Genomic DNA, 243,793 nt, shown 5'->3' on the forward strand with positions numbered 1-243,793 from the left:
GTGCATTTTCGATTTTTGAGACATATTGCTTTAAGTTTTCTTCTTGATGCTTCCTTGGTCTACCAGTATGTTTGCCTTTAACAACCTTCCCATGTTGTTTGTATTTGGTCCAGAGTTTATACACAGCTGACTGTGAACAACCAACATCTATTGCAACATTGCGTGATGATTTACCCTCTTTTAAGAGTTTGATAATCCTCTCCCTTGTTTCAATTGACATCTCTCGTGTTGGAGCCATGATTCATGTCAGTCCACTTGGTGCAACAGCTCTCCGAGGTGTGATCACTCCTTTTTAGATGCAGACTAACAAGCAGATCTGATTTGATGCAGGTGTTAGTTTTGGGGATGAAAATTTACAGGGTGATTCCATAATTTTTTCCTCAGAATTGAGTGATTCCATATTTTTTTCTTCTGCTTGGTCTAAAAAAGTAACCGTTACTGACTGCCATTATTTTTTTTCCTGATTTCTTATAGTGTTTCTTATAGCCAGAAAGTTGCCATTTGAAATGACTTTAGTTTTGTGTCATGTCTATGATCTGCTTTTTTTCTACAAAATTAAACAACTGAATGAACATCCTCCGAGGCCGGTGATTCCATAATTATTGCCAGGGGTTGTATATGCAGAACTTGGGAAAATAAATTGTCTCATAATATCGAACCATCTACCATTAGCAGATTGGCGCTAAGCAACTTTGCTATTGGACAATTATGATCATCTGAAACCCGCAAGCGTCTGCATCAGGATTTTCTTTGGAAACCAGCTGTACATTCTACAAGCAACATACAATGTGACCTTACAGGCTTACACATATGTTTTTTATGCACGACATCACTCATCATATTCACACTCTTAAAAACAAGATCTTTGGCTGCTGTGATTTGAAAATGTGGTGGATCAAAGCACTTTTCTATCACTGCCTCGTGGAGGTTTGACACTGCAGGTTTAGAGGACTTGTCACAGCACATAGACTGCTCAATATTCATGCAGAAGGCCAACAAATAGGTACTGGAAATGAATCTGAGAAATTCATCCTTTTTGGTGCTAATTATCACTGGTGTCTGTGCGCCGCAGGCCACACAGCAGCGTGCACAGTGCAGTGCAAAGTTCTTAATAGGTCGGTCTTTTGGGGAGCTGTTAAAACAAATGTAAACTTCATGAATGTAAATAAAAATGGCCAAGTATAACTTGTTAACTGGCTTGTGGGTGTGCAATTAGCATTGAAATTGTCTAAGAAATGAGGTTTAACACATATCCCTTAATTTTTGGTTTCAGAATTATATTTCTGCCACCTAACTACGAGAACACATAAAGAGAAAAATGTATGAAAGAAAACAAACCAGTCTTCATTGCCTTGGTTTACGCTGGGTGAGCAGGTATGTAACGACAAGAATAAATAAACAGACCTGTAATCGTGCTATTTTAAAATTAAATTAACTGCCATTTATGTTCCAGTTCCCTAAATGGAAGGACTGGCTGTTTTTATTTACATTTAACTAGTTTTAATCAATCAATAAATCAATACTTTGTCATTATCATAATGAGATATCATTTAGAGCAACTTATTACTGACAGAAGTATAGTTAGAAAGTGTGAATAGTACATATGACATTAATGCCCAGAGTATGGAGGCCTAGAAGTGTCATCGCAAAATGATTTGCATCTGGAAAGAATGTGCACACGTTTGACTACATTGTGCAAGTGACCTCTCCCGTGCTCCATACAGAACGTCTCATTTTGGGGGGGGGGAAAAAAGTGTTGGTTGGTTGTAGTTTGTTGTCTGGAAAGATGTGTCATTTGATTTAAAACAGCGATTTGCTTTGAAGCTATTGATTCACCACCCTCGAGGAGAGCGTAAAGAGTCTTGTGTTCTCTTCTGTGGGCAGTGGATAAGGCTAAATGCCCACATAGAACAATAACATAAATTTTCATTACCTTTTGCTCGCTAACATGGGCTTTGCATTATAAATGAATAATCCACCAATTAAATTAATTTTGCTTCTTGTTGCATGAAGCAGCAGCACTGTGGTGTTACAACGGTGTTTGCATTATAAATAAATAATACACACATTTTCAAATACTCTACACATTTACCTCACCTATGATCTTCTGTTTACTGCTAAAAAATAACATTTTATGCCTCATAAAACAACAATAATAACAATTAGCTCATTATCTTCTGCTTGTTAATGTGGCATTTGCATTGAAAATAAATAATGCACCAGTTAGTCCATTCTGCTTGTTGTTGCATGAAGCCATATAACACATGGTGTTTATGTTATAAATAAATAATGTGTTGATTAAATTCATTCTGCTTGTTGTTAAATGACGTAGCAGCACTACACTTTGATTTGGGGACTGGTGTCCCATCCAGGAAAAGTTGTAGACTCTCACCTGCTTCATGCTACGAAATCATAGCACTGGCACCAGAGGGCCTATACAGGACTGAGAATGTTGAAAAATGCCAACATGGTTGAGAACCCCAGGTTTCAGAGCTGAACATGCAATAGTTTTTCCAAAATTCTGAAAATTTTGTCAACCCACTCACTCATGGACTTGGTGAATGACTTAATTATCATCTCGTGCATGCTGTGCTAATCACAGGAAATATCCACTTTCAGATACTTTTGACTTCACGCTGAGTAAATGGAGACAAAATGGATTTCTGCATCCTTTCAAACTCACACTGTGCCACTTAGAACTGCACTTATCTGAAAGAGCCTGAGCTCTCAGGAAACTGGTGAGCCCACCGTTAGCTTTGTGCTTAGCACAATATAAGGTCTCTTTAATGTTATTAAAGAGATATTTAATGATATTTAATGTTCAACCTGATAAACTTTATTGTTTTGTGCAAATATTTCCTCATTTTGAAATGGATGCCTGCAACACATTTCAAAAAAGTTGGGACGGGGCAACAAAAGACTAGGAAAGTTGATGAATGCTCAAAGAACACCTGTTGGGAAACAGGTGTGTGTCATGATTGGGTATAAAAGGAGCATCCCCAAAAGGCTCACCCATTCACAAGCAAAGATGGGGTAAGGATCACCTCTTTGTGAACAACAGTGTGAAAAAATAGTCCAACAGTTTAAGAACAATGTTTCTGAACATTCAGTTGCAAGGAATTTAGGGATTCCATCATCTACAGCCCATAATATAATCAGAAGATTCAGAGAATCTGGAGATCTTTCTACACGTAAGTGGCAAGGCTGAAAACCAACACTGAATGCCCGTGGCCTTTGATCCCTCAGGTGGCACTGCATTAAAAACCAACAACATTGTGTAAAGGATCTTACCGCATGGGCTCAGGAACATTTCTGAAAACCACTGTCAGTTAACACAGTTCATCGCTACATCTACAAGTGCAAGTTAAAACTCTACCAGGCAAAGTGAAAGCCATACATCAACAACATCCAGAAACGCCGCCGCCTTCTCTGGGCCTGAGCTCATTTAAAATGGACAGACGCAAAGTGGAAAAGTATGCTGTGGTCTGATGAGTCCACATTTCAAATTGTTTTTGGAAATCATTGGCGTCGTGTCCTCTGGACAAAAGAGGAAAAAGACCAACCAGATTGTTACCAGCGCAAAGTTCAAAAGTCAGCATCTGTGATGGTATGGGGGTGTGTTAGTGCCCATGGCATGGGCAACTTACACAGCTGTGATAGCACCATCAATGCTGAAAGGTACATCCAGGATTTGGAGCAACACATGCTGCCATCCAAGAAACATCTTTTTTAGTCCCTGCTTATTTCAGCAAGACAATCCCAAGCCACATTCTGCACATGTTACAACAGCGTGGCTTCGTAGTAAGAGTGCGGGTACTAGACTGGCCTGCTTGCAGTCCAGACCTGTCGCCCATTGAAAATGTGTGGCGCATTAAGAAGCGCAAAATACGACAAAAGAGATCCTGGACTGTTGAACAACTGAAGTCGTACATCAAGCAAGAATGGGAAAGAATTCCACCTACAAAGCTTCAACAATTAGTGTCCTCAGTTCCCAAACACTTATTGAGTGTTGTTAGAAGGAAAGGTGATGTAACATAGTGGTAAACATACCACTGTCCCAGCTTTTTTGAAACATGTTGCAGGCATCTATTTCAATATGCGTCAGGCTGCGGGTCCGAGTCTGAGCATGGTGTAAAGAAAACAAACAGTCAGGCTTTTAATCACGGAAATACTCCGGGGCCACATGGAAATACATTGCGATCGGACAGGACATTTTAACCGATGTGAGCAAAAAAATCTGTTTCAAAAATCAGTTATATATGATATTTATTACATGGAAAAGGATACAAAAACACTGGGCCTTTTTTGTCCAGTGACTGCGAATATCCAGTTTATACAATGACGGTTTAGTTGAGTTTTAATGTACATGGGACTGAACAATAAATGTATTTACCTCACAACGCTTTGACGCACGGCTGACTTTATTTTCCCAAATTTTTTCTCCTCTTTGGATGTGAAGGGAATCTGTATATCTTGAAAACCTTGTTGTGTCTATTTGTGCGTCCAAACAGACAACAACCCGGCATTTTCAACGAATAAATAAATAAATAAAATAGGTGGATTTCCATGCAGATAGCTTAACAGCAAACGCTATTTTGAACCCAAGACGACACCAGGAGTCACGTGATCATTTTTCCCCCCGACTCGTCATGCTGCTGCTCTCTGAATTAAGGAACTCTACGTAGAACCCATTAAACACCTCATCAAGGCCCAATCCCAATCATTTCCCTTTGCCCTTTCCATTCATTTTGCACACAGTCATGTGAATGTGCATGAAATGATCAAGGAAAGTATCATCTGGACCTTGTAGACAGAAATGTGCATTTTCCACAGTTAATCAAACTGCTTTAATCTCGTATGTCTCAGTTCAGACAAGGAGCACGAATCTGATTTCCACTGGATGTCTCTCCATCACGTCGCAGTTCGAGAGGCTGCCTCCACTTTGTGTCTCATCACTAACAGCAGGAAAGACTTGTCCACTCAGATTCCATTAAGGATACACACATTGCCGATTTCTCGACACAGGCACTGCTGCAAACTCTTGGCACAGCTGCAGCTTCCATTAAGCTTCCATTTTTGGCGCACGTCATAACCTTGCTGTTGGCACCCCTCTCCAATCACACCAGTCCAACATGAGCCAACCAACCGGTGGGAGTGGGGGTGCGGGAGCAGTCATTTTCCATTATCCATACTGTAGATTCACCTCTGTTTTCGTTACACCCCTCCTCTGTGATTATGATGAATTGTAGCAAACGGGATAATTGCTGTGAAGCACCGCCAATAGGTGATTAGAGGAATGACGGAAAGTAAGCATCAGTTTTCTTCATGTCACTGGCTCTGCACATAAACTAAACCAAGACGGACGGTAACATATTGTCCCGCACATCACAGGATATGCATGTCAATCTCTAATACCAGACTTATTTTTTAAGACGTTTGTCTCCAGCAGAACTGGGAGGTGTGCATATATCTTTTTTTTTTTTTTTTTTTTTATATCGTCCCTACTTCCTTCTTTAAAAAGGTCTTCCATTCTATTGGCCCGGTTGTTTTATTGATAATAAACAGATCACTGCTTTCCAGCTATGTCCCTCAGTATTTTAAACAGGCAATTATTCACCCTCTTTTAAAAAAGCCTAATGCTGATCCTTCACTCCTTCAAAATTTTAGACCAATTTCAAAGTTGCCTTTTATTTCCAAAGTCTTAGAGAAAGTGGTGGCCAAACAGCTTAATGAGGTTTTAGCTGAACATAATATTCTTGATAAATTCCAGTCTGGGTTCCGTCACTTGCACTCTACAGAAACTGCTCTTCTCAGAGTTTCAAACGATATTTTAATGCGCAGAGATGCAGGTGAATATTCTGTACTTGTCCTTTTAGATCTCTCTGCAGCTTTTGACACGGTGGATCATGGAGTTTTAGTTGAGAGACTAAGGACTTGGCTGGGCATTTCTGGGTCTGCTCTGGACTGGTTTTTATCTTATCTTTCACACAGGACTTTCGCTGTTGCTACTGGTAAATTTATGTCCTCCTCTGCCATGCTATCCTGTGGTGTGCCTCAAGGTTCTGTTCTGGGACCTATATTGTTTGCTCTATATTTGCTCCCACTTGGTCATGTCTTAAGCAGTTTTAAAGATGTCTCCTACCACTGTTATGCGGATGACATCCAGCTGTATATTTCATTCACTCCTCAAATGGTCTCTAGGGTATTTGCTCTTCAGAGCTGTGTTGAGGTTATTGGTGGCTGGATAGCGGCCAACTATTTGTCTTTAAATATAGCAAAAACTTAGGTCCTTGTTTGTGCCCCTGACGAGTTTGTTCCCACTGTGGTTGGGAATCTTGGTTCTCTGGCCCCTTTTGTTTGCTCAGCAGTGAGGAACTTGGGTGTTATGTTCGATCACTCCCTCAATTTTGACGCGTATGTTACCCGCCTGGCATAGTCTTGTTTTTTCCATTTGCGTAATATTGCCCGTCTGCGCAGCATTGTGTCTCGGGCGGAGTTGGAGATGATTTATTCATGCATTTGTGTCGTCATGTCTGGATTACTGTAACTCACTATTTTTTAGCCTTAGCAAGTCCTCTTTGGACCGCTTACAAACGGTTCAGAATGCGGCTGCAAGGCTGCTGACGAGGTCATCAAAGAGGTCACATATAACAACAATCCTCTCCTCCTTGCACTGGCTCCCCATCCATTTCAGACTCCAATTAAAAATTCTAGTATTGACTTTTAGAGCTCTGCATGGTCAAATGCCATCTTATATCACCGAGCTATTACATCCATATGTGACAAGCAGGTCTCTGAGGTCTTCGGACATGGGCCTATTGGTTGTGCCTAGGACAAGACTGAAGACCAGGGGAGACTATGCTTTCGAGGTGGTGGCACCTAAAATGTGGAATGCACTGCCTTTGGACCTACGCTCCGTGGACTCTGTTGAAACATTTAAAGTGAAGCTAAAGACAATGCATGGCAAGGAAACACTGAACTACAATAACATAAGAGGTTTATAAAGTGCCATCTGTTTTCAAGTCAAACACATTCTATTGCGGTCCAAACAAAGCTCACACAAATACAGCGTTCCGAGCAGTCTGGTACTGGTTTTGTTGACATTACAGGCTTTAAAAAGATAAATCCTGCAAGAAAGACACGAGGAAAAAAAAATCAAAGCTCCGCTGATCTGTGATTCTTTGGTTCCTCATTGCCTGACCCTTGATAAAGTGACCTTTGTCAGATATTGGGGTCAGCTTATGTCTACAGGTACTCTGTGCACATGTGTGTGTACCTGGTACACACACACACACACACACACACACACACACACACACACACACACACACACACACACACACACACACACACACACACACACACACACACACACGTGCTTTGCGCTCTCAGACGTGGATGGTGAGAGCAGGTGTTGTAGTCCTAAGTGAAGTTAGTGTCTTTACTGTTACTTGACACTGTAACAGGAAGATTTTTGCATCTGTCCACTATTTGTCCTTCTGCCTCACATCTAAGGCAGGTCACAGTGACGCTAAAATATTGCATTTTATTTTGGTAACTGACTAATAGTATGTTGTGTAAAAGTCCATGAATTGAAAGATGTGTTTTTTAAATGAAATATATTTGCGCTGTGGCCTTGTCCCCTGTTAGTTTTCATTGTGGTCTGTCCCCTGTCTGTGTCATATTTGTTAGTCATGTTGTTTTCCTGTTTTACACGCATTCTTGAGCTTCACTTTAGTTTTCTGCCTTTCTTCCTTGGTTTTGTACTTAGTTACTTTGTTGTTCCCCTTTTGTTTGATTATTTTTATGGTCTCTTTTTGGATCAACCCCCAGTGCTCTTTGTGGTTTGTTTCACTGTCAGCCCCAGTGTGCGAGCTTGCAAGCATGTCTGTCACCAGTGCTCCCTCACAGCTGTTTCACATTGCCAATCACACCACTTGCTGTTTGTCTATTCGTCTTTGTGTCACTACTTAAGTTTATCACAGTGTGGTCCTCAGTTGCTGGGTTTTTCTGGTCCATCACGTTCCTGTCAGTTTTGTTTTCCTGCATTGCTCATGTCTGCTTGCCCTGGTGTTGTTGCAGACTCTCATCCTGTGTCCCTGTCTGTTTGGACTGCTCATTACCTTTGGACTCATCAGCATATGGTAAATTTACTTTTTTCCCCCTACACCTGTCTGGTCAGTGTCAACCGTTTTGGGTTCAATCCTGCCAAACCGTAGTATTTGTATCTGTAGATTCTGGCATGGAAGGTGGTGAGCACACGGCCCATGACAACACCTCAAAAGGAGAATCTTTTCCAAGAGGTGAACCTCCTGAAGGAGCTTGATCACCAGCTTTGATTACAATGTGATGGAGTACTGCAAGGGTGGTGATCTGTACAGTGTCAACCAGAGCTGCACTGATGAAGGGTAAATGCATAATCTTTAATTTGGATCTTTCAGAAAACATAATATAATTTCAGGATAGCTTTACATCTGTGGTTTGTAGCTTTTCCACAGTATTTACTGTCTGTTGATTCCAACTGGACTTTTCTACCCAAGGAATTATTCTTCAGGTTTTGGCACAGCTCAGCCTCAGCCCTGAAACACTGCCACAGATGCCCTGATGGTACTGTTGTGCCAAACCAGGAGCTGAAACCAGCTAACGTTTTCCTTGACCAGAACCTCAACATTAAGCTGGGTGATTTCAAGGTGGCTCAGATCCTCCCTAAAAGGACTAGTTTTTGAATGAAAAAAGTGGGAACCTTTCAATACATGTGTCTAGTAGGTTTTTTTTTCTCTCTCTCTTTTTTAGAAGTACCTTCATATTTTCATATTTAAGGAAATTCCAGCGATTTACAAGTACGGGCCAGTAACAGTGGTAACATTTCTACACCAGTGGATGACCTCCACTTTTAAACATGGTTGTGGGCGGGGAAGCTTCAGGTTCCTTCACCACTCCAGTTAGTGAGGTCTATCTACTACACTGTAATTTTAGACATCTCTTGTGTCTTTTTTTTTTTAAGGAAATTCCAGTGATTTACAAGTACAGGCCAGTAACAGTGGTCATTTCTACACCAGTGGATGACCTCCACTTTTAAACATGGTTGTGGGTGGGGAAGCTTCAGGTTCCTTCACCACTCCAGTTAGTGAGGTCTATCTACTACGCTGTAATTTTAGACATCTCTTGTGTCTTTTTTTTTTTTACATTAACATATTTCATCTCGAGCCATCCCGTACTGTGATCTCATGGATTTGACGATGGGTTCAAGTGCTGACTGAAACTGTAGCAATATTTGTAAGAGGGAAAGAACTTTGGACAATCTTAGCCCTAAACTAAACTTGTCACAGTTGTGTGACTGGCTCAAATATTGTATGTCGTCATTCAGTCAAAGACATGTCGAGCCACTTCATGACGAGATCCCTATTAAATTCTGTGCACTGATCCTGTTTTATGTTAGTGAGTGTAGCTGATGTCATCATGGTGACCTCTGAGGAGTTCTGGAGCATTTTTATAATGATGAGTTTGCACTACAAAACATTTTTCTGACTGATTTGTGTTCTATTTATGAGATGTTTCAATTTGTTTTTTAGTATTCAGAAATTTACGTTATCCATATATATATATATATATAGAGAGAGAGAGAGAGAGAGAGAGAGAGAGAGAGAGAGAGAGAGAGAGAGAGAGAGAGAGAGAGAGAGAGAGAGAGATGGTAATTAAACTGAAACTCTCCAAATGGCATAAGCTGAAATGTCTATTCCACATTTACTGTATTCTACACTGTAACAAATAAGAAAGAAATCTCATGTTATGATTGAAATGGATCCTTTAGCATTTTGCTCCAATTTTTGTACCATCTATTAATACAATTTATAATACACATTTTAGTACCTGTGCTGCTCGAGAAAATTAAATGTTAATTTATGCTTAAGATGTACTACATCATATGAATTTAATAATAATTTTAGAGACACAAAAAAGGTTTCTAGAGTAATAATTAATGACAAAATCAAATGATTAAAAGTGCCATATTTTCATGATGTTTCATAAACCAATAGATTAATGTACTTTTAGGGATGGTTTCATGAAATGCCATGAGATTGGGTTGACACGAGATATGATGCCAGCTATAAGGTTAAAGTATAGAGCATTTAAAAAAAAATCACTGATATTCAGGTAACAACCTCAACATGACCAGAAGTGAATATAAAAATCAGGTCCACAAGTATGAGGTCAGTCACCGTTTTGTCAGATTTTGCCTTTGTACACCACCGCAACGGAAATGAAAAAATATAAATCAAGATGAGTTTGTAGGGTAGACTTTCAGATTTAAGTCAACGTATTTAACAAAAATATTGCATTATCATTTAGCAATTACAGTCCTTTTTACACACTGTCCCTCTATTTTTGGAGGCCCTAAGTAATTGGACAAACTAAATATCAGAGTTGTCGCTAATACAAATGTTTATTTATTAGGTTCCCCGTTAGCTTTTGCCTAAGCAGGTGCTAATCTTCCTTGGGTGTTTAAACAAAAGAAAACCTCACACACAACATCAAACCGATCTTGAGCTCCTGTGTGTAACCTTACGACCTTATTGCCTTCCTCGAGAATTCACAAATATATTTGTGTGTGTAGTTTATATTCCACCAAGTGGAAATGCCGCCAGGGCCGCTCGTCAGATTTCATATTGTGTCCATTCTCATCTTCAAAATAAACCAGATGCTGCCATGATTGTTCTTGGTGATTTAAATCACTGCAGTTTAAATAAATCCCTGCCTGGCTTCTACCAATATGTTCAGTGTAGCACCAGGAGCAATAAGACTCTGGATAAGTGCTATGGGAACATAAGAGATGCCTACACAGCCAGAGTCAGACCCCCTCTTGGCAATTCGGACCATAATGTAGTCCAGCTTCACCCCACCTATCGATCAGCATTTAAATCTAGTAAACCTGAGGTCCACTCTGTTAAACTGTGGTCTGCTGACAAGATAGAAGAGCTGAAAGGATGTTTCTTGTGTACAGATTGGGACATTTTTTTCCAAAACGCGGATATCAATAATGCCACAGAGGCAGTTACTGGTTATATCTCTTTCTGTGTGGACTTAATCATTCCCCAAAAGATTATTAAGAAATACCCAAATAATACATCGTATGTCACATGGGAAATACGGGAATGTATTAATAGGAAGAAAGCAGCTTTTAAATCAAGGGACTTTGCAGGGGTTAGGGTCGCACAAAAAGACCTGAACCAGAAGATGAGAGATGCTCGACGGCAGCATAAGGAGCGCACAGAACGGGATCTTTCCAGAGCGAACAATAAGACTGTGGGATTCTATCCGGGGCATGACAAACATGGATACAAAAAGGAAACCTGTAATTGACAATAATGAATTTGCAAAAGCCAATGAGCTAAATGATTTTTATTTGCGTTTTGAGAGTGATAATCAGGAAGAGTGCAGGGAAATTTTAAAAGAGATTAGGTGTAATTTGCATGAGGACAGAATTTTAATTGACTCACAATCAGTTACTCAAGTTTTTAAATCAATGTATACTAATAAACCTACAGGGCCAGACAATATGTCGGCTTTTCTTTTAAAAACATTTGCAGAGAAGCTCACTCCAGCTTGGCATCAACTCTTCCACTGTTGATACTTATTCAGTACCTGAGCTTTGGAAGAGATCAGTTATTATTCCAGTTTCCAAGAAATCATGCCCCCAAGTGAATAATGATTTTCGGCCAGTGGCTCTAACCTCTAATGTAATGAAAGCATTGGAGAAACTGTTAATTCAGGAGCTTACTGTAGAGGTGGAGCCACACTTGGATCAGTATCAGTTTGCGTACAAAAGGAAGTGGAGTACGAGTGATGCCTTTTTAACTATAATGAACTTGGTTTTAAAGCATCTTGAGAGTTCCTCTGCATATGCCAAATTAGTTTTTATTGATTTTAGTTCTGCTTTTAACTGTATCCGGTCACATATCCTTCTTCAAAAAATGATTCAGTTGAATGTGAACCCTTTTTTAATTAAGTGGTATCATTCTTTTTTGACAAACAGGTCACAGCAGGTGAAGGTCAATTCTGTCTGCTCTGATATTGCATTAAGTAGCACTGGTGTCCCTCAGGGCTGCGTTAGTTCACCTTTTTTATTTACACTGTATACCAATGACCAATGAGTATGTTGTTAAATTTTCAGATGACACTGTAATACTGAGTCTGCTGAACACTAGTACTAATTCAAGTTGTCACAAATCTGGAGTGGACAGGTTTGTGAACTGGTGTGATGTCCATCAGTTGCAGATTAATGTTAATAAAACAGTGGAGATGTTGGTGGACCCTCGAGCTGTTGGAGACCGTAGTGTGGTCACCATACATGGACGTAACATTGAACGGGTGGATTCATATAAATATCTGGGGGTTTATATCGATAATAACTTAAGCTGGCACATGCAAGTGTCAAGTGTTTGTGCCCGAATCCACCAGCGTTTTCACTTTCTTCGTCGACTCCAACTGTTTGGTGTATGTAGGAATATTATGCTGATTTTCTACAGAGCAACGATTGAGTCCGTGTTACGGTATGGTATTACTAGCTGGTTTTGTAATTTAACGGTTAAATCAAAAACTCAAATATTAAATCTGATTAAGATAGCTGGCAAAATCATGGGTATGGTGGTACCTGTAACTCCCCAAGAGTTGTTTGAACAGGCAGTTCTCAGATGTGCTGACAATATTTTAACATTTGAGTCTCATGTTCTGCACTCTGAATATACTTTACTTAACTCAGGAAGGAGGTACAGGGTTCCTCTTTGTAAATATAATCGATATAAATATTCATTTATTCCATTATCATCAGTGAAGCTCATAAATCAGCAGATAGTTCAGGGAAGATAGCTTAAGGGTATGTATTGCGGAATTTGCACAAAGATGTTAATAATGTTGTGTATTTATATTTTATCCTTTGACTTACTGTGTTGTTTTTAATGTATGGGTGCTATGTACTGGATGTGTTGTTGTGTAGCAGACTCTGTCCAAGGCAAATTTCTCCTTAGGGAGACAAATAAAGACACTTTGACTTTGACTTTAACCACAATGCAAATAGATTCATAAAATGTGCTCAACTTGTACCAAATTATGTAGCTCCCTCATGGTATAACTTAGAACAGCCTTGCCACTTCCTCCTGGTGATGCCTGACATGTCACTATTCATGGAAATGCAAGGGATTGGATTACCAAATATTTCAAAGTTAGAAATATAAAAAGAGAAAATTTTCAAACATCACAAAAATCCTATCAGGATTAAAAACAGAATATTGTGGCTCATCACGGACACCCTCCTGGAACATTTTTCAAGAAATGGATAAGGTTTCACACTGTGACCTTCTGTGACATCCAAATGTGAGCGGGCCTTAAATCACAAATATATATATATATATATATATATATATATATATATATATATATATATATATATATATATATATATATATATACACACACACACACACAGTGAGGAAAATAAGTATTTCTAGTTCTCCCACTTAGAAATCATGGAGGGGTCTGAAATTTTCATCTTAGGTGCATGTCCACTGTGAGAGACATAATCTAAAAAACAAAATCCGGAAATCACAATGAATGATTTTTTTAATAATTTATTTGTATGTTGCTGCTGCAAATAAGTATTTGAACACCTGTAAAAATCAATGTTAATATTTGGTACAGTAGCCTTTGTTTGCAATTACAGAGGTAAAACGTTTCCTGTAGTTTCTCACCAGGTTTGCACAACCTGCAGCAGGGATTTTGGTCCACTCCTCCACACAGATCTTCTCTAGCTCTTTCAGATTTGGATTTTCAGCTCTCTCCAAAGATTTTCTATTGAGTTCAGGTCTGGAGACTGGCCAGGCCACTCCAGGACCTTGAAATGCTTCTTACGGAGCCCCTCCTTAGTTGCCCTGGCTGTGTGTTTTGGGTCACTGTCATGCTGGAAGAGCCAGCAATGACCCATCTTCAATGCTCTTGCTGAGGGAAGGAGGTTGTTTGCCAAAATCTCGCAACACATGACCTCATCCATCCTTCCTTCAATACGGTGCAGTCGTCCTGTCCCCTTTTCAGAAGAGCACCCCCAGAGTATGATGTTTCCACCCCCATGCTTCACGGTTGGGATGGTTTTCTTGGGGTTGTTCTCATCCTCTAAACATGGTAAGTGGAGTTGATTCCAAAAAGCTCTATTCTGGTCTCATCTGACCACATGACCTTCTCCCATGCCTCCTCTGGATCATCTAGATGGTCACTGGTGAACTTCAAACAGGCCTGGACATGTGCTGGCTTGAGCAGGGGGACCTTGCTGCCCTGCAGGATTTTAAACCATGACAGCATCATGTGTTACTAATGTAATCTTTGTGACTGTGGTCCCAGCTCTCTTGAGGTCATTGACCAAGTCCTCCTGTGTAGTTCTGAGCTTTCTCAGAATCATCCTTACCCCACAAAGTGAGATCTTGCATGGAATCCCAGACCGAGGGAGATTGACAGTCATCTTGTGTTTCTTCCACTTTCTAATAAATAATCATAACAGTTGTTGTCTTCTACCAAGCTGCTTGACTGTTGTCCTGTAGTCCATCCCAGCCTTGTGCAGGTCTACAGTTTTGTCCCTGGAGTCCTTAGACAGCTCTTTGGTCTTGGCTATGGTGGACAGGTTGGAGTGTGATTGATTGAGAGTGTGAACAGGTGTCTTTTATACAGATAACAAGTTCAAACAGGTGCAATTAATACAGGTAAAGAGTGCAGAATAAGAGGGCTTCTTAAAGAAAAATGAACAGGTCTGTGTGAGCCAGAATTCTTGCCGGTTGGTAGGTGTTCAAATACTTATTTGCAGCAGTAACATACAAATAAATTATAAAAAAAATGATACATTGCGAGTTCCGGATTTTTTTTTTTTTAGATTATGTCTCTCACAGTGGACATGCACCTAAGATGAAAATTTCAGACCCCTCCATGATTTCTAATTGGGAGAACTTGCAAAATCACAGGGTGTTCAAATACTTATTTTCCTCACTGTATATATATATATATATATATATATATATATATATATATATGAGATTTCTGACATCCACCAATCTGGCTCCAGATCACCTAAATAATGGCGACGCCAAGGGGGGGGGGTTTGGGGGAGCTTAAGCCCCTCCAATAATGATCCAAGCTCCCCTCAGACCCCCAATAATTATGCCAATAATGTGAATAGCGACTGACATATTTGTGGATCTCAACTACAGTTTTGCACTGAGAATGTCTAAATATTGCATGACAGCAAAGTGTTGAATGTGTGTTCGGTGATCCACCAATGCTGAATCACCCTTCACAATCAGAATTTTCAGTTTTGCAAGTAAACATTTATTTGTAAAAACCCACACACAAGTTACAAATCAGAAATTTGTGTTTGTGGATCACAAAGCACGTGTACAAATCAAAGGACATTTGGGCTAGATTGTATACAAGAATCACTTTTTGTGTATTGGTTACAACTAAGTTTCTCGGGCTATATCTTTTACTTACTTTTATTGAATGGTTATGACCTCGGTGTTAAATTGGCAATAAATGTTTGTTATAGATGATTTGTGTAAGGTTGATTCCATGCATTGTCTTGAGCACCATTTCAATGAATTCAGTTTGTATACCTATGTGCAAGTTTACTGAACTTGCAATCATTCTAAGTGATGTGTGTGCATTAATACCACATTTTAGAGGAGCATACCTTGGTATTTATAAAGCAATTTACTATATATTGTTCTGGTGCTGCCACTGCACCTATAAAAATTCAGTGGTGTATTTTATGCCCTAATACCTATCTGTGGTGCAAATTTGGTGACAATCTGTGAAGTAGTTTTGATGTAATCCTTCAAAACCTATATAAAGTGAAATCCTGATCCAGAATCCAGATCACCTCCAAAATTTAATGGAGTCTTCAATGGTCTAATATCTCTGTGGTGAAATATACAGCAGTTTTGACGTAATCCTACTAACAGTCAGACAAATAAATAATTGATTTTATTATGTCCTTGGCTGACATAAAAATACTCATCTGACCCACTCTGATTGTATCTATAGAAATTATTAAACCACATTAAGGATCATAAATTTAAAGCCATACTGCGATTACCGCTATGGACACTTACGGTAATTACATAAGTTCCTAAATCATACAGTTTAAATCTACAGACATTCCCATATGAGAATAAGTCCTGCGTAGATTCTGTTTTGCAGAAGCTCCTTTGATTGCAGTGCTGGACCCATCTCATTCTCATGAATAACTAATATGACATTAAAGTCAGCGAAATCCCTCAACGGTTTTACAACCTCAGTCTTCACGCAAACATTGTGTGAGCATTGCACTGTGAGCATGCATCTAACAGACAGATGATGTATGGAGTTTATTTTAGTGCATCGTTTATGTCCGCCCCACATCTGCGAAAGGTGGCCTTTCAAAAAAAAAAAAAAGGTCACACGGCCGAACACGGACTCCATACAAAAACAGCACAATAACTAAATGGAAGTGAGATGCAGAAACCATTTAGGAAAAAATGTGAACACATGAGTTGATCTCCAAGCATCGCTGCAGCAGAAAGGCTTCCAGAAGATGAGATCACATAAAGAAAACAAATGCACGCTCCCCACATTTATTAAAGAGCACCAAGTGTACACACGGTTTCCAGCACTGATAAGAAGAAATACCTACTGTACGCCGACTTAATATTTATTTTTGCAGGCAAGATTAAAGACAACTTCAATTACAAATTTATAAAATATCTTTCTCACATCTGACTGCTGAGATGAGTTTACAGATATGTGATTTTGATGCTATAAAAAGACATGACACTGGACGCTATGACATTTTCAGAATCCATAAAACTGAAATAAATTAACCAAGTGGTGTAAATGGATTTTAAGAAAGGGCACAGACTGAATCTGTTGGTTTTATTTAGGCTATTTTGCTGCCACGGAGTGTTAAATGAAACAAGTGAACCTTTGATAAATCCACAACAGGATTGTTAGGTAATTGGCTCAATCTATAATTGCACTAATTCAAATAATGGATGAGAACGGGTGTGTGGAGATATTAGTCAGTACCTCAGTGCAATAAAAAGCCATATTGGAAAGCAACGTCTACCAAAAAGCAACGAGGCAGGTCTGATGGCTAAATAAAGGCCATCTCAACACGAGCAAGGTGTACCTAATGAAGTGGCCATTGAATATGCTTTTACTGGGAAATTCGCAACTACTTTCTGTGTAGTCTATCTGGATTTAATCAGCAACTCAAAAAATTATTCACTGGACTGGATTTCCATCTAATAAATAAATGTTGTCCCAAGTAAATTAAATTATCTTGCATGAATGTGCTTTTTTTGAGTCGGGGCGACATATTTATTAGACGGAAATCCTGCACATAATTGAATTGAGTTCATCCAATGAGTCTTTTTTTTTTTTTTTTTTTTTGCATGTACACCAATATTAAAAGTCACTTATTTTGCACATATTTTTAGCACTCTGGGCATCTGCATCAGATAACTAACTTACCATCCACACACATTCCACAATGTGAACCTCATGGGCCACAAACGTAGATTTAACAGTAACGTCATATCAGTTCATTATTTCCAATGACACCTAGTTTGGATTTGGACCCACATCCCAGGGTTATGAAATATTCCAATTCCTTACTCTACAATGCAGTTTACTTCCTCAGTCAAGACTGGTTCGCATTTGAGATTAAGTGTCTTGTCTGAGGACACAGTCAGGTTGCGTGAGCAGGATTTGAACCCAGGTCTACATATTGATAGTCCGACTCCTTATCCACTGAGCTACTTAGTCTATAAATATATACGAACTTCATAGAAGCAATGACATAACGATCTTGACAACCACGTTTGTTTGCCGACGCCATAAAACAATATAAGAACATTACAGTAAAAACCTGAGGGGGTGAATCAGTTTCATATAAACTTTGTGGTTGTTGAAAAACTTTATGAGCAGTTGCCACAGATCTGATGGCAACTGGTTGGGATGGTCCCCGTGTCTCCACATGGACTCTGGTGAGAATTCCTACTCTTTTTTTCTGGAAATTATAACATCTGCCCCAAGGGAAAGGCGGACAGTCAGCACCATGGAGAGCACTTTTGATAATTTAGAGAGCGACCTTTTGTTTTAATACAAATTTAAGTTGACATTTTTTGACAGGCTCGATTTAAAAAGATGGTTTTTGTGTTCATCTCTTCATGCAAGGAAAAAACTATTTTAAATCAGTGCAGGATTGAGTCATTGTTCTGCTTATAACAGAAATTACCCCCTCAATGACAACTGACTTATAAAAAAGACTCAGTTGAGACCCGTGGCACCAAAACGGGCCTGAGGCTAAGGTAAGTAGCAAACTGTATAACAACTTTCTTTACAATTACTGAGGTGAACATGTACACATTTACCTCTGTAGGGATCCTCACTGTGCTACCAGACAAAAATAATGACATTTTTAACTGTTGAGTCATGACAAGAAGCTGTCTATTCTGAGTGTGTTTACACAGTTGTGTGTGTGTATATATATATATATATATATATATATATATATATATATATATATATATATATATACATACATCGCCTATGATGGATTTTGTGATGTAAATCAATACTAGATTAAGGTTGTTTTGTCCACAAGTGAAAAGATGAATCTTCAAACTAACTATCTAAAAACAGATCCAAGGTTGAAAAATACCAGAATTCTGTTTTACAGCCTTTTAAACCTAATGTAATGCATCTCAGGCCAGAATGGTGGTGTTGAGCATCACATTTACAATAAAATCATAGATTTGTTGTAGCTTTTCACAATCTAATTAAATCTAGTCCTTCATGTTGTGTGTTGGGGGGGGTGTGGCTGGACATTTTGGTGTTCTTTTCTTTTCTTTGCTCTCCAGGTGGTATGAAAACTGATTTGTCTGTGGAGAAGGTGCTGGCAGAAGAGTCCTTCACCCTCATCAACAGTATGTGCAGCACCTGTGGATGGTGCTCACATGCAGCCTTAAAGACTTTCAGCTGAAGCAGATAATGAGATGGCGTTCTGCATTTAAGCCATGTGTGATTCAAGCAGAATTTCCGGGAACTCGACCTTGTGATGTTCGTTTGTGAGACGCTGAGGACCGCGCCTGGGTTTGACACATCGTGCCTGTGAAGCAGGAAGGGTGAGGGACACATGCTGTCAGCACACATCAGAGGTGATTAATTGTTTAACTACTTGTTGATAGTAACTTGGTATTTTGTTACGCAGTATATTTGAATTGTGATGAGAATTGTGCAGCTCGCTTCTCACTGCTGTGGCGTGCGGACAACTGATCCTCCACCTGTTGTGAGAAGCTGCTCATTTACATAAAGTTTAATACAGACCTGAATGTGTTGCTGATAGTGTGTGCCTTTTGAAGGATATTGCTTGTAACTGTTGACTTACCTCACCTCTTCTATCCTTCGCAGAGAGTCGGTTTGTCGTGTCCACCTGGGGGGTGTTTGGCGGTAAAGTGAGTCCAGAAGCGCCAGGCTTCGATCCTTTTAGGCGCTGGAGAGCGTGCCAGCCTTCACTCCACCAGACTGACGCATCTTTTGTTTATACACCTTGTTTGCACCAGAGGGTGAAGTAATAAATTGTTTTGTTATTAGAACCGCTTTCTGGTTATTTTAGCGCTGGGTTCCGTCGGACGCAGGTCCCCTCCTCAACCCGCGTCGACACATAACAGTAGTTCCCGGCCATTCCATAATGGACCCAGCGGCAGAGGCGGTTCCTTTCGCCGAAAAAGTTCAAGAACACTTGGAGAAAATATGGGAGCAATTACAGCATCTCGCAAACCAAATTAAACAAACAGACGCCCGTGTTATGGAGCTTGCAGCGCAAGCCATTCCGCTTCCTGCTGCTCCAGCTGCGGCACCATCGATACCGGTGCAGATAACTCCGTCACCCAGAGATTCGGCGTCCGAACCGATTATTTGTCATCCGGAGCCTTATGCGGGAGACGTTGAAGCCTGTGCTTCGTTTTTGATGCAATGTTCTCTGGTTTTTGCTCAGCGACCGGCTTCCTTCTCTTCTGATGGGAGCCGTGTTTCATATGTAACAAATTTGCTCCGAGGTGACGCCTTAGCTTGGGTCACAGCGTTGTGGAGTAACAACTCGCCATTGTTAGGATCCTGTAAGGATTTCTCCCGGGAGTTCCGACTGGTTTTTGACCATCCGGTGAAAACGAATACCGTTGCCCAACGGTTGCTGAATCTCAGGCAGGGGAGGCGGAGTGCGGCGGAGTATTCCGTGGACTTCCGGATTTTTTCTGCTCAGTCAGGTTGGAACGCCGCAGCTTTACGAGGAGTGTTTGTAGATGGGTTAAATGAGTCATTAAAAGACGAGCTGGCAGTCCGTGACGAGCCAAACAATTTAGATGAGCTAATATCGTTGGTGATTCGTCTAGATGATCGGATGACGGAGCGTGGACGCGAGAGAGGGCGGCCATCAGAGCGGGTTTTTCGTCTAGGGGCTTTCCCCGACACAGATCTGGGCCGCCTCTTCTTCGCCCCACTGAGGCTCCTCCGACGGGACCTCTGGCTCCTCTTGTAGGGGTTAATGTTTTTTTTTTTTTGAATAGCGGTTATCATTTGTTTGGGGAGTCAGAGGCGTGTCTGGTGGAGTGAACGTTAGGCGGTTAGAAGCCCATCTGGGCTCACTTAATCGTTATTTTTTTTATGTGTATTTAGGTATTTTCTGTTTGGGTTTTGGGGTCGTTTTGTTTTGTTGTTTTTTATTTCCCTACATCCCTAACCCCAACCTCACTTGCCCCAAGACCGTTCGTCTTATGGGCTGTGGGGTGGTGCAGGTTGGTCACGCTGAGCGTTCTCAGAAGACCTCTGCACCTAGGGGGGGGTTGTTAGGGGCGTTTTTCTTGGTTTGGTTAGGGCCCGGTTCCACTCCAGCCTCGGTGAGCCTTTGTACCGTTCGTCATTGGTGTTGCCGGGGTGTGGTGCAGCGGGAACATACCTCAGTCGGAGGGGTGGGCCGATCTGTTGCCGTTCGCCATTTCGGTAGTTCCACCCCTCCCGAGAGGCTGGGGTATGGTCGAGTTTGGGCACCGGACGTATTTCCGGTTTTCCGCTGCGCCTTGGGGTTGGGGCTGGGTTAGTTTTTCCTGTTCCTTTCCCCGGCTTAAGGTTTTGAGCCGTTCGCCAAAATTGAGCCGCCGAGGGGCTCTGGGAGGGACCTGGGGTCTTTCGGGGTGCCGGGGAAGGTAACAGGGTTTAACGGTTGTTTTATTTGCCCCCGGGGTTATTTAAGGTAGTCCTCCGGGGGTTGGACTTTGATTTTGTTTTGTTTCCTTCCGGGTTCCACCTCCAGGGTTGATGGGACGGTCCTCTGGGGGGGAATTGGCTTGTGGGGCCGACTAGCCAGGTGTGGCCGGGTCTGGGGTTCCGGGGTTGTGGGGAGGGTGCCTCCTGGGGTTTGATGGTACGGTCCTCTGGGGGGCGCCGTTTGCTCCATGTATACCTGGGGACCTTTGTGGGATTCCGGTTCTGGCTATTCCTCCTGGAACCGGCAGTAAAGGCCTTCTGGGGGGGGGTTGGGCTCTGCAGGTTGTTCTGGGGGGGTTGTTTGTTATTTTTCTTTTATGCATTTATGTTTGTATTGTGTTTGTGGGGCTGTGTTGGGTTTTTACGTTTGGGAGTTTTTCTTTTCTTCCCGGGGTTGGATGGGACGGTCCCCTGGGGAGGTTTTGGGTGGGTTTTATGTTTTTTCTTGTGTGTTGGATTGTACTGGGGACTGTTTTGGGGTTTTTGTTGATGCCAGCCGGCCTTCCAGCTGCGGTGCCCTGTCCTGCTGTCTGTGGTGGACCTTGGGAGCGTTATGCTGTCTGCTTCCTGACGAGGACCCCAGAGGGAGGTGCTGTTCTCAGACCTGGTCTGTTCGGTCGCCGGGAGGCTTCCCGTTAAAGGGGGGGTACTGTTGTGTGTTGGGGGGGGTGTGGCTGGACATTTTGGTGTTCTTTTCTTTTCTTTGCTCTCCAGATGGTATGAAAACTGATTTGTCTGAGGAGAAGGTGCTGGCAGAAGAGTCCTTCACCCTCATCAACAGTATGTGCAGCACCTGTGGATGGTGCTCACGTGCAGCCTTAAAGACTTTCACCTACAACAAGATGCAAAGAGGGTCAGATGGTTAATATGTCTTATAGAAAAACAAGCTCCTGTGTGGATGTTTTAGTGATGAAATATAAAATATTTCAAAGAAATAAGCAGCCGGAATTGAATTACCCGTAAAATATAACATAATGCTAAAATACCCTTGGCCATGAGCATGTAATCAATGAAAGAGTGTGTAGAAAGAATGAGACCTTTTGACCCCTTAGAATAGGTCAACGTTAGCCATCTTTGAACTTGTCGAAAGGTCTGTGTTCCAGGAATGTTCCGTGTGAGTTTGAAGACCCCGGCAGTAATAGGACTGGAGTTATGCTGAGCACAGACAGATTGACAGATGCAAAGTCTTTGCAGTATTTCTGTGTAGGCTCTCAGTTGTCTAGGTTTTACAATGGGGTACTCAGATCAAAGCAGTTTCAGTCTTTTGTTCATGGTAATGAGTCATTCACGCTATCAGGAGAGGCATCAGTCCCATCGTTAGTAGGGACAGCTACCCTGTCATTAGGAGGGTGCTAACTAGGCACAGTAGGTGCTAATTAAAGCAATTGTTTAGTCACTAGCCAATAGCAGTCTGCCTCTCGGTAGGAGGCGCCTGGTTAGGTTTAAAACTCCAGCATTTATGGCTTCTGTTTGTTCTTCTCGACAAGGGTCAGACAAAAGTCAGACTACCAGAGCAAGAATTTTAGCTGAAGAAGCTTCTACAATTTGAAGCGAAACCTCCTCGTGTCAAGCAACCCAGTCCAGTCGAAGATTCAAGCTTCTCTACTAAAGTCTTTGCAGTACCCAATGGCCATATTTTGGCCTCATGTAAAAATGATTTACAGCTGACGTGATTAAAATTAAGTCCATTAAACAAATCCCAAACATAATATATGTAAAGCACGGGGCCATTAAGAGATACGACTTGTTGTTCTGGTGCTGATTTCATTTAAACCACTCATTTATCTGTCATCTCACTAATAATCGCTCAATCATCGCCCTTTCCAATATTGCAGAATCCCTTTCCCTAAAAAAATCTAAGCAGGCAGGTGAAAGTTGGACACTTAGGAAGATGAAGACAGCCTTCTATACACTACATACAGCAAAAAAGGAGAAAAATGTTCAATTTAAAGATAATCTTTACGTATTTCAGATGAAGTGATTTCCTCTCTCTCAGTTCTTCAAGCTGTCACCTGTAGTGGTTCATATTTCATGACAGATGTATGAGGTAAGGTGGTCATGTTTTGCAACACTATAAATCATGATGAAATTTAGTCACTATCAAACAAAGTCAAATTAAACTAAAAGTTGGAGAAAACGAATTCAGGCTTCTCTTTATGAAATCTTTCAAAATGACTACATTTTAACCTCCAGTGAAAAACATCTCTATATCTCGATAAAAATTAAATAAAAATATCAAAAACAAAACAAAAATGGAACACATAAAGGTGCAGCCTTTAGTAAATCACATCCAGTGGCGGCGCCAAGGTGGGGGGGGGCTTGGGGGGCTTAAGGCCCCCCAATAATTCTGCCAATAATGTGAATAGCGACTGACATATTTGTGGATCCCAACTGCAGTTTTGCTCTGAGAATGTCTCAATATTGCGTAACTGAGCAAAGTGATGAATGTGTGTGTTCGGTGATCCACCAATGCTGAATCACCCTTCACAAACAGAATTTTTAGTTTTGCAAATAAACATTTATTTGTAAAAAACCACACACAGGTTACAAATCAGAAATTTGTGTTTGTGGATCACAAAGCACGTGTACAAATCAAAGAATATTTGTAAATCACCCTCTGTGCATTTGCAAGTATTAAATTTAACTCCATACTCCAAAAATTTAGGTTTCCTAAATATTTATTACGGCCACTCTTAAAACTTCACTTATCTTCATAATTTTATTACTGGTAAATTTTAGAATTGATTTAGATGAGATATACTTATTATCTCACAGGAATATATCACAGTTATCTGGGAACTACTTTTTGCGCATTAATTCATCAAGCACGTCGGCGGCAGCCACGCACGAACACAGAATATACAGATCATTATATACAGTATACAATCATATACAATCATTCTAAGTGATGTGTATGTGTGCATTGATACCACATTTTAGAGGAGCACGGGTGACTAAAATATATACCTTGGTATTTATAAAGCAATTTACTACATATTGTTCGACGACATTTTGTGGAGCCCCTCCAACTTTTACCCCAGCTCCCCCTCAGCCCCCCCCCCAAAAAATTTCCTGGCACCGCCACTGATCACATCACTTTTACACACACACACACACACACACACACACACACACACACACACACACACACACACACACACACACACACACACACACACACACTTTTCTTCTGACAAGTCAAGGGATCTGTCAGTAGGCAGTTCTCAAAATCACAGTGACTGTACAAGAAGGGGAACAGTGAGGGGAGCCATCAAATCACCCATGACATCTGAAGGAGTTCCAACCTTCTGTGGTTGTGATTGGAGAAATTTTGCATATTGGAACTTTGGTCTATTGCATCACCGATCATACAGCTTCATTCATGAGGGAGTGGAACTGAGAAGATTTTCCTCGAGGAGGCATGAAGTTTCAGCAACAGCTCGTCTGGACACATCACATCATTGTCACACAGTCACTACAGTGTTTGATCACAATTGGATGTAAAATCAGATTTTAAATCAGTGCAGATCAAGATGCTCCATGAATGTTTCAGCATCTCCACAAAGCCTTCTCTGAACAGACCCTCTGTGCCACTTTTACCCCACAAACTGAAATTAATTTGACGTGAATGGCAACCCAAGACCAAATTGACAGCAGTGATTTGTATCGTGCAAACACTCACTTGAAATGCTTCATTAAGCTCTTCTTATTGAAGGAACACTGTGTGCCGTCCCTGATCTCTCCTTCAGCGAGGCAGAGCAAAGTCCTGAGTGCAATACCGTAATGAAACTAAAAGCGGCCCCTTCTTTATTGCAATTAACATTTAAATTGAGAGAAGCAGTGCCAGTTATCAATAGAAAACATCGATATTTTGATCACTATGAAATTTCTCTGTATTCATCCGTGTTACTGTTGCCAACGCTGTCCACAGAGAGTACAGTCACATCAATAATGCCTGTAACTCAAATAAAATTAAATTAAAGAGCTTCAGCATTTGGTTGAGTTATAAAAGGATGAATTATAAGGGGTATTGTGCCCCCCCCCCCCCCCCGGTTAAGACTTGGACCTCCGTAAAACAGGCAAAAAAACATATGCTTCTTAATTGCAAATATTATATTTCCTATCTATACCTGGAACAATCATTTATACGAGTTCAGACCCCCTGAAGTGGGCCAAACCACTACTTAACCAAAGTTGAACCCAGTGTTGCCAATTTAGTGAGTTAGTCACTAGATTTGGTGATTTTTTTTTTAACCTTTCCTAATGATAAATCTCAGCTTTTATTTCCTACAAACTAGTCAGTTTGTAGTTAAAACAACAAAATTACCACTATATAGTTCCCACCAGTCTTCCCCACCCAGGATGCTGTTCAGCTTTCTGCCCTACACAAATTAGACACAATTAGACCATTACGTAATCTAACAACATTTCAGAAGGCCAATGCCAACTTCAGGTTTAATGTTTTGGGCAGCACTGGTTGAATCTGTCATCTGTCTGCCACACTCCCATCCCGTGGTCCTGTTCATTTTGCAAGCCAAAGGATACTGTAGTAGGTTAATGTAAGTAGCGAACTTTATTTAATACACTTTAATTTCTTACCTAGAGCTTCTGAAGTTGATTGTGTCAAGTGCCTATGAATGAAACTTCATTCATTTGTGTTTTCCATACACTGCACCTATACGGGACAAACCCTGCATGACATCACCCGTAGGTTTTCAGGTTCAAATTGTACTTATGCCCACTTAAGTCCCAGCCAGGAGAGGTGATGGTCTAGTGGTTAAGCAGTGGGCTTGAGACCAGAGGATTCTTGGTTCAAACCCCCATCTGGCAGGAAAAAAAAGAAAGAAAATCACTTAAGGGCCCTTGGGCAAGGTCCTTAATCTCCAAGTTGGTCGGTGAATGTAAGGCATCACTGTAAAGTGCTTTGAGCTTCTGATATAGATGGCAACTGGCTGGCTTATAAAGTACAGACTTGGCAACCCACCCAAAAATAAAAGAAAGGAGCTGCACCCTTGGCCAGACACGATCAAAACACTGCAACAAACCCGTTTCCGAGTTTTACCCCAATGGAGCATGATCAAACAAGCTTCAAGCCGCAGTCACTACGAACACCCTGTCAAAAAGAAGTTCAAACATGATTGAAGCTGCTAAGAGTACACATACCCCGAAACCGGGGTGAAATTTTCGAAAAGTTCAAAAATTGGATTCCGATTTCAAATCCGGTGCCAATGATGACTGTAATAGCAATAGCAATAGCAAAGTAGCAATAGCAAAGTTGCTTAGCGCCAATCTGCTAATGGTAGATGGTTTGATATTATGAGACAATTTATTTTCCCAAGTTCTGCATATACAACCCCTGGCAATAATTATGGAATCACCGGCCTCGGAGGATGTTCATTCAGTTGTTTAATTTTGTAGAAAAAAAGCAGATCACAGACATGACACAAAACTAAAGTCATTTCAAATGGCAACTTTCTGGCTTTAAGAAACACTATAAGAAATCAGGAAAAAAAATTGTGGCAGTCAGTAACGGTTACTTTTTTAGACCAAGCAGAGGGAAAAAAAATATGGAATCACTTAATTCTGAGGAAAAATTATGGAATCATGAAAAACAAAAGAACGCTCCAACACATCACTAGTATTTTGTTGCACCATCTCTGGCTTTTAGAACAGCTTGCAGTCTCTTTTTGCAAGGAATGTTTTCACAGTATTTGCTCTATGGCAAGATGCATTATCATCTTGAAAAATTATTTCATCATCCCCAAACATCCTTTCAATTGATGGGATAAGAAAAGTGTCCAAAATATCAACATAAACTTGTGCATTTATTGATGAGGTAATGACAGCCATCTCCCCAGTGCCTTTACCTGACATGCAGCCCCATATCATCAATGACTGTGGAAATTTACATGTTCTCTTCAGGCAGTCATCTTTATAAATCTCACTGGAACGGCACCAAACAAAAGTTCCAGCATCATCACCTTGCCCAATGCAGATTTGAGATTCATCACTGAATATGACTTTTATCCAGTCATCCACAGTCTACGATTGCTTTTCCTTAGCCCATTGTAACCTTGTTTTTTTCTGTTTAGGTGTTAATGATGGCTTTCGTTTAGCTTTTCTGTATGTAAATCCCATTTCCTTTAGGCGGTTTCTTACAGTTCGGTCACAGACGTTGACTCCAGTTTCCTCCCATTCGTTCCTCATTTGTTTTGTTGTGCATTTTCGATTTTTGAGACATATTGCTTTAAGTTTTCTTCTTGATGCTTTGATGTCTTCCTTGGTCTACCAGTATGTTTGCCTTTAACAACCTTCCCATGTTGTTTGTATTTGGTCCAGAGTTTAGACACAGCTGACTGTGAACAACCAACATCTTTTGCAACATTGCGTGATGATTTACCCTCTTTTAAGAGTTTGATAATCCTCTCCTTTGTTTCAATTGACATCTCTCGTGTTGGAGCCATGATTCATGTCAGTCCACTTGGTGCAACAGCTCTCCAAGGTGTGATCACTCCTTTTTAGATGCAGACTAATGAGCAGATCTGATTTGATGCAGGTGTTAGTTTTGGGGATGAAAATTTACAGGGTGATTACATAATTTATTCCTCAGAATTGAGTGATTCCATATTTTTTCCCTCTGCTTGGTCTAAAAAAGTAACCGTTACTGACTGCCACAATTATTTTTCCTGATTTCTTATAGTGTTTCTTAAAGCCAGAAAGCTGCCATTTGAAATGACTTTAGTTTTGTGTCATGTCTGTGATCTACTTTTTTCCTACAAAATTAAACAACTGAATGAACATCCTCCGAGGCCGGTGATTCCATAATTTTTGCCAGGGGTTGTACTGTGTATACTAAGTTTGTTCAACTCTTCAGGCTTTCTTACACAGTGGAGGCAGAACTAACAGTCCTGAGAATTGAGACCGTCTTACCCACGACGCATTTTGCTATCGGGTCATTTATTTTTCCCGTCCCTACGCCTTGTTGCCTAGCAACCTTGACAACTACACAGGACATGCTTGCTTAGTGGGCAGAACCCATAGTTTAGTAAATGTTTTTCGGAACTTGGTTATACTTTACTATCATACATATGGAGCCCAGAAGTGTCTTTCTGTCCATTTTTTTTATTTACCAACTATATTATCTTCAAAATAAATAAGTAGCGCAATGACCCCTTGGACTGTTCAGGGGCCCCTGTTGCATCCTTCATTTTTGGGGAAAGAAGGCTGCATATGTGAGCCGCGTGCCAAACAACCTTTGAAATGAGACAGGCTAGTCACGCAACTTGTGACGTAAAGACCCAATGATCGTAACCATCAAAGCCTCTTTTTTCTTTAGTTTTTCAACCATTCTGCAAAATGCGGATTAAGTATGTAAGGTTGATTTAATTGCAAGTTTTTGTCTTTACAGGTGTCTTGAGGTCAGTTAGTGTCATTCTCCAGCACAGCGACTGAGAATGACAACAGGGCTGCAGAAAAACTGCTGTTCTATAGTTTGCTTGAGGTAACTGTTGGGTGAGCGTGGGAAAAGGTGGACAGATCAGGACACCTGGAGAAAACCTCATCACAGCCACGCAGTCAGACATCCACAGAGGGTGGGGAAAAGAAAGATGAAAAACATCACAACCTCTCAGCAAACTAAATTGGGTGGAGGAAAAAGGAGTGACGTCTGTATTCTGTTCATGGCAGGAGGATTAAATACTGTGAGAAGATGAGGAGCCTGTGAGTGAGCTCTCGCCGTGGAGCAGATTAGCTGTGTTCGCTCGAATTTCATGAAGCTCATATCAAAGCAACAGCTGGAGGAAAAGGCCACGGTGAGGCATGTGCATGGAGACGGGCGCAGAAAAGGGAATAGGAAATGCAAATGCCACCGAGTGTCTGCACACATGTCTGCATCCATGGCTCAGCACATGTCTGTACGCTGCTTTGACTTTTACTGTGAAACTCACTCTGCAAACTCTTCTGGGCTGATATTTTATACAGCAGCAAACTAAAACCTTGGGATGAATTCAGGAGGCCTTCTGATTGAGAACATCTTTAAAAATGCAAACCCCATCAAAGAGCTCCACTCTGCATGCATATGAAGATGCTGCTGGCTGAAGCTCAAAACTTTTTTTTCTGACTTTTTCTGGCCTTGATGGAAAACCCTCCAGATTTTCATTATTAAAAGCGCTTCCCAGTCTAACGTACACTGCATCCAGAAAGTATTCATAGCGCTTCATTTTTTTTCCCATATTTTGTGTTACAGCCATTCCGAAACAGATTGAACCCCCCCCCCCCCCCCCCCCCAAAAAAAAAATTCTACACACAATACCCCATAATGACAACGTGGAAAAAGTCAGGGTTTTTTAGATTTATTTAAAAAAACAACAGCAACTAACAAATCACATGTACACAAGTATTCACAGCCTTTGCCATGAAGCTCATAATTGAGCTCAGGTGCAGCCTGTTTCCACAGCTTAATTGGAGTCCACCTGGGGTAAATTCAGTTGACTGGACATGAGTTGGAAAGGCACACACCTACCCACATATAAGGTCCCACAGTTGACAGTGCATGTCAGAGCACAAACCAAGCAGGAAGTCAAAGGAATTGTCTGTAGACCTCTGAGACAGGATTGTCTCAAAGCACAAAACTGGGGAAGGGTACAGAAACATTTCTGCCTTGAAGATCCCAATGAGCGCAGTGACCTCAATCACCCATAAATTGAAGAATTTCGGATCCACCAGGACTCTTTCTAGAGCTGTCCACCCATCTAAACCAAGCAGTCAGGGAAGAAAGGGCTTAGTCAGGGAGGTAACCAAGAAACCGATGGCCACTCTGTCAGAGCTCCAGCATTCCTCTGTGGAAAGAGAAGAACTTTCCAGAAGGACAACCATCTCTGCAGCAATCCACAAATCAGGCCTGTATGGTAGAGCGGCCAGACGGAAGCCACTCCTTTGTAAAATGCACATGACAGCCCACCTGGAGTTTACCAAAAGGCACCTGAAGGACTCTCGGGCCATGAGAAACAAAATTCTCTGGTCTGATGAGACAAAGATTGAACTCTTTGGCGTGAATGCCAAGAGTCATGTTTGGAGGAAACCAGGCACCATCCCTACAGTGAAGCATGGTGGTGGCAGCATCATGCTGTGGGGATGTTTTTCTGCAGCAAGAGCTGGGAGACTAGTCAGGACTGAGGGAAAGATGAATGCAGAAATGTACAGAGACATTCTGGATGAAAACCTGCTCCAGAGCGCTCTTGACTTCAGATTGGGGTGAAGATTCATCTTTCAGCAGGACAATGTCCCTAAGCACACAGCCAAGATATCAAAGGAGTGGCGTCTTTACAACTCTGTGAATGTCACTGAGTGGCCCAGTCACAATCCAGACCTGAATCCGACTGAACATCTCTGGAGAGATCTGAAAATGGCTGTGCACGGCACTCCCCATCCAACCTGATGAAGCTTGAAAGGTGCTGCAAAGATGAATGGGAAAAAACTGCCCAAAGATAGATGCACCAAGCTTGTGGCATCATATTCAAGACTTGAGGCTGTAATAGCTGCCAAAGGTGCATCAACAAAATATTGAGCAAAGGGTGTGAATACTTATGTACACGTGATTTCTTAGTTTACTTTTTAGTAAATTTGCAAATATGAAAAAAATATGTTGTCATTATGGAGTGTTGTGAGTAGGATTTTGAGGGAGAAAAATGAATTTACTGCATTTTGGAATAAGGCTGTAAGCATAAAAAGTGGAAAAAATGAAACGCTGTGCATACTTTCTATATGCACCGTAACTTACACTGCTTTAACCATTTGCTTGTATCTGAAACAAAATGCATTATTTTTGTTTTTATTTGTGTAAATGGACTGCATTTAAATGTGATGCAACTAGAGGATGCAGCTGTGACATACCTCTATGGAGGCCAAATAGACTTCATCTTGGATCCACCTCAAACTCAAGTCAACTTTTCCTTCATCCAGCTCCTCCCTTCACAAATGTTAAAAATCTCTCTGAGATATCCTGCTGATAGCGATCTAACCTCAAAGGCATATGTAACAAGTCCTTGTGAGTAAATCATCTGGAGATCCTGGATTGTATTTTCATTCATCCTCACACTGAGACTAACTTAATCCAAAGAACAATGTCAAAGGGCTAAAAACTACAATTAGGGGGCATCCTGTAGCTCTCAGTGATACAGCACCTTGCAAATTGTCATGGGCTGTCTTTGACCCACTCCAAATGAGCTCCTTCCAGAGCTGTCAGGCATCACACCCTGCACCATTTCATAGAGAACGCCAGCTTTGCTGGAAACAAAGCACCCACTACACAACCTTGACCAAGAGTCACAACAACCGGGGTCTCAATGCCTACCCTCCCACCGCCCTTTGTCCCACTAAGTAGGAAACCTGTGTAACTCCAAACATTCTTAAACACTACAGTTATTATTATTATTGTTATTATTTGCAAAAATGTTGCATTTATACCTTCCCACTAAAGATTTGTGTTGGAGTCAAAAGTTGGCCTGATACAGCTCTATGACCTTGAGCTTAATCACCTTTCTAATTTAGTGAAATTTATTCAACAAAACATTTTGAAAAGCACAGTGTCTTTTTTTTTTTTTTGGCCAAAATTGCATCGTTACCACTCTATGACTAATTATGCAGCAAAATACAAAAACAGCAGTATGACCATGAGCTTTAACAGCATCCTCATTTATCTGTATTTTTTTAAGGATATAGAGTTGGCGTTGTTGGTCTGATGAGTGCGATACTGGTCAGCCTAAAATGATGCGACTCCAACTTGGTTACGGAGAACTTGTCAGCAACAAACACCCCTCCAACCTGCTCAATTCACCGTCATCCCAAATACAAAGTTACCACCAGGTGTAGATCTATCCCACGAAGACTGGCTAACCTTGAACCAGCTATTAACAAAAAAGGTTGGCTGATGTAATGGTAGCATGCACCACCCCGGAATAGACTACGCTACACTGTGCAGTGCCAGTTAATGTAAATCAGTCATAAAAATTCAACAAATAAAGTTTGCTGACAGCAGCCGTCTCAGTAAATCCTTATTATGACTGAAATTCTTACGTCAGCTATTTCCTTTTTTTAAAACTGTAATTATTATAATTACTTTCATCCATATATTTATCACCAGATTTTACATTTGACATTTTATGTGGCAATAAAAACATACTGAAGTACATTCTTAGAGACAAATACACTTTGCATTTTAGTACACGTGTGGAAACCTCTGCAGGCAACCTGAGTCAGAGAAATTGCACCAAGTTGACTCAGAAGCTGTCTGCATACAAATGTGCACAACCACAAATATTCTTTTCAATTTCTGCAACTTGTTCACAGTTCAATCTGAAAAGAGCAATTTGTCCAAGGCTTCAAAAAAAAAAAAAAAAAAGCAGGCGGTTGTGCACAGCGTGACAAAAACAAGCCAATTTTCTGCCTGGATTGTGGTTTAAATGTTACCTCAGTCGGGACTGTTTGTGTACAGATAAACCTATTATTGTCTGATCGATTACAGCTGAATTTTGTGGCTGTGTTGCTGCACGAGCAGAATGTAGCAGCAGACAGGAGCTTCACATGCAGAATGACAAATCCAGCAGAAATATACCATCAAAAACTTATTTATTCATGAGGAAGCAGACAAGAGGCCACAGTGTGACGGCTGCGCGCTCACGCCGCAGCGCTGCATAACAATGCCTGAACTCAAACATAATGGATGATTTAAATCAGCTGATGTGTTGTGAGGTCGTTCTATTGGCTTTGAATGGGGGGGGTTACAAAACATAAAATATCCACAATTATCTAGACTAACAATTTTTGTAATTTTGCCTCTGTACACCACAATGGAGTTGAAATAATCGAGATGTGTTTGTCATGTAGAGTTTCAGCTTTAATTCAAAGGGTTAAAGAAAAATGACATTTATCATTTTTTATACACACAGTCCTTCCAATGTTTTTGGAAATATAAGTAAAGTTGCCCATAAGGGCAAAGGACACAACTGTAAAGTTGATTTTCATTCCATCTTATTTTCACCAAAAGTTAACATCTCAAATGAAGAAGCAGCTGAGACTTTGCTGTACATTTGAGCAGGTTTGTCATCATCTATTGGGCGATGTGAGCATTTAAGAGCTTCTGTACACCTCAGAAACCATCTCTTTCTAGAGGTGGTTTCTGCTACAGCATCCGCTTCACACTACAGAACCTGGAGATAAAAGCCAACACCAGTGGGTCTCAGAGTCTTTAGAGGACTTATGTCTTCTGCTTCTCGATTGCAACTTTCACAATCCCATTTCTCCAGTCATATCCACATCTATTAGAGTTGTCACAGGTGCTCTGGTGGCTTCCCTCACTAGTCTCCTTCTTACACTCAGAAGGAGTTATAGGCTTCTGTGCATTGGTGTTTTTGTGCAAATCTCCCGTGGCTCTCCAGAGATGACCTTTAAAATAAACCCTGAATCTCTTCGGAAAGATGTCAATGGAACAAAGTGAGAATGAGCAGCTTTTGATTGCACCTTGGTGTGCAACTGTTCATGTGGCATTTTAACAGGCAGCAACCAAATAGGCATTCAAGCATGTGCACGATTCTCACAAAATCTCTCACTGCTCTTCCTCTAATGAATTCGTCTTCCCACACCAGACAGAGATTAAGTTACCTCCAGTTTAACGTGGAATAAATTGTGTACCTGCCAAATAAGGCCTTTGATCTGTGACTCCTCACCCCCAAAAAGCAGGCAGCAGGCTCTAACAAGGGCTGAGATAAAATGTCCCACAGTTGATCGATAAGACTGTAGATTACTAGAGGACTAACTCGTCCTCTTCACCCTTCAGGCAAACAGCTCAGACAAGGCTGTTTGCGTGTCCACTTCAAAAAAGACAAGGGGAAATAAATGTGAGTGGACCGCTGGCAGCAGGTTCGTCTTTTCCCACTGATCTGGTCGGCTTGAATGGAAGAAATATGACTAAGAGCTGATTCTCTAATGGGACTGCAAATATGGAGTCTGTCCATGTGATGTATGACGCATCAATTGTTTTCTCATTGTCAGCTAGTCACCTCTCTGGCATGCCTCAGGTCTCGGACGGGCCGCGACTCACAGCCAACAGGGCATGTGATCTGCTTTCACACCCCACCCAAACTCCACTTCAGACCAAAGTCATGCACACACCCCAATCCAAGGTATAGATCAGCTGTTCCTGTTGCCTGCTAGAGTTGATTGACTTAACGATCCAGGCAATATTCAGCTCATTTGGATTAATATAGAAAAAAAATCATAAAAAGAGAAGCTCCTCCTCTGTCTCTATGTACTGGCGATATCATCATCAGTATTGAAGCAGTGTTTGATACAATCAGTTCTGTCAGTCATGCTGAAGGGTAATATTTCTCCACAGCCAAGTACACCAATGCAACAAGAGTTAGTCATGGGATTAAAGTGGGGCTACTGCAAACATGAACGATAAAAATGGGTGTTGTTGACTAATTATATTTTAAACTGAAATCAGAACAGGAAGTTTTCTACCTGTTGTGTCTGACAATGTTGTGCAGACGCAACAGTTGGAGAATCCAAAACAGAACTGATTGTTGGGAGATGCGTTTGTCTCTTTATGTACCTGGAGGCGGAAAAATAGAGGCATGAGGACACGCTTACAATCGATGCCAAGTGGCAAGTCTCACTGCTAGATGATCAGAATCAGAATCAGAAGAAGTTTATTGCCATTGCCAGTGAACAGGATTCACAGACTAGGAATTTGCTTCGGTACAATGGTGAAACATTAAGAAGAGATAAAATGCTAAGATAAAATATAACATATGTGTCAAAATAAGATAAAATCTAAGATAAAAAAAAAAAGAAATATGAAATATGAAAGGCTGTGTGCAACAGAAAAACAGAGAAACAGAAAAAACAGTGCAGTGGGAGGAGTGCAATTAAAAACCAAAGTACACTGTCTAAAGTGACCCGTGATAAGATGATAAAGTGACAGAGTTAAGCTTAAGGTGACTGAGTTATGAGGAGTTCATGAGTCTAACGGCAGAGGGGAAGAAACTGTTCTTATGGCGGGAGGTTCTGGTCCGGATGGACCGTAGCCTCCTGCCCGAGGGGAGTGGTTTGAACAGACCGTGTGCAGGGTGAGAAGGGTCAGCTGTGATCCGACCTGCTCGGCCCAGAGTCCTGGAGACGTGCAGGTCGTGGAGAGATGGAAGGCTACAGCCGATCACCTTCTCAGCAGAGGCCACAATGCGCTGCAGTCTGTGTCTGTCCCTGGCTGTGGCCCTGGCGTACCATACCGTGATGGAGGAGCAGAGGATGGACTCGATGATGGCCGTGTAGAACTGCACCATCAGCTGGACAGGCAGCTTGGCCTTCTTCAGCTGCCGCAGGAAGTACATCCTCTGCTGGGCCTTCTTGATGAGGGAGCTGATGGTTGACTCCCACTTGAGGTCCTGGGTGATGGTGGTGCCGAGGAAGCGGTGACAGACCACAGTGGTGATGGGGCTGTTGGTGAGGGCGAGGGAGGGCGGGGGGCTGTGGCTTTCCTGAAGTCCACGATCATCTCCACTGTTTTCTGGGCGTGGAGCTCCAAGTTGTTGCTTTGATGCAGTTGTAATTTACAGGTCCACCCCACGACCAAGTGTACTTGGGATCATCTATGTGCCAGTGGTGTGTTGGTCTAAACGTGAGGTGTGGTCAAGCGCTGTGCAACTTGGTGGCCCCCATGATGGGGCCCCGCCCCCTTGTAGATTTGAAGGGCTGATTGTAAGCTCATGAAAACACATCAATTGCTTGTGGCAGGTAATTATAAACTAATAAACAAATGGTTCCGAATACTATTTTATATTTCAGCAAACCTTATATTACACACTGTTGCTTCAAGCAATTTCTAAAGACAGTGTTACTGTCATTATGGCCGCTGACTTACAAGGCAGCATTGTAATTCTGTATATGAAAGTGCTTAAACATCAGCAATATGAGATGTGGGGTTTCATTTTTGCAAAATGTTTGGGGTAACATCACCCTCTGAATTCTGACGTGGCAAAAGGTAAGTCAACAATAGTTGACCTTAACCTCCAACAGGCTTGTAATGATAAAAAAATAAAATTGCATCAACATTGCATCTAGTTGGTAAAACCAGAAGTATGACCTTGAGCTTCAATAGCTTCCTAATTTATCTCAGGATGTTTTAATAAGAGTAATTTGAAAAGCTACATAACTTGATTTGTGCAAATACATAAATAAATAAATAAATGAAAAAACCATTAACCTCACCCTCTGTAGTATACACTCTGTAGTACCTTCCCACTAAGATTTGTGTTGGAGCCAAAAGTTGGCCTGAAACAGCACTATTACATGACCTTGAGCTTAATCACCTTTCTAATTTAGTGAAATTTATTCAACAAAACATTTTGAAAAGCACAGCGTCTTTCTTTCTTCTTCTTCTTTTTTTTTTTTTTTTTTTGGCCAAAATTGCATTATTACCACTCTATGACTAATTATGCAGCAAAATACAAAAACAGCAGTATGACCATGAGCTTCAACAGCATCCTCATTTATCTGTATTTTTTTAAAGATATAGAATTGGCATTGTTGGTCTGATGAGTGTGATACTGGTCATCCTAAAATGATACATCTTCTGGGACAGGATGGAGGTGTAAAAGAAAAACTGGTGTGACGACGCACATCATGTCAGCTGTAACAACATGCGACTGAACTGTTTTTACAGTCACGCGTTGCACATTTGAAGCTGGTTTTGCAGCCTCTTTTTTCCATGCCATGACCACATAGGGTCAGGGGTAATGAGATGTAATCACTGAAGCAGCAACAGCTGCTGTGGCTGACCTTGGAGCTCCTCATGAATCAGCCAAGCACTCAACCCAGCCCAATGCAGGGAAGAAATCAGTCTCTATAATTTCTTAATGCTTTCGCAGACGAACAAGTGGGGGGAGCGGGGATTGGGGGTGGGGGGGACATAAAAAGAAAAGGCTGGAAGCCAAATGAGATAGACAGCAAATATGCAGAGTCAAGCAGTGCGATGATACATAAATTTAGAGTAAAAATGATGAAAGGATGAACATGAAAAGGCAGATGGAGGGAGAAAGTGCTCTGTGTGGTGTGTCAGGATTATAACTGGCAGCACCAGTCAAGCCAGGTGATGTGGATCGCTCCTCATTTACACATTAATAGCTTTGAATTTTTTTAAGGACTTCTTGGTTGGCGAACAAATCAGTTTCATAACTTGTTGCAAGGAAACGAAGACTCGATTTACCAATGTTTGGACAGCAACAAGACGCCGAGCATGAATGATGGACAGATTTTACACAGGAAAGATAAATGAGGATCATCAGTCAAGATAAAATAAGAAAAGAAAATCAGTCTTGCTTTTGGGTTCAGTGATGATGAAACTGATTTTGAAACTGTTACTTTTTACATCTTAAAGCTCAGACAGTAACTGACAGTAAACTTATGAAGGCAAAAGGAAACATAAATTGTTCACTTAAGAAAAAAAATCAATGAAATAAATGTAAAATGTAAACTTCCTCACTTTTACATGTAAAAACTGTATGAATAGTGTATTGTTAATGCATCATGTTGAATAAAGATATTTATTGATAATATAAACATGATTTACCACAATGTCAAAGAGAACAAGTCCTATAGATGCCCTGGGACACGATTTCTAGATGAGATTGTCAGGCTAGAGATACCCGTGTGTGGCCTTGTTTAACATGTGACTGTTGTTGCACAGTGACAAACACGTGGTCCTCGACAGACCTGTGGCCTGGTCCAATAGCTGGGAAATCCCAGACGATTAGAGTCTGAGGAACTCTGCCTTCACAGATGTTGGATTACAAGCCACCACTTCCTCTGCCTGATCTGCTGTTGAGGACTTCTTGTTTCACCAGAGTTCCACTGACCATCATGTGTTCAGGGTCCCTGTTGGGTCTTCATGGCTACTGTAGTGGCTGTGGGACACACAAATTCCCAACCATATTTGACCCCAACAGGCAATCCCCTACTTGAGCCATTACCCAGGCATCACAACACGGACAAGAGGCTGGATTTTGACACCTCCTGGCATTCTGTACTATGAAGTGGATGAACGTGTACATACTTTCCCAGCCAATGCTGGTATGCATTTATTGGATGGACTAGGGATTTGAACCAAAGTCTACATATTAGTACCTCAACACCTTATCCCACTACTACCTGCTCTACACAATATAAAAATATAATAATAATAATACTAATAATAATAAGAAGAATAAATTTAATTGGAAATGAGGCAGCAAGAAATTTGGAAAAACATGGGAAAATTCATCTGAGGAGAAGGTGACCTGACCAGAGTTTAGGAATGCTGAGTCACAGCCTTCTCAGTGAGACAGATTTGTATTTCATCTGCTCCCTTACCAAACTTGGACCTGGGCGTCCACCACCCGTCGTGTAGTGGACAACCCTTCACCACAGCACGAGCCGGCATCCTCCAAAGACAAGACCTTTAGTACTCTCCTGTGGTTTCTTATTCTCGGGAGATGACGCTCCAGATGTCTTCACCCCTAATCCCCTTCATAATGCACGCTGCCTCCTGACGAAAGGCAGCGACAGAGCTACTCCCATGGAGAGCATTAACAGGAATCTTTCTTTTTTACTTTGGAGCCATGCGAGATGTTTTTACTGTGGCTGACGTGTTTATCCTGGATAGGTGATTGGGTGTTTGCCATTCAGGATCTATGGTGGTTCCGTGGTGTTGTGGATGCGAGAAAGCTTAGCATCAGCGCATGCTTCCAGACTTGACTTGACCAAACTGACTTACACAAATGGGCAAGATATTGTGTTCATTGTGGTCCACCTGTGGAACCCTGGGGTATGACGCTCAGCAACAGCCCAAAGAAAATTAGATAGAAGGTATTGCTGGAGGCATGATGCACTGAAACTCATCACTGCATGAATAGAGTAGACTAAGTGCTGAGTCTTCTAAGATTGCTCGAGCCAATCTGCTGCAACAACATCTGGCATCCTGGTACGAAGAACGTACAAACTGTTAGTTGACCTTTTAAGGCAATTGAAGTTCTCCAAATATTCTGTTCCAGCCAATACCTTGTAACTGGGCACTGCCCCCTTGTCAAACTCAACCAAATAACCCCTGAACATCAAAAAGAAAGGAGAGCCATCCAGAACATCACAAAAACTGCTATGAGTGACGATTCAAGATGGATTTGGGTCAAGACAGGAGAGAACCATTGGTAATAATTAGCAATTTAGCCACCTGGAGACAAACTGGAGTCTTATTAATTCCAGTTGAATCTCATGGATTTTGTGGAAAGAAATATAACATGACTTCAACAACATTACTGAAAATGAGTTCAGACACATCAGCAAATGTATTAACAGTGTTGTACAGAAGACAAAAAGGAATAAAGTTAGGACCGTTTCATCTCAAGGAGATCATCTTTGTTGCAAGAAGAAGAAACAAAAAATATATACTTTATGAAAACTCAGATGTGGAAGACAGAAAATTTAAAAAAGTTCCAGAATGCACCAACTACCCAAAGTTCAAAGTAGGTCCATCTCATCCAGTTAATTTTCACCATGCCCCGAGACACAAAAAGCCAATGAGATGTGCATTTATAAATACAATAAGCACCATTAAATTGAAGAAAAAAGTTTCAGTCAATCTACTCTAAAAGTGTGGCATGAATTAAATTATTAATATTCAGAATACTTAGTGATTCAGAGGATTCCTTTATCAACTAAGCTTCACACTTCCACTCACACAAACACACACACACACACACACACACACACACACACACACACACACACACACACACACACACACACACACACACACACACAGAGAGAGAGAGAGAGAGAGAGAGAGAGAGAGAGAGAGAGAGAGAGAGAGAGAGAGAGAGAGAGAGAGAGAGAGCGAGCAACCTATACTCAAGGTTCTTGAAATGGAACAATATCTCCACCTGGTGGAAATTTACCATTAATGAAGGTAATATAAGTGAAATCCGATGGAGGCATTTATATTTAAGTGGAGAAAGTTCATGTTTGACCTCATGTTTCCTTCCACTAAAATACATGCACACACAAAGTTTTATTTTATTCTTTCTTTCTTTCTTTCTTTCTGCTGCCCCCCGCTGTTTGCTGGCACTACAGCAGATTTAGAAATCTGCCAATCTGATCTCATGCCAAGTTATGGCAGCATGAAAAGTGATTTATTAGTGATGTGTCGAGAAAAATTTTTTATGATGGTATTACAAAAATTTGCGGTGACACTGGGGCACTGGGGTTATGGTTAGGGTTAAAATTAGTGAGTGAAGGGTGACTGCATCAGGAAAATGTAATACAGTGCATCTGGAAAGTATTCACAGTGCTTCACTTTTTCCACATTTTGTTATGTTACAGTCTTATTCTAAAATGGATGAAATTCATTTTTCCCCTAAAAATTCTACATACAATACCCTGTGATGGCAATGTGAAAAAAGGTTGTTTTTTAGATTGTTACAAATTGATTAAAAAAAAACAATGAAGAAATCATATGTCAATACATATTCACAACCTTTGCCATGAAGCTCAAAAATTGAGTTCACGTGCATCCTGTTTCCACTGATCATCGTTGAGATGTTTAATTGGAGTCCACCTCAGTTGACTGGACATAATTTGGAAAGGCACACACCTGTCTATATATAAGGTCCCACAGTTGACAGTGCATGTCAGAGCACAAACCAAGCATGAAGTCCAAGGAATTGTCTGTAGACCTCCAAGACAGGATTGTCTTGAGGCACAAATCTGAGGGAGGGGACATGAGCACAGTGGCCTCCACTCACTCACTCACCTTCAACAGCTTATCCGGGACTGGGTCACGTGGGCAACAGCTCCAGCAGGGGACACCAAACTTCCCTTTCCTGGGGAGGTGATGGTCTATTGGTTAAGCGTTGGGCTTAAGACCAGAGGATCATTGGTTCAAATCCCAGCCTGATCAGAAATTCACTAAGGTTAGACCTTACCTGTGTGAAGCGCCTTGAGGCAACTCTGTGTTGTGATTTGGCTCTATATAAATGAAAATAAATTGAAATTGAAAAAAAAAAAATGTATCTTTCTGCAGCACAATGATCCTAAGCACACAGCCAAGATATCAATGGAGTGGCTTCAGGACAACTGTGTGAATGTCCTTGAGTGGCCCAGCCAGAGCCCAGACCTGAATCCATTTGAACATCTCTGGAGAGATTTGAAAATGGCGGTGCACCAAAACTCTCCATCAAACCTGATGGAGCTTGAGAGGTGCTGCAAAGAGGTATGAGTAAAGATAGGTGCAACAAGCTTGTGGCATCATATTCAAGAAAACTTGAGGCTGTAATTGCTGCTAAAGGTGCATCAACAAAGCATTGAGCAAAGGGTGTGAATACTTATGTGATCGTTAAATTTAAAAAAAAAACTGTCATTATTGAGTATTGTGTAGAGAATTTGGAAGAAAAAAAAAGAATTTCATCCAGTTTGGGATAAGGCTACAACATAACAAAATGTGGAAAAAGTGAAGCGCTGTAAATACTTTCTGGATACACTGTAAATTTTGCGAAGGCATCACAAAAAAATACAAATGTGAGACTGAGCTGAAATCCACATAGGGATTTGGCACAAGGTTTACATACCAGATGCCCTTCTGGAAGCAACTCCAGTTATACATGTAAAAACGTGTACAGCTCCTGCTGTTCATATGTGTATAGTCGAGAATACTCTGCTTTTCAGATACATGTTCACGCAATGAATTACAATCCCATTCGCAATGAATGCTGGCACATATGCTGGCTTTTGAACTTTGCGCTGGTAACAATCTGGATGGTCTTCTTCCTCTTTTGACCAGAGGACACGACGTCCATGATTTCAAAAAACAATTTTAAATGTGGACTCATCAGACCACAGCACACTTTTCCACTTTGCGTCTGTCCATTTCAAATGAGCTCAGGCCCAGAGAAGGAGGCGGTATTTCTGGATGTTGTTGATCTATGGCTTTCACTTTGCATGGTAGAGTTTTAACTTGCACTTGTAGATCTAGTGACAAACAGTGTTAACTGACAATGGTTTTCTGAAGTGTTCCTGAGCCCACGCAGTAAGATTCTTTACACAATGATGTCGGTTTTTAATGCAGTGCCGCCTGAGGGATCAAAGGTCATGGGCATTCAATGTTGGTTTTCGACCTTGCCAGTTACGTATAGAAAGTTCTCCAGATTCTCTGAATCTTCTGATTATATTATGGACTGTAGATGATGGAATCCCTAAATTCCTTGCAATTGAACATTGAGAAACATTGTTTTAAACTGTTGGACTATTTTTTTCCACACAGTTGTCCACAAAGTGGTGATCCTCGCCCCATCTTTGCTTGTGAACGGCTGAGACTTTTGGGGATACTCCTTTTATACCCAATCATGACACTCACAACTGAGTGTCCTCAGTTCCCAAACACTTTTTGAGTGTTGTTAGAGGGAAAGGTGATGTACCACAGTGGTAAACATACCACTGTCCCAGCTTTTTTGAAATGTGTTACAGGCATCCATTTCAAAATGAGCAAATATTTGCACAAAAACAATAAATTTTAGCAGTTTGAACATTAAATATCTCATCTTTTTGGTGTATTAAATTGAATAAAGATTGAAGAGGATTTGCAAATAATTGTATTCTGTTTTTATTTACATTTCACACAGCGTCCCAACTTCACTGTAATTGGAGTTGCATGATAAATCACAACACGTCTGCAAAAGCCACCCACAGTGTCGCCGAATCAGAAAAATAACAAATGCTCAGTAAGCCCAAGATAATTAACTAAACATTAACAGCTTTAGTCATGGTTTAATACCCAACAGAGCACACCTCTAAAGTCTCTGTAGTGGTGAGGTGTTTTATTTATGATCACATCTCATTTTAAGCCGCACAAGCAGGATGAATTTTATTTTGTGCCACTGGTTCTAAACCCCATGGAATCATAAATCTTACACCAGAGTGCAATGAGAAAATTACTCTTTTTTTCCTGGCTGCTACCATTTTGCTCCAGGTCGCCATAGCAGATTTGGTATGGACCTGCATGTTGATGTTCAAGTTTTAGACTACCTGTCCTTCCTGATGATACTCCAGATGCACATGGAGAATAAAATGCAGGTGGACTGGAACAAAGAACTTTAATCAGTATATTAATTTATCTTACGATAGCTATGGACCAGGTTTTATGATTACTGATGATGGCTCATTCTTAAAATCTATTCATCATTTTTAGGTGTTGTTATGGTCACGTTTCAACTGTTATATTCATGACAATATCTAAAAATGAAAAAGGAAAAATGCGGCAGATTAAGATTAGTTTTCAGCAGTCAGTTAAGTCCACTGTTTCAATGTTAATGGTAACAACACGGTTGCAAGGCAATATTAACTGACCTTAAAATGCCGTATAAAACAATAAATAATGAAACTGATAAAAGTGTTTCAGTAACTAGTCAATGCTGTCTTATATTTCTATCAGAAAAAAATAAATAATTGTAACACCTTTACACAATTGGTAACCAAGTAAGCACTTAGAATAATACAGTAACATGCTTTTGGAGGGCGGTATGCATTTTCAGAGGCCCGACGTTCATGCCCAGTCACCCAAAATGACCGAAATTCGCCCTCGTAACTCGGGCGAATTCGGGTGAATTTCGGTCATTTTGGGTGACTGGGCATGAACGTCGGGCCTCTGAAAATGCATACCGCACGACAACAGCATGTTATTTGCATTATTATCACTTTACTGAGATACACAACACGTGGCGTAACAGTATGCAGGTCGCATTTAATATTGCGCTGTGCGAACCAGAACTTGTGCATTCCAAACTCGGATTTTGGATTTTGTCATGTTAGCTGGTACCGCTTTGCTCTCCAAATTCGCCATTGCGTCCTCATCGAGCTGGCTGCTTTGGCTGCTATTCTTTGTCGGACTATCCATGAGAAAATCATCCATATTGTCCTCTGCGGACAGTTCTTGGGCTGCGCGCTATGACGTCAAGGGTTTACGCACAGCGGGCGGGTATGCCGATACTCGTTCGCTACTGTGGGCGGGTATAGCCAGGTAGCGTTGACGTAAATCTACGCTACTGGCCTGGCAACGCCTCGGTAAAGTGATAATAATGAACAATAACGGATTTCTACTTATTTTCAACAATATTATTTGAGTGATTTTAGTATTCGATCACTGCTGTGGTCATGTAATATATTGAACACACATTTTATTTTATAGACCAAGATGGTCAACCCACAGAGCAGTGACGAGAAGCTGTTTGCAACACTTACTTAGTTGCTAATGTGGCACTATCCAAGAACAAATATGAAATTTATTCCACTCCAAGGTCAAATGTTTCCATAAAATCATGAATCAGGTAGCAGACTAATCTTACCTGAAGAACACATATTAATATAATACATTAACTGTTTGTAAACAAGCCTGATAGGCACATTTCTGTGAGAACAACATGCTAATGTAGCTAACTTAGCATGGAGAGCAACAATTTAAACTGTCACAGCTGCTAACTAGCATACCCTGTAAACAGTAAATAAATTAATAATTAAATACATAAAATGTATAACAGTATTTTGTCTGCATAAAAGCCTTTCTGTCTTCACACTCAAGACGTTAGCTATCAACCACTTCTTGTGTTTATTTTCGCAAAGTGTTTTATTTGATCAAGCAGGCTGCTCTTTTCACAGATATGGTAGTACTATGAGTTTGTTAAGAGCAGAGGCAGAATCTGGCTTTTCCCAGTGAATATTAGTATTCTGCAATACTACATTCACTTATCTGAGCAGTGACATTCATGTCTGGGAGTCCTCAGCCTTTGAGGTTGAGGGACGACAGGGTAGTCCTTATGGAGTCAGGCTGCTGGACAGATTTGATGCTGATACCTTTGCATGAGAATGAAGGTCCAAGTCACAGATGCTGGCTTTTGAACTTTGCACTGGTAACAATCTGGATGGTCTTTTTACTCTGGACTCATCAGACCACAGCCCACTTTTCCACTTTGCGTCTATCCATTTCAAATGAGCTTGGGCGCAGAGAAGGCGGCGGCGTTTCTGGATGTTGTTGATGTATGACTTTCGCTTTGCATGGTAGAGTTTTAACTTGCACTTGTAGATGTAGCGACAAACTGTGTTAACTGACAATGGTTTTCTGAAGTGTTCCTGAACCCACGCATTAAGATTTTTTTGGGAAAGCTCCTTTCTACCCAATCATGACACTCACCTGTTTACAATTAACCTGTTCACCTGTGGAATGTTCCAAAGATGTGTTCTTTGAGCATTCATTAACTTTCCCAGTCTTTTGTTGCCCCTGTCCCAGCTTTTTTTGAAATGTGTTGCAGGCATCCATTTCAAAACGAGCAAATATTTGCACAAAAACAAAAAAGTCTATTAGTTTGAATATTAAATATCTTGTCTTTGTGGTGTATTCAATTAAATATAGGTTGAAGAGAATTTGCAAATCATTGTATTCTGTTTTTATTTACATTTCACACAACGTCCCAACTTCATTGGGATTGGGGTTGTACATTGTTCAGTGTTGTTAGTTAATATCCGTAGTTTCTGAAAAACTATTAGTCATATCAGCATTCCATTTTAAAAATTACATAAGCATACCAAATGGCAAATGTCAGCTCTCTCCAGTTTGCACGCACAAACACGTACACAGACACCACTTCTGTTTTAATATATTGTAACGAGCTATGTGGAAAAACAAAAACCGAGCCAGAGCTTTTTCTCTTTTCTGCATTCTGCCCCAAGCAGGTCCTTTTATTTTTACACACCCACAAACAGAGATGGTGGGAGAAGTCATCAAACACACTACTATTGTCACTCATGGTAACGGCAACAAGACACTCAACTAAATGAACTAAACCAACTGAACTACAAAAACACAATAAATCAATAACACTAACAATACTGTTAAACTAACATGAACAACAATAACATTTATACCCCAAAACGCCAAACTCCCATGGTGCACTGCAGCACAATGTCTATTGTTTACTGATTAGCTAAAATTGCTCATTTCTCCAAAAATATTTGTCCCATCAACTTTTCGTTTTCGCAGCGTTTATCCTTGACCATACATAAGCATACCAAACGGCAAATATCAGCTGTCCCTGGTTTCTGTGTGATCAAAGCCATATACACACACACACACACCACTTGGCTATTAATACAGAAGAAGATAGTGAGGGAAGTTTCAGGGCAAATCTTTCTCAGTCAGTTCTAAGGACTGGTGGCTTATCCATGCCTCATAATTAATTGATCCATTTTCTTGTTTGGTTCTATTTATATTAACCACATCCATACTATTGTTCCCTCTTTCTGCCTTTATCAAACACAAGATTTATCAACAAGCACATTATCAACCGCTCAAAATCTATCAAATTTACAGCACGCTGGCTTTGAAGTGAATGTGTGGTTTGCTGCATTTTGACTAATCCCTCATGCTGTCACATACAGTCTCACTACGCATATTTCAGTTGTTCAATCTGAGCAGATGACATCGTCATGTGTCAGTTTTGTTGCTGGAGGCATGATGGCATCACAGCCTTTCTGGCAGGGTGGTTATCTATTTTGAATGATGTTATTGTTGGCTGTGTGCGACCATGTGACTTTGCTTCACTCCAAAAGAGAGCAAACAGGATGAAAGAAAAATGTGGAATCACAATTAGGTTTCTCTAATCATAATTTTTCATATAATTTCTGTGGTTTCTTGTTCTTGCTTCTTAGTCACACACAGTATTTTAGAGACCTCAAAATGGCACAAAAAGAAAATACTGTGATGACAATGTGACTATATATACTTTTTAAAAGTCAGATTTTTTTGTGTGCTTTCAGTAATGGAGTCACTTGATCAGTCCTGAAAAAAATATTTTACCTAATAGAAAAGATGGATGAGGTAAGCAATACGAGTAGTCAAGTCATAATTTAGTAATCAACTGCAACCAATAGAAAATCTCAAAGCCGTTTAAAGATGTCAATCCGGACTCACTTCGTTGCAGTTTGCAGACACTGTCTGAGACTGCCTCCTCCACCCCCTTGCCTCCTGTCTGTTGCTGGCCTCACCACTGTCTCCTAGCCTCTGTCTCTTCCTTCTTCCAAAGGCAGGATTTCAGTTCAATGTACACCAATGCTGTCAGGAGTGGAGACCAGCCCCAAAAAGACTATCTTCATTTGTAAAACGTATATTTATGCAATAAATGTTTAAGTCTCTTATCTCCTGATTCTTAATCGTAGAATCAGGGTGTCATGATCCTGCCCTTATTGGGCCTCTGGTCATAGTTTTGTACTGATTTCTGCTTCCTTGTTCAGTACATCTGTATTTATAGTCTGGTCATGCTCATGTTATCACTACCTCTGCCAAGGAGGTTATGTTTTCAGTAGCGTCCGTTTGTTGGTTGGTTGGTTTGTTAGCAGGTTTACTCAAAAACCCCTCAACGGATTTCAATGAAATTTTTACCAGGGGTGTATCTTGGCCTACCATAGAAGTCATTAAATTTTGGTAATGATCCAAAATACAATCCAGATCCAACAATTTTTTTAAGGATTCTTTATCATTGCAGGATAGGGCTAATTTAAACATTTTTGCATCTAACTTTATGAAGATGGGTCACAAAGGTTGATCAAAAATTAAGTTACGACACAACAATAATCCTCATTGAATAAACTTATTAGAAAAAAAACAACGTGTAGTTCGTGCAGTTTCTCTTTATATATACATCTGCTGAAGATCTAAGGGTTTAACCCTCTGACGTATACAACGGCTGAGACCAAGCTTTACTAAATTCTAAATAACTTTTTAATGATATGAGATAGAAACTTACTTTTTTTTTTTTTTGCTGAAAAGTTAACTCCGCAGACTTTCAAGCCACCATCCACCATCTTTGTACTCCTCATAGAAGCTGTGTGATGACGTGCGCAATGCGACTGTCCAGTCGGAATTGGTTCACCGTCACGTTTTCCAAAATCCAATCGTAGGGCAGATTCACCACATGTGACACACCAAAGATTGTTTTTAGGAGTGATTTGTTACTAGTTTATTATAGTTTGCTGTGTGTTTTGAAAACGTGTGTGGTAAATTATTTTCCGCTTTACTTTTTCCTTTCTTATTTATGATTGTAAACCTTTATTACACTTATAAAGCACAACTATAGCATATATATTTTGAAAGTACAGGTTGTCCTGAAAAAGAGACATAAAACTTGATTGTGGGATGCAGGGAGAGCTGTTAACAGAAATAAAAAAAATTAATGCCAGGTGAGATAACTGTCCAAAAAATGCCCTCAAACCCCAGAGGGTTAACCACTGAATCTGAAATATGACGGTAGATGTGTGAAACGACGTGGAATAAGTTTCTTTGCCAAAGGGTATTCCATGAGATGTCAGTGACCCTATGGCTTTGGCGGAGGTTTGCGCTCTCTGAGTGCTTCTAGTTGCTTTTGTTTTCTGTTCTTCATTCATTTATTTGTGGTCTTCTGGTAGTGATTGTTTAGTTTTGTCTTAGTAGCTGTTTTGTCATATTGTTTTCGTTTATTGTGTTACCTTTTATTTTTTTCACTCTTGGGCCCTTAGTCACTTCAGTCTTAGTTTGGTTCCGTTTCTCATTTCTTGTATTATTCTTTAGTCACTGATTTTGTTTTCTGTCATTTATTTTCTGTTGAGCTTGTAGTCTGTTTTGGCGTCTTATTATCAGTTACTGCATTTACATTTATACTTTAGCCAGTATCAGTTCCGTTCTAGTTTTGGTTATAGCCTTTTATTTTCTTGTTGTTCTCCTGTTAGACTGGTCACCTTATATCCTTGGTTGCTCCTTTTGTTTTGTTCATGTTAATAATTGTTTGTCTTGAGCGCGTCATGTTTTTCACTGTTGGTATTTGTCACTTAGTTATCTTGCTCCACTCTGCGTTGCTTTTTGTCTCACTGCACCCTCTTGCACCTGCCCTTGTCTTTCTCTGTCACGCCATCTTCCAGAGCCTTCCTCACACCTGTTCTTCATTTACACCTTGATTAACCAACTCTTTATTTAAGCCCTCACATTCTCTCACTTCCCAGCCAGATTGTTGAATGTATTTCACTTTCCAGCCGTTCCTCGTCTTGTTTTGCCTCATTGTCAGCCTGCCGGTATTTGACCTTGTTTCGCCCTTGACCTTGTACTTGTCTTTGCCTCTGAATACCTCCACGCCGTGCTTGACCTCAACCTACTTTTTTGACCAAGCCTCAGCCTCACACGTCTGTACCTTTGCTTCGCTACTGGACCACCCGTGTACCAAATCCCTGCTTGTTTAATTATATTAAACCTTTTTTCTTACACCAGTCTGCTTGTGAGAGTTTTGCATTTGTGTCCTGCTCTGTTTGTGCCGTGCCTAACACAGAGTGGCGTGATGGCCAAGTTATCAGTGCACTTTCTTCCAAAACACAAGGTTCCTGGTTCAAGACAACCCGTGACTATTCCGCATGTAACGTAGAGCTGCATCAGAAAGGGCATCTGATGTAAAAAGTGCGCCAAATCAACATACACATGGATATCAGATCTGTTGTGACAACCCAAACATAAAATTAAGTTGAAAGAACTTACTAACCAGTGGTTGCTCCCCTGTGAACTGTCTACTGGTTGCTAGTGCAGGCTGACAACTTTTGTGAAATGGATTATACATAGTGCTTATCAAAAAAAAGGCAACGGGAGCATGAATCTCCATCACTGAAGCGAAAATGTGAAGGAAAACAATATCATGACTAGTGAAGGGAAAACGCAATCTATAACCATACCACTAGATGACAGTAAATCCTACACACTGTAGCTTTAATGATGGTTCTCCAAAGGAAATCAAACTTTATAAAGAATACCAGATGCAAACGCATTTCTGCACTTTATAGAAGACTAAAGTGTAACTGAATGAATTATCCAAGTCTGTTTTATACATTTAAATCTTGTTTGATCAAAATTATACATTTTCTGCTGATCAGTAAAATGTCTGCATTAATAACACCAATAAATCTGCTTTCAATTTTTTAATTTTTTCACTGCAAAATTTCCACATAATCATAAATTGTGAGGAAAGGAGACAGGAGAAAACCCTCCAATAAACCTATTTATGGAAACGTCACCAGTTCAGGTTCAGTGACAGCAGTTTGCTGCCCTCTACTGGAGATAATTTATACTACTTAGCAGCAGTTTAGGGAAAATGTTATATGCAACTGTTCATAATCCGCCAACTTGAAATTAAATCAGTACTTCAGTGATTTTTGTTCTCTCAAAATACAAAATCACGTAGCTCACTCACTCACTCATCTTCAGTTTCCAATCTACCCAACCTGCATGTCTTTGGATGTGTGAGGAAGCCGGAGCACCTGGAGGGAACCCACACAAAAACTCCACACAGAAAGACCACATATGGGAATCATTGACCTTCTTGCTGTCCCACCTCGTAACTATCAAGCATATCTGAAATTTAACCATAGTGGGCAAAATTTTATGTAATTAAATTAACAATGTATTGAGGCACTGTGGTTTTAAAATATTCAGGACACAATTTGTGATGATTACACATCACTCAACTGAGCAAAGCTACCGATTGACTTGATTTTCAGGTAAATCATTGAATTCTGAGAAGATGTGAAATTGATACAGGCAACATGACTTAACTTTGAAAATGTAGGAGATTTATATTACGTTGAGTAAAGATGAAGGGAAAAAAAAAATTATTCCTGAAAAAGGTCAGCAGTTTGCTCCTTAAATGAATATTTACCTGACCTCATTAAAAAAATTAAAATATTTACTCCTACTATGTCCAATCAAAGTCCTCTACTGTTAGTTATGGCTTTAAATTATTTAACAATTTGACATTCTTAAAAAAAAACTGCTTGTGCATTATGTGTTTTTATGAGACAAGTGAGGCATAAAAATATGTAACTCCTTGGTGATACTTTATAAAAAATACATTTTACAAAGTATCAATCAGCAGTTTTTGTGTGATCCGTTTAAAACAACCCTTCTAAACTTTAAGCAGAGAAAACACAGTTCCACCAAAGAACAAAATAAGAAAAATGTAAGCTATCGGAGGGCATGTTTTTTTTTTGGACTACAGCAATGTCATACCATGATATTTTAGTGATGTCATGATGATGTCACATCATGACAAATGACATAATTCCATTCTATTTTGTGATGTTCTTATAATGTCACTCATAAAATGTGATTAGGAATGATTTTACTGATTGCTGTAAGCTTCACAGCATCTCTCGCACCCAACTGGCTGCAGCAATGTCCTGCAAAGTGTTTATCAAACCATATTTTTGACAGCATTGACCTTTGACCAATCAGATTGGCACCCTAGTATTAAGGCATACTGGTAGATTAGCACATGAAAACATTAACACTCAGTCACAAGACGACAGGAGAAAAGTTTTCTTTAAAAGCTCTTATTAAGCCAATTATCATGCAGTACAAACCATTTAAACAGTTTTAGGCTTCCACCATACAATACAGTACAAAAGTTCAATCATATGCCAACACAGTTTTGCACATTGCAGCTGTAATAATAACAAATCCAACACATTTCATCATTTGAATCAGCCACGAACAAACTCTACAGTCTAAATTCAAAGTAAAAGCACAAGTATAATCCTAAAGTACTTTGAGATTACACATGAAAAACACTGTGTTGTGTCTAGCACTCAGAAGATAATATGGCCACTTCCTTCAACGTGCACAGAAACTGGTCACTAAACAATCCATGAACACTAATATTTCACATTTATTCAGCATTCACTGTGCACAATCTTTCAAAAAGCATTAGAACCTGGCGCGTATATATACACAACGCATGGTCACTTTGTACTATGAAATCTGACATCATGACTTCACATAAAGCCCTAAATAGTCATGACGATGTTGTACATCACCAAAACAAACAAACAAAAAAGGAAACAGCAAATACTGTTTTAAAATCCTCCTTTAGTCCATGCTTAACATTTTAAAGCCTTCAGTTGTTTGCATGAATCCAAGTCCTTCCTTTGGGGATCAGTGACTTTTTATGTATTGGGAATAAGTAATTATTGCCATTCAATAATATAAATTCTAGATTTCTACTACAGCATTTCAGACTGCAAATGGTATTTTCCCAGGGTTCTTACAGGTTTTTGATAAAGATGGTGTCTGAAGTATAAGCAGAAGCTATTAGGATTCCTTCTGCATTTTTTGATTACAGGAAGAAACCTTAAGCAGACCAGACTCACTGAGGTGGCCATCTATTATAACCCTTCTAACAAGAAAGGACAAAAATCAAAACAAGATTGAGAGAACATGCAAGCCCACCTTACAGTGTCTGAAAGCTGGCGAACACTGAGACATGGGGAAAAAAAAACAAAAAACACTTTGATCTGCAGTCTCTTCATCATGATTGAGTCGGATTAGTTAGAATGATATGAATGTTGCCAACCTCCTTTTAAAGCATTGTCATTTATACTTGATTCTGATAATGAGCTAAGTGGCAATGTAACTCACTTTAAATTCTTTATGTACATCAGCTGCCAGTGATTCTATTGTCTATGATCCTAGAAAATGAACATGATTTTAATATCAGTAAACTACAACAGGAAGTTGTAATACTGGCTGTTAAAAAAAAATGCTCGTGCCCATTTTGTTTTAGGTGTTTCTAATATTTACCTCATTCAGTATAATGCAAGCAACACCCGCACGCCCTCAGAGGGCAGTTTCCCAAAAACATCAGTACCACATCAATTGTCCACAATCTGAACATTACAAGCTCATAGCAGTGTGGTTCTGAGTAACCACATGGAAAGGAGTTCTCTTATGTTTGTTCAGACACAAAACAGACACCTTGTTGGCCACCAGGACCCTGCAATAATCAATAACACTTCGTAAATCGCATGTAAACAAACGTTTCTACTTTACAAGTTCTGCCTGAACAAGACAAGACCTGTATCACTGTGCCATCATTCTTATTTAAACTTACAGAGAAAAGAATAACGGTGACTTATGTTAAAAGATGCCAACATGGCCCAAAATAGGAAGTTTGCTGGTCGTCACCTGTACATATCAGAATCCAAAATTTAAAAACCGAGCATGCAGTAGTTTTTACAGTTACTGATGGACTTTTAGTGGACCGAGTCACTCACTCACTGACTCCATTGTGCCTGTTTGCCCTGATAATCCCAGGGCATGTGCGCCTGATTTTTGATCATGGCAGGCATCATCATTCAATTTAAAACACAGGGCAATATCGCTAATATTTTAGATAAGGTCAAAAATTCAAGGTTTACATACATCAGTGATTTTGTTTGCGCTACATTTGAGTACATAAGCATAAACACTCATGGCTGGTTTAAAGTATTAATTAAACTTCATAGGTACTTCAAAGATGGAAAGTGACATAAATCTGCACAGTATTTTCACAGCCACATGATTATATTTAACTTCCATTTGAAACGTGATCCAGATCGTTGAAATTCAGGTGAACTGTAATTTCAAATTGCATTACACTTGAGAAGTACATTTAGTAATCTGGTTCGTGTCTGTGGTGCAAAGGTGTAAGTGCTCCCCCATGTGTCTATTTTGCCATTCTGCAGGCAGACGTCAGTGGGTGGGGTGAAACAGTGGGACACCTGCCAATGTCGCATGTAACGTTACCTGAGAGAAATTCCTGCCTTTCAAAGCACAAAGCACTTAAACGGCCACACTTATGCTGCTTCACACGGTGGTGGTGTGCAGCAGACGGTCTCAAAAGCAAGCACAACGAAACACTTTGCAACCACTGCCTGTGAGATTGGAACCAACACAGTGCAAAGATATGTGCACTTACAACTTTGAAATTTACAACTTTTTCCCCACTTTCAACGGATACAGATGTTAATTTAAGCATACTGATGGAGAAAGCCAGGAACAGATTGTTATAGTGCAAGATGCAGTTTTATATCATTCAAATAGGAATACGTTACAAAAAGTTGACTCTGTAAATAACGATCCCAGCCAGAACTCCCCGGTTTAATACAAGCCGGTGCAAAACATTAAAACGCTGATGCATCTTTCACTAATGTCAAGCGCTGTCTGTGTAACCAACAATGCAAAAACCACATCATGGCACATGAACACCTACCATCTGAAACACTGAAAGAGTGGAAACAGAAGAAGAGCTGCCAAAGCCTTTTTGAACTGCTGGCTGTCCTTCCCCCTTCCTCTGTTTGAAGGGTGACAAGAAGAATGGACTTTGAGAAAATCCAGAGACACCTTATTTTCTGGGACTAAAAACAGAGATGTTAGACTCCTGCGCACACAACACTAACATTCTATATTTTTTTATTTATGCAAGTTTACAAAGAAGATGCTGTCTGCTGATAAATGCTATTATTTGCACAAAAACTTCATTTAAATTAAGTGCACTGCAAACAGCACAGATCTACTGAAGCAAACAAAGACAGTAATAGTCTTCAACGTGATCAGCTTTATAAACCAGCTGTCGTCACTCTCCTCTAAAAAAAACACTATCAGCCAATTAAATAAAACCCTGTCAGCCAACCGCTTATCCGCACTGGACCTATGCATCACATAAGGTCAGAAGTACCAACCAGAACTCTTTTTCACTCTAAACTCAGAGCGATGGACTTTTGCTTTGACATATTTTTCCTGCAGCAAAGTGGAGGTGGGCTGTGACAGCAAGCAGAACAGGACCCGTCCAAATATGGAATCAGCCGGCTAAAAATAAGCCTATCTTAACTTCCCATTCTTGGTCTGGAGAAAACCGCTGAGTGCTAAATATAAAAACTCTGTGTTTTCATGTCTCGCGCCTGCAGCAGCTGCCATCTTTTCAAACTCGTGTTAATCTCTTTTAAACCTCAGATTCAGGTGACGACGCTCTTTGAGGAATTGAGGATGAATAAATGCAGGAGAACACAATGATGTAGAAAATGACTCTGATTGCTGAGTACCATGTCACACGATTATATCACGATCACATTATTTGATTCCAGTTGTGCCAAACAATTTTCCTTTCTCCGTTTTAGTAAAAACACTTTCTCGTAACGTGTAAGACCTATGTGTTAAAAGCAGCTATAAATACTCATAACGTGAACTGTTTCCCTTTGTGCTTTAAGTGTCCATTTCCTGTGGTTTGGTACCATGGCAGTATCCCCCAGAGGCTTCATTCTTGGGACTGTTCACCAGAGTTTGGAGGCAAAGACCCACCAGATCCTTACGTACCTGCAGCCAAATTAGAGATCTGATACTCTGTTTTCTCTCGACGATCGATGGAGATGTGGCCAAGATGCAGGTCTCTTCCACTTTGTCAGTATTTATTAATGCCAAAGATCCTCACGCCGTGCAGTTGGGGCAGCTTGGGAATGAGGACAGTCAACAAAGAAACAGTATTCACCACAAAATGGGCCCTATCGTATTTGGTGTAGAAGCTGGTTAGGATATATCTAAAGAAGAGAAAATGGATAGACATTAGAAAAACATTTTTTAAAAAGCTGCAGAGTTTGAAAACTGGATATGACAACTGTATCAGTCACTACAAAGCTAGTCACTTGTATGAGTAGAATTCAAACAACGATATGGTTTGACTTAAATAATTCTGTTGTGAAAGCCATTTTCATGACAGCGGCCATGAATGAATGTGAGGTTCAGGGTGAGAGGTTTATATGGATATTTTGTAATGCATATGATATTGCACTTTTATGTAATCTCTTAAAAAATGTAATCAACCATATAAATAAATAAAAATATAACCTTGTACCACTAATGTGTTGACATTTACCAAGTAGGTTTCTTTTGTTTGTATTTTGAGAGTATAAGGAATTTTTAAATTCCAGGTACGACTCCCGTACTGACTCCAGGTGGGTTTCTATTAAAATCCAAATTGCACAAACTGAAGTAGCAAACTGAAACTATTGTTAATGGAAACATGTATTTCAAAATAACTCAAATATCGCAAAAGTTTATACGCTTGTTTTTTTATGAAAATTAAAAAAGGATTTTTCAAAAAAGGGGAATATAAGCACATTTTTTCACTATTACAGGTCACATGACATACAGTACATGGAGATGAAACTGTCGATGAATACCGAGCTTGTTAAATAGTATAACAAATTATGTTACGGCAATATTGGATTAAAAAAACATATTACGTCACCATTAGTACTGGGATTACAATTCTCACAAGACGACAAAACTCAGCTGTGGCATTCAATAACTCTGTGGAAATGCTGTCATTTCACAGCAATTTCTTTAAATTAACATTCTGAAATTATCGCAACATTTTTGTGCAAATCTGACATGGAAACCCAACTTATCATGGACGCCTTCCAAAACAAAGTATTTCTCATAAACAAAGTAATCATCACAAATGAATTTAACACTCAAAGGCTTGATTGCCAAACATTTAAAAATGACAAGCACTGTAAAAAATGTGAACTGGTCCTTTAATACATGTTCTTCAGAAAGAGTGTGTGTGTGTGTATATATATATATATATATATATATATATACACATATATACATACACACACCTGCAAAACTGCTACCACCACAATATACATGCTGAGGTTAGAAAAAGGAAATAAACAAGGGAAATAGAGCTGGTGCTTCTTATAAAAACGAGGTTAATAAGGACAGAAAATGATGTGGAGCGCAAGGTGCTGCTCCAAGAGTTGAGCGTTTTGACAAGTGGTGAGTTCAGCTAATAAGGGCGCCGCAGCAAGGCTAACCTGTAAAACTGACAGCCAAGTTACACACATAGGTACTGTATATCTGTCATTTTCCTCGATGCACCGTTAGACACATAGTGAGCATCTCCCGTGGATACTTGACTTCTCGCATGTATTGTTTGTCACCAGCAATACGGGCGTACAGGCGTAATTGGTATTTAATCAGGAATCACAGCTGCTACCAGACAACAGAAAATAAATAAATAAAAAAAACAGTTTGGCCCCACGCTGTTTGAGAGGCCTGGCTGTCTGACACAAAATCATCCTGTGGGCAGGAAGTCAGTGAGAGAATATGATTGTGCCAAAACACATGGGACTTCTGGAGCCTCATTCATAAACCATGTGCACTCACAAAAATCAGGCGTACACCTTTTCGCCACACGTGAAGTGGAATTTATAATGGAAGAATGTGCTGTGAAAATGTGTGCGCCTCGTGTGTACTTCAGACTGTTCACACATTTTTCAGAGTAAGCCTGATACGATGGAGTGAAAACAAAAAATATGGTGAGAAGTCATTTAACTTAAAGAAGAACATGTCTTTCTTATAGTTATTAATTACAATATTATTTCTGTACACACACACTATATTATGTTACTATGTGAAATTTTCCATAGTGAGTGTCTACTAAACCTTTGATTTGAGGGTGTGTCCACCTCCACTCTTGGCTAAAGATAGTAGTGGACAGCAGCCTCGCGCATGTACGTAAACCGAATTATGCACACACACCTTTATACCTCTGGCATGACTTCTTGTTTTGTTTTTTTATTATTACAGAAAAGAGGATCCAAACTGCTTTGTCCCTTCCCCTTCATAACGTACCCTCCTGTGGAAGGCAGCTGCCGTTATACCACCAGGGTGTGGAAAACAAAACGTCTTTTTTTATCTTGAGCTCTGGTAAGTGTTTAACAGTGCAGCCACAACAGAAAACTGTGTAATTACAAAAACAAATGTGTTTAAAAAAAAAAAAGAAAGAAAGAAAGCACCGTCAGTGATTGTCCACCACCTTGAGTGGTGGCATTCACATAATTATACTTTAGTATAAACATAAAAACCTACTTGTAAGAACGTGCACTCAAAAGTAATTCTGCAAAGCCTTTGTCTGAGAAAACTGTCAATTTAAGTTCCATTCTAAACAGTCTGTGTTTACTGAAAAGCAGAGCAGTATGGTATTATTGGAAAACCACTTACAGGACAATGGGAGTGATTGTTAGAAACTTGCGAGAAGCAGTGAACTGCACGCCATAATCCATCTGCTCCCAGTGTGTGAGGAGGCGAGCCTTGCCCTGATCTGGGGTCTCAAAGGGGGTCCCTTTAACGGTGTGAAGTAGAAGATACATGCACTGTAACAAAGGACACACACTCAAATTAACTGCCTTACAGAAAAACAACTACAGGAGTTACTTCAGAGAATGAAAATGAAGCCACCAGGTTTACTACATTTGTCCTGAAGGAGTGAACAGCTTACAAACTGTATGAGAAGATGTATGATGTGCAATATGGCCAAAATCCCAACTTGTAAATACATTTTATGACATCATTATATCAAGAGGAAGATAGTCCTGGAGTTTCAACAACTGCTTGATTATTAATCATTATCAAATTAATCACTTGCTATTTTTGGTACTTTATATTGGTTACTTGTGGGGATTTTTGTTTTAACTGTTTAATAAATACTTTTTATGACAGCCTATTTGAATGCAAGGTTGAAATAGGCTAGTAGTATGGAATTAGATTTCCTCTCCTTTTAAATCATATTAATAGCAACATAACAGGTCTCAGCCTCACTACATCTAAATTCTGGGTCTTAGTGAAGCACAGGGCTAGGTGCCGGCAGCCACTCTAGTAATATCTCTGCTTCTTTTTCTCTCTGTCCGAGGTGCTGTTGCCAGGATCATGGAGACTGGCGCTGCTTCCAGAAGACCAGACTAACCTGGCATTGGCATTTAACACCTGCTATTAGAAGAATTCAAGATCTGAAACTAGAGACGCTGCACCAAGATAGACCATTTGTACCTTAATAACTGACTGTTTTTTTTTTCTTCATCTTTTGTAAAAACCCTGTAACTCTTAGAATAGCCAAAGCAGTGGGTCACCCCTCTGAGTCTGTGTCTGCTTGAGGTTTCTTTCTCAAAAACAGCAGAGGGAGTTTTTCCTTACCACTGTCACATGTGTGCTTGGTCAGGGGGTTGGTAAGGTTAGACCTCACCCATGTAAAACGCCTTGATTTGGCGTTTTATAAATAAATTGAACTGAACTGAAATTGAATTGAAAATTTTTGGTAGAAATTACGGTTATGACTCACTGGTAAATTATGTAAAGGATGATCAAATAATGGGCAGCATGGTGGATTAGTGGTTAGCACTGTTGCCTCACAGCGAGAAGGTCGTGGGTTCAATTCCCGTGGCCTTTCCGTGTGGAGTTTGCATGTTCTCCCCGTGTTTGCGTGGGTTTCCTCCGGGTGCTCCGGTTTCCTCCCACATCCAAAGACATATGCGGGTTAGGTGGACTGGAATATTTAAAATTGTCCTTAGGTGTGTGTGGGTGTGTCTGTGTTTGTTGGTGTGTTTGTGGCCCTGTGACAGACTGGTGTCCTGTCCTGGCTGTACCCCGCCTCGCGCCCTATGACTGCTATGATAGGCTCCAGCCCCCGCGACCCTTAATTGGAAGATGAATGAATGAATGATCAAATAATGTGAAAATAATCAACAAAGTAATTAAAAAAAACATTAAATTAATTGCAAGAATCTACAGATTAACTGTTTACAAAAAACAACTGTTAGTTGCAACCCTATCTCTGACCTGACTGATGCTTTTACTTGCCCTTTAACTAGGCTAGTCTACAGTGTATATTCTGCAAAATCTGATAGGCTCAGTGATAGTTAAGGGAATAGGGATTTCCATGTGGCGGCTCTGGTCTGTGTGTGCATTTTGTTCCACTGACCAGATTGTGTATGAGGTTGGTGAGGGTCCAGACCACAGGCACGCTGGCGAAGGGAATGCTGAGCAGGATGACGTGCAAGAGGCCGATGCCGAGGATGTAAGCCAGCCAGATCCCTCTGCTGTTCATCACTCGGGTGTTGGGGTTCACCTCGCTGTGTGCTGTGCCCACGTTCATGATGGCAGCGCTGTCACTTCAAAGCACTCTGTTTACTGTGCATGCGCAAGTAAAAGTGATTCTCCAAAGCTGAACCCTGCTATCTGACTGCTGCAACACAAATAGAAAGTCGAGGTCTGATTGGTCACGAAAATAATTTGCAAATGGCAAACTGACAGATTATAACCATGCACATCCAAACCCACGTGCACTTAGAGGAACATGTTATCAATTAACTGGAGGTTCATCAGACAAAACCTCACATGCTTCCGTTTGTGTGTCAAAGTGTCCTTGAGCAACACACTTGAACCCAAAATTGCTCCCACTGTGAAGATTTGCACTTTGTGTGGAAGTTGCAATAAGTGAAATCTGAAATAACTTCAAATAAGTGTTAATCTGGTTGTAATTTTAAATCACTCTGGATACATGTATATGACAAATGCATAAATGTATGACTGGTCTTCCAAATCAAATAGCATTGCAATTTAGGACATCTAACGATTATTTAATTTGCCAAGGATGGAAAGAAATCATCTGCGTTTATTTATTTGTCTGTCTGCCTGTGTGACTGTTAGCAGGATTACATCAAATCTACTGCACAGATAGAATTTGCACCACAGATAGATATTAGGGCATGGAAGACTCCATTGAATTTTGGAGGTGATCCGGATCAAGATCAAGATTTCACTTTATATAGGGAGATGTCACTTTATATAGCCTTTGAAGGATTATGTCAAAACTACTTTAAGGATTTTCACCAAATTTGCACCACAGAATAGGGTATGGAAGACTCCACTGAATTTTGGAGGTGATCTGAATCCGGATTGGTGCACGTCAGAAAACTCTGCTTGGTCTTGTTTATTATATTTATATAGAAAATTATTTATTTACTCCCCCCCCCAAAATCCCAGGACAAATCACACCCAGGTTACATGTAATCTATATTCCCATTCCAGAAGGTCCTTTAATTTCCTGATGATCACGAGGAAACAAGAAATCTCCATGCGAAGTCATGTTAGCGCACGACCAGTGTCCTAACATTTCATCCTGAGGCAACTTGTTGTGAATTGGCGCTATATAAATGAAAATAAATTGAATCCTCGCTATTGAGACATCCTACCCAGGCTTAATGTGCACAACACAAAAACGTTATTTTCAGGGGTGATTACTGTTTTTCACTTTATTAAAATTAATACCGGATTTCAAATCATTAAATTTGTAGTGTCGTGCAATAGTGAAGTATTGTCTGAGGCCTTTCCTGACTTAACTAATTGTGAGTGGCTTGTTTTTTGATTGATATTGTCTGTATTAGCATAATTGTGTAAGTATGGTGTTAGCTTTGTGGACCCTGTGTGTTTGATGTCTCCAATTAAGTTCTGTTTAGATTAATCCTGCATTCTAGTCTTGCTGGAACAACAGATACTGGGTAAATGACCGAATTTATAACTACTGTAAGCCACTCCACAGAGGCATCTATAAATTCAGTCTAAGGTAGAATGTTTCATGGTGATGGTCTAGTGGTTAAGCGTTGGGCTTAACCACTGACTGGAAAAATCACTAAGGGCCCTTGGGCAAGGTCCTTAATTCCCTATTTGCTCCTGGTGTGTCGTGAGTGCCTTGTATGGCAGCACCCTGACATCGGGGTGAATGTTTGCCATTATTGTAAAGGACTTTGAGTGTCTGATGCAGATGGAAAAAGCGCTATATAAATGCAGTCCATTTACTATTTCTATTTAACAAAGTAAAATGGTTCGTCAGAATACCGGTGTCAGAGTCTCAGCACTCCCCTAGTCTGAGCGATCCACTACAATTAGTCTGCGCATATGCAAACCTGGTGTCGCAGTCTGATCGGTCCCCCTGTCTGCACTGCGCATGCGTCACATCAGAGCGTTAGCAGCAGATAAAAGGTTATCGCCTTGTTCCTGCTTAAAACTTACCTAAAAATGATTTAAGAGGTTTTACTTTGTCATCTGATGGTTAATAATAACATTATTCCCTTTGATCTGAGTCAGATTCAGAAACAGTCTATTTCTGATTAACCTGTAAAGGTTGAGGATAGCAAAACAGAAGGAAGCGCCACAACATTGATATTTTATAAAAAAAAAAAAAGTAATTCAGACAAAAATACAATCGTTAATTACATCGTTATTACACCGAGCAAATATGAAAAAATTAAAAGTGACCTTTAACACGAAGAAATGGTGTTTATCTGTCAGGTAAACAACAACAACAACAACACCATGTTTCCTAAGTTACTGCCGCCCAGAATAGAACGGGCCACAAAATTAACCATAACACAGCCCGCAACAAAGCGGCACGAGGGGAATTAAAAGTAGAAATAGGTCAGTAAGTAAATAAATCATTCTACTCACCACAGAGAAAAATGGCTTCAACTCCGACCTGCATTGGCACTGGTCCGTTATCAGAGCGCTTCGGCTTCAGTTATGTAACAGCACGACACCGTGTTTCACGAAGCCCAACACCATCTTTTCGTTTTCGTTTTTCCTTTTCTTCAGCGGGACGCTCGCTGTGCTGGCACACACACGCAAACAAAACGAGACACAACACCGACGTCGGCTTCGTCTTCGAACCAACAGCTGGCGACAACACAGCACGGCTCGTCGTTCAGGCAGGGCTTTCCTCTCGTTTCCTTGTGATTGGTTGTTTTTTTATCACGTGGTTATTCCTGACCAATCAGCTTCCGGTGCGTTAAAGCCGCGTTGTCCACGCCCCCTTTTAGAAGAACAGGAGCACAGACGAGGGAGGCCGTAAGTTTATTTAAATATGCACGTCTTTGATAAATGCTTTCACATCTACCTTTGCCCAACTGCATACACTACTTGATCGATCAATATGTGTGTTAAATTAAATATAATGTCCATTTTTTTTTCCATAAAGTTAATACCAGTGAGGGTAACAGTGTAAAATTTGTGGAGCAAAAATTTACACTCTAAGAAATAAAATGTTGAATTTAATTGATAAAGGTAACTTTTTCCACATAACATTGTCAATTAAGTGCAAAACAATATTGTAGTTGAAATTAATTCAATCAAATGAAACATTATTACTTAAATCCCTAAAATTAAAAATTGCAAGTATACTGAAAATAATAGTATTATTTACATTTAAAACCCCTGTGTTTCATTTCTTAGAGTGTAGAGAAATGGATTTGTGGGAGGGATAGTCCATCCCAGGTTAGTGTAAGCCATAACTCAAAAGCAACATATGATATAAATGCATAACTCTCCACAATGGAAGATCACATAATGAGGATGAAACCTGATAATCCACTGCACGGCTGCATTCAGGTCCAAATCTGAGGGCAGCTCATTATGGTGGCATTTGGATGGCATGTAAATGTTTTTTTCCAGCATGTAAGGGCAGGGTCAAAAAATGTAAATAATAGAAAAAATTAAGGCTTCCCGAACACAACTGAAGTTCTCCACAAGTCAGGTTCCTCCTTTGCAGCCTTCTCTGATTCGAGGAAGGAGACCCAAATTCACACCTAGGAATTACAAAATGTTATTTTAAAGATCTTTAGGGTGACATCTAAGGAACTGATGAAGGAGCCAGAGGCATTACATATAAATGTGTTGTCTTTCATTAACAGAGCCCTCAGTCACCTTGACCTTCAGTGCATCCAGAAAGTATTTACAGCAATTCACTTTTTCCACATTTTGTTATGTTACAGCCTTATTCCAAATGGAGCAAACTCATTTTTCCCTCAAAAGTCTCCTCACAACACCCCATAATGACAACATGGGAATTTTTTTAGATTTTTAAAAAAAATTTGAAAATAAAAAACTAAGAAATCACATGTACATAAGTATTCACATCCTTTGCTCAATGCCCTGTTGATGCACCTTTGGCAGCAATTACAGCCTCAAGTCGTCTTGAATATGATGCCACAAGCTTGGTGCAACTATCTTTGGGCAGTTTTGTCCATTCCTCTTTGCAGCACCTCTCAAGCTCCATCAGGTTGGATGGGGAGTGTTGGCACACAGCCATTTTCAGATCTCTCCAGAGATGTTCAATCAGATTCAGGTCTGGGCTCTGGCTGGGCCACTCAAGGACATTCACAGAGTTGTCCCGAAGCCACTCCTTTGATATCTTGGCTGTGTGCTTAGGGTCATTGTGCTACTGACAGGTGAACTGTTGCCACAATCTGAGGTCAAGAGTGCTCTGGAGCAGGTTTTCATCCAGGATGTCTCTTTACATTGCTGCATTCATCTTTCCCTCAACCCTGACGAGTCTCCCACTTCCTTGCACTGAAAAACATCCCCACAGCACAATGCTGCCACCACCATGCTTCACTGTAGGGATGGCGCCTGGTTTCCTCCAAACACGACGCCTGGCATTCACGCCAAAGAGTTCAATCGTTGTCTCATCAGACCAGAGAATTTTGTTTTTCATGGTCTGAGAGTCCTTCAGATGCCTTTTTGCAAACTCCAGGCAGGCTGCCATGTACCTTTTACTAAGGAGTGGCTTCCGTCTGGCCACTCTACCATACAGGCCTGATTGGTGGATTGCTGCAGAGATGGTTGTCCTTCTGGAAGGTTCTCCTCTCTCCACAAAGGAATGCTGGAGCTCTGACAGAGTGACCATTGGGTTCTTGGTCACCTCCCTGACTAAGGCCCTTCTCCCCTAATCACTCAGTTTCAACAATAGATCAGCTCTAGGAAGAGTCCTGGTGGATCTGAACTTCTTCCATTTACGGATGATGGAGGCCACTGTGCTCATTGGGGCCTTCAAAGCAGCAGAAATGTTTCTGTACCCTTCCCCAGATTTGTGCCTTGAGACAATCCTGTCTCAGAGGTCTACAGACAATTCTTTTGAATTCATGCTTGGTTGTAGACAGGTGTGTGTCTTTCCAAATTTAATTGGTGGACTCCAATTAAGCTGTAGAAACCTCTCAAGGATGATTAGTGGAAACAGGATGCACCTGAGCTCAATTCTGAGCTTCATGGCAAAGGCTGTGAATACGTATGTACATGTGATTTCTTCTTCTTATTATTATTATTATTTGTAATAAATTTGCAAAATCTAAAAAAAAACAAAAAACAACGCTTTTTCACATTGTCATTATTGGGTATTGTGTGTAGAATTTTGAGGGAAAAAATGAATTTCTGCCATTTTGGAACAAGACTGTAACATAAAAAAAATATGAAAAGAGTGAAGCACTGTGAACACTTTCTGGATGCACTGTATACAGTTAACCCCTTAAATTACAAAGGTACAGAGGAGGACTTTATTTCACCAAAAATAGCTTTTTTCACCAAAACATCAAATGTAGGCTTGCATCTCAGAATTACCTTCTGGCAAATTGTAGCTGATCTTTCAGGTCGTCTTTTTAAGAAAATCCTTGTCTATACCACTTCATTCATTGTGTGCTTGTGTGTATAACTGGTGATACAAAATGCAAAACATGAATGATGCACAATTTCTCCCATCACAGCCAGAGAAGCCCATAATTTCTCCTGGGTTGTCTGGGTGTCTTGGTGGCTTTCCTCACTCTTCTCCTTCTTGCACAGTCACTCAGTTTTTGAGAACAGTCTACTCCACACAGATTTACCATAGAGTGCCATACTGTTTGTATTTCTTCATAACTGATGGAAATAAAGTCCAAGACATATTCACTGACTTGGAAATGTTCATGTATCCATCCCCTGACTTGTCTGAATAAAACTGGCAATAAAACTGATTATTTACAGGTATTATACCAAAGGGGCCCATTACTTATGCAACCTATCATCTTGGCTTTATATTTTTAATTACCTTATATCAAGTTGTAGAGATTTGCTTTGAGTTTGAGTTTAAGGAAGAAAATTTTAGAATTTTTTTTTATGTTGAGAAGCCTGGTTTACTTTTTGTACAAAAGTGTTTTTGTGTAGATATATTTGCACACACATAGACACACATACACACAGCAACATATAACAAAAACAGAAGTGGACTCAGAACTTAACCCTGAGGTACACCATATTGAAGGCACATTTTTACTGTATGTATGACAGCAAAATGGTTTCATGCAGTCGGTCAGATCCCAAACAAATTTTGAATTCTATCAATAAGAGCACTGAGATCCAAAGTGGTGCAGATATAAAGGTGCCCCCAACATCTCCAGTCTTCAGCAACTTTTAAATCTATGGGCTTAGGTTTTGAACAGGAATAGTTATTGTTTCCATTATCAGAACTTTGCCCAAAGCAGAAAAAAAAAATCACTAGAAGCTTAACTTGTGCACCATGCATGCTGGGAAACATGTTAATTTGCCACCAGTGTTACTTACCAACTTAATGAGTTGGTTAAATGTTTAACAAAATGTTAATGCAGGGCATCATTTCATTCAAGAACTTACTACCTTAAGTAGTGATGTTTTTAAATAATAAATTTAAATAAGAAATTACACATGGATGTTAAAATAAATTATATTGTAAATTCATTGCATTAAATTCCAGAGACATTAAAGCAGTCACCACTGGCTACGAGGATATGGTTAGGAATTCATACCTGCAGACAAAAGGGTGTCCTTGATTCTTGAGGAGAAAGGAATGATACTCTGGTTCCAAAATCAAGATCAACAGTGTCATGTTCTGAAGCCCAAGATAAGACAAATGCTAATTTAGGACTGCAGTAGCCTCGGGCCAAAGGGGTCAAGTGTGTTCTACTTACATGCAATGTTACATGATAGCCTCTGTTTCTAAGGGTACTCCTGTGATGAGCGGCATCAAACAGGTTGGGCTGACTCACAGTGGACTAGAATTCTCATAGCCTTGGGCACCATAGCTGTGCTAGCTATGTAAAGCTCACTTCAAATGCAGTCTACGGATGACAGTGCTGTGAGATCACTGCTGGCACTGCAACAATAACCAAATACATGCTCTTGATCAGTGATGGCGGTAACGCGTTACTCTGACCACTTTTTTTTAGTAACGAGTAATCTAACGCGTTAATCTTTCCAAATCAGTAATCAGATTAAAGTTACTTCTCCAAGTCACTGTGCGTTACTATTATTTTTGCATTGTGGGTCGATAGCAGCATTAAACTTGGTCCGTGGGCAGGGGGTCGGGGTTCGACTGAACTGCCCACTTTAAGCGAGCTGGGAGCTTTTCATCCGCGGTTTTCTGCAACAGCTACGACTCGTCCTCACCTCTTACAACACACCTGCACTGAGCTTTACAAAGACATTTTTATGCTTTTTTTTTTTTTCTCCGAGCCGCTCCGTATCTGCTGCTAAAAACAGCTGATCCTCCGCGACGCGTCAACAACTAACACTATTTTCCACTCAAATGCACCTAAAATCTCTTTCTGAGGACCACATGATGTGAAAACGCAATAAAACTTTCTTACCTGTAAATCTGGTCATGTTTTCTGCATAAATAAATGTTATTCATTCTTTGTGCTCAAACGCCAAAGCAGGGGCGAATCCAGATGGAATGGGGGCGTGGGGCAGGGATGTGCCCCCCCACAACACCCCTAGATTAAAGGTCCAGTTTTGAAGCCTTTTTTTTTAACTACAACTACTAATACTACTTAAAATAATAATAATTTCGACAAGTAAAATGTTTAGAGAGAATTTAAATGTTAGAAAAATGTTAGAATGAATTTAATAGTTACATTTATAAACAATGTAGGTTAGAAATTGCAAGTTTTACTGTTACAGTGCTGTCAACAGTTAAATATGAGGTCAAGAAAGAGGTCTTTATTTTACTTTTTATAAAACAAGTATTTATTTTCATTGAAGCCAAGAAAGGGTGACTATAAAGTGAGTTTTGGCAAAACAAGTATCATTGTCATGTTGAGGTGGCAGAGGGTTGTTGTCGACAGCTGGGGAAAGTAACTAAAAAAGTAACTAGTAATCTAACTTAGTTACTTTTCCAATTGAGTAATCAGTAAAGTAACTAAGTTACTTTTTCAAGTAGTAATCAGTAATCAGTAATTGGATTACTTTTTCAAAGTAACTGTGGCAACACTGCTCTTGATGAAATACACGTCAGAAGCAGAACAAAAGTTGATGCCTACAAAAGCAATGTCATACAACTGGAATTCAATTCAGTATAATGCATGGAAGGTACATAAGGTTTTGCAAATGCAGTGGCTTACTCTGTCCTGTGTCTTGATTTTAACTCAAGCATGGAAGGCAGACACTCTGTCTAGTCGACTAAAACCTGGGCTCTGGCCTGAGTGGCCAGAGTATAGTGTTGCCAACTTGGCAGCTTACTCGCTAAATCTGGTGACTTTCCAAACCCTCTTGGTGACTTATTTTCTCAAAAGCAACGAGCGACAAATCTAGTTATGTTTCCTGGCATCATTGGAGACTTTTCTGGTGTTTGGTGACTCAAAAGTGAAAGCACATATTGATCTACAGTCTCTGTTTTCACAGAGTGGCAGCGGATGCTGTCGTGAGGTTCTCTCCGCCCCAAAGCAGTCACAAGTGGTCAGTACACAGTATACTCCAACTGATGTCCAATCAACTGAATTTATCCCAGGTGGACTCCAGTTAAGCTGTAGAAACATCTCAAGGATGATCAGTGGAAACACAATGCACTTGAGCTCAATTTTGATTGTGTGATTTTCTTTTAAAAAAAATTTTTACTAAATTTGCAGAAAACTAAAAAAAAAACAAAAAAAAAACATTGCTATTATGAGGTATTGTGTGTAGAATTTGGAGGAAAAAAATTAATTTCATTCATTTTGGAATAAGGCTGTAACATAGAAAAATGTGGAAAGAGTGAAGTGCTGTGAATACTTTCTTGCAGCTCTCCGCCAAGGCATTACAAGTTAATTGGAGATGCAGAGCTCTGTCTTATACAACCCCTGACAAAAATTATGGAATCACCGGCCTCGGAGGATGTTCATTCAGTTGTTTAATTTTGTAGAAAAAAGCAGATCACGGACATGACACAAAACTAAAGTCATTTCAAATGGCAACTTTCTGGCTTTAAGAAACACTATAAGAAATCAGGAAAAAAAAATTGTGGCAGTCAGTAACGGTTACTTTTTTAGACCAAGCAGAGGGAAAAAAATATGGAATCACTCAATTCTGAGGAAAAAATTATGGAATCACCCTGTAAATTTTCATCCCCAAAACTAACACCTGCATCAAATCAGATCTGCTCGTTAGACTGCATCTAAAAAGGAGTGATCACACCTTGGAGAGCTGTTGCACCAAGTGGACTGACATGAATCATGGCTCCAACACGAGAGATGTCAATTGAAACAAAGGAGAGGATTATCAAACTCTTAAAAGAGGGTAAATCATCACGCAATGTTGCAAAAGAAGTTGATTGTTCACAGTCAGCTGTGTCTAAACTCTGGACCAAATACAAACAACATGGGAAGGTTGTTAAAGGCAAACATACGGGTAGACCAAAGAAGACATCAAAGCGTCAAGACAGAAAACTTAAAGCAATATGTCTCAAAAATCGAAAATGCACAACAAAACAAATGAGGAACGAATGGGAGGAAACTGGAGTCAACGTCTGTGACTGAACTGTAAGAAACCGCCTAAAGGAAATGAGATTTACATACAGAAAAGCTAAACGAAAGCCATCATTAACACCTAAACAGAAAAAACAAGGTTACAATGGGCTAAGGAAAAGCAATCGTGGACTGTGGATGACTGGATGAAAGTCATATTCAGTGATGAATCTCGAATCTGCATTGGGCAAGGTGATGATGCTGGAACTTTTGTTTGGTGCCGTTCCAATGAGATTTATAAAGATGACTGCCTGAAGAGAACATGTAAATTTCCACACTCACTGATGATATGGGGCTGCATGTCAGGTAAAGGCACTGGGGAGATGGCTGTCATTACATCATCAATAAATGCACAAGTTTACGTTAATATTTTGGACACTTTTCTTATCCCATCAATTGAAAGGATGTTTGGGGATGATGAAATCATTTTTCAAGATGATCATGCATCTTGCCATAGAGTAAAAACTGTGAAAACATTCCTTGCAAAAAGACACATAGGGTCAATGTCATGGCCTGCAAATAGTCCGGATCTTAATCCAATTGAAAATCTTTGGTGGAAGTTGAAGAAAATGGTCCATGACAAGGCTCCAACCTGCAAAGCTGATCTGGCAACAGCAATCAGAGAAAGTTGGAGCCAGATTGATGAAGAGTACTGTTTGTCACTCATTAAGTCCATGCCTCAGAGACTGCAAGCTGTTATAAAAGCCAGAGGTGGTGCAACAAAATACTAGTGATGCATTGGAGCTTTCTTTTGTTTTTCATGATTCCATAATTTTTTCCTCAGAATTGAGTGAGTCCATATTTTTTTCCTTCTGCTTGGTCTAAAAAAGTAACCGTTACTGACTACCACAATTTTTTTCCTGATTTCTTATAGTGTTTCTTAAAGCCAGAAAGTTGCCATTTGAAATGAGTTTAGTTTTGTGTCATGTCTGTGATCTGCTTTTTTTCTACAAAATTAAACAACTGAATGAACATCCTCCAAGGCCGGTGATTCCATAATTTTTGCCAGGGGTTGTAGAATGAGCCTGTCCATCAATGGCTAAGGTAAGCAGCTAATTGTGAAAGTGGTGATTTTTAAATGTTAATTATACATTTAATGACATATATTCTACTGTTCAGTGGCAACACAAACTGATTCACCCAGTGTTTATAGCTTGTCCTGGACAATAACATTAGCCAGTTATCCCATGATGGAACATGTGCTCCAAATCAATATTGCACTGATTAATTTTGTTTTTGTCCCAAGTCAAAAGTTTAATCCCAACATATCTCAAAACAGAGCCTAGGTTGAAAAATGTCAGAGATCCCCTGAAAGTGTGTATGTAGCATGAAGCATAGGAATCTTTAAAACAATATTATTCATTACTTCCTGTTTCTTTGCTTACAGAAATTAATATTTCATGTTTTATTGTGCATGCCCATATGAAAAAACAACAGTAAAAAACTAACAAATGATTAAATGTTAAGGAGCTGATCTTTACAGTTTGGCATTGGCTTTCTATGACAATGATGAAATCACAGCAAAATCTTGCAATGTTTCTTCACAACCACAAAGTTAATAAATATTTAATATGATCTTCTGTCAACTACAGTTCTGTACACTTTCAAAAATCCCCCAGATCACACGGGGAAAGCCTTCGTGTATAATGTGCTTGGATTAATGGGACTCATGTCATGAATAAAAGCTTTTAAATAGAAAACCGGTTTCATCTTGTTCCAGCATCACAGTTATTGTATCATGTTATTAATGATTTATTTCTTAAAATAGTAACTCATAAACCAGCATCTAGTTGTGAACTGAAAATTAAGTTGCTGCTGCACCCATGGAAGGACAAACGTTTGCCATTCTCAGAGTCATTGTAGGAGTTTTCCGCATACCTTCTACGCAAGTCTCTGGACCTTTAGGACCTTTACACTCCAACTTCTTTGCTGAATTTGGAGCCAGTTGTCCCAAGTAGAATGGATACTTCAGGTTTTATTGTATTCCTATTGGTTGGTGTTAGTTTTACTCTCTTGTGCTATGAATGTTCATTAAAGCTACAGTGTGTAGGATTTTGATGCGTTTAGCAGAAATGTAATATAGTAATTATAACCACGTGATCGTTGGTGCATAATTACCTGTGATATCAAATCAATGTGTTTTCATCAGCTTAGATTGAGCCCTTTATATCTACATGGGTGCAGCCCCCCCTTCCCCATGGACACCGCCATGTTGCACCACTATGTTGGTACAGCAGCTCAAAACAGACAGATTTCTTCCACCATTCGCATTTTACAGCCAAGCAAAAAGATTGAAGAATAAAGACTAGTCACTGGTTGGTCCTCTATACACTGTCGAATGGTTGCTAGTTCAAGAATACTTATTTTTGTGAAATGGAGGATCATACATATTGCTTATCACAAGGCAGAGGAGTGTGAATCCCTATCACACACACACAAAAACATACATAAATAAAGTAGTAAATTAAATATATAAATGAATAACATGAATGGTGACTGGCAATGTCATCATCTAGTCTGTCGCTTCACCAGAAGATTACACTAAATCCTACACAGTGTAACTTTAACAGAAATGAAGCGTAGCGCAAATTCTCCCAGAGGACTCACAATTCAGTGGCTCTTAAAATCAGCTAACTGAGTTCAGCCACATACACAATCCTAAACACATGCCATTGTTTACAATCACAGCAAACCAAGCTTTGACGTCTCCCTAACCTCTCACTGTTTTTACAGTTCCCCACCTGACGCTACCTCCGCCACCCCACCGCTACCAGCTGGTCTTTGTCTGCCTCAGGGGATGGGCTTCACCCTACCTCCTTCATCAGCACTATTCAAGATCATCTGGGATCATCCCACCGCTGCGACGGGGACTGATGCCAAACCAAATTTAGAACTTTGTACTCACTCATGTAATAAATCACTTTCTTTAACTCAATGAGTTTCTGGGAGAATGAGTAGTTCAAGCCTTCCGTTTTGTATTGCTGATGATTTGCTTGTTTGAGATATTGTTGATTCTCCAGTTTGTTTGAGAGCAATTACCCGGGCATTAATGCCAATTACATTAATCATAAAAACTGTAACACTCCATTTTGAAAGATAGCTTTTAACCATAAAAGTAAAGTTGTTGTAATCTGGTGTACAGAAGGTTACAATCATTTGAAAATTCAGTTTGTCTCCAAATTTTTCCACTTTTATTTCAGGTCTGACTCTGGGTCATGCAACATGAACAATAGTTATTTAGCTGCAGCTGTAATTCTTACAATTCACAGCAACTTATTTAACACATCATCAATGATGAGAACTTTTTAAAACTGAAGAACTTTTGAAAAGAACATTTCATTGTGGCAATCTACCAGCAGATGTCACCATCATCACACTCTGAATAAGATAAAACCAGAGCCTTGGCTTGTGATAAACCTACAGTACAGTGATTGAGTTCTAATAGAAGCAGAGGAGTACTATTAAAAAATGCATTTCTTTTACAATTGTGTAGACATCATATTGTGTGTGTGTGTGTGTGTGTGTGTGTGTGTGTGTGTGTGTGTGTGTGTGTGTGTGTGTGTGTGTGTGTGTGTGTGTGTGTGTGTGTGTGTGTGTGTGTGTGTGTGTGTGTGTGTGTGTGTGTGTGTGTTTTTCTTGTAGCTACAGTTCGACAAAGATGCCTGTGATCTTGTCTGTAGAAGTGCATGCAAACTATACAGTACATTTTGCAGAATAAAATATACTCTGCCAGGACTACATTTGGTTCCAGTCCAAATATAGTTAAATATACTCTATCACAGTGTAAAATCAACTCAATCATGCTGCGAATGACTCTTACTAGAGTTGAAAACTTGATTTGATAAGGCGGTAGAGCTGATTTCAGTATATTTAACTCTATTTGAACTCGGACCAAATGTTGTCCCTGCACACTGCAAAATTTCCTGTATACTCCATACTATAACACCAATGTTTACATTACAAAGATGTCTCAAAAAATCTCTTCACACGTAACATACCTTATAGTCTTATCATTGGGAAAACCCCTCACTTTTGTCTGTTTCTTAACATGCTTTGACGAATGGTTACTCTATGTGTAAGTGGTAAATGTTTTAAGGAGTTAAAAAGTAACCCATTCAAAATAAATTTAAATAAGAGATTAGGCGCCAACTACACACCATCCTGTTATAAATTTTTGTATTATATACTGGGAACAAGCAATGTGCATGCACACGTGCATGTGTAAACCTTCTGTTGACTGCAGCCTTTAAATATTAAATGCAGAATTTGGTAGGCATACACATTCCTGAAGTGTCCAGAAGGTGCCACTGTTCAGGAAGCACCATTTAGACTCTGGAACAATATTCAAATACAAGTGTTTCAAAAGTTTCAAAAAGTTTTGAAACAATGTCTGAAATTAGCCATCACTAATTTGCAGTACCGACAAAAGGTTTGGCACTATCCCCCGTCAAATGTATTCGATCCATACTTTATTATGGCTTTGCTGTTCCATTCTGTTTTATATTTATCCAGTATTTTCCCACATACTGGGCATCGCGTTTCTCCCTGCAGTTGTTAGCTTAACTTGTTAACTTGCTCAGCATTTCTTCATGTGGCAGACTAATTGCATGTAAGTACCACAAGTCAAGTCAGGTCTGGGAGCATGTGCTGTTACCACGCTTCACTGCATCCACGACACAACAGAAGATTGTTTGTAGTTCCAGAAGAACAGCATCTCCACTGGCCTTGAGAGGATCCGCTCTATTTTTGCAGATCCCTGGTGTTTTCTCTGCTCTCGGCTGTTTCACAACATTTGTGATCTCACCAACAATTGGTGGTTCACTCACAGATGCTTGGAGAATCAACCACAAGAACTGTGACACTGGAGATGCCTAATATCCCAGCAGGAGGATTAGCCTTAAAAAAACGCTCAAAGTAGCCGGCCCAGCGAGGCATCTATCAGGACTGGACTACCTTCTTCCAATAACTGCAAACCTGCATGCACTCAAAAAACTGATGCATTGGATGAACTCAATTCAATTATGTGCAGGATTTCCATCTAATAAATATATTTAGCCCCAACTCAAATAAAGCACATCCATGCACAATAATTTAGTTTAATTTAGTTGGGACTACATATATGGAAATCCTGTCCATAGCTGAATTGAGCTCATCCAATGAGTCATTTGTTTGTGTGATACACTCAAAAAAACCTGACTCATTAGATTGGATTCCATCTAATAAATATATGTAGTCCCAACTCAATTAAATTACATTATCTTGCATGGATATGTTTTATTGAGTTGGGGCTACATATATTTATTAGATGGAAATCCTGCACATAATTGAACTGAGTTTATCCAAAGAGCCATTTTTTGAGTGTGTGTAGGTTTGGAGGAACAAATTGCTTTGATTCCTCTGCAAGCAGGTTGAGTGTCACTATACCACAGATGGTGTGTCACCTGATCACAGGTTCTTCTAATAAATACATAGCTCCTTGTCCAATCTCAAGGCCTGCTTCCTCAGCTCCCTGGACAGCCTAGAATTTCCACTAAACTGTCTATTCCAACTCCTCTGGATGATATTTAGAGTGCCCTCAGATATGAAACACCTCCTCCTATGGACATATTGACAATACAATCCTTAGCAACTTTGAAGGTGTGATTACGGAAGAACTCCCACAGTTCTTTCGGATCTCCAGCTGCGTCTATGTCTGCAAGTCCTCCAGCCAGATTACACTCAATTCCTGTGAAAAAGTCTGAGCTTGATGCTTGACGTCTGGCCAGATTTACTTTTGGTCACAAAACAGATAGTAATCTGCGAGACTTCAACTGAATAAAGCTGCAAAAAGTCTGTGGTTAGAATTCACAACCTGGACACTTCTGTACACCCAAAGTTCTGCAGAATTCTCCATTGTTTTCCCACAAGGACGAGGTCAATCTCATTGGCAACATCAACGGTATTGGAATACCATGGATTTCAAAACCAGAATCCAACAACTCGTAGACCCCAACTTTTTACAAAATCAGGGATTTGCACCATGGTTACCAGATCCATGAGGACCAATGCAGTCCTTGTAGCAAGCCCTGTCAGCGCCAGTGGTTGCATCATCTCTATGGCAGTCGCCATCACTGAGTGAAGATTGAATAAAAGGCCTCCCTCACAGAGACATCGCTTACCACATTTGGAGCATACATTGAGCCTCATAATACGTTCATTAACAGAGGTAACATCTGACACCATTAGAAGGAGCTGGTCTGGCACAACAACTGCCACTTCCTCCATATGTTGTCTATTGGGACAACCACACCAAATGTAGGTGCACCCACTCATGGAGATCTGGCCATTTCTACTTCTTCATACTTCAGACAGTGCAGCCACTGCAATGTGGAATTTTCCAAGCTCCATTGAAAGCAAAGGAAGATGGTCATCCTTAGTGAGTCAAAAGATGTTCCACGTGACCACCCACATGGGCCGCCCCATGTTTGGACCTGGGCACCCCTGAGCACCACAACAGCTGCCATTGTCTAAAGACAACACCCTTGATCAGGTGTCCCCAAGTTCGGTCCTCGAGATCTACCTTCCTGACACTCTTAGTTGACTCCCTGTTCCAACACACCTGAATCCAATGAAAGACTCATTCCCAGGCTTTTAATGAGCCTTTCATTGGATTCAGGTGTGTTGGAACAGGGAGACAACTAAGAGTGTCAGGAAGGTAGATTTCAAGGACTGAACTTGGGCACCCCTACCCTTGATGCTCTCCTGTGATGTCTTCTTATCCAGAGACAAAGGTCACAATCTTACTTTTTCAGGTTTTAGCTTTGAGAGCTTGTTTTATGCCAGCTCAAATGCCAATCCTGCTGCCAATCCCCAAAAACAATTACCTGCAGGCTGGAGGACCACTTAGAGTCCAGGGATGCAGAGATCATTCCAGGAAGGACCTGAGGTGTTGATCTAATGGTTAAAGTGGTGGGTTAGGAGTCTGATGGATCCTCAGTTCAAATCCCTATCAGACTGGAAAATCACTACAGATTCTTTGGCAAGGTCCTTAATCCCCAAGTTGCTCCCAGTGCACAGCTGAGCACCTTGGAGGGCAGCATCAGTCTGTGAGAATGGGTGAATGTGAGGCATCGCTGTAAAGTGCTTTGAGCTTCTGATTCAGATGTAAAAGTGCAATATGAATGCACTCCATTTTTAAGTGAACGGTTCCTTCACAGTATCTTCATCTGCTGTTTTATCTTCTTGATACTTTCCTATCTCATCGGCCCTGGCATCCTGGTACTTCTTGTGCTCGGACTCCAGGTCATTCATGTTGCTCTCGGACTCTGTGAAAGTAAGTGTAAGTACATGCAAGTGCCACAGCTGTTTGTAATTTTCCATAATCCACCCAGCATCCACGAACCATCCAGCAGGCAGGATACTGCATAGGGGGAAAAATAAAGTTGCTTTATCGATTCATCTGGTGCATCAAAATTCACCCCATCTAACTAGAACATCTTCCTTACATTTACTCACTCATCTAGTCTACTACTTTGTCCAGGTCCACCCCAAAATGTAGTGGCGCATTCCCGTTTATGGAAGAACCTATACAGCCCTATATCATTATAGGAAAATCACTGTCAACTGCAGAACACAAAGTTTACTTAAATATAATGCAATAGGACTTTACAATTTAAAAACAGGGAAAATTCTGTGTCTGATTATTAAAAAAACACTTTTAATGATGATACAAGTCATTTTTTGTAACGTTGCCAACATTATTCCTATTTTTTGTGATGCAAAGCCAATGGTTTTGGCACTAAAAGCATTCCTGTCTTGGTGTCCATCTTTAACCACAGTTGATGATCATTTGTCATCTGGTTTGTCCTTCCAGCTGCCACAAGAGGGAAATCCTGGAACTCTTTAAATGCTGTCAGTGTGTGCAGTGTGCCACTCACACAACCAACAGTTTTCCAAAGTAAAAAAAATATAATATCGACTTTACTTTCCGCCGTGCATCGCCAGCATATGGATGCAGAATTTTTCTATCTATTCCTGCCAGATCCTGTATTTTCAGGTTGTACTAGCCCATGCCACCATGATACACTGAATTTTACACATTCTGGCCCTTTTTTTTTTTTGGTGCAAATTTAAGTTTTAACCCAACCTGTCTCTACATTTGGTCAAATTTGGTTCACACTGTTACTTCTTAATAAGCCAAAATTAAAGTAATATATTACCTGAAAATCCTGAGGGAATATTAGTATGTCCAGATTTGCTTGAAACATCAGTGTCATGGGGTTGGCATGGGGTTGGCATGGGCTATTGATAACAAAGTTCAGCTACAAATGATGCCAAAGAGGAGGTTTCCTGGACTTGTGACCCAGCCCCGCTTGGATCATAGCCTTGCTGGAAAAGGCTGATGCAGAGAGTCCATTATTGTCCCCGGAGGAAGCTGAGGATTAGAAGACCAAAGAATTTCAATAAAAGAAGTGTCTGTTTGGGGGTTGGGGAGGAGTAGAAGGGTGGTGGCGGTGGCAGGGAGTCCCCTCATTGTCCCAACAGTGATTGAGAGTGAGAGGAGGGGAGTGGGTTGGCATTGTGCTTGCAGCTCCACAGTAGAAGGTGGTTATTAGGGGGGATGGCTAAGGAGCGCTGAGGGACGTGGAGGCTGTTGACTCTTCATCTTGTGTGAACAAAGTCTCTGGTACGTAGCCCTCTTCTGTCCCTCTGTCTTGGACCGCCTTGTTTACGAGTGCCATGAATGCTGTCCTGCTCAGTGGGGACCCCCACCAACTCCAACCTACACCGCCGCACACTGTGGGGCTTAAGTGCCCTTTAATTAGGCCGCCTCAGTGTCCGGCTGAAGGCCGCTCAGGGTTTAGACTCGTCCCTGTGGGAGCTCACGAACACCAGTGGAGCTTCCCTCACACAGCCGACAAATGAAGTGTTTGCTGCTCTAATGAAAAAGTTTTATTTGAGCGATTGGCTCTTGTTTTCTTTGTCCTGGGTCTTAAAATGCACAGACAAAGGCACTGATATGATCACCTATTTCCAGGACGCATTAGCAGGGACACTATAATGAGTAAAGCTGCACTCCATCAGCCATCGAAGGGCACATGCACTGCCAAAAATCTCCAAACAGCAAACAAGCTGCTTTTCAAGACAACACAGACATCAGATTGCTACAGTATTAAAGTGTTAATTCAAATCACAGAGTTTTAAATGTAACACTGTACCCGATATTACAAAATATCACTACTTCTGTGTTTTGATAATATTAATATATTAATTATATTAACTTTCTGACATTTACAGTGCTATTTTCATGTATGAAAATATATTTTCTACACTATAGAGAATACTTTAGCACCATTGGTAGGCACGACTAACCTAAAGTTAGCTTCACTGCATTTTGATAATGTTAATATTCACTCTAATTATATTAACTTTCTGACATTTACAGTGACATTTCGTGATGTATGAAAGTATATTTTCTACACTATAGAGAATACTTTAGCACCATTGGTGGGTACGGCTAACCTAAAGTTAGCTTCACTGCATTTTGATAATGTTAATATATTCACTCTTTAATTATATTAACTTTCTGACATTTACAGTGATATTTTATGGTGTATGAAAGTATATTTTCTACACTATAGAGAATACTTTAGCACCACTGGTGGGCACGGCTAACCTAAAGTTTGCTTCATTGCATTTTGATAATTTTAATATTCACTCTAATTATATTAACTTTCTGACATTTACAGTGATATCTTATGGTGTATGAAAGTATATTTTCTACACTATAGAGAATACTTTAGCACCACTGGTGGGCACAGCTAACCTAAAGTTTGCTTCATTGCATTTTGATAATTTGGCCAAGTTCGGTCCTTGAGGACCGAACTTGGCCACCCCTGCTATAGAGAATACTTTAGCACCATTGGTGGGCACCGCTAACCTAAAGGTTAGCTTCAATATACTACTAAACCAGATGCGTTAATTTCACTTCCTGAATTACATATGATTTTAGAGTTTATATAGAAAAATTTAACATGAAATATCATTTAAAAAAATGTTAGCTAATGTAAAGTTAATGGAACTAAATTTAGAGGAAAGTAATTGCTCCATTAATGGTTTTCAGAGTTAGCTGAAAAGCTATTCTGCTAACAAAAAAATTAGCTTAGCTAATTAGTTGTACTGTACCCACCAGTGAATAACAGTCAGATTTGGTAGTGTATTTGTTTTGGTATTATTTATGGGGACACCACAGACAAAGCCTTCAGGTTGGGTTTGAATTCACAACCTTATAGTTAGCATGCACAACTAGCTCAGTGGGATGAGGAGTTGGGTTCCAAATATGTAGACGTGCCTTCAGTTCCTGGTCATACTACTTGTGTGTGTTGTCGGACGAGACACCTCAACTACATTGTTCCAGTCCACCCACCGGCTTTGGCTCGAGTTCCCGTCCAGGAGAAGTCATAGACTCTCACCCACTTCGTGCTCTGGCATCCAAAGATAAGGACTGGCACCATCAAGTCTTGGCCAATATAGGACTTACATCTTCTGCTTCTGGTGATCAGACAGGAACAGCATTAAAAACTCAAAGCAAGTGTCACTAAAAGTCCTTTTTCTAAAAGTTTTAATCAGCATTGAAATATTTGAGTCTGATATTTTAACATTACATATCAACATAAACCAATTTTAAGTGAGGCAATGATGACGTGTGCATAACAAAGAAAAAATGGTTTGGCCACGAATTTAGAATGTGAGTTCACAAGTTCATACACTGTTAGGAAATTTCATAAAACATAATTAAAGGTCCAAGAACCAAAGCAGGATGTACAGAGAATTTGCGAAACAGTTCAACAAAAATTAGTAATTTTGGGATGCCCTATTGTGTCACCAGCTTACGCACTGAGGGCTCTCAGAGGAAGAGGATATAAACACAGCAGCAAGTGAAGTAAAGTGAAAGATGGGAGGAATGAGGGGCAGAAAAGGATGATGAAAAGATGTTTGTGCAGGGAGCAGGGCGGGATTGGGCGTGTTCAGAAACTTTTTCGCTACAGCCCAGTGTGTGTAGATACCCCGCTAATCCTGGTTTTATTGGCTGCCTGTGTCCAACCCATGCTGCTCAGATTGAGTGGGGAGGGCTGGGAGGTGGGGGGGTGAACACATGTCCTTCTTTGTGGTAATACGCTGATTAGGCCTGAGAAAGAGCCGGACCTGGTTACGGTCTTTCTCAGGTCACCGTAGAAACCGACTCGGTAGGGGGCCTGCCCCCTCTTATGCACCTAACGATACAGACACACAAACGAACTCGCTACTTTGAAGAGCGCTGGACAAAAACACCACCACACCAAATGTCACAAGCGTCACAGGTCAAATTGATACCTGACGTGCCAAACCTTAATGACCGTTGCGTTTCCAAACAGTTCACACTGCACTTGTGACCTCAAACCTGGGGAACGTGGGTTCGATGTTGTTGAGATGCAGACCGCAGACGGGTGCCTGCTCCTCGACTCATAAATTATACCTCTGCCACATTCCCCCATCCATCCGTGGCCCTGTTCACCATCTATCACGCCTGCAGAGGAACTGTTGTCCAAATCCCAGAGCTGAGCTCGGCACATTTCTAACATTACCGCAACACACGACAATGTCTATGATCGAAAACAGACCTGCCTCATTGTCAGCACCACTGAGACATAGAACAATGCGACTCAGCTGCATGTGAACTGGAACAATTGAGAAGACTCCCCCCGCTTTGGCTGGTGAGAGAGCAGGGTTACACACAGATATCTATCAATTGTTGTCACATTTAGTGACTCTGAGGAACTTCCCTCCTTAAACAGAGCAGTTGGTCGAATCGAATGCTGCTCAATTGCAGCCTGTTTCCCAGTCTTCTTTGTTATGAGGGAATCAAACACAAGAGTGACGGGTGAAGGGGGACACCCCACTGCTGACCTCCAAACTGGTCACTGAGCTTTTTCCCTGCAGTGGTCACTCATCCTGCTCGCTGCTGAGTGACCTTCCAGGTCCCTCGGCCTGCACACGTCACTCTGACCCTGGATGTCTTTTCACATCCCACCACAAAATCAGGCAGCATACGTCAGACTGAAGACACTTCAAACATATTTTTATAAAATGCTTCTGTTTCATTGGCTTAAAGGAAGCAATATTTGTGTTACAGTATCCTCAACACTTGTGATCACATAATATTTTCAAGTACAATACCTTTTATATTAATAGAATAATTAAAAGCCCTATAAATAGCATTTTAAACATTAATATAGCAGACAGCAACTAATTTCTATGCAAAGATTTACTGTATTTTCTGGACTATAAGTCTTTTTTTAACTAGTTTGGGAGGTCCTGCATCTTATATTCTGAAGTGACTTATATATGAAAAATACTGCATTGTTATCTGTGGCCACAAGATAGCATTGTCTACATGTGTGACAAGCTGCTTCTGTATACTGAATGAGCTACTGTGATTCACACTCTGGAGCAGAAGGTGGCAGTAACACACCATTAAGCCATAAACAAGAAGAAGCTCTGAATGAGAGATGTTCTGTGTCTTGGAGAACGAGTAAATTTCAGAAATCATGCTCTCAAACTGAAAGTCCACTCTCTGCAAAAAGTGGGAATATACCTTTCAGACTAATGCATACAAGACTTGTTTGGACAGTGTGAGGCAGCAAGAATGACAACAGCAGGTCAGCAAGCCAACACTATGATATGTGTTTGCATTGAATAAATAATATCCTAAAGTTTCAAACATGTAATTACATTGCACGTTTATCTCACCTATGCGTGTCTGTTCCATGGTGACAAGAAGCAGTGTGCTCATGTTTTAAGCCACATATAACAATATTGCAGACATGCAGACACACCTCGGGAGCAGCCGAAGGGACTTAGTTTAGTCATGATGGAGGATGCCGTTAACGCCGACCAAACAGTCCCTTCTAAAAATTGGTCCGCCTTGCCTTCACTGGCCATGCATCCGAGTCCAACTCTCAGTCTGACTCTCTACGCCCAAAGCGATCAAAGGGAATGATGTGATTACAACCCCTGGCAAAAATTATGGAATCACGGCCTCGAAGGATGTTCATTCACTTGTTTAATTTTGTAGAAAAAAAAGCAGATCACAGACATGACACAAAACTAAAGTAATTTCAAATGGCAACTTTCTGGCTTTAAGAAACACTATAAGAAATCAGGAAAAAAAAAATTGTGGCAGTCAGTAACAGTTACTTTTTTAGACCAAGCAGAGGGGAAAAAAATATGGAATCACTCAATACTGAGGAAAAAATTATGGAATCATGAAAAACAAAAGAACGCTCCAACACATCACTAGTATTTTGTTGCACCACCTCTGGCTTTTATAACAGCTTGCAGTCTCTGAGGCATGGACTTAATGAGTGACAAACAGTACTCTTCATCAATCTGGCTCCAACTTTCTCTGACTGCTGTTGCCAGATCAGCTTTGCAGGTTGGAGCCTTGTCATGGACCATTTTCTTCAACTTCCACCAAAGATTTTCAATTGGATTAAGATCCGGACTATTTGCAGGCCATGACATTGACCCTATGTGTCTTTTTGCAAGGAATGTTTTCACAGTTTTTGCTCTATGGCAAGATGCATTATCATCTTGAAAAATGATTTCATCATCCCCAAACATCCTTTCAATTGATGGGATAAGAAAAGTGTCCAAAATATCAATGTAAACTTGTGCATTTATTGATGATGTCAAATCAAATAAAATCAAATCAATTTTATTTATATAGCACCAAATCACAACAAACAGTTGCCCCAAGGCGCTTTATATTGTAAGGCAAAGCCATACAATAATTACAGAAAACCCCAACGGTCAAAACGACCACCTGTGAGCAAGCACTTGGCGACAGTAGGAAGGAAAAACTCCCTTTTAACAGGAAGAAACCTCCAGCAGAACCAGGCTCAGGGAGGGGCAGTCTTCTGCTGGGACTGGTTGGGGCTGAGGGAGAGAACCAGGAAAAAGACATGCTGTGGAGGGGAGCAGAGATGAATCACTAATGATTAAATGCAGAGTGGTGCATACAGAGCAAAAAGAGAAAGAAACACTCAGTGCATCATGGGAACCCCCCAGCAGTCTAAGTCTATGGCAGCATAACTAAGGGATGGTTCAGGGTCACCTGATGTAATGATGTAATGATGTAATGAGAGCCATCTCCCCAGTGCCTGACATGCAGCCCCATATCATCAATGACTGTGGAAATTTACATGTTCTCTTCAGGCAGTCATCTTTATAAATCTCATTGGGACGGCACCAAACAAAAGTTCCAGCATCATCACCTTGCCCAATGCAGATTCGAGATTCATCACTGAATATGACTTTCATCCAGTCATCCACAGTCCACGATTGCTTTTCCTTAGCCCATTGTAACCTTGTTTTTTCTGTTTAGGTGTTAATGATGGCTTTTGTTTAGCTTTTCTGTATGTAAATCCCATTTCCTTTAGGCGGTTTCTTACAGTTCGGTCACAGACATTGACTCCAGTTTCCTCCCATTCGATCCTCATTTGTTTTGTTGTGCATTTTCGATTTTTGAGACATATTGCTTTAAGTTTTCTGTCTTGACGCTTTGATGTCTTCCTTGGTCTACCCGTATGTTTGCCTTTAACAACCTTCCCATGTTGTTTGTATTTGGTCCAGAGTTTAGACACAGCTGACTGTGAACAACCAACTTCTTTTGCAACATTGCGTGATGATTTACCCTCTTTTAAGAGTTTGATAATCCTCTCCTTTGTTTCAATTGACATCTCTCGTGTTGGAGCCATGATTCATGTCAGTCCACTTGGTGCAACAGCTCTCCAAGGTGTGATCACTCCTTTTTAGATGCAGACTAACAAGCAGATCTGATTTGATGCAGGTGTTAGTTTTGGGGATGAAAATTTACAGGGTGATTCCATAATTTATTCCTCAGAATTGAGTGAGTCCATAAATTTTTCCCTCTGCTTGGTCTAAAATTACAATTATTTTTCCTGATTTCTTATAGTGTTTCTTAAAGCCAGATAGTTGCCATTTGAAATGACTTTAGTTTTGTGTCATGTCTGTGATCTGCTTTTTTTTCCACAAAATTAAACAACTGAATGAACATCCTCCGAGGCCGGTGATTCCATAATTTTTGCCAGGGGTTGTATTAACCATCAGATGACAAATTGAAACCTCTTAAATCATTCTAGAGTCCGTTTTAAACAGAAACGAGGCAGTTTTAAGCACAAACAAGGCGATAATCTGTGAATCGCGGCTGACGCTCCGAAATGCTCTGATCACCCCCTTATCTTTTATTATGAAATAATGCTGAATTTGTGTGGAAAGAATTGTTGTACAAAAGCTTCAGATATCTACTGCTGAGACAGATGATGGCTGGAGTGCAGTTTGAAGCAGAAATGAGGTGATAATTGGTGAATCACTGCTGATACTCAGAAATGACGCATGAGCAGTGAAGGCAGGGCGGACCAATTTTTAGAGAGGACCGTTCGGTCGGCGACACAGTGATTGCAGTTGTTATGACATCAAGTTGGCTAAATTAGAACACTGAATTTCCGCACAGGTTTCCCAGCCAAAAATGTGACCCATTCTCCATATAATGTGGAGTTGCATCAGCGCATCCAGAGCAGAACGTATGCCAGATCAGATCAGATCACCTGTGCTGACCCTGAGTGAAAAAGGGAGAAGCTGAAAGAACTTACTAAGTTTGGAATTTACCACTTTCCAAAATGTCATGAATACAGCGTCACCTTCCATTCATCCTCTTGAACCTGATTATTCCAGTTAAAGGGTGCAGGGAATATATTTTTGGATATGGTAAATGGAATGCATTTATATAGCGCTTTTCCATCTGCATTAGACGCACAAAGTGCTTTACAATTATGCCTCATATTCACCCATTCACACAGCCACACTCACACACCCATACATCCAAATCTCCTGAAGGATTTAATGGTGTCTTTTCCATTCCAAGCCACGCTTTTGTCACCAAATTTCATATTAATTGGTTTATTCATTTTTAAACAAACTGGCCAACAAATACACAAAGTTTCAACTTATGATGCTTTAAAACCACAGCTTCTTATTTATAAATTATGTCATTTACCCACAATACTTTTTAGGTATGTATAGATTTATGAAAATGTATAATACGCATAATTCAGTTATAATCTTTCCATAGACAGACTTGAGTGGAGACACACATCATATCAACAAGTCCCACTGTGTTTGGAGTTTTGGATCAGTACATGCTATTCTGAAGCATTTGTTTAATTCCCTGTTTGAAGCACTACAGAACAATGATTTTCTGGTTCATTCAGTTCTATGTGTATTTCTGCGCCTTCACTACCCAACTGTGCTTTATTAAACAAAGTTTCCATAAATGCTTCGTTCTCCCACAGTGTCTGGGTTTGCTTTGTCAAGGTTTTTTTGTAGTCTTGTCAAATAAAGTCTTTGAAAAAATTCTCTACATATGACATTTTAACAGTTTTGCTTGATTTCCGGCAGCACAGTGGCTTAGTGGTTAGCACTGTTGCCTCACAGCAAGAAGGTCATAGAATCAATTCCCACCTGTGGCCTTTCTGTGAGGATTTTGCATGTTCTCCCCGTGTTTGCGTGGGTTCCCTCAGGGTGCTCTGGCTTCCTCCCACATCCAAAGACTTTCAGGTTAGGTGGACTGGAAATTTAAATTGTCCGTAGGTGTGCATGCGGGCGTGACTGTGTTTGTATGTCTATATGTGGCTCTGTGACAGTGACAGACTGTCATCTTGTCCAAGGGGTACCCTGCCTCATGCCCTATGACTGCTGGGATAGGCTCCAGCCCCCCGCGACCCTTGATTGGACTAAGCGGTTGAAGATGAGTGTGTGAAATTGAACTGGAAAAAAAATATAAACAGTAAAAACCTTCACATACGGCTTTACTGCTTCACCACAGGGAGCTTGGGTGGCTGTTTCACATGCATTTTGGTGCATTATGTGCAGAGCCATGAACCTTCTCACTTCATCCTGTGGAAATAGATGGTGTGCCAGTTTCCAGCACACCCCAGCTCTTAAAGGAGATGGCAGAACTCAATATGATTGATTTATTTCATGTTATACCCAAAACACACCCATGATTAATTAACTAATTACAACCTTTTGGTGCCCTGAGCCCTACTTTGTGTGTAATCATAACCCTTATAAATAGCAAACTGCAGTTGAACATGTCCTAAATGTATTTGAGCTATGAGTTTTACACACTGTACCACTGATCATCAGTATAGACCTCATCTCCTTTACAGTGACTGGACAGACTTAAAGTGTGTGATTGGGGGATGGGTTTATTCAGTTCATTATTTACAGACGTATTGACGTCAACGGAGTAAACACATTTACCAAGGAGCAACCGGCGATCCAATAATATGAACCTAAAACAACATTCCAATCTCTAAACCGATAAACTACTCGTAGTAGAGCCCAACCGATATGGATTTTTTTCAGGGCTGATGTTCAAGAAAAAATTACAATGCAGCTATATCTGCTGATATGTAAAAATATGGCTGTTATTCCCATTTCATTATCAAACCCTTATGACAAAGAAACATAATTGATGCTTGATGTTTTATAAACATGAACTTTATTGTAAATAATTACAAATATTTCCAAAAATCAACCAATGTACATCATGCTGCCTTCACTTGGATGGGCACTCTCTTTTGTATAAAATAGGGTTCTCGTCTATTTTGGCCCCGCCTAGCTGGCGGCATAGTGATCATTTGTATCTTGTCGCTGTAAAATACCCATTCTGACTGAAAATGAATGGCAGCTGGTCACTTTGCCTCTGTCTCTTTTAGCGTGACCAAAGAGTGATGGGGTTCCCAGTCATGTTTGATGACATTGTTTACAATGTCGTCAAGCACCCTCTGCTGGACAAACTACGCAATGGCACAATTTCCAGCAGTCAAAGTGGTTTTCTGTATTGTTTATTCAGAAAAATAAAAGTTTTCATGTCTGCAAAAATAACACATATACTGATATACTGGTGAAAGGCTCCTATCAGTGGATGGTATCAGCCAGCCCATATATGGGTCGGGTTGTAACCCATAGATACTCGGCTTGGCAAAGCCAGCCAATCAAAAAGCAATACATAAGAATAAAATCAGAAGTGATACTTGAATAAACACGTCAGCATGACCAAAAGTGAAGTGTAGAACAATTTTCATCCAATTATGTCTAATTTATATATTTCCATTGCTTTGAACTTAATATGTCCAACATGTTGTCATACATCTGTGTGTCCACCTGTAGGTGCATTATTAACCCAATAATTCAATAACAATACATGTTGCATATTGATGCTTACACCATCGGCGCTCCCTGGGGAATAGAGGAGCTCTTAGATTTTTGGAGGAGATCTGTGCATAAATGTGTTTATTAATGAAGATGGCAGGTCATTAGGTGCATCAAGTTCCTCCTGTTATGGTGTTTCAATAAGTTTAACAAGAAATTTATGTATATGAACTCCTTTATCACTGGTTTAAAAAGTGTTTTGTTGTCATTCGGTATACTTTCTATTCACACTAAAAAAAAGTCCTTTGAGATAAGGACTTACCAGGTCTTTCTTTGATCTGTCTTTGTGTTCTTCCTGAGCCGTTTCCTTGTATATGAATTAAATGTGTGGTTACTTCAGGCTAATTCTACATCCTTCTTCACTATCTTTTCTCCTCCTCCGCCTCCTCTCTCTGACCCATGGCCGCTCGCCCCGCAGCCCATCAGAATGACAATAGTATTGATGTAAACTGTGTCGCCTTTGGGCCGCTGAAGCATATAACCCCTGCGTGCCTGCTCCAGCCACCATCACAGTTTATGGCTTTATTGTGTCCCCTTTTATGTGTGTCCCCCCCCACCCGGTGGGGTAGTCAGACAACAATTTAGAAAATTCACTGTATGTGACTCTGTGAGTTTCCCTTCGTGTAAATACACATACATCAGGATCGATTAGGCGGGGCATGACACTTAAAATTTAAAACATTCTGTGTGTGAGACGAGTTAACTCATCTCCCAAGGAGGCGTCGGCCTACATCCATCTGCCTACCTCCAGCCACTTTAGGGAATCATTTCATCACAGATGAAACACTTTGACTAAGAACTCTACCTTCTTGGTGTGTCCCTCGCTTTACCTCCCTCTCTGATTTCCCCTCTCCATCTCCCACCCTCTTTTCACTCTTCCCTTTCTTTTCCACATTACCAGGGGGTGGCGTGTGATTGACAGATGGGAACGAATAATAATTTTTTTTTTTTGTAACCTAAGGCCATCTTCTGTGATTGGCTTGCCAGCTGACATCTCCAAACCTCAGCGCCCCCACCACCACCCATCCCTCCACTTTAATATTAGGCCTGTGGATGAGGCATCCTGAGGGAGAAAAAAGTAGAGAGAGAGAGAAAAAGATATCTACCTTAGGGAAGAACCTCAGAGAGAGGGAGGGAAGGAGAGGACGGGTAGAAGCGTGTGTGCATGTGTCTAAGAGACACTTATTCTCTTAACTACTAGGAGACAGACACACTTTTCCTGGCCCGACTCAAAGAAAGGGGGAAAACAAGAGGGGGACTTCGTTTTCAATATCATTTTTAATTTCCCCCCGTCGTCCAACAATCAAGCTGCCCTAAAGCTCCTCTTCCCGGAAACTCTTCTTTTCCTGCCTACTGGAAGTTCCATGTATTGATCCATTCACCCGCTTACACACTTACAAGGCTTACCTCATGGATTTGTATCTGATTGGATATTTGATGTGTGTGTGGTTGTCCAGCTCACGGGTGCTTGGAGGCTATCCCATCTGGTGGTGAGTACAATCCACAATTTCAGGATCAGACCCTTGTAGCTGCATAAAGAGAGAGTCTTTTTTTTTTTTTTTTGGTCAAATGATAATTTTTTTTAATTTTTTTAATTTTTTTTTTTTTTACAAAAAGGGCAGAATGTGCGCTTTCAGTTGACTGCGTGGAAAAATGTTCTCCGGCCCAGTCCAAAGAATCTTAACCTCAAATACTAGTGTAACGGAAAAGGTTCGCCGCTCTTTTCCCCTCGCCATTCAAGTCCATTCATCATATTAGAATATGCTATGAGGCAAAGGGGATGGATTTTCAGTTTAGGAGCCTTTGAGTGATTTAAATATGTAATTGCACTTTTGCAGAAAATAGACATATTTGCCAGTGGACGTCATTATGACAACAACTGTCAACAGCAACATGAGGACCTGTGAGGCATTTCAACAAAGTTAGAACTTGACATTTATTACTAAATAAATACCCTCACCAATGATCTTGTGCAGGAAAATCCACCAAATCCTCCACAAAAAAGCTCTGACCTGCTTCTAAACCAAACTGAACTGAAATATGAGAAAAGTGCAAAACAAACACCAATCGGGATTTATCAAGTTTGTGTAGTTTTGTGTTTTTCTATTGCATATCACCTTTTTGACATTCAAACATGTCATGAACTGAATCTAAAAATGTTTTTTTGTTTGTTTGTTTGTTTTTTGTAGTAGCTTTATCACATGCACTGAGTGCGAGTTACGGGCCCAAAGTCTAACACTATATTAGAAATACCACATATTTTGCAGTAAAAACCGGTGCATCAGCTATAATTAAATCACTCCACTTTCAGATAAGTACTTAAGCATATCATTTTGCTTTTGAATTGTTCTACAATTCGCCCCCCCTCCCTAAAGGATCTGTCAATGGACAATATGATTAGGTGCCACAGGGCTTTATTTCTTTGTTAAATTATCACTTTTGGCAGCGGTGACTGAAATTTAGAGGTTTATCTCATTACTAATTCAGCTACATGCAGCTGACCTCATAGCTCCTTTTGTAACATAAAGCTTTTATTTTGGAGATATTTGCGTAGGCGTATGACAAAGCTCTTCTGGCTCGCAGCACAATACTTGTCAGGGCTACTGCACTTTTTAGTAGCCCGACTAGCATGTGGTCCCACCGTGGTGCTGTCCAAACCGCGAGCATCTTCTGGTTTCATTTACAGAACAGGCAGCTGCCAAGCACACAGGCCACAGGGCTGAAGTGTTAATGGCAAGGAGGACTTTACACCCACTCCTGGTTTCAGCAGGCAGCTTCAGACAGCGGTGACAAAGAGCCTGGGATCCTCTCTCGATGAATTACCTGCAGCTGTTCTGTTCAAGGAGCTTACATGACACCGGGATAATGTTTGAGTCAGAACAATGCTGCAGCACCTTTGATTTGGGTAACCAATTTTCAAGTGCAGGTTTGAGTCGGGGGTTAGTCAGAAGTCGGGCGGCATGAAAAGCCAAGGTGTAGCGCCAGGTGACGTGGGCAGGTGCTGAGAAAAGCACGTCGTGCAGCACAGTCAGTTGGCATCCCGCGGTGTTGAACGTGTCCGTAAGGGGACAAAACAAGGTGGCACGTCAAACGAGAAGGGGCTGAGTTTCAGCAAAGTTCCAGGCAGGTTCCTCTGAGCTTCTGTCTCAGGGGCGATGACTTAGTCATAAATTTTCCTGCAGAGATGGGACAGTTTGCAGGCAGAAGGTTTTGACTTTTTTGAGCCTGAAGGCCTGGGTGTTTCAAGACGGGGTGCTCACAACACATCAGAACAAAAATAATACAAGTCCTAAATATATATGCATAGAAGAAAATTAAATGTGCCGTAATAGTTACTTGCATGTATTATATACCTGTGGTAGTACAGCTTTTCTGAAATATCTGAAGTAATAAACTGCTCAACCTCTGTGCTGAAGAGCCCAACAGGTCTGTTTCTGCATATACCAAACAAATATGAAGAATAAAAAGTAAAACAACAAACGTGTAATTATCTCCTTTTAAAGGGGTTGGACTGGTATTACACTAACTTCATGCATATCTTCATACAGTGTGCAACCACTGTGTGAAGTTTAATAGAAAACCTTCAACCTGTTTAGGAAGAGTTGTGCTTGCAAGACTCATAGATAGATAGACAATTTTGTTTGCAGATGATATTATAATAAAGGCTAAATCACATTTTCAGAGGGTTGAGCCCATCTTAAAGCTATACTTTGCTCCACAAGTTCCACCGTGTCTGTATTCTGATGACAAAAAGAAAGTTGTTTGGTTTCACCCTTTAACCCGTGCAGAATAACCCAAAACACAACCTGACCAGACTATGATTAAATGTAGAGCTGCATTAGGCAGTTTAACTCATCAGCTGTAATATCTTAATCCAGCGTGTGAGTGTGTTTGAGTTCCTCGTGTGTCAGCAGAGGTGAGTGTGAGGGGGAATAATGACAGTCACTTTCAGCGAGGAATTACCTCCGATTAATCTGCCCGAAAAGCAGCTACGGCGCGTCAGCAGTGATTATCGGTTTAACTCTCATATCACACAGCACAGCCACGGCATTTAATCCAATAACTGTTATTTTCTTAATCCCCTGACATTGTCACCACTCTTCAATCTGCATAAGAAAGCAGAGAGATTGTACTTTTTTAAATTGGTGCTCATTGTAATTTCCAAGCGGGCCCATCTCACGTGGATTATCTTCTTTTTTTTTTTTTTTCCTTGTTTCAACCCGGAGACTGTTGCAGTTTATTTTTCTATGCAGAATTAAACACAGTAATAAGCAGACAGAGTTCTAAATCATAACTCGTTCAAATAAAATAAAAATCTAGCAAAAAATTTTTTCAGACATAATCAACTATTATTTCACATATTTAATAGAATTTTTCAAACACTGTTATTTATGTCATCAAAGTGGAGTTAAGTTTATAACAACAACATACAAACAACATACTAGTGTTGTGTTGGATAACCCAAAATACACTTATTTGCAGTGTGTTCCTCATTAAATGAGATAATAAAAATGACATATCATGAAAAATTGCATAAAAATGAAAAAATGATATGTCAGGAAAAAAATAAAATTACACATTTAAGTAAATGCAGCCCAGTTTCGCATTTTTAGTTGTTGGATTGTTTGTTTATTCGTGATAACATCACGAAATGCATTACATTTTCATGACGCAGTCAAGTTCCGGTCACTATTTTAAACTTTAATGGTAACCATAACCCCAAGACACACACCCCCACCCCCATGCCACCCTAAATTTCATGATACCATCAAGAAATAATTTTATGATACTGTCACGAAAATGTAACACATGTCGCAATGATATCACAAACTTCTATTTTAAATCACCTTCTGTGATGTCATCATGTTTTTGCCATGTGACCAGATTGAGAAAATGGCATTAGGTGATGGTATATTCACAGTGCAGAATAATAGCTATTAACTATCATATGGTTTTATTATATCATCTATTGATGTGTTATAAAAAGATAATAACGCCTCAATAATCATACAATATGAGCTTCTAAAAATACAACCACTGAATGTCTTTAAGGTAGGTAAAGACTAAATGCATTTCATAGAAATATGTTTGCTGGTAGGAGTTTGACTTTGTAGAAAGTCCTGGAACAACGAGGGCTTCAATAACATCTGTGGTACAACTCTAAACAGAGTATCGAATGGAATCAAACTGTGCCTGTAGACCTCCCTTCATCCAGGGAGTCCAAACTGAAGCTCTAGAGTCCATCTCTGGGTCTCAGGAATGTCATTATCTAGGGACCCCCCCCCCCCCCACACACACACACACCTCTGATCCCTAATCCAGTGTTCAACCCCTGAACCCCTACGACAGGCAAAGGGATCACTTAGGTGATTGTTACCGCGAGAAAATCCTCCGCCTGTAGTCCTGAGTGAAAAGATCAAGGATGTCAGGGTGTTGTTCTCGACAATGCAGTGGAAGCTACATCAAGAAAAAAAAACATCCCAGGAGAATGTCCCTCTTAAGAAATTCAGGATTTCATTATCAACAGCTGGAGGCTGCCACAGGGCTAACAGGGGCGTAAGACAGGATTTTGTGATGCTGCAATCAGCCAGGTGAGCAATAGTTGTGTGAATGTGCTCTAAGAACATATAAATATTTCATCCTCTGTAGCTTTGAAAGCACTTTCACTATGAGAGTGACCAATTATCTCAGTTTTCCAATGGTGTTTGCAATTCTCACATGTATTCACTGATTTCGGGCAGAACAGTGGATCAGTGGTTGCACTGTTGCCTCCCAGCAAGAAGGTCCTGGGATCACTTCCCGCCTGATCCTTTCGGTCCTTTTTGCGTGGAGTTTGCATGTTGTCCCCGTATTTGTGTGGGTTAACTCCGGGTGGCTCGGCTTCCTCCCACTTCCAAAGACATGCAGGTTAGGTGAATTGGTGAATTTAATTAGTCTGTCTGCACCTGTCACCCTATGAGTGCTGGAATGTGCCCCCCCCCACCAAGAAAAAAAGAGAAAGCATGTTGGCAACACTGGTTAGGACAAACTCCCTCGGGCACAATATAATTGTAGGAAGAAACCTCAAGCAGACCACATTTAGAGAGGTAACCAGCTGCTTTGGCCATAATACCAACAACAAGAAGTCAGATAAAAAACAAAATACAGTAAAGAATTATTAAACATGCAAAGATAGATATAACAGAATTGACATCCAGGTAACTGTCCATTCCTGTGGACATAATGATCATGAATCCAGGTGAACCTGCGTCTGTTATGGTTAACAGACAGTTCAATCCATTAAACCTTCAAAGGTACTGGCACTTAAACCATTTCAGTGCTCCATTTACTGTCCATGAAAGTAAGGGCAGTCCTTTCTGGATGCGTGTGATTCTTTCATGGTATGTCTCGCAACCAGCTGACCTGACTCAAGTTATTTGGACTATAAAAGTTGCACATAATTTTCTCGTTAATGAAGCTACGGCAGTAGAACGGCTTAAACAATAATGGGCAATTGCTTAAAAGCAGACAGTGACCCATATTGTACCAGCTGCCCTGACAGAGAAACTCTCAGTCCGAGCATTACACACCACATCACAAACTACATGACATCATCCAGTCAAAAACATGCCAGGCAAGAGGTTCCAAAGATAGTTGAGATTTAAAAAAAGAGAGGATGAGTCCTAATCTTCAACCACGATCAAAGGACATGCAATGCAATCTTGTAGGAAATGACAAAGTGCCCCAGTACATAGCTATTAGCTGTAGCAAAACACAGGATAAGAGAGTTCCTCTACAGAAAACAACAATGACCAGGGGAAAAGATATCACTCGGGGACACGTGTGGACACAAACTATTTAAGATCTTCATTACCTGCCTGAGCTCACATTGTATGGAATTTAAGTTCTCTCTAATATACAAGATATACAATATTCCTACAACTAACTTGCATTGGTTAGCCGTAGCATGTAATTCCAGGTATAAGAGAAGAATATGGTACAGGTGGGGGTCAAACCATGGACCTTCTTATTTTGAGGCAAGCTTATTAACCGCATGCACAACATTTCCATATTGCTCGGAAATCGAGCAGGTACCCACTTGTTGACCTGCCAACATGTAGACCTAGGTTTGAACCCCACTCTTGCAACTTGTCAGTGTCCTAGGACAAGACACTTGTTCTGCATTGATTCAGTCTACCCAGCTGTGAAAGGGTCCCATCCTTGGCTGGGGAAGTGACCTGCATCAGACTGGCGTCTGTCTAGGGGAGACTGAGACTTTCATCCACTTCATGCTATGGAATCTTGAGAGAAGCGCCAACAGGCCTCAGAGCCTATAGAGGACTTCAGTAAAAAATACACCAGCGCATTGAAAGAGCCTCTATCTTTGCCATCCTGATTAGTCCTCTGTTTGTCTGGCTTTTAACTTGTGCTGAAATGTTGGTGGGCATGCTGTTTCTCCAACTACTAGTAACATGGAAACCAATGTGAAACATATTCTTCATCATCTACATCTTTTTCCCATTCCCGTAGGGACGATGTGCACTTAGGCTGAGCAGGTTTGGGGCTCAGTTCATCCCCAGTTCCCAAGAACACAAATGACTGCATTTTTATAGTGCTTTTTCTTCTTGTTTTCACATACTATGTGTCTTGAAGGCCACAACAGGCGACAGTCTGGTTTATTTAATTTATGCCGATACATGCCCATGAGTAAATAGGCAACTTAATTGAAGAGCATTCCACCTTGTGCTCTAGTTTGGGCTCAGATCAAATAGAGACGTGGGGTTGGACACACCCCAAATGCAGTTGCACTGTGCACTTCAGACTGTGCACCGTAGATCATCAAGGTAGGACCCATAACCTTTTCTGGATCCTCAAAATATAATGGGTTTTACTTTGACACATACCAGTTGCCAGTTCAAACGTTTTATAGTAATCCTAGTGACAAACTGACAAACAGAATTTATTCCTTTCAATATATTTCTGAAGATATTTCAAAATTTGTCTTTAAAACCTGTCAGTCAATGAGTCAGTAAGGGAGTCTGCAGAATTTCCATCAGTAACTGCAAGAAAGCTTTGTACATTCAGCTTTGAAATTTTGGATTTGTTTAGACAGATGTGTCAACCAGTAAGCCCCCTATTTTGGGCATCTTGGCATTTTTAAAAAAAACTTTAAAGTAATTAATGCAGTTATTCTTTTATATAATAATTTCATAGGAATGCTGGTATAGTGGGACATGGCTGGGCTTGTAAAGTATATGTGCAGAAGGGCTTTTGTTTGCATGAAGCCTTGTTGCTATCTGCAGGGTCCTGGTGGCCACTATAACGCCACTGTTTGTTTAATAAAATGACTAAGATATTAAACAACAAAAACAACAACAAACCATTTCATATAGTGAAATAAACAATACAAATTTTAATGTAAATGTGGCAGTTATTAGAACGCTTTGATGAATTTACAGTAAATCCTTGCTTCTGTAGCCAGTTTTCATTAGAAAATTCAGGGGGTGGATACATGAACATTTTGAAGTCACTGAATATGTTCTTACTTCCAACATAAAGATGTATAACTTATTTTGCAAGGGACAAAAGCACTATGCAGAGTTGCATATCACAATGCACAGCACAATCACACTCACTGAAGCCTAATTGCTTTATTGCTGCCATGAGCAATTTGGTGGCTTCCCTCACTAGTCATCTTCTTGTACTGTCACTCAGTTTTTGAGAAGTGCCTGCCAGTCAGATAAAATCATACCGTACTATACCGACTCTATTTCTTAACGATTGATGTAAATGAAGTCCACGACACAGTCAGTGACTTGCAAATGTTCATGTATCCATCCCCTGATGTGTCAAAAGAAAATTGGCTGCAAAAGTGATGGTTTACTGAAGATTTATCAAAAAATGCTAACAACTGTGTCAAATGTACATTTTATGTCTGTATTTTTATTTCACTATATGAAATCATTTAATTGTTGTTCCTGGGCAGTTTATTAAATATTAAAAATTGATTTATTTTCTTTTTCTTTTAAGCATATCTTAAATTTGTCAGATGCCATCAGATTTATTTCAGTAGTGACTGCTGTCATTTCTCCTTTATAATGTAAACTGTCTTCAGTAACACTATCTGCAAAATTACAGGCCACGTCATGGAATGGATTCCAGACATTTGTCATTTTAAACAACTTCCTGATAAAATGTCAATATCATTTACATATTTCCTTTAACATAATCTTATACCTGTTATACCCTGCTAACTGGGAACTTTCACTGTGTTCTGGGTGCATGTGCACCGGTGGCCTATGGAAGAGGACACCCTGGCCATAACTCTGTCTAAAATGTTTGCACAAACTTATACTTCAAATCTTTTCAAGCCCAATACACAACTGAGAAACCTGGTAAATACCCTGCAATTAGTGGCCAGAGCATACAGTACGCATGAGATAAATGGAGTCAGTAAGTGAGTAAATGACTTTCGGTCAGCAAAAGCTACTGCACATTCATCTTAGAAATTTTGGATTTTGACAGATACAGATGAGGACTAGGTAATCTCGTATTTTTGACCATATTGGCATTTTGCAACACAAGTAATAATTTGCATTTATTCTTTTTAATATCAGTTGAAATGTGAATATTGTCACAGTGGGACATGTCTGCATTTGGAAAGTACATACTATAACATGTGCCTTTTGTTTGCATGCAAATAATAATGAAGCCTTGTTGCTAATGGCAAGGTCCTGGAGCCACTAAGGTCACTGTTGCTTGTATAATCCAATTTTATTCAGTAGTTTATTGTGTCTTATATTATATGGTCTGGACAGATTTGCAGAGAAACAAATGAAAGGACAGACTGTTCCCTGTGATTAGCACAGCAAGCAGAGGATTAATGGGGTCAGTCAGCTCGAGAGTCTAGGGTCCAGGTTGGAAGAATCCACCCTACAACCCCTGTTTCCACTCTGTGGTGAGGATATAAAATACAAAATTTGGGAGATTATTATCTCTACAGTTACTGATGGAAACTTTGCAGACCCCCTCACTCACTGACTGACTGAATCACTGAATCCATTAATCTTATGCATGCCCTGTTTATCACAGGAAATAATTATTAAAATAAAAATAATAAATTCCCATAGGCTAAATGATATTAGACACTTTTCTAGAGGTCATCTTAAGATATCTTATACACTGAAAAAAGTGAAACACAGTGCACTTCATTCAAAGTACTTATTTACATTGGTCTAATGGAAAATTGTGGTTTCCAGGTTAAATCTGCTGGAATCACTATACAAAATCATAAATATACATTGTGAGAAACTAAAAAAAAAATAGCTGTAACAACTTACATAAATTTTTTTAAGTTGATCCAACGTAGCATTTTTTTCAGTGTAACTTTGTGAAGCCATAACTCCTAACAGATATGAATCATGAAATAACATTGTATGAACATATCCTCATTGCAGTGTAAAAGTGTGAATGATGTCTTTGATTAAAAAAATTACACAATGCGAAATTATCCTTGGCCGTATGAGCATTGTGTTATTATTTGCAGTTGTTTAATTAATGATTACGATCCCATTGTCTTACATAAGATTTGTACATGTTCAAATCAGATCATCATTTGTTCGTGTTGTGCAAATAAAGGAATATTTGTAGATCACCCTCTGTGCTTTCCACATATTAATAATGAGAAAACTTACATAGGAAGTTAGCTTTGAGTTAGCGAAGGTTGGCACGCAAACTAACATCCAAAAATGTCTTATAAATCACTCCCGCGGTGTTATCAGGTTACAAATACAGCATTTTCAGTTTTAGAAGTGTTTATATTTCACTAGCATTTACATAATATACCAGAAACAAAGCTGTTAGCAAGTAGCTACACCAGAAAGTGACGTCACCACGCTAACCTCTGCGAAATGTCTTGTAAATAAATTCAGAGATGTTATTATTTTGGAAAAACAGCATTTTCAGTTTTAGAAGTGTTTCTTTCTCTCTAACCTTTATATATGTGAAACACACACACACACACATATCGAATGCGACTTTTTAAACCTCTTAAACAAGGTTGGGTAGGATTACTTTGAAAGAATACATGTGGATTACATGTATGCATGTACATACATTTGGATTACTTGTAATCTGATTACTTTTGGATTACATTTCAAAGTAATCCTACCCAAACTTGCTCTTAAAATACGTCAAGGTTAGCCATCTTTGAACTTGTTCAAGGTCTGTGTCCCAAGAATGTTCCCTGTAAATTTCAAGAGTTTGGCAGTAACAGGACTAGACTTATGTTGAGCACAGACGGACGGATGGACGGACAAAAAGCCTTCACAATACCCAATGGCCATATTTAATGGCCTCAAGAAAAAAGTATTTTTTTTTTACCTTTAACATTCTGATGTGGTGTTTTCCACAATGGAAGACAACTGACTATGAGTTATGACATGCACAGGATCCATTACTGCAGATAATTCAAGTGGCAGTGTCAGAGCGCGGCCGTTAATGAGCAGTGTCAGGCAACAATGCACGGTTTGAGTTGGGGTTCATTCAGACTGTTGCTCATTCATACACAAACAAAAGCTCAGACTCCATTGAGACAGACAACAAGCTTCCAGTCTCTGACCCTCTGCTGCACTACTGTACAAAAGTACCGCAGCTCTGATTCACTTTCTGACAAGCAGGTTCACAAGTTTACCTTCTATCTGCAAGGGGCGCCTTGTCCTAACGCCACACGCTGCAGCAGTCTGCAGAGCGAAAGCTCCAGGATGGGATAGGAGGGGAAGAAACTAGGCAGAATGAAAGAACAGGTTGGAGCATTTTTCAGGATGACTGCCATTTTTTTTATCTGATCAGCCAGGAGCTGTTGGACTACAAATCAAAAAGTCTGCCGAAGAAAAAGAGAAGACAACAAAACACAGGCAGCATCGTTGCATTCCACCCTCCACCAGGAAAAGTCCCATCCTCAGGCAAAGTCAGCAACTTTCCTTGTCCCACTTACTCTTTTTCAAGTGTCTTTGTCTCTCCGTAGACTCTGTTGTGGGATTTCTAAATGAGATTCCGACAGCAGTGTTTTCTGTGTGTATCTCAGGCTGCTTTGTCAGAGCCTTTTTTAGCAACACGATGTCCTCCGGGCACAACTGACAAACTGAAGTTCTGCCTCAACCTATAGAGGTAAATTAGAGGTAGATTAGAGTTTAATGCAAACACCATTCCTGCAGCCTGTTAGTGCAGATGCCTTTCAGGAGTCTTTCTCTCACAGAAGCTGAGATGGAACACGTCTGGGACTCAACGCTTTGGGTGCAAACCATGCATAAGGTGACAATTTCCCTTATGTGAAATAAGTTACCTCATTCAGGCAGAGGTTACAATGATTGGCAACAAACTTTAGAATTACCATTTAATTACTAAGATTATCATTTTTAAAGCAGTGATGGTGGCCAAGTGGATAATTGCACTTGTTTCCAGTGTGACAGGTTCCCATCTCTGCCTGCTCTCCATGTAACATGGAGTTGTGTGCAGAAGGGTATCCAGCGTCAAACCTGTGCCAAATCAACATGCAGCAGAAATTAGATTTCACTGTTGGGTATCTGGGCTTACACTCAGGGACAGAGTGAGAAGCTTGAATATCCAGGAGGGACTCAGGGTAGAGCTGCTGCTGAGGTGGTTCAGGCATCTGGTGAGGATGCCCCCTGGTTGTCTCCCAAAGAAGGTATTCCAGGCATTTCCAACTGGAAGGAGGCCTCCCAGGCAAGACCCAGGACACCCTGGAGGGACTATATTTCCCGACTGCCTTGGGAATGCCTTGAGATACCCCAGGAAGAACCTGGCTGAGGATAGGGAAGCATGGGATAGACTGGTTGGTCTACTGCCACTGTGGCCCAGACCTTGAAGCTTTAATGCTGTGTGACACATAGACAGGAGCCTTTTTGTCAAGGAAAGGTTTACTGACCAAGACCTTGTGGATGATGCTGTGATCTTTGTGAAATCAATGGATATCCTGAATGCAGTACTTGATAAGCTCTGTCTGGATTTGAGATTGTCAATGACTTCCTGATCTTGGACATCAGAAGTTTATCTACAGTATATGTGGTAAAAGTGTTGGAATTGTAGTGACATTCATGACTCTGGGTCTTTGGTGTTTAAGCTCAAAGGAAGATCTCAAGGAGTCATAGATTTTACTGGACACAGGTGTTTGCCAATGCTGAGATTTCTGCAGGGGAATGCTGGTCAATGTCTTTGAGGGCCTGGTGCTTCCTGTCTTACCTTATGGTTGTGAGACTTGGATGCTAACCAATGACACAAAGCGATGACTAGATGTCTTTGGTACTAGGCCACTTAGGAGGATCCTTGGATACCATTGGAATGAGTTTTTGTCAAAGAAATAGCTACTTAGGGAGACTAAGATGAGTAGTATCACTTGCTATTTTCAAAGCTGGGTATGGATCAACTAATTGCCACCCCAAAGAAAGAGGGTTCTATAGTGCTGTGAAAGCAGCAATACACGGCACTAGGACATGTTCCCAGACCTGTCCTGACATGTAGAAACATGCATAAAATACCCTAAATCCAGATGTTATAACAGTTTTACTGTGTAAGGGGAAGGCACAGTGGTCATTTCAGCTTTTCCTTGTACAATCTGCCACTAGTTCTTGAAGATGCAAACCCTACACAATCACAAGACACCATTAAAATAAATTTGAGTATCCACATCTGGATAGTTGGACTGGATCTGGGTGATCACGAAGGAGAAATACAATGGTGACATCCTTGCAAATAATTTTCAAGTCATCTGGGGCCATTGTTTTTGAGGCATGTGTGAAAGCATAGTGTGACCAGATGACATATCTTTTCTGGCAGGGCCACGGTGGGGTTCGAACATCAGATTGCTCATATTTGAGACCAAGAACCAGGTCAGCCAAAGGGGAATGCCCCACTAGCCAAGTTAGTAGGAACATCTTTTTATCACCTTTTTACATGTTTCCCCACAATTTTAACCTCGGCACAAGTCACAGGTGCATTTGAGCATGTTTTGTGACTATCTGGTCAACTGCTACATCCTGCCACCAATGCCAGTTTGGGACCAGATGATATATCTTTTGTGGCAGGGCCATGTGGGGTTTGAACACCAGACTGGTCATACTTGACAGCAAGGCTCTACCAGGTCATCCAAAGGGGAATTCCCCACTAGCCAAGTTAGCAGGAACATCTTTTCATCACCTTGTTACAATAGCAAATTATGTCACCATGTTTTCAGCCTTTTTCCAGACACATTTCATTTCCACCATAAAACTGCTGTGGTGACCTGAGCAAAAATGCGAGCAACCAAAAGAAAGAAGACAGTTCATTTCAAAGTAATTAGCCACAGTCTGGGGATGTCCACCAGGTGGCTTTATAGCGGCTTGAATACCATAATTCACAGAAATATGTTGTGAAAGTGTAGTGACACAGACCCACAACAGGGGGCGCAAATGAACGGACAATAGAAGAAGTTAAATTTGAACACTTTACTGTTGTGAATGCCACAACTACACACAGCAGATTACTGAATGAATACAAAGTCAATTGATAAAGGTGTCGTGTGGGCAGGCTCGACGATAGGAGACGTCCGTCTGGAGAAGAACCGGAACCACACGATTTCCTCTGCCACCGAACCAGGAGGATACTGGAGCCGCCAGGTCCCGAGTCCCCCAGGTGGCCACCGTCTCCGCGTGTCGGATCTGGTACTGCTGGCGAAGAGCAAAAACAGTCAAGTGTGGGTGTGTGTACACCCCGTAACAAGTATGGTGGTTATTCCACCTCCACCTCTAATCACACGCTCGTGCAGCTCCTGTCTAATTACTTATCTGGCGGAAAGCAGAGCGAAGCAGTCGCAGCCTACGCCGGTCCTTCGGGAAGACAGCTGCAACACTGTATCTACTGAAATCAACGTAGGAATACTCAGGCTCAGAGTGTTACCTCCTCAGAAGAACGATATCTCGGCGAAGTGGTGGAGGTGTCATCCTGCTCTTATTTGGGATGAGGCGCAGATGATTGGTGACAGCTGTCATAGCCGATGAGTGACAGCTGTCAACCCGGCCGCTCTTGGGAGGTGGCAGCGCCCTCTCGTGCCTGAAGCCCGCACTTCAGACAGGGCGCCCTCTGGTGGTGGGCCAGCAGTACCTCCTCTTCTGGCGGCCCACACAACAGTTGGCATCAAGTTCAGTTTTGATTAACTTTGACGTGTACAGATAATCTTGATATTGCTAACTCTTTGAGGTGATGGAAGCAAAGAGTGCCCAGAACAGCTAGCACTGGAGCCTTCTGTGACACCTGATGCAATTTTATAACATTTTAGTTAGTGAAGTATAAACTATCACAAAAACCACTCTATACTCAGATATAAAACAAGGCTTTCAAAAGGATTAACTTCTTTATTTTGTTACTGACAAGCTCAGTTACGTAGTATAACTGATTGCTAGCTAGCTTGATTAATTAGCAAGTAGCCAGCTTGAAAGCCAACTTGTTGAACTTGTGTACAAAAAATACTGTACTAAATAGTTAAATCTTGCAGTGGGAAAGATTTATCTGTCAATGTATGATTATCAGCTCCACACACATTTTTTTAAAGCAGCTAAAGGGTTTTAAGAATTTTTGTCTTTTTTAGTACTTCCTATAGTTTATTTGTCCATCCTTCACACATGACAATTACTTGGAAAGTATCTCATCTCAATGGACTTAAAAATCACATTTTCAAGACAGGTTAAAGCTATACACACAACTACTGTTATTAATTTAGCAAAGAATGGTGATTGTAAAAGAGGGGTCCCTTGAATTACAACCCCAATTCCAATGAAGTTGGGACGTGAAATGTAAATAAAAACAGAATACAATGATTTGCAAATCCTCTTCTGTCTTCTTCTTCTATTTTCTTCGTTTGATTCAACATTTACAATGACTATACAGCGTCAACAACCTCAGTTCAGAAAACAGATAACTAAATAAATCAAGATAAATTGGTTGAAAAATACATTATAATATATTTACGTGTATGGAGTTTTTATTATTTTTTTCTCATACTTGTGATAACGTTGGAGTTTAGCAGCTACATTGTTGTGTGGGCCGCTGAAGAGGAGGTACTGCTGGCCCACCACCACAAGATGGCGCCCTGCTTGAAGTGCGGGCTTCAAGCACGAGAGGGTGTCGGAGCAACCAGGAGTGACAGCTGTCACTCATCATCCGTACCAGCTGTCACTCATCCACTACTCATCACCACCACCTGAACTTCTTTTGCAGCCGTTATCCTGTGGTGTTCTGCCTTATCTGTGGGATTGGCGTTTGGTGTGATCAGCGACGGCTTCGCCTCACACCCCAAACCAAGATAAGTGGTTAAACAGGAGCTGCACGAGTGTGTGATTGGAGGTGGAGGTTCTCCCTCCTTTACTAAACACTGACTGTGGGATTACTGAGTGTGCGACCTCACACTCATCAGGACTGTCTCTGTTCTCTGCCAGCAGTACCGGGTCTGACAGCGGCCACCTGGGGCGCAGGGCTTGGCGGCTCCGTTGGTGGTGGAAGCTGTGTGGGGATCCAGCTCTTCTCTCGCCAGGCGTCTTCTATCGTCGAGCCTGCCCACACGTCACCTGGTGTATGATTGACAGTCCACCATATTGTTATTGTCTGTATGTTGTTGTGCGATTCACAACATTAAATTGTTAATTTTGGCTTATCCATTGTCCGTTCATTACCGCCCCCTGTTGTGGGTCCGTGTCACGTCACTTTCACAACATACATAATCTGTTTGTGGAGCCAGATACGAGGTCTGTTAGAAAAGTATCGGACCTTTTTATTTTTTGCAGAAACTATATGGATTTGAATCATGTGCGCTTGCATCAGCTAAGCTTGAACCTTCGTGCGCATGCGTGAGTTTTTTCACGCCTGTCGGTTGCGTCATTCGCCTGTGGGCAGGCTTTGAGTGAGCAGTGGTCCACCCCTCTCGTTGGATTTTCATTGTCAGGAAAATGTCTGAACGGCTGGAGCAGCGCTGCATCAAATTTTTCAAGAAACTGTGTGAGACAGCCAGGTGGAAACCATTCGGAAAATTCAGATGGCTTTCGGTTAAAATCCTATGGGCATCACACAGATTAAGGAGCGTTACAACCGGATTAAAGACGGCCCACAGTGACTGAGGGCGCGCCGCGCTTCGAGCGGCCATCGACAGGCTGAAATGACCAGATCATTTCCAAAGTGAAGGCTGTGTTGATCCGGGATGTCGTGTGACTACCAGAGAAATGGCAGAAAAGGTGGACATCAGCCATTTTTCGTCAGATTCCACTGTTACAGGAGATTTTGTAATGAAAGACGTGTGGAGGCATTCGCACGTCGGGACAAAGCTGCAATGGCGTTAGGTCTTCCACCATTCAGAAGATTCAGACGGCTTTCGGTGGCTTTTTAGTCGAGTGAGTATCCGAGAAATTGTGGAGAGCTGGGCATGTCACAACATGTCCCGTGAGACTTCCAACACGGACTTGCTTTTGTTCTCTGCCATTGCGGCTTCGTCCTGACGCACGAATGCCTCCGCACGTCTTTCATTACAAAATCTCCTGTAACCGTGGAATCTGACGAAAAATGGCTGATGCCTTCACATTGGAAATTATCTGGTCATTTCAGCCTGTTGATGGCCACTCGAAGCGCGGCGCGCCCTCAGCCACTGTGGGCTGTCTTTAATCCGGTTGTAATGCTCCTTAATCTGTGTGATGCCCATAGGATTTTCACCGAAAGCCATCTGAATTTTCCGAATGGTTTCCACCTGGCTGTTTCGCACAATTTCTTGAAATATTTGATGCAGCACTGCTCCAGCCGTTCAGACTTTTTCCTGACAATGAAAATCCAACGAGAGGGGTGGACCAGTGCTCACTCAAAGCCTGCCCACAGGCGAATGACGCAACCGACAGGCGTGAAAAAACTCACGCATGCGCACGAAGGTTCAAGCTTGGCTGATGCAAGCGCACATGATTCAAATCCATATAGTTTTTGCAAAAAATAAAAAGGTCCGATACTTTTCTAACAGACCTCATATGTACCATGTTTGACCTTGTGACAAAAATCTTCCACCATAAATAGTGGTTATGTGATTTACAACCCCTGGCAAAAATTATGGAATCACCAGCCTCAGAGGATGTTCATTCAGTTGTTTAATTTTGTAGAAAAAAAGCAGATCACAGACATGACACAAAACTAAAGTCATTTCAAATGGCAACTTTCTGGCTTTAAGAAACACTATAAGAAATCAGGAAAAAAAATTGTGGCAGTCAGTAACGGTTACTTTTTTAGACCAAGCAGAAGGAAAAAAATATGGACTCGCTCAATTCTGAGGAAAAAATTATGGAATCATGAAAAACAAAAGAACGCTCCAACACATCACTAGTATTTGGTTGCACCACCTCTGGCTTTTATAACAGCTTGCAGTCTCTGAGGCATGGACTTAATGAGTGACAAACAGTACTCTTCATCAATCTGGCTCCAACTTTCTCTGACTGCTGTTGCCAGATCAGCTTTGCAGGTTGGAGCCTTGTCATGGACCATTTTCTTCAACTTCCACCAAAGATTTTCAATTGGATTAAGATCCGGACTATTTGCAGGCCATGACATTGACCCTATGTGTCTTTTTGCAAGGAATGTTTTCACAGTTTTTGCTCTATGGCAAGATGCATTATCATCTTGAAAAATTATTTCATCATCCCCAAACATCCTTTCAATTGATGGGATAAGAAAAGTGTCCAAAATATCAACATAAACTTGTGCATTTATTGATGATATAATGACAGCCATCTCCCCAGTGCCTTTACCTGACATGCAGCCCCATATCATCAATGACTGTGGAAATTTACATGTTCTCTTCAGGCAGTCATCTTTATAAATCTCATTGGAACAGCACCAAACAAAAGTTCCAGCATCATCACCTTTCCCAATGCAGATTCGAGATTCATCACCGAATATGACTTTCATCCAGTCATCCACAGTCCACGATTGCTTTTCCTTAGCCCATTGTAACCTTGTTTTTTTCTGTTTAGGTGTTAATGATGGCTTTCGTTTAGCTTTTCTGTATTTAAATCTCATTTCCTTTAGGCGGTTTCTTACAGTTCGGTCACAGACGTTGACTCCAGTTTCCTCCAGTTTCCTCCCATTCGTTCCTCATTTGTTTTGTTGTGCACTTTCGATTTTTGAGACATATTGCTTTAAGTTTTCTGTCTTGACGATTTGACGTCTTCCTTGGTCTAACAGTATGTTTGCCTTTAACATCCTTCCCATGTTGTTTGTATTTGGTCCAGAGTTTAAACACAGCTGACTGTGAACAACCAACATCTTTTGCAACATTGCGTGATGATTTACCCTCTTTTAAGAGTTTGATAATCCTCTCCTTTGTTTGAATTGAGATCTCTCATGTTGGAGCCATGATTCATGTCAGTCCACTTGGTGCAACAGCTCTCCAAGGTGTGATCACTCCTTTTTAGATGCAGTCTAACGAGCAGATCTGATTTGATGCAGGTGTTAGTTTTGGGGATGAAAATTTACAGGGTGATTCCATAATTTTTTCCTCAGAATTGAGTGATTCCATATTTTTTTTACCTCTGCTTGGTCTAAAAAAGTAACCGTTACTGACTGCCATAATTTTTTTTCCTGATTTCTTATAGTGTTTCTTAAAGCCAGAAAGTTGCCATTTGAAATGACTTTAGTTTTGTGTCATGTCTGTGATCTGCTTTTTTTCTACAAAATTAAACAACTGAATGAACATCCTCTGAGGCTGGTGATTCCATAATTTTTGCCAGGGATTGTACTTGCCAACATTGACAACAAGTTGTAGGTGGAAGTTTCATGTTTGGCCTGGGCCAAGGAACTGGAGTCACATACATTTGCACAATGCTGAGAAATAAATGCTATTTTCTATACCTACATACTCCATTTAAGGGTCATTGGGGCGAGGGAGCTGGAGCCTATCCCAGCAGTGCAAGATGGCCCACTTGGTATGAAATTTGCTCTGTGTGTATGTGTGTTTGTCACCTTTTGGTTACTTACTGACCTGAGTACATTTGAGGAGAAATGTGCAATACTGTGATGTTAAATGAGACACTTTGAAGCATGTGTCACATGTGTCAAGTTTTAAATGAGGCACGTATCATTGCCATGTGAGTGCATGTAAAGCCTCATTGCCGGGTCATGAATAATGGTACAAGGTTTGACTGCCAGTGTCAGAAGTTGAAGAGCTTCATGAGCTGTGATTCTGAATATTCTGCTTCTCCGCTGTGCTCTCTGAAACACTTATCATAGACAGGGACTATAATTTCTGCTGTTATGGAGTTGAGTTTTTTTTTTTTTTCTCAAGTCCTTTCATTAGAATCATCCTCCACGTCTTTCACACAAAAGTTACACATGGAAGTTTCCAGCTCTATGTTGGGTTACTGCTTTTTCACATTTCCGTATGAGCATGTATGAACTGACTTTCCTGTAGATGTAAAATTTATATGAAAACAACTTTGCAAGAGGAACACTATTTGTTCACATTGGAATCTGGGGAAAAGCTGGCGTGCCAATGGGCCTCAGGGCCTACATATAAGGGATTACTGAGTAGTGTACACATTTTATTAATCACTTTTGAGATACCTCAGGGGTAGAGGTGCTAAATCAGCTAAGCACTTACTACTGCATTGTTTGGTTGTACTTCAACTTGCCCGAGCGATTCATCAAAGACAGTCTCTAATGATAAATTAAAAACAACAATTTATTGATATTCACAAATAGCTTTTACAAAAGCAGAAAGGCCAAGATGCTGAAAGAGCTACTGCACAACTTCGCAACTGCAGAAGTAACAAGAGTGCGTAAACAGTTGTAGGTGTGAGATGTGTTTGTTTGAAGCTTTGGCATCAATATTTCAAATGTATTTCTGCTTTGATATGCTTTACGGCATCAAACTCAAAAGTGGCCATCCATACACCGTTATCACAACCCAAGTGACATAAGCATCAACAGCTCCTGGAGCGATTCTGATTTCCGTTCATTGAACTGCCTATTACAAAGTTATGGTGCTCAAAATGTTCCTTTATGTATACTGATTTTTTTTTTTAACAATGGGTAGTTCTTGTGGGGAAAATGCTGGAGAATTATACAGAATTGTAAGGTCCATAGATGTGCCCAGTTTGTGAATTAACCTTAAAACTTCTTGTGGTTTCCTTGAGGATTTAGTTGAACGCCCAAAATTAAATGTGGTCAGATTCAAGATCAGACTGTTTCTCAGGAATTTTTGAACGTAATCTGGCTGGAGGACTTGCAGAGATGGGCACAAGTGGTGAGCCAAATGGATTGTGAGAGGTCTTCTTCAGTCTGACCTTGAACATTGCTGAGGACTGTAATGTCCATTCATCTATAGATTTTTCATATCTGAGGTCACTGTAAATATCATCCAGAACAATCTTAATGCACTGCTTGATAGAAACTGTAGGCTGTACAGACAGCTGAGAAAGTGGGCTGTGATGGCCCTGAGAGTGGACAAGGAGGCGGTTGTTAGAGGTATCTGTAATCAGGTAACACACCATCTCTGGTGTAGTGACCCTCGACCTGATTATAGAGGAATCAAAGCAATTAGTTCCTGCACATCTACACACTGTCCCACTACAGTTATGGTGGAAGATGTTTCAGTTCAGACACATGCCTTTCATGCACTGTCCCATTAGGCCACCTACTTTGAGCAGTTGTATGAGGTTAATCCTCCTGCTGAGATGTTAGCCATCTCCACTGTCATCTTGTGAGTGACTCACCAGTCAACTGTGAACCACCAAATATTGGTGAGATTGCAAAAGCTGTGAAACAGCTGAAGGCAGGGAAAGCTCAAGGGATCTGTACTGAGTTGAGCTCCTCCAGGTGGGTAGAGATGCTGTTCTGGAATTGCAAACAATCTTTGCTTCAATCTGGCAGATGGGTATCATCCCTACAGATTAAAAGAAAGTGTTGGGAAGGTGTCGTGACACGGACCCACAACAGGGGGCGTTAATGAATGGACAATGGATAAGCCAAAAAGTAACAATTTAATGTTGTGAATCGCACAACGAAGTACAGACAATAACAATATTGTGGAATGTCAATTATACACAAGGTGACGTGTGGGCAGGCTCGAAGATAGAAGACGTCTGGCGAGAGAAGAGCCGGATCCCACACAGCTTCCACCACCAACGGATCTGAAGAACACCGGAGCCGCCAAGCCCTGCGCCCCAGGTGGCCACTGTCTTCAGCAGTCAGACCCGGTACTGCTGGCAGAGAACAGAAACAGTATTGATGAGTGTGAGCTTGCACACTCAGTAATCCCACAGTCTGTGTTCCTTTTGGAGGGAGTACCTCCACCTCCAATCACACACTCGTGCAGCTCCTGTCTAATCACTTATCTGGTTGGGGTGTGAAGCGAAGCCGTCGCTGATCACACCAAACACCAATCCCACAGATGAGGAAAACACCACAGGAAAAGGGCTGCAAAGAAGTTCAGAGTATTACTCAATGTTTTAGTTCAGCAAAGAAGATTACCTGAATGGTAGCTGATTTCTCGGCGGGGAGGTGGAGTTGCAGTCCAGCTTTTATGGAGGTTGACGTAGATGAGTGACAGCTGGTGGTGATGATGTGACAGCTGTCACTCCACTGGTTTTGGCGCCCTCTCGTGCTTGAAGCCCGCACTCCAAGCAGGGCGCCATCTGGTGATGGTGGGCCAGCAGTACCTCCTCTTCAGCGGCCCACACAACAGAAAGGGTTTTTTGTCACAGTCTGGAAAGGAAAGGGTGACTGTATGGATTGCAACAACTATAGGGGTATTACATGCTCTCTGTCCTGGGGAAGGTGCTTGCAAGGATTATTCTTAACAGGATTGAGTACCATGTACTTGTTGCTCAGAAACTGGAACAATCTGGCATCAACAATCAACTGCATTCCATCTCGACAAGTTCTCACAGAATGCAAGCATCAATATTGGCAGTACTTCTTTGCAGCACATGTTGATTTTCAGAAAGTCTTCAATTCAATTAACTGTGCCGCTCTCTGTGACATCCTGAGAATTTGTGGAACCCCCACGAAGTTGATGGACATCATATCCAGCCTATACACAATGCTGTACAGAGAAGAGGCAGAGACTGGGGTTTTTTTCCCCCCCAGTGATGACTGGTGTTCACAAGAGATGTGTTTTGGTTTCTACAGTGTTTAATGCTTGCATGGACTGAGTATTTGGGTAGGGTTGGGGAAACCTGCAATTTAGTTGCTTTTCTTGGCAAAGGAAGGTTTAATGGCCTTGACTTTGTGGACAATGATGTGGTCTGTGAGGAATCAATGGATAGCCCGACTGCATTTGAGAAGCTGAGTGAGTATACGGAGTGTCTGAGTTTGTGATTGTCCTGGATCAAGATGAAGATCCAGGCTTTTAATGATTTCCTGGACTGAAGTGGTGAGTATTGAACTGTTTGAAACATGCACTTGTCTCAGCAGTGACATGGATGTCTCTAGATCCTCAGGCTTTGTGTGTAATGAATCAGGTAAGGACTCCAGTGCATAGAACCACAATAGACAAACACAATGTTAACTGAGTACAGCAGCACAACGTGGCAGACAGGAGACATGGCCTATATACAGGCTCAGATCCAGTTCACAATAATTAGTTCAAAGTTAGACCAGCTGTCTGAGGGGAAACCTGGAGAATTGGTAGACATTAACAGTTTTTCAAGGGAGTTAGCAATAGATTTTTCCATCATACAAGGTCTGTCAATAAAGTAACGGTCCTTTTTATTTTTTTCAAAAACTATATGGATTTCATTCATATGTTTTTACGTCAGACATGCTTGAACCCTCGTGCGCATGCGTGAGTTTTTCCATGCCTGTCGGTGACGTCATTCGCCTGTGAGCACGCCTTGGGAAGGAGTGATCCCGCCCCCTCATTGGATTTTCATTGTCTGGAAATGGCGGAATGAAAAGGACTTTTTTCCATTAGAATTTTTTCAGAAGCTGTTAGAGACTGGCAGCTGGAAACCATTCGAAAAATTTATCTGGCTTTCGGTGAAAATTTTATGGGCTTCACAGAGAATAAGGACTGTTACTACAGCTTTAAGGACCCCTTTAAAGACGCTCGGCGCTCCGAGCTGCGACGACGCGGCACAAGCCACCGGACCATTTCTAAACGGATGGCTCTGTGGATACGAGACCGTCGTGTGCACTTTCTCTGGTTATCACAAGAGCTGGACATCAGCCATTTTCCAGCAGATTTCACTTTTAACAAGAGATTTTGTCATGGAAAGCTGCGCGTAAAGACCGATTTGCTTTGGAAGTGAGACAAAGGAACACCTCCGTTTCGGCACGTCAGAGGACAAGTTTGGACATGCCTATCTCGGCTTTCAATGCTTACCAGTCCAGTAAGTATCAGAGAAATTGTGGAGAGCTGGACATGTCCAAACTTGTCCTCTGACACGCCGAAACGGAGGTGTTCCGTTGTCTCGCTTCCAAGGTGAATCGGTCTTTACGCGCGAAGCCTCCGCGCGGCTTTCCATGACAAAATCTCTTGTTAAAAGTGAAATCTGACGGAAAATGGCTGATGTCCAGCTCTTGTGATAACCAGAGAAAGAGCACACGACGGTCTCGTATCCACAGAGCCATCCGTTTAGAAATGGTCCGGTGGCTTGTGCCGCGTCGTCACAGCTCGGAGCGTGGCGCGCCGAGCGTCCTTAAAGGGGTCCTTAAAGCTGTAGTAACAGTCCTTATTCTCTGTGAAGCCCATAAAATTTGCACCGAAAGCCAGATAAATTTTTCGAATGGTTTCCAGCTGCCAGTTTCTAACAGCTTCTGAAAAAATTCTGATGGAAAAAAAGTCCTTTTCATTCCGCCATTTCCAGACAATGAAAATCCAATGAGGGGGCGGGACCACTCCTTCCCAAGGCGTGCTCACAGGCGAATGACGTAACCGACAGGCGTGGAAAAACTCACGCCTGCGCACGAGGGTTCAAGCATGTCTGACGTAAAAACATATGAATGAAATCCATATAGTTTTTGAAAAAAATAAAAAGGACCGTTACTTTATTGACAGACCTCGTACAGAATGGAGTTTAAAAAAACAAAACAGGAATTTTCATACCACAGAGCCTAAGGGAGTAGATAAAAAACAGGAGGCTGAAATAGCAGCAGGAATTGATAACAGCGATCAGTAACAATACAGTGAGAGCAAAAACAGAAGTCCAAGACAATAGCAAGACTCAGGAACACAGAATCAATAACACAAATGCTAGAGTGCAGGGCAGAACCTATTACTATCTGGTAGGGATGTTCAGCTTACAACAACTCATGATTCAATTCAATTCCGATTCTTGGGGTGACGATTCGATTCAGAATCGATTTTCAATTGAAAGAGCTCTGAGAAATAGTTATATTACTTAAAAAATGTTTATGTTTAAGAAAATGCAGCTTTATAAGCTTAATCAAGTGATTCTAAAGATGTAAATTTACTTATCTGCTTTGCTCGTTCAGAGCTGGCTGGCAGTTTAGCGAAGTGATGGAGTGTGCGCTGGTCAGTAGTCGGCAGAGACCGCTGCTCCGCTTCTTTTAGCTCCGGGTGATGGCGTAGCATGTGGGCTTTCGGATTTGAAGTGTTTCCGAAGTACTTGACTTTCATTTTGCAGATTTTGCACACTACATAAGTTATGTCAAGCTCCTTCTTATGCAGCAAATAATAAAATCCAAAATGTGCTCAAACATTTGCCTTCAGCAAAGACGGTGCTGGCTGAATTAGCTCTTTGTCCGCCATGCTAAGCTGCAGCTCACAAATGTTTGAAGCACGCCGGACCTTCCCCTAGCGGGGACACTGCAGTATGGAGGCCGTTGCCTGACAAACAGTACACGCAGCAAGTAAGTAAGAAAATGTTTTAAAAAATTGCTTTTTAAAAATCGATTCTTTGACATTTTGGATCAATTCAGAATCTTAATAAATAAGAATCGCGATTCGGACGTGAATCGATTTTTTTCCGGCACCCCTACTATCTGGTGAATTGGAGACAGTCTTGTGGTGTATTTAAGGACCATGGAACAATTAGTCCCAGAAGTGTGCAAACATGAAGTGTAGCAGTCCACTACCACATAGTCAAAACCAAGACAAGAGACTTATCAGAATAAGAACAGTAATGAAAACATCCCAAAGTGACAGAGGGGAAATGATCATGAATTGCTCAGAATAAAATAAACAAAAACAGGAAAACAGGACTGGAGCCAAAAACATGACACATGAGATTTGTGATCAACAGACACCTGGGAAGAGTTTATCGAGTTATGAGATTATGAATTTGGCAATGCTGATATCTTTGCAGGAGAACAATGGTTCAGGTCTATACGGTCCTGGTGTTTCCTGTCTTACTGTATGGTTATGAGGCTTGGAAGCTAACCAGTGACCTAGGCTTGGATGTCTTTTGTACCAGGTCTCTTGGGAGGATCCTTGCATACTGCTGGAATGACTTTGTATCAAATGAGCAGTTATTAAGGGAGAATAGGATGAGAAGTGTCACTTACAATGTGAGGAAGCATCAGCTTTGAGAGGTGGGGATGGACCTCACTAGACTTTATAATGCATGATTCATTCCATCATGAAGTTTCAGGTGTGTATATATGCATATGGTATAAAATGCATTACATCACATACAACCCCAATTCCAATGAAGTTGGGACGTTGTGTGAAATGTAAATAAAAACAGAATACAATGATTTGCAAATCCTCTTCAACCTATATTCAATTCAGTACACCACAAAGACAAGATATTTAATGTTCAAACTGATAAACTTTATTGTTTTCATGCAAATATTTGCTCATTTTGAAATGGATGCCTGCAACACGTTTCAAAAAAGCTGGGACAGTGGTATGTTTACCACTGTGTTACGTCATCTTTCCTTCTAACAACACTCAATAAGCGTTTGGGAACTGAGGACACTAATTGTGAGTGTCATGATTGGGTATAAAATGAGCATCCCCAAAAGGCTCAGCTGTTCACAAGCAAAGATGGGGTGAGGATCACCACTTTGTGAACAACTGCATGAAAAAAATAGTTTAAGAGCAATGTTTCTCAAAGTTCAACTGCAAGGAATTTAGGGATTCCATCATCTACAGTCCATAGTATAATCAGAAAATTCAGAGAATCTGGAGAACTTTCTACATGTAAGCGGCAAGGCCAAAAACCAACACTGAATGCCGTGACCTTCAATCCCTCAGGCAGCACTGCATTAAAAACCGACATCATTGTGTAAAGGATCTTACTGCATGGGCTCAGGAACACTTCAGAAAACCATTGTCAGTTAACACAGTTCATCGCTACATCTACAAGTGCAAGTTAAAACTCTACCATGCAAAGCAAAAGCCATACATCAACAACATCCAGAAACGCCACCGCCTTCTCTGGGCCCGAGCTCATTTGAAATCGAGAGATGCAAAGTGGAAAAGTGTGCTGTGGTCTGATGAGTCCGCATTTCAAATTGTTTTGGAAATCATGGACGTCGTGTCCTCCGGACAAAAGAGGAAAAAGACCATCCAGACTGTTACCAGCGCAAAGTTCAAAAGCCAGCATCTGTGATGGTATGGGGTGTGTTAGTGCCCATGGCATGGGCACTAACACATCTGTGATGGCACCATCAGTGCTGAAAGGTACATCCAGGTTTTGGAGCAACACATGCTGTCATCCAAGAGACGTCTTTTTCAGGGACGACCCTGCTTATTTCAGCAAGACAATGCCAAGCCACATTCTGCACATGTTACACAGCGTGGCTTCATAGTAAACGAGTGCGGGTACTAGACTGGCCTGCCTGCAGTCCTTACCTGTCGCCCATTGAAAATGAGTAGCCCGAGTAGCCCATTATGAAGCGCAAAAAACGACAGCAAAGACCCTGGACTGTTGAACAACTGAAGTCGTACATCAAGCAAGAATGGGAAAGAATTCCACCTACAAATCTTCAACAATTAGTGTCCTCAGTTCCCAAACACTTATTGAGTGTTGTTAGAAGGAAAGGTGATGTAACACAGCGGTAAACAAACCACTGTCCCAGCTTTTTTTAAATGTGTTTCAGGCATCCATTTCAAAATGAGCAAATATGTGCACAAAAACAATAAAGTTTATCAGTTTGAACATTAAATATCTTGTCTTTGTGGTGTATTCAATTGAATATAGGTTGAAGAGGATTTGCAAATAATTGTATTCTGTTTTTATTTACATTTTGCCAAGGGCGTAGGTTTGGTCTCAGCTTTGGTAGGGACAATACCCCCCCGGCCCCCCTGCCCACCACCACCACCCCCTAACCCACTCATACCATTAGACGCACAAGTACAGCATAATACATAACATATGACGACATAATGCTGAATAATTTAACACTTTATTTACAATATTAAGCGTGTAGGCAAACAAACAAATAGCTTAAATAACAAAATTGCACCCAAAATCACGAATCTATTCGATAGGCCTACACCTGAGAGAACAAGACAACAAAAAAATACTTGTGGAGCTAACAAAAAAAAAAAAAAGTTTTTGCAACCAAGATGTATAATTTATTCTCTTCATCAATAATGCAGTTGTAGGTATCTGGCAACCTAATTTTAAAAAACGGGATTTCCAATGATATATATGGTGTATTACGGTAAACGAAGCCTGTGATGTCATAACGCAGAGGAAAAACACGGACGTTTCACACTAGTGCGCCGCTAATTCTCATTACCGTAAGTTCTCATGTAAGGCCTCACTCTGAAAAATTTAAAACTGACAGCAAGCCAAGAACCCGTGCTTTCCAACAGCATGCTATATGTTGCATATATTACGGTAAAGTGCGTTCGGTTACTTTTGAAACGAGGCAAAAGTATGAAAAAGAGCGCAAAAGTGACAAAAAAGTACAGAGACAGACAGCAAACATAAATGTAGTAATTTCTGAGGAAAAGGCAGGATGTTAGTGTCATTTGTGAAGGTGTGTGTGGGTGTGCAGTTTAAGTGTGGCGCACAGCATTGTTCTCAAGCCCTCCACCCCGCCCTTCTTGTTTTTCTGCACCGGAGCAGTGTTGCCAGATATGAAATATGAAACTATCGTACCAAAACCTCAAAATTATCGTATTTTGGGAGAAATGATCGTACACAAACAAAACGCATACAACGTAGCTATTTTAGCGTTTTGTTGTTTTTTTTTTTTTTTAATTTCCAAAGAATTTGATGTCACATTTTTAAACAGTAATTATAGTAATGGGGAAGCTAGAACGCACTACGTGTGTTTGGGCAACCAACTGAAATTATCGTACATATTGGATTTTTTCCCATTATTGATCGTACAGAGGGCAAAACTATCGTACAAATACGATAATTATCGTACATCTGGCAACACTGCACCGGAGCCACCCATCCTCTGCGCTCTGGGACCTCCCACTTTACAAATGAAGCACTGCCTGCCACGAGATGCGCTTTGTTTACGGCCATGTGAGAAGAACGTGAGCCAATGAAATTGCAACATGGGTAACCCTGTCACTCTGGCACGTCGAAAACACAAAACGTGACGACTAAAATTATAGTATCGAGTTCTCAAAAAAAAAATAGTGAATGATTTTGTTATATAAACAAAAATGCTAAATATTGGTAGGGACTATTTTGCCATCCCAAAATAATGGTTGTGACTTGTCCCTATGGTCCATATGCAAACCTACGCCCCTGCATTTTGCACAACGTCCCAACTTCATTGGAATTAGGGTTGTATTTAAGAAAGTATGTAGACAAAAACTGCTGCAATTGACACTGGAACCCACTTGCCCCATTGAAGATGTTTGGGTGGATTAATAGGTGTATTATTGTTGGCCACTTGCCCTCGGATGATCCTTTGACTGGGGTTAAAGGTCAAATTCTGGTGTACAGGACTTGCTTGAACTTGGTTTATTGCTGCACAGAACTTGTTGCAATATGGCAGGTGACTCTCAAAATGTCAGTTGACCAGTGTTCAACTACTGCTACAAAGGTCAACTGAAGCTAAATGTTCATTAGGACCCACCTGCACCCTGGGAGATGTCCTGGTGGATCATTGGATGTGTTACAGTTGAGTCTTCGACTTGGGATATCCCCTTGGGTCAAAGACCAAAATCACCTTTCTGCTGTATAGGACTTGGTGGGACTTGATTCATTGCTGTGTGGGACCTGTTGGAACATGCCAGGTGAATTTTGAATGGTCAGATGACCAGTGGTTGATTAAATTGCATCAAAGATCAAATTCTGTTTTCTGCTGTACGGGACCTGCTGGGACTTGGTTCATGTGTGTATGTGACCTCGTCTCACTTTCACATTATTATATATTGTCTTATCTCCATTTATGAATTCATTACATAGACTCAAAAGTAAACTGAATCTGGAAAGATTCATTGCGCACTGGGTATGGACTGATCTACGGTGACCTCCTGATCCACTTCCAAAATGAAAGGATGAGTTGGATGCTCTGGTGAATAGCATGATGTTCTGTTTAACATCATTAACTAGAGTAGTTTAAAGATAGTGACTCTGCTAAAGACATTTTAATATAATCACAATCAGCCATGGCTTTGCATTCTCATCTTGTACAAGTCCTAGTCTCAGTATGAAATATCAGTGGCTTAACAGGCATTTTCCAGTACAGATACTTTGACATGTCATAATGGGAAGACACGGGTATAATTAATAATGGTGGCTGTGGTGTGTTTGATATGTTGGTTTCAGTACTGAAACCAACCAGGCTGAAATAAACACTATTAAGGTTCATTGACACATTCATGGATATGCATCCTGGCAGGTCACGGTTTGAATCCTTGTCCATACCTTGGAAAATCTCTGAGGGTGCAGGAGGGTGCCTGTGATGAATCAGGATATTCTGTCATTGTGCTAAAGCAGGGGTATTCAGCTCATTCCAGAAAGGGCCAAGAGGGTGCAGGTTTTATTTGCAACCACCCACTCTACCAGGTGATTTCACTGATTCACTGATTCCATCTGCTCAAAAGTGATGTTAATCAGTGAAATACCTTGAAAATAATTGCTACGACTTGTCATGCAAATATCCATTTCCGTTATTTTTAGAAATATGCTTGTTATTAAAGTTTATTTCGATTTTATGCCAACATAAACTATATAAACATAAACATATGCCAACATTTATAAACATAAATTTGGATGAAAACATCATTCTGTACACACTGATATAACAAAATGTGCAGAATTTTGAATATTCGATTCAATTAAAATGCTAATACCCCAACCACAGAATCAGCCAGCAATACCTAGTTTGAAATAGCATTAGCTAGCTAGCTAAGCCTCAAGATTTCTTGGAAATGTGAATAACCTGTACTTAGCAGGCTATATTTAACTGTTCATGATACTAACTAGGATTTATGATTAGTGTTGTCTATAAGTATTAACACTAATCACTGCTTTTAACTTAAATGTGATCTCAATGCTAGCTACTGTCAGATAGCTAGCTTTCCTTAAAAAAGAATAAATGCCAAAAAAAAAAGAAGAAAATGTTTGAAAAACCTATAGTGTAACAGTTGCCAATAGCTAGTTTGTTCTGAAGAGGTCTCAGGTTGAGATATTACTGAGGAAATCCAAATAATGAAGCATTAATCAACCAGTGAATCATCGTGTCAACATGTTCATTAAGTGTTATCATTTTAAAATACTGTGACATTTTTAATAACAAACTTAGCCTGCTGAGAAATTATATATATATATATATATATATATATATATATATATATATATATATATATATATATATAAAGGTACAACTTTGACTCATGAACATCAAAAATGAGTCACTGTACAAATACTGCAAATGATCTGTTCCTGTGATTTTTTTTTTTTAATCTTCAGTATTTGCCAGATTTTCAGTTGCTGCTGTACAATGCTGAAGCAAAATCTCTATTTTTCTCCATCCAAATGTGATTAGATCACACTTAAGGTTTAGACCAAAACTATTTTTTCTCTGTTGCTTAAAAATGAGACAAGAAGAAGTATAGTCTGGTTTGTTCATAGATCATTGTGGAATAGTAGTCCAGAGCTTATGCCTTTATTGGCTTGTCTGAATGTATGTGTCAGACAAATTGGCTCGGGGTCCGTACTTCTTTTATAACATGTGTACAGGCCCTGCTCATGAACTTCAAACTTTGCGTTGACCTTCAGGCTTGAGGCAGTCAGGTCAAATGTCATTTTCTCCTCAACAGGTTCAGAAGGTTACCTGGTAGTTTTTCTGCCTCTGGACTCGGGAGGCTGTCGCACAAAGAAACCTTGTCTGTGTGCCGGTGTGACACATGCTGATGTGGACCTCCCACAATAGTAGCGACGCATTTGTACAAAATTCCTTAATTTCCCCAACCATCGGGAATTGATCACAGAACATGTATTTATAAAACTGCAGCTTAGCATGGACTGCCGTAGTGGTTTTGTTGCTATGGGAGTGGTTCGAACTCTCTGAATGTGTCACATTGTTGTTGACAGTGTTCTATTCCTGATTGAATGAGTTTCCACTCTAAACAAGTTGTGTGGTGGGATCCCTTTGCGTCCTCTGCTTCATTTCTGTGGTTTCTAGCAACCCATCATACTTTCACATCATCCTGCTTTAGAAACAGAGAAAACCCCCAACTGAGCACTAAACCCTCCAGGCCAGAAGAGGCCCCATACAAGCCTGCCTGGGCACGCATCTGCCAAACCTTGCAGTTCGCCGCCGCTCCGCTCCTTGTCTCGTCCCCCGGCAGATTTCCTCGGCATTCTGCATCTGTGGAGGTCTCTGCGTCTGCTGCTCCTTCACTCGGTTGAGACACGTTACTCGTGGCTTCCAAGAAATGAGGCAAAGTAGGCAGGATCAGCATGGCACACATGTGGTCTGCGTGCTTGTATTTGCGTGTGTGTTTCTGTTTGTATGATACGCCTCACAGCCCTTCAGGGTTAAGAATCTCATTAGCACCTAGCCAAAAAAGATGTGCCTTTCATCTCGTCTGTCCATATGGCTCATGTGAGGCACCGACTTTGCAAACAAAGATAAATAGGCTGGCAGATCCACAGCCTGTAGTCTAAACATGCAATGTCCACCACAAAGTCCATTGCGGTTAGGTAACTGATTCCACTGGAAATCTAAAAGTCAGCACCTAAGTCTACACGGTGAACAGGCAGACAAGCAAACTGTCCTGCATCAAACCTGCAGCAGAGGTTTGTATGCTCAATCTTTTGCATTTTACAGGAGTAGAAATCTCTACTTTGGGAAGGGAGGCCTTCTCTTGGACTCAATGGACTGATGTGGTTGAGGAACGTGCGACACCAGGCGTCAAATCCTAGCTCCATTCATGCCATCATCTGTTCTGCTCCATCCCACGACTGAAAGATTAATGGGCAGTAACATGGCTAGCAGACAGTGTAATCAAGACTTTTAGTCACTCAGTCACCAGACAGAATGAAGTCAGAAACACTCAAAGTCAATGGAGTTGTTGGACCTTGGACTGGCACATGAGCTCATGTGGCTGTCTTCGCTTGGGTAAACTCTAGACATGGACATGCAGGAAGATTGATGAGCGCTATCACATTGCTGAATCGGCATGGGAACATGTAACTAAACAAAACGGCATCTTTACTTTGGATTATTAGCTTGGATATGAAAAAGCAAAGGCTTGGTTTTGTTTTTAGTTTTGAATTATTTAAATTGTGCACACAGGCTACTGGTGCATAGAATAATTTCTTTATCCCCATGAGGGGAAAATGTTATTTCTCTTTTATCAGATAAGTAATTCATAACAACAACATCCGTAGCTCCTTGTTGTTCCTCAAACATGGCATTTTTGTACAAAAACAAAAGGGCAACACAGTGATTAGCACTCTTGCCTTGCAGCAAGGAGGTCTGGGGTTCAATACCACCTATGCCCAACTCCGCTCTGTGTGGAGGCTGCATGTTCTCCCTGTGGGCTTCCTCCAACCATCGAAAACATGCACATTAGGGTCATGCTCCATTCTCTGCCCTTGTCTAAGATCTGGAATTGGTCCGCATGTGCGCCAGCTTGTGTCTAACTAGGACAGGTTAAATGCATAGGACAGATTTCGACAATAAAAGCCCTTCTTCAAAAAGACGTCAGCGTCATGACTCAGCGCAGAAGCAATAATTACTTGAGATAAAAAAGCAGGGGCTTGGGTTCGGGTTCTCATATGTAGAAAAAGCCAAAGTACATCAGAGATGCGAAGCTCACTGAGGAGGATTTATTTTCCACTCCGTGGTACTCTACTTTTGTGTTGGGTTATGGCACTGCACTCATCTGTCAGAGTCGGTGCCTGCTACGATTGGGTTGCGCCCCGCAGGGGTCCTGAGGTCATCCTGAGTGGCGCTCTGATCTGTTCGTCAGTCAGTTGTTCCCCATGTGATCATCTCACGGCCTCCAGCGTCTGTCCAGAACTCCGCCAAGTGCTGGAGATTCTCTCAACACTGGTGTTCTTTTCGACCTACAAATTGGCAGCGCACCCCAATCGCCCTACTGCTGCAAACCTAGATTTGGCTCCTCAGTCAGTCACATACATTTATTGGACAGCAGCCATTGTCTTGGAAAAAAAAGTATATTTCCTGATATAAGGTGACATGCATGAAAATTAAAAAATAAATTAAGAAATTGAAAGTAGACCATCTTAAATGCACTGATCTTCTAGAAGAAGCTGTACAGTTTTGTTTGAGCTTGTCATCAGAAAAAGCATGTTAAAACATGGATATAACATCTTTTTCTCTCGCTGCATTATTTCATGAGCAATAGAAAGCAATTAAAATTAATTATCCCAATGAAGCTATAATGGTTTCTGGCATCACAGTCTGGCTGTCTGCTCAAAGTGAACAATCTCTGCTTAGACTCATCTGCACGAGTGTTCTGGTGCAGCATGTTTCTTCACATAAGCAGCATTTTTTTTCTTTTGAGTGTCACCTCAGGAGTCAAACATAAAGATGAAATGGCAAAGGCAAAAACTGTGCATGAGGGGAGCTTCACAGTGCAGATGTTCCTGTGCCCCGTCAGCAACAAGATATAAGCTAACAGGAGCAACTCAACTCAACTCAAACTTTATTTATAGAGCACATTTAAAACAATTGGGATTGACCAAAGTGCTGTACACATTAAAAGCAAGATAATCAATCAAATGCAGCAGTTACAATCAATAAATACATAACACAGTGCTATAAAATAGATGAAAATAAAATAGAATGAAATTAATTCAAATTAAATAAAAATTTCACCAGAAGCCCACTTAAACTTGACTAAAAGCAAGGGAGAAGAGGTGCATCTTTAGGGAAGATTTAAAAACCTCGATCGATACCACAGAGTTGATGTGCCAGGGCAAGTTGTTCCAGAGCCGAGGGGCCGCTGTCACCTTTAGTTTTTAGCCTCATTTTTGGGATGACCAGTAGCATTTGATTCATGGATGTCAATGCTCTGTCAGGGGTGTAGACACAGAGGAGCTCAGTCAAGTACTGGGGGGCTAGGCCATTAAGAGCTTTAAAAACAAATAATAACATTTTCAAATCTATTCTAAAAGCAATCAGGATCCAGTGCAGCGAAGCTAGGAGAGGGGATATCTGGTCACGCTTACATCTGCCAGTGAGGAGACGTTCAGCTGCATTATGCACCAGCTGCAGGCGGTGCAAGAGTGACTGGTCCAGGCCAAAATACAGCAAGTTACAGTAATCCAGTTGTGTGTTAATAAAAACATGGATTATAGTCTCAAGATCTTTACGTGACAGGTACCCTTTTACTTTCGGTAAAATCCTCAAATGAAAAAAGTTGTTTTTAACAACCGACCTAACCAAGATTTTTCCATGATGACCGGATGTTTGGTGTAAGGGGGCCCAGAAAGCCAGCAGAAAAGTCTGATGGACCACATCCAAACACTATGATTCTAGTCTTGTTTTCATTTAAATTCAAAAAGTTTGCAGTCATCCAGGACTTAACACTGTTTAGACAATCAAGCATTTTCTGTATGAAGTCATTGGATTTTGATGTTAAAGGCAGGTAGATCTGAACATCATCAGCATAACAATGAAAAGAAAGATTATATTTCTTAAAAATTGATCCTAATGGTACACTCAGAAATATTTACCCTAACTTTTAAGATTTATGTAATTTTATTACATGATAAATTCCCATTTACTTGTTTTAGATAATTTTAATACAAACCTACCAAATAAACCTTACATGATGTACTCGTATATTCATTAATCCTATTTATTTGAAATGCATAATCCTCAGCTTTATGTATTTAGTATTAATAAAATATAATTACTCTAAATCAATAAAAATGACAGTATTTATTTAAAATACATAAAGTATATTGTTTGAATTGCATAATAATTATGTTACCTATGCCATTTATCTTGTATAGGTAACATAGTTATTATGCAATTCAGACAATATACTTTATGTATTTTAAATAAATGCTGTCATTATTATTGATTTAGAGTAATTATATTTTATTAATACTAAATACATAAAGCTGAGGATTATGGATTTCAAATAAATAGGATTTATTACAGTAATGAATATGCATCATGTAAGGTTTATTTGGTAGGTTTGTATTAAAATTATCTAAAAAAAAAAAAAAAGTAAATGGGAATTAGTCATGTAATAAAATTACATAAATCTGAAAACTTAGGGTAAATATTTCTGTGAGTGTAGCATGTACAGCAGAAAAAGAATCGGCCCGAGGATGGAGCCTTGGGGGACCCCAAGGGCAATAGGGGCTGAGGATGAGGGAATTCATTTAGCTGCACAGAAAAACTCCAGTCAGTCAAGTAGGACTGAAGCCATGAGAGAGCAGAACCTGTAATGTCCACCCACTGGTCCAGTCATACTAGGAGGATCCCATGATCCACAGTGTCAAAAGCAGCTGTCAAATCAAGGAGCACTAGCAACACAGGGTTTCCTGAGTCAACAGTTACCATTAAATCATTAAAAACTCAGCAGTGCTCTCTCACTGCTATGGCATGGGTTAAAACCAGACTGAAACTTCTCATAGATATCACTGGCCACCAAAAATGACTGGATCTGAACAAGAACAACTTTCTCCAAAACTTTGGACAAAAATATAGCAGTTTAGAGATAGATCTAAAGTTAGACAGCTCAGAGGGATCCAAATTTTTCTTTTTGATGAGAAGCTGCACAACGGTATGTTTGAGAGCAGCTGGAACACGTCCGGTGCTAAAGCAGAAACTACGAAATAACAGAATAACGGATCCCACCATACTGAATACCTCTTTAACAAGACAAGAGGGGTCCAAAGGACGGTTCGTAGGTCGAAGATGCTTAATTACATTGAAAAGTCATTACTAATAGCTTTTGTTGCAAAGTCAATAAAATTCTCAAGTGCAGTGTTATGCGGCGACACTCAGTAACACCTGATGTGAATGGCTAAAGAAAGAGGTAGGTGCTTTTTACAGAAACCATTTGGTTTTCCAGTACTAGATTTTGGGGGTTTGGCAACTTCTTGTTATCATCTTGCCCTTTCGTTGAACATCTAACATAGTATTGAGATGGTTTTGTGACAAACTGATCTATCCAAGTGACACTTTACCTCTTTGTGGCACAGGTCCCTGGCACTTGGGCAGCAGTACTCGTCTCTGGGCTCCCAACCCATCCTATGTGGATCTATCCCTGGCCTGGTGCCCAAACAGCTGCGGTTCTGTCGCAACTACATTGAGATCATGCCCAGTGTTGCAGAAGGTGTCAAGTTGGGGATCCAGGAATGCCAGCACCAGTTCAGGGGTCGTCGATGGAACTGTACTACCATCAAGGACAACCTGGCCATCTTTGGCCCTGTGCTAGATAGAGGTACTGTTTGTCTACAAAACTGACTGTAAATCTTTGCTGATTTTTGTAATGATGCACATATTCAAAATCAAAAAACTTTATTTGTACCCAAGGGGCAATTCAAACAACAACCAGCAACAACAAAAAATAAATGAATAAATAATAATAAAATAATACCACAATAAATAAATGTCAATATGAATTATAAGTGCTTTAGAAGTGAGACAGTTATATCATAAGCAAATTATTAGGGGATTGCAAACAAAATTCACTCCTGCCAGGGAAAAAGGGGAAGGATTAAGAGGAGCTGAAGAGGTGAACAGCCCTGGGAACAAATGTCGCTCTTTTTCTCTGTGTCTTGCACCCAGGGCACGAAGTTGGCACCCTGAGGGGAGCCACTCAAATGCAGTGTGAAGAGCACGTGATGGATATCTGAGACTTTACACAATAGCAAAATGTAAATAAAAACTTGGCCAAAGAGAAACGGGAAAAGATTGTGTGCTGAGGCAACTGCAAGTTGTTACAAAAATTCTACATGCAGTGTTAACAGCCTCTACACCCTAAGGCTTAGTACTGCCTCTTCTGAGCAATTGCTGACAAACGACTAACTAGGGCAATTACAATAATATCCACCTTTACCCAGTGCAGTGAGAAATGAGTGCAGCTACAAGCACTGACACATTATTCCACTTCCATCGATCTTTGCTCTCAATATCACATTTGTCTTCAGGGTCACTCAGTTATTTTAAGTTTTCCAAACCACGTTTACATGCAGACACATGAAAGAGGATCGGAGCAGTAAATCTTATAAGGCATGCAGAATTCTGCAACCTCAAATCAGAAAAGTTGGGACAGTATAGAAACTGCATTGTCATGTTCTCGGACTTCACTGCAGACAGTAACACAAGATATTTAATTGTTCTGTATGGTAAACTTAATTTCATTTGTTAATATACATCCATTCCTGCGTTTCAGGCCTGCCACACATTCTAAAAAAAAAGCTGGAATATGAGAAATTTAGGGCTAGAAATGAGATAAAAATAATATTATTAAAATAACTATAAATAAACAGAGTCACCAGGAGACATAGCCCCCCTGGCTCCCACAAATCAGTTATACAAGGTGTTGGTGGATCACCCAGTACACACCTATGCTAAATATAAAGGAAATTGGTCATCTGGTTCTTGAGATATTGCTCTAACAAGGGTGGCAATAACAATATCTTGAATATCTTGCTATGACCTTGAAACTGACCCCAAGGTCATGACTGGTGTCGGAGAATCACCCAAGTACACACTTATGCTAAATATAAAGGAAATTGGTCATCTGGTTCTTGAGATATTGCTCTAACAAGGGTGGCAATGGCAATATCTTGAATATCTCGCTGTGACCTTCAAACTAACCCCAAGGTCAGCATAATCAACTGATGTCAGGGATCACCCAAGTAATGAAAATTGATGGACAGACAAAGGGACTTACTAATTACTATATCCCCTCATTTCATACCAGGGGGGTAAAAATGATGATTCAATTAAATGATGAATAATGATGTCATTTTAAACAGGTGATTATATCATGATTTGGTACAAAAGCATTATCCAGGAAAGGACGGGTTGTGAGGAGCAAAAATGGGCAGAGGATCTTCAATTGATCAACAAATGCCTAAGAAAATTATTGAAATGTTTAGTGTTCCTCAAAGAAAGATTGGAAGGGATTTGCACATAATGTAAGTCCATAATATAATTAAATGATTCAAGGACCCTGGAGGAATTTCAGTTTGCAAATGGAAAGAGTGCAAGCCAAAGATGAATACCCGCGATCTCCTCTTCGACAGATGGCAATGCATTGAGATGGGATATTCATCAATAGGTGATATAACGACATAAGCAAGGGATTACTTTGTCAACTTGTTTGGGTTCAGAGGAAACACATATTGCAGTGGCAGGAATCAGTATTCCAGATTTTAAAAAAAAAACAATGAACACTGTGTGCTCCAGACCAAAGATGAATAGTACCATTCAGACAACAATCGCAACAAGTTAGCAGCAGCAAATCCAAAAGCCAGGGTCTGTCATGGTATGAGGTTGTGTCATCTTTTCCAGGGATGTTCATGCATTTTTCAACAAGACAATGCAAAACCACATTCTGCACACATTACAAAGGATGGTTGTGCAAGAAAAGGGTACTAGTACTAGACTGATCTGCTTGCAGTTCCAATATGTCCCCACTGGAGAATGTGTGGAGAATTTTGAAATGAAAAATGCAATGACAGTACTGTTACTGGTACTGTTGCACATTTTAAGACATGTCTGCAGGAAGAACCTGGCTGCTTGGTATCCTCGATACCAAAACATCTTTTAAGTGTTGTTAGAAGGCCTAGCAACATTAGAAAGTCATGAATGCTTCAGCATCCCAACTTTTTTTATATATAAATGCTTTAAATGCAGGAATGGATGAATATTAACAAATGAAGCTGACCACACAAAACATCAATATTTTTTGGGCTCACACAGCCTGCTTTGAAATAGAAGTCAAAGTACCTACAAGGCTCACTGCACTGTTTTTCAATAAGCATTTTTGACATCGCCCCAACTTTTTCTGATTTTGGGTTGTACATGTAAGTTGTTACTACACCAAGTCCAGAGTGTAACACAAAATGCGTAACAGAAACAACACACAGGTGTCGTGTTCAGGGCTAAATCATAAAGGTAGAGGTTTGTGTGCTGCAAATGCGGGTGCTCATTGGAAATTAATTAGGCTGTGAGTCAGAAGGGTAGATATCTGGGCACCGTGAGGAGACCAACCTCCTCAGTCAAATAAAAGGGAGAGGGGAGGCCAAATGAGATTACAGGCAATAGAAAAGGGCCGGGGGGCTCCGCTCAACCCCTACTGTGCATGAAGACCAGTACGCGCTTCACACAGTCCAGCTCCCACGGACGCCCCATTCACACGCCCTTTTGACTCTGTCATGAAAACAGGCCAAAAGGGGATCGCTTCCAACGTAGCCAGTAAGCACTTTGGGATGGGGAAGGAAGGAAAAAGGGAAGGAGAGGAGTGCATCTCACTTGAGGGGAGATGAGGGGATGTGGAAATGTTCAAATTGGCGAAAGGACAGTGACCATCTACCAGACCCGCCTTAAGGTGGGCACTGGCTATGATGTGTCTGTTGGTGGATGCCCGGAGAACGTTGGGGTGATTGAGGTCCTGTGGTGGGTAGAGGTGTAGGGGATTTCAACTCAGGGTGTTAGGAGGAGTGACTTGGAAGGGAGTTGGGGGGGGGGGGTAGTTTCGGGAATGCCAGCTTCAGGCAGAGCAGCTCTGTGGGGGCGCGAGTCGCTGGGCCCTTTGTGTGAATAATACAGTGTGACACAAGGGAAACAAAAGCGGATTGATGGGCCCAGCAGGTAGCAGGAGCAGCGCTAGCCTTGGCGACCAGCCAGAACTCCAGCGGCCCAGAGCTCACAGGCCCCTGTTGTGGAGGACCCAGCAAGTTTCGCCAGGGTGAGCAGTGATGCCCAAAGTGAGGAGAGTGTGTCATCCAATCGAGCAAAAACTCAAAGGGGATTTTCACCAGAATGGTATCCTTTTGCTTGGATGTACCACTTAGACTTGTATTTCTATAAACCACATCACTCACCTGACATTTCACAATAACTGTTGATGTACAATATAAAACTGATATTTTTATGAATTATTGATTTTTTGTGTCACAGATTAGTCAGATTGTGACTGTCAGTCACAGCTTAGCCAGAACCTAAAAGGGCACATCTTCAAATTACTTACCAACATCTAAACTTTTTAACAACCAGTCAAACCAGTTTATGTCAAATAATAATGGCCAGTTAAAATCCAGTAGACATGATCTTACTTTTGCCGTAGAGCTGGTTTAAACCAGGGTAACTCTCATTTGGTTAGGACTATTTAACCTTAGGTAATAAGAGATTTTAAAAATTCATTTTAAACAATTCTCTACTTGATCTAAAAGAGTCAATCAAGCCGATTTACCTCAATCCCAACAGAAAGGCAGTAAATCGTAGTTGTGAAGCTGGAACAAGTCAAAATGGTTATTTTTGTCTTGATAATCAGGTCTGGTCTGGGAGCAAAATGCATACTTTGTTATATATGTGCTTGTAGTCTGAACAGCTTAATCAAATCCAGTAACATTGTTAAACTAGAGCACCGCACTCCTAGAGTGCAAACCTCTGCCAACACTAGTTTCAAATTTCACAAATTTTTATCTTGGAAAACACTTTCAAGGTCAAAGTCCTGTTAGAAATGGCTTTTCATACGCTAAAATATAATGTAAAATATATATCAAAAGGGCTTTTCAATGTTAAAATCAAATATCCCTGAGATCCACAATACGGATCAGATAGTGCCAGATTGCACCTCACTTTCAAATATGAGAGTGATTGGGGCATGTAAAATATACATTAAATGGGCTTTTCAATATTAAATTCAAATGTCTACAAAATAAACAATCCGGATCAGATCTGGATCAAACTTTGTCAAGTGATAGTGAGTGCCAGTCTGCACCTCACTTTCAAATATGAGCGTGATTGGGGCATGTTTCATTAAGATATAATGTAAAATATACATTAAATGGGGTTTTCAATGTTAAATTTAAATGGCCACAAAATCTGTAATCAGCATTAGTTTTGGATCAAACTTTGCCATTCGATAAAGGATACCATCCTGCATGACTCTCAAATATGAAAGAAAGTGTCCACAAAAGTGTCCACACTGAGGCACCAGTGTGATGAGTCATGCTCCGAGAAGTGCACCACAGTTCCAATAGCTGATGTTTCCTCACAACTGTAACAAGGTGAGGTCCGGATTGAAAAAATGTTCCCACTAGCTTGGCTAACGGGGAATTCCCCTTTGGCTGACCTGGTAGAGTTCTGGTATTTAGTTCGAGCAGTCTGGGGTTCGATCCCACCGCCGTCCTGGCCACAAAAGTCCTTCGGTCACAACCAGCGTTGTCGGCAGGATGTGGGTAGTCACAGAACATGCTTAAATGCACCTGTGACTTTGGGATGAAGTTAAAAATGGTGGAGAGATATGTAACAAGGTGAAGTCCGGATTGAAAAGATGTTCCCTCTAGCTTGGCTAATGGGGAATTCCCCTTTGGCTGACCTGGTAGAGTTCTGGTCTTTAGTTCGAGCAGTCCGGGGTTCAATCCCACCGCCGTCCCGGCCACAAAGGTCCTCCGGTCACACAAAGAAAACGTTACATTTCGTCTGAGTCAACAGACATAAGTTACCGCTTGTTTAGCACAATGTCATCCCAGCGGTACCCAAGCACCCTCCAAAGAGACCTGGTATCAAAGGCATCAGTCGTCACCTTAAGTCACTGGTTACGAACAGAATAACAAGAATTATTTCAATTAGAGAGGTGTCTGTCTGTCATTGTTGTCTCATAGAAATCACATAAAACTTATTTACTGAAGGGCTGAGAGGTCGAAAGATGTGTACGGCGTAATTGGATACTTAATTTTCACAGGACATCATCCAGAAGGACAAAAACATTACGGCAATTAAGCAGCAATTAAACAAAAGTAAGGACCAGAAATTATATTATATGACATATTTAATGACATTGCACTGCAAGTCAGTGCAAGCTACAGTTTATTCTCACATTACTTGTGGTCTGACCATTCCAAAAATGTATTGTTTTGTAAATCTAACAAAAGTTCAACATTACATTTGTAACCACGGTGACCCTGAGTAATATTTAAAAATGATTCTCAGCATTTCTGACAACATCTTCAGCAATGAAGAAGTGCAGCAGTACAGAACACGTGACAGAGCCCAAAAGCAGAGTCCCTGTAGTGACATCAGCCCATTGTGAGTTTGCCAGGAGGACCGAACGCTCAGTGGGATCTCAGTGACCTCCTGTCATCCCTGAGGTGTGCCGCTTTACATCTGGATAGTGTTTCAGGAATGCTGAACACCCCCTTCACGACTCGTCCGTGTTCAGAGCCCAAGGCCTTCTGCTGAAATCTAGCAGCTTGTCGGCCCGTTTCTTTCTTCCTTTTTTTTTTGTTTTGCGCTGAGGGATGGAGTTGCGCCTCCTTTGAAAGCAACAGCTTATTATGCAACCAGACACCATTGTTTCTCAATCACAGCACACTTACCGTGGCTCGCCCATTAAAACACCAATACTTTGGTTGTGCACATGCAACAAAGGAATTAGATAGAATTTCATCACTTACAGATGCACTTAATTGGCTTTTTTTTAAATGACCACTGAAAAAAAATTACATTTTGCAAACCACAATGGCCAGATATTTGGGAATTTTGTTCCTGCAGCCACTAATGACAAATTTTACACCATAACAACTATTTGTCAGGAGTCTGATGAATCTTATGTCAGCGTGGTTGTGACCACTGACAAAAAAGTGTTATTTTCCTTTCTTTTAAACGATGCACCTGCATGAGTAATATTTTGAGACAGCTAGTGCTGACATGATGACTAGATGAATCACAAGTTGAATAATAATGGTTAACTATTTTGACGTTATTAAGAGTTTGAGACTGTCCTGATTCAAGACTAAGATCCAGGCTTTCAGTGACTTCCTGGACTCAGCCATCAGAAGTACATCTGTAAGTGCTGAAAGTGTTGAACTTGTGCAGATGTTCGTTTATCTCAACAATGACACTTATGTCTCAGAGTCATCTGGGAAGAGCTCACGCAGTCATGAAGTTGCTAGATAGAAGTGTCTGGCAATATCAATATCTTTTCAAGACAATGAAGTTGCAAGTCTTTAAGGTTTTGGCCCTTCTTGTCTACCTGTTAGGCGTAGACAGGTATTCCTGTATGGTTGCAAAACTTGGATGGTAACTAGTGATCTAAGGCAGCCGCTGTCTCTTCAGAGGATCCTTGGGTACCACTGGTATGACTTTAGTCAAAACATTTACTACATTCTGGCCATGCGGTGTGTTTCTCTGGATGTGATCCAGTATGCAGGTGCCTCAGTGTTGGGAACCCCAACAAGTGGAGAAGGCCAAGGGAACACCCACGCTTCACCCAGCCACTTTATTAGGCACATCTGTTTGATTGCTTGCTAACACAAATAGCCAATAAACCAATCACATGGCAGTAACGCAGTGCATTTAGACATCTAGATGTGAAGACAACTGATGAAGTTCAAACCGAGCATCAGAATGGGGAAGAAAGGGGGTTTAAGTGACTGTACGTGGCATGGTTGTTGGTGCCAGACTGACTGGTCTGAGTATTGCAGAAACTGTGGATATACTGGGATTTTCAGGCACAACCACATCTAGAGTTTATAGAGAATAGTCCGAAAAAGAGAAGCTATCAAGTGAGCTGCAGTTATGTGGATGAAAATGCCATGTTAATGTCAGAGGTTAGAAGAGAACGGGCAGACTGGTTGAATGGGCGACTGCGTGATGCCGTCATGTCAATATGGACCAACATCTCTGAGGATTGTTTCCAACACTTTGTTGAATCTAAGCCATGAAGAATTAAGGCAATTCAGAAGGCAAAGGTCCAACCCGGTACTAGCAAGGTGTACCTAATAAAGTGGCTAAAATCTGAAATGGGCACCATGTGGAGGTGTTAATGCAAATGACAAGACTGGTTTCCAGATTCTACTTGCTCTAATCATTCCAAAACTGTTTAATTTTTCAAATCTACCAAGATCTTGAACCAGATTAAATAAATAGTGAACCTGACAATATTGTGGAGAGACAAAGGAGAAGCATGTCAACATCATTCACTCCCCCACCACCCCTTTTTTTTTTAAAGGAGTGAATACCAGCACAAAAATGTGCCTTCTCAAAGATGAAATATTGCTTTAAAGAGATTACCACCTGAGGACATCCCTTTCAAACCCTCTGTCTGGATGTCGACAGAACTAATGACTGCTCCTTTCCACGTTTAACAGACGTACGACTGACATATCCTCTCTCTGTCTTGTTTTCTCCTGTACTTTTCTCTCAGCGACTAGGGAGTCAGCATTTGTCCACGCCATTGCTTCAGCGGGCGTTGCGTTTGCAGTGACGCGGTCCTGCGCCGAGGGCACGTCTACTATGTGTGGCTGTGACTCGCAGCACAGGGGACCTCCAGGAGAGGGCTGGAAGTGGGGCGGCTGCAGTGAGGACGCAGAGTACGGGGTGCTGGTGTCCAGGGAGTTCGCCGACGCAAGAGAGAACCGGCCAGACGCTCGTTCAGCAATGAACCGGCACAACAACGAGGCGGGACGCACGGTAAAAACGTCAGCAAACATAGCACTACATAAAACTGAACAGTCAATAGATCGTATTTGGTAGAACAGGTGTGACACTGATCAGACAACGTGGTTGGTAGTTCAAGAGCTGCACGTAAAATGTGTGTTTCTAATAAGCGCGTATTCCACAATAAGCTACAAAAGAGGCTGAAAACTGAATTTGCGAGAGCCTGGCTAGAGTGACGGTTTTCATGAGAGGAAAAAACCCAGCTGTGGCATTCAATGGCTCAATGAAAACACTTATTTTGCATCTTTTTTTTTTCTTTTCTTTTTTTAATCGGCATCCTGAAAATACCGTTAAACCTTTGCACAAATCTGCAATGGAAACTCAGCTAGTGGTAAGGAAAAAACTCTGTCTTATTACAGGAAGAAACCTCAAGCAGATCAGAATCAGTGGAGTGACCATCTGCTTTGGCCATGCTAACAAATAAAACAATGAAATTGTCAGAACATGTGACCACATGTAGACTACAGTCAAAAACTAGATTTCCAGCCAAACAAACTGCACTAGTTAATCTCATTGCATCAAAACCAGATGCCTCACTGAAATTAAGAAATTCTCTAGTCATCCAAGTTCGGGGATTTAAAAGCTCCCGTGTAGACTGAAGGCATGATCTAATGCGTGTCACCCCATCCATTAAGCCCTGATGCTCTTCTGCTGATCCACACTGAGCAGATATATAATCAAATACCTCACACTTTTGTAAAAATAGAATGGAAATATTTTTGTTTTGTTGTTTTAGATGACTACCTGCACATACAGGCACAGATTTGACTCATTCACACATTTCTTTCTGAAGATCAACAATTGACTGTGAAAGCATCTCAGCAACATCTCTGCTTTCATGTCAACATTGACAATCAAACAACCCAAGTGAGTGGAGATGAAAAACTGGGAAATCCACTTGGCAACACAACAAGCCTTTCATCCGACAGTACACAGGAGCTGCAGGACATCACATCACCTGGGCTTCTCATAATCCATTATTTGATCCCTCAGGCCAAGTGGTGGCATGACAAGCACACAGAATGATGTCATTCATCCACTTACGCCCAGCCCTCGCACCCCAGCTCACCCAGAGGTGCCACAGCCACTTGCATCAGTCCCAGCTGGGGGGAATTCTCAGCTAAATATAGCTGAGAATTAAAGCAGAACCAGATCAAAACACAAATATAAAACCCTCGTGATGCTGAGCCAGCGCCTTCACACCTGCGTGACTCTTAAAGAAACCTCAGCCGGTGACAGAGTGTTGTTCTTGGCCTGCCGTGTGCATGTTTAGTGGTTTTGTTTGCAAATTTTTGAAAATTAAATTCCATCACAAAAAACAGTCATTAAAACAAGTCCAGTTCAGCTCATTTAGTTACAAGAATTTTAAGGCAACACAACAAGAAGCACTTGAATTCCCAATTGTCCAACCACGGAACCCTAAACCTTTGATAAAAATGTTTTAGATGCAAATTATCAGCTTAAACTAGCGCACTGCCCGTGGGGATCCACAGGCTCGTGTTTATAAAATAGGTAGCTGACATTTTTTCAAGGGTAATAAATTATGGAAAGTTTCTATAATGAGTTTGAATGGTGTGTGAGTCCAGAATTTTTAGAACCTCAAATCTTAGACCTCAACAGATTTAAACTCTTTTATTTCCTGTTCATTACATAATTTATGTTAATTTACTGTCTTAATGTATTTAGAAATGGTTTGGGTTGTTGTTGTATACACACTATTATTATTATTATTATTATTATTATTATTATTATTATTATTATCAGTATTTTATTTTATTATTACTTCTATTTTGTCATTTGATTTTTAAATGGACCACAATGGAAATATGCGTTTTCACTTTCTTGTGTCATCCATGTATTTTTGATATCTTTATAATTATATAATGTAACAACATTGAACTTACTAATTAAAATCACACACACATATATACACACACACACACAAACACACACAGAGGCCACTTCGCTTTTAACATAAAGATGATTTAGCGTCTCCTGGTGGAATGGTGTGTGAAACCAGAACGTAATTATCAATATCCATTGTTCACCGTTGTTAGCTAATATCCCTAATTTCTCCCAAAACATTAGTCCTATCAGCTTTCCATTTTCACGGCGTTCATCCTTGACCCAAAATACATCAGCATGCCAAACGGTAAATGTCAGCTCTCCCCAGTTTGTCCATGATTGAAGCCATACACACGCACACATGCCTGCATACACACACAGAGGCCACTTGGTTATAGATATAGATTTGTTTATGTTGTAATAACATAAAAACACTCTGAATACAAATCATTCTCAAGTAATTACTGATCAAAAAAATTTGTCCTCATTAATATGTGGTTCAAATAAACTCAAAATATAATCAGATGGCTCATCTACTCCCCAAGGGATACCTATGGTGTAAGTCTTAAGGGTCTGCCATGCATTGTTGAGTTATTATGCTCACAAAACAAACCCCTTCATCCTCTTTAATAAATAAACATGCCAACCAAAAACAACCCTAAAACCTACACATCTCTCTCTGTACCTCTGGTGTAATTATCACGAGTCTACCACCATATATAGTGGCGGTACATAACACAGCTTTAAAATTGCAGATGTTTATCACTTTGATAAAGTGCCTTTGTTCAAGTATGTCTAACAATGTGTTTCACTAGAGGAGACGTGCCGAACTGTATAACCTTTTGTTCATAAAATAGCGTTAGAAGAAGAGAAGATAGATTGTACATACACTGGACAAACCCTCCATGATTTCACCCAGAGGTTTTCTGAAGAGCAGGTTTGAAGCTGAAATGGGGCAGTTCCAAATGTTGCCATTTTGGCAGCGACTGACTCTGCCTACTTCTGGGTCAACCCATAAATGGCTAAAAATTAGGAATGTGGGGGCACTTGTGTGTGGGAGGTAACATGGCAAAGACCAAACGTGTGATGAATGTAGCTCGAATACACCCCATCTTGTCATTATCAAACAAGCTAAAGCTAACAGGGTGTTTGACAAAAGCTTATGAAAAATTATGACTGGAATATTACCTCAGTCACCATGGAGTAATAGTGGAGCTAATGTCACCAAGCTACAGACACCTGCTAAGTGCTAACATATAAGTTGAATAATACTAAAATGTCACTCAACAGAAATGCTGCAGCACCAACCTCTGAGATGGTCCAGTAGTATAATTAATTGTACAGCACTGTATATTATCGCAAACATTTGAAATAAAATTCTGATAAAGGATAAAAATGGCTACAGGCGCTAGCAGCAACTGCTAGTGGGACCTTAGACCCACCAGCAAACTAACTGTCACTCAAAGGGACCATGCATCTAATTGATAACTTAGATGGCTTAAAATAGCTGGCAGTGTATTTATTTTAATTTAATCACCTTTCCTTATTCAGCTTCTCAAGTGCTGCAATCACATTATGAGGTCATGAGCGGGGAAACTAGCTATATGAGACCAAAATGTTTTTGTACAAAGCTGTAAATATCTTATTTCTCCTGTGACGTTGGAAACTTTAACATGAGTGTCTGTGAAGAGTGAATCACTTTTGGAGCATACCCCAAGTAGCCATTCAAGGAACTGCAAGATTTGGCACTTCGATGTTGGCTTCATTTTTCAAACACTGCTGCAAAGTAAACACACATTTTCTGTGTTTTGCAGACCATCCTCGACCACATGCACCTGCGCTGTAAATGTCACGGCCTGTCTGGAAGCTGTGAGGTGAAGACATGTTGGTGGGCGCAGCCGGACTTCCGTATGCTGGGCGACTACCTGAAGGACAAGTATGACAGTGCCTCAGAGATGGTGGTGGAGAAGCACCGCGAGTCGCGTGGCTGGGTGGAGACACTGCGTGTCAAGTACGCCTTCTTCAAGCACCCCACCGAGCGCGACCTGGTCTACTACGAAGGCTCGCCCAACTTCTGTGAGCCCAATCCAGAGACGGGCTCGTTTGGGACGCGAGACCGCGTCTGCAACGTGTCGTCGCACGGCATCGAAGGCTGTGACCTGCTCTGCTGCGGCCGCGGCCACAACACGAGGACTGAGAAGCGCAAAGAGAAGTGCCACTGCATCTTCCATTGGTGCTGCTACGTCAGCTGTCAGGAGTGCGTGCGCGTCTATGACGTTCACACGTGCAAGTGAGAGAGGCACGTGATTACAGACAGACAGCCTGTCGGACTACAAGTGCTGCCCACCAACCTCTCACCCAACCCCAACTCATGCATGGTCGTCATACTCCCCCCCACACACACACAAACACTCATTTGCACGCACGCACATGTAGGTCAAAAGGGTAACAGCACATCAGAAATGGAGCTTGATAGTCCTTTTCAGCCTTTTGTGTGAAAACTCTGCACTAGAATCTGTTTTCTAAACCACTACTCCCTAGAAAGTATCCTGCATTGACCAGACGAGGTGTGTTCCTGTGGGATGAAGCCTGATTTGTCTTGTGCCACTTATCCCTAATCCTGTCCCTGCAGCATTGGCCGTGTGACCCTCCCTCCTTTATTTATTTCACCCCTTCCAACGCCAACACAATGTTTGTGGGAAACACAGTAACACTTTTTACATGTGAGATTAATGCAGAAAGAAAGAAAGAAAAGAAGCTTCATTTAACTAACAAATGTCCTCTCCGGCCTCCTGGCCGGGGTTATTAAAACCAACCTCGACATACTGAACACAGCGGCGGCTCCAGGAAACCACCACTTTGTAACTACTGAACTGAAAACTGCAGACAGGAACTGGAAGTGCCAGAGTCGTGTCTCATAAACTACTGAACTGACGAATTCCTTCGTTTTGCTGTTCCCCGCTACACCACTCGATAGAGATGCCTGGAAATATGCTATGCTACAGATTTTAGAGGGCTACATTTCTGAAATATTATAACTGGGACTGGCGGTATGCAGGCAAACAAACACACGCATTCCACTGCCAACAATACACGTGTAAATGTTTAAATGTTTGCACTATCAGGTTAGAAAAAAACTCCAGGTGGGATATATTGAAGTGTTGTTTATCAGAGCAAATTTAGCCAAGCACATCCTCCAACTTTGCTCTTATTTTCACCTTGCAAATTGGTCACGAGTTCCATGTTTTCAAACTACTGGGCAGTGATTAATGTTTTTCTGGAAATTACCTGGTTTATTATCATTTATACAGAATGTTACATCAGTATGATTCATTTCTACTACTGATGGGTTGGATTAAAGAACAAGCTAAACCTGATTAAGTTAGCCAGTTGGGTAATTCCCATCAGTTGTAGCTGACCAAATGACCTTAAAATTTACAGCTGTTTCATTTACACATTGAAGTCTCAAAGGAGATTTAGCAACCTTAAAGGACAAATTAACTTTTTAAAAACCTTTGACCAATTAGCAATCAAGCATCAGAGTGCACTACTCACCATTTACAATTGCGTTGTATAAGAGAAACCCCTTTTTCTACAAATTCCTGAAGAGAAAATACATGGGTGTAAACGGAATATCTTTAGCGGAGCTTGAAATGAACTCAAACTTTGTTTTTCTTAACTGTTAAACAGTCATAGTCTCTCATCTTCAACCACTTATCTGGGATTGAGCCACAGGGGCAACAGCTCCAGCAGGGGACCCCAGACGTCCCTTTCCCGGGCCACATTGACCACCTCTGACTGTGGGACCCCGAGGCCTTCCCAGGACAGTGTGGAGATATAATCTCTCCACCTAGTCCTTGGTCTTCCCTGTGGTCTCCTCCCAGTTGGATGTGCCTGGAACCCCTCCCTAGGGAGGCACCCAGGGCGCATCCTTACCAGATGCCCAAACCACTTCAGCTGGGTCCTTTCAACTCGAAGGAGCGACTCTACTCCGAGCTCCCCACGGATGACCGAGCTTCTCACCCTATCTTTAAGGAAGACACCAGCCACCCTCCTAAGGTTTCCCATTTCGGCAGCTTGTACCTGTGATCTAGTTCTTTCGGTCATGACCCAACCCTCATGACCATAGGTGAGAGTAGGAACAAAGACTGACCAGTAGATCAAGAGCTTCACCTTTTGGCTCAAGTCTCTTTTCATCACAATACAATAGAACAAATGCAATACCGCCCCTGCTGCACTGATTCTCCAGCCAATGTTTTAGTCAAATATGACTAAAACAGTCATAGCACTGTTATTAATGCATTCTGGCGTCTTATGATGATTTGGAACCAAGATTTTGAACTGGATCAACTTACAAAAATGACCAGAAGCAGTTATAACGGACAAAAACAAAACCAGAAACTTTACATTTTTAATGTTCTGTAATAGAGAAATGTTTATTTGAAATAATGGCAAGCAATTAATAACAATTTATTATTATTTTGTTACAAATTCAAACATTTTCTCCTTGTAGTAACTTGGTGAATGGCGAAGAAATTAACCCGTGGCAGGTGATTAAAGCAAAAGTGATTTTGTCTCCCTGTCAAACCAGAGGGGGTAAATATTGTGTTACACAGCTTATTCTTGGTCTTCAACATCAAATTCATCAATGTTTGATGGACAGGTTGACTTGTAAAGAGGAATAATGTTGGAAATAATTAGCTAGCTCCAGTTATGCTAAACAGTGTGCCCAGCATAACCTAACATGTTAACCGCAATAGTGATAGTGTATGTCCAATCAACTGAATTTACCCCAAGTGGACTCCAATTAAGCTGTAGAAACATCTCAAGGATGATAAGTGGAAACAGGATACACCTGAGTTCAAGTTTGAGCTTCACGGCAAAGGCTGCGTACATGTGATTTCATCCATCCATCCATTTTCTTCCGCTTATCCTAGGTCAGGTCGCGGGGGCAGCTCAAGCAAACCCGCCCAGACCTCCCGATCCACACACACCTCCCCCAGCTCCTCCGGGGGAACCCCAAGGCGTTCCCAAGCCAGCTGAGAGACGTAGTCCCTCCAGCGTGATCTGGGTCTTCCCCGGGGCCTCCTCCCGATGGGACATGCCCGGAAAACCTCTCCAGCGAGGCGTCCAGGGGGCAACCGGAAAAGCTGTCTGAGCCACCTCAGCTGGCTCCTTTCGACATGGAGGAGCAGCGGCTCGACCTCGAGCTGCTAGATGTGATTTCTTATTTTTAATACATTTGCAAAAAAACTTTTTTCACTTTGTCATTATGGGGTATTGTGTATAGGATTTTGAGGGATAAAATAAATTTCATCCATTTAGGAATAAGACTGTAACATTAAAAAAAACATTCAAAAAGTGCAGCGCTGTGAAAAGTTTCTGGATGCACTTTGAGATGCTAGCATTATCTTGTTGCCATTCTGAGGCTACAGTGACCCCATTCAATCTTTCCGACACAAATTTTTCAATAAAGTATTCCAAACGTTAGTAGAGCACTCAGACGCTTGAATGCTAGCAATGTTCTAAAGCAAGGTTGCAAAAAAGTAAAATTATACTTTAATATTAAAGTATTTGAACTTGAATTTCCATACTTTCATGTCAGAATTTACTCAGCAGCAAATCACTTATCGCTGTGGCTTGTAAAAAAAAAAAAAAAAGAAGATGAGGAAAGGGGACGCGTGACGACACGTGGACACCAGAGGGCTGAGAGGTTTCTGACTGCTTGCACATCCTTTCTTTCCTCCGTATTTCCTGTAATTAGACAGTTGAGGTTTTTAAGAAGTCTGATGTATGAACTTGTTTCTTGTCAGTGCAACACAAAAACATTCCAGCCTCACTGTGCTCACGTTTGAGATACTGGAAGCACATTATACTTTAATTTAAACAAAATAGTTTAATATATTTTTATGGACAGCACAGTGAAGAGCAGCAGGAAAAAGACAGATGTGCAACAAAGGTATCAGGAATCGAACGGAGCACATTGCAGGCCACAACATTATTATTGAGTGTTGAGTAAAACAACTTCAGCAAACGGAATTGTTTTAAATGGACAAAAATGACCTTAATCCATGCTTTTACACTAGGCAAGGAAAAAAAAAAGTTGCAAAATTGCAGCAGGAGCTGGATAATCTATTTGGTCTGATGATGGTGAGAAACTGAGGTTTCCACGCAACACGTTCTGGAAGTCCCACCTGCTTCCCGTTAATTATATTCAGCAACAAGAACACGTTATCCACTAGCCTGCAGGCTCTCTTTGTGCGACACAGCTTAGCATTGGCATCGTCTCTGACCTGGGCCTAACTTTCGGTGTTCAGTTCCTGCACCCCCACCCCATCCGACTCCCGCTATATCCAAAGTTTTGTACAAATGTTTTAAAGTGAATAATACCCTTTTTATTTTATAATCATAAATGTTATGTTTTTATAAATATTATTTATTATATAATGTATATATCTGTATGACTGAACTAAGATTATATATTTGAAGAACAAAACGCCTGTGTCATTCTTTTGTGTCAAACACAAAAAAAAAAGGGGGGGTAACAATATTTGTATCCATATTACACATACATAGTATTGATACGTGCAGTATATAGAACAGAAGCATCACATACCTTACTGAATGTGTTAGTTAATTGTACCAACAGTGAGGTCGACAGCAATCTGACATTGGAGCCCAGTGACCTTGACCTTCACTCAAATAATCCACCTAAGTGTGTGCCACATTTGATCCAAATCGGGTTGACAATCAAATTCCTTGACCTTAACCTTTCAAATCCAAAATGAACTCTTGAAGGAAAACTTCAGAGTCAACCTTCATTGCCATACCGTTTGGTAGAAATCAGCAAAAGTACCTGGGCGGAGTCAGACAACAAACAGGATGATGTGATCTTGGCCCCCCCAATGAATGACCTCTGACAAATTTAACCCTGCTGGGCAGAACTCACTTCCATGTGTTTGCCAAGTTTGGTACAAACTGGAGTTACAAAGTCATATTTTGGTCTTGGACCCCAATGAGTGACCTCTGGGAAAATTTGATCTTGCCTGGGCAATTCTAGTATGCCAAGTTTGGTGGACATCAGAGTGAAACATCTAAATTTTGACCTTTGACCCCACTGACGGTGACCTTTGCTGGGGCTGGCGGTCATCCACATGTCAGGTTGGGTACAAATCAGCCAAAGGACCTGAGGAGACAAATGTATCAAAAATATCAAAATCCAAATCTCACCTTTGCTTCAAAGAACAGGTTACTAAAAATAGCTACGACAGGCTAATCTAAGAAAAACAGCAGAGGGCAGTAGCGTATTCAACCTGTTTGTTAAATCCATGTTTTTAACTACATGTTTTCACCAGCATTTATCAGTTCTAACAGGACATAATTATCAGAGGAACTCCATGAATGGGTTAACCTTGGGTACGGAAAGGGGTTAATATACTATGGGGTAGAACCAGACACAGGAACAAATTTATTCATTTGTTCTAGCATTGTAAGATTGGACTCTTGTTTCTTTTAAACATTTTAGCCACTTTCTCAGGATCAACAATAAAAAGAAGTGCACAATGACAAAAATCTGTAACATCAACCAACTACACGATAAGAAAAGTGTGTAATGCCATTTTGATCCTCATATGTGAATTCAGAAAATGACCTCTTGGATCAAATTAGAACCTCATATGGAGCTGACATTCAGTCGGTCACAGTTTGGTAATAAACAAGGACAATTAGCGCGCAACTGCTACCAGCATACAAGTGAGAAGACGAGATCTGTCCAGAAGTTTCAGTTGGCCAGGAACCGTCTTAACAACTGAGCTCTCACTGATTTGATACTGTAAAAGGTCAAGGTTGACACCCTTTGAACTCATGTGACAGAGCTGTGAGGTGAACTTACAGCACAAATATTTTCGGTGTGCAACAATTTGATGTTGAGTAATCACATAATGGAGGAACAGATGGACACACAGCAGTTGGTGCCAATGATGATTCATTGATGTAAAAATGCTTTAGGAGAAACCTTTGATAAATACATTTTTATAACAATCAGACTTTATCACCTTCTATACTCAAAGAAATACTGCAAAAATAAAGTGCAGGTTCTTCCACAAATGCACTTTTATTCCAGTCAACTGTAATATTTTAACAAAAAAAAGATAACTGACACTTCATCATTACAAAAAGATAAAAAGGCACATTTTTATTTGACACCACTAATATTTAAAAAAAAAGTTCCACACCAAATTTTGTATAGAAGTCACTCTTGCACACAGCTGAATTTCAATTGCTTAATTTTTTTGTTGATACTGAAAGATTTTACACAACACACAGTTATTACTGTCATATTTGTCCAGTACTGTTGACCTCCTGGCATTTTGTGAACAGTGCTTTGGGAGCCTATAATTCAATGTGTGGCCAACATTTTCACAAAAGAAAATGGAGAAAAATAAAAAAATAAATGAAATCCTGAATAAGCACGATGAGGTAATTTGTACACAGTCAAAACAGCAAAATATATTTTTGAGTCAGTGGCCCAAACTAACTATTGGAGTCAATAGTAAGCCCCTTCGGCTGCTGCCTTGTTTGCACTCGGGGTCGCCACAGCAAATCCAAAGTGGATCTGAGAAGTCAACGCCATATATATATATTTTCTGAAACATCATCATGGATGGACCAAGAACATGATGAACAAACTCCTCTGAACAGGTTTTTCCGCTGTAGTGCACGGTGACTTTCTTCACTTCTTCAGAGCTCATTGACAAACCTGAACACAGATTTCACATGAACAAATCCAAAGTTGCAAAAGAAACATTTTTTTTTGTACAATCTCATTATGTAAGGTTGGAAAGACTAGCAATCATTGACCCACAATGAGATAGTCGACTAGCTGGGTAAGTGAGATTTGTGAATGCCATGTTTTCAACTTGTAGCTCTGTAGTTGGTGTTTAAAATTAAACTCAATTTCTAGTTTCACTGCTTAGATTTGACCTGAATTTATTGCCATTAGTGGTCATCGTGTTGACTGATTATCATTAGCTGTCCCAACCATATTACCATGTGGTGAGTCCCATAATTTTACTAAAAGTGTGGTCAGAGTTAAGCCGTCCACTCGCTACATGATGCCCTCACGACTGATCAATGTACCATGCAAACATATTTCAGAAGAAAGACAGAACAACACTGCACAGCCTGCCCATCTGTGACTGATGCAGAGCTCCATTGTGAGGGAGAATTCTATTATTCAGCACTAAATATTATACTGTGTGAGCAAAAGACAATTACTTGGCATGTTTGATTCATTTATGCTCATGATGTGTATCTGCACCATGCCAAATTGCCAAACACAGAGTTGAGCTATAAAATAACACCCTGTGTGACAGATTTCATTATTTGGTTTTTATCTGGATAATAAAAAACATGGAAATGGGAGATTTTGTTTGCTCAGAGAGGAAGCTGCTTGTAAACTTTTTCCTATGACTATTACAATTTATCTCATGCGCACAAATTAATCAAATCGTGGGAATGTTTTGAATGTCTATGCAGCCAGTAGCATTTACTGTATTTTTTTTCTTTTGCTTTTTAAACTCTGGAGCTCCATGTGTGTTTAACATCTATGTAACACCACACAATGCACATTATGATGGAATGGAGAAATATGGCACTGCAAAAGTTTATAACACCCTTGAATTGCAATTGTTTCGCACACCTTGTGATATGACACATCTGTACACATCCATATCATGTCATCATGTAGTGAGCGGCTGGCTTTAATATGACGACAACACATGGAGTATTGAGTCTTCAAAGTTGACACCACCAATAGCATAACAGTGGTAAGATGCGGCCCTCGCTGCCGTGCCTTTGGAAGCCAACTCAACCATGTATGTGTCAGGTTAAACTCATTTTGCACTCATTTAATTTCCCCAACATAGCACCAAAGATTAAAGTGTTCATTCAAAAGTTGTATTTATTATCCTTTTGTGAAATTAAACATGAACATTTCTGCATCACCATCAGGTATAGTCTATGCAAGCAGGTAAGGTTGATATTAAGAAATGGCATCATATATTTAGTGTTACTGAATGCATGCGTGCTCATCATGTTTCATCTCCAGTCTGAAGTCCATCTCTATCAACTCTGATTTTAAACAAACATTTAAAAAAATGGAACCAAATGTTAACACACTTTGATGTCCAGGTACCTCAAAACACTGCTTATTTTATTTTCACACAGAGGATGAGGTTGTCTGAAGCTGCGGTACAGACCGAAGCCTGAAGCTTCTGGGATGGAAAGAAGGATGCAGACAGATGAAAACTATCTGGTTTGCGTCCTCCTGCCAGCCTCTTTCAGACTGCTGTTCCTCAGCAACTGAGTGAAGAGACACAAAAGTGAGAAGAGACAGGCAGGCAAAGGAGAGACGCTGCCCCAAGAGAGCCCCCGTCTAGTCCGTGTAGTTTTAGTCGCACATTGTGCCGACTATACCATAAATCTGTGATGAAAAGCAAAAGTCTCGCTGCAAGTCAAAAAGCTTTCATCAGGTTGTGTAGCTGCTTCCTCTGAGGCATGTTTTAAATAAGTTAGCTATGTATCTTTATGTTGTCAAAAAAAATTTTAATCATACACCAACAAAACTATTTCAATGTTTGATGTTATAGTTTCTTGATACAGTCAAATTAATTTTTATTTGAAGTCATTTCTCTAGTGAACTGATTTCTTTTAGTATTCTTTGAATTTTTGTCATTTTCTATAACATAATTCCTGGCATGACATTTGTTAGTATAACTGCCATTAGATTCCAAGAAAAAAAAAACTAAAGTTTCTATTTCGTTAAACCGAACTGAGTTTGCAGAATGTTGATTTCTCAGCTCGCTCGTGACAGGAAACGTGAGGAGAAAATGTGACCAAATAACCTGCTGGGGACCAGTCTTACCATCGAAGGAAGCCTCTTTGCTGCTATATGGCTCCGCCCACTCTACATCACCATAAGCTTATTAGAACCCAGTCTGTGAGGTGGGGAAAAAAAGAGACAATATGTTAGCAAATCAAATCTATGAAATGTGTGTGATGCAAAAATGATGTGTCACTACCAAGCAGCCCAAACTGATAGCTATTAGCAAGGTAGAGATTAGCGTGTGTCATGACATATATTGTGTGCCTCTGCCTCTGGTTCTTCAAGGAGGGACCCACTAAATATTAGACGTCTTACTGACATGCAGATCATGTCTATATTGCGTTTGTAGGGTCCATAGAACATCCATAAAACATCTAATGTTTAGTGGGGAGTCAGTGCAGTGATCAAGTGAGGCGGGAAAGCCACGGTAAAATTTAATCCACTCTAGGAAAATGGCTTGAAAACAGGCTGACTGGATCATTCACTGCTGCGCTGCCGAGCCAAGCTGGTAAATCGCAAATTTCACCCAACCCATGATAGTAGTCCTAACATCGATATCAAGTGAGAAGAATGGGCAGAAACGCATTCTTTTCCTCCAGGATTTTAGTGGGAGCCAAATGGGTTGACTTTCAAGCTAGCAGTGTGCATGCATATCCCCAGACTCTAGAAAGCAGATGAGAGTCTAGAAGTTTCTTTGGACAGGACACCAGTCCATCACATGTTCCTTTCCCAACCAGTGCCTACTTACAGCTGGGTGGACTGGAACAAAACTCATTTTGTGTCCACATATTGGCAACCCAACTCCATATACACACACATATACATATACATATATATATATATATATATACACTCAACAAAAATATAAACGCAACACTTTTGGTTTTGCTCCCATTTTGTATGAGATGAACTCAAAGATCTAAAACTTTTTCCACATACACAATATCACCATTTCCCTCAAATATTGTTCACAAACCAGTCTAAATCTGTGATAGTGAGCACTTCTCCTTTGCTGAGATAATCCATCCCACCTCACAGGTGTGCCATATCAAGATGCTGATTAGACACCATGATTAGTGCACAGGTGTGCCTTAGACTGTCCACAATAAAAGGCCACTCTGAAAGGTGCAGTTTTATCACACAGCACAATGCCACAGATGTCGCAAGATTTGAGGGAGCGTGCAATTGGCATGCTGACAGCAGGAATGTCAACCAGAGCTGTTGCTCATGTATTGAATGTTCATTTCTCTACCATAAGCCGTCTCCAAAGGCGTTTCAGAGAATTTGGCAGTACATCCAACCAGCCTCACAACCGCAGACCATGTGTAACCACACCAGCCCAGGACCTCCACATCCAGCATGTTCACCTCCAAGATCGTCTGAGACCAGCCACTCGGACAGCTGCTGAAACAATCGGTTTGCATAACCAAAGAATTTCTGCACAAACTGTCAGAAACCGTCTCAGGGAAGCTCATCTGCATGCTTGTCGTCCTCATCGGGGTCTCGACCTGACTCCAGTTCGTCGTCGTAACCAACTTGAGTGGGCAAATGCTCACATTCGCTGGCGTTTGGCACGTTGGAGAGGTGTCCTCTTCACGGATGAATCCCGGTTCACACTGTCCAGGGCAGATGGCAGACAGCGTGTGTGGCGTCGTGTGGGTGAGCGGTTTTCTGATGTCAATGTTGTGGATCAAGTGGCCCATGGTGGCGGTGGGGTTGTGGTATGGGCAGGCGTCTGTTATGGACGAAGAACACAGGTGCATTTTATTGATGGCATTTTGAATGCACAGAGATACCGTGACGAGATCCTGAGGCCCACTGTTGTGCCATACATCCAAGAACATCACCTCATGTTGCAGCAGGATAATGCACGGCCCCATGTTGCAAGGATCTGTACACAATTCTTGGAAGCTGAAAATGTCCCAGTTCTTGCATGGCCGGCATACTCAGCGGACATGTCACCCATTGAGCATGTTTGGGATGCTCTGGACCGGCGTATACGACAGCGTGTACCAGTTCCTGCCAATATCCAGCAACTTCGCACAGCCATTGAAGAGGAGTGGACCAACATTCCACAGGCCACAATTGACAACCTGATCAACTCTATGTGAAGGAGATGTGTTGCACTGCATGAGGCAAATGGTGGTCACACCAGATACTGAATGGTATCCCCCCCCCCCCCCCAATAAAACAAAACTGCACCTTTCAGAGTGGCCTTTTATTGTGGGCAGTCTAAGGCACACCTGTGCACTAATCATGGTGTCTAATCAGCATCTTGATATGGCACACCTGTGAGGTGGGATGGATTATCTCAGCAAAGGAGAAGTGCTCACTATCACAGATTTAGACTGGTTTGTGAACAATATTTGAGGGAAATGGTGATATTGTGTATGTGGAAAAAGTTTTAGATCTTTGAGTTCATCCCATACAAAATGGGAGCAAAACCAAAAGTGTTGCGTTTATATTTTTGTTGAGTATATATATATATATATATATATATATATATATATATATATATATATATACACACACACTTACTTCATCTGTATTGTGATGGACTGCTGTTCAATCCAGAGGTAGTCGTACACTCTCATATCATGCAACAGTATCACCAGCACCAATGGGCCTCAGGGCCTCTGTAGGATTTCATACGCAATTCAAAGTCCTTCACTGCTAAATGATTTTTGCCATTGCAATTTGTTAATTCAGACTTTTTCACAGAGAGAAAACAGTGCGGTCAAAGAACAAAGGTCAGATATGTGCATGGTGTGAGAAACCAGAAGTGAATACTCACGCTCCTTCATCCTTCAGCAGACTCAGAAACTTGCTAACTCTATATTCAGGATCCATCTAGAAGACAAGACACTGTAGTTAAACTTCATAGTGCAAATACATCACTCAAGCAATTATGAATTTTGTTACCAGACTTTTCCTTAAAAAAATCAATAAATCACACGCTTTGAAACATCATAGCACTCTGAAATGGTGGCAGGTCCTGGAGTTCATGCTTACGTGTGCACAAACAGGTTTTTAAGAAAGGAGGGGAAGGGAAATTAATGGCAACCTACGCAATAACTTACAGGGTGTCTGGAATTGCCTGTAGCCACTGGAGTTAAGACATGAGAGCAGTCAAAGAGTCGTTGGAATGAAAAAGAAAAAACTAAAGACTGCATATGTGGAGCTCCACGGCTGTTTGCAGCATGTCTCGGCAAACATGGATTCATACCGCTTCGGGATGGGGGGGGGGGGGGGGGGGGTGCTGAACATGGCTGCATTAGTGCATACCACAGCAATTACATAGCATCCCGCCTCAACAAACAGAGTGTACACATCATCAACATACCACAGAAACAGTCAGCAGCAGAAATTAACACCAGCCTTCAGTCAGTATGAGGTCAATCTGCTGCCACCTGCTTTTTCAGGTGACCAAATCTTTTGCTTTCTAAGGCCAGTGGAGAGCAAAAACAGACTTTCCAGTGCTGCCTGCAGACAGAGCTCTTGTAAACAAAAGCATCACTGAATGTTATCAGGTCATGTTCAGGGTTAAACAACAGAAGCGGTCAAGTTCACTGTCACAGTGTTTCAGCCGTCAGGTTGCAGCCTTACAAATGTAATTTTTGCATGCCCGGTCAACAGAAATAACGAAAGAAAACAAATTCAGGAGCACAAAAACAAACAAGGACACAATTCCTGCAGAGAGCCCTAAATCTTTTTGTGGCTGATTTTCAAAAACCCAAATAATGGATGACGTCCAAACATCTCAACACACACACACGACTAATGTGGAGAAAAGAAACCAAAACTCTGCTGTGACTTGGTGGTCTATGTTTTAGTATTTCTTTTTTTCCCCCACAGATGGATGGGTTTAGCAAGCATGTGTGTTTGCCTGCTCCATCTGCTGGCCCCTGGGACGACTGAACTTCACTGATTTTGTTTTATGTACATCAAACCCTGGAAGTGTAAGACTGTTCACGTCCCGTTGATTCAAAGGATGTCAGTGTAACTTGGAAAGCAAAGCAGAATGTCATTTATGAACTATGAAAGAACTGGACCCTGCTGCTCAACAAATCATCAGGAAAACCACATTGTCTTTATTCCTGCTAATAGACAACACTTATTTTTGTGACAGAGGCACATTCGACGAGGCTACCAAGAACGCTGAGCAGATGTTCATAAAGATGAAGGCCAGGATGCTAAACCTCAGAGCTCTCTCCATTAAACAACATGCACTTATATTTACAGCCTTTAGCACCATGAGTGTAAATTGTACTGCACATCATGACTTTTGTCTGTTCTTAGCAGCTGTGGATGGATGTTAATAAAAAGTAGTACAAGACAGTTTTCAAGGGATCTGTCACAACCTACTGCTGTGTGTATACAATAAAACTCGACTAAACAGTCATCATATAAACCGGATATTCGCACTCATTGGAGAAAAGCAAAAGTTCCAATGTTTTGTATGGTTTTCCATGTAATACACACCATATATAGTGATGAAAATAAGTATTTGAACACCCTGCGATTTTGCAAGTTCTCCCACTTAGAAATCATGGAGGGGTCTGAAATTTTCATCTTAGGTGCATGTCCACTGTGAGAGACATAATCTAAAAAGAAATCACAATGTATGATTTTTTTAATAATTTATTTGTATGTTACTGCTGCAAATAAGTATTTGAACACCTGTGAAAATCAATGATAATATTTGGTACAGTAGCCTTTATTTGCAATTACAGAGGTTAGACATTTCCTGTAGTTTTTCACCAGGTTTTCACACACTGCAGCAGGGATTTTGGTCCACTCCTCCATACAGATCTTCTCTAGATCTTTCAGGTTTGGAGTTTCAGCTCCCTCCAAAGATTTTCTATTGAGTTCAGGTCTGGAGACTGGCCAGGCCACTCCAGGACCTTGAAATGCTTCTTATGGAGCCCCTCCTTAGTTGCCCTGGCTGTGTGTTTGGGGTCACTGTCATGCTGGAAGACCCAGCCATGACCCATCTTCAATGCTCTTACTGAGGGAAGGATGTTGTTTGCCAAAATCTCGCAATACATGACCTCATCCATCCTCCCTTCAATACGATGCAGTCGTCCTGTCCCCTTTGCAGAAGAGCACCCCCAGAGTATGATGTTTCCACCCCCATGCTTCACGGTTGGGATGGTTTTCTTGGGGTTGTTCTCATCCTCTAAACATGGTAAGTGGAATTGATTCCAAAAAGCTCTATTCTGGTCTCATCTGACCACATGACCTTCTCCCATGCCTCCTCTGGATCATCCAGATGGTCACTGGTGAACTTCAAACGGGCCTGGACATGTGCTGGCTTGAGCAGGGGGACCTTGCTGCCCTGCAGGATTTTAAACCATGACAGCATCATGTGTTACTAATGTAATCTTTGTGACTGTGGTCCCAGCTCTCTTCAGGTCATTGACCAGGTCCTCCTGTGTAGTTCTGAGCTTTCTCAGAATCATCCTTATCCCACAAAGTGAGATCTTGCATGGAATCCCAGACCGAGGGAGATTGACAGTCATCTTGTGTTTCTTCCACTTTCTAATAAATAATCATAACAGTTGTTGTCTTCTACCAAGCTGCTTGCCTGTTGTCCTGTAGTCCATTCCAGCCTTGTGCAGGTCTACAGTTTTGTCCCTGGTGTCCTTTGACAGCTCTGTGGTCTTGGCTATGGTGGACAGGTTGGAGTGTGATTCATTGAGAGTGTGAACAGGTGTCTTTTATACAGGTAAGAAGTTCAAACAGGTGCAATTAATACAGGTAAAGAGTGCAGAATAAGAGGGCTTCTTAAAGAAAAATTAACAGGTCTGTGTGAGCCAGAATTCTTGCTGATTGGTAGGTGTTTAAATACTTATTTGCAGCAGTAACATACAAATAAATTATATAAAAAAAATAAAAAATAAAAAAAAAATCATACATTGTGATTTTCAGATTTTTTTTTTTTTAGATTGTCTCTCACAGTGGACATGCACCTAAGATGAAAATTTCAGACCCCTTCATGATTTCTAAGTGGGAGAACTTGCAAAACCGCAAGGTGTTCAAATACTTATTTTCCTCACTGTATAATGGATTTTCGCTCACATCGGACAAAACGTCCTGTCCGATCACTAAACGAGGTAGGGTGTAATTTAAGGCCGGCGATTATTAACAAAATGCTACTTGTTGCCTGCACTGTAATATGGTGTTAAGTTTCACACATATCCCAGAGTGTGGCAAACCAAAGACAACCACCTTAGCTCACAGCCCTCTGCCCGGCTGCGAAGTCTCCCCAGAGCCTGACATGCACCTGCTAAAAGACGGAGACTGCAAGGGCTGTGATTTGTCACTTTTACATTTCAACTCCTTCCTCTCCCATCATATTTTAAAAGTATCTGCAGTACGCCTGCCGATTACATTTTGATCATGGATCAAATATGTTTAGCAGAAAAGTCCGCAAATATGACCAACTTTACAACAAGGAGTCAGAAAAAAGACACTCAAATGACCCACAATTCTTGAAGCCTCCAAACCATATTGTTGGTTTGGAGGCTGGTGATTGCATAAAGAAGTTGAGCTCACTGAGGGACAAATTAACCCAGAAAAATCCACTGTTCCTGCGGCAAATTGCATAAAGCCGCGACGGAGAACTTTAAAGGGTCATGCGCACATCTACGTCATTGCATTGCCAGCATTACAGAAGCATAAACCAGAGATTAGGATTTTAAAGTACCACTCTGCAGCAGACTTAGAAAAAACAGTTTTTGTCCATTTTATACATATAGCAGATTTTGTCCTTTTAATACATATAACGGATTTAGATTATGACGGACAAAATTCGCTAGGCCACCTGAATCCATTATTGTTGTTGTCCATTATGTGAGTTTTACTGTATATGACGTAAAAATCAGGTCTGCAATTCCAAGATGAGCCTATATTTTCCAGATGTACAGTACTGTGCAAAAGTTTAAGGCATCCCAGAGTTATAATAAAAGTAGCATTTGATGCCCCCCCCCCCCCCCCCCCTTACTGGCATGTCAACACTAAATCTGTTCCAACAAAAGTGAATATGTGAGCTATATTTTTTTTATTATATAATAATAATTTCTTTGTAAATGTACTGGTCAGGAGAATACCACACAAACATAGTTGCAAATGATCATGCAATATTAAAATGATTGTAAAACACAATTGCTCACACTTTAAATCAGGTTTTTTCTTAAAATAGTTTTTGAGGTTATGCAACTTGTACTCTGGTGCAACTTATATATCGAAAAATCACACATAAATAGAACTCAATTTTCATATCAATTATCATTAAAATTGAAAATCATCACACATTTCATTTATTTATGAATATTTATCAGGTTTCATTTGTAGTGTTTTTATGTGCCCAAGATATTTTTGCACATTACTGTATTTCCAAATGTTAAGCTATCACAAAAAACACAAACAACCAAAATCTGCCATATTTGGGTCAATATGAGAACACACTCACTCTCTCCATAAAACATCATCATGTTATTTTATAATCTGCTAGTCTATTATTTTAAATAACTAGACTTTTCCTCCTCTGCCGACATTTTTTGGGGTAATAATAAGTCTCACCTGTGCAGCCATTTCAATGATCATTAGCAGCTTTTTTATACCAATCCACAGGGTTTGGCCCTTCACAGCCTTAGCTATCCTGGCTCTCTCTTTCTCCTGGAAACTGCCCAGCAACTGTAGGAAGCAGAGAGAGAGAGAAAAACACAGAATAACTGGGAGAGAGAGCACAAATCTCAGCACGTGATTAATACTAGCAAACTCTTTCCTTAAAATTAAACGGTGTTCGGGGAAAAACAGCAATCTGCATGTTGGTTTTCAGATATTTTTACTAAATAGAAGCTTCTGTCTGGTCGATCTGCTATGGAGTCAGGTCCATATAGTAGTTCTGTTTGCTAAAAGCACTTCTTAAAAAGTAAGTGAGCATGCAGGAAGGGAACTGGTGAGGGGAGCCACCAAGACACCTAGGACTACTCTAAAGGTATTATAGGCTTCTGTGGGTGTCATTGCAGCAACTAGGCATTCTGCAACTTTTATAAGCTGCATCACCAGCTATCCTGGAGTCTCCCACGTGCTTGCTAGCAAACTGTATTTCACTTTTTTTTCCCAGAAAATTCTTCTCTGTGCCAGTCCACCAGGAAGCTGTATCACTGTTGATGCAAACATCAGTTTCTCCAATCATAGACACAGAACCCTACAGCGCTTTCAAGCATTGTTATGGATATCAAAATAATGTGCACGTTTGTGTTGGTGAAAAACGCACAGATGGGTGTGACTGTGTGTTACCTCCAGGGCTTCAACCAGCTGCTCCCCACTTGAAATGTTGGGAATGTGGATGGTGGTGCTGAAAGCATCGAGCATCTCCATTTCCTGAAGCACGTCTTTACGACTCGTGGTGCCGATGATCAGCAGCTTACGACCCTGAAACAAAAACAGACGTGAGAAAAGTTATCAATTATTTACAAAGGCCTCTTCTGCCACAGAACCATCGAATGAGCAGACAGAGGTGCAGTCATACACCAGCACGACAAGCGCGCGCGCGCACACACACACACATACACAAACTCTAATAATAAAGGAATATATGCCAATAATAAAAAGTACATTTCAACAATGTACAAAAATCCAAAAATAAAGAGCTGATAACAGAAAAAAAGGTGCGACTTAGACACCAGTGCAATTTGTATATGGATTTTTACTCTTCAAGAGGCATTTTTTTTAACAAGTGCAACTTATACGCCAGAAAATTCAGTAAGTGTCTTGTCCAAGGACACAGACAGGGAGCGTGACTCAAGTCTACATATTGGTAGCCGCGCTACTTACCCAATGAGCTACCCGCTCTCTTTTTGCTGGGCCAAAATTTTTACTTTGGCTTTTAACCAGTTTTCTCATACTCATACCACTTTGTCCTTGGCTGACCTTTAATCATTCCACCAAGTTTGGTCCAAATCAGATCAAAAACTAATTATTTTGTTCCCACATGGACGGACACACACAGAAGACCAAAAATGACACTCCTGCATGTGCTACAACTGCAAGCCAGTCTTTAAAAAAAGTTGGGGGGGTTAAAAATGCAGATTTTATTGGGAGAACAGGTGCGTAAAAATGACAAGAACATACAGCACCAGTCTATGTTCTGAGATGTGACCTGTATAACTTTCAGTTACAATGGATTTGGGAGCTACACTTGAATTAACAGGTTGCAAATTGCAGTTCGCTTTGAAACACTTCCCATCAAGGATGGTTTGCTTTCGGCCTTGCCACACTTTATTTCACATTTGGTCTCGTCACCTATCAACAGCACAATGAACGAGAAGGTAGGACGGTTACACAGAAGGACTGAACAAGTAGTTGTCATTACGAAACAAGTGAGGAGCTGGAATTCAAAGTACAACTGAGAACGACCCAATATGTGTTATGAATGTCAATGTGGGGCTTTACACTGGGTTCTATGTATGAAACCAAGTCACAGTGAACAACAGCACCAGTTTTAACCACTGGCACCGAAGGTAGAGAGCTGTAGCTTCACTAAGCTGAGACTTTGGAAAAATAGCAGCAGAAGACGAATAAAGCGAGGCAGAGGAGTGGTGAGCAGACAGGGGGATTATGGTGGCTGGCTGCCCCCCCATGGCGTGAGGGGGCTGTGACACTGCATGCAGATGAGATGCCACACAGGCGGCACTGCTGCCAGGTCCTGGCTCTCTCACAGAGTCCATTCTCCTCTGTATCCCCCTGGCCTCTGCCGGGCCCCAGGCACCCCGCTGGGCCCAAAGCTTTACAACCCCAGAGGAGCACTGCAGCCAGGCATTCAGCACCAGGCCCTGCGCCGCTTCTCATCAACGTGCAGCCATATAGCAGGCTATACCCTCATTCACAAACCCAACAACAGCAGCAGGCTAAAAGCAGGGTTTCTACACACACACACACACACACACACACACGCTACCAGCAAATCAACGATGAGAAATGGGTTTGCATCCCTGCCATTCACACGGAGCACAACAGACCAAACACTTGCTAACAACCTCACACTCACACATGCCAGTCACAGCTAAAGACCTGCAACAATTGTTGGGAAACGTTTGGGCTGGCATCTGTACGATCTGCTGCCCTCTTTCTGCTACCAAAGGACTAGCAGCATTCTAACGAGCTGTGACAGAAAGAGGAAAACAAGCTGTGTGGTTTACCTTTGGAGGGGGCTTCTTCAGTAGAACCAGTAACGCTTGGAGCACCAGGTTGGAGAAACGAGGGCCAATGGGGACGTAGTCTAAACATGAGGGGAAAAAATGGGAACGAGATTATGCACTGCTTTCTGCGTTCACTAAGCTTCCAATTTCACATAATGATGTATTAGATTTCACTCAAATAACTTAAGGTAGACAATTCCAAAATTCAACCCAGAACGGTTTGACAGAGTGAACATCATTTCATTGATTAAAACCACTTTGAGGAGATAAAGAAGTTCATTAATAAAACCTGTTGATCTGATCTATTAGAATCTAGTTAAGGTGTTAAATCAGGGGTGGGCAGCGAGGGCCGAGACACTGCAGGTTTTCCTTGCAACCAATCACCTCAGCAGGTGGGTTGCTGATAAGCTTCTCCCCTGAGCATAAACACCTGATCGTCAGTGAAATCACCTGCTGAGACACCTGATCATTAATGAAATCACCTGCTGAGGTGATTGGTAGCAAGGAAAACCTGCAGTGTTTTGGTCTGTCATGGCACATGACTGCCCACCCTTGTGTTAAATAAACTGTCATCCAACATCAGTGCAGCACAAAGAGCCTTGAATTTGCTTTGATGTTGTATTTGAAGTAAAACCTGGTTCTTACCCAACAACCGTTCGATGTCATCTACAACCACGCAGCTCAACTGGGACTTGTAGGCATCATCAAATATCTACAACAAAAAAAGAAAACTGTAAAGAAGCTAAAGTAAGCACATTGCATGCTACTTCGGACCGGTAGACTGCCAGTCTTGTTTGGGCGGATGGATGGGAAGAAGTGATTTGAACAGGTTAGAATTGGTCACTGATTCAATTTCTTGCCCCATGCTAATACAGAAGAAAATGGCTGAATTTGTACAAGTTAGTAAACAGTAGATATTTTGCTAGTGAATGTGAGTGTTTAAAAGTGGGTGTGATTGTTTGAAATTGCAGTTGTGGCATTGCTGCGTTGTGTCTTTTTGATCTAGGTTTTTTGTTGTTTGGGGGGGGTGCCACATAGAAACTGAAACAGAATTACCACAAACAGAAACTCTGAGACAAATATAGACCGGACAGCATTTCATTTAAGTTTGCACACAAACAGACAGCGTGATCACATAACATCAGCCTTCTTTAGTGACATAACAGTGTTGACTACGGAAGTGGAAAAATACATAAACACAATGTGCTAAATCCATTATTCTTATCACTACATATTATTATCTTCCCATGGCTGTGAAAAACATCTCATAGTTACTGAACAAGCTAAAGCTAACAGGCTAACCTTGGTTCAACTAGGTTAACCTTGGTTACTAAAGCATATTTTGGGGCACTAGGCAGTGCTTTTCTTTGTGGGCAACTGTGATGTAGTTATTAAAAATTATTTTTTCATCATTCTTTCATTTCACTCAACACAAATACTGGAGCACAGACTTCTTAGATGATCCGCTAGGACAACTGAATGCACAACAAGCCATATTATTACAGATTCTACTTCCTTAAATGAGTGCACCCATTATAATTTTTGTTTGCGTCACCTTTTTAATAGCTTGACATTTGGCAATCTCTGAGTGTCCGATCATCTTGTCAGGGGAGCAGATCTTGATAAAGGGGAACTGGGATTCTTCAGAGATCTTAGCTGCGAGTGCTGTCTTTCCACTGTTAGGTGGACCTGTGGAAGAAGAACGATCACAAATCAGTCATCGTACAGAAAATTATTCTCAACATTTCAACTGTAATCAGTCAGCCTTCACACAGGATGCAGCTTCCATTACTGGGCCTCTGTGTGGTTAGATTGTTAATCAGCTGACACTTGTTAACGGGGTCTTCTACAGTAAGACCCCATCACACACAGGCTGATCGAGGCCGAATGGCGTCAGAATGACACATCCACCCACATTTGGTAAGTACTGAGGTGCGGTCTGAAGACGGACGGACAGCAGTCTCTGAGCAGTCTACATAGTTGGTCCCATTCACTCGGCTGTCCCGAGTGTGTTGCACAGTTCAAAACACTGTGCAACACACTCGGGACATCTATCTGACGATGGTATATGTGCAGTTTGTGCTCCATCTGATCGCAATCTATATATTCTGACGGCGGTCATGATCATAGGTTGTTTGGACTCTGAGATGTATCATCATGGTAAAGCCTGCTGGCATGTTGTGTTTGTGCCACGTGTCCACCTCCACTGGACACCGGCCGGCAAGGGCAAAGGAAATGTTGATATGTAATAACATCTATGTGGCATGCATTCATCACGTGCAGTGGATGTGAACAGAATGCAATCAAACTAAAAGTACCGGGTGCCACTGCAGGTCAATGTGTTGCACAGCGCACGCTGCACGCAGATCTGAACAGGCTGTTATATCCATAACAGACCTTAGAGTGCAGATACATTTCCATTCCTTCCCATGCGTGACATAAACAATGTGAAATATTGTGCCCATCATATCTGTGACACCACGGGCAGGTGCGTCCCACCATTGTCTCATGCGCATTAATGCATCATTGCACACATCAGAGGCCCACAGCTGTATGGATCTCACCGCTGTAATATACATATTACTACTTAATCACCATCTCTGTAGGAGGTATGATGTGGAACTGTATCACCAGCCCAAGACAGCATTATTAAACATGAATCTCACCTCCGGCACAGAACCAGGAGTAGTTCACAGCGCAGGGCAGACAGGAGCCAGGTGTGGGTTGTGCTGCAAACATCCACGGCATAAATAAATCCCATGTGACATGTTGCGCACCGATAATCCAACTGGACATCGTGGAGTACAGAGTTGCGTTGTGCTTATGCTGGCAATAAAAATAAATTAAATTTCCCTGGAACAACTGTGCATGGGGAAGTTTGGCCCACTGCTAGCACAGTTTAGCAACAAAAAATGTCCAACAGCTGCCAGCAGCGCGCACATGCATAGCAGCTCATTCAGCCGTTATGAACACACCCACACACCCACACACACACAGAGTGATCATTTCATCATTTCAGCACATGTTCTACGTACAGACACGCACGTGAGGTCAGTGAGTGATGGGAAGGGGAAAACGAGCAAAGATGTGATTGCATGAGTGAGTGAGTGTCCACACCATGCCGGCTTGGACACATATGGCGTGAGTCCTGTCCATATGTTTGGCTGTACTCCGATGTCCAGTACAAGCAGAGCCTGTGCTCAGGGAGGCCACAGCGCTGCCTCCCACTCCGGTCCCATGTTTGCCATCCAGACATTTGAACATCGGGCAATCTTCAGCACCTTTTATGACCATCTGACAGCAGTCTGTATCATCTAACTGTTGTCTAAATACGCTTTGGATGTGATCATGCAGGTGTGGATGAGGTAGTGTGGACGGGATCCGCCAACAGTCTCCATGCCTCTTTCCCTCCGGACGCAGTCCGGATTATGGCCATTTTTACTGTGTTAGCCTGGTTCCTGCGCATTCTTACTATGTGTGATGGGGGTCTAAATGTGTGAATGCGTGTTCCTACCTTCCAGCAGCACAGAAACCAGTGGTGTACGGTCACTGTTCTTTGTCTGCTGCACCAGCAGTTCCCCGTCCTCCAGCACTGCTGACACTGGGTCGCCCCATCGGATTATGCCGTTCATTATGTAGCTGGCATAGTCCTCCTGGTTGGTACCAAATGCCTGAAGAGAAAAGAGAAATAAGAGAAGGAAAACAGTGACATAAGAAAAGTAGAAATGGGATACATGCCAATTTGTATCCATAAGCCTCATGAACGTGGTCAGGTGCTTACATGTAGAACTGAACATCACTCACAGACTTCATTCCCATGTGATGCTAACAAATTCTTTAAATTGTAGAACACCAAAGTCTATGAAGTACATAAAGTGTTGGCACTCCAAGCTGTCTTTTATAATGTACATATATTACATTTTTGTGTTGCAGGCAGTCTGGAAAGAAGAAAGTGATATAAGAACTTACAGGCTTAATGTCGTTGTTGAGTGACGCCAAGAAGTCATGTCTGCTGACCTGCATCTTCTCTGCCGTCTCTAGATCTACCTGCACTGTGTTACTGGCCTACAACACATACACAAAACACACACTATCGTAAGTTAAAACACACACGAACAACTCCTCTTTAGTGATGAAAGACCTGAATTACCAAACTGGTCAACCTCTACACAAGAAACTGACAAATATGATTTTTCAAAAAAAAAAAAAAAAAAAAAAGCTCAATAATCTCCCCCTTAAAGATGTCAGACTACAACTACTTTCCTTTGTGCACATCTTCATGTGGTGTGCTACCACTATGTGAAGTTTCACTAAAATTGAGCACACCGTGGAAGAAGAGTTTCACTTACAATTCTCATGGACATATGGTAAAACAAACAGGGTGATTCATATCCCTCCTAGCACCTCCAAATATTTTGTTTGTGGAGGGTATAATAAATAATAAAGGAGCTCAATGTGTTCTCACAGAGCAGAAAGGTCAGACAGGGAGAGGGAGGCTAAATGTCCGCCCAGAGACGACACTTACTTGCTTGTGTATAAGGCCCTTGTCTGTCATATGTCATCACCCTCCAATATTTGATTTTCTGTGTGTGCGTATTTGGGCGCAGAATAAACATTTAACAAATGAGAACTGTCACTTTATCTGTGAGTTCCAGTGAGCTGTGCAAACCTGAACCTGCACACCTGATAAACCGCTGAAGTCGATGCACATGCACGGCCGAGCTGTGAACCCAGTCTGTGGGTGGCTCGATAAACCGGCGCTGGACACCGGTGTACCCACGCACCATGTGTGGGATACACTTTGAATCATGATTTCTGACTTTATGAAAAATGAAGTTCTTTTATTGGAGAAGCAGGCATGTGAGTCCTGTTTACCAGTGAGAAAGGAATTTCACCTTAATATGTCTGTTCATGGCAGTGGACTGTGCAGCCCTGACCAGGCCCTCGAGCTCGGCCCCGCTGAAGTTCTTGGTCTCCACTGCCAACTCCTGAATGTCCACGTCCTTGGCCAACAGTTTAAACTGACGCATCTTTGCAGTGTGAATATTGAGGATCTGCACGCGTCCTTTTTCATCAGGTAGCCCTGAACAAAGAGGTAGCAGTGAAATGAATTTTTGTTCGTTTAGCAACTGCTGTTGACTAACGGGTCTCTTCTTTACTTCACACACAAAAAACAGCAACAGAGAGTGGCTCACTATGTTGACCAACTACGTCCAAAAACCTCCACAATGCACTTTGCAGCACTTTTTATTCTCATTTCTGTTCAATCCAATGCCTCCTCCTGCACTCCCTTCACTGCCCATGTCTCAGACACACACACAATCAGTACAGTTCATACAAACCCGACTTTTAACCCTCTCCATAATTCTTTTGTCACACAACACTCCTTGTACCTTCTCCCAGCTGTTCCATCCAGACTGCACTCTGCGGGTTATTTCTGAACCCACTTCTCCATCTTCAGCTTCCACTGATCTGAGATATTTAAATTTTCCAGTCTTTTCTGAAATCTGACAATTATATCTTAAGTAATGTGTCTTTTTCCTGTTAGTACTCAATTTTCTGTCTTCCAAAACTTTTTCCCAGTCTTCTAATTTCCCCTCAACTTCCCTCCTTAAGGTTCCGCACAATATCATCTGCAAAAACATGCACCAAAGAGCCTTTTAAACCTAAGGTCAACATATCCATAATCAGACTGAAAAGACAAAAGCTTAAAGGTGCAGTCTTTTTGGATTTTCACAAAATTGACAAAATTTACTTTGCATTAAAATCAAGTTATTATCGTAAAGTAGCTTTAATTTTGTGGTACAGATGATTGCAAAGGTTTTCATTCTCTTACTTTGAAATGGCAAAACAAAGACTTTCCTGCCCCATCATCAAAGTATTTAATGCACATTCTGCTCATTCAAAAGTCTATTCTGTCCAGCAGATATACAGCAAACATTCGAGTGAAATTTGTCAAGATTTTATCCAGAGTTCTTCCTAAGAGGATCTCTGGTGGTATTGTGTTTTTATAAGCTGTGTCCAACACTTGCTTTCTGTTTCAATTTTATGTCATTTTGGAACTTTCAGTCACAACTGAAGATCTACTGTGCTTCTTCAGTTCCATGATGCTAACATGAGCACAGCAGTTGCATCTGTCTTTTGAAAACCACGTGTCAAAATTTTAAATTGTAAAACTTTTTTTGTATTAAAGAACAAAATTATAGTGGTAACAAAAAATTACAAAATGATTAGTTGGGGCTTTAAGAAAGATCCATAGTGCAGACCTACTCCAAGTGGAATTATATTCATCTCCCCTAAAACGCTCCATGTCTGGATCCTTGCTCCCTTGTACATGTTCTGCATCCTTAAATCTAATTGCTCTGTTTCATTCTTTCCACTGAAGCAAACCCATTATAAATCTGGTTCATGTTTTAACTGACAGTGATTCTGAATTTTCCCATCCCATTCAATTCAAAACATTTTTATTTTAAACATCTACTAGTTTGACGAAATAATTCAAATGCCAAGGGATACTAACTGTAACTGGCCACTTCGTGTACTGATTTCTTACCAATCTCCATCTTCACCTCCAGTCTACCTGGTCTCAGCAAGGCCTCATCTATCAGATCGGGCCTGTTGGTCATACCTGTCAGAGTGAGAAATGGAAAAATAAGAAAACAGCAAAGGCAGAAAAAAAAGGGTGAGTATGAGGTATAACAGAGCAAATGTTCAGGCATAACATGTCACTGTTTAACTGTGTGTGTTTATGTGTGTGCACCTATGACTAGGATGTTGTTGAGCTGCTCCACTCCATCTATCTTGGACAGCAGCTGGTTGACTACAGTGTCGTGAACTCCGGTGCTTCCAGCCAGACTGCCACGCTGCTTACAGATCGCATCAATCTCATCAAATATTATAATATGAAGGCCGCTGTTGGCGCCAAGCTGTCCGACACACAGGAAGGGACATCATAGTAAAAACCCACAACGCTCCCACACCCACACCCACACAGTATTTATGTTTCCTACTGTGTGACTCAAAGTCTTTCATATTATTCAGTACCAACGGGCTCCACAGTTAGAGTTATTTAATTCGTACACAGAATTTACTGGAATGTTTTTTCTTTGTTTTATCAGATAGAGTGCATATTATACCTGTGCACCCTCTTCAGGCAGAATTTCATGTGGGCCCTCTGATGGGAAAACGGGGGGGGGATCGATCTATCTATCTATCTATATATATATATATATATATATATATATATATATATATAGTAAATGGACTGCATTTATGTAGCCCTTTCCATTTGCATCAGACGCTCAAAACGCTTTACAATAATGCCTCACATTCACCCCGATGTCAGGGTGCTGCAACGCAAGTCGCTCACGACACACCGGGAGCAACTTGGGGATTAAGGAACTTGCCCAATGGCCCTTAGTGATTTTCCAGTTAGGCTGGGATTTGAACCAAGGATCATCTGGTCTCAAGTCCAATGCTTAGCCACTTGACAGAATAATAGTAGTGCTATGTGACTAAAAAGATTAATCCAGGTTTTGAGTATACTTCTTATTGTTAGATGGGAAACAAGGTACTAGTAGATTCAGCAGATTCTCACAAATCCAACAAGACCAAACATTCATGATATGCACACTCTTAAGGCTATGAAATTGGGCTATTAGTAAAAAAAAAAAAAAAGTAGAAAAGGGGGTTCACAATAATAGTAGCATCTGCTGTTGACGCTACAAACTCAAAACTATTATGTTCAAACTGCTTTTTTAGCAATCCTGTGAATCACTAAACTAGTATTTAGTTGTATAACCACAGTTTTTCATGATTTCTTCACATCTGCGAGGCATGGAGTCAACCAACTTGTGGCACCTTTCAGCTGTTATTCCACTCCAAGATTCTTTAACAACATTCCACAATTCATTCACATTTCTTGGTTTTGCTTCAGAAACAGCTTTTCTGATGTCACCCCACAAGTTCTCAATTGGATTTAGGTCCGGGGATTGGGCAGGTCACTCCAAAACATTAATTTTGTTGGTTTGGAACCAAGATTTTGCTCATTTACTAGTGTGCTTGGGGTCACTGTCTTGTTGAAACACCCATTTCAAGAGCATGTCCTCTTCAGCATAAGGCAACATAACCTCTTCAAGTATTTTGACATATTCAAACTGATCCATGATACCTGGTATGCGATATATAGGCCCAACACCATAGTAGGAGAAACATGCCCATATCATGATGCTTGCACCACCATGCTTCACTGTCTTCACTGTGAACTGTGGCTTGAATTCAGAGTTTGGGGGTCGTCTCACAAACTGTCTGCGGCCCTTGGACCCAAAAAGAACAATTTTACTTTCATCAGTCCACAAAATATTCCTCCATTTCTCTTTAGGCCAGTTGATGTGTTCTTTGGAAAATTGTAACCTCTTCTGCACGTCTTTTATTTAACAGAGGGACTTTGCGGGGGATTCTTGCACATAAATTAGCTTCACACAGGCATCTTCTAACTGTCACAGCACTTACAGGTAACTCCAGACTGTCTTTGATCATCCTGATCAATGGGTGAGCCTTTGCCATTCTGGTTATTCTTCTATCCATTTTGATGGTTGTTTTCCATTTTCTTCCACGCGTCTCTGGTTTTTTTTGTCAATTTTAAAGCATTGGAGATCATTGTAGATGAACAGCCTATAATTTTTTGCACCTGCATTTAAGTTTTCCCCTCGCCAATCAACTTTTTAATCAAACTACGCTGTTCTTCTGAACAATGTCTTGAATGTCCCATTTTCCTCAGGCTTTCAAAGAGAAAAGTATGTTCAACAGGTACTGGCGTCATCCTTAAATAGGGAACACCTGATTCACACCTGTTTGTTCCACAAAATTGATATACCCACTGACTGAATGCCACACTACTATTATTGTGAACACCCCCTTTTCTACTTTTTTTTTTACTAATAGCCCAATTTCATAGCCTTAAGAGTGTGCATATCATGAATGCTTGGTCTTGTTGGATTTGTGAGACTCTACTGAATCTACTGGTACCTTGTTTCCCATGTAACAATAAGAAATATACTCAAAACCTGGAGTAATCTTTTTAGTGACATAGCACTACTATTATTCTGAACACTATTGTATATTGGGAGGTGGTTGTTTCAGTCATTTTCTGTTGCTATTTTTGCCAAGCCACACTGTTTAACCACAACACCCTTTTAATAGCAGTTATTTCAAAACTGATATCTTCTGGTGAAAGACAGTCCACTAGCAGCTCTGGAAATGTACTTCAAATTTATTTCAAATTCTAAATACCTGGTTTGTGCCAAATAAACTGTGAACGACAACCTGCCAGTACTTTTCTTTCCTTTTCTGTCCTGTAAAACAGTGTTGACCCTCAACTAGGCGGACAGATGGAAAACGAGAGAGAGAGAGAGAGAGAGAGAGAGAGAGAGACAGACAGACAGGGTGGGAGGGTTATCCCTCCATCTATGGACCTGACAGTCTCAGACGTAGCATTTAAAGCAGGTGTGGAGCTGGGTGGTTAGTGCGTCTGCGTGTGTGTGGAAGTTTAATGGAAGGTCAAAGAGAACCCAGCCCCTCATTAAGTAGTGAAGAGTGAGGCTTGACATGACTGTTCCACCATCTAAACAATCACTGCTGAGTCTCGGCGCATAACACACACAAGTTATGACAGCTTCGTCTGGTTAAAGGGCAGATCTCTCCACTCCTGCTGAATATTTTTTTTCCTGTTCAAATGAAATGCTTGTGTGTTTCATGGGGATAATAAGAGAAAATTGATCCTGCAGTAACTCAGCGAGACTTTTTAACTGCGAAGTGTAGAGGGCGGCGTGGGACCCTCCTGCTGCAGCCTTCACCCACTTTGCCTCAATTCGGATGATGGACTGCTTCAAGTTTAGAGCACATAAACAATGTCAAATGTATATGTATTGTCTTTAATTTTGATGTGCGCCATTATTACGGTAAACAAGTAATAATTGTGGATTAATTGCTGTATCTTGTCTGAGGTAATTGGAGTGTAAATGTAATTGCCCATTTAGGGATCAATAAAGTTGTCTGAAGCTTTGTCTGAAGAGAATCTGCTTTCAAAAAAAAAATAAACGAAATTGAACGATAATAAAATAGGCTAACTTAGAACCACATTTCTGTTTTTTAATAGGTTACAATCTTGCTTACATATTAAATTGTATCTTTTTTAAAACTAGCAACAACACAATTCATCATTTAAAAAATGGTTTAAAGTGTGGGGTGCTTGTGGATGAGGTGTAACCGTGTACTAGATTCCACTGAATGCAGTTTGCAGCATCCCCAGGTTCTAATCCCGGCCTGTGCAACCTTGATTCCGTATCTCATCCTGTCTTTGACTCCCTGTTTTCATTGTCTCTCCAATAAAGGCTGAAATGTGCCCAAAAGCGCTCTTGTTTACATGTAGAGTTTGTGATGCATGAAAATTCAGTAAGGTATATCTTATATATTATATTCCAATTCTAAGGTGGAACTATGCCAGTATACAAATGTATATCTAAATATCTAAAAAGGAAGAGTAAAATAGGAGAGTAGAAAAGAGGAGAGTAGAGCCACTTAGGTGCCTGACCAGGGATGGTGTCATCCTCTCACCTTCTTCTGTTCCTCCTCTGCATCTGCAAACAATTTCCTGATGTTGGCCTCAGACTCCCCGACGTACTTGTTGAGAATCTCTGGGCCATTGACAATCTTTGGCTCCCGGGCATTAAGCATTTTGCCAATTTGTCGTGCCATCAGGGTTTTACCACATCCTGGGGGTCCGTACAACAGGATTCCCTTCACATGCTTACAGCCTGGAGACAGATACACAGAAGTGCTGACGTTACATCATGCAGGATAAATATTTTTCAAGAAGGACGTGTCAAAGATCTCTCAGTATTCTACCTTTGTTATGAAGAGATTCTCATTATTATTATTATTATTATCATCATCATAATGCCCGGCTCATAGCTCCTCTCTTCCTTTTTTTTGGGGGGGGGGGGGTCATGCAGGTTTACAGTGTAGTTTATTTAATGGCCATTTGCACCTGCTTAATGACATTTTGCCCAGACTAATTGAGAGGCCCCAGATAAACATCTGAACTGCCATTTGGGCCTGCTGAAGGAAAAGTAGTTGAGTTGACAGGTGGAGGCAAGCGGGGGGGTGGGGGGGTGGGGGGGCTTCTAGCAAGGTAGGAAAAAATATATATATAGCGGTAGTGTGGTTATGTTGGGGTTGGGAGGGAGGTGCAACCAAGAGACAAGGCAAAACTTTCAAACTTTTGCATGAATGCACACAAAATGTTAAACACACGTACACACCCACTCTTGTCAACACCTGGATTCCTTGCTCCCCGTGCTTGCCAATTACAGCTTTTACCTTTAGCTGGATATCAGGGCATGCCATCTCAATCCGACAGCCAGCTGGCCACAGCCAAAGGCCGAGTCTCACACACTAACGCGTGGTTAAAGGTCAGCTCGCACACTGACGGATGCTGCCACAGGCCCTAAGCTGTTTGTGATAGCAGCTGAGCGTGTGTGTGTGCTTCAAAAATGTAGGTATTATTAATATGTCTGCATTTGCTAAGTTCAGGGATCGTGACAACAGGTTTTTACATGACCGGCAGGGGGGAAATTTTTTCAGTCTAACAGAAAGGATTAGTACTGAGGTGAGTGTGTGTTCATCTGTGCGGGAAAAGATGGTTATGTGTATGAGTCACTAACAGTACTCACTACCCACTGGCGTTTAGGCGACTACCTGTTGGCTTTCATGAGAATGATCTGCTGTCCTTTTTTTAAGTAAATCATCATTGTAATCTGACAGCTGTCAAGAGTTGTGGGATCACTGTCAGGGGATGCCGGTGTTTCAAGTCAAGCAGACAATTTACTGTAACTCCCCCCAAAAAGACATTGCCTCGTCTGTTAATTACTGTTTGTGAATTTCAACAATGACACACTCCTCAAAAGAATTATATTAAGCTGTGTGTGCTCGAGCAGCCATTCAAAACAAGCTGAATATAATAACTGAAAACAGCTATTACATTAGGTAGGCATTACTAATTTAATCTGGCCAACCACACACACACACACACACACACACACACAACCTGAAACAACAATGGTAGTTCAATTCACATATGACACAGTTCACTGTGTTGATATTTACCAAATGTTAAAAGGGCTCGCTACTAAATAGCTTCACATACAAAAATTCTCATACATTTCAATTCAAATAAAATACAATTCAAATAAAACCTAACTTTTAAAGATTTTATTTGCTACCCTCTGCTACTGCGTGTCTAACAGTGTACAAAACAACTCAAACAGGTGAGCAGACTTTCACCAAAATATGGTCAGGCCTGCACATAACTGGTGCTCAGGTGTGCAGAAATAAATGATGAGTGGCAGAAAATATGGTGGGAAGTCCTTTGACATCAAGGTTGTCAAAAACATAGTTGAAAAGAAAAAAAAAAAAAAAACACACACACACACACACACACACACACACACACACACACACACACACACACACACACACACACACACACACACACACACACACACACACACATTATCCAGAATTCTCAAATCAGGCTAGGGAGAAAATATCAGAAATCAACTTATAATCAAATGGTGAGCATAATGTCATGGTCATCAGAAATATGTTTAAAGTTTAACATGTTAATTTTTTTCCACGGACATTCAGCATAGAGCAGTGGATGCGGTCCAGGAAAAAATTAAACATGTTTCATTTTTTGCATTTTTCGCGGACCCCTTTGCGTCCCTCAGCGTATTGCCACACAGGGCTGCATAACCTTGGCATAGTCGGAACGCTGCATTACACAGTGCTATGTTGGCCCGGTGTGAAAGGGGCTTTACACAGGAAGTACCAGGACCCGAAAATGTCTCTGTGCAGAGACAACCTGTCTATGCAAATCAGAAAATAGCCCTGATGAATGCTTGAAGTCATTGTAAAAAAAAAAAGAAAAAAAAAAAAAAAGATGGAGATCTCTCTGTCCCGCACAGCATTAGTATAGAAGCTCGCTATGGTGTCCAGCAAACAATTTTTAGAAGGTCCCAGAAAGCAGCTCAGTCAACTGAACACTTCACAAAAACCAATACAGGCTGAAAACTACCTTTTGTTGTTGTTGTATTTAAAAAGACGGGGGGGGGGGCAAAGTTCAGAACTACTGATTACCAGAAAGTGTAGGAAGACCAAAAATCTGAAACAAACAATGAATAAATAAATGTATAAAAACTAACACTCTTCACATATATAGAATTTACTGTAAAATATAAGCCCGAGATGACTGTTTTAGATTTATTTTCCACTGTATTTTACTTTAGAATTGTATGATTTTTCTAACCCAGCTAAACTAAGCAACTGATGAAGACAGGCATCAGTAATACCAATGACCACAAACCCAAAAGTCTCTCTGGCTGGGCTTCAGAGAATCTCTGTGAATATGGAAGAAACTTCTTGAAGGACAACCATCACCACAACACTCCAGCAATGTGGGCGTAATGGCAGAGTGGTCAGACTGAAGCCTCGCCCCCATTAAAAAAAAACATGACAGCCCACTTTCAGTTATCAAGGTCATTTTCCCCCAACAGAAAGACCTGCAGTTATTCTAATCTTCTTCCACGTAGGAATTAGCCTATGGGCCCAATTTGCTATTGCAAATCTTCAGTAGTGTGGGGGAATATATGAGTTCAGATGCAAAACCCAGTAAGTCCCCTTTTTCCAAATGGAGAAAAATGCAGTTAAAAATGGAGATTTAAAGGAAACCCTATACGGAAATGCACAGACTTTCATCAATAACATGAAAACAGTCTGTTCAAATTCTTTCATATTTTGCACACTGATGGTCCCCTTGACAGCCAAGTACATGTTGGCGTCAAATTTATGGTTTTGGAGATACTGGGTTTTGCATCTGAACTCTTCATATTTTATATATATATTTTTTTTTTATATATATATATTTGCAGCCTTCGCATAGTCTGTACCTCAGCACTATCCTGTTTGTAAGATCTGCAATCAAAAATGTTAACCTAAGGACTGTTTTTGCTTTCATACAAACTGTCATTGAATGCCATAGACAGGTATGACCGATTAACTAATCATGTCCAATCATCTAAATTCACCACGTCTGAGCCCTCAAAAAAGGTGTACAAGCATTATACATTATTTTGTCATGTTGGGTACTAAGTGTTGCTTGAATCCAGATTCATCTAGATCCATATTAGCCACTGTAAAAACCAGAGGTGGGACGAAGTCACCAGCAAGTCATTCTCAAGTCATGAATCGGCAAGTTTCAAGTCCAAAGTCATAATGACCACCAACTGTTTCCAAGCTGACTTGAGACTTGCCAATTCAAGACTTGAGAATGATTTGACAGTGACTTCGTCCCACCTCTGATAAAAACAGTAGGAAAAAAAAAAGGTTTACATATACACAATGTACATATATTCAAAATCCCAATAATCTACATGAAGACTTTACAATTATGCAGCACTGCAACACATTAAGAACAACACTACATACCGGTAACTGCATCAAGATAGTGCAACAGTGATATGTAACACCATAATAAATTATAATTACATGTACCCAGACAAATTAAAGCAGGGCAAATTATATTTTTTCCATTGCTACTCAGTTTCTCAGGTTTCCAAATACAAATTTAACATTTTCTGAAAAGAAAAAAAAAATCTATTACTTTGTACAGTTAAGAACACTTCTAATGAACACTTCTAATTGTATGTTAGTGCTGCTCTATAATTTATGAACTGTAACCTGGTTCTACACTATAACAACAAAATATACAACTGATATTCTGATCTAAAGCACAGATGTCTATCAAGTATCTCTGGATTTTCAATTATAAAGTTGTAACATGTTTAATACAGTATAGCAACAAGTAATATACTTTTTTTAAAAACACTTGACAAACATCAACAATCCATTCTTGGACCGGCCCTTGTTTTTTATGAACACAGAAGTATAGGATGGACTACTTCACTGTGTGCTACTATCAGCACTTAGTCTTTTCTGTTGTACAAGACAACAGTACAGCAATCAAAATGGGAAAATATCAATGTTTGCACAAACTGTTTGGAACTGTTTGGGGCCATAATTTATTGCAACAACTGTCTGTTCCAGAAAAAGTACTCTCCAGAATAATTCCTCATAATTTTGACTTATTCACCTTTTTGATAACTATTTCTACAAATGATAAATGCAGACATAACCTTGTTTTTAAGGTACATTTTGAACCAAACACCATACTTAAGCTATTTTCTACATTTAAAATCAATTGGTTTTGCTGTGCATAGCCCTCATTCAAGTTCTGCAGCTGGGGTTACTGAGGTACACAGTGAGTGATCTACACATATTATAATGCCAGTGATAAAGGAAAAACTGAATTCAAACTGAAACATAACCTTGCACATTACAAGATGTGAAAAAAGTAAACATATCTTTCTGAATGCAGTGTAAATAGCCTGTAGCTCGAGCTTATAGTCATGATTTTTAGTCAGCTCCAATATGGTGTAAGACGTATCAAATAAATAAATAAAATACAATTATTTATGGAATTCACTCATATACTGTGGATCTGTTCAGTATTTTACCTTGTGGTAAGGTTTCAAAGTCAGAGGATAAAAACTGACTTTACATTTTACACTCTGTGGTCAGTCTGATGTGATGACTTTGAGAAGACAAGGACGAATTCCTTATTTAATTTTGTTGAGTTTAATAGACAGAGAAGGTTGCATTTCTAGAATAACAAAAATCACTTCTTGACTTCTGCCTGTCATGTAGCAGTGAACCGCCTGGCTATTGGAACCCAAATGATCCAATTCTGATGTGTCAGGTTCAGAGCAAAACTGAAAATAACCTTTCCAGTCAATGTGAAGAATCTTCATCTGACGTGCATGAAAACTACAGAAAGATTGGGAAAATGCCCACAAATAAATGAGAGAGAGAGAGAGAGAGAGAGAGAGAGAGAGAGAGACCGAAAAACACTAACTCACCCATCTGTTCAACTATGTCTGTAGGAAAGACTCTGGAGGCGAACGCTCTGCGGAAGATGTCCGAAAACTCCTTTCAAGCCGCCGATACCCATCCTCTCAAAGTTCCAGTCTGGGCTGATGATGGACTGACGTGATTCTCTGGTCTTTGCTTTGCCTAAAGAGATTAAAGAAAGCTTTATTCTCTTATTCTGTGTACAATTACATATTGCATAGATGACTGTACGTGTACAGTGTTGTTACAGTTTATTTCTCTACAATATATATATGTATGGACTGATTTTTGATCCTAATTTAAATATAAATTAGGAAAATATTTGTATAATTCAATCCTTCATAAAAATGTAAATTCAATATTTCTCAAACTTTAATTTAAGTGCCAACCAAATGTAGTAGTAATAGCAAGTTCAGGAAAAATGTGTGGCATGTGCCCTCTTGTGGCTTTATGAAGCAAATACACACTGAGCAAAATCTGTAAAAAGCTCACAAGTGCCCACAGGTACACCACATCAAGATGTGAAACTGAATCAAGAGCCATCAGGATTTGGGGCCCCGTCACACTCAGACATGACAAATGCAGTGCAGCTTGAAAAATTTTGATGTATACAGTGGGGATGTGGTCAAAATTGAAAAATGTGCTATATTCAAGTCTACACTTTGTGCATATTAAATACCTGCCATGTTCCCACTAACTTTTTTACCACAGGTATGATCACCGCATGTAACTCATTCTTACAACATTGTTTCTATAAACAAACATCACACACACACCAACCAGATTCTCACTGCATCTGTCCAGTGCTTATCAATAATCGCATGCCTTTTTATTCATTCTGCAAGTTTTCTTGTGCCCACATATAGAAAAGCAGCTCTCTTGCAAATGTGCCAATCTCTATCACACACATTCAAATAGGCTTTGTGCATGCATGCATGCCTGCATGTGCACACATACATTTTGAAGGACACCACAATTTGTACAAGGAGGGGAGAGTGATTTTCACACATTTTCAGCACATTCCATTCACGAAAACAGCACAGACAGTAGCTGGGTGAGGCTGTCCACTAACTAAGTTGTTAATACATCAATGCAGTTGTTGGTATGTCCTCATTCAATTTACTGTGTCTTGATCTGACCAGCAGTTGGAACAGTGGCTTAATGGTTAGCACTGTTTCATCACAGCAAGAAGATCATGGAATCATTTCCCACCAGGTCTTTTCTGCGTGGCGTTTGCATGTTGTTCCCGCTGTGTTCGCATGCAATCCCTCAGGGTGCTCTAGCTTCCTCAGACTTCCAAAAACATGTACATTAGGTGAACTGATGACCCTAAATTGACTGTAGAGATCTTTGCGTGCTTGCATGTGTGAATGGCCCTGTGATAGACTTGCATCCTGTCCAGGGTGTACCCGGCCTCACACCCAATGACTGCTGGGATGGGTTCCAGTCCCCTCATGACCCTTGATTGAAGTAAGCGGGTACAGAAAATGGGTGAAGATTTTACCTCATCCTCCATGTCCATGGAGAACATGGCACATCCTGAACAGCACCTATGGCATTTCTAATAAGTTGTACAGGTTCTTCTCGCATCCTCAAAGTTTTTTGCAGACATTATAGAAACATGGCTAAGCAAACACCGTTATCACACTCAGTTACACTTCATGACGTCCATACAATGTCCACAGCAAGGACATGGTCAAATCAGGACACAATAAGAATTAAAAAAGGGCATATTATCAATTGCACTGATGTATTAATGACTTCATTAATCCTAGTAGAGGCTTCAATGACAAGTGTGGCATGAACAGCCTCCAATAGAAACACTGTGTTGCTGCTTTGTGAATGAAATGTGCAGACTGCTGTCCATGATGCTGAAATGCAGCTAAATAAATAAATAAACAATTGTTTCATAAAATTTAAAGGCCATCCCTAGGATCCACCAAGATTTGATATTCTTGGTGTTGTCATGGTCAAAAATTATGCATGTTGGAAGGGGCTTTAGTCATTGGATGTTGGATGCCACACTAAGGAACTAACAGAGCATTCACAGAACTCATAATCCTTCCAGGGTAAAATATAATAAAAATGACAGAATTCTAAAACATCTTTGCAATGTCATCAGGCAAAAATGTCAGAGAAAAGGATAAATGAACAAGGTCAAAGGGAGCTCTGGACCACCAATGAAATTTTAATCAACTTTTCATTGGCCAAAAAAAGGATTTATCAAGAAAATTATTAAATCCATTCCCTGCTTTCTGGCATACAGACACACAGACAGAAGTGATCATATAACCTCCACATCTCTTCTGTTTGTTACTAGAGGTAATTACAAAAAACATCAACATTCATACAGCAATTATTAGCATGTCTAGGGTGACTTCTAATAATTATAACTATGCCTGTCTTTTTATGTTTCTTTGTTGAAATCAAACACTAGTGTGAAAACACTCTGGTGTGTTTATGACACTCACCAATCAGAGTCATCGATGAGCTCTCAGCTTTCTCAAAAATCACCTGGCTGTTTCCCAGCAACAAACTAATGGTAATCTAAGGGAAAGCAGATTAAAAATATACAGAGAATTATGACTATGAATCACAGGAACACTAAAAGTAGCAGCCACAAATTAATTAAACTGGATGAAATCTGCAATTTAAAAAGTAATATAAGGTAAGAGTTTCATGCAAATTCAAACAGGCTTACTCAGATCAATAATTACAGATTATTGTCCAAATACCTTCTGCTTCTTCCCACTTGTATGTTCACCCTTAAGGATGCTGGGGTCCATGGCCTCGATGTCTTTTATCACCACGTTAAACAGCTTATCACAGAAGCTAAACACCAGCTGGCAGCAAAAGGAAATGCAAGGACATAAAGTCAAGCAAAATTCCTTTGCAACTTTGATTATATGTTCTTATACTACACTGAAAACAGACAGATACAGGTGAAAAGGTAATTTATTCCAACCCAAAAGTATGTGGTTGCTTTATCTATATAGTTTCTATACTGTGGACATAAATCCCATATTCCTCCAAGGAACTTGTGCATGAGTCTACAGATTTTCTTCTTTAAGCTTGTCCAGTGCTGGTAATTCTGCCAGAAAGACATTAAACCGTTAAGATGTGAAGCACCTGCTGGCCAGCACTGAAGGCCTGGTTGTTGAAGTGCTGGATGAACTGCGTGGCCATCTTGTCTGAATCATAAGCGTTGCTGTCCGCATTCTTCTTCTGCAGGAAGTCTATTTCTACTGTCATGGTACTGACACACTGTTTGGATTTGTCAAACTTGTAGTTGGTTACTAAAGGAGGGGACAAAGAAAAGTCTTTGTTAAGATGCCAGCAACTGTGTATCACTGGATGCTTCATGGGCAATGAGCTCACGAAGCACCACACTGATGTTACATCAGATTCCTCACTCCAGTTTGTGATCAAGCTCTTATAAATGATACCTCCAGTTCTGCTATACTAACTGCTAGTATGTATTATATCATAGGTAATAAATCTTAAAAGAAGAATTAAGTCCTATAGTTAATAATTACAGTGCTAAACAGACCGTATTTCTTAATAACTGATGTAAATGAAGATCAAGAAATATTCAGTGACTTGGAAATGTTCATGTATCAATCCTTTGACTTGTCCATTTAGTTACTACTAAATACTTGAAATTGGAGGAATGTATATACAAATGGACATAGATCCTAAATGGTTAATGTGATATTTTAAGCACCTTCAATTAAAGCTGAAGGTTTGTACTACAAGCACAAATTGATTGTTTCATTCCACTCAATTGTTGTGGTGTACAGTGGTAAAATTACAAAGATTGGGTCAGGGTACAAATACTTAAGGATCTGACTATTTATGCTCTATTCTATATGAAACCACTGTGTGATTCAGTGTCCTTTGTTCTGCTATTGCACTACTAAAATTGAAATGATGAAGCTCACCTTCAACCTCCTGGCCAATCGACAGTCCTGCCCATTTCCTCTGTAAAGGAGAAGGAGAAGAAGAAAAGAAAAGTAAATGATGTAATGTGTGTTACTTTTCCAAACACCATTTATAACAGAACAGAAATGTAAATCATGCATTCAGCAGTCAGAGAACACACTATCTGACTGACACTATCTGAGAACACACTATTTTTTTTTTTTTAATTAAAGAAAATAAGACTGTCTTGAGGGGGTTCCAGTAGTACCTGTGTGCCGTTGTGGCTGCCAAGTTTATAGATGAAGGAAGAGCAGGCAAAGAGGAAAAAGCAGTAACAGACAGATTGAGACAAACAAAGAAGTCCATGCAAAGAGTTCACATGCAACCATACAACACAGGTCAAAAATACATTTGCACACATTTGTAGATTGAGAAAGGTTTTATTTTAGTTATGTATCAGATGGTGAGAGTTGAAACCATATAATTAATGAGCAGCAAGCAAAGACTGTCAGCATGAACCTGACAGTAATTCCACGTTTTAAGGGACATAAAACTGCTTGGACAGTTGACTACTAAACTGCCTCATGTGTCTGTTTTCTGCTGGGTTTTTTGTTTGTTTGTTTGTTTTTTTTTGCGACTGTGGACAAAAATCACTCAAAAACCAGGATCATTTTGAATTAATATTTTTATCACATCTACCATTGATTTCTGTATAATTATTTTAAAGTTAATAAAACAGCAATCCCACCTGTACTTCAGTTCAGATAGAAGGAGGACTGTTGGCCCTTGGTGAAGGTCAGTGCCCCCCGAGTGCCCTGTTATCCCCTCATTCACCCCTCATTCATAAAAGATCTAAACTTAACTTAGAGTGTTGCTTTTTACCCTGAGTTCAATCAAATCAGGCATTACGAAAGGAGTATGGCACAAATGGTATTTAAACCTGCCTAGAATAGAGCAAGCTTTCCTCAAATGCTGAGTGACTATGTATATAGAAAGCAGACTAGTGAGGGAAGCCATCAAGAAACCTATGACAACTCTGAAAGATCTTTAGTGGTTGATTAGAAACTGTGCACATGAAACATTTGACCTGTTTCTTTAATGGTCATAGCTTTATGCCAATAAAACAGAGAGAGACATTTTTAATAATCAGACACAACATCTAAGCTGGAGTATCCCATGTCGCATCTGGGAAACTTGAGCCATCAGTTTCTCTTCTGCTTTTATTATTGTCTGCCAAGAAAATATCCGCTTCAAGTACCTCTCTAGTTATCTCCAAAGACTGTATAATGAATGAAGAGATTAGTGTACGTATGCACAGTGCATCTTGTGCTGCTGGATACTTGCGGAAAATAGGGTGTGAATGTACAGCGTTAACTACAACAACAAAAAAATAAAGTCTACAGCCAGTGTGTTACCCCTCTTCTTTGGTATGACAACAAAACATGGACCCTTCACCAAAAACACGTAATGTAGTTAAAAAACAATCCGCAACATCCATCTTAAGTCTAACTGCAAATCAAATACGATCACTTTGGACATCCTAGATAACCCCAAGGTAGAAGGTATAGACATGAAATTAGCCAGAAATCTCCTCCGTTGATTGGGCACGTTGCCCGTATGGATGACGAGCAGCTAGTTAAAGCCTTTATATGGTGAGCTGGCTGATGGAACAAGCATCTGCCAGCTCATGCAAGTGCATTGGCTTATGACTGATGAATCAAAGGTGACAGACCCGTAGTTACTATTACACATGAATAGTAAGTCATATATTATATTAGGAAGTTGTATATTAAAATATACCACCACCACTTCACCTTGAGCACACTGAATTTCATAATCAAGGCGATTCAAGATTTGATCATTTATAGTGGCTAATGGCCTGGTCACATGGCATATGACGATTCCTGAGCGAAGGGAAAAAAGTAAAAAAGTCACAAATCGTCGAGGAAAGGTGGACGAATGAGCTTTCACTTTTCCCATCACCGAATAACCTGCGAATCAAGAGCACAAAAGGAACGAAAGAGGACCAAAACGAAACCTTAGCTAACATTGATCTCGACGTTTTAAATAAATGCGCCTGAAAGCCACTGCTGGAGCAGTAGTGTGTGTGTGCATTCTGCTCTGCGTTCCAGACTCGCGGACGGAGCTCTGGTACACCTGAGTTCTGGAGATAGCTGCAAAGAGAACCACTCGATCCAACCCACTGTGGAGATCAGTGCGCACGGCAGTGGATCCACCTGCTCTGGTTGCTTGTCCAGAACAAAAGAGGGATCATCTCCTTCATCATCAGAATCCTCACTGTCTGGCTCAGACTGATGACGTGCTGCGCGCTCCGTCTTGCTCCAATTAAAAAAAAAAACTGAAGCGCTTCCTCAACAACAAAAAGAAATAAACAAAAAAGCACCACCACACTAACCACACATGTTAAATACTCTACCAAAATAATACACACTCCAAACACACCAAATATTTGTCAAATCTTTCAAATACCAAAACTCTAATCGCTGTCTGTACACCTGAAATGTGCGCATACTCAGCGTTTTTCGTGTCGTTGCGTTCATAGATTTGCTTGCAGCTGTGTATGTTTGCTTTTAATGTATGCGTACTCTTGCATTTACCTCATGCCGCACTCCTGCCTAAGTTTTTTTTTTTTTTTGCATTGCACAAATGTGCAAAATGGTAAAGCAAACAGCACTCAGGTTTCCAGATGTACAGCGGGATGCACTGCTTCCTTGTCAGGGCTGGGAACATCAGATCGCAAAGTTCAGAGTCCTTCTGTCCCCCCCCCCAAAAAAGTAGAAAATATTGCCATTTAAAGTCATAAGCAAACTTAAAACTTCCCAGTTCTTGTTTCAGCATTGAGAGCAAGACAGAGGAAGGGAGAGCGAGAGAGAGAGAGAGAGAGCGCGAGGGGAGAGGTGGGTCGGGAGAAAGAAAGAGAAAGAGAGATAGCGCTGTCTCTCTCTCACTTTTTTTTTTCAAAACCCCGGTGTTTCTGATCACCGATGAAAGCTGTTCACATGCAAATGTCCGCTGCTGTTGAAACCTTTTTCACACTTGATGCTCAAAGTCACACTTTTCGTGAACTGCCACCTGGTTTGCACAAACTGAGGCGCAGTTCGCGCTGAGATCACTGCAGATGACACGAAATATTATCACATCATGTCGGCCCTCAGCTCCATGACAATGAGGCTGATCACGCTCCTGCAAAGACCCACTGCTGTGATCATATACACAGGTGTGTTGGCCCTCAGCTCCATGGCAACGAGGCTGAAACTTTTTCCACACATGATGCTCAAAGTCACGCTTCTGTAAAGTGCTGCCTGGTTTGCACAAACCGAGGTGCAGTTCGCACTGAGAGATCACTGCAGACGACACAAAATATTACTGCGTTGTGTCGGTCAAGATCGCACTCCTTCAGAGTTCTCGCAAGCCCTTCAGAGTTCATGAACAGAATGCTGCAGCTCCTTCCTGAGAGGACACCGGTCAGACACTGAGTTCATACACTGAGTAAATATAAAGTGTTAATCTGACCTGTTACGTGGTTTTGGTCGGATTCATCATCACAGCCTGACAAGAAGACGATCTGGGAAATACTTTAATTCTTTATCATGGAAATTACTGATAAAACACTGTGTTTTTAAAGAAGTCCCTCAATGTTCGTCTGCTCCGAGTGTGTTTCTCAGCCTGAACTAGAGAACTTCAGTGCTTTGTCCACAATAAGAAAAATTTGTTATTTTAAAAGCTGAAATATATTCCCGCCAGGATTCAGCCATCTGATGCATCTTCAGTGTTCTGCTCACGATGAGAATGAATCCCATTTGATCCACCAAGACAACAAAAAACCATAATAATGACTGCAATAAATGCAGTGTTTTTAAAGAAGTTCCTCAATGTTTGTCTGCTCCGGGTGTGTTTCTCAGTGTAAAACATGAGACGACAGTGCTTTGTCCCACCAACAACTAAAATATACAACAGGTGGAAGTGAACCTCACCGGGTCTTCTTCTTCTTCTTCTTCTCCTGTCGAGTTTATTGGTGGTTTGTAAACCAACACAGTGCATTATCTGCCACCAACTGTTTGGGTGTGGAGTATTAATGGTGTCTGACATCCTCACTGGGTCATTGTCAACAGAAATCATTCCAGAATGGAAAAAAAATTGGTATTAACCGATTACCATGATTTTAAATAAACGGTTCTGTTCCGGAACATAAAAAATCTAAAGTTCCTAGATTCACTTTCATTCCTAGCAAAACACCAAAAGTTTATAGTTTTCATTTTTGTTCCACGAACTGGTTCAAAGCCTTGCTTAGTACAGGAAACTGCTATCTCACAGTGCATGTATGTTTAACAGAAACGCACCACAATCTTCAATAGACACAGTGTTTGTTGGAAACATGTCACAGGAAGGGGAGACATACCTGTGGCAGACTGAAAGCGATGGTTCCGGGAACAACACTTGAATGTGTCTTCAAGGTGAACACGTACTTGTGGGTTAAATTGCGTACAGTCACATGTCTGAATTGAAGCAAATAATTAAAGAAAATGATTCAGGGCAGAGAAAAAGCATATTACACAACCAGAGTAAAACCAGATGTTAATTTATTTCTCAGGGTTAGATTTGAGAAAACCTGACGATTATTATTGGGCAAACAGGCTATAGTATAACATAATGGCACAGGGCAAGATAAAAACAGAGTGAACTGCTTTGTGTTGCCACTGAACAGGTGAAAATGTCATTAGCCGTCAAGTTTACCTCATTGGCAGGTGACTTGTATTGACTCCATGGCAAACAGCACCATGGTACGAGGGCGAGGCTAAGGTAAGCAGCAAACTGTATAATCAGTTATCTTACATAACCTCCGCAGGGACTCTCTTCAAGCTACCAGACACTTCTAATGATATTTTCCCCTGTTGAATGGTGACAATAAGCAGTTTATTGTGAGCGGCCTTTGCATTTTGCATGACATTTACATTATAATGGTGGTTAGTCCACAACAGTGTTTGTGTTCTAAATCAATACTGCACCAATTAAAATGGGTTTTTTACCGATTAAGAAGATGAACCCCAAAACATCTAAAACCAGAGTCCAGGATGTACACAATGCTGAACTACCCCTTTAAGGAATTTTAAACACATTTATTGCAGTGCTGCAAAGAGATTTGGTTTAAAGCAACTACCAAATCTGTGTTTGGGACAGCTGTGATAGCCCCTTAAAAAAAAAACACCCGAAAGCAAGAAAGGAGAAATAAAATGGCAGTTATGTGGCAAGTGACGATCAGAGAAACAAGCCAAGAGGGTTGCTCAATAGACGTATATTTATCCAAACATTTGCCCAGATGCACGGATGTGAGAATCCTCCTGACAAGATTAGCATGAAACACATTATTGAACTGTCATATATGGTCATGTGGATCACAAACACAGGAAATCCTACTTACTGCTCAAACTGTTGTTCCTTCTCACTGATAACGGCACAGTTAGTCAACGACAGCTCCTCTGTTGGGCATCGAGCCGCGTGCATAATCTAAAAAGAGGAAAAAGCAAAACCAAACACTCCACTGTGGAAATAATACCGCCAAAGAAGATTTGATGGACTTTTCAAAGTTTCTATTCGAAGTTCAAGCAAGAAACCCTTTGGTCTCTATGTTTGTACCTATGTGTTTTAATGCTATCTTGAGAACACCAAAACCTATTCAGATCAAATCTGACAGGTACACTGGCCTATGAATGGGAACAACAGATTCAGTTTTGGATAGGATCGTTCACTGATTAATGTCAGAGGTCAACTTCAAATTACGGACCTATGCTAATATACAGGAAAATAGATGTGTTTTTTTTTTCCTCTTTAATCGAAGTTAGATATTTTATTGTTACTGAGTGTGACTGTTTAAATGTGGGTGTGGCGTCAGTGTACTCTCTGTGTCTTTTGTGTGTATGGGGGGGGGCTCATGGAGACAAAAACATTTATCATAAATAGAAAAGTTCTAAAGCAAATTCAGACCTAATTCAAACAATTCTTCCCTCACCCAAAGACCATCTCCCACAACATTTAATTTGAATATATACACAAACAGAAAGCAGTGGCCAGATAATGTCAGTCTGTTTCAGTAACAACACATTAACCAAGCAAATAAAAAATACATAATCGCAAAGTACTAAAAGGATTATTCTTATTATTCCGATTACTACCTTCCCATGGCTGTGAAAAACACTGGACAATTTCGATCAGAAATGGTGACCTTAAATTATTCCAACTTTTAACATCTGGCTGTAATCTTTGTGTGTGGGTGGGTGGGGTGGAAGCGATGCCATAGTTACTGTTATCAGGCAATTGGCTGGTCTAAAGTGGACACACACGTCACTTTCATATACGACTTTATTCTCAAACCATTACACTGTCAAATCCACAGACATATCTCCAACAAATGTGGACTGTCAGAGGTGTGTGAGATTTTGTAAACATTTGCTTTGCCTTGGCAGTCTAGGTTTGTTCATGACACATCCGTGGATTCAATGGTGTGTGTTTAATTACTAATTTTCCACACTTCTTAGATCATGACCATTAAGTCTTGAAAAGAAAATGTATTAATTCATAATTAGCCTAATTACACAGTAATGAGGCTACTGTAATGGCCATGTCCGTCTGTGGGGAGCACGGGGGCTTAGTGGTTAGCACTGTTGCCTCACAGCAAGAGGGTCGGGGAGTTTGCATGTTCTCCCCGTGTATGTGTGGGTTCCCTCCAGGTGGTCTTGCTTCCTCCCACTTTCAAAGACATGCAAGCTAGGTGAATTGAAATCTTAAAATTGTCTGTAGGTGTGCGAGGGGGTGTGAATGTGTTTGTCTATATGTGGACCTGCAACAGACTGGCATCCTGTCCAGGGTGTACCCTGCCTCATGACCTATGAATGCTGAGATAGGCTCCAGTCCCCAGTGACACGCATATAGAAATGGATGTATGGACGGATATCTGTCTGTCTGTCCACTGCAAAATCCTCAATACAGACATCTGGGCAGCATAGTACTGTTTTGAATTCTTTTTCCTTTTTTTGCCATCTGTTCTCTTATTGTGGTGGTTGTTTTCATTGACTTATTTCTGCCAGCACCTACGACCCCAATTCCAATGAAGGGCAAGGATCACCACATTGTGAACAACTGCGGGAAAAAATAGTACAACAGTTTAAGAACAATGTTTCTTCAATGTTCAATTCCAAGGAATTTAGGGATTCCATCATTTACTGTCCATAATATAATCAGAAGATTCAGAGAATCTGGAGAACTTTCTACACGAAGCGGCAAGACCGAAAACCACCAATGAATGCCCGTGACCTTCGATCCCTCAGGCGGCACTACATTAAAAACCGACATCATTGTGTAAAGGATCTTACCGCGTGGACTCAGGAACATTTCAGAAAACCATTGTCAGTTAACACAGTTCGTCGCTACATCTACAAGTGCAAGTTAAAACTCTACCATGCAAAAGCGAAAGTCATACATCACAAACATCCAGAAACGCCGCCGCCTTCTCTGGGCCTGAGCTCATTTGAAATGGACAGACACAAGTAGAAAAGTGTGCTGTGGTCTGATGAGTCCACATTTCAAATTGTTTTGGAAATCATGGACGTTGTGTCCCTCCGGACAAAAGAGGAAAATGAGCAGCCACATTGTTACCAGCGCAAAGTTCAAAAGCCAACATTTGTGATGGTATGGGGGTGGTGTAGTGCCCATGGCATGGGCAGCTTACACATCTGTGATGACACCATCAATGCTGAAAGGTACATCCAGGTTTTGGAGCAACACATGCTGCCATCTAAGCAACATCTTTTTCAGGGACGTCCCTGCTTATTTCAGCAAGACAATGCCAAGCCACATTCTGCACATGTTACACAGCGTGGCTTCGTAGTAAAAGAGGGCGGGTACTAGACTGGCCTGCCTGCAGTCCAGACCTGTCACCCACTGAAAATGTGTGGCGCATTATGAAGTGCAAAATAGGACAACTGAGGCCTCGGACTGTTGAACAACTGAAGCTGTACATCAAGTAGAATGGGAAAGAATTCCACCTACAAAGCTTCAACAATTAGTGTCCTCAGTTCCCAAATGCTTATTGAGTGTGTTAGAAGGAAAGGTGATGTAACACAGTGGTAAACATACCACTGTCCCAGCTTTTTTGAAACGTGTTGCAGGCATCCATTTCAAAATGAGCAAATATTTGCACAAAAACAATCAATTTTATCAGTTTGAACATTAAATATCTTATCTTTGTGGTGTATTCAACTGAATACAGGTTGAAGAGGATTTGCAAATCATTGTATTGTTTTTATTTACATTTACGCAACGTCCCAACTTCATTGGAACTGGGGTTGTACCTCACTCTTCTGTGTTTTGCCTTATATATTGCACTCATGTTTTGTTGTGAGGGGGTGCATATAGGTAGGTAATATTATTGGAATTTGAAGAAGAAAAAAAAAAAAATCTTTCAATATACAAAGACCATGGATAAAGTTAGTGAAATGTCTTCTTACAGCAGAGAACAAGTCAAGAGCAATGGTCACAGGTCAAAATCGAATCAAAAGTTATTGTCTAAAATACATTAATCATCATATCTCAGGAAGTAGATGATATGCTGAAATGTAGGATTCTGCTTAGACCTCTGCTCTTCTGGAACCATGATGGCAATTAAGCAAAGTCAAATAATTAACTGGCAGTAGTAATGCCTTGTGTTGTACAAGATAGAATAAATCGCTTAAATGTGGATACAATTTCTTTGAGGCCTGCATAGTTATTTTACTGTTTTGTTATACTAAAAATGTTCTCAATATAAATGTTAAACATGTGTTTTGCACATTTTTGTAAACAACAAAAAGGTTTTAAAAATAAAACTAGGATAAAAGTTAGGTCTATCAAAACATTTGCTGTAGTTAAAAAGGAAATTATTGTTTTTAATTTAAGAATATGCACATATTTTCATTTAAAGCCATTACTTCCTTCATTCGCCTCACCTTAAAAAGTGTTTAAAATCTGCAGCCATGTTCAACTCTTTGCGATAATTTTACGTGACTAACATTATTGATTATATATTTAGGAAACGCGTTTAAAAACAGCTGTTATATGGGTTTATTTAGCGTTAGCACAAAAATAGCACGAGATGCTAGCAGCCGCACTTCCGGGCTACAGTCGGAGTTTTGAATGACGTCTCATCTGCCACACAGACTGCGCCGAGCTACTTTCACGCTACGTATAACAAAAAGCTTCTAGTAATCTAAAAGACCACACGTTTGGGAGTCAGGCTGTTTACTTCCCGGTAGTTTTTAGTTTAGTCTGGATATTAGTGTCATGTGAACTCACCCGGGCCGCTCATTGTTGTATTTTTTAAATTCCTGGATGTTAAAGTGCCATTCAGCAAAATACGCTGCGCAGGACCGCCTGTGAAGCAAAGGGGCGGGACTTCCACTGGTGATGTCATCGAGTGACGTGACAAAATTTCAGACTTTTCTTTCTTTTTTCTTTCTTTTTAGTTGGTTATTTATGTTCCATTTTTATAAAAATGTCGTATCATAATGTATATGTGAGGTAGACGGATCAGATATCTTAGATGCAGACATTAACTGACAGGTCAAGAAAATGCATGTTTATGGAAATTTAATACTGCCCAAATTTCACATATTAACTGTGATGTCAAATTAAGTTGTGCTGCCAGTCTGGAAACAAATGACAGTTATGGCTCATTTCACAGAACTACCACAAGCAAGTGGACCAGTGAATACTGAGCCGTGCACGTGAAGCTTTTAGATCATTGCAGGTAGTGTTCCATTTAAATAAATAAATTAAAAACATTGAGCACTCATTGTCTTAGCTGACACAGCAGGCTAGTGAAATAATTTTGGAATGCCACACTGGAAACGGACATATAGCCACACAGCCCACACATCACCTGGCTGGTGCAGATTGCTGGTTGGATCAGTGTTCTGCTTGCATGGTTTCCCGTCAGGATCAAGGATGTTTCTGTGGTGGGGTAATACTCCACACCTGACCCCATTCTGCTTGCATGGACCGGGTTTTGGATAAACTCATGCAGACTTACACCTTGGTGCCTCTGTTGTCAGGAAAAGGTTTGTTGACCTTGACTTTGCAGGTGATGCTGTGAACTTTGGAGAATCTATGCATGCTCCCATTGTCAACGTAATGAGTTATGAGTCAGAGTGATTTGTGATTGTCCTAGATCAAGATCAAGATCTAGTGTTGCAGGGACTTCATGGTCTCAGGCCATCAGAAGTGCGCCGATATGCACAAAGTCTTCAATTTGCTAAGATTCCCTTATCATTGATGCTCAGCCTTTGAGGGTAAGTGATGTCTCAAAGATCTTAGGAAGTCATGAGGTACTTGTCAGGAGGTGCTGGTAATGCCAACAGGAGAACAATGGTCTAAATTTTTAGGGTGCTGATAAATATTTTGGGCCAACTGTGGCATGCAAAGAATTTGTGCTTTAGAGTCCCTGGCATCCCCTACAACAGAATCCATTCCATCAGGTTAATCCCAAATTTAGGCTGGCAGCCATTTACACAGGGTGGATTGGGACAAAGGCAGGTAACAGGTGTCCTCAACCAGACAAGCCTGAACTTGACACTGGTCTATACAGTATGTGTCAGAATAATAGTAGTGCTATGTGATTAAATCAAATCAAATCAATTTTATTTATATAGCGCCAAATCACAACAAACAGTTGCCCCAAGGCACTTTATATTGTAAGGCAAAAGCCATACAATAATTACAGAAAAACCCCAACGGTCAAAACGACCCCCTGTGAGCAGCACTTGGTGACAGTGGAAGGAAAAACTCCCTTTTAACAGGAAGAACCTCCAGCAGAACCAGGCTCAGGGAGGGGCAGTCTTCTGCTGGGACTGGTTGGGGCTGAGGGGAGAGAATCAGGAAAAAGACATGCTGTGGAAGAGAGCAGAGATCAATCACTAATGATTAAATGCAGAGTGGTGCATACAGAGCAAAAGGAGAAACAAACACTCAGTGCATCATGGGAACCCCCCAGCAGTCTAAGTCTATAGCAGCATAACTAGGGGATGGTTCACGGTCACCTGATCCAGCCCTAACTATAAGCTTTAGCAAAAAGGAAAGTTTTAAGCCTAATCTTAAAAGTAGAGAAGGTGACTGTCTCCCTGATCTGAATTGGGAGCTGGTTCCACAGGAGAGGAGCCTGAAAGCTGAAGGCTCTGCCTCCCATTCTACTCTTAAAAACCCTAGAACTACAAGTAAGCCTGCAGTCTGAGAGCAAAGCGCTCTACTGGGGTGATATGGTACTATGAGGCCCCTAAGATAAGATGGGACCTGATTATTCAAAACCTTATAAGTAAGAAGAAGAATTTTAAATTCTATTCTAGAATTAACAGGAAGCCAATGAAGAGAGGCCAATATGGGTGAGATATGCTCTCTCCTGCTAGTCCATGTCAGTACTCTAGCTGCAGCATTTTGAATTAACTGAAGGCTTTTCAGGAAACTTTTAGGACAACCTGATAATAATGAATTACAATAGTCCAGCCTAGAGGACATAAATGCATGAATTCGTTTTTCAGCATCACTCTGAGACAAGACCTTTCTAATTTTAGAGATATTGCGCAAATGCAAAAAAGCAGTCCTACATATTTGCTTAATATGCGCATTGAAGGACATATCCTGATCAAAAATGACTCCAAGATTTCTCACAGTATTACTGGAGGTCAGGGTAATGCCATCCAGAGTAAGGATCTGGTTAGACACCATGTTTCTAAGATTTGTGGGGCCAAGTACAATAACTTCAGTTTTATCTGAGTTTAAAAGCAGGAAATTAGAGGTCATCCATGTATTTATGTCTGTAAGACATTCCTGCAGTTTAACTAATTGGTGCGTGTCCTCTGGCTTCATGGATAGATAAAGCTGGGTATCATCTGCGTAACAATGAAAATTTAAGCAATGCTTTCTAATAATACTGCCTAACGGAAGCATGTATAAAGTGAATAAAATTGGTCCTAGCACAGAACCTTGTGGAACTCCATAATTAACCTTAGTCTGTGAAGAAGACTCCCCATTTACATGAACAAACTGTAATCTATGTAGATAAAATATGATTCAACCACCGCAGCGCAGTGCCTTTAATACCTATGGCATGCTCTAATCTCTGTAATAAAATTTTATGGTCAACAGTATCAAAAGCAGCACTGAGGTCTAACAGGACAAGCACAGAGATGAGTCCACTGATAAGAAGATCATTTGTAACCTTCACTAATGCTGTTTCTGTACTATGATGAATTCTAAAACCTGACTGAAACTCTTCAAATAGACCATTCCTCTGCAGATGATCAATTAGTTGTTACAACTACCCTTTCAAGAATTTTTGAGAGAAAAGGAAGGTTGGAAATTGGCCTATAATTAGCTAAGATAGCTGGGTCAAGTGATGGCTTTTTAAGTAATGGTTTAATTACTGCCACCTAACCCTGTGGTACATAGCCAACTAATAGAGATAGATTGATCATATTTAAGATCGAGCATTAATTAATGGTAGGGCTCCCTTGAGCAGCCTGGTAGGAATGGGGTCTAATAGACATGTTGATGGTTTGGAGGAAGTAACTAATGAAAATAACTCAGACAGAACAATCGGAGAGAAAGAGTCTAACCAAATACCAGCATTACTGAAAGCAGCCAAAGATAATGATATATCTTTGGTATGGTTATGAGTAATTTTTCTCTATAGTTAAAATTTATTAGCAAAGAAACTCATGAGTCATTACTAGTTAAAGTTAAAGGAATACTCGGCTCAATAGAGCTCTGACTCTTTGTCAGCCTGGCTACAGTGCTGAAAAGAAACCTGGGGTTGTTCTTATTTTCTTCAATTAGTGATGAGTAGTAAGATGTCCTAGCTTTACGGAGGGCTTTTTTATAGAGCAACAGACTCTTTTTCCAGGCTAAGTGAAGATCTTCTAAATTAGTGAGGACGCCATTTCCTCTCCAACTTACGGGTTATCTGCTTTAAGCTGCGAGTTTGTGAGTTATACCACGGAGTCAGGCACTTCTGATTTAAGGCTCTCTTTTCAGAGGAGCTACAGCATCCAAAGTTGTGCTCAATGAGGATGTAAAACTATTGATGAGATAATCTATCTCACTCACAGAGTTTAGGTAGCTACTCTGCACTGTGTTGGTATATGGCATTGGAGAACATAACAAAGAAGGAATCATATCCTTAAACCTACTTACAGCGCTTTCCGAAAGACTTCTACTGTAATGAAACTTATTCCCCACTGCTGGGTAGTCCATTAAATGTAAATGTTATTAAGAAATGATCAGACAGAAGGGGTTTTTCAGGGAATACTGTTAAGTCTTCAATTTCCATACCATAAGTCAGAACAAGATCTAAAGTATGGTTAAAGTGGTGGGTGGACTCATTTACATTTTGAGTGAAGTCAATTGAGTCTAATAATAGATTAAATGCAGTGTTGAGGCTGTCATTCTCAGCATCTGTGTGGATGTTAAAATCGCCCACTATAATTATCTTATCTGAGCTAAGCACTAAGTCAGACAAAAGGTCTGAAAATTCACAGAGAAACTCACAGTAACGACCAGGTGGACGATAGATAATAACAAATAAAACTGGTTTTTGGGACTTCCAATTTGGATGGACAAGACTAAGACTCAAGCTTTCAAATGAATTAAAGCTCTGTCTGGGTTTTTGATTAATTAATAAGCTGGAGTGGAAGATTGCTGCTAATCCTCCCCCTCGGCTGTGTTATGAGCATTCTGACAGTTAGTGTGACTCGGGGGTGTTGACTCATTTAAACTAACATATTCATCCTGCTGTAACCAGGTTTCTGTAAGGCAGAATAAATCAATATGTTGATCAATTATTATATCATTTACTAACAGGGACTTAGAAGAGAGAGACCTAATGTTTAATAAACCACATTAACTGTTTTAGTCTGTGGTGCAGTTGAAGGTGCTATATTATTTTTTCCTTTTGAATTTTTATGCTTAAATAGATTTTTACTGGTTGGTGGTGGTCTGGGAGCAGGCACCGTCTAAAAAGATTAATCCAGGTTTTGAGTTTATTTCTTACTGTTACATGGGAAACAAGGTACCAGTAGATTCAGTAGATTCTCACAAATCCAACAAGACCAAGCATTCATAATATGCACACTCTTAAGGCTATGAAATTGGGCTATTAGTTAAAAAAAAAAAGTAGAAAAGGGGGTGTTCACAATAATAGTAGCATCTCAAAACTACTGTATTATGTTCAAACTGCTTTTTTAGCAATCCTGTGGCTCACTAAACTAGTATTTAGTTGTATAACCACAGTTTTTCATGATTTCTTCACATCTGTGAGGCATTAATTTTGTTGGTTTGGAACCAAGATTTTGCTGGTTTACTAGTGTGCTTGGGGTCATTGTCTTGTTGAAACACCCGTTTCAAGGGCATGTCCTCTTCAGCACAAGGCAACATGACCTCTTCAAGTATTTTGACATATCCAAACTTATCCATGATACCTGGTATGCGATATATAGGCCCAACACCACAGTAGGAGAAACGTGCCCATGATGCTTGCACCACCATGCTTCACTGTCTTCACTGTGAACTGTGGCTTGAATTCAGAGTTTGGGGTCGTCTCACAAACTGTCTGCAGCCTTTGGACCCAAAAAGAACAATTTTACTCTCATCAGTCCACAAAATATTCCTCCATTTCTCTTTAGGCCAGTTGATGTGTTCTTTGGCAAATTGTAACCTCTTCTGCACGTCTTTTATTTAACAGAGGGACTTTGCGGGGGATTCTTGCAAATAAATTAGCTTCACACAGGCGTCTTCTGTCACAGCACTTACAGGTAACTCCAGGCTGTCTTTGATCATCCTGGAGCTGATCAATGGGTGAGCCTTTGCTATGGTTATTTTTCTATCCATTTTGATGGTTGTTTTCCGTTTTCTTCCATGCATCTTTTTTTTTTGTCCATTTTAAAGCATTGGAAATCATTGTAGATGAACAGCCTATAATTTTTTGCACCTGTGTATAGGTTTTCCCCTCTCCAATCAACTTTTTAATCAAACTACGCTGTTCTTCTGAACAATGTCTTGAACATCCCATTTTCCTCAGGCTTTCAAAGAGAAAAGCATGTTCAACAGGTGCTGGCTTCCTCCTTAAATAGGAGACACCTGATTCACACCTGTTCGTTCCAGAAAATTGATGAACTGAATGCCACACTACTATTATTGTGAATTAATATTTGTACTAATAGCCCGATTTCATAGCCTTAAGAGTGTGCATATCATCTGCTTGGTCTTGTGAGAATCTACTGGTATACCTTGTTTCCCATGTACAATAATATACTCAAAACCTGGATTAAACATTTTAGTCACATTGTACTACTATTATTCTGAACACTACTGTAAATTGGTAGTCAACACCTACATCCACAAAACCATTGGGAAATAAGGTGACAACTGAAGATTCCTTTGGACTGTCCCTGAGCATTATTCAGTGCACAGGTGCCTCAATGTTTTTGGACCCCGTCAACTGGAAAAGGCAAAACAGATGACCATGTGTCTCTCCATGCTGCAGAAGACAAATACTTTTGGGGAGTGGGCATGGACCAGTTATCCTTCAGAACACAGTGGAATAGTAGCACCTGTGTCTCTGCTCCTTGCCTGTTGATGTCCGCTCCAATCACTTTTCATGCTTGGGTACTGTCTACACATCACCTTATTCACTCCTGAAATGTTTTCCTCCATCTCATCCTACCTGTCTGCCGTATGCACTGATGACATTCACCATCACTTTTTCAATTTCCACATGAATGGCTCATTCTAGGCTTATGAAAACGATTTTCATTGGAACAGGTGATTATACACAAATGAAAAGGTGGTTATGAATGGTATACTCTATTTTTGTAAGAAACACCAACACACTACCTTTAAATCATAGTTAATTGCACCCTTTGTGTTCAGAAAGCTTCAAATAAAATGGTGCTGACACATCAAAGTCCTGAAACTCTTAACAAAAAACATTTCACTTACAAAGATGTCAATTTAACTGAATCAAATTACACACATTTTCCCCCCATCTTTACTGTGTGATGAACACAAATTTGAAGAGACTTCATCACTGTTCAAGTGGGCTGACTGCAGTTTTGTGGACTCTCTTGTTTCACTGACAATATACTCCCCTCCCTAGTCACGTTTCTTTTGTTGGGTGAATCCCATTTATTTCAATGACTCATCTCCTGTCATTATAATTTAAAACTGGAACAAAGTGGCCAATCAAGCAGCAAGTATGTGTGCACACAGAACAAAGAATCTTTAAAATAGAAAATATTTATTTCGAAATTGCATTTATAAGAAAAGACGAAAAAAAAAATTGTCAAACCCATATAAATCGTTTGGTTACTAGCATACCACACTAGTACTAGAAACTAACAATGATTAATTTTTCACTTGGGGATAATTTACAGAAGCAATGAATACATTTCTGCTTCTGCATCCCTGTTTTATATTGCACCCAAATTGAGGCAAACACAAGTGCCAAGAAAATGTGGCACTGTTGGTGAAATGGCATCACTTCTGTTATTCTTACATAAGTAGGTTGGGGGGGGTTCAGATGCAGCAACCAATCTGACTTGCTTCTAAAACAAAAACAAAAATCAGAGTTCAATACATATCTGAAATACAGTGGGGAAATTAACTGTTGGCATTTATTTGTGCGAGGAAAAAAAAAAAAAAAAGAGATAGAGGGCACACACAAACCAAGATACATATTCCTAAAAAAGAAAAGCGGGAGCTGACTGGCCAGTGTGCTTCTGAAAGACATGACGAGTAAAACATGAGCTTCATTTATGAGGCCCCGGAGGACGATGTTGCACCTTTGAGGTTGCAGTGGAGTCCGTTTCAGGCTTTGGAAGCCCAAACTCATAGCAGATAAACATTTATTCTTAAATCTGATCAGTTTTTCCTTGTTATTGTAGTTGCACAGTTTTCCCTGATGGCCTGACATGGCCGCTGAGTGTTGCACACAATCCTGAAAATAGGTCTAAAATTAAAGGAGTGGGAGTGAAGAAACTGTCCATTGAGAGGGAAGCGGGTGAATCCTGTTTGTAGGACTTGTTGATCTCCCCTGTCCCCTTTTTAAAATGACACACCGTTCAAACACACACACACACACACACACATCTTCCATCACACTGCTGAGGGTATTTGCTCTGAGGGCACAGAGAAGAAAAAACACACATTACAGTTGATGTACACAAGTTGAAAAGCAGAACCTGAATTTTGTTAAAAGCCAAAAACTCAATTTGCATTTGAAATATTTCTCACCTATGTTAGCTTTTTGGCTTTGTTGTAAAGTGAATCCACAACTTTGCTCATGTTCTGAATCGTTTCCAAAGCTGCTTCATATGTTTTGTCCACTGGAGGCTCATCAAATATGATCAACACACCTTCGCCTTGGTCAAGGATTCCTGTAGTTGTGTCACAAAAGGAAAAAGCTACACTGAATACTCCTGTGGACACACAGTACAAGTACACAAACTTTATTTTTGTACAGGAATCGAACACTTACCATGAAACTTTTGATCAAGAATCATCTGTGATAACTTCCTCTCAACATTTCCCTAAAAGGACAGAGTGATCTGTAATAAATCCATGTCTGAATGGAGGAAAATGATCACTCATGATACAAACATTCATACCTTTGACAACTTGATTATCCCTGATATGTGTTCCATCTGTTAAATTTAAAAAAAAAAAAAAAGGAAAAATGAGATTTAACAGGCATTTTGAAGAAGAATGACCGCATAAGACGCTGATATTTGGAAACAATTGTAAAGTAAATCACCTATGCATAAACAATGACAAGTGGAATGCAACATTTTAAAACGCCCCAAATAATTACAGGAAAAATAAACAAAAAAAGGCAGGCTGACATGGAAAATACTTAAAACCATTAATATGCTCAGAAAACAGTTGCATTAACCCGAAGGAAGTCTTTGTACAAATCTGTAAGAAACTCTGCAGTACAAAGTGTGCACTGCAGAGTTTCCTTTATGAGCCAAGCAGCTCCTTACTTGTACTCTGGAGAACGGTTCAATGACTCTGATGAGGTTTTGTTCCAGCAGGCTGTCGTACAGTTTGGCCAGGTGGGTGTTGATAATTGGGTCGTCTCGCAGTTCTGCTGTGTACTCTGTTAGGGCCTGTAGGAGTAAGCCAATGTACAGAACAATCAACACTTCAAATGGTCTGTTTTGGCCTCTGTGTGCTGTATGACAACAGCAGCTTATTTATTTATTTTTAAAGAGACCATCTCATTTCACCAGTATGAAAAGTCACAAACACTGAAGGCATCTTACCTTTTCAAAGTCTGCCAATGATCTATTCTTGCAGGCTTGGGCAACACATTTCAGTGCTTCTGTCTAGACAGATAAAAACAAAGACTGTCAAGTGCCACTCTATAGATAAACTGCAGAACACCATTTACTCAGACAACAGATAGTCAACAACCGAAGGACATCTTTAAAAAGGATCTGGACTGCAGGACGCCTTCAAATATTTAGCTAAACATTTGTAAACATTCAGGCTCTCACAAATGATGGCAACGCTGTTTGCTTTTGAGCATATCCACAAACCATTAACAGCGTATGATTAATGAGACTTCAATCTGTAAATCTAGTAGTTGCTTGTGTTCAGAAGCAGCTGTAGGCAAATTAAATATTAAATTAAATTAAATATTTAAACACTATAAGTAAAACAAGCAAACAAACAGATGTAACTGCAATACAAATGTGCATGGAAAAAATAAAGATTAGCTACTAGGTTTAAATAAAATACTCTGCCTAATGTCCTACAGGTACAAAATGAGGTGTTCTTGCCTGGCGGCCGGCATATCGCAAAGTCAGTTTACCACTGATCAGAGACTGGACTTCCTCAGGTCTGGAACATTCAAAAGACAGAAAAATAATTGAATTAATTATTCCAAAGCTTAATGCCAAGACTTTACACATCTGACCCCAATATTAACAAAAGCTTTAGAATCACTACCAACACTTCACCACAAGAGGGCTCCCAAAGACAGTCACTTTTTGGTTAAATGAGAATTACGTGGTCAAAAAACATTTAATTAACACATTCAGCGACAAGCTATTTTGTCATAACTGCACACAATATATGGTCTTTAATTACAGACAAGTATTTCATTCATTCTGTAACAGGAAACATTATAGCTATTAAATGTATTATTACATACAACACCACACGTTTATGTGTTTATTTACTGCAAGGAGGGAAAATGATGTACAGAGACTGATGTTGCTCAAACTGAAGCAGGATCTACCTGATGCATTTTGCATTATTCATTCTATTTGCCAATCTTTTTGTTTTAAACATATTTGCAAAAGTGCAACTTAGATTTCAAAATCTCCTCCTCACTCTTGGACTTAATCATTGTCAGTTCTTGCGGAAAACAGTGTACTATGGGGGTAAATATGTTTTAACTCAAAATGGAAGGAAAAAACATTTTTTGGAAGCTTGACAACTAACAAAAACAAACAAACAAAAAAAAAAAATCCAGAGGAATGAAAAATTTTTTTTGAAGGCTTGTAGAGTTGACAGACTGAAAAAAAAAAAATCCAAATCTCTACAATCATTTTGCATTTGAGTTTTCTTTGGATTGTTTCACCAACATATTTTCAGAGTTTCAAATGTTACTATTCTCTTGTTTTTTTTTTTTTTTTGTAAGGTTAGAAACCGTGTGAATGAGTATTTGAAAAATAGTGTATATGTGAAGTAAAAAAAGTTCTGAATTCTCAAAGCTTGACTTTTGAAAGCAAGGTTACAACACCCACTTTTCAGAGATTTATCCATATAGGTTCATCAAGTGACTGCTTTTGGCTTTTCCCATTTTGCTCAAAGTCACCCCGGTACATCTGTTATGGCGATGGCATATTGATTTTGGCAGAAGGAATAAAACAGAAAAGTCTATCCTGGCTAAGAAAAGGTTAGCGACCTCCACCTTTCTCTAACCCCAAATCTCTGCTGAACATGAGCCTCAGCCTGGGGGTGGTCCCCACCCTGTGGAAGACCTCCTGTGTGGTCCCGGCTCCCAAAACACAGCACACCAAAGAACCGGCCCACTACAGACCAGTTGCCCTGACCTCCCACCTCATGAAGACCATGGAGCGGCTCGTCCTGTCTCACCTCCACACCGTGGTGAGCGACACCCGGGACCCACTGCAATTCGCCTACAGGCCCAACATCGGCGCTGTCATCTACCTACTGCAACGAGTGCTCACCCACCTGGAGACCGGCGGGAGCACTGTGAGTCATGTTCTTTGATTTCTCCAGCGCTTTTAACACTATCAGACCGGCACTGCTGAGGGGGAAGCTGGAGGAGGCAGGTGTGGATGGACACCTAGCTGCCTGGACCATCGACTACCTCACTGACCGCCTGCAGTACGTGCGGCTGCCAGTCTGAGGTGGTAAGGTGCAGCACCGGGGCCCTCCAGGGCACCGTCCTCTCGCCTTTCCTCTTCACCCTCTACACCTCGGACTTCACCTACAACACAGACAGCTGCCACCTCCAGAAGTTGTCTGATGACTGTCATTGTGGGTCGCGTGTCTGAGGGGAACGAGCTGGAGTACCGGTCAGTCATCACAGACTTTGTGGACTGGTGTGAGTGCAACCACTTGTGTCTCAACACCAGTAAGACGAAGGAGATGGTGATCGACTTCAGGAGGAAACCACCACCTCATCCACCGGTGAACATCCAGGGGGAAGACAAAGACTGTGGACAGTGTCAAATACCTGGGTGTTCACCTCAACAGCAAACTGGACTGGACTTATTACTTATCCTTGCACATGCTGTTCGATGAACATTTTCCTCTACTTGCACCCACCTTGTGTGTTTTCTTAAGAGCTGACGTAACATGTGAATTTCTCCTCTGTGAGATCAATAAAGTTTATCTAACTAACATTTAGTTTAGGTGGTCAGGTCATAAACATCAACCCTAGCAAAGCACCAGACAAAACCTTTGAGACATTACTCACAAGTTCAGCACAATTTTGCAGAGAAGCATGTATTTGAGTGCTGTGATGGCTCTGGGGCTGTCGATGGAGTCATAGCCCTCGAAGGCCTCAAAGAAATAGGAGTAGGCAGTCTTCCAGTCCTTCTCCTCGGCTGCATGAATGATCCCTGCAGCAGATGATAAAACATGAAATCTGTGAGATCTGTAGATCATGTAACAGGACTCTGCCCGGGGCTGAACAACTAATTGTTTTACAAGTAAAACAGCAAGAGCTGTTATTAAAGAGTTGATGCGCTGCACGCGCTGTCGACTGATGACAGTCATCCTGCCAAATCCAGCACACACATCAGCTACCTTAGCAGTCACAGACAGTGAACAGTTTGATGCAGCATCCTGGTTGTTCCAAGTCGCCTTTGATTTATAGGGTTTTTTGTGACGGCCCAAATGTCTGGACAAGCATCAAGCCACTTCATCTATTCAACAATGACTGGTTATGCGTATGATCAGTGCAAATCAACACAAGATGAATGTCAGCTTTACAAATACATTTCATAACAACAGGGATCCCAGCCAGGTAAAAATAAATAGAGGAAAAAGGAAAATATTAGCCAGGGGTCAGGGGGCCGCCCCTGTTGGGGGTTCAGGGGGCAACACACCCTGAAGCTGAAGCGATTTTTCCATTTCAGGGTGCTTTTGAAGACATTTCCTTGATATCAATTTTGTAAAAAAGCAAGAAAACTTACCAGTGGTTTCTATCTATTAGATGCCATAAACTGAGCTACACTTCTTTTTCATGCAACTGTACCACTGCATCAATAGCTCAGTGTTTTGTTGAGAAAATATCACCATATCAATATTAGCCATTCCAAGAAAGTACAACAGCATCCATAGTGCTTTTCAAATGTTCATTGTTTTTGTTGAGCCATTCACTTCACCATATCACTGAATATAAACAATGCAAAAATGTTCAACATACATTGTTTATTTCATTAGTTCAATGTTTTGATTCGCTTGAAAATCTCTTCACTTTATCACCATAAGTCATGAATATATGATAGCCAGGGTTGGGAGGGTTACTTTAAAGTTACTAGTTACCTGTTGAAAAATGTAATCAGTAACGTAATCCAAGTATCATAATATTAAAGTAATGTAATTTGATTACTTTCAATTACTTCTGGATTACTCCAATATCAGATATGCTAATACAGACAAAAGAAACTAAATATAAATAGTCTTGACTACATAGTACAGTTTATTAAGCAAAAAAACCCAGTTTCTTTGACATGGCATGCTCCGTTTTACTTCACATTATGAATTAAGAGCGCCACAATATTGTTTTAAACACACCCAGTGTTCACCTGCTACATTTTCAACAAAAAATGCCAAACAAATGAAGGATAATGAAAACTCAGGCGTGTGCGGATGAATTTGTAATTAAAAGTGGCTTGCAGAACAATATACAAAACAAAAAAGTCTACTACTTGTTCAGTAAATTCGCACCATGTTTAACATATCAGTCCACTTATTGAACTTTCAAAATAAGAACAAAAGCATAATGAAAACCATTAAGTAAATACTGTAAGGAGGCGTGGTCGCCATTTTAATTCCGGGCAAGTTAGTGATTTGCGTGCATAGAAGTTCAAGAAACAGGTGGAATATGACGGAAAGCTGCACATGTTGGCAAAGCCACAAACGGAGGAACAAGGGAGAAAATATTTCCTTCCATAAGTAAGTGGTTTTGGTTCTTCTTGTCACTTTGTCCATGATATTTGGATGATAAACAGTTGATGTTTCCTGCCGTACCTGTGTCGCCCGATGACACGGACCATTAACTCTTCACTTATGTCTAGTTGATATTTTCCACTGCTAGACCAATGTCTAGTTAAAATACTTGTCGTAAGTGATTAAAATTGTTCGAGACTGGAGATTTTTTTTTTTAAATTTGCACCTTAAAATAATGAGATTATAATGACCCGCGCTGTGCCGCTCACAGTCACACCCACACATAGAGATTAGTACACACACCACTGACTTCATGAATGAAACTCTGTAAATAAAGGATAATTGTGTAAAAATATAATATGTATATAAATGTATTGTAATGGTTTTAAGAGCTGCGTTGAACAGCAGCTGCAGGACGGGAAGCTGCGGAAGGGGGGCAGCTTTTGAGAATTTAAGCTAAAAATTGGCCATTCTAGGGGTACCCAAAAGGGAAAAGCCAGGTACGACAGCCCAAGTTCCTTCATCATGTCCAGAAGGCTGGGGAAGTTTGTTGAGTGGGCAATCTCATTCTGGGTTAGCCAGTACATGGTCCTCAGTGAGGCCGTCGGAGTCTAGGACATTTTTAAGTCAAGACTTAAAACCTATTTTTATTCTCTTTCTTATGAGTAGTTTTTATTTTGTTATGTTTTATTCTTTTACTTCTGTTTTTAATTAGGTATTTGATTTTTTTTTTTTTTTTTTTTTTTTTAATTTTTTATGTTGAACTGTTCTGTGTGAGGCACCTTGAGACGGCTTTTGTTGTAATTTGGCACTTTATAAGCTGATTAAATTGAACAACATTTTATTGAGTCTTAAAGTAAATAAATATGAAATTGGTTACTGGATCCTTAAACTCTGGACATAAACTCTACATGGTGGATCCTTGATCTCTGGACATAAACAGAAATAAAATCGGTTAGTTTTTGTCAAAAGCATTTCCTATCAGACATTATTGGCATGAATGTCTTTCCGTACCTATGAGCTGAGCTCTTGCAGATGTGCTGCAGGTCAGGTTTATAAAGAATGCAACACGTCTCATTTTGGGAGGAAAAAACGTTTTAGTCAATTGTAGTTTATTGTCTGTATTGCAACGTTTGTAAGAGGTGTCATTTTATTTAAAAAGGCGATTCGTTTTGAAGTTATTAATTCCGAGCGGAGAGCCGCGCAGCATTTGAAGCTGTGACAAAACGGAGGTCGATTCTCGTTTTTCGAATGCAACAAGACCAGAGTCCCAGTTAGTGACTTTAATCCACATAAAAGTGACTCATGATATTTTAATGGCTTTCAGAGGGGTGAAGAAGCTGACTTACCGCTTCTGAAGAGCAGCGAATCAAAGAGCCACGAGCCATTGAATCGAAGCATTGCTTTAATTCACGCTTCAAACTGGAGTCGCGCTGCAGAAACGGTTGAATACAGACGCTGTATTGAAAATCGTAATGGTCCAAAATAAGCATAACGGTCCAAAATGATAGCATAACGGGCCGTAACGCAAGTCTGCACTAGCTAGAACCCTGGATAATATAAACTGCATTAAAACTGTAATCCTGCGAAGTATCCCCATTTTTACTAAATATACCTGTAATCTGAATATGTCTTTTTTTCTGTAACTGGAGCGGAAAACAGTTACCTTTTTTTGTATCCTAATTACGTTACTCCCCAAGCCTGATGATAGCTATACGAGGTCTATTAGAAAAGTATCCGACATTATTATTTTTTTCAAAAACCATATGGATTTGAATCACGTGTGATTGCGTCAGACAAGCTTGAACCCTCGTGCGCATGCATGGGTTTTTCCACGCCTGTTGGTTGCGTCATTCGCCTGTGAGCAGGCTTTGAGTGAGGAGTGGTCCAGCCCCCTCGTCGTCGTTTCATTGCCAGGAAATGGCGGAATGATTTGGGCTTTTTTCCCCATCAGAATTTTTTCATAAACTGTTAGAGACTGGCAGCTGGAAACCATTAGAAAAATTTATCTGGCTTTTGGTGAAAATGTTACGGGCTTGGTAGAGATAAGGAGTGTTACTGTCGCTTTAAGGACGGCCCCCAGCGGCTGTGGGCGCGCCGCGCTCCGAAGCCGCCATCGACAGGCTGAACGACCATTTCATTTCTAAATGGATGCTGGCTGGATCCGTGACCATCGTGGTGCCATTTCTCTGGTTATCACAAGAGCTGGACATCAACCATTTTCCAGCAGATTTCACTTTTAACAAGAGATTTTGTCATGGAAAGCCAAGCAGAGGCTTCGCAGGCGTCACGATGGATTCGCTACTGGAGCGAGACAAAACCACCTCTGTTTTGGGTCTCACAGGACGGCTTTGCGATGGCGTTCAGACAGCTGTCGGTGGTTTTTCCATCGAGTGATTATCCGAGAAATTGTGGATGTGCCTGACATGCCAAAACATGTCCCGTGAGGCTTCAATCATGGCGTTGCTTTGCGCCATGCGGCACCGGCCGCGACGCGCAGAATTCCTGCCGCACGTCTGTCTCAATGTGCCGAAAAAGTGCTGATGTCCACGTCTTTTCACAATTCCTGTGCTAGTCAGACGACGTCCCGGATAAAACACAGCGTCCAGTTTGGAAATGAACGGCACATTCCACTGTTACAGGAGTTTTTTGTCATGGAAAGAGGAGCGGAGGCGGTGCCGCATGGCGCAAAGCAACGCCGTGATGAAGCCTCACGGGACATGTTCTGGCAATTCCAGGCACATCCACAATTTCTCGATAATCACTCGATGGAAAAACCACACCACAGCTGTCTGAAACGCCATCTCAAAGCCGTCCTGTGAGACCAAAACGGAGGTGGTTTTGTCTCGCTCCAGTAGCGAATCCATCGTGACGTGCAAAGCCTCCATTCCGGCTTTCCATGACAAAATCTCTTGTTAAAAGTGAAATTTGCTGGAAAATGGTGATGTCCAGCTCTTGTGATAACCAGAGGAATGGCACACGATGGTCACGGATCCAGACAGTCATCCGTTTAGAAATGAAATGGTCGTTCAGCCTGTCGATGGCGGCTTCGGAGCGCGGCGCGCCCCACCGCCGTTGGGGGCCGTCCTTAAAGCGACAGTTACACTCCTTATTCTCTACCAAGCCCGTAACATTTTCACCGAAAGCCAGATAAATTTTTCTAATGGTTTCCAGCTGCCAGTCTCTAACAGTTTCTGAAAAAATTCTGATGGAAAAAAAGCCCAAATCATTCCGCCATTTCCTGGCAATGAAACAACGACGAGGGGGCTGGACCACTCCTCACTCAAAGCCTACTCACAGACAAATGACGCAACCGACAGGCGTGGAAAAAACATGCATGCGCACGAGGGTTCAAGCTTGTCAGACGCAATCACACGTGATTCAAATCCATATGGTTTTTTGAAAAAAATAATAAGGTCAGATACTTTTCTAATAGACCTTGTATACAAATGTACATGATGTATAGTAAAAACTTGACACATTTGGATTTAAATCTTTCTTTTTTTGATAGATTGTACTGCAGTGGAATCAGATGATCTCTTCCTTGGCTTCTGTGACTTGGCTTTCTCTTTCTTTTGGTGTTTAAGCAGTGCCTTTTTAGAAAGTTTCTTGGCCACCCTGTTTGCATGAGCTTTTGTTTCAAGAGCACTGGCCAACAGTAGTATATGCCCTATCATTCCTTACTAAGAATTTTAACTTATGAAAATGATTCACCAGGTAGTTTGTAATTCTGTTTTCTCAATCTCTTCTTCTCAGCGTCCTTGCTTCCCTCGCAACGTTGTTTCAGTGACAGCCAACCTTTGCCACCATAGTTTATCACCTTTCCATCGCACAGACTACAAAGGGCTTTCCCCGGATCTTTGTGTTTTAAAACAAAATCCGAAAGCGGGCATCCGCCGACTTGTTTTTCCAACCACGACCAATTCCATGAATTCCTTTTCCCTGCATTCAAAGCCGTCACTGTCCCGCTGTTTCTCTTTTGGAGGATATCTTTCTTCCATGACATCTTACAATATGAATACTTGCATGCTCGCCCAAGCGAGCAACACATTATTATATCAAAACAAAAGCACTACGCGATACCAAACCAAAACTGTATTTTAACCTATTAAACATATAATATACCTAAAAATGCGACGATGTTTAGCACGTTTTCTAGCAAAAAACATGGCAAGGGAGCTGCCATTTCTGTTTTCTCATTTTACTGCGCACAGTCTCGAGGTATTTTACTCCCGAGCGATCCCGAATGTCAACGGAAGCAACTAACACCGACCAAAACATACGAAAGCTTGTCGACACGAGCAATACGCATTCTGATCATCTTTTCACCCATCAAAACAAATGTTTTATCATCTTGGCTAAAAAAAAATAGCGGAATTCCACTAAATAGCGGACATCTGGGATCCCTGTAACAAGGAAGACCTGTGTGCCGAGAACTTGCACCAGGGCAAGGGGGGGCAGGTTCCTTAGGAACTCTGAGTGAAACTCAATCATGCCCAATTTTACCCCATCAGAGAAACATTTTTATTGAAGTAATCATGTGTACAACAAAATGTGAATGATACATGCATGGAGGACTCCACCGTTAGCCACCTGGGTGGAAAAAAAACAGCAATTTATCTTGGATGTGACATGTTCAAGAATGTTCGCAGGTGAGTTCACCAATGAAATCACCCGCTGATGAGTTCATTAATGAAATCACCTGCTGACATCATCAGTGTGGTTAAAAACCAGCACACTCACAGCACTTTTTAGAATCACTTTGAATGAGTGTGTGAAGAGGTCTAACCTGACTGCATGTCCAGTGCTGCTTGGAGCTTTGGAGGACAGTAAATAGCGTTGGCGGTGGTTCTGGCTGAGGTCAGAGCGGCACGGGCCTTGGGCAGGTTGCTGAGCGCGTGGTACGTCTTACTTTCCAGCAGTTGAACCTCGACGAGAAGAGCTTTGTCATCCATCTTTTTCAGCTCCTGAAGTAACTGTGAGCCTGAAGGAAAACAAAGTGATAGTGTTCAATCAGGGGTCCAACTCTACTAAAGAAATCATTTTCCCAGACACTTTTCAGGTGTTTTTCCTGACTTTTCATCAGACCTGCCATACAGCACAGCTTCTCATCAACAGTGAGCAGAGTTTTCATCAAAATACACACCAAAATTTACCTGACAACCTAAGTGAGGGCTAAAATGCAATTAAAATTTCTAAAATAGTATTTGATTATTTCCAGGATATTTAGTAATTTTAATCAATTGTTGCCTGAAAGGACAAAAAAAAAAAGAAAAAGAAAACATGAGACAGCTTTTACAAGTCTGTCACTATGCTGAAAACATTTGTAAGCACTCACCTAATGACAAGGCCTCCTGGTATCTTTTTGTGTCAAAATAGAGTGAGATCAACCGTGCCTTGAGGAAAAGACAAAAACAATTGTTCAACAAGCAGCCTGAAGTCAACTTGATGCTTTACACAAAATTCTGCACAATGTATGAATGACCAGAATTTATACACACACACACAGTTGTATGTAAAAGTTTGGGCACCCCTGATGATTTCGATGATTTTCCTTTATAAATCACTGGTTGTTGGGATCAGCAATTTCAGTTAATATATCATAACAGACAAACACAGTGATATTTGAAAAGTGAAATGAAGTTTATAGGATTTACAGAAAATGTGCAATAATTCTTTAAACAAAATTAGGCAGGTGCATAAATTTGGGCACCCCAACAGAAAAAAATACATCAATATTTAGTAGATCCTGCTTTTGCAGAAATAACAGCCTCTAAATGCTTCCTATAGCTACCAATGAGAGTCTGGATTCTGGCTTAAGGTATTTTGGACAATTCTTCTTTACAAAACATCTCAGATTTGTTGGTTTCTGAGCATGGACAGCCCGCTTAAAAATCACACCACAGATTTTCAATAATATTCAAGTCTGGGGACTGAGATGACCATTCCAGAAGATTGTACTTGTTCCTCTGCATGAATGCCTTAGTAAATTTTGAGCAGTGTTTAGGGCCCTCGTCTTGTTGAAAGATCCAGCCCCGACGCAACTTCAACTTTGTCACTGATTCATGAACATTGTTCTCAAGAATCTGCTGATATTGACTGGAATCCATGTGACCCTCAGCTTTAACAAGATTCCCAGTACCTGCACTGGCCACACAGCCCCACACCATGATGGAACCACCTCCAAATTTTACTGTACGTAGCAAGCATTTTTTCTTGGAATGGTGTGTTCTTTTTCAGATATGTATATCGCCCCTTGTTATGTCCAAATAACTCAATTTTAGTTTCATCAGTCCACAGCAGCACCTTATTCCAAAATGAAGCTGGCTTGTCCAAATGTGCTTTAGCATACCTCAAGCGACTCTGTTTGTGGCATGTAGGCAGAAAAGGCTTCCTCTGCATTACAGCATCACTCAGCAACTCTTTGTGCAAAGTGCACTGAGTAGGTGAACGATGCACAGAGACACTATCTGCAGCAAGATCATGTTGTAGGTCTTTGGAGCAGGTCTGTGGGTTGACTATGACTGTTCTCACCATCCTCGCTTCAGTTTATTTGAGATTTTTCCGCCTGCCACTTCGGGCCTTAACTAGTACTGTGTAGTCTTCCATTTCCTCACTATATTCCTCACAGTGGAAACTGACAGCTGAAATCTCTGAAATAGCTTTTGTATCCTTCCCCTAAACCATGATGTTGAACAATCTTTGTTTTCAGGTCATATGAGGTGTTTAGAGGCTCCCATGTTGCCACTCATTAGAAGAGATGCAAAGAGGGGAAACATTTGCAAATGGCCACCTTAAATACCCTTAACAGCAAGAGGGTCGGGGAGTTTGCATGTTCTCCCCGTGTATGTGTGGGTTCCCTCCAGGTGGTCTTGCTTCCTCCCACTTTCAAAGACATGCAAGCTAGGTGAATTGAAATCTTAAAATTGTCTGTAGGTGTGCGAGGGGGTGTGAATGTGTTTGTCTATATGTGGACCTGCAACAGACTGGCATCCTGTCCAGGGTGTACCCTGCCTCATGACCTATGAATGCTGAGATAGGCTCCAGTCCCCAGTGACACGCATATAGAAAATGGATGTATGGACGGATATCTGTCTGTCTGTCCACTGCAAAATCCTCAATACAGACATCTGGGCAGCATAGTACTGTTTTGAATTCTTTTTCCTTTTTTTGCCATCTGTTCTCTTATTGTGGTGGTTGTTTTCATTGACTTATTTCTGCCAGCACCTACGACCCCAATTCCAATGAAGGGCAAGGATCACCACATTGTGAACAACTGCGTGAAAAAATAGTACAACAGTTTAAGAACAATGTTTCTCAATGTTCAATTCCAAGGAATTTAGGGATTCCATCATTTACTGTCCATAATATAATCAGAAGATTCAGAGAATCTGGAGAACTTTCTACACGTAAGCGGCAAGACCGAAAACCACCAATGAATGCCCGTGACCTTCGATCCCTCAGGCGGCACTACATTAAAAACCGACATCATTGTGTAAAGGATCTTACCGCGTGGACTCAGGAACATTTCAGAAAACCATTGTCAGTTAACACAGTTCGTCGCTACATCTACAAGTGCAAGTTAAAACTCTACCATGCAAAGCGAAAGTCATACATCAACAACATCCAGAAACGCCGCCGCCTTCTCTGGGCCTGAGCTCATTTGAAATGGACAGACACAAAGTAGAAAAGTGTGCTGTGGTCTGATGAGTCCACATTTCAAATTGTTTTTGGAAATCATGGACGTTGTGTCCTCCGGACAAAAGAGGAAAATGAGCAGCCACATTGTTACCAGCGCAAAGTTCAAAAGCCAACATTTGTGATGGTATGGGGGTGTGTTAGTGCCCATGGCATGGGCAGCTTACACATCTGTGATGACACCATCAATGCTGAAAGGTACATCCAGGTTTTGGAGCAACACATGCTGCCATCTAAGCAACATCTTTTTCAGGGACGTCCCTGCTTATTTCAGCAAGACAATGCCAAGCCACATTCTGCACATGTTACACAGCGTGGCTTCGTAGTAAAAGAGGGCGGGTACTAGACTGGCCTGCCTGCAGTCCAGACCTGTCACCCACTGAAAATGTGTGGCGCATTATGAAGTGCAAAATAGGACAACTGAGGCCTCGGACTGTTGAACAACTGAAGCTGTACATCAAGTAAGAATGGGAAAGAATTCCACCTACAAAGCTTCAACAATTAGTGTCCTCAGTTCCCAAATGCTTATTGAGTGTTGTTAGAAGGAAAGGTGATGTAACACAGTGGTAAACATACCACTGTCCCAGCTTTTTTGAAACGTGTTGCAGGCATCCATTTCAAAATGAGCAAATATTTGCACAAAAACAATCAATTTTATCAGTTTGAACATTAAATATCTTATCTTTGTGGTGTATTCAACTGAATACAGGTTGAAGAGGATTTGCAAATCATTGTATTGTTTTTATTTACATTTTACGCAACGTCCCAACTTCATTGGAACTGGGGTTGTACCTCACTCTTCTGTGTTTTGCCTTATATATTGCACTCATGTTTTGTTGTGAGGGGGTGCATATAGGTAGGTAATATTATTGGAATTTGAAGAAGAAAAAAAAAATCTTCAATATACAAAGACCATGGATAAAGTTAGTGAAATGTCTTCTTACAGCAGAGAACAAGTCAAGAGCAATGGTCACAGGTCAAAATCGAATCAAAAGTTATTGTCTAAAATACATTAATCATCATATCTCAGGAAGTAGATGATATGCTGAAATGTAGGATTCTGCTTAGACCTCTGCTCTTCTGGAACCATGATGGCAATTAAGCAAAGTCAAATAATTAACTGGCAGTAGTAATGCCTTGTGTTGTACAAGATAGAATAAATCGCTTAAATGTGGATACAATTTCTTTGAGGCCTGCATAGTTATTTTACTGTTTTGTTATACTAAAAATGTTCTCAATATAAATGTTAAACATGTGGTTTTGCACATTTTTGTAAACAACAAAAAGGTTTTAAAAATAAAACTAGGATAAAAGTTAGGTCTATCAAAACATTTGCTGTAGTTAAAAAGGAAATTATTGTTTTTAATTTAAGAATATGCACATATTTTCATTTAAAGCCATTACTTCCTTCATTCGCCTCACCCTTAAAAGTGTTTAAAATCTGCAGCCATGTTCAACTCTTTGCGATAATTTTACGTGACTAACATTATTGATTATATATTTTAGGAAACGCGTTTAAAAACAGCTGTTATATGGGTTTATTTAGCGTTAGCACAAAAATAGCACGAGATGCTAGCAGCCGCACTTCCGGGCTACAGTCGGAGTTTTGAATGACGTCTCATTCTGCCACACAGACTGCGCCGAGCTACTTCACGCTACGTATAACAAAAAAGCTTCTAGTAATCTAAAAGACCACACGTTTGGGAGTCAGGCTGTTTACTTCCCGGTAGTTTTTAGTTTAGTCTGGAATATTAGTGTCATGTGAACTCACCCGGCCGCTCATTGTTGTATTTTTTAAATTCCTGGATGTTAAAGTGCCATTCAGCAAAATAACGCTGCGCAGGACCGCCTGATGAGCAAAGGGGCGGGACTTCCACTGGTGATGTCATCGAGTGACGTGACAAAATTTCAGACTTTTTCTTTCTTTTTTCTTTCTTTTTAGTTGGTTATTTATGTTCCATTTTTATAAAAATGTCGTATCATAATGTATATGTGAGGTAGACGGATCAGATATCTTAGATGCAGACATTAACTGACAGGTCAAGAAAATGCATGTTTATGGAAATTTAATACTGCCCAAATTTCACATATGTAACTGTGATGTCAAATTAAGTTGTGCTGCCAGTCTGGAAACAAATGACAGTTATGGCTCATTTCACAGAACTACCACAAGCAAGTGGACCAGTGAATACTGAGCCGTGCACGTGAAGCTTTTAGATCATTGCAGGTAGTGTTTCCATTTAAATAAATAAATTAAAAACATTGAGCACTCATTGTCTTAGCTGACACAGCAGGCTAGTGAAATAATTTTGGAATGCCACACTGGAAACGGACATATAGCCACACAGCCCACACATCACCTGGCTGGTGCAGATTGCTGGTTGGATCAGTGTTCTGCTTGCATGGTTTCCCGTCAGGATCAAGGATGTTTCTGTGGTGGGGTAATACTCCACACCTGACCCCATTCTGCTTGCATGGACCGGGTTTTGGATAAACTCATGCAGACTTACACCTTGGTGCCTCTGTTGTCAGGAAAAGGTTTGTTGACCTTGACTTTGCAGGTGATGCTGTGAACTTTGGAGAATCTATGCATGCTCCCATTGTCAAACGTAATGAGTTATGAGTCAGAGTGATTTGTGATTGTCCTAGATCAAGATCAAGATCTAGTGTTGCAGGGACTTCATGGTCTCAGCCATCAGAAGTGCGCCGATATGCACAAAGTCTTCAATTTGCTAAGATTCACTTATCATTGATGCTCAGCCTTTGAGGGTAAGTGATGTCTCAAAGATCTTAGGAAGTCATGAGGTTACTTGTCAGGAGGTGCTTGGTAATGCCAACAGGAGAACAATGGTCTAAATTTTTAGGGTGCTGATAAATTATTTTGGGCCAACTGTGGCATGCAAAGAATTTGTGCTTTAGAGTCCATGGCATCCCCTACACAGAATACCATTCCAATGCAGGTTAATCCCAAATTTAGGCTGGCATCCATTTACACAGGGTGGATTGGGACAAGGCAGGTAACAGGTGTCCTCACCAGACAAGCCTGAACTTGAACACTGGTCTATACAGTAGTGTTCAGAATAATAGTAGTGCTATGTGATTAAATCAAATCAAATCAATTTTATTTATATAGCGCCAAATCACAACAAACAGTTGCCCCAAGGCACTTATATTGTAAGGCAAAAGCCATACAATAATTACAGAAAAACCCCAACGGTCAAAACGACCCCCTGTGAGCAAGCACTTGGTGACAGTGGGAAGGAAAAACTCCCTTTTAACAGGAAGAAACCTCCAGCAGAACCAGGCTCAGGGAGGGGCAGTCTTCTGCTGGGACTGGTTGGGGCTGAGGGAGAGAACAGGAAAAAGACATGCTGTGGAAGAGAGCAGAGATCAATCACTAATGATTAAATGCAGAGTGGTGCATACAGAGCAAAAGGAGAAACAAACACTCAGTGCATCATGGGAACCCCCCAGCAGTCTAAGTCTATAGCAGCATAACTAGGGGATGGTTCACGGTCACCTGATCCAGCCCTAACTATAAGCTTTAGCAAAAAGGAAAGTTTTAAGCCTAATCTTAAAAGTAGAGAAGGTGACTGTCTCCCTGATCTGAATTGGGAGCTGGTTCCACAGGAGAGGAGCCTGAAAGCTGAAGGCTCTGCCTCCCATTCTACTCTTAAAAACCCTAGGAACTACAAGTAAGCCTGCAGTCTGAGAGCAAAGCGCTCTACTGGGGTGATATGGTACTATGAGGCCCCTAAGATAAGATGGGACCTGATTATTCAAAACCTTATAAGTAAGAAGAAGAATTTTAAATTCTATTCTAGAATTAACAGGAAGCCAATGAAGAGAGGCCAATATCGGTGAGATATGCTCTCTCCTGCTAGTCCATGTCAGTACTCTAGCTGCAGCATTTTGAATTAACTGAAGGCTTTTCAGGAAACTTTTAGGACAACCTGATAATAATGAATTACAATAGTCCAGCCTAGAGGACATAAATGCATGAATTCGTTTTTCAGCATCACTCTGAGACAAGACCTTTCTAATTTTAGAGATATTGCGCAAATGCAAAAAAGCAGTCCTACATATTTGCTTAATATGCGCATTGAAGGATATCCTGATCAAAAATGACTCCAAGATTTCTCACAGTATTACTGGAGGTCAGGGTAATGCCATCCAGAGTAAGGATCTGGTTAGACACCATGTTTCTAAGATTTGTGGGGCCAAGTACAATAACTTCAGTTTTATCTGAGTTTAAAAGCAGGAAATTAGAGGTCATCCATGTATTTATGTCTGTAAGACATTCCTGCAGTTTAACTAATTGGTGCGTGTCCTCTGGCTTCATGGATAGATAAAGCTGGGTATCATCTGCGTAACAATGAAAATTTAAGCAATGCTTTCTAATAATACTGCCTAACGGAAGCATGTATAAGTGATTAAATTGGTCCTAGCACAGAACCTTGTGGAACTCCATAATTAACCTTAGTCTGTGAAGAAGACTCCCCATTTACATGAACAAACTGTAATCTATTAGATAAATATGATTCAAACCACCGCAGCGCAGTGCCTTTAATACCTATGGCATGCTCTAATCTCTGTAATAAAATTTTATGGTCAACAGTATCAAAAGCAGCACTGAGGTCTAACAGGACAAGCACAGAGATGAGTCCCACTGATAAGAAGATCATTTGTAACCTTCACTAATGCTGTTCTGTACTATGATGAAGTTCTAAAAACCTGACTGAAACTCTTCAAATAGACCATTCCTCTGCAGATGATCAATAGTTGTTACAACTACCCTTTCAAGAATTTTTGAGAGAAAAGGAAGGTTGGAAATTGGCCTATAATTAGCTAAGATAGCTGGGTCAAGTGATGGCTTTTTAAGTAATGGTTTAATTACTGCCCACCTAACCTGTGGTACATAGCCAACTAATAGAGATAGATTGATCATATTTAAGATCGAGCATTAATTAATGGTAGGCTCCCTTGAGCAGCCTGGTAGGAATGGGGTCTAATAGACATGTTGATGGTTTGGAGAAGTAACTAATGAAAAATAACTCAGACAGAACAATCGGAGAGAAAGAGTCTAACCAAATACCAGCATTACTGAAAGCAGCAAAGATAATGATATATCTTGGTATGGTTCTGAGTAATTTTTCTCTAATAGTTAAATTTATTAGCAAAGAAACTCATGAAGTCATTACTAGTTAAAGTTAAAGGAATACTCGGCTCAATAGAGCTCTGACTCTTTGTCAGCCTGGCTACAGTGCTGAAAAGAAACCTGGGGTTGTTCTTATTTCTTCAATTAGTGATGAGTAGTAAGATGTCCTAGCTTTACGGAGGGCTTTTTTATAGAGCAACAGACTCTTTTTCCAGGCTAAGTGAAGATCTTCTAAATTAGTGAGACGCCATTTCCTCTCCAACTTACGGGTTATCTGCTTTAAGCTGCGAGTTTGTGAGTTATACCACGGAGTCAGGCACTTCTGATTTAAGGCTCTCTTTTTCAGAGGAGCTACAGCATCCAAAGTTGTGCTCAATGAGGATGTAAAACTATTGATGAGATAATCTATCTCACTCACAGAGTTAGGTAGATACTCTGCACTGTGTTGGTATATGGCATTGGAGAACATAACAAAGAAGGAATCATATCCTTAAACCTACTTACAGCGCTTTCCGAAAGACTTCTTACTGTAATGAAACTTATTCCCCACTGCTGGGTAGTCCATAAATGTAAATGTTATTAAGACATGATCAGACAGAAGGGGTTTTTCAGGGAATACTGTTAAGATCTTCAATTTCCATACCATAAGTCAGAACAAGATCTAAAGTATGGTTAAAGTGGTGGGTGGACTCATTTACATTTTGAGTGAAGTCAATTGAGTCTAATAATAGATTAATAGCAGTGTTGAGCTGTCATTCTCAGCATCTGTGTGGATGTTAAAATCGCCCACTATAATTATCTTATCTGAGCTAAGCACTAAGTCAGACAAAAGGGTCTGAAAAATTCACAGAGAAACTCCAGTAACGACCAGGTGGACGATAGATAATAACAAATAAACTGGTTTTTGGGAACTTCCAATTTGGATGGACAAGACTAAGACTCAAGCTTTCAAATGAATTAAAGCTCTGTCTGGGTTTTTGATTAATTAATACGCTGGAGTGGAAGATTGCTGCTAATCCTCCCCCTCGGGCTGTGTTATGAGCATTCTGACAGTTAGTGTGACTCGGGGGTTGTTGACTCATTTAAACTAACATATTCATCCTGCTGTAACCAGGTTTCTGTAAGGCAGAATAAATCAATATGTTGATCAATTATTATATCATTTACTAACAGGGACTTAGAAGAGAGAGACCTAATGTTTAATAAATACCACATTTAACTGTTTTAGTCTGTGGTGCAGTTGAAGGTGCTATATTATTTTTTTCCTTTTGAATTTTTTATGCTTAAATAGATTTTTACTGGTTGGTGGTGGTCTGGGAGCAGGCACCGTCTAAAAGAGATTACTCCAGGTTTTGAGTTTATTTCTTACTGTTACATGGAAACAAGGTACCAGTAGATTCAGTAGATTCTCACAAATCCAACAAGACCAAGCATTCATAATATGCACACTCTTACAGGCTATGAAATTGGGCTATTAGTTAAAAAAAAAAGTAGAAAAGGGGGTGTTCACAATAATAGTAGCATCTCAAAACTACTGTATTATGTTCAACTAACTGCTTTTTTTTAGCAATCCTGTGGCTCACTAAACTAGTATTTAGTTGTATAACCACAGTTTTTCATGATTTCTTCACATCTGTGAGGCATTAATTTGTGGTTGGAACCAAGATTTTGCTGGTTTACTAGTGTGCTTGGGGTCATTGTCTTGTTGAAACACCCGTTTCAAGGGCATGTCCTCTTCAGCACAAGGCAACATGACCTCTTCAAGTATTTTGACATATCCAAACTTATCCATGAGTACCTGGTATGCGATATATAGGCCCCAACACCACAGTAGGAGAAACGTGCCCATGATGCTTGCACCACCATGCTTCACTGTCTTCACTGTGAACTGTGGCTTGAATTCAGAGTTTGGGTCGTCTCACAAACTGTCTGCAGCCTTTGGACCCAAAAAGAACAATTTTACTCTCATCAGTCCACAAAATATTCCTCCATTTCTCTTTAGGCCAGTTGATGTGTTCTTTGGCAAATTGTAACCTCTTCTGCACGTCTTTTTATTTAACAGAGGGACTTTGCGGGGGATTCTTGCAAATAAATTAGCTTCACACAGGCGTCTTCTGTCACAGCACTTACAGGTAACTCCAGGCTGTCTTTGATCATCCTGGAGCTGATCAATGGGTGAGCCTTTGCTATGGTTATTTTTCTATCCATTTTGATGGTTGTTTTCCGTTTTCTTCCATGCATCTTTTTTTTTGTCCATTTTAAAGCATTGGAAATCATTGTAGATGAACAGCCTATAATTTTTTGCACCTGTGTATAGGTTTTCCCCTCTCCAATCAACTTTTTAATCAAACTACGCTGTTCTTCTGAACAATGTCTTGAACATCCCATTTTCCTCAGGCTTTCAAAGAGGAAAAGCATGTTCAACAGGTGCTGGGCTTCCTCCTTAAATAGGAGACACCTGATTCACACCTGTTCGTTCCAGAAAATTGATGAACTGAATGCCACACTACTATTATTGTGAATTAATATTGTACTAATAGCCCGATTTCATAGCCTTAAGAGTGTGCATATCATCTGCTTGGTCTTGTGAGAATCTACTGGTATACCTTGTTTCCCATGTACAATAATATACTCAAAACCTGGATTAAACATTTTAGTCACATTGTACTACTATTATTCTGAACACTACTGTAAATTGGTAGTTCAACACCTACATCCACAAAACCATTGGGAAATAAGGTGACAACTGAAGATTCCTTTGGACTGTCCCTGAGCATTATTCAGTGCACAGGTGCCTCAATGTTTTTGGACCCCGTCAACTGGAAAAGGCAAAACAGATGACCATGTGTCTCTCCATGCTGCAGAAGACAAATACTTTTGGGGAGTGGGCATGGACCAGTTATCCTTCAGAACACAGTGGAATAGTAGCACCTGTGTCTCTGCTCCTTGCCTGTTGATGTCCGCTCCAATCACTTTTTCATGCTTGGGTACTGTCTACACATCACCTTATTCACTCCTGAAATGTTTTCTCCATCTCATCCTACCTGTCTGCCGTATGCACTGATGACATTCACCATCACTTTTTCAATTTCCACATGAATGGCTCATTCTAGGCTTATGAAAACGATTTTCATTGGAACAGGTGATTATACACAAATGAAAAGGTGGTTATGAATGGTATACTCTATTTTTGTAAGAAACACCAACACACTACCTTTAAATCATAGTTAATTGCACCCTTTGTGTTCAGAAAGCTTCAAATAAAATGGTGCTGACACATCAAAGTCCTGAAACTCTTAACAAAAAACATTTCACTTACAAAGATGTCAATTTAACTGAATCAAATTACACACATTTTTCCCCCCATCTTTACTGTGTGATGAACACAAATTTGAAGAGACTTCATCACTGTTCAAGTGGGCTGACTGCAGTTTTGTGGACTCTCTTGTTTCACTGACAATATACTCCCCTCCCTAGTCACGTTTCTTTGTTGGGTGAATCCCATTTATTTCAATGACTCATCTCCTGTCATTATAATTTAAAACTGGAACAAAGTGGCCAATCAAGCAGCAAGTATGTGTGCACACAGAACAAAAGAATCTTTTAAAATAGAAAATATTTATTTCGAAATTGCATTTATAAGAAAAGACGAAAAAAAAATTGTCAAACCCATATAAATCGTTTGGTTACTAGCATACCACACTAGTACTAGAAACTAAACAATGATTAATTTTTCACTTGGGGATAATTTACAGAAGCAATGAATACATTTCTGCTTCTGCATCCCTGTTTATATTGCACCCAAAATTGAGGCAAACACAAGTGCCAAGAAATGTGGCACTGTTGGTGAAATGGCATCACTTCTGTTATTCTTACATAAGTAGGTTGGGGGGGTTCAGATTGCAGCAACCAATCTGACTTGCTTCTAAAACAAAAAACAAAATCAGAGTTCAATAAATATCTGAAATACAGTGGGGAAATTAACTGTGGCATTTATTTGTGCGAGGAAAAAAAAAAAAAAAGAGATAGAGGGCACACACAAACCAAGATACATATTCCTAAAAAAGAAAAGCGGGAGCTGACTGGCCAGGTGCTTCTGAAAGACATGACGAGTAAACATGAGCTTCATTTATGAGGCCCCGGAGGGACGATGTTGCACCTTTGAGGTTGCAGTGGAGTCCGTTCAGGCTTTGGAAGCCCAAACTCATAGCAGATAAACATTTATTCTTAAATCTGATCAGTTTTTCCTTGTTATTGTAGTTGCACAGTTTTCCCTGATGGCCTGACATGGCCGCTGAGTGTTGCACACAATCCTGAAAATAGGTCTAAAATTAAGGAGTGGGAGTGAAGAAACTGTCCATTGAGAGGGAAGCGGGTGAATCCTGTTTTGTAGGACTTGTTGATCTCCCCTGTCCCCTTTTTAAAATGACACACCGTTCAAACACACACACACACACACACACATCTTCCATCACACTGCTGAGGGTATTTGCTCTGAGGGCACAGAGAAGAAAAAACACACATTACAGTTGATGTACACAAGTTGAAAAGCAGAACCTGAATTTTGTTAAAAGCCAAAAACTCAATTTGCATTTGAAATATTTCTCACCTATGTTAGCTTTTTGGCTTTGTTGTAAAGTGAATCCACAACTTTGCTCATGTTCTGAATCGTTTCCAAAGCTGCTTCATATGTTTTGTCCACTGGAGGCTCATCAAATATGATCAACACACCTTCGCCTTGGTCAAGGATTCCTGTAGTTGTGTCACAAAAGGAAAAAGCTACACTGAATACTCCTGTGGACACACAGTACAAGTACACAAACTTTATTTTTGCTACAGGAATCGAACACTTACCATGAAACTTTTGATCAAGAATCATCTGTGATAACTTCCTCTCAACATTTCCCTAAAAGGACAGAGTGATCTGTAATAAATCCATGTCTGAATGGAGGAAAATGATCACTCATGATACAAACATTCATACCTTTGACAACTGATTATCCCTGATATGTGTTCCATCTGTTAAATTTAAAAAAAAAAAAAAGGAAAAATGAGATTTAACAGGCATTTGAAGAAGAATGAACGCCATAAGACGCTGATATTTGGAAACAATTGTAAAGTAAATCACCTATGCATAAACAATGACAAGTGGAATGCAACATTTTAAACGCCCCAAATAATTACAGGAAAACTAAACAAAAAAAGGCAGGCTGACATGGAAAATACTTAAAACCATTAATATGCTCAGAAAAACAGTTGCATTAAACCCGAAGGAAGTCTTTGTACAAATCTGTAAGAAACTCTGCAGTACAAAGTGTGCACTGCAGAGTTTCCTTTATGAGCCAAGCAGCTCCTTACTTGTACTCTGGAGAACGGTTCAATGACTCTGATGAGGTTTTGTTCCAGCAGGCTGTCGTACAGTTTGGCCAGGTGGGTGTTGATAATTGGGTCGTCTCGCAGTTCTGCTGTGTACTCTGTTAGGGCTGTAGGAGTAAGCCAATGTACAGAACAATCAACACTTCAAATGGTCTGTTTTGGCCTCTGTGTGCTGTATGACAACAGCAGCTTATTTATTTATTTTTAAAGAGGACCATCTCATTTCACCAGTATGAAAAGTCACAAACACTGAAGGCATCTTACCTTTTCAAAGTCTGCAATGATCTATTCTTGCAGGCTTGGGGCAACACATTTTCAGTGCTTCTGTCTAGACAGATAAAAACAAAGACTGTCAAGTGCCACATCTATAGATAAACTGCAGAACACCATTTACTCAGACAACAGATAGTCAACAACCGAAGGACAATCTTTAAAAAGGATCTGGACTGCAGGACGCCTTCAAATATTTAGCTAAACATTTGTAAACATTCAGGCTCTCACAAATGATGGCAACGCTGTTTGCTTTTGAGCATATCCACAAACCATTAACAGCGTATGATTAATGAGACTTCAATCTGTAAATCTAGTAGTTGCTTGTGTTCAGAAGCAGCTGTAGGCAAATTAAATATTAAATTAAATTAAATATTTAACACTATAAGTAAAACAAGCAAACAAACAGATGTAACTGCAATACAAATGTGCATGGAAAAAATAAAGATTAGCTACTAGGTTTAAATAAAATACTCTGCCTAATGTCCTACAGGTACAAAATGAGGTGTTCTTGCCTGGCGGCCGGCATATCGCAAAGTCAGTTTACCACTGATCAGAGACTGGACTTCCTCAGGTCTGGAACATTCAAAAGACAGAAAAATAATTGAATTAATTATTCCAAAGCTTAATGCCAAGACTTTACACATCTGACCCCAATATTAACAAAAGCTTTAGAATCACTACCAACACTTCACCACAAGAGGGCTCCCAAAGACAGTCACTTTTTGGTTAAATGAGAATTACGTGGTCAAAAAAACATTTAATTAACACATTCAGCGACAAGCTATTTTGTCATAACTGCACACAATATATGGTCTTTAATTACAGACAAGTATTCATTCATTCTGTAACAGGAAACATTATAGCTATTAAAATGTATTATTACATACAACACCACACGTTTATGTGTTATTTACTGCAAGGAGGAAAATGATGTACAGAGGACTGATGTGCTCAAACTGAAGCAGGATCTACCTGATGCATTTTGCATTATTCATTCTATTTGCCAATCTTTTTTGTTTTAAAACATATTTGCAAAAGTGCAACTTAGATTTCAAAATCTCCTCCTCACTCTTGGACTTAATCATTGTCAGTTCTTGCGGAAAACAGTGTACTATGGGGGTAAATATGTTTTAACTCAAAATGGAAGGAAAAAACATTTTTTGGAAGCTTGACAACTAACAAAAACAAACAAACAAAAAAAAAAAATCCAGAGGAATGAAAAATTTTTTTTTGAAGGCTTGTAGAGTTTGACAGACTGAAAAAAAAAAATCCAAATCTCTACAATCATTTTGCATTTGAGTTTTCTTTGGATTGTTTCACCAACATATTTTCAGAGTTTCAAATGTTACTATTCTCTTGTTTTTTTGTTTTTTTTTTGTAAGGTTAGAAACCGTGTGAATGAGTATTTGAAAATAGTGTATATGTGAAGTAAAAAAAGTTCTGAATTCTCAAAAGCTTGACTTTTGAAAGCAAGGTTACAACACCCACTTTTCAGAGATTTATCCATATAGGTTCATCAAGTGACTGCTTTTGGCTTTTCCCATTTTGCTCAAAGTCACCCCGGTACATCTGTTATGGCGATGGCATATTGATTTTGGCAGAAGGAATAAAACAGAAAAGTCTATCCTGGCTAAGAAAAGGTTAGCGACCTCCACCTTTCTCTACCCCAAATCTCTGCTGAACATGAGCCTCAGCCTGGGGGTGGTCCCCACCCTGTGGAAGGACCTCCTGTGTGGTCCCGGCTCCCAAAACACAGCACACCAAAGAACCGGCCCACTACAGACCATTGCCCTGACACCTCCACACCTCATGAAGACCATGGAGCGGCTCGTCCTGTCTCACTCCACACCGTGTGTGAGCGACACCCGGGAGGACCCACTGCAATTCGCCTACAGGCCCAACATCGGCGCTGTCATCTACCTACTGCAACGAGTGTGCTCACCCACCTGGAGACCGGCGGGAGCACTGTGAGTCATGTTCTTTGATTTCTCCAGCGCTTTTACACTATCAGACCGGCACTGCTGAGGGGAAGCTGGAGGAGGCAGGTGTGGATGGACACCTAGCTGCCTGGACCATCGGACTACCTTCACTGACCGCATGCAGTACGTGCGGCTGCCAGTCTGAGTGGTAAGGTGCAGCACCGGGGCCCTCCAGGGCACCGTCCTCTCGCCTTTCCTCTTCACCCCTCTACACCTCGGACTTCACCTACAAACACAGACAGCTGCCACCTCCAGAAGTTGTCTGATGACTGTCATTGTGGGTCGCGTGTCTGAGGGGAACGAGCTGGAGGTACCGGTCAGTCATCACAGACTTTGTGGACTGGTGTGAGTGCAACCACTTGTGTCTCAACACCAGTAAGACGAAGGAGATGGTGATCGACTTCAGGAGGAAACCACCACCTCATCCACCGGTGAACATCCAGGGGAAGACAAAGACTGTGGACAGTGTCAAATACCTGGGTGTTCACCTCAACAGCAAACTGGACTGGACTTATTACTTACTCCTTGCACATGCTGTTCGATGAACATTTTCCTCTACTTGCACCCACCTTGTGTGTTTTCTTAAGAGCTGACGTAACATGTGAATTTCTCCTCTGTGAGATCAATAAAGTTTATCTAACTAACATTTAGTTTAGGTGGTCAGGTCATAAACATCAACCCTAGCAAAGCACCAGACAAAACCTTGAGACATTACTCACAAGTTCAGCACAATTTTGCAGAGAAGCATGTAATTTGAGTGCTGTGATGGCTCTGGGCTGTCGATGGAGTCATAGCCCTCGAAGGCCTCAAGAAATAGGAGTAGGCAGTCTTCCAGTCCTTCTCCTCGGCTGCATGAATGATCCCTGCAGCAGATGATAAAACATGAAATCTGTGAGATCTGTAGATCATGTAACAGGACTCTGCCCGGGGCTGAACAACTAATTGTTTTACAAGTAAAACAGCAAGAGCTGTTATTAAAGAGTTGATGCGCTGCACGCGCTGTCGACTGATGACAGTCATCCTGCCAAATCCAGCACCACATCAGCTACCTTAGCAGTCACAGACAGTGAACAGTTTGATGCAGCATCCTGGTTGTTCCAAGTCGCCTTGATTTATAGGGTATTTTGTGACGGCCCAAATGTCTGGACAAGCATCAAGCCACTTCATCTATTCAACAATGACTGGTTATGCGTATGATCAGTGCAATCAACACAAGATGAATGTCAGCTTTACAAATACATTTCATAACAACAGGGATCCCAGCCAGGTAAAAATAAAATAGAGGAAAAGGAAAATATTAGCCAGGGGTCAAGGGGGCCGCCCCTGTTGGGGGTTCAGGGGGCAACACACCCTGAAGCTGAAGCGATTTTTCCATTTCAGGGTGCTTTTGAAGACATTTCCTTGATATCAATTTTGTAAAAAAGCAAGAAAACTTACCAGTGGTTTCTATCTATTAGATGCCATAAACTGAGCTACACTTCTTTTTCATGCAACTGTACCACTGCATCAATAGCTCAGTGTTTTGTTGAGAAAATATCACCATATCAATATTAGCCATTCCAAGAAAGTACAACAGCATCCATAGTGCTTTTCAAATGTTCATTGTTTTTGTTGAGCCATTCACTTCACCATATCACTGAATATAAACAATGCAAAAATGTTCAACATACATTGTTTATTTCATTAGTTCAATGTTTTGATTCGCTTGAAAATCTCTTCACTTTATCACCATAAGTCATGAATATATGATAGCCAGGGTTGGGAGGGTTACTTTAAAGTTACTAGTTACCTGTTGAAAAATGTAATCAGTAACGTAATCCAAGTATCATAATATTAAAGTAATGTAATTTGATTACTTTCAATTACTTCTGGATTACTCCAATATCAGATATGCTAATACAGACAAAAGAAACTAAATATAAATAGTCTTGACTACATAGTACAGTTTATTAAGCAAAAAAACCCAGTTTCTTTGACATGGCATGCTCCGTTTTACTTCACATTATGAATTAAGAGCGCCACAATATTGTTTTAAACACACCCAGTGTTCACCTGCTACATTTTCAACAAAAAATGCCAAACAAATGAAGGATAATGAAACTCAGGCGTGGTGCGGATGAATTTGTAATTAAAAGTGGCTTGCAGAACAATATACAAAACAAAAAAGTCTACTACTTGTTCAGTAAATTCGCACCATGTTTAACATATCAGTCCACTTATTGAACTTTCAAAATAAGAACAAAAGCATAATGAAAACCATTAAGTAAATACTGTAAGGAGGCGTGGTCGCCATTTAATTCCGGGCAAGTTAGTGATTTGCGTGCATAGAAGTTCAAGAAACAGGTGGAATATGACGGAAAGCTGCACATGTTGGCAAAGCCACAACGGAGGGAACAAGGGAGAAAATATTTCCTTCCATAAGTAAGTGGTTTTGGTTCTTCTTGTCACTTTGTCCATGATATTTGGATGATAAACAGTTGATGTTTCCTGCCGTACCTGTGTCGCCCGATGACACGGACCATTAACTCTTCACTTATGTCTAGTTGATATTTTCCACTGCTAGACCAATGTCTAGTTAAAATACTTGTCGTAAGTGATTAAAATTGTTCGAGACTGGAGATTTTTTTTTTTTAAATTTGCACCTTAAAATAATGAGATTATAATGACCCGCGCTGTGCCGCTCACAGTCACACCCACACATAGAGATTAGTACACACACCACTGACTTCATGAATGAAACTCTGTAAATAAAGGATAATTGTGTAAAAATATAATATGTATATAAATGTATTGTAATGGTTTTAAGAGCTGCGTTGAACAGCAGCTGCAGGACGGGAAGCTGCGGAAGGGGGGCAGCTTTTGAGAATTTAAGCTAAAAATTGGCCATTCTAGGGGTACCCAAAAGGGAAAAGCCAGGTACGACAGCCCAAGTTCCTTCATCATGTCCAGAAGGCTGGGGAAGTTTGTTGAGTGGGCAATCTCATTCTGGGTTAGCCAGTACATGGTCCTCAGTGAGGCCGTCGGGAGTCTAGGACATTTTAAGTCAAGACTTAAAACCTATTTTTATTCTCTTTCTTATGAGTAGTTTTTATTTTGTTATGTTTTATTCTTTTACTTCTGTTTTTAATTAGGTATTTGATTTTTTTTTTTTTTTTTTTTTTTTTTTTTTTAATTTTTTATGTTGAACTGTTCTGTGTGAGGCACCTTGAGACGGCTTTTGTTGTAATTTGGCACTTTATAAGCTGATTAAATTGAACAACATTTTATTGAGTCTTAAAGTAAATAAATATGAAATTGGTTACTGGATCCTTAAACTCTGGACATAAACTCTACATGGTGGATCCTTGATCTCTGGACATAAACAGAAATAAAATCGGTTAGTTTTTGTCAAAAGCATTTCCTATCAGACATTATTGGCATGAATGTCTTTCCGTACCTATGAGCTGAGCTCTTGCAGATGTGCTGCAGGTCAGGTTTATAAAGAATGCAACACGTCTCATTTTGGGAGGAAAAAACGTTTTAGTCAATTGTAGTTTATTGTCTGTATTGCAACGTTTGTAAGAGGTGTCATTTTATTTAAAAAGGCGATTCGTTTTGAAGTTATTAATTCCGAGCGGAGAGCCGCGCAGCATTTGAAGCTGTGACAAAACGGAGGTCGATTCTCGTTTTTCGAATGCAACAAGACCAGAGTCCCAGTTAGTGACTTTAATCCACATAAAAGTGACTCATGATATTTTAATGGCTTTCAGAGGGGTGAAGAAGCTGACTTACCGCTTCTGAAGAGCAGCGAATCAAAGAGCCACGAGCCATTGAATCGAAGCATTGCTTTAATTCACGCTTCAAACTGGAGTCGCGCTGCAGAAACGGTTGAATACAGACGCTGTATTGAAATCGTAATGGTCCAAAATAAGCATAACGGTCCAAAATGATAGCATAACGGGCCGTAACGCAAGTCTGCACTAGCTAGAACCCTGGATAATATAAACTGCATTAAAACTGTAATCCTGCGAAGTAATCCCCATTTTTACTAAATATACCTGTAATCTGAATATGTCTTTTTTTTCTGTAACTGTAGCGGAAAACAGTTACCTTTTTTTGTATCCTAATTACGTTACTCCCCAAGCCTGATGATAGCTATACGAGGTCTATTAGAAAAGTATCCGACATTATTATTTTTTTCAAAAACCATATGGATTTGAATCACGTGTGATTGCGTCAGACAAGCTTGAACCCTCGTGCGCATGCATGGGTTTTTCCACGCCTGTTGGTTGCGTCATTCGCCTGTGAGCAGGCTTTGAGTGAGGAGTGGTCCAGCCCCCTCGTCGTCGTTTCATTGCCAGGAAATGGCGGAATGATTTGGGCTTTTTTTCCCCATCAGAATTTTTTCATAAACTGTTAGAGACTGGCAGCTGGAAACCATTAGAAAAATTTATCTGGCTTTTGGTGAAAATGTTACGGGCTTGGTAGAGAATAAGGAGTGTTACTGTCGCTTTAAGGACGGCCCCCAGCGGCTGTGGGGCGCGCCGCGCTCCGAAGCCGCCATCGACAGGCTGAACGACCATTTCATTTCTAAATGGATGGCTGGCTGGATCCGTGACCATCGTGTGCCATTTCTCTGGTTATCACAAGAGCTGGACATCAACCATTTTCCAGCAGATTTCACTTTTAACAAGAGATTTTGTCATGGAAAGCCAAGCAGAGGCTTCGCGCGTCACGATGGATTCGCTACTGGAGCGAGACAAAACCACCTCTGTTTTGGTCTCACAGGACGGCTTTGCGATGGCGTTCAGACAGCTGTCGGTGGTTTTTCCATCGAGTGATTATCCGAGAAATTGTGGATGTGCCTGGACATGCCAAAACATGTCCCGTGAGGCTTCATCATGGCGTTGCTTTGCGCCATGCGGCACCGCCGCGACGCGCAGAATTCCTCCGCACGTCTGTCTCAATGTGCCGAAAAAGTGCTGATGTCCACGTCTTTTCACAATTCCTGTGCTAGTCAGACGACGTCCCGGATAAAACACAGCGTCCAGTTTGGAAATGAACGGCACATTCCACTGTTACAGGAGTTTTTGTCATGGAAAGAGGAGCGGAGGCGGTGCCGCATGGCGCAAAGCAACGCCGTGATGAAGCCTCACGGGACATGTTCTGGCAATTCCAGGCACATCCACAATTTCTCGGATAATCACTCGATGGAAAAACCACCCACAGCTGTCTGAACGCCATCTCAAAGCCGTCCTGTGAGACCAAAACGGAGGTGGTTTTGTCTCGCTCCAGTAGCGAATCCATCGTGACGTGCAAAGCCTCCATTCGGCTTTCCATGACAAAATCTCTTGTTAAAAGTGAAATTTGCTGGAAAATGGTTGATGTCCAGCTCTTGTGATAACCAGAGGAATGGCACACGATGGTCACGGATCCAGACAGTCATCCGTTTAGAAATGAAATGGTCGTTCAGCCTGTCGATGGCGGCTTCGGAGCGCGGCGCGCCCCACCGCCGTTGGGGGCCGTCCTTAAAGCGACAGTTACACTCCTTATTCTCTACCAAGCCCGTAACATTTTCACCGAAAGCCAGATAAATTTTTCTAATGGTTTCCAGCTGCCAGTCTCTAACAGTTTCTGAAAAAATTCTGATGGAAAAAAAGCCCAAATCATTCCGCCATTTCCTGGCAATGAAACAACGACGAGGGGGCTGGACCACTCCTCACTCAAAGCCTACTCACAGACAAATGACGCAACCGACAGGCGTGGAAAAACATGCATGCGCACGAGGGTTCAAGCTTGTCAGACGCAATCACACGTGATTCAAATCCATATGGTTTTTGAAAAAAATAATAAGGTCAGATACTTTTCTAATAGACCTTGTATACAAATGTACATGATGTATAGTAAAAACTTGACACATTTGGATTTAAATCTTTCTTTTTTTGATAGATTGTACTGCAGTGGAATCAGATGATCTCTTCCTTGGCTTCTGTGACTTGGCTTTCTCTTTCTTTTGGTGTTTAAGCAGTGCCTTTTTAGAAAGTTTCTTGGCCACCCTGTTTGCATGAGCTTTTGTTTCAAGAGCACTGGCCAACAGTAGTATATATGCCCTATCATTCCTTACTAAGAATTTTAACTTATGAAAATGATTCACCAGGTAGTTTGTAATTCTGTTTTCTCAATCTCTTCTTCTCAGCGTCCTTGCTTCCCTCGCAACGTTGTTTCAGTGACAGCCAACCTTTGCCACCATAGTTTATCACCTTTCCATCGCACAGACTACAAAGGGCTTTCCCCGGATCTTTGTGTTTTAAAACAAAATCCGAAAGCGGGCATCCGCCGACTTGTTTTTCCAACCACGACCAATTCCATGAATTCCTTTTCCCTGCATTCAAAGCCGTCACTGTCCCGCTGTTTCTCTTTTGGAGGATATCTTTCTTCCATGACATCTTACAATATGAATACTTGCATGCTCGCCCAAGCGAGCAACACATTATTATATCAAAACAAAAGCACTACGCGATACCAAACCAAAACTGTATTTTAACCTATTAAACATATAATATACCTAAAAATGCGACGATGTTTAGCACGTTTTCTAGCAAAAAACATGGCAAGGGAGCTGCCATTTCTGTTTTCTCATTTTACTGCGCACAGTCTCGAGGTATTTTACTCCCGAGCGATCCCGAATGTCAACGGAAGCAACTAACACCGACCAAAACATACGAAAGCTTGTCGACACGAGCAATACGCATTCTGATCATCTTTTCACCCATCAAAACAAATGTTTTATCATCTTGGCTAAAAAAAATAGCGGAATTCCACAAAATAGCGGACATCTGGGATCCCTGTAACAAGGAAGACCTGTGTGCCGAGAACTTGCACCAGGGCAAGGGGGGGCAGGTTCCTTAGGAACTCTGAGTGAAACTCAATCATGCCCAATTTTACCCCATCAGAGAAACATTTTTATTGAAGTAATCATGTGTACAACAAAATGTGAATGATACATGCATGGAGGACTCCACCGTTAGCCACCTGGGTGGAAAAAAAACAGCAATTTATCTTGGATGTGACATGTTCAAGAATGTTCAGCAGGTGAGTTCACCAATGAAATCACCCGCTGATGAGTTCATTAATGAAATCACCTGCTGACATCATCAGTGTGGTTAAAACCAGCACACTCACAGCACTTTTTAGAATCACTTTGAATGAGTGTGTGAAGAGGTCTAACCTGACTGCATGTCCAGTGCTGCTTGGAGCTTTGGAGGACAGTAAATAGCGTTGGCGGTGGTTCTGGCTGAGGTCAGAGCGGCACGGGCCTTGGGCAGGTTGCTGAGCGCGTGGTACGTCTTACTTTCCAGCAGTTGAACCTCGACGAGAAGAGCTTTGTCATCCATCTTTTTCAGCTCCTGAAGTAACTGTGAGCCTGAAGGAAAACAAAGTGATAGTGTTCAATCAGGGGTCCAACTCTACTAAAGAAATCATTTTCCCAGACACTTTTCAGGTGTTTTTCCTGACTTTTCATCAGACCTGCCATACAGCACAGCTTCTCATCAACAGTGAGCAGAGTTTTCATCAAAATACACACCAAAATTTACCTGACAACCTAAGTGAGGGCTAAAATGCAATTAAAATTTCTAAAATAGTATTTGATTATTTCCAGGATATTTAGTAATTTTAATCAATTGTTGCCTGAAAGGACAAAAAAAAAAAAGAAAAAGAAAACATGAGACAGCTTTTACAAGTCTGTCACTATGCTGAAAACATTTGTAAGCACTCACCTAATGACAAGGCCTCCTGGTATCTTTTTGTGTCAAAATAGAGTGAGATCAACCGTGCCTTGAGGAAAAGACAAAAACAATTGTTCAACAAGCAGCCTGAAGTCAACTTGATGCTTTACACAAAATTCTGCACAATGTATGAATGACCAGAATTTATACACACACACACAGTTGTATGTAAAGTTTGGGCACCCCTGATGATTTCGATGATTTTCCTTTATAAATCACTGGTTGTTGGGATCAGCAATTTCAGTTAAATATATCATAACAGACAAACACAGTGATATTTGAAAAGTGAAATGAAGTTTATAGGATTTACAGAAAATGTGCAATAATTCTTTAAACAAAATTAGGCAGGTGCATAAATTTGGGCACCCCAACAGAAAAAAATACATCAATATTTAGTAGATCCTGCTTTTGCAGAAATAACAGCCTCTAAATGCTTCCTATAGCTACCAATGAGAGTCTGGATTCTGGCTTAAGGTATTTTGGACAATTCTTCTTTACAAAACATCTCAGATTTGTTGGTTTCTGAGCATGGACAGCCCGCTTAAAAATCACACCACAGATTTTCAATAATATTCAAGTCTGGGGACTGAGATGACCATTCCAGAAGATTGTACTTGTTCCTCTGCATGAATGCCTTAGTAAATTTTGAGCAGTGTTTAGGGCCCTCGTCTTGTTGAAAGATCCAGCCCCGACGCAACTTCAACTTTGTCACTGATTCATGAACATTGTTCTCAAGAATCTGCTGATATTGACTGGAATCCATGTGACCCTCAGCTTTAACAAGATTCCCAGTACCTGCACTGGCCACACAGCCCCACACCATGATGGAACCACCTCCAAATTTTACTGTACGTAGCAAGCATTTTTTCTTGGAATGGTGTGTTCTTTTTCAGATATGTATATCGCCCCTTGTTATGTCCAAATAACTCAATTTTAGTTTCATCAGTCCACAGCAGCACCTTATTCCAAAATGAAGCTGGCTTGTCCAAATGTGCTTTAGCATACCTCAAGCGACTCTGTTTGTGGCATGTAGGCAGAAAAGGCTTCCTCTGCATTACAGCATCACTCAGCAACTCTTTGTGCAAAGTGCACTGAGTAGGTGAACGATGCACAGAGACACTATCTGCAGCAAGATCATGTTGTAGGTCTTTGGAGCAGGTCTGTGGGTTGACTATGACTGTTCTCACCATCCTCGCTTCAGTTTATTTGAGATTTTTCTCCGCCTGCCACTTCGGGCCTTAACTAGTACTGTGTAGTCTTCCATTTCCTCACTATATTCCTCACAGTGGAAACTGACAGCTGAAATCTCTGAAATAGCTTTTGTATCCTTCCCCTAAACCATGATGTTGAACAATCTTTGTTTTCAGGTCATATGAGGTGTTTAGAGGCTCCCATGTTGCCACTCATTAGAAGAGATGCAAAGAGGGGAAACATTTGCAAATGGCCACCTTAAATACCCTTTCTCATGATTAGATTCACATGTGTAAGGAGGTCAGGGGTCAATGAGGTTACCAAACTAATTTGTGTGTGTGTATATATATATATATATATATATATATATATATACACATATATATAAAATTTCCTACCAGCACTAACAACAGTGCATCTTCTTGCAGTATTCCATTCTGGTATAAGGTTGGGGGGCTTGTTTCTCCCAGGTCTTGATCTGGACCAGTGGTTAAACTCAGTCCCCAGGGACCCCTAACCTGTACATTGTTTTTTTTTCCCCCCAATCGCTAGTCTCCCTAGCTTCCCTGGTCTGCAAGACTTGATTCGTGGAATTAGGTGTGCTCAACCAATCAAGAGCCAAGAGAAACCTGACTGAGCCAATCAGCTGTGCTAACAGGTTAAGGGTCCCTGAGGAGCAGGATTAGGATCCGCTGACCTAGAACAATAGGGTTTAGTTTTTTTTATGCAGAAATAGAGAGTGCACAGCAGAGAGGTACAGAGGTTAGCCAGGAAAAGGACCAACTTGACATGACCATAAAAAAATCACGAGACAAGCTCTAACTGCATTAAGGGGTCCTGCTCACATTTTGGACTGGATATAATCGTCATGTTGTTCATTTCTGCTTGTTTTGATATTTGGAACATTTTTCAAGTTAATTTTAAGAAGAAATTCCCACAGAGCACGCAAGCCTTTGACAGTCAAAAACCCAACTAAAAATGGACATATACTGGGATTTGGCTTTTAAGACAAAAACTCCATGCAGTTCTGGCTGTGAGTGTAAAATGGCTAGCAGTTATCTGTTACCTTGATTACTAATCAACAGATTCTGGTCTCTGGAAAACCACATTTTCAAACATGTCTCTGTGATAGTTTTCACGGTTCTATTTTAAAGCTTCTTACCTCTAAGGCTTGCCGTAGGAAGGTCCTCTTCTCAGCTTTAGCCCACTCAATGCACTCAAGGCACAGCTCCACCTCCTGTCCCGTTGCTGCTTCCATGTCAAGAAAGAGATCAAGCAAAGACCGAACCAGTCGAGCTGCTTTGGCCTTACTGATCGAAATCAAGAAAGGCCTCACAAATTTCAGCAGACCACCGAGTTCTGGAAAAAGCCACATTAAAGATAAATTACTCTGACCTGTAAGAATTACAAAATACTGCTACACCTCTGTGTTTTGTGTGATTCAGCACAAAATTAGCAGAATGTCAGGCCAAAGGTCTGATAAACATAACTCCACCGCCCCTTCTATACATTTGAAATGCTTGGGAAAGGTGCTTCAATGTTGGTTTCTTCTGCAAAGTTTGAAACTGAACCGACATCACATCCACAAAAGAACCAACACCACCAACCACCAAGAGAAACAACAACAGGAAGAGGTAAATTTTTCTAAAAGGCTCTGTAAAGTCATCAACTTCCACAATACCATACCACACTCTCTAAAACTGAACAACAAAACACACACCAAAAAAAAGGTGGAGGGGGGCGCAATGGGGCAGCGCAGTTTCATTTGAAATCCTTGCATGATATCACGGGATATGACCATTTCCAGGGACAGTCTTCCATTTCACAACACAAGCACAAGGTGTACCGTTTTGTTTTCGGCTGCAATCACCGAAGTAGTCGTGAAAAGTGCAGTTTTTTTCAGTTCCCAGTGGAGAAGAGAAGACAAGGAAAATGGTAGAGGTCATATTGGCAAGTTTTAACCTACACACCTTGACAGAGTAGCTTTGGCCTCTCGCCTGCACAGCCGCTTCAATATATTTGATCTCCAGGTCATAAACAAACCACAACACATGCCACTTTCTGCTGCATTGTCACTTTTCTTTGCAGTGCAATCTGCCCAAAACTCAGAAAGTGCCATGTTTCTGATGGGGACAGACAAGGGCTGTCCTTGGATGTAGGATTACTGCATCATATGCATCATATTTTAACCCTTTAGCACCCACCCTCAAATGAGACTATGGTGCCCAATTTACTTGCTGAAGCAGTAACTAGTGATCTGTGAAGAAATTTGCAAAATGACATGCCCCACTCTGCCACACTAGTTGTCTGCATAAAAATCAGTGGTAGTAAATCTTCTGAGATGAAATACCTGAATTAATCATGAATCATGACCCCCGCAGCATGTGGAGAGGAATTAAAACCCTGACTGACTATAAAAAACACCATGCAGATCAGTCAGGACAGAGATCTTCCCGACACCCCGAACCTCTTCTTTGCTCGCTTCGATAAGCAGCAGAGAAGAGCCCAACCTGCTGGAAGAATCCACATCACCAAGGATCTGATGTGGACATTACACACCCACAACCTGCTGAAAAAAACCCAGCAGAGTATGTTCTTCCTGAGGAAGCTGAAGCAGGCTGGTCTGACTCCACAGCTGCTCAGGAACTTCTACAGAAGCACCATTCTCTGCCAGGGCTGCACAGTGTGGTACAGCAGCTGCATGGCAGAGGACAGAAAAGATCTGTCCCGGGTGGTGAAGACAGCACAGAGAATTGTAGGAGCGGAGCTCCCGGACTTAAGCTCTGTGTATGTTGAGTGCTTGCAGAGGAAGGCACGGGCCATCTGCAAGGACAACAGCCACACGGGACATTCCCCGTTTGCTCCTCTGCTATCAGGAAGAGGTACCACACTATAAGGACACAGACATTCAGTAATGGATATCAACAGGTGCAATAAATAATAGCCTGTTTACATATCTAAAACTAATAGACCTCACTAAGCATTAAGCATCTTAATAAAAATTTATTAAGCACCTTTTTTGGCATTTTAAGAAGGTCTTGCTGTCCTGTGAAGCTGTTCATTGTTTTAAAGCTACTGTTGTTTTTTGTGTATAGCTGTTTGAAAAATGCCACCAGTATGTCATTGCAGAAATGCAATAAAAATAAACATCTATTGTACAAATAATGAATGTTTATGAGTTCAATGGTACGAATATTTCTTGTGTCGACACCCGCGTGTGGTGCGTACATGCTCACACAGCCAGAACAGCGCTTGTGCGCATGTGTAAGACCAAAAGAGAGAGGAAAAAAAAAAAAAAAAAAAAAAAGACTGTACTTCATCAGTGCAGCGAAAAAAGTCCAGCTTTTCATTCTAGCATCCTGCTAACAACCCCCAGACATCTTACAGTGCAGTGTGTGTGTGTGTGTGCGCGCGCGCAAGCATGCATGTGTGTGTGCAGAGTGCAATGGTACCAAACATATGGAACCAAATGCATATAACATATAAATGCATATAACATATGCCCCTGTCCAAACTGAAATTGACCTTTGTCACCATTCTTGCTGTTTTTACACCATAACATTCAGTCACAGTAGTACATTTTTGGAATCTTTATGATTAGACAAATAATGTGGCATATTTTTCAATATGATTGGAGAATTTCAAAATTTTGAGCCTTGTGCAATTCTTCACTGACCACCTACCTGGCTGCCATATTGGATTTTTTAGTGGCTAGCACTTTTTTCCCCCCATCAGACACTGATTTATGAAAGAACATTCATGGTAAATCTGATGTTTGTATCATCAAGTGAATGACTGCCCAAAAAAACATACCTATTTGCTCCACTATATGGTGTCTTACCACTGAGTGAAGTTTCACTGAAATCCAACAGTTGGGTCGTCAAATTATTAAACCTGAAGAAGAATGCCGCCACACCTTGCCAATGTGCAACTAGTCTCCATATGACAGTGATCTCACTTCAGATTTGCGGTCACCTACATAATGAAGTGATCGTTTTTGCACCATAATGGCCTTTTCTCAAGGTCTCATGAATTCTCCTTCTCATCTTTACATGACCGCTTCTCCACCGAGGTAAAGGAAAAGTGGTTAAGAAAGGACATAGGAGATTTTTTTTTTTACTCAGTGTATATTTTGCCAGATACAGCAAACACGTACCTAGTGATATTTGACTGGATCTCCTCGCTGACTGGCTAGTTCAAACGACATCATCGGAGAGGGTATCAACATGGCAGCGTCTTCGGCATTGAGTGCTGCGGCGCCTTCGGCACTGAGTGTTGGTGCTAATTTTCCATCTTTAAATGCCGTTTTGGGTGCCATAAAGTCATTTGAATCGGAACAGAAAATCACCGACTGGTGGAGGGCTTCTATGCTGTTTTGGGTGCCATGAAGTCGTTTGAATCGGAACAGAAAATCACCTAGTGTCGGAGGGATTCTCGGACGCTAAAAGCAGCTCCAAAACGTGGCGTAGCCAGGCCCAAAATTATTTCCGCCATGTGGCAAAAATTATTTCCACCGCCGTCCCAAAATTATGTCTACCAGCGCTTTTCACCACGCAGTGGAAATAATTTCGGGTACGGTGGAAATAATTTTTACAGTCTTGGTAATTTTCTGTGTAGGGCGGGGATGATAAACAAAATCTGCAAATTCAAGACAGAATACAAACGAAAATACAGAAGTCCACGTCAGCATGTGTTTATCCTGTTTTTTCTCTGTCAGTGTCTGCAAAACCTTTGATCAGTTCACCCCTGAAAATAGTGAATGGTAAAATATGCCAATTTGGAATAATGAAAATCACCAATATCAAGCTACTATCATGAATGTGAAATAAGTAAGGATTAAACAACGAGAAGCCGTGCATTATACGGTTTGAATGCACGACACGGAGCCTAAAACACCACAACATGAAGCGGAGTGGTGTTATTCCGAAGTGCATTCAAACCGTATAATCCACAGCTTTGAGTTGTTTAATCCGCTTATACCATGGTCCCACACAGAGAGCTAATACACAAATATTTATTTGTTAACTTTTTCTGTGTTCTCTTCTTCTTTCCCGTCTTCAATCTTGTCCAGTTTGTCGGATGTTAAATCTTTATGCCATTGCTTTTGCTGTTCTTCCAGTTTGCTTTCCTCCTCTTCCCATTCCTCAAATGTTTTATTTTGGCCAAAAATATTAAAATTCACTTGGAAATCCATGTTTTATCACGTTTCTGTCATTCACCTGTCAAAACACAGCTGATCTGTGCGAACTGATTTGCGTGTTGCTATGGTGACGACCAGAGCAGAGTGATATTTCAGTGACCTAACTCGCCGAACTACGTGTGCGTATACACGAAAATAATGCACGCTAGTTAAACATGGAATTCTCACTGACCATGATATAAGGAGATCTTAAACTCTGATTGCCTTTAAGTTCTCGCCCAACCGCGGCCGTTCTGTTCCATCGTGAATAAATTTAGATGGCCGGCAAAACAACGCAACCCACCATTTTGCCAGTACCACGTACAGCGAAATATCGTCCAGTTCAACTTTGCCGAGACCGCGGCCATGTTGAAATAAACTCTACGATGATGTCATTTAAACTAGCCAATCAGTGAGGAGATCTGGTCAAATATCGCTAGGAGTGTGTTTGCCGTATCTGGCAAAATATAACCTGCTTTTTTTTTTTTTTTTAAACAATCCAAGCTTAGCCTACATTTAAGATGATTTAAAAACAAAACAGTCACAAATTGAACACAAACAAGAGCTCAAAAAGAACCTGTCAGTTACCTGCGGCCTGTCCAGTCTTGGCCAGTAGTGTCCCCAGCTCCAGGATGCTCTGTTCTTTAACCCTGACAGCCTCCTCATCGTTCTCCTGAACGTCTCTCCTCACTGTTCAAACCACAGACAAAAAGCTACATTATATATATATCCATACACTGTAATTCTGCCAAAGATTCATATGTACTAACACACAAACCTGACAATGTTACATGAAAATAACATCCCAGGATAATCTTACAGACATGTACATTACACAAACAACTGGAAATTGTCTTCTATTTCTATCAATTCTTTTGACAACAATGAAGTTAACCGTCATGCTAACATGACTACACAAAGCTCTGTGTGCGTCAGTGGATAACTGCAGCCCGTTGCGTCAAAAGATCAGTTTTACAAATTCGAAATGTAACCTCAGAATAAAGTTCTTCTACACGTTGAAGATCAGGCCTAAAGTTTGCACGTCGGCTAATGGTGCAGCTAGCTACCAGTAGCTTTAGCAGCAGTGAGTCAGCATGACCGGCAAGCTAGCACGCTAAATTCGACTAACAATTGAACAAATTACAGTAATAATAACGACAACAGATCCCACATCAGAAAGCCGAGAGAACACCCACCTATTGAATGTAAAATATCGATAGAAGCGTTGTGATCGGTACTAACGAGAGACTGAGCTCTCTGAAACTCAACCACGGCTGCAGCCGCCATCTTGCTTATTCAAATACTCCTTGAATGAAAACGTACGTAACGCTCCGTAAACGCAGACATAGTTGCATGCTGGGAACTAAAGATCTTTGGGTATTGTAGTTTAACAAAATAAAAAGAAACGAAATAAATAATACAATACTGACACTTGAAATAAATGCAGAGGATAAGGGGACACAAGAAAGTCAAAAGACGTATTCGCATTGTGATCCTCAAAATAAATAAATAAAATAAACAGGGTCAGGTGGGTAATGTTCTGCAAAGAGTACAAATGTTTTTATGATATTAGTTTTCTTTAAAGACATAAAACCTAGCAGGTTACCCAGCCGTTGCCCGGTGTGAGATTTTGTTGAGATTTGTGATTGCTTCGTCTCTGACAGGCCAGGATGGTAGATGAGAGATCCCTGAATTTGACAGTATAACAGTTCATTATATAATGCTCTGGGTCAGCTTTAATATCCAGAACTACTGAATCTGAACCAGATGAGTCTGTTGGACAACAGGTCTAAAGTTTGTGTTTGTCAAGGTATGAATATTTATGAAATGGTAAATGGACTACATTTACATAGTGATTTTCCTTTCATACACAACCCAAACTGAAGTTCATAACTGTTTAACTCAAACAGTTTTTAGCCAGTGGCAGCGCCAGGAAATTTTTGTTGGGGGGCTGGGGTAAAAGTTGGAGCGGCTCCACAAAATGTTGTCAAAATGAACAATATATAGTAAATTGCTTTATAAATACCAAGGTATATGTTTTAGTCACCCGTGCTCCTCTAAAATGTGGTATCAATGCACACACACACACACGTCACTTAGAATGATTGCAAGGTCAGTAAACTTGCACATAGGTAGAAATAAAGATAAGTGAAGTTTTAAGAGTGGCCGTAATAAATATTTAAGAAACCTAAATTTTTGGAGTATGGAGGTAAATTTGTCTCATTAATACTTGCAAATGCACAGGGGGTGATTTACAAATATCCTTTGATTTGTACACATGCTTTGTGATCCACAAACACAAATTTCTGATTTGTAACATGTGTGGGTTTTTACAAATAAATGTTTATTTGCAAAACTGAAAATTCTGTTTGTAAAGGGTGATTCAGCATTGGTGGATCACCAAACACACACATTCATCACTTTGCTCAGTTACGCAATATTGAGACATTCTCAGCGCAAAACTGCAGTCGAGATCCACAAATATGTCAGTCGCTATTCACATTATTGACAGAATTATTGGCTGGGCTTAAGCCCCCCAAGCCCCCCCCCCCCCCCCCTTGGCACCGCCACTGTTTTTAGCCAATATGGCCTAGTTCAAAAATAATGAAACCAAAGTGTGACATAACCATCAAAATTTAAAAGTGGTCATTTTTGTGAAATGTTATAATTTTAAGTATGGTTATATATCAGAGTTTCAATATTTCTATTGTTCTCGGTTCAGTCATTGGTAGAAATTAGCAGTGCATATATACTATAATGTGCTAGAGCGTAACGCTTGCGACAACAGTTGGAGGTATCTTCTTTAGTCTGCAGAAGCCTGAAACAAAGAAATTCTGTCCATTAGTTCCTGGTATTATTGAACAAGTAATATAATTATTCTATTGAAGCAGAGTAGGAGATATAGCTAAGGCTTTGACACAAATAAATCAAGGACTTATTCTCAGCGTTACGCTTGCTTTAGAAACATGATGTTTTTTTCTAGGAAATGACATTTCTACCTTTACTGTGTGTTTGTATGAAGCACAAACAAACAAACTGACAAAATACAAGGTTATTTCTTTAACATTCAACTTTAAATGATAATGCTAAATATCAATGTCATACAAAATTGATGAAAAAAGTGCTATTTTTGGGGTAAATTTTGTGCATATCTCTGGAACCGTGTGGAATTTTTCCATGAAATTTTCAATACCTGTCAAAGAGACTATAGGCAACTCAAAGATAACTCAAAGATCTGGATGGTGCTAAATAAAATAATCGCTTGTTCATGACAAATGCAATGCAAATCAACAGTTAGGCTTCATTAGTTTTAAAGTAGGCCATACAGTATGCATTACACATGGTGGAAATGTTTGGTCCTGATTACTGAGTTTGAATTTTGATCATGACTGAGCTTTAATGTTGACAGTTGACCTTTAATCCTGCTCACTGAGCTTTGATCTTGACTGATAAACTGTCATCCTGCTCACTGAGCTTTGATCTTGATTGATGAACTTTAATCCTGCTGACTGAGCCTTGATTTGGATTAATAAACTTTAATCCTGCTGACTGAGCTTTGATTTGGATTGATAAACTTTAATCCTGCTGAGTGAGCTTTGATTTGGACTGATTAACTTTAATCCTGCTGACTGAGCCTTGATTTGGATTGATAAACTTTAATCCTGCTGACTGAGCTTTGATTTTGACTGGTGAACTTTCATCATGCCCAATGAGCTTTGTTCGTGACTGATCATAGAGATCTGTGATTGCTTTGGGGGTGGGGGGAGCAACGTTGCAGAGGTTATTGTTACTGGGCAACAGACTAGTCAAAGGCAGACACACATACATCTGGCTTGTGTGTGTCTGTGTGTGTATTGGAGGTTGTGTATATAGTGGGGGGAGAGGGGAATAGTGGTATTTTCTGGTTTACTGCAGTCCATCATTAGGAGACTCCAATGGGTTCAAAATCCTGCTGCCAGACTTTTGACAGGAAACAGAAAGTTTGACCACATTACACTCATTTTGGCATCTCTTCACTGGCTTCCTGTCCCTGTGAGATCAGATTTTAAGGTTCTACTACTAACCTATAAAATTGTTCACAGACTGGCACCTCCCTACTTAGCTGACCTAATTAAACCCTACGTACCGGCCCAGGCTCTGTGTTCTCAGGGTGCAAGACTACTTTGTGTCCCTAGGGTGAATAAAAAGTCTGCAGGTCACAGAGCTTTCTTTTATCGTGCCCTTGTTCTGTGGAATGATCTCCCTGCATCAATAAAACAGTCACATTCTGTGAAGTCCAGACTTAAGAAGCACTTATTTTCCCTTTCGTATGGCTAGCATACTGGCATAGTATATTACTATGCTTTTTACCCTTTTAAATTCATTTTTTTAGGAAACGGAGCGGGCCGCAGCCTCAACTTTATCTAAATTCTGGGTCTTTTAGTGAAGATAGGGCTAGTGGATGGCGATCACCTGAATATTTCTTCTCTTTTTCTTGTTGCTTAATGCTGACAAATTATACGGTGTTTGTTGTCTTTCTGACACCTGATTCTGTTTTTTCTCTCTGTTTGAGGTGCGGCTCCGTCCAGAGATGGGAGTGTTGTCTTCTTCTGCAACCCTTCCATCCAGTGCACCAGCAAAATTTCCTGAATATTAATTTTGTAAATTGTTTTGTCAATTGTGTCAGTAGCATGGCCCAAGCAGAGGGTCCACCCCTTTGAGTCTGGTCTGCTTGAGATTTCTTCTTCAAATCATTAGAGGGAGTTTTTCGTTACCACTGTCGCTCGTGTGCTTGCTCTGGGGGTTGGTAATGTTAGACCTTACTTGTGTGAAGCGCCTTGAGGCCACTTTGTTGTGATTTGGTGCTATATAAATGAAATAAATTGAAATTGAAGGGATTAGGGGTTGTGTATGTATGGGGGTGGTCAAACGTGGGGACAAGCACACACATCTGACTTTTATATTGCATTATGTGTGTCGCGTGAGTTATTTGGGGTGCAGTGCATAAATACCATTGCCTGGATAAATAGTATTGGCTGATACTCAGTTGTAAATGCTGATAACTGCGGGAAATCTCATTACCATAAAATCCCTGGAGGACTGTCTTCTATCAGTGAGAAGCTGGATGTCTAGTAATTTTCCTTCTTTTAAACTCTGATAAGACTGAAATGATGGTTCTTAGTACAGCGAGACATTGGCATCAATTTGACCAGCTGGCGCTTAGTCTGGGTTCATGTGTCATACATCATACGGACAAAGTGAGGAACCTTGGGGTAATTTTTTTATCCCACGTTGTCCTTTGACCTCCACATCAGGGATGTTACTAGGACTGCTTTTTTCCATCTACGAAATATAGCAAGGATCCGCCCCATCCTATCTATGGCTAATGCTGAGACCCTGATTCATGCTTTTGTTTCTTCTAGATTAGGTTATTGTAATGTCCTATTTTCAGGGTTGCCGCAGTCCAGCATTAGGGGTCTTCAGCTGGTTCAGAACGCTGCTGCCAGACTTTTGACACAAAGCAGAAGGTTTGAACATATCACACCCATTTGGCATCTTTACACTGGCTCCCTGTCTCTCTGAGAGCAGATTTTATGGTTTTGTTATTGACTTATAAAGTTGTTCATGGACTGGCGCTGTCTTATCTAGCCGATCTGGTGGAACCCTATGTGCCTGCTCGGGCTTTGTGGTCACAGGATGCAGGACTTCTCTGTGTTCCCAGGGTGAAGAAGTCGTCAGTGGGTCAAAGAGATTTTTTTCTTATCATGCACCTGCTGTGTGGAATGGTCTTCCTGCAACCATGAGGCAGTTGGAGTCTGTGGGCATTTTTAAGTTAAGACTTAAAATCTATTTTTATTCTCTTTGTTATGAATAGTTTTAATTTTGTATCTGTTTTATTCTTTTACTTCTGTTTTTAATTACGTAACCTTTATTTTTATTTATTTATTTAAATTTTTATGTTGAACTCTTTTGTCTGAGGCACCTTGAGACAGTTTTTGCTGTGATTTGGCACTTTATAAGATGATTACATTGAATAGAATTAAATTGGATACCGTGGAAACTGGGGTTTTAGTCAGAGAATGTGAAAAAAAAATTGACTAAAAATTTCGGATTTTGAATGCCAATAATGATCATAATAATGACCATCATCTTGGTGGCGGTGGGGGGGGGGGGGAGCGTAGCCCCAACAAGTCCCACACTTGAGCCGCCAGTGGAGCCAATGCAGGACAGATTCAATTCTATTTTTGCCAACAGAACATGTAGAAAATAAATAAGCACAGTTATTATGATCCCTCTGGTGTTGTTTGGTTGCTGATGGGGGTCAGTGGGTTCGTTTCACGTGCGGTGGGTTGACGGCAGGCACAGAGCGGCGCCACACCACCGCCTTTGCGTCACTCCTCACACTGACACAACACCCGCGCTCTCAGCATCCGCATCTCTCGGACCTGGAGGACGAGGAGCGCATCTTCATCTCAGCATCCATTCCGCATCTATCGACTGCGCAGCAGCAGCGCCGCTCATCATTTTTGTGCCACCCGAACTAGGATTAACATCCTCCGAGATGGTTTTTTCCTGAATCCTATTTTGTTTTTTGTTTTGTTTTTTTCGTTGTACTGTTGTTGTTTTTAACAGAGAGGGACAGGAAGCATCGTCACCGCGCAGTTATTTTCTCATTGACAAACAGGTATGATCGATTCGCTTTGGTCTATTCTAGTGAAAATGCTCATGTTTAGATGCAGATTTGTGGTACCACTGGGAGAATCTGATAGTAAATAATAATGATCAAGAATAATAATACGGGAAAGGATGAACGATGTTTTTTCCCCCAGTATTTAGCCACCGCCTTTAATGAGCGGACGCTCCGTTTCAGCACCACGGAGAGCGACGATTCATCATCACAGCCAAATTACTGCTCAAAATCAAATCCGCTTCTAATTTAACGTTTATCCGCGATAAAAAAAAAAAAAGACCGATTACCGGGTGGATAGTGGGTGACGGAATGTAGGACTTAACCTTGGTCCTCCGCACGCTGTGCGCGCTGCAGTAAAGAGGACAATTACGTCGCGGAAAGCCTCGTCAGTGCGTCTGGTGGTCGCACATCAGAGGAAGGACGATGTAGGAGATCAGTTTGATGCACCCATAGGCGGAGTCCCTCAGCATCGAACGCGACCTTCACCCGGTAACACGGTGTGCGCGCTCAAAAAGCTCCTATTTTACTGAGACGATGGTGCGCAGGGTTGACTCAGTCATCGGACAGGGCCGGTAAAATATGATCTATATTTACATAAAAAAAGTCACAATTGTTGATGCACAATTACTATTTCTGTGTTTTTTTCTTGTTCTTCTTCCGTGGCTTCAGTTTTCCCCAAAATGATTCCAAGCTGCAGGAAGAAGAAGAAGAAACATCACTAAGCCGCATCACTGATTTGATTAGGCTGTTTATCACATTGATTACTGACACAAAGGATCCATATCTTTGAATTACGTATATGCTGATTTAACCATTTACTGATCATTCGGATCAGTCAGAAAAAAACAAATTGATCAAAGCGAGGGATCTGCTGTGCACTTCTGATTTTTTATTTTTATTTTTGTATGTGTGTGTGTGTGTGTGTGTGTGTTTTCTCAGCAGTGGCAGTCTGGGGAGCCAGAGAGTTGAAATACAGCAAGAAGGTTCTGTTCGTCTTTATTTTGCCCAGCAGCCTGTAGGCTGGAATTCCCACATCTGGAAAAAAAAAAAAAAGCACTTGAGGCTTTGAGCCCCGCAGGATCTCGTCTGGTAGACTGTACTCCCACCCAGCGCGGCTAAAGCCCCTGGACACCATCCTCTCGTCACCATGGGAACCGTGCTGTCTTTGTCACCAAGCTACCGGAAAGCGGCCCTCTTTGAAGATGGGCCGGCCACAGTGGGCCACTACACAGCCGTGCAGAACAGCAAGAACGCCAAAGAAAAAAACCTGAAGCGCCACTCGCTCATCAACGTTCTGCCGTGGAAGCGGATCGTAGCGGTGTCAGCCAAGAAGAAAGGGTCCAAAAAGGTGCAACCCAACGGCAATTACCAGAACAATGTCACCCACCTCAACAACGAGAACCTGAAGAAGTCACAGTCATGTGCTAACCTATCCACCTTCACCCAGGACCAGAGCACTCCAGCTCTCACCAAGAACTCCAACAACACAGCATCATCATCAGTCAAGAAGGCCCCGCTGACCAACTCCAATGTGGTCCCCGGGACCCCCAAGCGAGTGATTGTCCAGGCGTCCACCAGCGAGCTGCTGCGGTGCCTCGGGGAGTTTCTGTGCCGGCGTAGCTACCGGCTGAAACACCTCTCGCCGACAGACCCGGTGCTGTGGCTGCGCAGTGTGGATCGCTCCCTTCTGCTCCAAGGCTGGCAAGACCAGGGCTTCATCACGCCAGCCAACGTGGTGTTTGTCTACATGCTGTGCCGCGACGTGGTCTCCTCCGAGGTAGCCACAGAGCACGAGCTACAAGCCGTGCTGCTGACCTGCCTCTACCTGTCTTACTCCTACATGGGTAACGAGATCTCCTACCCACTCAAACCCTTCCTAGTGGAGAGCTCTAAGGAGACCTTCTGGGACCGCTGCCTGTCCATCATCAACCTGATGAGCGCCAAGATGCTCCAGATCAACTCGGACCCGCACTATTTCACTCAGGTGTTCGCCGACTTGAAGAATGAGAGCCAGAAGGAGGAGGAGAGGAGCCGCCTGCTCATCGGCCTAGACCGGTGAGGGGATGCTCGAGGGGGCGGGGCATGCTACAGTCTGGCATTTTGACACCTTTCAAAGCCTGTGTTGCTATTTATTTATTTATCATCCAAACTGTAGTGAGGCCGGACTAACTTGGACAAATTTACAACAACTCAATTTGAAGGACTTACATTACATTTAGACCCAAGAATGACAGCTTTTTTTTTTAATGCCAGACTTGGGTGCATCTTATGGTACATATATCTATATGAAATATTGTAAAATCTTAAATGATTCAGACAAAACAAAAAAGTTACATTAGAAAAGGAAGCATACATGTACAGCGATGAATGTGGACAGGACTGAGGCTGCTGAAGCCGACCGGTGACCTTTTGACCTTCTGACTATTTGACCATGTGATGTGCACTGCCTGCTGCAGGAGGGTGAGGCCCATCGCCTGACTGGCTTTCTTCATGCATCGCAGATGAATCTGACCCCACATCCTTCTGGCTGCAGCGCACATCATCCAGCAGGGGACATTAATGCCGGATCCATATTTTCGTTGGGTTCCGATTATGGCTCTGCATCAGGACGTCACGGGAGCTGGTTGGATGGACATGACACACACACACACACACACACACACACACACACACACACACACACACACACACACACACACACACACACACACACACACAACTACAAAAAAAAAAATCATTGCATTGTAAGACTTTTGATTCAAAGACAACCGGTGGATGTACGGCCTATAGGAGGAGCGGTCGTAGAGACTT

The 243,793-nt window shown here is 40.7% G+C and overlaps 6 protein-coding genes across 10 annotated transcripts; 2 read left to right on the forward strand and 4 right to left on the reverse strand.

Moving 5' to 3' along the window:
* Positions 1-51,785: 51,785 nt before the first annotated feature.
* On the reverse strand, positions 51,786-62,829 carry ormdl3 (ORMDL sphingolipid biosynthesis regulator 3). Of its 4 annotated transcripts, none has more exons than XM_034193760.1 (4): positions 62,570-62,829; positions 60,045-60,253; positions 58,292-58,443; positions 51,786-55,818 (listed from the first exon to the last, which is right to left on the reverse strand). In XM_034193760.1, exons 2-4 carry the CDS (start codon positions 60,216-60,218, stop codon positions 55,683-55,685), a joined length of 462 nt encoding a protein of 153 aa, XP_034049651.1. In that variant the 5' UTR covers positions 60,219-60,253; positions 62,570-62,829; the 3' UTR covers positions 51,786-55,682. The 4 variants fall into 4 exon arrangements, with proteins under 4 accessions (XP_034049651.1, XP_034049650.1, XP_034049649.1 ...); XM_034193759.1 differs by having other exon boundaries at positions 60,045-60,305; XM_034193758.1 differs by having other exon boundaries at positions 60,045-60,308.
* A 25,466-nt stretch (positions 62,830-88,295) lies between these two features.
* On the forward strand, positions 88,296-138,655 carry wnt3 (wingless-type MMTV integration site family, member 3). The gene is made up of 4 exons (XM_034194555.1): positions 88,296-89,483; positions 125,574-125,815; positions 133,760-134,025; positions 137,712-138,655. The coding sequence occupies exons 1-4, from the start codon at positions 89,404-89,406 to the stop codon at positions 138,189-138,191; spliced, it is 1,068 nt and encodes a 355-aa protein (XP_034050446.1). The 5' UTR covers positions 88,296-89,403; the 3' UTR covers positions 138,192-138,655.
* A 7,212-nt stretch (positions 138,656-145,867) lies between these two features.
* On the reverse strand, positions 145,868-209,266 carry LOC117531447 (vesicle-fusing ATPase-like). Its single transcript, XM_034194554.1, is given in 22 exon segments — positions 145,868-146,894; positions 149,577-149,632; positions 154,367-154,480; positions 155,090-155,224; positions 156,991-157,070; positions 157,636-157,702; positions 158,546-158,679; positions 160,505-160,661; positions 160,960-161,055; positions 161,886-162,073; positions 163,544-163,618; positions 163,751-163,916; positions 167,605-167,804; positions 173,025-173,098; positions 173,100-173,178; positions 175,488-175,563; positions 175,752-175,859; positions 176,146-176,312; positions 176,958-176,997; positions 181,358-181,454; positions 182,378-182,463; positions 209,162-209,266. Coding segments are annotated over 22 exon segments (2,238 nt in total). The 5' UTR covers positions 209,174-209,266; the 3' UTR covers positions 145,868-146,863.
* Positions 193,257-205,131, reverse strand: LOC117531450 (26S proteasome non-ATPase regulatory subunit 11A-like). Its single transcript, XM_034194556.1, has 10 exons — positions 205,031-205,131; positions 204,482-204,676; positions 197,993-198,137; positions 195,819-195,879; positions 195,300-195,362; positions 195,018-195,143; positions 194,643-194,678; positions 194,513-194,564; positions 194,269-194,411; positions 193,257-194,153 (listed from the first exon to the last, which is right to left on the reverse strand). The coding sequence occupies exons 2-9, from the start codon at positions 204,645-204,647 to the stop codon at positions 194,269-194,271; spliced, it is 792 nt and encodes a 263-aa protein (XP_034050447.1). The 5' UTR covers positions 204,648-204,676; positions 205,031-205,131; the 3' UTR covers positions 193,257-194,153.
* A 7,529-nt stretch (positions 209,267-216,795) lies between the features above and the next one.
* LOC117530574 (26S proteasome non-ATPase regulatory subunit 11B-like) lies at positions 216,796-235,615 on the reverse strand. Its single transcript, XM_034193463.1, is given in 13 exon segments — positions 216,796-217,042; positions 217,158-217,300; positions 217,403-217,456; positions 217,534-217,567; positions 217,907-218,031; positions 218,676-218,770; positions 220,896-220,986; positions 220,989-221,039; positions 227,384-227,578; positions 227,934-227,991; positions 230,296-230,492; positions 234,901-235,002; positions 235,509-235,615. Coding segments are annotated over 12 exon segments (1,236 nt in total). The 5' UTR covers positions 235,600-235,615; the 3' UTR covers positions 216,796-217,042.
* Positions 235,616-239,804: 4,189 nt separating this feature from the next.
* cdk5r1b (cyclin-dependent kinase 5, regulatory subunit 1b (p35)) lies at positions 239,805-243,376 on the forward strand. 2 transcript variants are annotated; one of them, XM_034194271.1, is made up of 2 exons: positions 239,805-239,822; positions 242,039-243,376. In XM_034194271.1, exon 2 carries the CDS (start codon positions 242,130-242,132, stop codon positions 243,039-243,041), a length of 912 nt encoding a protein of 303 aa, XP_034050162.1. In that variant the 5' UTR covers positions 239,805-239,822; positions 242,039-242,129; the 3' UTR covers positions 243,042-243,376. The 2 variants fall into 2 exon arrangements, with proteins under 2 accessions (XP_034050162.1, XP_034050161.1); XM_034194270.1 differs by lacking the exon at positions 239,805-239,822 and adding an exon at positions 240,867-240,976 and having other exon boundaries at positions 241,922-243,376.
* Positions 243,377-243,793: the final 417 nt, after the last annotated feature.

Source organism: Thalassophryne amazonica, chromosome 18 (assembly GCF_902500255.1).
Source record: "Thalassophryne amazonica chromosome 18, fThaAma1.1, whole genome shotgun sequence".
NCBI lineage: Eukaryota > Metazoa > Chordata > Actinopteri > Batrachoidiformes > Batrachoididae > Thalassophryne > Thalassophryne amazonica.

What these genes read in the sequence shown, in the direction of transcription:
- LOC117531450 (XM_034194556.1), bottom strand. Translation starts at nt 204,647, where the DNA reads ATGGATGACAAAGCTCTTCTCGTCGAGGTTCAACTGCTGGAAAGTAAG. An exon ending in CATTGGCAGACTTTGAAAAG is followed by an intron (nt 195,144 to 195,299) that starts GTAAGATGCCTT and finishes TTACTCCTACAG; the next exon opens with GCCCTAACAGAGTACACAGC. An exon ending in AACCGTTCTCCAGAGTACAA is followed by an intron (nt 194,679 to 195,017) that starts GTAAGGAGCTGC and finishes TAAATTTAACAG; the next exon opens with ATGGAACACATATCAGGGAT.
- cdk5r1b (XM_034194271.1), top strand. Translation starts at nt 242,130, where the DNA reads ATGGGAACCGTGCTGTCTTTGTCACCAAGCTACCGGAAAGCGGCCCTC.
- ormdl3 (XM_034193760.1), bottom strand. Translation starts at nt 60,218, where the DNA reads ATGAACGTGGGCACAGCACACAGCGAGGTGAACCCCAACACCCGAGTG. An exon ending in CCAACCTCATACACAATCTG is followed by an intron (nt 58,444 to 60,044) that starts GTCAGTGGAACA and finishes CCTTTGTTACAG; the next exon opens with TGCATGTATCTTCTACTTCA. An exon ending in ACAATCACTCCCATTGTCCT is followed by an intron (nt 55,819 to 58,291) that starts GTAAGTGGTTTT and finishes TCTCTTCTTTAG; the next exon opens with ATATATCCTAACCAGCTTCT.
- wnt3 (XM_034194555.1), top strand. Translation starts at nt 89,404, where the DNA reads ATGGATTTGTATCTGATTGGATATTTGATGTGTGTGTGGTTGTCCAGC. An exon ending in TGGCCCTGTGCTAGATAGAG is followed by an intron (nt 125,816 to 133,759) that starts GTACTGTTTGTC and finishes CTTTTCTCTCAG; the next exon opens with CGACTAGGGAGTCAGCATTT. An exon ending in ACAACGAGGCGGGACGCACG is followed by an intron (nt 134,026 to 137,711) that starts GTAAAAACGTCA and finishes TGTGTTTTGCAG; the next exon opens with ACCATCCTCGACCACATGCA.